Source organism: Capricornis sumatraensis, chromosome X (genome assembly GCF_032405125.1).
Source record: "Capricornis sumatraensis isolate serow.1 chromosome X, serow.2, whole genome shotgun sequence".
Taxonomy (NCBI): Eukaryota; Metazoa; Chordata; class Mammalia; order Artiodactyla; family Bovidae; genus Capricornis; species Capricornis sumatraensis.
In genome coordinates, this window is record NC_091092.1 from 54,055,961 (window position 1) to 54,344,318 (window position 288,358).

Below are 288,358 nucleotides of genomic sequence, written 5' to 3' on the forward strand. Positions count from 1 at the left end.
ATAAAACTGGAACAATTAATGATATATTTATGTAATATATAAAAATGTTTATAGATATGTGTGTATATACATGGGGGTTCCCTGAGGGCTCAGTGGGAAAAGAACCCACTTACAATGTAGGAGACACAGGAGGTGTTACAGTTTTGATCCCTGGGTCAGGAAGATCCCCTGGAAAAGAAAATGGCAACCCACTTTAATATTCTTGCCTGAAAAATCCCATGGACGGAGGACTCTGACATATGTTGGCTACAGCCCAACATATATATGTGTATATGTTTATATATATATATATATACACATATATATGTATATACATATATAAACATATACATATATACATATAAAATACACATATATAATATATATAATTAGTATGCACATATATAGTTCCTTCTGTCAACTAAGGGCACATAGAAACAATGACACTTCTGTATCAAAGAGCAAACTTAATAAGTACCTCTTGGTTTGTAATACCATTCTCCATTAAAAGAAACTAAGACTCCTTGGAAAAATGGCTGATTCTAGTAATGGATCAGGAAATATACAATATCACCCTGGAACATCTTGTAATACCATAAAGTAAGCAAGTGCCAACAAACATAAACTCTCAATCTAATATTGATAGAGGTATGTAAAAGAGATACAATTGTGGACTGAAAGAGCTCCCAATAGCAAAGGAGGAGCAATTTGAATAATAAAATAAATATTGTACATTGGATTATAACTGGAATTATGAAATAAATATTGAGACCATACATCTATAAATAAAATGTTGCATAAATAAATACATGATGGAGAGGAGACAAGTATCCTTACAGAAGAATTCTAAATAATTTATGTAGATGTTTCATTCATCAAGTTGGTGGAGCATAACTTCCAAATGCTTAAGTTTTGGCTACATATAGTGACTTCTTTCAATATTGTATAATATTTAAAGAAGGAAAAAGTATCATAACTTTCCACTGGAAAACATGGAAGACATTACCTCAGCCAGATGACCAATGAATATCAATAGTGATAAATCATGTTAATAGTATGTCCCCCTGCTCTATGTGATGAAAAAAGTACTTTACCTCTGTGGTCCTCCTCCCAAAAGAATATCATTTCATCCTAAATCTAAGAAAAGCATCACTCAAATTCCAACTGAAGGACATTCAACAAAATATCTAAGTTGAACACCTCAAAATTTTCAAGGTCATTCAAAAACAGGCAAAATCTGAGAAAACGTCACAGTCATGATGGCTAATTTATTTTTTTAATTTTTATTTTTACTTTATTTTACTTTACAATACTGTATTGGTTTTGCCATACATTGACATGAATCCACCACGGGTGTACATGCGTTCCCAAACATGAACCCCCCTCCCACCTCCCTGCCCATAACATCTCTCTGGGTCATCACAGTGCACCAGCCCCAAGCATGCTGTATCCTGTATCGGACATAGACTGGCGATTCGATTCTTACATGACAGTATACATGTTTCAATGCCATTCTCCCAAATCATCCCACCCTCTCCCTCTCCCTCTGAGTCCAAAAGTCCGCTCTATACATCTGTGTCTTTTATATCCTGGATGAAATCCTAGAATAGAGAAAGGACATTATGTAAAAACTATGAAAATCTGAATAAAGAATGGACTTCAGTTAATAATGATGTATTGGTTCACTTACAATAATAAAAGTACTATAAAATTATTAGTTGTTAAAAATAGTGGAAATTGAGCATGAGATTTCTCTGCACTATGTAAAGGAACTCTGTACTGTTACTGGTGGGTGATTTAGAAGCTAAGTTGAGTCTAACTCTTGCAATTACTATAGAGTGTAGTACTTTTCTATAAATCTAACTGTTCCAAATTTTTTAAAGATATTGGTTAAAACAATATTTTCTTCCTTTTACTTGAACTCTTTTCTATGTCTTTTCTTATATACTGATTTTTTAAAGTTTTTGATGAAAACCTATTTAATTTTCAGAATTTATAGACATTTTTCATATCTACCTCTTCCTGTTTCAGTTAGTGCCTCTTTTTACCCCAAAGTGTCTTTTCATGCATGAAATTTCTTTATCTCCTTAAATAGTCTATTCACATTTAAGTTAAAACTCATAGTTAATCATATTTATTTATAAGCTCCATTTCTTCTGAAGTGAATGCATCTTCCAATTTTTTTAACTTTACTGGTATTTCTAATGCTAATTTTTCCCATTTGTTTGTAACATGGCTTACCAATTTACTGAAAACTTTTTTTTTCCTTATTCATGTGCTCAAATCTCCTCGACAAATGGATTTGATATTGCCTCCACTTTATCCCTGAGAACAGAAGCACAAAAGAAAACACTATTATACATTGATTTCTTAGTGTGGATGCAGTCTGTAAGCGAGTGGGCAGCTTAGCCAAGATCCTAGCTGTAAGGCTGTGTTTCCTATTTCAGAATCCCCAGATAAATCCTAGCCCTGGTCTGAGTTTGCAGCTTTTTCTTGGTATCCTTTCATGAGTGGCTGACTCCTGCTTATATGTTTGGTTTAGAGCGTTACTCCTATCACACTTCCTCTTTACTATTAGTCTTTGCCTTCTCTTGGGATTTGAACTCCTGCCTGCTTTGGTTTCATCTTTCCCAGATCTCACAAGTTTCTTAGCCTCATTGCCTTACCACTTTGGACAGAGGAGCTTGGTGGGCTACAGTCCATGGGTCGCAAAGAGTCGGACATGACTGAGCGACCTCACTTTTCACTTTCACTTTGTACTTACGTTTTGTTTCTATCTTATAAAGATTGTAATTTGCTTTTTAAATATGACGGCTTCCCTGGTGGTGCAGAGGTTAAAGCATCTGCCTGCAATGTGGGAGACCTGGGTTCCATCCCTGGGCCAGGAAGATCCCCTGGAGAAGGAAATGGCAACCCACTCCAGTATTCTTGCCTGGAGAATCCCATGGATGGAGGAGCTTGGTGGGTTACAGTCCACGGATCACAAAGACTCAGACACTACTGAACGACTTCACTTTCACTTTTCACTTTCATATCTTTTATCACTTTAGCTTTCAGATTTGCTGGGTAGTGTTTTGATCAGTAGAAGCATTTCAAACTTAGACATATAGTGCCAAGCAGGCCTTTGTATTCAGTTGACCTTGAAAATTACTTATACTAATTTAATTTCATGGAATAATAAAAGTTATATTTAATAAAAAGGTATGGGAGGCTCATCACAATATTATTTTATAATAAATAATTTTGAGATGACAAAAGTGTCTCTAAATATGGGTTTGACTAATTACATTACCTCATGTTCCATTTGAAGAGGCAAAATTCATTCTTTCGCAAACTTTTGAGAATTATTTAATGAAACAGTAGCTAGATTAAAATGGTATAAACATATTACTCCAATATTTTTAAAGGAGTATCTGTGTGTAAAGAATTTATAGAAAACACTGTGTGTACAGAGTTAGATACATAGATAAATAGAATCAACAATTAGATTTCTGCTATTTATCTACCAATGATTCTAAATTAACAATCCAATCATTTTACTAAATGTTACCTGGAACCACCACCAATTGATTTTCTTATATTAATAGACACTGTACTTGGTCATGCAATTTTATGACTTGCTACATTAGATTTGGTATTCTTTTTTATTATATAATGAGTTTTTCTCTATGTTAGTAAAAATATTTATCATATGCTTCTTATATTTTTGGTTTGGGTATCAGGGTAATAATAGCCTCATAAAAAGAGTGGAGTTGTGATTTTTTTTCTATTTTTGAAAACTTTGCAAAACATTGATCCTATTTCTTTCTTAAATGTTACATTGAATTCAATAGTAAAATAATTTCTGAATGGCTATATGGCTTTTACAAATTTTTATTTCTTGTGTCAGTTTTGATAATTTGTATGTTTCAATACATATTTTTCCATTTAAAACTATCATGAAGTCTACACTTGGTAAAAAATATTTATTAATGCTTTCTTCCTACCCCTGTCAATGACAACCATCTATTCCTCTCTCCACTGCTATACCAATTATTAAAGCATTTAAAATGTCAACCCACTCCAGTATTCTTGCCTAGAAAATCCCACGGACAGAGAAGCCTGGCAAGCTGCAGTCCATGGGGTTGCAAAAGCGTCAGATACAACTTAGTGACTAAACGACAAAAGGTATTTTTACTCCTAGGAGGGGAAAGTCATTTTCTATTTTATATATCATACTTCTTTGAAACTTCTGCTTCCTAATTGGTTAGAAAAGCTTTATTTTGTAGTTCATCCTGCTTGTTCTTATTGTTATAGTGGTATTGCTGTTTCCTTACAAGTGTGAATAAAATTCTCCAGAAAGAGAAGTCCTAATTCCATGTATTTTCATTACTGCTAACTCTTACATGTCTGATGATACATTTCATTTATACTATTCCTTATCAACTTCATGAGTTTCTAGGATGGTGCAATCATTATGTACATCAATCTGGCTGCTCCTAAAATTCACTCTCTTATTTCTCTTTTAAAAATATAACATGCATTAAAATGAACATGCACATTTCAAAAGTATCTTGAATAGAATAATACTTCTGCAGAGAAGATCTTCATTAACTGAATATCACCTTTAAATTGCACATTCATGGAGCATTTCTGCTTGCCAAAGAGAGGACTTGATGACTTGGACTAACCCAATATACTAAAATGTCCTTTTTGTTTCTTTTTTGAAGCATAATAGATTGAAATGTTCAAATGCAGATAAAATTGAGTAGCTCCTGAGATTATTAGATGTGTTACTATCTTCCAAAATTAAAGTTCCTGACTTGATTAATATGGTCAAATCAACCACTGAGTCATACAAGAAACAAACAGCTCAGCTTTCTGAGGTCCTGCATATATATCCTGCCTTTATTCAGTAAAGAAGAGGCCTATATTTAGTCCACAAAGACAAAGTAAAATTGTGACCTATTGCAACCTTTATCTAAGTAATATTTTAAAAGGTATCTCAATGAACAAGTTAAAATAGATTAACATAAAATTTTGTACATAAACCAAAGAATGGTGTTCAAAGAAATGAACAAACTGAATTATTTTAGGATTACTGTTTTTCTTTCTCATTTTCTTGTACATTTAGAGTTTGGGTGAGCTACTAAGAAAGAGAAATGAGGAAAATATCCAGAAACCCTAAATGGGAACAGATTCTTCTGTCAATTGTACTATTTTCTACAATTAAAATTGATTAAAATTAAATCAATATTAACACATCAATTGGAATTTTGAGAAATTTTTATAGTGTGTGCAACTTTGATGCAGGATTGCATCCAATATATTTTTTCCATTAAATAAGATGATTTCTCACACATTTAAAGCTTATAGCTAACACTTGGCTTTGGGAGATCTTTCAGCAGATTTTACTTGAAATGAAGACAGCCAAATATGCACACACACACAAAAAAAAAACTTGTCAGCATTTTCTTGTGCTGCTTCTAATTCTTAGTAACAGTAGGATGAGGCAAATTTAGAGTGTCAACGAGGCACTTTTGATGGTCTATTTTGGGTTAGAGAGTTTCAGTGCATGTAAAATCAATGTCGGCAGCAAATAGTACTTTGACTCAGATTCATACATTTAGGATTTGGTTATATTTTGATGCACTCGTATTTTGGGGGAAATCAAATTTTCAGAGCCTTATGAGGTCCTCAATATTTTTTCTGCAGCTGCGGAGGTCCAGATGGTTATTGAGTGAAATAAGCTTGAAAAAATGCATTTGTACATTGATCAATAGTATCTTTTCTTAAATGAGTATATATTTAACATCTTTGAGACAAAAGTGGAAGAAAGTATGTTTTAGAAATATATTTTAATGCAGAAACTATTTTATGATTTTTTTTTGTTTGTTTCAAACCCTCAGGATAATTGACAAAATGTGGCCAGTACTTTTCTTCTAAAAATGATATATATGCATCAACAGATTTTTTTATGACTCCCACAAAAAATGTCAGCTTCATATGGATTAAGTTGACTTGCAAAGGACAAGACTGTTATATTTATTCTGTTCAAACAATGCACTGTAAATCCTTTCCGAGCAATCTAAAAGAAGGATTACCATAAATGAGAAAGCACTGCAGAAAAACTCAGTGGAAATCTAAAAAGACATTTTTTATCTCCAAAATATCCCAGAGTGCCAAAAGATACAATAAACACAATTTTAGTATACAGGAGAACAAAATAAAAATGAAGTGTTTAAATATCATAAAAAGACTCTGGTACCTGAATGGAACAGCAACATCAACTTAAATTGTGAAAAATGGGCTAAATATCAGAAACCAAGGTGCCTATTAAGCATTTCATAAAAAATAAAAATCATAAAGCAATGAGTTATTTGATATGAAATATCCAGTATTAAACACAAGGATAAAAACAGTACACTCCATAGTATACATTCAATGTACACAGATCTGGAAAAAAATATAACATTTGTTAATATTGCGTTGGCAAAAAGTTCATTCAAGTTTTTCTGTAACATTTTATGGAAAAAATCCAAATGAACTTTTTGGTCAAACTAAAATTTCTTTTATTTTATTTCATATGAGGACAGAGAAGAGACTATTATTACTGAGTACATTCTAGCAATTTAAATGACTGAGTGCTGAGTCATTTAAATATATTAGTTAATGTATCTCAAAATTATTACTTTCAAATTAATTTGCTGATAACATTAAAACTCAATATCTTATTTCTGCTTTGATTAGGAAAACTAGACATAAAACATAATCAATAAGTATTTTCATAGGGGTTTATTCATAGAGTATATTGTCTTATCTTTTATTTCTACCTATTCTTCTAAGATACTTCCCCAATTTTTTCCCATCAATATACCATACTGTAGGAAAAAGAACCTTCATAAACTGCCTATACCATTTATTATGTCTGGGCGTGAAAAAGCAAGCATGACTATGGCAGTCAGTGTTTCTTGAATTTTATTATTATTTAATGTCATGCTAGTGCTCAAATGGTTGTAAAAGACATATGAAGTAAAAGTTTTGATCTTTATAGTGAATGTAGTTGAGACTGACATTGGCTAACTGAAAATTGATCAATATTGGATAGAATTTAAATAAGTCCTAAGCTGATCATAGTGAAATATCAGAAGGATTTTAAAGAAAGTTTTTGGTATGATCAGGAAGGGGAAAAATTCATGGAAATATCTAGAATTCTAGATGATGATCTTTGCAAAGATGGAAAGAGTATTTCCAATTAAGGAGATAGTGGGTGTCAAGAGGCAAAAGGAAAAGGAAATTTGACAGGTGTCAGGGAATTAGCAGATGGTGTTTCTAAGATTAAGAAATACAAGTTGAGGAACAGCAAAGCTAAAGTTGAATGGGCCAGCAAACACCAGCCTAGGAAAGTAGAATCAATGTTACCTGCTAAAATAAGGAAATTTAATTTTATTTGAAGCTAGAATATATAGATCTTAAAGCAGAGCTGAAGAATAATGAGATTCCAGAAAAATAATCTTTAAACATCTGTGTTTTGGGGGATAGGCGGGGATAAATAGATAAGAAATTATTGACAGCCAAGGAATTTATTGCATTTCCTCAGATGTAAGAAAATAGGGAACCTAGGTTAAGGTAGTAATAATTGAGATGAAAAAACATTAAAAGTTATTCCATTAATAACCAATAAGGCTTTATAATAGTTTAGATCCATGAGGATAAATGGAAGGTTGAAGTCAAGGATGACTAGAAAAGCCCTAGACATAAGAACGGTAGAGTGAGGAAAACACCATTTGGTTTTTATCTGGTTCTCTCACTAATTATGTGTGAACCAAAACAAGTCACATTAATTCTGAGCTTTGCTTCTCACTCAGTAAAATGAAGGGATTATATCACTGTACTTAATTATTCTCTAAACAGTGAAATTGGAAGAAAGGCTAACTAAGAAGAAATGATAAGAGTTTTACAATTCAAATGAGTTTTCAGGCAAAGGTGGGATATCTAAATTTGATATATGAGAGAAGGGAAGACAATACTTAGAGGTAAGGTGAAAATCAAGAGTGTGCACTTATGAGTTATAAGAATTACAGTGCTCTAAAAAGATACAAGTCCAGAGTAAACCACAAATATCACATGTGAATAAAGAAGTAAATAAAATTATTATTCTTTATGTTTATATCACTGAGATGCAGTCTCCTCTTGGATTATTTTAAAACCCTATTAAATATCATGCCCAAAGAAATTTTGATAGTTAACAAATGTACTTAAATTTAAAGTCCTTAAAAATAAAGTTGCTGAAATATGAATTCAGGCCCCATTCTAATCAAACATCAACATAATGTTATGGAAGCACAGAGGAGGGAATGTAGCTGTATTTAAAAGCTTTAATGAAAATATATATTGAAAACTTTAATGAGAAACTGTTAAAAATAACTTTTCTAAGAATATTGTAAACATAGCTTTCAGAAAACTAAGAATGAAAAACTTTAACTAAAGGTCAAATTGAATCTCTACTTTATCTCAGTTAGCTCTCAAAAATATAATATTTCCATTCTTTGTCACCACAACCCAGAGAGTGATAAATTCCACCCCGCAGCACTTTTTTGGTTCTTCCTATATTCCTCCTATATAAGGAGGTATATGAGGCATTGCAAAGCGGTAGGAAAGCACTCATTTAAATTTTTTTTTTTTAGGTTTCTTTTTTGTGTGTGTGCTTTTTATTTTTAATTTTTTATTTTTTTACTTTGCAATACTGTATTGGTTTTGCCATACATTGACATGAATCCAACACGAGTGTACATGAGTCCCCAATCCTGAACCCCCCTCCCACCACCCTCCCCATATAGTCTCTCTGGGTCATCCCAGTGCACCAGCCCCAAGCATCCTGTATCCTGTATTGAACCTAGACTGGCGATTTGTTTCTTACATGATAGTATACATGTTTCAATGCCATTCTCCCAAATCATCCCACCCTCTCCCTCTCCCACAGAGTCCAAAAGTCTGTTCTATACATCTGTGTCTCTTTTGCTGTTTCGCATACAGGGTTATCATTACCATCTTTCTATATTCCATATATATGTGTTAGTATACTGTATTGGTGTTCAAAAAAAAATTTTTTTTAATTCTTTTAACTGAGTCAATGCTTCTTAAAAAAAAAGAAATATTTGAGTGCCACTGTGGCAAATATATCTTTCAAAACCTGTTTATTTTGAAGTTCCCTCTACAATTTGGGTAGATGGCAGCTGATGGCAACTGGATCTTATTAGTGACTTGGTCAATCTCTCTTCCTTAGAGATCAGATCTCTCCACTACTGACAACACACATTCCCCAATTCAGAAGCAGGTTGAAGATTCAATTGTTTGTTACTTGTTTGGAGATTAGGATATTTTCCAATGGAAACAATTTTCTAAGTGATAAGTATGTTAGACAATTACCTTTGAAAATGTATGTAAGCTACATGCTCACTGAATATCAGGTATTCATTTTAAATAAAATTTACAAAGAAACATTTGTAATTATGACAATTTTTAACAGAAATTGTTAAAATGAATAATAAACCAGTAATACATATAGCTTGATGTAGGAAGAAAATCAGGTTAAATTAAGAGGATGGTGAGGTAATACCTACAGATTTTTACAGACTGAAAAGAAGCTAATGAGGAACAAAATATCCCACTCCAAAATATGCCTCATTGGTATCTTGATTATTTTGAATTAAAGTTATTTAACAAGGAGCCAATACAAGGACATTCTGCAGAAGTAGGTGAAAAATAAAAGAGTAGAAGGCATCCTTATCACCAAAATCAGGGAATTTAGAGACATGAAGGCTATATAAATGTACCTTGTTAATGCCTCACTAATTTGCTACCCCAAGATTAAACTTCTTTGTCTTTTAAATTCTTAATAAATTGTTTATTGGTCTGCAAGGTATAAAAGCTGCCTACTTTGGTAACTTCCTTGAGTCTCATTTTTTATGAGATCCAGTACATACAAAATTATATCATTTCTTACTAGACCAGCCAAAGAACCAAGAAGATAAGAAGGGAAAGTTTTCCTGCCCTACTAGGCTTTCTGGAGAAATTAGCAATTTCAGGGATTTTAGAGATTAGGTTCTTTAGAATATCTACTGTTTAATTTAGTCATATAGGTTTTCTTTACATGTGAACTTAAAGACAAAGCAGTTATATTTTGTATTAAGAATCAAGAGGAAGAACAAGGAATGTACTGAAATGCATTGCTGTCATCAAACCCACAAAGGTGAGGTGAGGTGAAGTCGCTCAGTTGTGTCCGACTCTTTGCGACCCCGTGGACTGTAACCTACTAGGCTTCTCCGTCCATGGGATTCTCCAGGCAAGAATACTGGAGTGGATTGCCGTTTCCTTCTCCAGAGGATCTTCCCGACTCAGGGATCGAAAAGGAAATGAAGAAATTAGGAGTAATCGCATTAAACTGAGACACAGGAGCTCATTATTTATTCTTCTATTTCATAATGTAATGGAGGGCCTAGCTGATGCATTAAGCCAATAAAATAAATAGAAAAAGCATGAATAAGATAATAATAGAAAAAAGCATGAATAAGATAATAAAAGCATAGCCTTTATTTGTAGATGATATGATTGTGTGCATTACACACATACACATGCATACACACACACACACATACATACATATATAGCAAATGCATGGGAATATAATTATTAACACTAGCAAAGTGACCAAATTTAAAAAAGAAAGAACAATGTAAAAGTATGATCCTTTCTTTGTAAGCTAAACTTGTTCTATTTCAGACTGTTTGAATGTATAAAAGATGCAATCCAAACTGTTAACAGCAGTTACTACTGGGAAGCAGTTTAGGAGGATTAGAGGATAGGAGAGGGTGGTACAACAAAGGGCTTTAACTTTTTATTTGATAAACTTACACATAATTTGCAACATTTAAAGTGAGCCTAAAATTTAATTTTAACCATTTTAAACCTAAGAAATGATGAAAGTTTACAATGAACTCTTGCAATAATCTTCATCTAGACTCCCCAATATAGAGACAATTGTATAATAATTGTATAATATATAATCATACATATATATGTACATATATATACATATGTATATGTATATATATGTCTATATATATACATATATATAATTGTATAATGTATATAATTGTATAATAATTAGACCAACACTAAGTGTCTTGTGTGTGATGATGGTATTGTGATTATTTCAGAGAATGCCTTTGTTCTTAGTAGATATGTGTTGAAATCATATCTTGAGGACATATCTTCACTCCTGTGTTCTACACAGCATTATTTACAATAGTCAAGACATGAAAACAACCTAAGTGTCCATAGACAATATAAACTCTATGTTGTTTCCTTCCATGGAATTAAATACTTCCATCTTTCATAAAAGAAAGTTGTCTGGAAAAATAATCTAATATTGAAGAATAAAAGCTATACTGCTAAATAAACCATGGGTCAAAGAGGAAATCAAACTGAAAATAGAATATAATTGGAAATGAAGGAAACTGTACCCTGAAAACTATAAGACACTGATGAAAGAAACTGAAGATGATAAAAACAGATGGAAAGATATACCATGTTCATGGATTTTAAGAATTAATATTGTCAAAATGACCATACTACCCAAGGAAATCTACAGATTCAAAATACAATTCCTATCAAAATATCAATGATATTTTTCATACAATTAGAAGAAATAATCCTAAATTTAAATGGAAACACAAAAGACCCTAAATAGCCAAAAATATCTTGAGAAAGAAAAACAGAGCTGTAGTAATCAGGCTCTCTGAATTCAGACTATAATACAAAAAGCTATAGTAGTCAAAACAGTATGTTACTGGCACAAAAACAGACATACAGATCAATGGTACAGGATAGAAATCCCCAAAATAAGCCCGTGCACTTATGGTCAATAAATCTATGACAAAGGAGGCAAGAATATACAACAGATAAACGACAGTCTCTTTAACAAGTGTGCAGGAAAAACTGGATAGCTACATGTTAAAGAATGAAATTAGAACATTCTCTGCTGCTGCTGCTGCTGCTGCTGCTGCTGCTGCTGCTAAGTCGCTGCTGCTGCTGCTGCTAAGTCGTTTCAGTCGTGTCCAACTCTGTGCGACCCCATAGATGGCAGCCCATCAGGCTGCCCCGTCCCTGGGATTCTCCAGGCAAGAACACTGGAGTGGGTTGCCATTTCCTTCTCCAATGCAAGAAAGTGAAGAGTGAAAGTGAAGTCGCTCAGTGGTGTCTGACTCTTAGCGACCCCATGGACTGCAACCTACCAGGCTCCTCCATCCATGGGATTTTCCAGGCAAGAGTACTGGAGTGGGGTGCCATTGCCTTCTCCTGCTAAGTCTCTAACACCATATAAAAACATAAAATGAAAACAGATAAAACACCTAAATGGAAGATTGCATACTATAAAACTCTAGGAGGAAAGCATAGGCAGAACACAATTGACATAAATTACAGTAGTATTTATTTGAATCCATCTCCTAGAGTAATGGAAATAAAAGCAAAAAAAAAAAAACTGTTCAGTTCAGTTCAGTTTCTCAGTCATGTCCAACTCCTTGCGACCCCATGAACCACAGCACACCAGGCCTACCCATCTATCACCAACTTCCGGAGTTTACCCAAACTCATGTCCATTGAGTCAGTGATGCCATCCAACCATCTAATTCTCTGTCGTCCCCTTCTCCTTCTGCCCTTAATCTTTCCCAGCATCAAGGTCTTTTCAAATGAGTCAGCTCTTCACATCAAGTGGCCTAAGTATTGGAGTTTCACCTTCAACATCAGTCTTCCAATGAACACCCAGGACTGATCTCCTTTAGGATGGATTGGTGGGATCTCCTTGCAGTCCAAGGGACTCTCAAGAGTCTTCTCCAACACCACAGTTCAAAAGCATCAATTCTGCAGCACTCAGCTTTCTTTATAGTCCAACTCTCACATCCATACATGACCACAGGGAAAACCATAGCCTTGACTAGACGACCTTTGTTGACAAAGTAATGTCTCTGCCTTTTAATATGCTTTCTAGGTTGGTCATAACATTCATTCCAAGGAGTAAGCATCTTTTAATTTCATGCCTACAGTCACCATCTGCATTGATTTTGGAGCCCAGAAAAAAAAGTCAGACACTGTGTCCCCAGTTTCCCCATTTATTTACCATGAAGGGATGGGACCAGATGCCATGATCTTAGTTTTCTGAATGTTGAACTTTAAGCCAACTTTTTCACTCTCGTCTTTCACTTTCATCAAGAGACTTTTAAGTTCCTCTTCACTTTCTGCCATGAGGGTGGTATCATCTGCATATCTGAGGTTATTGATTGTTATCCTGGCAATCTTGATTCCAGCTGTGCTTTATCCAGCCCAGCGTTTCTCATGATGTACTCTGCATATAAGTTAAATAAGCAGGGTGACAATATACAGCCTTGATGTACTCCTTTTCCTATTTGGAACCAGTGTGTTGTTCCATGTCCAGTTTTAACAGTTGCTTCCTAACCTGCATATAGGTTTCTCAAGAGGCAGGTCAGATGATCTGGTATTCCCCTCTCTTTCAGAATTTTCCACAGTTTATTGTGATCCACACAGCCAAAGGCTTTGGCATATTCAATAAAGGAGAAATAGATGTGTTTTTTTTTTTTTTTTCTGGAACTCTCTTGCTTGTTCAATGATCCAGAAGATGTTGGCAATTTGATCTCTGGTTCCTCTGCCTTTTCTAAAACCAGCTTGAACATCTGGAAGTTCATGGTTCACGTATTGCTGAAGCCTGGCTTGGAGAATTTTGAGCATTGCTTTACTAGCGTGTGAGATGAGTGCAATTGGGACATAACTAAACTTAAAAGCTTTTTTAAGAGCAAAAGGAAACCATCAACAAAACAAAAATATAACCTATGTACTGGGATAAAATATTTGCAAACAATGCTACCAATAAGAGCTTAATTTCAAAAATACACAAACAGCTTATATAGCTTAATTTAAAAACAATAAACAACCCAATCAAAAAATGGGCAGAAGACCCAAATAGACATTTTTCTAAAGAAGACTTATATTTGTCTGACAGGCATAGCAAGATTGTCAACATCACTATTCATTAGAAAAATAAAAATCAAAACCTCAGTGAGGTATCACTTCATCCTGTCCAGAATAGCTATCAACAAAAGGCTGCAAACAACAAATTCTGGAGAGGATGTGGAGAAAAGGGAATCCTCTTACACTGTGGGTGACAATAAAAACTGGTGCAATCACTACAGAAAACAGTCTGGAAGTTACTTCAAAAACTAAAAATATGGCTACCATATGATCTGGCAGTCTTTCTCCTGGACATATATCCAGAAAAGATGAAAACTCTAATTCAGAAAGATACATGGACCCCCAATGTTCACAGCAGTATTATTTACAATAGCCAACGTATGGGAAAAACTCAAGTGCCCATCAACAGATGAATGGATAAACAAGATGGTGTGTGTATGTGTGTTTGTGTGTGTGTGTGTGTGTGTGTGTGTATACAATGAAAAATGAGTCGCCAGTCTACGTTCGATGCAGGATACAGGATGCTTGGGCCTGGTGCACTGGGATGACCCAGAGAGATGGTATGGGGAGGGAGGTGGGAGGGGGGTTCAGGATTGGGAACATGTGTACACCCGTGGCGGATTCATGTTGATGTATGGCAAAACCAATACAGTATTGTAAAGTAAAATAAAAAAAAAAATAAATAAATAACATAAAAAAGAAAAACTACTCAGTCATAAAAAAGAATGAAATAATGTCATTTGTAGCAACATGGATGGACCCAGAGATTATCATATTAAGCGAACTTAATCAGACAGAGGAAGACAAATATCATGTAATATCACTTATATGTGGAATCTAAAAAATGAAACAATATATAAAACAGAAATAGACTCATAGACATGGAAAACAAACTTATGGGTACCAGAGGGGATAATGAGGATTAGAAGGGAGGCAATAAACCAGGAGTTTGGAATTAACATACACATACTACTACATATAAAATAGATAAACAATGAGGACTTACTGAGAACCATATTCAATGCCTTGTAATAACTTATAAATGGAAAAGAATCTGAATATATATATATATTCTACATATATATAACTGAATATCATATATATATAATGGAATCACATTACTATACAACTGAAACTAACACAACATTGTAATTAAATTTTTTGTTTAAAAAATGAAATGAAGGAAATGAAAATACAATTTGTTTAATTTGGGGGAATGCCACTAAAGTAATAGTTAAGGAATAATTTCTAACACTAAATTCTGATATTAGAAAAGAAGAAAGCCCTTTAATCAAAGAATAGTACTCTCAGCTTAGAAAATAAAGAAGAGTAAATTGAACTCAAAATATGCAGATGAAAGGAAATAATAATTATCACAACTAAAATTAATAAAATAGAAAAGCAGTAGAGAAAAATCAGTGAAACTAAATGCTAAGTTTTAGAGGTCAACAAAACTGATAAACCTTTAGGCAGAGTGAGAATGACTGGAGGAGATACATAGAGTGACAGACAGATATCCTGATTTAACTTTAAACACATGCATGCACACAGGCATGCACACCACAAACTGGGGTCCATTTTCTATGACTAGCTTTGGGGAAAATGTATTACTCACCCACTGGTTTAGCAACCATCTAAACCATCAAACCATTGAAGGAATGTTTCTCAACATTAGATGCAATGCCATTTGTGAAAAAGGTAAAATCATAGGCAACATTTTATCAGCTGCCAGAAGTTAACTTGTCTAAATATGACTACAGGGAGAAATTGCAATAAAATGACAGACATCTGCTCGGGAGATGATGGGAAATCTATGTGAGAAAAGGTTACCTACAAGGTCTTCTCACAACATCATGAATCATGATTTTAGAATGGATATTGGGGAATCAACAGGCTTTAGGGAACAGTATTGAAAGTAATTCTCTTGACATTTTTATAAGATTTCACTGAAAGCTATGGAGCAAAGAAGGGAATCATGACCTGAGGCTGGATTGATTTAAGGCTGACAAAAGGCACATTATTTATTTTTCTTTCCTAACATAATAAATTCAAAAAGGAAACAGCTACATTAAAACCAGGTATGGGATGTATTATCAGTTCTCAAGGAGCCAGGATTTTTTTTTTTTTTTTTTTTGTCAACACTACTTAATGTATGAAGCAGGTAGTCACAAATAGAGTACAGTGCAAGGAACCAGACCATATTTGGACCTATACTCCTAATTATGGAGTTTTGTTAGGTAATATCAATGTCTAAAATTACATTCAATAGCCAAATTAGTGCCCAAAATGTATAGGTTATTGTTTATTTTATGAGTACAAACTACACTTTTTCTAACTTTAAGTATTTGAATTATAAGTTCCCTCAAAATATCTCTTTTGAGATGCCTTTATTTCTACATCAGTCTGTTCTACTTCCTTTCATGCTTTTTTGCCACAAAATTTCAAATATCTGTTTTTCCCTATCCCAATTGAAATATAAGTAACGCAATATCATGTAGGTTTAAGGTATATAATGTGATGATTTGAAACACTTATAGTTTTCAAAGTGATGAGACTAGGTAATACTTCCATGACCTCACTTAGTTGCCATTGTGTGTGTGTGGTAAGGATATTTAAGATCTTATCTCCTAGAAAATTTATTTTTTTATTTTAAAATATTTTTATGTTCATAAATGTTTTAAAGGCATTTAAAACTTAGAGTATGTTCCAACAGAGATGAATAATATGCTAGAAGGAATTAATAGCAGAATAACTGAGGCAGAAGAACACATAAGTGACTCAGAAGACAATGGCAGAAAACACTGCCGTAAAACAGAATATAAGGAAAAAAAGAGAGAGTATGTTCTTCTAGAAGTGTACTTGCACACATACATTTTTGTATAGATTAGATTATGAATTCTTTGGGTTGTTTTTTTTTTGCTTTTTGTTTTGTTTTTTAAATTAATTTTATTGGATTATAGCTGCTTTACAATGTTGTGTTGGTTTCTGCTATACAGCAAAATGAATCAGCTATATGTAAACATATATCCCTCTCTTTTTTGGATTCCCTTCCCATTTAGGTCACCATGGAGCACTAAGTACTATGCTATAGTACTGTGCTATACAGTAGCTTCCCATTAGTTATCTATTTTATATATAGTATCAATAGTGTGTGTCTGTGTATCTGTGTATATATATCATGTTGTTGTTCACTAAGTCATGCCCAACTCTTTGCAACCCGAAGGACTGCAGCACACCAGGCTTCCTTGTCCTTCACTATCTCATGGAGTTTGCTCAAACTCATGTCCATTGAGGCAGTGATACCATCCAACCATCTCATCCTCTGTCACCCCCTTTTCCTTCTGCCCTCAATCTTTCCGAGCATCAGGGTCTTATCCAATGAGTCAGCTCTTTGCATCAGGTGGCTAAAGTATTGGAACTTCAGCATCAGTCCTTCCAGTGAATATTCAGGGTTGATTTCCTTTAGGATTTACTGTCCTTGCTGTCCAAGGGACTCCCAAGAGTCTTCTCCAGCGCCACGGTTCAAAAGAATCAATTCTTTGGTGTTCAGTCTTCTTTATGGTCCAACTGTCACATTTGTACACGACTACTGGAAAAACCATAGCTTTGACTATATGGAGCTTTGTTGGCAAAGTGATGTCTCTGCTTCTTATTGGTCAATCTCAATCTCCCATAGCAACTTTAAAGTATACAATACAGTAATGTTAACTATAGTCACCATGCTATCTATATATGGGATCCCCAGAATTTATTCATTTCATAATTGGAAGTTTGTATCCCTTTACCTGTATCTCCACAATTCCCCCTTAACCCCAGCCACTAGCAACCACCATTCTACTTTGTTTCTGTGAGTTTGACTATTTTATATTCCAAATATAAGTGATATTATACCATATGTTTCTTTCCCTGGCTGACCTTAGTTCTCAAGTTTCATCTATGCTGTCTATCACAAATGGCATGATTTCCTTCTTTCTTATGGTTGGATAATATTCCATTATAGATGGACATTTTGATTGCTTCCGTATCTTGGCTGGAAATCCTCTGGAGGAGAGCATGGCAATCCACTCCAGTATTCTTTCCTAGAGAATCCCCACAGACAAAGGAGCCTGGCAGGATATAGTCTATGAGGTCACAAAGAGTCGGACATGACTGAGCAACTAAGCACACACATACATGTATTTTTGCATAATTCTCCTTTATAAAGAAAATCAAAACATATACAGGAAGACACACACACACACACACACACACACATACACACACACACACACACACACACACAAAGGGGAGCAAGGATCTAGAACCAGGAATTTGCTCCAGCATAATCTCTGGCACATGATACATGAATGAGATTAATTTCAGCATTCATTTATAATTCAAAAAACAGAAGACACAAATATTAACCAAAATGAGAATAGATGAACTAATTGTGGTATGACTTTACATCAAAATTGTACCCAGTGCTAAAAATCAATGAAGTACTTTATATTAAACTGAGTAAACTCCTAAAGCATAATGTTAGTAAAAACTAAGAGATCTGAATATGTATAATAAAATTTAAATAAAAATTTAAACCATGCAGAATGGTATTGAATTTTAATATACAAGTAACAATGTAGGAAAAACATATTGAAAAAGGACAGAATCAGTTCAGTTCAGTTCAGTTGCTCAGTCGTGTTCAACTCTTTGCTACCCCATGAATCTCAGCACACCAGGCCTCCCTGTTCATCACCATCTCCTGGAGTTCACTCAGACTCACGTCCATCGAGTCCGTGATGCCATCCAGCCATCTCATCCTCGGTCGTCTACTTCTCCTCCTGCCCCCAATCCCTCCCAGCATCAGAGTCTCTTCCAATGAGTCAACTCTAGTGATCACCAAAATAAAGATTATGATTTGCTATGGAGGGGAAGGGGGGATAAATGCGCCAGAGAGATTACACGAGAAGGCTTCGACTGAATTAGTAACACGATTTCCAAATAATAAAACAAAGAAACAAACAAAGAATTTAGGCAATTATAGCCAAATGAAAATATCACAGCTAGGCAGGAAGAACTATAAGTGTTCATTTTATTATCTATATCATTCCATAAGTTTCAGAGTTCATTAATATAGAAAAGAGATAGCTCAAATATAGAAATGAAAAATATTAAAATGTTCATATTATAATGTTGGTAGAAAAAACAATTAAATTTTAATGATTGTGCTGTGGACTGAATTGTGCTCTGCCCATTCATACATTGAAACTATAACCCCTCATGTGATTATATTGGAGATAAGACCTGTGATTGAGGTTAAAAATGTGGTAATAAGGGTAGAAACTTCATCCAATAGAACTGGTTCCTTTATAAAAGAAGAGGAAGAGACACCAGAGTTCATTCTCTCTGCCATGTGAAGACACTGAAAGGGTGGCCTTCTGCAAGTAATAAGAGATCCTTACAAGAAACTGAATCCTACCAAAACCTTGCTTTTAAACTTTCTAGCCTTAGGACTGTTTAAGCCACACAGTCTGTGGTGTATTGTTATGGTAGCCCAAGTAGAATAAGACAGACTGTATGGTCATTAATTTTGTTATATATGAATGCATGATGCATATATATATATATATATATATATACATATACATATATATATATACATATACATATATATATACATATACATATATATATATATACACACACATACACACACACACCTGGATTTGTTTGTGTAAACACATAAAGAAGCTCCAGTATGCTTTTCAGCACATTTATATCTGAAGGCATATATGTGTATGTGAAAAAACAGCAAAATATTCAGAGCTGTTACCTTAATATAAAAAGGATTACTATTCAGGTAAATGTCTATCAACACATGGCAGGTGTGTGTGTGTGTGTGTGTGTGTGTGTGTGTGTGTGTGTGTGTGTGTGTGCATCCATATACACCCTACTGAATGATATATCTCTTACTATAGCTCTACAGCTAGTCTCTGGTGGCTCAGTTGGTAAAAAATACACCTGCAATGCAGCAGACATGGGTTCAATCCCTGGCTCAGGAAGATATCCTGGAGAAGGGAATGGCAATCCACTCCAGTATTCTTGCCTGGGAAATCCCATGGACAGAGGAGCCTGGTGAGCTACAGTTAATGGGGTTGCAAAAGATCTGGACACAACTTAGTGACTCAACCACCACCACCATAGTTCTACACATAGAATATAAATGACAAATACATTGATTATATCTAATATGAGAAACTTTTTATAGTAAAATATATTTCATTATATGAGCTTCCCTGGTGGCTCAGTGGTAAATAATCTGCCTGCCAAGGAGGAAATGCAGATTTGATTCCTGGGTCAGGAAGATGCCCTGGAGAAGGAAATGGCAACCCACTCCAGTATATTTGTCTGGGAAATCCCATGGACAGAGAAGCCTGGCAGGCTACAGTCCATGGGATTGCAAAAGAGTAAGGAATGACTTAGCAACTAAAAAACAAACAACAACAATATTTCTTTATATTATACAGCAAGGAGATCAAATCAGTCAGTCCTAAAGGAAATCAATCCTAAATATTCACTGGAAGGACTTATACTGAAGCCTGACATGCTGTAGTCCATGGGGTCACAAAGTTAGACATGACTGAGAGACTGAACAACATTATTATTCCATATTCTCTCCAATGACATGTATATTTCGCTTATACTAATGAAATGTTGAAATAGCAATGGCAGACAAGAAATTGAACTCACCTAGTTGCTCAAGTCAAAAATATTACTAGATAGTGTGCAACTATGTATTCAGTTATGGATAATTATTCTGCTTTATGGACATTATTAAGGAGTGAGAATGAGATTTTTTCTCTCTAGGAAAGGGTAGAATAATATTTGTGTGGAAAAATCCTCTGAAAGTTTTTGAATTAAAAGATCAAAGCATTATTTTGAGGATTTAGCCAGCAAATTAGAATGTATATTACTTAAATGCTGCTCTCTGATAAGGCAAAAATATAATAATCTTTGCTTTATGAGACTGGCTCATTTTGAGTTTGCCTTTCAAAATCATATAAGGAAGAAATTCCCAGAGCTAGACCTTTTATTCCTTAAGTTGACTTTCCTACCTACTCATGGGTACTCTAGAATCTTTGCTAAACATCTCAATTAATAAACTTGAATTCCAAGCAATATATCAGACTTAGCTGGTACAGAAAATGACCCCTATCATAGCCCTGAAAAGGCATAGAAGTACAGAATTAATTATTATATAAATAATCATCAGTAGGATAGGAAAGAAAAAAATATCTGGGAAAAAGGAAAAAAAAAAATGAAGTCAGGTTGCTGATTCCAAAGTGCTGATACCTAACTAAGAGCGGGAAAGACTGCATCAGATTATAATGATTCTTTAGGTACAGGGTCAAGATTTTGACTTCCCTGCTATCACCAAAACACAGACTGCTGTAGAGGCTGTTGGCCCTGGGTGTTGGGTCCTGAAGTTGAGCTCTCTGTATAAAGCCTTGAGAAGGTCAGCGAGCTGGCCATTGTTTGAAGAAGGAAAGCTGCCAATTGTCCTGAGCCATGATTGGGAAACAGTAATTTATTAGAACTCAAAATCATAGACCTTTACCATACACAGACAATGGGATGCAAATACTTATTACCCAGGAGGTGTGAATATTCCAAGACTATAAATTCAACATTAAAACTGTCTATTACAAGTGATATCCATGAAGGCCTCAAGAGGAAAATATGAAACTGACTCATAACTTGCCTTCATAACTAGGGCAGGCAAGATTCCAACAGAAAACAACTCCCAATGAAGAACTCAAAATTTTTAAAATGTAATACATATAAGCGGGAGAAAATGCCATAAGATTCAAGGGAGACAAACCAGGACAATTCTCATGCCAGGAAACATGTTGGTTAGGATGTGAAAGAGACTGAAACAAGTATCTTTGTAATGCTTAAAGAGATAAAAGAAGAAATAAAATAATTTCAATTAACTTAAACTGATTTTTAAATTAATTTAATATTCATGTTTGTGTCTGTATCAGATATCAAGAAAGTTAAAAATTTTTTTAAACCAAACACATAGTCCCAGACAGTAAGATCATTAAAATTCAGATATATATGAAAGGCATTAAAGCCTTTTTCACATTACTATCTATTCACAATATACAGTTGGCCCTTGAACAACATGGGCTTGAACTGCACAGGTCCACTTGTATTCTAATTTCTTTCAATAAGCATACTGGAAAATGTTTTGGAGATCTGCAACAATTTGAAAAACTCGCAGCTAAACCACATGGGCTAGAAATATCAAAACTTTTTTAAAAGTTAGATAAGTCATGAATGCATAAAGTATATATAGATAAATCTATTATTTACTACAATAAAATATATATAAATCTATTCTTCAGTCAGTCAGTTCAGTCGCTCACTCATGTCCAACTCTTTGAGACACCATGGACTGCAGCATGCCAGGCTCCCCTGTCCATCAACAACTCCCGGAGCTTACTCAAACTCATGTCCATTGAGTCAGTGATGCCATCCAAACATCTCATCCTCTGTTGTCCCCTTCTTCTCCCATCTTCAATCTTTCCCAGCATCAGGGTCTTTTCCAATGAGTTGGTTCTTTGCATCAGGTGGCCAAAATATTGGAGTTTCAGTTTCAGCTTCAGCTTCAGCGCTTCCAATGAATATTCAGGACTGATTTCTTTTAGGATGGATTGGTTGGATCTCCTTGCAGTCCAAGGGGACTCTCAAAAGTCTTCTCCAACACCAGAGTTCAAAAGCATCAATTCTTCGGCGTTCAGCTTTCTTTATGGTACAACACTCACATCCATACATGACTACCGGAAAAACCATAGCTTTGACTAGATGGACCTTTGTTGGTAATGTAATGTCTCTGCTTTTTAATATGCTGTCTAGGTTGGTCATAGCTTTTCTTCCAAGGAGCAAATCTATTATTAAAAGTTCAAATATCAAAACTTAGACACACACACAAACACTTACAGATCATATATGGCACAATTCACAGTCAAGAGAAATATAAACAAATGTGAAGATGTAGCATTAAGTCATAACTGCGTAAAATTGGCTGTGGTACACACTGTACTACTGTAATAATTTCATAGATATCTACTGTTGCTTTTGCAATGAGCTCAAATGTTGCAAGTATCCACTTAAAAATGCTGTGTCATGCTCATCATCTCCACCTGAGCAGTTCCTCTCTACAGTAAATTGTGAATCGTAGTAAAAGTGATCACATATGCTTCTCCCATAATTTTCATTGTATTTAGTGCAACACTTTAAAACTTGAATAACACCATGGGACCACTAGTTATGCTGGAAGTCCTACCAGAAGCAGAGAAAAATCATAATGTTACAAGGAAGAGTAGAATTGCTTGATATATACCATAGAGTGAGGTCTGCATTGCAGTTGCCCACCATTTCAACATAAATGCATCTAGCATAAGGAACACTGTAAAAAAGGAAAGAAAAAGGAAAAAATAAAGAAAGAAGGAAATCTGAAAAGCAATCACCACAGCTATGCCAGGAGGCATGAAAACCTTGCACATTTTGTGAAATACATGTTTATCTTGTCTTGTAAAAGCAGCCTTTATGTGGGTGCAAGATTGCTAAAAGAAATGGATACCTATGATTTGAGAAAAAGCAAAGTCATTGTATGACATCTTAAAGCAAAAGAAAAATAAAGGACGTAAAGCCAAAGAATTTTATGCCAGCAAAGAATGATGTAATTTTGGAAAGAGGTTTGTTTTTTTAAAAAATGTCAGAATAACAGGAGAAGCAATTTCTGCCAATCAAGATGCAGAAGTCAAGCTCCAAGAGGCCATAAAGAATATCAAGGGGCTTACCTTGTGGCTCAGTGGAAAAGAATCCACCTGCCAGTGCAGGAGACACGGATTCAATCCCTGATCTGGGAAGATCCCACATGCCATAGGACAACTATGCCCATGCACCACAGCTATTGAGCCTGTGCTCTAGAGCCTGGGAACTGCAACTACTGAGCCCACGTGTGGCAACCACTGAAGCCCTAGAGCCTGTGCTCTGCAACAAGAGAAGTCACCACAATGGGAAGTCAAGTGCATCGCAAAGAGAGAAAAGACCCAGCATGACCAAAAACAAATAAATAAATAAATAAGATTATTAGAAAAAGAAAATCATTGAGGAGAAAGGACATTTGCCTGAATAGTTTTTTAATGAAGATTAAAGTGCCCTATTCTGGAGATAAAATGCTGCAAAGGACATTTAATAATAAGAAAGAGAGGTGAGAGCCAGGATTTAAGGCAGGAAGGGATAGTCTTTTCCACTGAGCCATAAGGGAAGCCCCTAGATGTTATTCTTTATGGAATCTTGGAGCTTGTCTGCCGCATCTTGATTGGCAGAAATTGCTTCTCCTGTTATTTTGACATTTTTAAAACAAACCTTTTTCCAAAATTATATCATTCTTTGCTGGCATAAAATTATCTGGCTTTACATCCTTTATCTTTTTTTTGCTTTAAGATGTCATACAATGACTTTGCTTTTTCTCAAATCATAGGTGTCCATTTCTTTTAGCAATCTTGCACCCACATAAAAGCTGCTTTTTCGAGACAAGATAAACATATATTTAACAAAATGTGCAATACACAAACAGTTCTATTATTTGTGCAATAATGCAGTCAAGTTTCTGATCAAGACTTCCCTGATACATAAACTTGCTAACCCCTGAGGCTTGAAGGATAAAGATAAAAACCAGGTGCCAATCTTTTGGTTATACAAGAAGGCCTGGACAAGAACCCTTTTTCTGAATTGATTTCATCATTGCTTCTCCTTGAAGTCAGGAAGTACCTTGCCAGTTAACGGACTGCATTTTAAAGTTCTTTGGATACTTGACAATGCCCTTGGTCACCCAGGACCCCATAAGTTCAACAACAAAGGTGTTCTAGTGGTCTACTTGCCCCAAACACAATGTCACTAATTCATCTGCTAAATCAAGGGGTCATAAGGGGTCATCAAGGGGTCATAAGGACCTTTAAGGCTCTGTGTACTTAGTGCTCTATGGAAAGCATTGCTAATACTGTGGAAGAGTACCCTAACAGAGAGAACATCATGAAAGTGTAGAAAGATTGCACCACTGAAGATGCCATTGTTGTTCTAGAAAAAGCCATGTGGAAGCCATCAAACTTTAAATAATAAATTCCTGCTGGAGAAAACTGTTCAGATGTTGTGCATGACTTCACAAGATTTACAAAAGAGCCAGTCAAGGAAACCACTGGAAGATCTTGTAGCTATGGCAAAAATGGTGTGGGTTAAAGGGTTTCAAGATATGAATCTTGGAGAAATTCAAGAGCTAATAGACAATGCACTATAGGAATTAACAGAAGACAACTTGATGGAGATGAATGCTTCCAAACCAAGGCCAGATAATAAGGAAAATGAAGAAAAAGCAGTGCCAGAAAAGAGATCAACATCAGACAATCTGGCAAAAGAGTTCTGATTATTCCAGTCTTTTTTTTTTTTTTTTTTTACTTTTTTTAATGACTTGGACCTTTCTATGATATGGTCCCTGAAATTAAACAGTGGAAGAAGGGTTGGTACTGTATAGAAACTTTTTTTTTTTTTTGAGAAATTAAAACATCAAAAAGTCAAGCAGAAACTGTGATGTATTTCCATAAAGTTACAGTGAGTGAACCTGTGTCTCCTGCCTTCCCTTCCACCTGTGCCACCCCTGAGACAGCAAGTCCAACTTTTCCTCTTTCTCCTCCTCAGCCTACTCAACATGAAAATGACAAGGTTGAAGACCTTTCTGATGATCCACTTCCATTGAATGAACCATAAATAATCATCATGCTGTACAGTTAATAAACATTTCTATTGTGTATGTATGCAAGTGTCTTCATGTGAATATCTAATAACTGTATGATAAGAATTGTATGAGACATTTTTGTGTTATTGTCATTGCTTAAGGATTCATCATGTAGAACATTATGTGCAAGAACTGTACTGAAATGAAAAGTCTATCCGTACATAGGTATAAAGTGAATGATTTTTTAAATATAAATTTATTTATTTTAATTGGAGGTTAATTACTTTACAATATTGTATTGGTTTTGCCATATATCAACATGAATCCGCCACAGGTATACACGTGTTCCCCATCCTGAATCCCCCTCCCTCCTCCCTCCCCGTACCATCCCTCTGGGTCGTCCCAGTGCACCAGCCTCAAGCATCCAGTGTCATGCATCGAACCTGCACTGGCGATTTGTTAAAGTGAATGATTTTTAATATTATTAATAGTTTGTTGCTTTCTTCCCATTTTATAACTTTGCTTTCAAAGGATTATATTACCATACAGTATGCCTCTCTCTCTTATAACTGGCAAAACTATGTATCAGCCTATCAACAGATATGTGGATTTTTTTTAAAAATGCAAAGCTGTTGACAAGATTGTATTACAAACATGACTGTAATGTGGTATGCCATAAAAACTTTATAAAGATTCATTCATTAAAGTAGGGTTACCATGTCAACCATACTCAGTTCAATTCAGTTCATTTCGGTCGCTCAGTCGTGTCCGACTCATTGCAACCCCAGGAATCCCAGCACGCCAGGCCTCCCTGTTCATCACCATCTCCCAGAGTTCACCCAGACTCACGTCCATCGAGTCAGTGATGCCATCCAGCCATCTCATCCTCTGTCGTCCCCTTCTCCTCCTGCCCCCAATCCCTCCCAGCATCAGAGTCTTTTCCAATGAGTCAACTCTTCTCATGAGGTGGCCAAAGTACTGGAGTTTCAGCTTTAGCATCATTCCTTCCAAAGAAATCCCAGGGCTGATCTCCTTTAGAATGGACTGGCTGGATCTCCTTGCAGTCCAAGGGACTCTCAAGAGTCTTCTCCAACACCACAGTTCAAAAGCATCAATTCCTCAGTGCTCAGCCTTCTTCACAGTCCAACTCTCACATCCATACATGACCACAGGAAAAACGATAGCCTTGACTAGATGGACCTTAGTCGGCAAAGTAATGTCTCTGCTTTTGACTATACTATCTAGGTTGGTCATAACTTTTCTTCCATGGAGTAAGCGTCTTTTAATTTCATGGCTGCAGTCACCATCTGCAGTGATTTTGGAGACCCAAAAAATAAAGTCTGACACTGTTTCCACTGTTTCCCCATCTATTTCCCATGAAGTGATGGGACCGGATGCCATGATCTTTGTTTTCTGACTGTTGAGCTTTAAGCCAACCTTTTTGCTCTCCTCTTTCACTTTCATCAAGAAGCTTTTTAGCTCCTCTTCACTTTCTGCCATAAGGGTGGTGTCATCTGCAAATCTGAGGTTATTGATATGTCTCCCAGCAATCTTGATTCCAGCTTGTGTTTCTTCCAGTCCAGCGTTTCTCATGATGTACTCTGCATAGAAGTTAAATAAGCAAGGTGACAATATACAGCCTTGACGTACTCCTTTTCCTATTTGGAACCAGTCTGTTGTTCCATGTCCAGTTCTAACTGTTGCTTCCTGTCCTGCATACAGATTTCTCAAGAGGCAGGTCAGGTGGTCTGGTATTCTCATCTCTTTCAGCATTTTCCACAGTTTATTGTGATCCACAGAATCAAAGGCTTTGGCATAGTCAATAAAGCAGAAATAGATGTTTTTCTGGAACTCTCTTGCTGTTTTCCATGATCCAGCAGATGTTGGCAATTTGATCTCTGGTTCCTCTGCCTTTTCTACCATACTAGGCTACCATAAATCTACCATATTGCTGCTTCTTCATTATCAATGCATGAATCATTATATCTGTGAATAAATACAAATTTATTTTTCATATTTTTTTTTTCATTTTGATGTCTATGGTTAGAAATATGTACAACATCTACAGTGTTTTGTATCATATAAGACAATATTGAGACACACATTAACAGATGATTCATCTTGAGAACAGACAAGGTAAACTTACAGTATTGATAAATGTAGTACAGAACTATAAATGCATTTTATGTTCCTTATGATTTTTTAAACATTTTCTTTTCTCTAGCTTACTTTATTGTAAGAATATAGTATATAATACAGATAACATGCAAACCAGGTGTTAACTATTTATCTTGTCAGTAAGGCTTCTAGTCAACAGTAGGCTATTATTGTTAAATTTTAGGGAAGTCAAAGTTGTACAAAGGGTTTTGACTGCACAGGAGACTGGTGCCCCAACCCCAAAGTTTTCCAAGTATCATATGTGTATGCATGAGTAAACGTCTGTATAGTGTGTAATTATATATATATATATATATATATATATATATAATGTCTATCTATCTGAGAGAGCTGTATTGGGGGGAGAGAGTGTGAGATATGAAGAAAGAAAAGACAGAAGGGAGATGTAGATGAGACAAGAAAGACAGGAGGAGAAATAGGAAGGAAGAAATAGGTGGGAAAGAAAGGAGGGAAAGAAAGTAAAATATTTAATTTTATCTAACTTTTAAAAGTGCAAAATAGATTATAACTGTTAATTATGAAAGCATGCAAGAATGTTCAGCTATTCTACTCATATGGAAAATAAAGACAAATTACTTTTAAATTGGATAATAGACTGCATTTGGTATAAATTAATAGAACTTTGCGAGCTTCTCTGGTGGCTCAGATGGTAAAGAATCTGCCTGTAATGCAGGAGACCCAGGTTTGATCACTGGGTTGGGAAGATCCTCTGGAGAAGGGAACGACCACTCATTCCAGTATTCTTGCCTAGAGAATTCCATGGACAAAGATTAAAAGAAGCTTGCATCTTGGAAGAAAAAGCTGTGACAAATCTAGACAGTGTATTAAAAAGAAGAGACATCATCTTGCCAACAAAAGTCCATATATTAAAAGCTATTGTTTTTCCAGTAGTCAAGTACGGATGTTATATTGGAACACAGAGATGTTATGGGGAGGGAAGTGGTAGGGGGGGTTCATGTTTGGGAACACATGTAAGAATTAAAGATTTTAAAATTTAAAAAAAAAAAAGTTGGAACATAAAGAGGGCTGAGCACCATAGAATTGATGCTTTTGAACTGTGGTGTTGGAGAAGACTCTTGAGAGTCCCTTGGACTGCAAGGAGATCCAACCAGCCCATCCTAAAGAAAATCAGTTCTGAATATTCACTGGAAGGACTGATGCTGTAGCTGAAGATTCAATACTGTGGCCATCTAATAAGAAGAGCCAACTCATTAGAAAAACCCCTGATGCTGGGAACGATTGAAGGCAGGAGAAGGGGACAACAGAGAATGAGATGGTTGGATGGCATCAGCAACTCAAGGGACATGATTTTGAGTAATCTGTGGAAATAGTGAAGGACAGGGAAGCCTGATGTGCTGCATTCCATGTGTTTGCAAACAGCTGGATATGACTGAGCGACTGAAAAACAACAAATAGAACTCTGTAAATGAGAGATGTGTGGATTCACCAGCAGTTTTCACTCAGTAGGTCATCTTTCTTCTTTCTTCCACCTGTGATTATGGACTTACTATAAACTTTTCATATTGACCTCTACCAATAATGTAACAACTCTTTCCTTGTCTCTTTTAGACTTCCTGCCAAGTTCTTGAACCTCACTAGACATAATCAGGTAGGTCTCCAAGCAATATAGAAAAATTACAATGGGGTGAAAGTCACAATATTTGCTGAAAAGGTATCCATGTTAGTTTTTTTAATTAATTTATTTTAATTGTAGGATGCTTACTTTACAATATTGTGGTGGTTTTTGCCATACATCAACATGAATCGAAAGCATCTTTGAAAAAGTCTTTGAGGTGATCACTTTTTTCCTAAACACAACAGTTAATATTGCTTAGTCAAAGAAGCAAAATTTTGAACTTGGACAGAAGGATATATTTTAGAAGAGGAAGGTGATCTTATCATAAAAGTTTGTAATTTAAAGCAGTTTCAAAATGAGAATGATAATATTTTGGTAGATTTCAAAATTAAAAGATAACTGTTATGATAGTATGCCACTAGTGTTGGCATGCAAAGATGACAATTTGTATAATGATTCACTTCTTAAATGTGTCATGTTTATGAAATAATAGATTGATAGAGATATCTAGTAATTATAAAATCTATGATTAGAAATAAAGTAAGCAATCTGAGTAATAAAATATTTTGCTACCTTTATTACAATTTTAAGTATCTCCTATCCTTTTGTTAGGAATAGGAGTTATAGAACTTCTAGGATAGTGCTACCTATAAAATTAAGTACCATAATTCTTCCTTTTCCATACATTTTTATTCCTAACTTAGAAAGAGAAATTTTAAAAGCAATATTTTCCATCTTCCCCTGTCAGTCATGTATCAAGGGTTTTCATGCTCATGAATTAAAGAACAATGACTGGTACAAAGGAATACAGTAATCAATGACAACTTTAATCAAAATCCAAATGCTATCTTTCATTTTAAAGTAGTATCTTATTGTTTAAAGTGAAAGAGTGTTTCATACAAGGGAACAACTAGATGTGAAATAAATAAAGGAGTATGTATGATGAAGAAGAAGGAAACATGAAGGTACCTTCTCTGTACCTCCAGTCCAGGACATGGGGAGAGAAGCAGCTATCTCAGCAGAGAAAACATAGCCTGCCAATGAGTAAGTATCAAATGACTCTTCCTGACCTGATCTTAATCAGAGGCAATGTAGTATTTAATATGATTTTTGTATACTGTCCCTATACTTTCTAAAAAAGCAAAGGAAGAATGGATAGAAGGTAGTAGCTCTGCCCAAAAAAATCATTACTTTGAACTACATTCTCAAAATGGAAGACTGAACAAAAAATATAGACACAAACACAAACAAACATAATATGCTTGTACAACTCCTACACTGAGTAAAGAGTGATATTCTTGATATTTCACCATCAACTTTGGCCCACTATATGTCAAACAGTATGATATATATCACAACTCCATATCCTAGGAGAAGAAGAAATGGGGAATGTTTATAAAAACAAGACAATAGAATTCAAGCTATAATCTTCTGTGGTGACAGTGCCATTTTACAAGTACAGAAACTGGGACCTAAAAGTGAATTGACCTGCCCAAGGAAAGTAGAAAAGTCTCCATCAGATTACAAGTTTTTGTCCAACCCAACTGTGTATTCAACCAGGTTATTATTTTACAGTTTAAATTTCAGGAAAGTGGCAGTCAATGGAAGTTGCTTTCCAAATCTTTAGAGCCCACAAACCTCATGTACTAACAGTTTAATCTCCTCTAAATTCCTGACAGTTTCTCATCAGTGGTTTCTGTTTGGAAACACTGAGGTAAATGTATTATCTTAATGTCATATATATTATATAACACCTTACTAAAAAGCCTGATATATTTTTAAAAGATATATGCCATTATTTTGGATAACTCCAATAAAGTAGTAGAATGCCAAGATAATATAGAAATATTAGCAGTAGGATAAACCACATAAAAATAAAAAGCAGTTGGGAGAGGGAAAGGGGGAAGGGAAAGTTAGAGGAAGGGGATTAAGAGGTACAAGCTATCATAAAAAAATGAATAAGCTATAAGAATACATTGTACAATACAAAGAATATAGCCAATATTTTATAATAACTATAAATGGAGTATAATATTTAAAAATTGTGAATCACTATGTTGTACACCTGTAACATATAATATTGCACATAAATTATATCTTAATGTTTAAAAAGTAAAAATAAAGGAGAAAGAAGGGCAACCCTTTGAGATAAAGAAAAGTAACTCTGATTACAGTATTTCAAAATTTCTCTGCTCTTTCCTCTGATACTTCTGTATCTATCACAGAGTACATGGTAGGCAGGTAAAGAAGAGGTGATATCTGATTTCTATCACCCAGTAATTAAGTAATTAAAAAACCATTCAACTAATACATTGAACATTTATTATATGTCAGCCCTGAAGATTCGTTGGTTAGTTCTGTTTTACTAAGGACATGCAGAAAGACCAGCAAACAAGAACTCAAGGTGACCAGTTAATCACTTTGTTCATCAACTCAGACACTGATGAAATTTTTTATTGCCATGTGCAAAACATGGTGCTAGGCATAGTAAAGGATCACTGTTGGTGGTTTTAAGTGGAAAGCACTGCCGGGAGCCAGTGTGAGGAATCCCGCCCGTGACAAGGTCATGAGGAAGGAAGCTGACATACGCAAGGCGTGCTCAGACTTCAGGGACCCCTCTGGAAATTCCTAAGCATGTACCCCAACAACAATCTGCCAGCTTTAGTGCTCTGCTTTTCCACTCTTCTGACATTTTCTGGAAAAAGTCAATTCAGGGCTTTAGTCTTCTACATTTGAGTGTTTCAATCCAAAAACCCCTCTGATGGCTTTCTAACCTGCTTGCAGGACTCGTACAGCTGCGCATGTGATTGTTTGAGGCCTCCTGACCGCAGGAGGCACAGGAAGCTTAAAACATCCTAGGAATGTAGGGGCTTCCGAAGAGTTAAAATCTTTAGAATAGGACTGATTAAAAGTTTCATTTGTTGAGTCAATGCTTGCTGCCAAATTTTCATATCCTTTATTTTTAGATATAGTTGGTATATAGAAAAACAAGTAGTAGACCTTGTATTAGCAACATTAGACCTTTGAGTTAAGTACCTTCTTTGTTATAACCCACTGCGCCTTTGTTCTATAGAGATGTAACTTTAGCGCTTTTAAGGAGATGCAGATTAAAGAAAAACACTTCAGGAGAAACAAAATTAACATTCATTAAGGAAGAGAGCCAAAAAGTGTTAACAAGCCTCTTGGCCAGAAGATAATGTAAATCACCTGAGACCTTTTGTATACAAAATGATGTATAGAAAGAGTCTGGGCTGCGAACGCTACATAATTTTGTGTTGCCCATTGATCTCCATGTTTTATCAAAAGTATAAAAGGCCTTCTGAACAATAAAGGACGGGACCAGGTTCTCAGACCAGCTTCTCGGACCAGGTTCTCAGACCAGCTTCTCGGACCAGTTTCTCGGACCAGCTTCTCGGACCAGTTTCTTGAACTAGTCTCTCGGCCTGGTTTCTGGGGAATCTGGCTCCCCCCGTGTCTCTCTCTCTCTCATTTTCTCTCCCTTTTCTTCCCTCTGCTCTTTACTTTAATTTCAGGCTGAATTTCCATCTGGGGCGCGGAGGCTCTCCAGGTCTACTTATTTGCCCTGGTTATTAAGATCCGCGCGAAAGGGAGCTTAAGGCGAGGCACCCTTAGATATTCAAGCGGGCACCGGTGGCCCAACGTAGATGGTGCAAATTCCTTGTCTGGAATTTTATTGGTCTTCCGCGTAAACCAAGCTATTCAGCCTTCTTCCTCCACTTAATCTTCCTACTACACTATAGTTTCTTAATCTAATCTTATATTAATAAATAAACGAGTTTTTCCACGCCAACGCCGTCCACCCTTCGAATTCCCTGGATCCACCGGGGCTTGACCCCGGCAAAGCACTGACAATTTAAGCAGGGGCATGACTTGTCAGAACTGTGTTTAGGATCATTCTGTCTGCTCTGTGGTGGGTGGACGCCCATGTGGGTGGTGAAGAGAGAAAGGATAGAGGAAAACCAGTTCAGAGGCAGTCACAGTAGTATGAATAAGAGATAATCCTGACTTGCGTTAGAAGAGAGTTTCTAAACTAAGCACTATTGATATTTTGGACAGATCATCTCCCTCCCCAGGCCCCATGGGAGGTTGTACTGTCTATTGCAGGATGTTTAGCAGCAACCCTGGCCTCTACCAGAGGCCACCAGATGACAATAAATCCTCGCCCAGTTGTGACAATGAAAAATGTCTCCTGTGACTGTCAATTGTCCCCCAGAGGGGACAAAGTTTCTCCAAGTAACAGCCACTAAATGAGAATGATGGCAGTGGGATGGGGGAAGTGAAAGCTTCCTGCATGTGTTTTGGGTGACAGAATTGATAGGAATTTGGTAATTTACTATATATAGGGAAAGTGGAAATAGGGGAATTCAATTTAGGATGACTTATGTTTTTATCCTTGTCAACTGGGTAGATGGATATTTCATTTAATAAGAGGAGAATAGAATGGGGGCCCTTTATAGAAAGAATGCTAGACTATGGATAGCACTTTCTGGATTATACTGAAATTACATATCTGTACTGGTAGCTAAGACTGTAAGGAATCTGACTGCCAATGCAGGGTACTTGGGTTTGATCCCTGGGTTGGGAAGATCCCCTGGAGAAGAGAATAGCTACCCACTCCAGTATTCTGGCCTGGAGTATTCCATGGGCAGCGGAGCCTGCTGGGCTACAGTCCACAGAGTCGCAAAGAGTTGGACACAACTGAGTGACTAACATACACACCCACCTCAATAGACTCTGAGGTTCCTGAGAGCAGGGCCCAATTTTTAATTCATCTTTCTATGTCTGAAATTGTACCAAAAAGTATCAGCATGTCTGACCAACAGATTAAAAATATTGGAGAATTAAAGGAAAATTCTTAGATTTCTGCCTTCCAACACTGGGTGGGTATTGGTTACATTTCCAGAGATGGAGAGAACTGGAAGTAAACCATGTTTGGGATTAGGGAGATAACGAGTTCAGCATTACATATATTGATGTGGAGGTTCCTGTTTTACATATATTGGCGATATTCAATAAGCAAATAGATACATGTATCTGGAGCTTAGAAGAAATATTTATGCTAGGAATACAGATAGGAGAATTATCAATAATTAAATAACAAAGTCATCTGAGTAAATCAGATAACCCTAAGAAAGAGTACAGAGTGAGAAGAGGGTAAAGAAAATAATCACAGGGAATACACAACTTTAATGTATGCACAGATCATGTCCTCAGAAGGAGACCAAGAAGAGACAGAGAATAAATGCATTGGTACATGTCCATATGCACACACAATATTAAAACATTGCAGGATGATAGATATTTTCATGGTAAGTATTTAAGCATACATTATTTTGCCAAGAAGGCTACTTATACAAATTAGCATATAAAATGTTTCTTGACAACCTTAAGAGGTAGATAGATACTATTATCGTCTCCATTTAACAGATAAATAAAATGAAGTGCAAAGAGGTTAATTAACTTGCCCGAGGTTAGATACTAATAAGTGGCAGACCCTGGATTCAAACTGCATGGCTAAAGAGCTTATTCTCCTAACCATTATGCTCTGGAGAATTTAAGGACATGAGTGTCTCAAGGAGGAAGAAATGACAGCTTTCAGAATACAGGTCTTCAGCATCTTTCATAAAATTTATTCTGAAATATTTTATTTTTCTTTATGCTATTATAAATGGAGCTATATTTTTTTATTTCATTTGATAGTTGTTCATTGCCAATATGTTGAAATAGAATGGATTTCTGGATATTGACCTGTTATGTTACACCATTGCAGAATTTTATTTACTTCTAGCATCTTGTAGTTATCTTAAGGTTTTCTGTATTGATAATTACGGTTTTTTTCCAAATAAAACAAGTGTCCTTTTGTTCAAATATTTATGCTTTCTATTTATTTTTATTACCTTAGCACAGAGGTGAGCAAACAACAGCCCATTGGCCAAACATGGGCCACTTCTTGTTTGTGTAAATTAAATTTTATTTATACATAGTCCTGCCTAGCCACAGAAATATTGTCTATGGCTGCCTTCATGCTACAACAGAAGAGTTCAGCAGTTTCACAGAGGCTATGTGGTGCACAAAGTGTAGGACATTTAATAGATTGCCCTTTACTTGAAATGTTTTTCACTCATTGCACTGGTTTGAATTCCTATATGATGATGAGTAGAGCTGGTTATGTAGGGCTGGCATCTTTGTCTATTCCTATTAGTAGGGGTTTGAGGTTGAAGAACTTCCCTTCTATTTCTCGTTTAATGAATAGCTGTTCAATTTTATTAAATCACTTTTCTTTTTCATCTTTTCTTCTATTAAAATACATTAAAATTTATTTTTGCATATTAAACCTATCTTGATTTCATGGGATAAACCTCAATGGGTCTTGAGCGATGATCATTTTTTAATGTGTTTCTGGCTTTAATTTGCTAATACTTTAGCCAGGATTTTTGCATTTATGGGCTTCCCTGGTGGCTCAGCTGTGAAAGAATCCATCTGCAATGTGGGAGACCTGGGTTCAATGTCTGGGTTGGGAAGATCCCCTGGAGGAGGAAAGGATTACCCACTCCAGTATTCTGGCCTGGAGAATTCCACAGATTTTATGGGGTCACAAAGAGTCGGACATGAGGAGCAACTTTCACTTCACTTCTCTTCACTTTGCATTTATGTTAATGATGGGGGTTTAAATTTTATTTTACTTGTCATTTCTTCTGCTTTTGGTGTAAGGATAATCTTTTCCTGATACATTTACTTGGGGAATGATTTTTCCTTCTCTAATTTCTGAAAGATTTGGTTTCTTAAATATTCAACAAAATTCATGAATGAAGCCCTGTGGACCTGGAATTTTCTTTGTGGACATTCTTGAAATAAGGTCTTCTTTGGAGAAATGTGTATTTAGGCCTTCTTCCTCTTTTTTGACTGGATTTTTTTTTTAATTTTCATCAAAACACCAGCAGATAATGTCATAAATTTTGTTTTGACAGTCATCTCTATTCTTGTATTGACTCTATAGAGTGGATTTCTATTTCAAGTATTATATTTTTCAGTTCTCATTGAAATCTTCTTCATTCTAAAATTTTGTTTTTCCCCTCTGTCTTTCCAGAGAATGTCTCTATTCATTTTAGGTATATTTTCCTTCACCTTATAGTGCATAATTATAATAACTAATGCATAGTCTTTTTTTTTCAAGGTTTTTTTTTTTCTTAATTTCCTTTTTCTAGCTTTAGAGAGAGGTAATTGACATATAACATTGTGTAAGCTTAATGTATACAATGTGTTCATTTGATACACATATGTATTACAAAGTGATTATTATCATAGGATTATTTAATGTCTCCATCATGTCACATAATTATATACACTTTTTGTCTTATAATTCCAACATCTATATTTCTTAGGTAAAGTCCCTATTGATCTCTTTTTCCTTTGAGAATTGGTCGCATTACTGTAGATATTTATTTGTAGAGTAGTTTTTCGTTACATCTTGAACATTGTGAGAATTCTATTGTATAAAATCAGTTTTCCATTATGATCTGGAATATGATGTTTTAATTTTAGCTGACAATAAACCCTGTTAACTTCAAACTACAAGTTCTGTCTCCTTTTAATTAAGTATTTGTTCATATCATACGGTGTTCCTCGAAAACTTTGCTGTGCTAGTTTAAGTCTGTCCCATACATTTGTCTCTGAGGGATTAGCCTGAGCATTATGTGGTATTTTATAGTTTATTTAGATTCTCTAAGCTTTTATTATACTGGTGTAAATCTCTCTTCTCATACATTTAAAGGGATTCTCTTGAGATTTGTGCAGATTCATACACAGAATGAAACAATACCTACTTTGTCTCCTTAAGGATGCTTCTGTCATTTCCAGCACCAAAGGATTCCCTTCTCTTTTCCCCTTGGCCAGAAAGTTCAAGTTTCTAATGCTGTTTTAGCAACCTGACCCATCACTGGTATTGTTTTGCTTCACAACTGGCCTCTGCCCTCAGGGCAAAGCCATGAGGGAATAAAACAAGCGAGAAACTAAGTCTTATAGTCAACTCCAACTTTTGACTCTTCTCCAAAATTTACTTCTCAAAGCTCTCAGTAAGATTTTCTGTTGCCTTTTGACCAGAGTATTCATGCATGAGAAAGCAGATATATTGGTCTGCTGAAATCTTGGATATATAACTGCCTTCTATGTTATCTTTAAAATAAACTTTAATTTTTTAAATGTTTTTTTTATATAAAGAAAAATCAAGAAGCTAATAAAGAGAGGTATCATAAACACCACATTGATTTCCACCTCTTAAGAGCTTATATTGGTATATTTGTTACATTTAATTAACTGATACTGATACTATATTATTAACTGAAGTTGATGCTTAGTACAGATTTTCTTAGCTGTTGTTTAATGTATTTTTTTCCTATGTAGAGTCTCATCTGGATACCACATTGAATTTAATCATTTTAGTTATTTTCTCCCTCTTTGTACTGTATTCTACGGAAGTCAGAATGTTCAACCTATACTTAAGGATATGGAGTTATATTCTTCTTCCTTAAGGGAAGAGTAGCTGTATAAATCATTTGGAACTCTTCCAAATAGGAGATTGTCTCTTCTCTTTTGTTAGTTTACTTAATCATTTATTTACCTCAGTATGGACTCATGGATATTTTTATTATGCCTTGGGTTAAAATCCACTATTATCTTATTTTGTTGCTCAAACCATTCCAGCTTTGGTCCATTGACAGCTCTTTTAATTGATTGCTCTTCCACTTTGACATATTCCCATCATGTGGAAATTTTATTTTTTGGCATCAGGGAAGGGTGTTATCATATTTTCTAATACTACATTATTCTCTAGATTCATCTTTTTATTTCCTCCCACTCTCCAAGGTGATGGACAGGGAAGCCTGGCATGCTGCAGTCCATGGGATTGCAAAGATTTGGACATGACTGAGCAACTGAACTGAAGTCCAAGAATCAGCCATTTCTACAAGGATATTTGGGTCATTTTATTGGAAAAATGGTATTAAAAATGAAGACCTGGGTTCTAAATGTGCTGCTCTGGGTGTGTATGTGTGTCATTTCTTCTAAGCTCTCTCAGATAACAAAGCAAAGAAATATATGTGTGTACCCTAAGCCACTATAGACACATTTCCATAAATATGTCTATAGGTACTTAACTATAGCTACATAAAGAACAATTTCTTACTGACATCTGCAACTCTAATCCATTATCCCACAGATCACTCAAGATTCTTGTCCTTGAATAATTGTAATGTCCTGCTAGAGCAGTGAGAAACCTGGCACCAACCATTCACAAAGAAAATTAAACCATGTCTAAACACTAAGAGAAAGTATAATATTTCATCACATAAAAGATACCCATAAATAGATGTAAATTACTAAGTGAACCAAATAGAAATTCTGAAGTTAAATAATGTAATAACTAGAATGATAAATTCACTAGCAGCATTCAACATCAGGTTTGGGGTGAAAAAGAATAAGTGAACATGAGGATGAACCAACTGAGATTTTCCTGCTTGAGAAATAGAAAAAAATATGAAGAAACATCATCAGAACCTCAGAAGTTGTGTAGCAACATCTAGTAGACCAACATATGCATAAAAACAAGTCTAACAGAAGAAGTGAATAAGAAAAGAATATAAAGGATATTTGGAGAAATAATACATATAACTTCCCAAATTTTATGAAAAACTATATAAATCTACATACCTACAAGTGCAGAAAAATCTATGTAGAATAAGTTGAAAGAGATCCATACCAAAGTATACATTGAAAGCCAAAGAAAAAGTACAAATTTCTTTTGTGTGTGGGTTTTTTGTTTAATTTTAGTTAATTTATTTTAATTGGAGGCTAATTACTTTACAATATTGTAGTGGTTTCTGCCCTATATTGATATGAATCAGCCATGGGTTTACATGTGTTCCCCATTCTGAAACCCCCTGCCACCTCCCTCCCCATACCATCCTTCTGGGTCATCCCAGTGCACCAGCCCTGAGCACATTTTCTCATGCATCGAACCTGGACTGGTGATCTGTTTCACATATGATAATATACATGTTTCAGTGCTACTCTCTCAGATCATCCCACCCTCGCCTTCTCCCACAGAGTCCAAAAGACTGTTCTATACATCTGTGTCTCCTTTGCTGTCTCACATATAGGGTTATCATTACCATTTTTCTAAATTCCATATATATGCAAAGTATGAATTTCTAAATTAACAATAAAGCATCAGCTCATTGCATGAAAGATAGTTTACATAAGATTTCTCATCAGAAATCATAAGAGGCAGAGGGAAGTAGGATGGTATATTTAATGTGTTGGAAGAAAAAAGTATAATCTAAGAATCTATATCCAGAAAAACTATCCTTCATAAAATGTAGGAGCAATTAAAACATCTCCACAGAAACAAATATTGAAAGAACATGTCACTAGAAGACATGCTATAGAAGAAATATTAGAGGTTTTCACCTTGAAATAAATGGACACTAGATAAAAATCTGAATACAAAGAAATAAACAGCACTAATAAAAGTAGCTACATAGGCAATTATAAGACAGTATAAATTATATTTATATAAATATAAATTAACTCTTTACTTTTCAACCCTGATTATAAGAACAATTTCATAAATCAGTAATTGTAATACAATATTGATATTTGGCATCACCAACTCGATGGACATGAGTTTGAGCAAGTTCCAGGAGTTGGTGATGGACAGGGAAGCCTGGCGTGCTGCAGTCCATGGGATTGCAAAGAGTTGGACACAACTGAGTGACTGAACTGAACTGGCTGAACTAATGTTTATAGAACATAAAGATGCAGCTTATGTAATAATAATAGCACAAAAGAGGAAAAGAGACTGGAGCTATAGCATATAAAAGTTTTTGTATGCTATTGAATTGAGTTGGATATCAAACTAAACTAGATCTTTGTAAGTTAAGATATTAACAGTAATACCATTAGCTGACACTAAGAAAATAACTAAAAAACAGTAGTCCCCTCTCATCTCCAGGGAATATAATCCAACACCTCCAGTGGATGACTGAAACCATTATGGATAGTATCAATCCCTATCTATATTGTATTTTCCCAATGCATACATAGCTATGATAAAATTTTAAAAATTAGGCCCAGTAAGATGAACAATAGTAATAGAATAATTATAACAACATATTATAACAAAAGTTATGTGAATATGGTTTCTTTCTCTTACTTAAAATATCTTACTGTACAAATTTAATGTCTTTTCCACTAAGCACTTATCACACACTGGCTGTATCATTTGCAGTTTGAGGTGAAACAGAGAAGCTAGCAAGAATTTCTTTTTCCTTTTTTACAATTTCATGGATGGATTTATTCTTACTGTAGAATATTGGCGGCTCAGAAGGTAAAGTGTCTGTCTACAACGTGGAAGACCCGGGTTTAATCCCTGGGTTGGGAAGATCCCTTGGAGAAGGAAATGGCAATCCACTCCAGTACTATTGCCTGGAAAATCCCATGGACAGAGGAGCCTGGTAAGCTACAGTCCATGGGTTCGCAACGAGTCAGATACGACTGAGCGACTTCACTGTCACTGTAGGTTATTGGCAAACAGCATACAATTTTTTTCTTTCCCAATGAAGTTGATAACTTTAACTTTTTCACTTAAAGGAAGCACTTGTATGGTGTCTTTCTTGGCATATCCAAATTGCCATCATCACTACTCTTGTACTTTGTGGCCATTACTAAGTAAAATAAGGGTTACTTGGATAAAAGCATCACAGTATTGTGACAGTTGATCTGATAAGTGAGACAACTACTAATTTACTAATGGGTGAGATGTAATGGACAAAGGGATGATTCACATCCCAGGTGGGTCAGAGTGAGATGGCATGAAATTTCACCACAATATTCAGAATAGCACATAATTTAAATTTTATGAATTGTTTATTTCTGGAATTTCGCATTTCATATATTTGGGGAGTAGTTGACTATGGGTAACTGAAACCATGGAAAGTGAAACTATGGATAAAATGAGACTAGTAGATATATACAGAAAAAAAACCAACACAGTAATTATAACTGTCTACTAGAAATTTATCAGGAGATAGGGAGGAAGTAGTGGAGGAATAATGGAAAGATAAAAATAAAACACAGAAAATATATTGCAAATTGGCTAACATAAATCATATGCCACCAGTAGTTACACTATATGTTAATGGATTAAACACTCTAATTTAAAGACAAATATTCCTCCAATTAAAATAAATAAATTAAACCTGTATGCGAGATGGCAAAAGAGACACAAATGTATAGAAGTCTTTTGCACTCTGTGGGAGAGGGAGAGGGTGGGATGATTTGGGAGAATGGCATTGAAACATGTATAATATCATATAAGAAAAGAATTGCCAGTCCAGGTTTGGTGCAGAATACAGGATGTTTGGGGCTGGTGCACTGGGATGACCCAGAGGGATGGTACGGAGAGGGAGGTGGGAGGGGGGTTCAGGATGGGGAACACATGTTCATGTTGATGTATAGCAAAACCATACAATATTGTAAAGTAATTAGCCTCCAATGAAAATAAATAAATTTAAATAAAAATTCTAAAAAATTAATTCATTAATTAAAAAATAAAATAAAATATCAGGTAGTTATCAAACAATTATATTAGGTGATAATTCTCCACTTTTCCTATAGTGAATAAACCACTAAGTTCTTTTATACAAAAAATAAAATAAAATAAAGACAAATGTTGCCAGATGGGTAACAAAAAATAACTTTATCCAACTATAAGTTTTCTATAAGAGGTGCACTCTAGACTCAAAGAAAAAAATTAACTGAAACATGAATATGTTATACCATGCAAACAATATCTAAAAGACACTTGGTATAGCCATAATAATATGAAACACTCGGGTACCACCTAACCTGAACTCCACCCCTAGCCTGCTAGCACAGGCAGGTGAGCTTGGACACAGAAGCAAGTTATCACAGCACTATCATGCTGTCTTGCTGAAGCAGGAACACTATGGTGGTTGCAATGCCTGCCCACTTCCTGGCTGGGGTAAACAGCCATTCTCCTGCTCTTTAGCTAAATTCTACAAGTGCAGGAGGCTGCAACACTCCCCCCAGCCCTGGCTAGGGCTAGTGGGTGTGAGCCATCACCACATTATCCCTGACCTAGTCTAAAGCTGACTTAATACTCCCCTACCCTTTGGCTAGGGTTGGCAAGCACAAGCAGTAGTGGCATCCTCCTACTCCTGGCCTAAAGCTGATGCACACATATAGCCAAGGCACCCTCCTGATGCATGGCTAAAGCTTGCAGGTGTGCACAGTCCAGCTGCCTTTCTGAATCAAGAATGCAAGCTCCACCCCCTATACTTACCAGCTGCCTAGCTAAAGCCAGGGAGCACAAGCAATCCACAAAAGATACCCCTTGATCTCCTGATCCTGGTAGCCAAAAGGGTAGAGTTCCTGAGCTCCAAAGAACTGTAAAAATTGGATAGATAGCTCTCATCAGATGACCACCCCCACGGTACTGCACAGACAGCAGACTGAAACACAACGGCAGTCGTTCTGTGAAAAAGTCCTCTTAGTTTGGAGCTCCACCCTGAGAAACAAACTTCAGGTTTCCCACACATCTAGAGGCTAAGGAGACACCCCCATGGAGCATAAATAGGAAGACACCATCCCTTTGTACCCCATTGGCCTTATTCCAGCTCAACAAGGCTCCCCATAAAGGAGCTTAAACACTCATCCAGGAGTTTCAAGTTTTGCAACTGTCACCCAGTGGACACCTTCAGATCTCATGGTCGAAGCCATCAAGAATTACATCCCCATGGAACTGTAGATACAAGCATCCTTAAATATCCACTGCCTAAGGGTCTGGCTTCCAAACACCCTGAAGCTAGGTGTTAAATGAGATCCTCCCCTTGAAACACTGACAGGTCTCTGCATACAAAACAGGAACATATCAAGAATAAATTAGGTAGCATCAGTTCAGTTCAGTTCAGTCACTCAGTCACGTCCAACTCTTTGCAACCCCATGAATCACAGCACGCCAGGCCTCCCTGTCCATCACCAACTCCTGGAGTTCACTCAGACTCACGTCCATTGAGTCAGTGATGCCATCCAGCCATCTCATCCTCTGCCATCCCCTTCTCCTCCGGCCCCCAATCCCTCCCAGCATCAGAGTCTTTTCCAATGAGTCAACTCATTTCATGAGGTGGCCAAAGTACTGGAGTTTCAGCTTTAGCATCATTCCTTCCAAAGAAATCCCAGGTCTGATCTCCTTCAGAATGGACTGGTTGGAACTCCTTGCAGTCCAAGGGACTCTCAAGAGTCTTCTCCAACACCACAGTTCAAAAGCATCAATTCTTCGATGCTCAGCTTTCTTCACAGTCCAACTCTCACATCCATACATGACCACAGGAAAAACCATAGCCTTGACTAGAAGGACCTTAGTCGGCAAAGTAACGTCTCTGCTTTTGAATATGCTATCTAGGTTGGTCATAACTTTTCTTCCAAGGAGTAAGCATCTTTTAATTTCATGGCTGCAGTCACCATCTGCAGTGATTAGGTAGCGTACATAACCTCAAATATTTAAAAGATAAACAAGAGCTCTGGAAGGGTTGAACAAGGAGGAATGTCACCTACACAGTCACTCCATCAATTAAGAGGTAGCAGTTTTGCCTAATACATAGAAATAAACACAGAGAGCCAAGAAAAAAACTGAGGAAACAGAGAAATATGTTCCAAATGAAAGAACAACACAAAACCTCAGAAAAAAATGACCTTAATGATATGATGATAAGTAATCAACCTGGAAAAAAAATAGATTGAATTGTCATAAAAATGTTAACCTAACTTAGGAGAATAATGGATGAATACAGTGCAAATTGCAACAAAGACTTAGAAACTATAAGAAAGAACCAGTCAGAGTTGAATAAAATAACAGAAATGAAAAATATACTATGTTGAATCAACAGCAGATTAGATGATACAAAGGAATGGATTAGCAACCAGGAAGACCAGGGTAATAGAAATCACCCAATCAGAATAGCGAAAAGAAGAAAACTATTTTTTAAAAGAGGATAGTTTAAGGTACCTCTAGGCAACCCTGAGCATACTAACATTCACATTATAAGGGTCCCAGAAGGAGAACAAGAAAGAAAGGGGCAGAAATGTTATTTAAAGAAACAATGGCTGAAAACGTCTCTAACCTGTGGAAGGATACAGACATCCAGGTCCAGGAAGCACAGAGTGGCCCAAACAAGATGAACCCAAAGAGAACCACATTGTAATTAAAATGTCAAATGTTGAAGAGAGAATTTTAGAAGCAGTGAGAAAAAAACAATTTGGTATATATAGTCCACAAGTCTATCAGCAGATATTTCAGCAGAAATTTTTCAGGTCAGAAGGGAGTGGTATAATACATGCAAAATGCTGAAAAGAGGAAAATTCACAGGCAAATTCCAACCTGGCAGGGATATACCACCCGGATAGAATATCAATAAGGAAACATTGGGCTTGAACAACAATAGAACAGATGAATGTAACAGATTTATGCATAACATGGCTCAAAAAACTTCAGAATAAACATTTTTACAGTGCCCATATAACATTCCCCAAGACAGAGCATATGTAAAGTCACAAAATGGTCTCAGCTATACTACAAAGCTACAGTCATCAAGACAGTGTGGTACTGGCACAAAGACAGAAACATAGATCAATGGAACAAAATAGATAGCCCAGAGATAAATCCATGCACCTATGGACACCTTATCTTCCACAGAGGAGGCAAGAATATACAATGGAGAAAAGACAATCTCTTTACCAAGTGGTGCTGGGAAAACTGGTCAACCACTTGTAAAAGAATGAAACTAGAACACCTTCTAGCACCATACACAAAAATAAACTCAAAATGGATTAAAGATCTAAAAGACCAGAAACTATAAAACTCCTAGAGGAGAACATAGACAAAACACTCTCTGACATAAATCACACCAGGATCCTCTATGACCCACCACCCAGAGTAATGGAAACAAAAGCAAAAGAAACAAATGGGACCTAAATAAACTTAAAAGCTTTTGCAAAACGAAGGAAACTATAAGCAAGGTGAAAAGACAGCATTCAGAATGGGACAAAATAATAGCAAATGAAGTAACTGACAAAGAATTAATCTCAAAAATATAGAAGCAGCTCCTGCAGCTCACTCCCACAAAAATAAATGACCCAATCAAAAACTGGAACAAAGAATTTAAACAGACATTTCTCTAAAGACATACAGATGGCTAACAAACACATGAAAAGATGCTCAACATTACTCATTATCAGAGAAATGCAAATCAAAACCACAATGAGGTACCATCTCACACCAATCAAAATGGCTGCTATCAAAAAGTCTACAAGCAATAAATGCTGGAGAGGGTGTGGAGAAAAGGGAATACTCTTACATTGTTGGTGGGAATACAAACTAGTACAGCCACTATGGAGAAGAGGGTGGAGATTCCTTAAAAAACTGGAAATAGAACTGCCATACGACCCAGCAATCCCACTGCTGGGCACACACACTGAGGAAACCAAAATTGAAAGAGATGTGTGTACTCAAATATTCATTGCAGCACTGTTTACAATATTCAGGACATGGAAGCAACCTAGATGTCCATTGGCAGATGAATGGATAAGAAAGCTGTGGTACATATACACAATGGAATATTACTTGGCTATTAAAAAGAATGCATTTGAATCAGTTCTAATGAGGTGGATGAAACTGGAGACTATCATACAGAGTCAAGTAAGTCAGAAAGAAAAACACCAATACAGTATATTAACACATATATATGGAATTTAGAAAGATGGTAATTATGACCCTACATGCGAGACAGTAAAAGAGATACAGATGTAAAGAACAGACTTTTGGACTCTGTGGGAGAAAGTGAGGGTGGGATGATCTGAGAGAATAGCATTGAATCATGTATATTATCATATGTGAAATAGATCACCAGTCCAAGTTCAATGCATGAGACAGGGTGCTCAGGGATGGTGCACTGGGATGACCATGAGGGATGGGATGGGGAGGGAGGTGGAAGGGGCGTTCAGAATGGGGAACAGATGTTCACCCATGGCTGATTCATGTCAATGTATGGCAAAAACCACTACAATATTGTAAAGTAATTAGCCTCCAATTAAAATAAATTTTTTAAATGGTCTCAGTAAATTTAAGAAGACTGAAATCATATCAAGCAGCTTTTCCAAACAGAACAGTATGAAACTAGAAATCAATTACAAGAAGAAAACAGGAAAACACAAACACATGGAAACTAAAGAACATGCTACTAAACAACCAATGAATTAACTAGTAAATCAAAGAGGAAATTTTAAAAAAAAATCTATCCTTTCTCTAGACACAGATGTATAGAACAGTCTTTTGGACTCTGTGGGAGAGGGAGAGGGTGGGATGATTTGGGAGAATGGCATCGAAACATGTATAATACCTTATAAGAAACAAATTGCCAGTCCAAGTTTGATGCATAATACAAGATGCTTGGGGCTGGTTCACTGGGATGACCCAGAGGGATGGTATGGGGAGGGAGGTGGGAGGGGAGTTCAGGATTGGGAACACGTGTATACCCGTGGTGGATTCATGTTGATATATGGCAAAAACAATACAATATTGTAAAGTAATTAGCCTCTAATTAAAATAAATAAATTTAAATAAAAAAATAAAAAAAATTTAAAAAGTCAAAACGAACTAGAAAGTCAAAAGGAACTAGAGTCAAAAAGGAACTAGAAAATGTAAAAGAAAACCACAAGTTGACTGAAGAAAGGAAACAATAAAGATCAGAGTGGAAACAAATGAAAAACAATAGAAAGATCAATGAAATGAAAAGCTGATTCTTTGAAAAGATAAACAAATGATTAATCTTTATGATTAAAAACTCTCAACAAACTGGATATAGAGGCAACACACCTTAACATAATTAAAGCTATATATAACAAACACAACTAACATCATACGCAATGATAGAAAGCTGAAAAATTTCCCTGTAAGATGAAGAACAAGACAAGGATGCCCACTCTTGACACTTTTATTGAAGATTGTATTGGCAGTCCTCGCCACAACTTAGGCAAGAGAAAAAAGACATCCAAATTGGAAAGGAAAATGTAAAATAATATTTTCAGATGACAAGATACTATATATAGAAAATCCTAAAGACTCTGGCAGAAAAGCTATTAGAACTAATAAATGAACCCAGTAAAGTTGCAGGATACAAAATTAATATACAGAAATCAGTTGTTTCTATATACAAACAAACTATCAGAAAGAAAAATTAAGAAAATAATCTCATTTAGAAATGCACCAAAAGGAATATGAAGCCTAGGTATAAACTTAACCAAGGAGTTAATAAACCTGTACTCTGAAAACTATAAGCGATTGATGAAAGAAATTGAATATGACAGAAATAAATGAAAATATATGCCATATTCATGGACTGGAAGAATCAGTATCATTAAAACAGCCATACTTCTCAATGCAATCTACAGATTAAATGCAATCCTTATCAAAATACCGTGGCATTTTTCACAGAACTAGAACAAAGAATCCTAAAATTTATATGGAACCACAAAAGACTCCATAGCCAAAACAATCTTGAGAAAGAAGAACAAGGAGGTATCACCTTCCCTGATTTCAAACTATATTGCTACGTTGTAATAATCATTACTATAATGTAATGAAAATGGAGACATAGATCTATAGGAAAAAAACGGAGAACTCCCAAATAAATCCACATACATACAGCGCATTAATCTATGATAAAGGAGGCAAGAATATACAATGGAGAGAAGATAGTGTCTTCAACAAATGGCATTAGGAAAACTGGAAAGATTCATGAAGAAGAATGAAACTGGACCACTATCTTACACAATATACAACAAATAAACTCAAGACGAATTAACTAAGAGTGAACCCTAATATAACGTATAAATTTGGGGTGGTAATGATGTGTCAATTTAGGTTCATGAATTGTAACAAATGTCAATTTAGGCTCATGAATTGTAACAAATGAAGCACTCTATTAGGGATGTTTATAATAGAGAGGCTTTGCATAAGTCTTGGCAGAACATATACAGGAAATATCTATACTTTTCCCTCAGTTTTTCTGTGGACCTGAAACTTCTCTAAAAATAAAGTCTCCTTTTAAAAATAAGCAATTATTGCAAGGGTGTAGGATACAAGGTCAATAAACAAAAGTCAGTTGCTTTTCTATATATAAGCAATGAGTAACTGGAATTCAAAATTAAAAACACAAGCCATGTACATGAAAACAAAAACATGAAATGATCAGCTATAAGCCAAAAAAAAAAAAAAAGTTCAAGATCTGTATGAGGAAAACTATGAACCTTTAATAAAAGTTATCAGAGATCTATTAAAAGCAGTGATATTCATTAAAATAAACTGAAGTCCACAGGTGGGTAGGCTTAGTCCTAATGTGTTGTAACCTACAAAGCAACATCATGATTTCACATTATGAAGTGGTACTATTCTTTGTGTTTTACAAATGACTTGAGATTTACTATGGAGTCTTTTCAACTTATGATTGGGTTGTGTCCCAATAAACCCATCATAAGTTGAAAATATTTTAAGCCAAAATGTTCTTTTTTAATATGAATTTATTTATTCTAATTGGAGGTTAATTACTTTACAATATTGTATTGGTTTTGCCATACATCAACATGAATCCCTACCAAACATCATAGTTGAGCTTAGCCCTCCTTGAACATGCTCAGAACACTTATATTAGGCTAGAGTTTGACAAAATCATCTAACAGAAAGTCTATTTTATAAGAAAGTGTTAAATATCTCATGTAACTGACTACTGTACTGAAAGTGGAAAAAAAAATCAGAATGGTTATCTGAGTACAGAATAGGAGTAAGTGTATGGGTTGTTAACCCCTGTGATCATGAGGCTGACCAGGAGCTGTGGCTCATTACTTCTGCCTAGCATCACAAAAAATACTGTCCCACATATTGCTACCACAGGAAAAGATAAAAATTCAAAGTATAGTTTTACTGAATGCACATTGCTTTCATTTCATCATAAAGCCAAAAAAAATCATTTTAAGTTGAACCATAAACCAGGAAACATCTCTAGTTTTCTAATTATTCACTTCTCAAAGTGACTTTAATGTTTGAGTATTCTTCATTAAATATTTGCTCATTTACTCATTTAAAACATAGTTATTAAGTGCCTAAGTTCTAGACACAAAATGAGACTCAGGTTCAATTTCTGTGTTGGGAAAATCCCCTGGAGAAATAATTGGCAAACTACTCCAGTATTGTTGCCTTGAGAATCCCATGGACAGAGGAACCTGGCAGACTATAGTCAATGGGGTTGCAAAAGAGTCAGACATGATTTAGTGACTGAACAAGATGAAAAACTGACTTCTAAGATGAAAACCTGATATGCAGAGGTGATATGTAACTCTTTCACAGTCACACAACTAACCTGTATTAGAACTAGGATTTGAACAGAGGCACTCTGGCTCCAGGAGCAATTATATTGCCTTCACTATAACTTTCAATAGCTCTAGTAGTAGCAATGATTATTAAATATAATATTATGATTCCTAATTTTAGCATTCCATTGTGTTCATGAGCTTGATAGCTTTTAGAAATATTATGGGCCCATTTTATCCTAAACCTTAATTCTGTTACATACTATTGATTGTAGTCAGCTGCATAAAGAACTAAGGTAGAAACACTGGCCATACGTGGTACTCAGCTTTGGTACCATAAACGGGCCAAGGATTTAATCATGTGCTATTAACACAGCAGCCTCCATAATGACTCAATGGATAGAGTATGATGCAGTTTTCATAAGAGTGCAGTTTCTATAACTTGAAGGGAGTCTGCACAGACCAAATCTAAAATCCAAATATGCAAAATAAAACAGGAAAACTTCTATCTTTACCAATATCCCTTTTCCTTGGTGGCTACTAAGATCTCTAAAGCTCCACAAAGCATAGCTTAAAACTTATGTAGGGGAAGACAATTGGATTGAGAATCAAGGGTGAATTTGACTTCAAAGCATTGACTTTGAACAAGTCATTTCAACATTCTGACCCTACACCTGTAAATTATAATACTATACATCAGCTGTATTTCAATTAAAAAAAAATCAGTGAGGTATTACCTTAAAAAAGAAAGACAAGTGCTAGTCAGGATGTGTAGAAAAGGGAACACGTGTATTGTTAATAGAAATGTAAATTGGCACAGCCATTATGGAAAACATATGGAAGTTCCTCAAAAAATTAAAACAAGGCTATCATATGATCTAGAAACATCACTTCTGGGTATATAAGAGTGTGTGTGTGAGTGTGTGTGTGTGTGTGTGTGTGTGTGTATCTGAAGAAAATGAAATTACTATATCAAAGACATATACATTGCTAAGCTTATTGCAGCATTCTTCACAGTAACCAAAACTGAAAACAAGTGTCTGTCAGTGGATGAATGGATAGAGAAGGTGCTGTATGTATATGTATGCATGTGTATATATGTATACACACAATTCACTATCATTCAGCCACAAAAACAAAGGAAATCTTGCCATTTTGTGACAATATGGATGAAGTTTAAGGGCACTATGATAAGTGAAATAAGCCAGACAGAGAAAGATAAACACTGTATGATATCAATTATATGTGGAATTAAAAAGACACTTATAGAAACAGAGAGTAGACTTGCTGTTTCTGGGGGTGGTAGAATTTAGATATTGGGTTAAAGTGGTCAAAGGGAACAAAATTTCAATTATATGATGAGTAAGTTCTGGGGATCTGATATACAGCATGGTGACTATAGTCAGTGCTGTACTGTACACTTGAAAGTTACTAGAAGAGTAAATCTTAAAAGTTCTTACCACATAGACATCTCACATATGTGAGATGTGAGATAATACATGCAATAATTAACATTATTGTGGTAATCCCTTCACAATACAGGCAGCCTCCAACTTATGACGATTTGATTTAATGATATTTTGACTTTATGGTAGTGGAAGAGCCATATGCATATAGTAGAAACTGTATTTCAATGTCTGATCTTCTTTCAGCTAGTGATATGCAGTCCTATTCTCTCTCCCATGGCTGGGCCATGCAATCAGGAGGATAAACAACCCACACACTTACCACCATTCTGTCTCCAGAAAAGTATTCTATTTTTCAGTTTAATTACAGTATTCAATAAATTACATGAGATATTCAATACTTTCTTATAAAATAGGATTTATGTTAGATGATTTTGCCACACTGGTGGCTAAGAGAAGTGTTCTGAGCATGCCAACTCATTAGAAAAGACCCTGATGCTGGGAAAGATTGAACGTAGGAGGAGAAAGGGATGACAGAGGATGAGATGGTTGGATGGCATCACTGGCTCAATGGACACAAGTTTGAACAAGCTCCAGGAGATGGTGAAGGACAGGGAAACCTGTGTGCTGCAGTCCATGGGGTTGCAAACGGTCGGAAATGACTGAGCGACTGAACAACAAAAGGCTAAGCTACGATGTTCCATAAGTTAGGTGTATTAAATGCATTTTTGATTTAACAATATTTTTCAACTTAAGATGGGTTTATTGGGATATAAATTGAGGACGATCTGTATACATGTATATCAAATCATCATGTTGCACATTAAACCTATATGATGTTGTGCATCAATTACATCTCTATGCAAAAGAGACACAGATGTATAGAATGGACTTTTGGACTCTGAGGGAGAGGGAGACGGTGGGATGATTTGGGAGAATGGCATTGAAACATGTATACTATCATGTAAGAAACGAATCACCAGTCTGTGTTCGATACAGGATACAGGATTCTTGGGGCTGGTGCACGAGGATAATCCAGAGAGATGATATGGGGTGGGAGGTGGGAGGGGGGTTCAGGATTGGGAACTCATGTACACCCGTGGCAGATTCATGTCAATGTATGGCAAAACCAATACAGTATTGTAAAGTAAAATAAAGTAAAAATAAAATTTAAAAAAAAAAAAAGATAAGGTACAGGTATTTAGCCAGATAACTCTCCAGAAACCTTAATGAAATCTTCTAATTGCTAAATCTATGGGCTGAAACGTCAACTGCTACAACTCTCATGATATAATAGATGACAAGGATAGTGGGATTGTAGATTGTTCAAATAGTTAAGGATTACAAAGGCAATAAATTTAAAGGAATGATTTTTCAAGTGCTCTAATGTTCTTTTTAGTGAGTCATCTTGGCTAAGCTACAGTCCCCAGGTATTCAATCAAACACTACCCTAGGTGTTGCTGGGAAGTGTTTTAAGGAAGATTATTCTGGAGGATGACTTTGGTGGGATTGACGACATAATTTGTAAGGCTTGAAAAGCAGGGCTGAGGCTTCCTTGAGAGAGAAAAAATTCTAACTGGGTCATTGCTCACAATTATATAAGCCAAGTCCATGTATGTGTGTGCATGTGTGTGTGTGCATGCGTGTGTCTATGTTCTATCTACCTACATATCCAATCCTACAAGTTCTGTTTCTGTGGTTGAATCCTGACTGATATGTGTGTGCCCATGCCCATGCACACACACACACCTCCCACTGGACATCAACTTCTCTAAGAGTTGTCTGCATTCCATCTCTCTTTACCCTTAAAGGACTTTGTTCCTTCAAGTATCTACTCTTTCACCTGCATTTTCAATCCTCTCTACTTGATTGGCTCCCTCAGCATTCAAACATTTCCTAGTATTTCCTGGGATCTCACAGTCTCCAAGCTCTGCAACCATAGTACTTTTTAGTACTATTGTCAATGACTAGGTAGACAACTCTGCCTATCTGTGGAATTCAGTATTAAGAAGTCTGATTGTTTTCAGAAATAAGCTGAATTATCTAATAATAGCTTTGTTAATAATAAGGTGATATTTTGGTGTCTATATGTAGATTCTTTGTCTTGCCTCTTAACTGGCTCAGAACTTGGTTAAGCAGAGGGTATTATTTATTTATCGCCTTGTAAAATCTCCAAAAGCTTAGGACTTGGAACAGTACATTTAAAATAATTTTTATCTTATTATAATGATCAGTCATATTTTGAAATCATGACTACAATGATTTCATTTGGTGTCCAGCTCATCTGTTCTTGGAATTGCCTACTTGAAAAATAGGGCAGAACTTTTAGAAACCATATATTTGATTTTGTCACCATGCTTCTGGCCATAATACATTGTTGTAGACGTGGGCAGCTGACATAAGTTGAAGTACTCATTGTCACTTTGGGCTTAACAAGATGGGTGGGGAAGAGAGACAGAGAAAGCATGGACAGTACATCATGGGAACTAAGATTAATATGTAAAAATTACAGGGCATAAAATTTATGACACTTATAAGGAATGGTAAACAATGTTCCACTGATGGAATTTGGAACACACACATGTGAATCATGGAAAAAGATGAGTGTAGAAACATAGTTTGAAGCTAGATCATAAAAAGCCTTAGTCTGTGAATAATTTGGAACTTTACTTGGATTGTATAGGTTTCTTCTGAGAAATTTTTGTCATGATAACGGTATTATTATATAATACATGCAAAAGTATTTGGAGGACCATGAGAGAAAAGTCTGAGACAGTATTTGAGCGGTCACTGCAATTGTTTAGGCCTGACGTCAAAAAGAACAGAAGAGAAAGAGAAGGGAGATTCATGAAATCTTTAAAACGTAAACAAACAGTGTAGTTGATGATAAACTTAAAGTCACATATTAAAACTCAACATTCAAACACCCAAGATCAAGGCATCTGGTCCCATCACTTGTGGCAAATAGAAGAGGAAAAAGTGGAAGCAGTGGCAGATTTTATTTTCTTGGGTGCCAAAATCACTCCGGATGGTGACTGCAGCCATGAAATTAAGACACTTGTCCCTTGGAAGGAAAGCTATGACAAACCTAGACAAAGTATTAAAAAGCAGAGACATTACTTTGCCGACAAAGATCAATATAGTGAAAGCTATGGTTTTTCTAGTAGTCATGCACAGATGTGAGAGTTGGACCATAAAGAGACTGAGCACCAAAGAATTGATGCTTTCAAATTGTGGTTCTGTACAAGACTCTTGAGAGTGCCTTGGACAGAAAGGAGATCAAACCACTCAATCCTAAAGGAAATAAACCCTGAATATTCATTGGAAGGACTGATGCTAAAGCTGAAGTTTCAATACTTTGGTCACCTGATGCGAAGAGCCAACTGATTGGAAAAGACCTTGATGCTGGGAAAGATTGAAAGCAGGAGGAGAAGGGGATGACAGAGGATGAGATGGATGAATAGCATTACTGACTCATGGACATGAGTTTGAGTACACTCCGGGCGATAGTGAAGGACAGGGAAGCCTGGCACGCTGCTGTCCAAGTGGTCACAAAGAGTCAGACGTGATTTAGTGACTGAACACCAACAAATTTATTTATTCAACAGATACGACTATTGTAGGTTACATATTCATAAAATATTAGAACTGAAACAATTGAAGTAATTATTAGATAATATAGTTCAACGCCTTCATTAACAATCTGAGAAAATTGAGGCCAGAAAAGAGAAGCAACTCCTAAGATAATAAATTGGTGAAGAAAAGAACAGAGACTAGGACATTCTTCTATTTATTAGTCAAAGGGTAGGTTTTTTTTTCCCCTTCCAAAGCACATTAGCATTCATAGCAAAAATATTTTCCACTTTAAAATGAGGGAAATTGCATCTTCTACCACTTAACTCTAAGAAAATTCTGATAAAATATATTGCCTGTCTAAAACATGCAAATATAAACATTTTTTCCTCTTTAACTTCTACTAATTAAAGAGAGAAAAATCTACCTACCACATTAAAGCTGTAAAGGACAGCAACTATAGAAGATTTATGAAAGCATTTGGAAGGACATATGCTTAGAGAGTTTATCCAAAGCATAATATGAATAGAAATGAGAAAAAACAAATGAAAGTCATATTAGTAAGTATAAAATGCATGCTGCTTAAATCTCATATTTAGATGTCCTTGGTTCCAAATCAAAAAGATAAAAATGCTGGCATTTCTTGTAATTGTTGTGAAATGAAATGAGAAAAGACATAAAGCTTATATTCCACACCTGGCCCATTTTAGCCACTCAATAAAAGGAGGCCATTGTTACTGTTGATGGTTTCATTATTATTTGCACATAATCAGACGTTATTCACAATGAAAAGTGATTTCCACAGTTTCTAGATTTGCTAGCATCTGTGTATCCTTCACATTGATTTAAATCAGTTCAGTTCAGTTTAGTAGTTACTGATAACAAACTATGTGCTCACCACCCTTCTAGCCACTAGAATTAAAAGAAAAATTAGTCCTTGTTCCAAAATCGTAGTCAATTGGGAAAGTTATTCATATGCAACAGTTTATTTTAAGACAAGATATACGTGAAAGGACAGGTATGGTAAGGGAGCAGAGATGATTATATTAAACCTGCCTAAATGTGTATAAGGATGCTTCTTAGATGTGGTGATGCTCATACTACACTGTCAGAGATAAAGACACATTATCCAGGCCTACGTGATTACAGGTAGATGAGGAATAGCAAGAGAAAAAGTATAGAGGCACAGCGTAGTATGGTATTAATACATTTGAGAAAGTATAAGAGAAAACACTCAAGTAAGTGTATATCTACATATACTCACATACATACATATATATCCATATATATTCACCCTGTGTGTGGGTGTATATATATATACATATATGTATATATGTATGTGTGTGTGTGCGTATGCATGTGTGTGTATATATATATATACCTATTCACATTTATTCCAATGTTTTCCTTTACAATTGCAAAAAATATATAAATATATAAAATATATTTTATATAAGTGAATATTAAGAATATTTTTGTACCAAAAAATGAGAACATAAATGAAATGGACAAATTCCTAAAAAGATGCAAACTACCACAATTGAGTAAGCAAATAGAAAATTGGAAAAGATTTCTAATAATATATATGTGTGGACAACCTGGTTCTATGAGTGTCCATACATTGGCACAGGAACCGTTGCCACAGCAGATGTGCCCATGCCATGTGTCTATGCCATGTGTCCAGAACACAGGTCACTCCTCAATGTGCCTGTTCACTAGATGCCATCTCTAAGGCTGCTCTAAAATCACTTGCGCTCAGGATGTCTGAGCCACAGGTGCCAGAGCCACCTGTATCCCAACCTTGAAGCCACTGTTGTTCCGTGAATGGCCACACTCTGGACCTTCACTCTGTTACCAGTCCACAATGGACTGTGCCTTGCATACCTGTAGTAATGCTGCAGTGAGAGGACCTGAGCCCCAAGCACCTGAATTGCCAGCACTCTGAACTCTGGAGTCATCATCTCTCCATGCATGCTCGTGTGTGGTGCATGCGCACACACATACACACACACATGCATGCACAAATCCATGCTGCTCCATAGCAAACTGAACAGTGAGACTGAGAAATGGGCAGAGGAACTGAATAGACATTTTTCCCCAAAAAAAGGATCTACAAATGGCCAAGAAGTACTTGAAAATGTGCTCATCACTAATCATTCAGTTCAGTTCAGTCACTCAGTAGTGTCCGACTCTTTGTGACCCCATCAATCACAGCACGCCAGGCCTCCCTGTCCATCATCGACTCCCAGAATTCACTCAAACTCATGTCCATCGAGTCGGTGATGCCATCCAGCCATTTCATCCTCTGTTATCCAGGGAACTGTAAATCAAAACTACAATGGAATATCACGTCACACCTGTTAGGATGTATTATCAAAGGAAAGAGATAAATATTGGTAAGGATGGAGAAAAAGGAACCCTCATATACCTTTGCTGGAAATATAAATTGTTCCAATTATGAACAACAGTATACTGCTAAGTCACTTGAGTTGTGTCCGACTCTGTGCAACCCCATAGACAGCAGCCCACCAAGCTCCCCCGTCCCTGGGATTCTCCAGGCAAGAACACTGGAGTGGGTTGCCATTTCTTTCTCCAATGCATGAAATTGAAAAGTGAAAGTGAAGTCACTGAGGCATGTCCAACCAGGCTCCTCCATCCATGGGATTTTCCAGGCAAGAGTACTGGAGTGGGGTGCCATTGCCTTCTCCAAGAACAAAAGCTAACCCCCCTAAATATGCTCAACAACACTAGGTTTTAATAGTTACACTGTTTCAGGGAGGAAGCCAATCCTGACTCCATGTTGGAAATGGTTTCTTTGACTTGCTTCTGTTATTATGATCATACTTAATGGCTTGGCTGGAGAACCCTGGCCCTGTGCTTGCCTATAAACTAAAGTGCCTTTGTTCAGAACCCTGTCTACCTGCAGATGGCAGAAAGGAGAAATTAACACATCCCCTGACTGAAGCTTGCCATTCTGAAAGATGTTTGCAAGACTAACAGTCTTTTTACTTTGCTTCCTCACCTTCCCCCATCTCTGATCTATAAAAGAACCTGGCATCCAGACCCTGTAAGATGGTTATTTTGAGGCACTGACCTTCCATCTTCTCGGTCGGCTGCTTTCCAGATAAAGTCTCTTCCTTGTCTCAACAGCTCGTCTCTGGGATTCAATGCCCTGTCGTGTGGCAAGCAGAGTGAGCTTGGACTCGGTAACAAAACTAGCTGATGGTCCAGATTCTCGTTGTGCTGATATTAAAATGTATTTAATAGTCAATCTATAGCTATAAGAGCAAGACTATCTCGCTGAAATCTGTCTTCTTCCTTGTCACGCCCTCATGAAGCACACCACTCATATATAGACTACTTAAACTCCCTGGGGACACACAAAGCAATTTAGTCAAAAAAGCATAGCTCTCACCTGTGGGTCAAGACTGACCTAGATATGCAACAAAGTCGCTACTGAACTTCCATGGGTAAGAGGCTAATGGATCCCCACACCCTGAAGCATCAACACACAACTGCAGTACCCTTATTCAACAGACAATAACATTTTCATGGATATTAAGAGGAAAATGGTACATCAGAAAAAAATTAAGGTGGATAAAGTATCACACTAAAGTTAAGCTTTAAATAAATATTTGCCAAAAGGAGTTCCATACTGTTTCTGACATACAGTTAATACTTGAATATTGATGTGCTTTAAAAAGCAAACAGACAGCTTTATAGATTCTGATCTTATGTTTAGATCTTTAATCCATTTTGAGTTTATTTTTGTGAATGGTGTTAGAAAGTGTTCTAGTTTCATTCTTTTACAATTGGTTGACCAGTTTTCCCAGCACCACTTGTTAAAGAGATTGTCTTTAATCCATTGTATATTCTTGCCTCCTTTGTCAAAGATCAGATGTCCATAGGTGCATGGATTTATCTCTGGGCTTTCTATTTTGTTCCATTGATCTATGTTTCTGTCTTTGTGCCAGTACCATACTGTCTTGATGACTGTTGCTTTGTAGTAGAGCCTGAAACCAGGCAAGTTGATTCCTCCAGTTCCATTCTTCTTTCTCAAAATTGCTTTGGTTATTCGAGGTTTTTTGTATTTTCATACAAATTGTGAGATTATTTGTTCTAGCTCTGTGAAAAATACCTTTGGTAGCTTGATAGGGATTACATTGACTCTATAGATTGCTTTGGGTAGTATACTCATTTTCACTCTATTGATTCTTCCAATCCATATAAAACAGTCTTTTGGACTCTGTGGGAGAGGGGTGATTTGGGAGAATGGCATCGAAACATGTATAATATCATATGAAATGAATCACCAGTCTAGGTTTGATGCAGGATACAGGATGCTTGGGGCTGGTGTACTGAGATGACTCAGAGGGATGGTATGGGGAAGGAGGTGGGAGTGGGGTTCAGGATGGGGAACACGTGTACACCCGTGGTGGATTCATGTTGATGTATGGCAAAACCAATACAATATTGTAAAGTAATAAAAAATAATAATAAATAAATGAAATTGTTTTTAAAAACGCCAACAGACAATAATAAAACAAACCAAGAAGAGATCAAACATAAAATTCTGAAATGAAACCTGAATCTAAAGAAAATAATACAGTGGAGCTGGATTCAACTTAGGTTAATTAAGAAATTATCATCATTACAATATGAAGTGACAGAAACCATCACAATGTTGATAAGTGAAAAATTTAAGACAACTGTACAAGAACAAACAGGTAATTTTAACAGATTTTTACATAAAGTGGCAGAGTCAGATAAAGAATACAGTATACGTAGTCTTAAAAAAATTACCATATGAACCAGCAATCCCACTTCTGGGTATATATTCAAAGGAAATGAAATCAGGATCTCAAAGAGATATCTGTACTCCCATGTTCATATTATGCACCATCACTAAAATATGGAAACAACCTAAGTGTCCATCAATAGATGAAGAAGTTGTGGTACACATACATATGCAATAGAATATTATTCAACCTTTAAAATGAAGGAAATCCTGCCATTTGTGGCAACATGGATGAACCTAGAAGATATTATGTTAAGTGGAAAAAGACAGACACAGAAAGACGAATACTATATCACTTCATTTCCATGTGGAATATTAAAAAGTTGAACTCATAGAAGCAGAGAAGAATGGTGACTGCTAGGAACTAGAAAGGAAGTTTTGGGCAAAAGAGGAGATGTAGGTCAAAAGGGTACAAAGTTTCAGTTCTAAAATGAGTAAGTTTTGGAGACCTAATGTATAGCATGATGACTCTAGTTAACAATGTATTTGAAAACTGCTAAGAGGGTAGATCTCAAGTATTCTCACTACAAATAAATAGGTAACTGTGAGATGATAGATTTGTCACTTTTCTTGGTTTTGGCAAATATTTCACAATGTATTTACTTAAGAAAATAGCACACTATATACTTTAAGTACATAAAATTTTCACTTGCCAATCATTTCTCAGTAAAGCTGGAGGAACAATGCTGATTATTGGTAAGGGAGCAGTGAAATCTTTGGCACTTTAACTTACTCCAGTTTAATCTTCTGTTCCCTCTATCAGCAATAGCCATGAAAATAACAGAGCGCTTTCTAGATAGTAGTGCCCAGTACTGGAAGGAGCAGAAGAGACTTCATTTATGATACTCATAATTACAGCTGCCCCTTTAATGACACGAATTTGGAAAATCTCAGCAGTGGCTGCAGAATGGAAAAGGTCAGTTTTTATTCCAAACCCAAAGAAAGGCAATGTCAAAGAATGTTCAAATTACTGTACAATTGCACTCATTTCACATGCTAGAAAGTTAATGCTCAAGCTAGGCTTCAACAGTATGTGAACCGAGAACTTCCAGATGTACAAGTTGGATTTAGAAAAGGCAGAGGAACCAGAGATCAAATTGCCAACATCCACTGGATCACAGAAAAAGCAAGAGAACTCCAAAAATGCATCTACTTCTGCATCACTGAATACGCTAAAGCTTTTGATTGTGTGGATCACAACTGTAGAAAATTATTAAAGAAACTGGAGCCTATTATACAGAGTGAAGTAAGCCAGAAGTAAAAACACCAATACAGTATACTAACACATATATATGGAATTTAGAAAGATGGTAACGATAACCCTGTATGCGAGACAGCAAAAGAGACACAGATGTATAGAACAGTCTTTTGGACTCTGTGGGAGAGGGAGAGGGTGGGATGATTTGGGAGAATGGCATTGAAACATGTATAATATCATATAAGAAATGAATCACCAGTCCAGGTTCGATGCATGATACTGGATGCTTGGCGCTGGTGCACTGGGATGACCCAGAAGGATGGTACAGGGAGGGAGGAGGGAGGGTGGTTCAGGATGGGGAACATGTGTATACCTGTGGTGGATTCATGTTGATGTATGGCAAAACCAATGCAATATTGTAAAGTAATTAACCTCCAATTAAAACAAATAAATTTATATTTAAAAACAAGAAATGGTAATACCAGACCACCTCACCTCTCTCTTGAGAAACCTGTATGCAGATCAAAAAGGAATAGTTAGAAAGGGACATGGACCAACAGACTGTTTCCAAACTGGGAAAGGAGTACGTCAAGGCTGTATACTGTCACTCTGATTATTTAACTTATATGCAGAGTGCATCTAGCAAAATGTGGGGCTGGAAAAATCCCAAGATGGAATCAAGATTGCTGGGAAAAATATCAATAACCTCAGATATGCAGATGACACCACCCTAATGACAGAAAGTGAAGAGGAATTAAAGAGCTTCTTGATGATGGTGAAAGAGAAGAGTGAAAAAGCTGGCTTAAAACTCAACATTCAAAAAATGAAGATCATAGCATCTGGTCATATCACTTCATGGCAAATAGATGGGGGAAAATGGAAACAGTGGCAGACTTTATTTTCTTGGGCTCCAAAATCACTGCAGATGATGAGTGCTACCATGAAATTAAAGATTCTTGCTCCTTGGAAGAAAAACTATGACAAACCTAGACAGTGTATTAAAAGGCATTGACATCATTTTGCCAGCAAAGGTCCATATAGTCAAAGCTATTGTTTTTCCAGTACTCATGTATGGATGTGAGAGCTGGACAGTTAAAAAGGCTGAGCACCAAATAATTGATCCCTTCCAACTGTAGTGCTGGGAAAGACTCTTGAGAGTCGCTTGGGCTGCAAGATCAAACCAGTCAATCCTAAAAGAAAATAACCCTGAATATTCATTGGAAGGACTGATACTGAAGTTGAAGATCTAATACTCTGGCCACCTGATGTGAAGAACCAACTCATTGGAAAAGACCCTGATGCTGGGAAAGATTGAAGATCAGATGAGTAGGGGACGACAGAGGATGAGATGATTGGATGGTATCACCAACTCAAGGGACATGAGTTTAAGCAAACTCCAGAAGATGGTGAAGAATGTGGAAGCTTGCGTGCTGCAGTCCATGGGGTCACAGAGAGTCATACATGACTGAGTGAATTAACGACAACTTCAACAATATGGGTTTGAAGTATGCTGGTTGACTTATATGTGGAATTTTTTCAATAGTAAGTACTACAGTACTCCATGATCCACACTTGCTAGAATCTGTGAATGCTGAACCATTGATATGGAAGGACCACAGATATGGAATGCCAGCTATAAGTTATACATGAATTTGCACTGCACTGAAAGTTGGCATCTCTAACCCCCACACTGTTCAAATGTCAACTGTAATTATTGGCTCTGACCTGTATGGTGATTCATTGGAAGGCCTGCTCCAAAGATTGTCTTTATTCCACTTAACTGGGAACTGGCCTAGTGCTAAAGCTGCACTAAGAAGGCTCATGCTAAGGCTGCAGTAGGTATACATTTACAGACTCATGCCTTAGGTTGCTTCTGCCTGAGATGATAAAGTTTCCACCAGTCAAAACAATAACAAAACACCTTGGTAGGAAAGGGTGGGGAAAGAGATGTTCACAGGGCTTTGGAAACATTAAATATATTTCTGGGAATCTAGAAGGCCACACACATGCTCAGTGTTGTGCAAATGTTCAGGAAAGACATGAGAAGGCTTTATGCTTTTACCTCCTGCTGACCTGAAGCACTACAGTGAAGCACTACGGGAGGAATAGAAACTAAACTATGTGTACAGTGCATAGCTATGTGTTAAAGCCATGCCTCAACACACAGAGACAGTCCCTGGAAAAAATACTGGAAGAGTATTTTAGTTATAGGTGTTTAAAGAAACTTCAGTACAATTATTAGTTGACAGTTGAACTAACAGAGCAGAGATTTAAGTGGCCACACTTGAAAAATAATACAGACATTACAGAATTTAGTATATGTAAGTCATTAAACAAACAATCACAATAAGATTAATAGTATATTTCTTATCAGAAACCATGGAGGCAAGAAGGAAATGGGATTCGAATTCAATGTACTGAAAGATATATTACAAATTCCAGAACTAGAAAAACTATCCTTCAAAACTGAAGGAGAAATTAAGACACTGCTAGGAAAGAGAGTTTCTCTTTATCAGATCTAAAGGCAGTCATTCAGCCTAAACTAAAAGGACTCTAGACAGTAACTCAATTCTATATTAAGAAATAACACCAAGGAAGATAACTACATAGGTAAACATATTTTTATATAAAGGTAAATATGTTTTTCTTTATAAATTATTTTTTACTATTTGATTTAAAAGATAATTTATTAAAGCAATAATTATAAGTCTAAGTTGATGGGTATACAATGTATAAGAAGATGCAATCTATGACAATAACCACATAAAGAAGTGGTGAATGTAGATATACAGTAGCAGATATTTGTGTACACAAGGGCTTCCCTTGTGGCTCAGCTGGTAAAGAATCCACCTGCAATGCTGGAGACCTAGGTTCAATCCCTGGGTTGGGAAGATCCCCTGAAGAAGGGAAAGGCTACCCACTCTAGTATTCTGGCCTGGAGAATTTCATGGACTGTATAGTCCATGGGGTCACAGAGAGTCAGACATAACTGAGAAACTTTCACTTTATTAAGTTGGTATTAGCACGGTCTAGGCTGTTTTACATTTAAGATGTTACTTGTAATCTCCTGGGCAAACACTAAGAAAATAACTCAAAAGTATAGTAAAGGAAGTAAAAAAAATTAAAAAAGTACACAAGAAAATATCAAATTGAAATGGAGGAATTGAGGGAGCAAAAGGACACAGACATGTAAAAAACAAATAGCAAAATGGCAGAAGTAACTCACTCCTTATCTGTAATTACCTGAAATAAACATGGATCAAGTTCTCCAACTAAAAGTGGAAGATATTACCCACACACCCATAGTCAATTAATCTTTAACAATGAGGAAAAAATATACAATGAAGAAAAGACAGTCTCTTTAACAAGTGGTGTTGGGAAAGCTGGAGAGCCACATGTAAATCAATGAAGTTAGAACACACCCTCACACCATACACGAAAATAAACTGAAAATGGCTTAAAGACTTACACCATGTAACTCCTAGAAGAGAGTATAGGCAAAACATTTTCTAACATAAATCACAGCAATATTTTCTCAGTTCAGTCTCCCAAGGCCATAAAAATAAAATAAAAAGTAAACAAACAGTTCTAATCAAACTTATAAGCTTTGCATAGCAAAGGAAACCATAAACAGAAAGACAACCTACAGACTTTGAGAAAATATTTTCAAATGATGCAATTGACAAATGATTAATTTCCAAAATATATAAACAGCTCATACAGCTCAATATCACAAAAAGATAATCCAATCAAAATGGGCAGAAGACAAAAATAGCCATTTCTCCAAAGAAGACACACAGAAGGTCAACAGGCACATGAAAAAAATGCTCAACATCACTAATTATTAGACAGATGCAAATCAAAGCTGCAATGAGGTATCACCTCACTCTTGTCAGAATGACCATGATCAAAGTCTACAAATAGTAAATTCTTGAGAGAGCATGGAGGAAAGGGAACACTCCTACAGTGCTGGTGGGAATGTAAATTGAGGAAGCCACTAGGAAGAACAGTATAGAGATTCCTTAAAAAGGTAAAAATAGAGCTCCCATATAATCCAGCAATCTCATTCCTGGGCATATAGCTGGAAAAACTCTAATTCAAAAAGATGTATGCACCCCAATGGACATGGAAACCACCTACATGTCCATCAACAGATGAATGTGTAAACATGTGGTATATATACGCAATGGACTATTACTCAGCCACAAGAAAAAAAAAATGAAATGATGCCATTTGCAGCAATGTGGATGGACCTAGAAATTATCATACTAAGTGAAGTCAGACAAAGACAAATTATCATATGATATCACTTATATGTGGAATCAAAAAAAATGATACAAATGAACTTATTTCCAAAGTAGAAATAGAGTCAAAGATACAGAAAACAAAGTTATGGTTACCAAATAGGAAAGGGGAATTGTTAAAGTGAAAGTCACTCAGTCGTGTCTGACTCTTTGCCATCCCATGGACTCCTGGCCAGAATACTGGAGTCAGTAGCTGTTCCCTCCTCCAGGGTATCCTCCCAACCCAGGAATCGAACCAGGGTCTCCTGTATTGCAGGCAGTTTTCCTGAATTGCAGGAAAGGGGGGAAGGGATACATTTGGAGTTTAGGATTAATAGATACATACTACTATATATAAAATTGATAAACAACAATGTCCTACTGTATAGCACAGGAAACTGTATTCAATATCTTGTTAATAACCTATACTAGAAAAGGATATGATATATATATATATATAATATATTTGTGTGTGTGTGTATATATATATACATATACATATATACATGTAACTGAATCATTTGCTGTACACCAGAAACTAACACAACACTGTACCTCAACTATACTTCAATTAAAAAATAATGAGAGAGACTGGCAGAACAAATTAGAAAGCATGACCCAACTATATAGGAAGCTCACTTTACATCCAATGACACAAATTTGTTGAAAATTATAGAATGGTAAAGACATTCCATGCAAATAATAACCTATGAAATCTGGAGTGGGTATACTAATATAAGACAAAATAAACTTTAGGTCAAAAGTTGTTATAAGAGTTAAAGAAGGACATTATATATTTATAAACATTTTAATCAACCAAGAAGATATGATTACAAACACATACACATTTAACAACAGAGCCCCAAAACATATGGAGCAAAAACTGATGGAATTAAATGGGGACATAGATATTCTATAATTAATAATAAGAATTTTTCCAATAATAAACAGAAAATCTATATATTATCAGTGAGGGCATACTAGATTGAACAATACCATATACCAAAGAGCCCTAACAGCCATCAATAGAAGACTTCAACAACAGCAGAATATACATTTTTTTCAAGTTCACATAGTACATTTCCAGTATAGACTATATGTTAGGCCACTGTTTAAGTCTATACAGATTTTAAAATTTGTAAATCAAACAAAATATCTTCTTCAGGCAAATGGACCATAGCCCATCAGGCTCCTCTGTCCATGGGATTCTCCAAGCAAGAATACTGGAGTAGGCTGCCATTTCCTCCTCCAGGGGATCTTCTGAACCCAAGGATCAAACCTGCATCTCTTATGTCTCCTGCATTGTCAGGCAGGTTCTTCACCACTACCACCACCTGAAAAGCCCTACTACTTGAGTCTGCTGCTGCTAAGCAGCTTCAGTTGTGTCCGACTCTTCGTGACCCCATGGACTGTAACCTACCAGGCTCCTCTGTCCATGGGATTTTTCAGGCAAGAATACTGGAGTGGGTTGCCATTTCCCTCTCCAAATTAAGTCTATGCAAATCTTAAAATTTAAAATCATACAAAGTATCTTCTCCAGGCAAATGGAATGAAAATAGGGAAACTGGAAAATTCACAATCATGTGGGGATTTAACAACAGTCTTAAACATTCAATGAGTCAAAGAGGTGATCACAAGAGAAAGTAGAAAATACTTCAAAGAGAACAAAAACTCTCCATCATAGCACTGCGCAGAGAGAACTATACAGCTGTGAAAGCCCCTCTTAAAATTAAGCAAAGTATCAAATCCATAAGCAAACATTAGGAACTAGGAAAAAAAAAAAACACGAAGTCTAAAACTAGCAGAAGAGAAGAAATAATAAAGATCAGAGATAAATGAGAGAATAGAAAAATAGAATTAATAAAAATAAAAGTTGGTTTTCAACAAAACCAAAATTGACAAATATTTAGACAGAATATCTCAGAATGAAAGAAAACTCAAATTACTAAAATTGAAAGTGAAAGTGGGGTTATTATTGTTTGCTAAAATAAAATGAATTATAAAACAATACTATAAACAATTATATACCAACAAATTATTTAACCTAGGTAAGATAGATTACCAAAAACACAAAGCCTACCAAAACTGACTTTGAAAAGAAGAAAATCTGAAGAGAAAAAAGAAGAAAATCTGAAGAGAATTATAATAAGTAGAGATTTTGAGTCAGTAATTGTAAACCTTCCAACATATCAAGCCCAGGGATTCACTGGGTAAATCCTACCAATATAAGATGAGGGAACACTTTCTAAATAATTCTATGAGGCCATCAATACTCTGACACCAAAACCAGGACAATACCACAAGAAAAAGAAAACTACAGACCAATAACCCTTATGAATATAGATGAAAAATACTAAACAAAACACGAGCAAACCAAATCTAGCAGCATGTTAAAATGAAATGTATACCAAGGATGCAATGGTGGTTCAACTTATAAATCAAGGTAATACAGCACATTAACAGAACCAAGAAAAATAACTATAAATGATCGTTTCTACTGATACAGAAAAAAAAAAACTGACAAAATCCCATAATCTTTATGATAAAAAGCAATACCCAACATACTAAGAATAGAAGTGAACTTCCTCAAACATGACAAAGGGAATACATAAAAAAAACCTCATAGATAATATCACACTCTATGGCTACTATCAGGTACTGAAATAGACAACAATATTCCTGATTATGGAGCCAAAGTTTTATGATAAAATAAAAATAGCAAACTGTTTCCATTTTACATTACTTGGTATTTCATCTTTGTGCTCAGCTGAGGTCTCCTGAGGCAGGTAACCAATGATTGAGCATGTTTGGTTGTAAATTCTGTCAAATTTCTGTGGAAGGTGAGACTCCTATAGTAAATAAATTTGACCTAAGGATTTCCCCCATCAGCCTGGCAAGACTTTTCCTAGAAATGCAGTAGAGTATGAAGCTTTCTACGCAGTTTTTGTTTCTCCCTCTTCCCATTCTCTTTTATATAAGTTACACCTGCTTTGTCATCCTGCATACACCTACTTGCCCCGGTAGATCTCCTGCATATCTCAACATGCCTTGGTGTCTGCTTCTCAGAGGATCTGAACTAATATACTCTGTATGCTCCAGTTACACATATCACTTTTATGTATAATTGTTTTATGGCACTTATACTATAATGATTTCTTTGGGGGCCTGTGACTGTTTATTTTTTTCCGTTTTTTAAAAAAACTATTTTTAATTAAAAGATAATTGCTTTACAAAATTGTGTTGGTTTCTGCCATAAGTATGTGTGTGGTAAGTCTCTTCAGTCGTGTCTGACTCTTTGTGACACTATGGACTATAGCCCGCCAGGCTCCTCTGTCCATGGGAATTCTCCAGGCAAGAATACTGGAGTGGATTGCCATGCCCTCCTCCAGGGGCTCTTCCCAACTCAGGGATCAAACCTGCATCTCATTATCTTTCCTGCATTGACAGACATGTTCTGGTTTCTGCCATACATCAACATAAATCAGTCATTGGTACACATATGTCCCCTCCCTCCTGAATTAGCCTCCCATCTCCTGCCCCTTCCCACTCCTCTAGGTTGTTACAGAGCCCGGGTTTGAGTTCCCTGTGTTAATGACGATTTATCTTCACTGACAGTGAGCTACAATCTCAGTAGTGGGTGCTGCACTCTATTCATCTTTGTAATCCTCAGAACCCAGCCTATTGCCAGAACTATAACCCAGTATTTATCTTTTCTTATCTTCATATAACTGAACGTTAAGATATTTAGATAACAGTGGTTTACTATCTGTGGTGCTGGACAAGACTCTTGAGAGTCCCTTGGACACCAAGGAGATCCAACCAGTCCATCCTAAAGGAAATCAGTCCTAAATATTCATTGGAAGGACTGATGCTGAAGCTGAAACCTCAATACTTTGGCCACCTGATAAGAACTGACTCCTTGGGAAAGACCCTGATGTTGGGAAAGATTGAAGGCAGGAGGAGAAGGGGACAACAGTGGATGAGATGGTTGGCTGGCATCACTGACTCAATGGACATGAGTTTGAGCAAGTTCCAGGAGCTGGTGATGAACAGGGAAGCCTGGCATGCTGCAGTCCATGGGGTCATGAAGAGTAGGACATGACTGAGTGACTGAACTGAACCAGCTGTGGATGATGATGGAGTACAAGGCAGAGTCGCACATTACAAATGGTCTACAGGTGTGTGAAGTTGTCATCAGTTTAACTAACTGGTTGGTGCACATAACATAATTACTAATTAGCACCTGAGGCAGTTGCATCTCCTGGACTGGTTAAGTATCCTGAGCTGCCTTGTCTATCTATCCTGTAGGCTGTACAAATATCATTTTTCCATTGGTGCCATGACATGAAATAGTTTAGAAAATGTTATTATAGAACATGCCAAAATCTTTGTGCTAGAGGTTGTTACAGTTGTTCACTCCCTAAGTCTACACTTAGGCAATTTGGAAAAATAATAAATTGTAGTGGATTTTGATGTGTCCATCCCCTCCCACAGTGGAAATCCCTGACTGAACATTTCAGTAGTTCATTAACTGCTTAATGAATGAAATATATGTTTCACCCTGCACAAAAACTTTTAGATTGCAATAGATACAGTTACTTAGTGAGTTTCATAAACATTTGTTAAAATGAAAACTGAAACTCAAAGTAGAAAATACTAAGATGAGAATGAGCTTCACACTTTTAGATGAACTATATCTGTTATCAAATGATCATCAAATTGGCTCTGCCTTTGGATGGATTTTGTGCTAACGGGGGTTATTTCGAAAAAGATCAAAGTTCTGAATAAAGACTTAATGCAAACTGAAAAAATATGCCTGAAGAAATTTATATGCATGAATAATCCATACTAATGAATTAGCAAATAGGATCCTGATGAAAACATGACTTTAGAAATCATGAGGCTCCTTATTAAACTTTCAATGTTAAACCTCATTTGTAGATAGAATCATGAAGCACTGAAGCTTGCAGGGGTCTCAGAGATCATATAGCCCTGCTCTCTCATTTTAAGAGAAAGAAATGGGGATTCTGAGAAAAATGACTGGGCAATGTCACAGCATGAAATGGTGATATAGTCAAAAATAGAGCTAATATTTTCTTAGTCCAGTGTTTTGGTCTGTCTTCACAGAATTATTGTTCTAGGAAACAGCAATATTTAAAGTCACTGATAAAATACCTGCCTCAGAAGGTATACAAGTGGCAAGAAACCAGATTGGTGGGAAAAGGCAAGGATTAGATAGAAGAGTTGCTGTGGAGGAACCAGATTTTAAAGAAAGAGGAAAAAGGGGTTTTTTACCGCATTGCTCACAATTGGACACAATCAAGACACATATGAGGGCTTCCCAGGTGGCTCAGTGGTAAAGAATCCACCTGCCAATGCAGAAAAGGTGGATTCAATCCCTGGTACAGGAAGATCCCACATGCCGCAGAGCAACCGAGTTCATGCACCACAATTGCTAAGCCTGTGATCTAGAGCCTGGGAGCTGCAGTTCCTGAGCCAAAATGCCTCAGCTTCTGAGGCCCGCTTGCCCTAGAGTCCATGCTCTGCAACAAGAGAAGCCACTGCAATGAGAAGCCCATGTGCCACAACTACAAAGTAGCCCCTGCTGGCCAAAAGTAGTGAAAACCCCGTGGAGCAGTGAAGACTCAACACAGCCAAAGTAAATAAATATTTAAAAAAAAAAAAAAAAGAGAGACAGAGGAAGGAAAAGCCAATAAAGTTCACAAATTTTTCAGAGTTATTTGGGGGTCGTCAGTTCAGTTCAGTTCAATAGCTCAGTTGTATCTGACTCTTTGCAACCCCATGGACTGCAGCATGCCAGGCCTCCCAGTCCATAACCAACTCCTGGAGTTTACTCAATCTCATGTCCATTGAGTCGGTGATGCCATCCAACCATCTCACCCTCTGTCGACCCCTTCTCCTCCTGCCCACAATCTTTCCCAGCATCAGGGTCTTTCAAATGAGTCAGTTCTTCACATAAGGTGCCAAAAGTATTGCACTTTCAGCTTCAAAATTAGTCCCTCCAATGAATATCCAGGACTTGATTTATTTAAGATGGACTCATTGGATCTCCTTGTAGTCCAAGGGACTCTCAAGAGTCCTTGCCAATACCACAGTTCAAAAGCATCAACTCTTTGGCACTCAGCTTTCTTTATAGTCCAACTCTCACATCCATACATGACCACTGGGAAAACCATAGCTATGACTAGACAGACCTTTGATGGCAAAGTAATGCCTCTGCTTTTGAATATACTGTCTATGTTGGTCATAACATTTCTTCCATGGAGTAAGCATCTTTTAATTTCATGGCTTCAGTCATGATCTGTAGTGGTTTGGGAGCCCCCAGAACTAAAGTCAGCCGCTGTTTCCACTGTTTCCCCATCTATTTGCCATGAAGTGATGGGACTGGATGCCATGATCTTAGTTTTCTGAATGTTGAGCTTTAAGCCAACTTTTTCGCTCTCCTCTCTCACTTTCAAGAGGCTCTTTAGTTCTTCTTCACTTTCTGCCATAAGGGTGGTGTCATCTGCATGTCTGAGGTTATTGAAATTTCTCCTGGCAATCTTAATTCCAGCTTGTGCTTCATCCAGCCCAGGGTTTCTCAAGATGTACTCCAAATGTAAGTTAAATAAGCAGGGTGACAATATACAGCTTTGATATACTCCTACCCTGATTTGGAAATAGTCTGTTGTTTCATGTTCAGTTCTAACTGTCATTTCCTGACCTGCATACAGATTTCTCAGGAGGCAGGTCAGGTGGTCTGGTATTTCCATTTCTTTCAGAATTTTCCACACTTTGTGGTGACCCACACAGCCAAAGGCTTTGGCATAGTCAATAAAGCAGAAGTAGATGTTTTTCTGGAACTCTCTTGCTTTTTTGATGATCCAACAGATGTTGGCAATTTGATCTCTGGTTCCTCTGCCTTTTCTGAAACCAGCTTGAACTTCCAGAAGTTCACTGTTCACATACTGTTGAATCCTGGCTTGTAATTTTTAGCAATGAGTGATATTGTGTGGTAGATTGAGCATTCTTTGGCATTGCCTTTCTTTGGGATTGGAATGAAAACTGACCTTTTCCAGCCCTGTTGCCACTGCTGAGTTTTCCAAATTTGCTGGTTTATTGAGTGCAGCACTTTCATAGCATCTTCTATTAGGATTGGAAATAGCTCAACTGGAATTCCATCACCTCCACTAGCTTTGTTTGTAGTGATGCTTCCTAAGGCCCACTTGACTTCACATTCCAGGATGGCTGGCTCTAGGTGAGTGATCACATCATCGTGATTATCTAGATCATGAAGATGATTTTGTATAGTTCTTCAGGCTTCCCTTGTAGCTCAGCTGGTAAAGAATCTGCCCACAATGCCAGAGACCTGGGTTTGATCCCTGGGTTGGGAAGATCCCCTGGAGAAGGGAAAGGCTACCCACTCCAATATTCTGGCCTGGAGAATTCCATGAACTGTATAGTCCATGGGGTCCCAAAGAGTCGGACACGACTGAGTGACTTTCACTTCACTTTACTTCTGTGTATTCTTGCCACGTCTTCTTAAGATCTTCTGCTTCTTTTAGGTCCATACCATTTCTGTCCTTTATTGAGCCCATCTTTGCATGAAATGCTCCCTTGATATCTCTAATTTTCTTGAAGTGATCTCTAGTCCTTCCCATTCTATTGTTTTTCTCTATTTCTCTGCAATGATTACTGAGGATGTCTTTCTATCTCTCCTTACTATTCTTTGGAACTCTGCATTCCAATGGGTATATCTTTCCTTTTCTCCTTTGTCACTTCTCTTCTTTCCTCAGACAGCCATTTTGCTTTTTGGCATTTCTTTTTCTTGGGGATGGTCTTGCTCCCTGTCTCCTGTACAGTGTCACGAACCTCCATCCATAGTTCATCAGGCAGTCTGTCTTTCTGATATAGTCCCTTAAATCTATTTCTCACTTCCACTGTATAATTGTAAGGGATTTGATTTAGGTCATACCTGAATGATCTAGTGGTTTTCCCCACTTTCTTCAATTTAAGTCTGAATTTGGCAATAAGGAGTTCATGATATAAGCCACAGTCAGCTCCCGGTCTTGTTTTTGCTGACTGTATAGAGCTTCTCCATCTTTGGCTGCAAAGAATATCATCAATCTGATTTCGGTGTTGACCATCTGGTGATGTCCATGTGTAGAGACTTCTCTTGTGTTGTTGGAAGAGGGTGTTTGCTATGACCATTGCATTCTCTTGGCAAAACTCTATTAGCCTTTGTCCTGCTTCATTCTGTACTCCAAGGCCAAATTTTCCGGTTACTTCAGGTATTTCTTGACTTCCTACTTTGGCAATCCAGCCCTCTGTAATGAAAAGAACATGTTTTTTGGGTGTTAGTTCTAGAAGGTCTTGTAGGTTCATAAAATTATTCAACTTCAGCTTCTTCTGCATTACTGATGAGGGCATAGACTTGGATTACCATGATATTGAATGGTTTGCCTTGGAAACAATCAGAGTTTCGTCTTTTTTGATATTACATCCAAGTACTGCATTTCAGATTATTTTGTTGACTATGAAGGTTACTCCAATTCTCCTAAGGGATTCTTGCCCACAGTAGTAGATGTAATGGTCATCTGAGTTAAATTCACCCATTCCAGTCCATTTTAGTTCTCTGATTCCTAAATGTTGACATTCACTCTTGCCATCTCCTGTTTGACCACTTCCAATTTGCCTTGAATCACAGACCTAACATTCCAGGTTCCTATGCAGTATTGCTCTTTACAGCATCACACCTTGCTTGCATCACAGTCACATCCACAACTCAGTGTTGTTTTTGGTTTGGCTCTATCTCTTCATTCTTTCTGGAGTTATTTCTCCACTGATCTCCACTAGCGTAATTGGCAAGTACCAACCTGGGGAGTTCATCTTTCTTCTTTTTTTTAATATAAATTTATTTAATTTATTTATTTTAATTGGAGGCTAATTACTTTACAATATTGTAGTGGGTTTTGCCATACACTGACATGAATTAGCCATGGGTGTACATGTGTTCCCCATCCTGAACCCCCCTCCCACCTACCTCCCCATCCCATCCATCAGGGTCATCCCAGTGCATCAGCCCTGAGCACCCTGTCTCATGTATTGAACCTGGACTGGCAATCTGTTTCACATATTATAATATACTTTTTTCAATGTCCTATCTTTTTGCCTTTTCATACTGTTCATGGGGTTCTCAAGGCAAGAATACTGAAGTGGTTTGTTATTCTCTTCTCCAGTAGACCACATTTTGTCAGAACTCTCCACCATGGCCCGTCTGCTTTGGGTGGCCCTACACAGCATGGCTCATAGTTTCATTGAGTTAGACAAGGCTGTGGTTCATGTGGTTAGATTGGTTAGTTTTTTGTGATAGTTGTTTTCAGTCTGTCTGCCCTCTGATGGAGAAGAATAAGAGGCTATGAAAGCTTCCTGATGGGAGAGACTGACTGAGTGGGAAGCTGGGTCTTGTTCTGATGGTTGGGGCCATGTTCAGCAAATCTTTAATTTAATTTTCTATTGATGGGTGGAGCTGTGTTCCATCCCTGCTATTTACCTGGGGCCAAACTATGATGGAGGTAATGAAGATAATGGCAACCTCCTTCAAAAGATCCCCTACATGTACTACTACAATCAGTGCCCTCAACCTTGCAGCAGGCTGACACTGACCCACTTCTCCACTGGAGATTCCTGGACCCTCACAGGCAAGTCTGGGTCAGTCTCTTTTGGGGGTCCCTGCTCCTTTCTCCTGGGCCCTAGTACACACAAGGTTCTGTTTGTGCCCTCCAAGAGTCTATTTCCCAGTCTTGTGTAAATTCTGGCAGCTATACGGTGATGTTAATGGTGACCTCCTCCAAGAGGGCTTATGCCATACCCAAGTCTGCTGCACCAAGAGCCCCTGTCCCTGCATCAGTCCACTGCTGACCTGTACCTCCACAGGAGATGCTCAAACACAGTTCTGTCTCAGTCTCTGTGGGGTCCCTGGGTCCTGACATGCACAAGGTTTGTTTGAGCCCTCTGAGCATCTCTGGTGGGAATAGAGTTGGATTCTAAATGCGAATTTGCCCCTCCTACCATCTTGCTTGGGCTTTTCCTTTGCCCTTGGGCATGGGGTATCTCCTCACAGCTGCTCCAACACCTACCATCTTACTGGGGTTTCTCTGACCTTGGATGTGGGATATCTCCTCATGGGTGCTCACTCCAGTGCTGTGCGGTGCCGCCCAGCCACCCGGAGTCATCAGCCCTCCCTAAAAATAAAAAAGAATATGCATGTTATTGTTGATAGGGATAAAGACATGCATATGTATAAAAACTTTGTAATATATCAATATGCATTAAATATGTAATATTCATTAGACTTTTATTAATGTAGCTGTATTTTCTATATATTTACTTAATTTTTACTTGTTTAATTTTGTCTTCTTGATCATTTTATAGATTATGTTGAACTCTACAAAATTAATGACTAACTTCTTCCCATAATTCCTCAATGTGCTTTCTATACTTTGAGGTGGCATTTTAGTTCCATGATTTTTATATCTTTTTGATCTATTTTTCTATTGTTTCTTTACCAGCATGTACTCTCCTTCTTTATCTTTTATTTTTTGCTTTCATATCTCATTCATCAGCTAATAAGTTCACCTTCCTTTTGACATGGTGTATTTTCTTATCCCTTCCTTATTTTTTCTTATTATTTGACCTCACTTCTGTATTTTATTTTATCCTTTCCAATTTTGATTTTCTTTTGCTATTTTAATCTTTCACCAAATGGCATCCTTTTTATTCTTAATCTCCATATCATTTTTACCTTAAATATAACTCTCATTGATACTTTATATCTAGACAATGTTCTTCCTTTTCTCAGTCTTATCTCCCATTATATAGAGGCTGATTTCTTCTGCTTATTTAATGATATATATTCTGCTTTCACTTGTGTATTGGTTGCCCTTATTCTATTAAGATCCAGACTTGTATTTATTGTTCATTATTAGTGTCCCACTATATAAAATACCCAAGTTCTGTTTCCAATTAGAAAAGAACCTCAGTACCTCAAATTATATTTTCCCCTTTCTCTCCTCCATGCCTGTTTAACTCACCATATCCCTTCATTGATACTAATACACTTTCTTCTGTTTTCATCTTTATCTATATTTTTCCTTCAACTCATTATTCTTCTGTTCCTCATCATTCTCCTCTTCACCCTTTTTCTTTATTATTTACTCTAGCCCGGCACAGCTGGTATCCAAGGAAATAAGCACAAAACTAACAACTATAAAGGGTAAACCAAACCTCACTCCTGCCTCCACACCTATTTCCCTGCTACCTTCTTACCTTGTGCTGCCATATTAAAAAACAAACAAACAAAAATCTATCAACTGGATAACCTTAACAACAAACACTTATTTCTCATAGTTCTGGCAGCTGGGAAGTCCAAGATCAAGGTACCAACAGATTTGGCTCTTGAGAAGAGACCTCTTTCTAGTTATCTTCTTGTGTCATCACATGGCAAAGAGGAGAGAATGAAGCAAGCTCTTTCTGTTTTATATAGGAGCACTAATCCCATCATGAGGGTTCTACTGCCACAATCAAATTACCTTCCAAAAGTCTTACCTCTGAATACTGTCATATTGAGGATCAGGATTTCAAAACACGAACATGCTATCCATAAGAACCCCACCAAACACACACACACACACACACACACACACACACATGTCCAACTATATTCTATCATGTTAGACACCTCATTCAAGATTGGGTTGGTTGTGAAATGCATCTCTGAATCTGATCAACCTCCCTACCTCACCTATACTAATTCAGGGTTGGGCTGTGGCAGTTAGATAGTAGCCTGGCTTCATTACCTGTCTTATCAAGAACAACTCTGTCAGCTTCTCATTTATTATTCACTTCAACGAAAGCCTCTATGTCAACTTTCTCTCCAGTCCCCTGAACACTGCTTCTTCCCTTCACATCAGGTTTGGTACCTGTATGTCATTTTTAAAATGTTAGCAAATACTGACATAGAATAACATAGTAAAAAGAATGTGGGCCCAGAAGTCTTATTTCCAAGTCACAGCTCATCATAGGCCTTATTTATTCCCACATAATTTATTTTTATGGGCTCCAAAATCACTGCAGAAGGTGATTGCAGCCATGAAATTAAAAGATGCTTACTCCTTGGAAAAAAAGTTATGACCAGCCTAGACAGCATATTAAAAAGCAGAGACATTACTTTGCCAACAAAGGTCCGTCTAGTCAAGGGTATGGTTTTTCCAGTGGTCATGTATGGATGTGAGAGTTGGACTATAAAGAAAGCTGAGCACCAAAGAATTGATGCTTTTGAACTGTGGTGTTGGAGAAGACTCTTGAGAGTCCCTTGGACTGCAAGGAGATCCAACCAGTCTATCCTAAAGAGATCAGTCATAGGTGTCCATTGGAAGGACTGATGTTGAAGCTGAAACTCCAATACTTTGGCCACTTGATGTGAAGAGTTGACTCATTTGAAAAGACCCTGATGCTGGGAAAAATTGAGGGCAGGAGGATAAGGAGATGACAGAGGATGAGATGTTAGGATGGCATCACCGACTCGATGGACATGGGTTTGGGTGGACTCCAGGTGTTGGTGATGGACAGGGAGGCCTGGCGTGCTGTGGCTTATGGGGTCACAAAGAGTTAGACATTACTGAGCTACTAAACCTAACTGAATATGGGGGAAAAGTAAAATTGCTGCTATCCTAAATGAGACTATTGGAAAGCACAAAGTAGATAATGGATGGGCTTCCCTGGTGGCTCAGATGGTAAAGCATCTGCTTGAAATGTGGGAGACCTGGGTTTGATCACTGAGTCAGGATCCTCTGCAGAAGGAAATGGCAACCCATTGCAGCACTCTTGCCTGGAAAATTCCATGGACAGAGGAGCCTGGTAGGCTACAGTCCATGAGGTCACAAAGAGTCAGACAAGACTGAGTGACTTCACTTTTCCATACATGTCGTTGGATACTGTTATGTAATACACAAATTCTATGTGATATATCAATTGTTGTTGCTGTGATCATGTGAGATAGGAAGCCAGAGCTTTCCCTGAGCTCAGCCACAGACCTTCCGTGAAATCCAACAACCCAAATGTCAGTCTCTGGGAAGCTTCCATATATCCCCAAGAAGGAATTGTTCTCTTTCTTGTTTGACAGATGACACTTATTTGTTTTTGAAAACTGAACTTACTGAAAAATCTGGCTTCTTATTTCATTCAGATTAACAGTACCTTTCAGCAAGGAGATCAAACCAGTCTCTCCTAAAGGAAATCAACCCTGAATATTCATTGGAAGGACTGGTGCTGAAGCTCCAATACTTGGCCACCTGATGTGAAGAGCCAACTCATTGGAAAAGACCCTGATTCTTGGAAAGATTGAAGGAATAAGGAGAAGGGGATGATAGAGGATGAGATTGTTGGATGGCATCACTGACTTAGTGCACATGAGTTTGCACAAACTCTGAGAGACAGTGAAGGACAGGGAAGCCTGGAATGCTGTAGTCCATTGGGTCACAGAGTCAGACATGACTTAGCGACTGAACAACAACATCTCACAAAAATCCTTGTTAATTTTATGATAGTTTGTATAACAATTGTCTAATATTTTTCTCTCTGACCAAACTCTCATAATCCCCATGACAAAGACCATGTGTCTATATCAATGGTGTCTAACTAATGTAGTTCCTGGTCCTGATAAGGTACTGAGTAATTATTTAGTGCCACTGACATAAAACAGTATTACAATCTGGAGATGCTATTTCCACTTTGTGTCAAAGCTACGGACACTAGAAGGGCCTAAATATTAACTGTGGTAGGAACACAGGGGCCTTTGTGAGCCACACACTCACTAGCCCATCTCTGAATCATGAGTATTTAATTAATGTGTGCTTTTGTTTACAACCAAATTCACTGAGCACATTTCCTAGTCTCTGTAACTCTTCCCCACAACATCTGTGAAATTGGGTTTGAGATTTGTATCATCAAAACTGAGGTTAATAAAAGAAACTATTTCTTTAGAACATGGAATATCATTTAGACCAATCATTCGTAATCCAAAGGAATACATTCATTTAATAATATTCCTTCTGATAGCACTGAAAGAACATTAATTTATTGCCAAATTATACTGTAAAATTCTTTCAAAATAAGAATAAATTAATGTATTTAATAATAAAATCAAATAATGCTTCAGAGGACAACCTATATTAAGCATCATACAAGTCATACAATAGAAGTATCAAGGACAATGAAATTAGTATTTTTTTATTTGAAAGCAATTGAGATAGATGTTTTTAAGTGCTCATAAATCTTTATGGTCACAATCTATTGTATGGTCACAATAGATGAAACAGATTAATTTTAACTGAAGACAATAGAATAATAGAGGGAAGAGGATTTATAAGTATGATTCATTCAGAGGAAAGATTATTTGTTATTTGGGGGTTATAATGAAGCTTATGTTAAAAACATTTGTGCAAGAGTGGGTGGTTGGGATACTTAATTGAAACAATGAACATTAGAGCAATCTCCATTTTCATCTTCAAGACATTATTAAAAGGACTTTTCTTTATACTAAATCTTGAAAAACTAAGAACTTATCTAAATGAAAATAGATTATCTCTTTATTATATTAGCAGTAGTTAACTTCTGTGAATGATTTTTACTGAATTTTGAATAAACTAATATGTTTGGTTTGCTGCAGTTAAATCTAGCAGTTGTAAATCTAGAATATTAAGCTTTGTTTTGCTTAATAGTAAAAATCTATGCTTCCTCAAGCCAATTCAACTTTTTCCAAGAATGATTCTTTTGCCATGAATGCTTTGACTGTTTATTGAACCATCTTTAGTGATTATATCTTTGTACAATTAGTTAAATAAGAGAAAAGTAATGATTATTGGTTCATTTGAATTTGTGCCTCTTATATGCCAGGAGCTTAACTAGGTGAACCATTTTCATGCATTCTTTCTAATGATAATATAATGATTTCATGCCTGTTTGAAATTGTGACTTTCTTGTTTGATTTTATAATGATACATGCCAAATATAGGGCTCACTGGACTATTCTCAGAGGACTAAATTTGGGATTCAAATTGTAAGATCTCCTATTTTTTTAAGACAAAATCTCCCAATAAGATATCCTCATATAAATCTCATACGGCAGATGGTGTGGCCATGAATGATATGCTGATTTCCAAGATCAGCTCTGGAATAGTCTTTGATTACAGAAAGCCATACCTCACACCATATACAAAATATAACTCAAAATGGATAAAATATCTAATGTAACAACTAGTACTATAAAACTTCTAGAGAAAACACAAATGTAAGTATTTGGGGCTCTGGATTGGTAATAGTTTTCCAGATCTGACACAAGAAATGCAAACAACCAAGGAAAAAACAAATACAAACAGATAAATTAGACATCAAATTTTAAAAACTTTTGAGCATCAAAGTGAAAATCCTCTTCAAATTTCTTTTGGTTAGTGAAAAAAGGTACCAATGTAGGTCTTTCATAAAAGCAAAGTGGCATAAAGCAAACTTTTAAAAAGCCAGGGATACCTATATTCCCAGATCAAGATCCTTGGTCGCTTCTCCAAAGTCCCTTTTGCCTCATAAGCTAATACATTCACAGGTTCCAGGGATTAGGGAGTACACAAATTGGAGGAGCCATCACTGATATCACATTCACAGTTATGAAAAACCACCTTAACAGCACTTTAGTGTCCCTCATATCTTCCTCCTCCCCACAGATAATCAATATCCTGATTTTTGAGATAATAATAATTCTCTTGTTTTCCCCTATATTTCTGCTACTTAAGTATGTATTCCAAGGTAATAACTTGCCTCATGTTGAAGAACTGAGTAGCAAGCATAAAATGAGCTATGTCAGAAAGGGGAAACACTATTAAAGAAAGACTCACAGGGTTAGATAAGCTGAAAAGTCAGTTCTCAGTTTCCCTGAAATTTTGTAAAATTCTCTGTTGGGAAAATCAGTGCACAAATTCACAGTGAGTCCCAGGAAATATAGAGCCAACCAAGTTCAAGACATTTGCCAGATGTGTAGTATGAACCAGGTACTGAATGTCAGGCATAGATACAGTCAGGTTGAAAGAGCATTTTCTTCATAATTTAGAATTCCCTGCTCCATTATCTTGATTCCAAGGTTGCTTTTTAAGATCTTTGTCTTGTAAACATGTATACATACTCAGGATTAAAATTCAATAAGTCTTTTGTACTTTACAGTACAAATTATTTTGTAACTGAAGACTGATTTTTATGGGCAATCTCCACTCAATTGCATCTTACACTTATGCATTTAGTTGATGTGAAAGTTCGAAAAAGAGTGTTCTAATCAGACACTGATTCTCTTCTAAAGCATGCCTTGCCTACAGTTGAAGAGCATTCAAGTTGACTAGTGTTCATTGCTGACTGGTATCATAAGATCACTTCTCCTCCACCTTGAAATACTACAGTTGACCTTTGAGCAACACGGGTTTAAATTGCATAGGTCCAGTTATACATGGATCTTTTGCAATAATAAATACCAGAGTACTACATGATCTGCATTGGTTCAATCTGTGGATATGAATTAACCAGTGAAACAGAGAGCCAACTGTCAGTTTTACATGAATTTTTGATTGTGCAGAGGGTCGACAGCCCTAACTCCCTCATCCTTGCTGTTCAAGGGTCAAATGTATCATTCTTCCACACAGAATTCATATGTATACCCATATGTACACTCAAATACAACTAGCCCAAGCAGAGCTCATATATACCCTGGACAATTGCTTGGACCACAGAGGGCTGATCTACTTTCCATTTAGGCTGGTGTTGCCTGTGGTGATCAAAATAGCAGAAAACAAGATGGGGATTAGAGTCTATTGACTGAGAAAGTCAGGCTAATTTCTTGTGGAACAATCTAAGGTAGATTTTGTTACGAGTCAAATCAGTTGCCTAGAATAGGTTTTTGACAAAAGAATCAAAAATAATGGTACAGTGAAGTCACAGAATATTTCCAAGGACGGAATTTTTAAATTTTATATGTCCATGAAGCATTATATTGAAAAAATAAAGCCTTTATGGGCATTTAGGGACTTTTCAACAAGAACATACATGCCAGAAAAAATGATATGACAGATCACTATGAAACATTCCAGTAGTGTTAAATGAAGAAGGCTGAAGTAGTGGGGAAATATGGCTGTTTACACATAACTACAAAACTTTATTAGCACTGATGTAGAAAAGAAAGCATATAAAAGGACATACTGTGCATAGAAACTACCTTATTTTTATGACTAGTACTGATGCATACACTTCTATTAGCTCTTCAAGTTACTTTAAATGGAATCAGAGAGGAAAGCTTGTTAGTGGAGTTCTGCCACTTAAGTATATAAAATTAAAAAAATAAAAATGTCTTTAGAAATGAGCCAGATCTTTGAAGCTTTACTCTTAAGTCTAGACCAGTAACACCAAGGCAAAGAATTGACCTTGACCTCAAAATGCCATCGTTTTGAAAAGGCATGCCTGATTTTTTAGCAAGAAATAATCCTTACCCACAGAGCAAAAGGCAAAGAGACTGAAAAATATTTTCGGATATTTTCTTTTCTCCACATCATAGCTAAAAAGTCAGAATAAATCTGGGTTTCTGGACAGTAGGAAAACTGAATTGGATATGATGGAGTACTACCCTTGAGGCCAAAGGCTTCCTTTTTGAAGTCTCTTAAAATATAATTATCTTAGCTGATCACTCACTATGTCACAAGCATTATGCATTTTATATATACTAACTTCCTTAATCAAACAATCTCCTCATGAGAGAGAAACTCTTCAATTGTATCCCCACTTAGTAGATGAACATAGCTGTGTCAAATATGGTGAATAACTCACACCACAAATCCAAACTAATAGCAAATTCTGTTGCCTCTACTTTCAAAATTAATCAAACTTCCATCATTTCTCAAAATCACTACCTCTGCCAACATCATACAATACTTGGTAATTATAATAGTCTTACAACAATCTTCCCATTTTCCTGTATGGTAACTGAAATCAGAAGGGCTGGATGGCTCACACAAGATAATATGACTGCTCACTTGAACCAGAACAACACATATACTGCTACTTATTTCCAACACTCAGAAAGTTTTCTTCAACAAGATGATGCTTGTTTCTAAACTCAATGTCAATGTATGAATGATAAAATAATGATCTCATGTGTGAAGCTGCTGCTGGAGAGATTTTTGCTTAAATGTTTCCTTTGTTGTTTTTTTTTGTTGTTGTTGTTTTTGTTTTTTGAGGGGGTGGGGGGAGACTTCCATGGAGTGGCAATCATACTTTTTAAAAAGCACTGTTATTAAATACAGATATCCTCTCAAAAAATTTCAGAAAGACTTGGTAGGAGTTACATGACTGAATGTTTTTATGATGAAAATAGAGATAATAGAAAATAGGCTATTTTAAGGTCAAAAAGATCTTGGAACCAATTATCTTCCGTATATTCCCCAAAGTGCCCCTTGTGGTAGGGCCAGGAGCCTCCCCAGGCCTACAGTAGTGCCCCTGGGCCCTGGTGCACCCCCCCCTTTACCCCCGTCACTCCTCAAGGGGTCCTAGAGCCACAGGTCACAACACAGATCACAGAACCTGAGTACCCTCCCCTTGGAGGCCTCCCAGGTCATGTGAGTCAGTCCCAGACAGGACTTCGGCTCAAAGCTTGGCATTCGTAGTTCACTGAGGAATACAGGATATAAGTCACATAAGCGAAATATATAAGTAAACATTCAACCACAGCAAACAGAAAATTTTAATCCAGAAACCATTTTTTCAAGATACTACTGGGGTATAAAGCTAACTTATGTTTTGTTTGTGCTCTTCATGATTCATTTGGGTTTCCTTCTCCCTGTCACAGTTTACAGTACTTTATTGTCAAAGGTTTCCAAATGGCTGACCCTGTTTTTGCTAAATTGAATGACTATTGTCCACCAGAAAATGTTTTGTCATTAAATCCTGTGTGGGCATCACATTATATTTTAATCACTTCCTAGGGTACTATCTGGAGAAGGCAATGGCACCTCACTCCAGTCCTCTTGCCTGGGAAACCCCATGGACGGAGGAGCCTGGTAGGCTGCAGTCCATGGGGTCGCTAAGAGTCGGACACCACTGAGTGACTTCACTTTCACTTTTCACTTTCATGCATTGGAGAAGGAAATGACAACCCACTCCAGTGTTCTTGCCTGGAGAATCCCAGGGACGGTGGAGCCTGGTGGGCTGCTGTCTATGGGGTCGCACAGATTTGGACATGACTGATGCGACTTAGCAGCAGCAGCAGCAGCAGCAGCAGCAGCAGCAGCAGCAGGGTACTATCTAAATAAAATTGGTAAACCACTAGTTTTCTAAAGCAAATGGGTAAAAACATAAATAGCAACCAACTTCCACAGCTGATATTCACTTAGGAAACATGATTTTTGAGGTTGAGAAGTTAGAGAATTATGATTTGTTTATATATGCTAGTTAAACTGTGGTTTCATTTAAATCTTTTGTTAGTACACAGAGGTTAATCATCATGTAAGAGTGTGAAATATCAGAATATAATGCCATACAATTTCCCAAAGGACAACTGGGATCTGCTGAGTCATTCTATTCTTCTCTTCAAACTGCTTAAGAAAATTTTTTGAGAAAAAAACTAGTGATATATAAAGGAAAAATCACTAAGCTAGAAGTGAGAACACCTGGACTCTAATCTCAGCTTTGCCTTTTAATATCCAGATCAACTTAAGTTGAATTATTTACTTTTTATAACTCATAACTCACATGTTTAAAATAGGTACACCAGTCTGCCTTATTATAAACAATATTAAGATAAAGAGATAGTATTTCCAAAAGTTTCTTTGTGAAATGGTAACCATGGAAAAGGAATTTAACATTCCACCATTTGTAGATAACAGACACAATAAAATAAGATGGAACCTACATGAGTAGGCAATTAGAGAAAACTGACGTATATGTTCCAAAATATTAGTTGGTTAATGGTATATGTGAGAGAGAGTGAATATCATACACTGTAAGAAATAGGGTTGGAGGAGAGAGTGGATAAGAAATATAGAGGGACCTAACTACTGAGAATTGTTTCAATGGCTACAAACAGACCTTAGAAAGCACCTCATTACATCAATTACAAAACAATAGGGCATAGTAGTCCTCTCAGTCACTGGTGACAGGACCGAGTTACCTGCTGTACCCAGTTACCTGCTGTATATAAAGTACAGTAGGGCAAAACACACAGCTGCACAGGAACATAATCGATCTTAGACTTGCACTCTATCATGAGAAAGGAGTAATAACAACATCCAGGAGAAAAGTCAAAGGTTCAAATCAAATTCTCTATTCATGTTTATTTGGGTCAATCACATACCAAGAAATCTCTTTCATTTTCCCAAGAGAAGTAAACATAACAAAATCAAAATGATGTCCTGTTATCATAGGTCCTGTATCATGTCATAGTTCCCATAGCATAAAACCAAGTTGACAGTAACATTCATAGTAGATAAAAAGTATATTAGCTATTGCAGAAAAAAGAGTATGTATTTTCATCTACATCCCCCTCTTCAAGGTCAGTATCATTCAAGAAAGCAAAAGCACTATTAAAATAAATGAAAATTAATGAATAAGCAACAAGATAAAATTAAAAATTAAAGAATAAATGAGAGGCAAGGAAAATTAAAGATGAGATATCCTAAATAATACATTAATTTCTAGAAATTAAAAACTGCATATAAGAAATCCTACATAGAGGAGCCAATGTGTCAGAAGACTAAAGCAATGTTTTGGAAGAGAAATGCAATGAGCTTCCTGAGCATACAAATGAAGAGAACAAATAGGGGCAGCAATTATGCCATTTGAAACAACATGGATGAACTTGGAAGGCACTATGCTAAGTGAAATAAGTTACATAGAGAAAGACAAATACTGTATGATATCACATATATGTGGAATCAAAAAATAAAACAAATTAGTGAATATAACAAAAAAGAATCAGATTCACAAATATTGAGAACAAAATTTGTTATCAATGGGGAGAGGGAAAGGAAGGGGATTAAGGGAATTAACAGGTACAAACTATTATGTATAATACAAATAAGTTACAAGGATATATTGTACAACACAGGGAATATAGCCAATATTTTATAATAACTATAAATGGAATATAACCTTTAAAAACTGTGAATTCCTATATTGTACATTTGTAACATATAATATTGTACAGAAACTATACTTCAATTAAAAAATTTCAAAGCATTTGATAATACTAAAGATAATAAGAGCATAGAGGTGAGCACAGAAAGGAAGAATGAAATAGAGTTCATGCCTTTAAAAGAAGTTAGTTATATAGAGGGATAAAAATAGAATTCATAAAGTTTAATTATGCAATTTTGATCAAAAATAGTAATACTGAATATAAATGGGTTATATTATGCTACTAAACACTAGTCTCTCAACTAGAAAATGGCTAAATATAACATGTATATAGTATCAGTTTAGTTTCAGGTCAGTTCAGTCGCTCAGTTGTGTCTGACTCTTTGCGACCCCATGAACCACAGCATGCCAGGCCTCCCTGTACATCACCAGCTCCCAGAGTTCACTCAGACTCACATCCATCAAGTCAGTGATGCCATCCAGCCATCTCATCCTCTGTCATCCCCTTCTCCTCCTGCCCCCAATCCCTCCCAGTATCAGAGTCTTTTCCAATGAGTCAACTGTTCACATGAGGTAGCCAAAGTACTGGAGTTTCAGCTTTAGCATCATTCCTTCCAAAGAAATCCCAGGGCTGATCTCCTTCAGAAATGACTGGTTGGATCTCCTTGCAGTCCAAGGGACTCTCAAGAGTCTTCTCCAACACCACATAGTGTAATCCAATTTAAAATCAAAGGTTCAGTGCCATGCATGCACCTAGAGCCAGAAGGTTATTCTCTGCACTAAAGCTTTTTATCAATAAAAATGAAAAATGTAAATGAATGAATCCCTGACTCATAAAATAAAGAACAAAAAACTAAGTCAATAGAAAGTGCAAAAAATGAAAAAGATATGAGGTGAATAAAAGACTATAAATAATACATCAAAATACTGTGCTTTTTTTTTGAAAAGAAAAAACATAAATCACTAGATAACATGATCAACAAAACATGAAGCACAAAATTGCAAAATGATATGACAGGAAAGAAGTATTGAAATAGAGAAAAAAATTAATAATCAAGACACTAATTTGCAAATATCTTTGCAAATAGTTTTAAAAACCCAGATGAAATGGGTAATTTCTTAGGGAAATACCAGATGTTATCTTCTTTGTTTAAAAGGCTCAAGCAAATTTCCATTGAATAAATAGAGGAATTTATTATGTAAGTGCCCTCTCAAAAAGCACCAGGGCAAGGAAGATTCACAGAAGAAATATAGTGAATCTTTAAATACCAGATAATCAAATGCTCTAGACATTATTCCAGAGCATTTAAAAGAGAAAATAAATCTGAAATTCTTTACTTAACTAAGTATAACATTGTCTAAAGCAGACAGAGTAAAACAAAAAACTACAGACATCACTCATGAATACTAAAGCAAAAATGCTAAATATTAGCAAATAGAATCCAATACCACATAAAGGAAATAACACATCATAATCAACTGGGATTTGTTCCAGTAATGCAAAGTTAGTTCAACTGTAGGCAAATCATTAAAAATTTGTATTACATTAATAATGAAGAGATATATTACTATTTCCATTGGTCCTGAAAAGGCATTTGACAAGCCCCCAAACACAAAAGATACTGGCTTTAAGATACATAGATAAATGTATTCTAAAGCCAGGATCTTATTTAATAGGGAAAATAAGCATTATTTCCATTAAGAAATAAGGCAAAGATTTCTACTATATTGCCTACTCTTTTAATTTATATTAGAATTATTAGTAAATTTAGGGGTTTTTTATTGCATATAACCTCTTTTATTTATTTTTATTTTATTTTATTATTATTATTTTTACTGTACAATATTGTATTGGTTTTGCCATACATCAACATGAATCCACCACGGGTGTATACATGTTCCCAATCCTGAACCCCCTTCACACCTCCCTCCCCATACCATCCCTGTGAGTCATCCCAGTGCACCAGCCCCAAGCATCCTGTATCCTGCATCGAACCTAGACTGGCGATTCATTTCATATATGATATTATACATGTTTCAACGCCATTCTTCCAAATCATCCCACCCTCTCCTTCTCCCACAGTGTCCAAAAGACTGATTTATACATCTGTGTCTCTTTTGCTGTCTCACATACAGGGTTATTGTTACCATCTTTCTAAATTCAATATATATCCGTTAGTATACTGTATTGGTGTTTTTCTTTCTGGTTTACTTCACTCTGTATAATCGGGTCCAGTTTCATCCACCTCATTAAAACTGATTCAATTGTACTGTTTTTAACGGTTGAGTAATACTCCATTGTGTATATGTACCACAGCTTTCTTATCCATTCATCTGCTGATGGACATCTAGGTTGCGTCCATGTCCTGGCTATTATAAACAGTGCTGCGATGAACATTGGGGTACATGTGTCTCTTTCAATTCTGTTTTCCTCAGTGTGTATGCCCAGCAGTGGGATTGCTGGGTCATAAGACAGTTCTATTTCCAGTTTTTTAAGGAATCTCCACACTGTTCTCCATAATGACTATACTAGTTTGCATTCCCACCAACAGGGTAAGAGGGTTCCCTTTTCTCCACACCCTCTCCAGCATTTATTGCTTGTAGACTTTTGGATCGCAGCCATTCTGACTGGCGTGAAATGGTACCACACTGTGGTTTTGATTTGCATTTCTCTGATAATGAGTGATGTTGAGCATCTTTTCATGTGCTTGTTAGTCATCTGTATGTCTTCTTTGGAGAAATGTCTATTTAGTTCTTTGGTCCATTTTTTGATTGGGTCATTTATTTTTCTGGAATTGAGCTGCAGGTATTGCTTGTATGTTTCTGAGATTAGTTGTTTATCAGTTGCTTCATTTGCTATTATTTTCTCCCATTCCAAAGGCTGTCTTTTCACTTTGCTTATAGTTTCCTTTGTTGTGCAGAAGCTTTTAAGTTTAATTAGGTCCCATTTGTTTATTTTTGCTTTTATTTCCAGCATTCTGGGAGGTGGGTCATAGAGGATCCTGCTGTGATTTATGTCAGAGAGTGTTTTGCCTATGTTCTCTAAGGGTTTTATAGTTTCTGGTCTTACATTTAGATCTTTAATCCATTTTGAATTTATTTTTGTGTATGGTGTTAGAAAGTGATCTAGTTTCACTCTTTTACAAGTGGTTGACCAGTTTTCCCAGCACCACTTGTTAAAGAGATTGTCTTTAATCCATCATATATTCTAATTTTAGACAGGCAAAAAACAATTATATACATAATAGGAAATGAGGAAGAATAAAACTACTTCTTCCATTTGATCCATTTTATCCTGATTTTTTTCATCTTCTTGGATCTAAGTTTATTATTATTTTTTAGAGCAGTATTTGGTTTCCTGGAAAAATTGAGCAGAGAATACAGAACATTACTCCCCATATACCCCTGTTCCTTACCCTACCCACACAGTTTCCTCTATTATTAACACCATGCCTTAGTATAGTATATTTGTTACAGTTGATGAGCTAATATTAATATATTACTATTAACTCTAGTCCATATATTAGGGTTTGTTCTTTGCCCCACACAGTTCTATGTGTTTGAAAAATCCACCATATAATGTGTCTCTCATTACAATGTCATATGGAAGAGCTTCACTGCCATAAATATTTTCTGTAGGTTTCTAATACCTTTTAAAGCACAGCATCCAGAAATATATAGAGTCTGTATGTATATATAGGAGATTCACACATATCTTCAAATTTCACAGGATGATAAGGCTGCAAACTGACTGACTGCCCTTTCAAAGGAACTCTCTTCTGGAAAAAGCTGTCACTCAAATAATTACTGGATCTATTTTTAACGTTTATTATTTTTCCCCTCATGATTTTGTTTTTGTGTGTTTATGTTGTTTTAGGTTTTCTTCAACTTCATTTTTTAGCCTACTAATTCACTTCCCTTTTCAGCATTGATCATATTCTTTTCCATTTTGTCTATTGCAATTTTAAACTCAAAATCATGTTCAAATGCAAATCAAAAGCATTTGATTTTATGAATACCCTTCCTGGGTCGGGAAGATCCCCTGGAGAAGGAAATGGCAATCCACTCCAGCACTCTTGCCTGGAAAATCCCATGGACGGAGGAGCCTGATAGGCTACAGTCTATGGGGTCGCAAAGAGTCGGACACGACTGAGCGACTTCACTTCACTTCACTTCACTCATATGAGATACCCTCATATCATCAGAATAGCCACATCATTATGTCTACAAAGAGTAAATGCTGGAGAGGGTGTGGAGAAAAGGGAACCCTCTTGCATTGCTTGTGGGAATGTAAATTGATACAGCCACTATGGAAGATGGCATGGAGATTCCATAAAAAACTAGAACTAAAATCACCATATGACCCAGCAATCTCACTGCTAGGCGTATACCCTAAGGAAACCAAAACTGAAAAAAGACACACATATCCCAATGTTTATTGCAGCACTATTTGCAATAGCTAGAACATGGAGGCAACCTAGATGTCTATCAACAGATGAATAGATAATGAAGCTATAGTACATATATACAATGGAATATTACTCAGCCATATAAAGGAGGCTTTTGAGTCAGTTCTAATGAGGTGGAGGAACCTAGAGCCTATTATACAGAGTGAAGTAAATCAGAAAGAGAAATATAAATATCATATGCTGACGCATATATATGGAATCTAGAAAGATGGTACTGATGAATTTATTTGCAGGGATGCAATGGAGACACAAACATAAAGAACAGACTTATGGACATTGAAGGAGGGGTGGAGAGAGAGGGTGAGATATATGGACAGTGTAACACGGAAGCTTACAATACCATATGTAAAACAGATAGCCAATGGAAAATTACTGTGTGACTTGGAACTCAAACAAGGGATCTGTGACAATCTAGAGGGGATGAGGAGGGAGATGGAACAGAGGTTCAGGAGCAAGGGGACATGGATGTACCTGTGGCTGATTCTTGTTTGACAGAAAACCACAAAATTTTGGAAAGCAATTATCCTTCAATTAAAAAATAAAGTGGCAAAAAAATCATGTTCACAAGAAATTTTTGATATATTCTAAATGAATATCTTTAAGAGCTAATTTCTGTCTTCTTTAATTAATTCTATTTAAATGTGAATTGGGCTTCCCTGGTGGCTCAGCTGGTAAAGAATCTGACTGCAATGCAGGAGACCTGGGTCCAATCTCTGGGTTGGGAAGATCGCCTGGAGAAGGGAATGGCTACTCACTCCAGTATTCTGGCCTGGAGAATTCCATGGACTGTATAATCCATGGGGTCACAAAGAGTTGGGCATGACTGAGCGATAATGTGGATCATCTATGTTGAAAGTTATATTGACTTCCTTCATGTTACTGAGACTCTATAAGAGAGCTATATTTCTCATTACTTAACCACAGTTTTTTATTCCTCTAGTACCCATAAAAGTCAGTTAGAGTCTCTTTTTGAGAAGTGGCAAATACTCCAGTGGTAGAAGGCAGTGGTTTTGTGGCTCACTATTGAATAAAGAGGAAATTAGACAATATGCTGAGACATAGGAATGAAAAATATATGCTCCCAAGTTTCTTAGAGAGATAAACCAAACTTGTAATTGAAAAGAAAGAGCAATTTCTCCAAATGAGCATATTATTTAAAAGAATTGCCTTTTCAATATGTATAATGGACAATAAATTGATACAATGTTTATCACAATTCTCAGAAAAGAATGTTAAACACTGTAAAGGTAAAAGAGTAGAATTCAAAGAGAAAATAAAGAGGCTTTTTATGTGCTTCCTTCGACACTAATCAACCACAGGTACAGGCAATGTCTTTGAACCATCCTTCCGTTAATGCTTCCTGGATTTCCTCTCTCTGATGTTGAAATTTGGCTGCTCTTTTGTCTAGCTGTAAGCCCCCTCATGTACCAGGACGAATTCTTCTAAAGCAGAAACATCCTACCCGAATCATTTTCTCTGGGTTCATCAGGGATTGGGAAGGACAATCAAGTACTATACAGTAAATTAGTAAATATACAAGTTCAGTTCTTCTTGAGGGGATTCATAGACTGAGGTCCCCTGAAACACTGGATTTTACCTCTAAGCTTTGAGGAGAGGTAAACCTTCTCTTTTGCTGTTTCTCCCTCTACTCTCATTTAGTCTCAAGGAGTTAAAGTCTCCAGAATGTCACAAAGATCTCAGAGAAACTTCTACCTCAGTTGGACCCTCCATGCTCTACAAACATGGTGATCCTAGTTGGTATTTCACTCCAGATACAAAGACAGGAGGAAAGAGCAATCAGAACCTGAAGATCCACCTTCCCATGCCATCTAAATGGGTAGGGGATAGAGAAAGGAAGGCAACAAAGACTTGTGAAATTCCCAAATTCAGATCCTTACTCAACTCAGTAAATATCTATCATATTTAGTGTTAAAATGTGAAAATGGTGTCAGGGGAAAATACCATTTTCACATTTTAACACTAAATATGATACCATTGTTTTAGCTTAAATGCAGGTATGTCAATATCACTGAATTGAAATTAACTATGAGATAAAAAATGCATTTTAAATATGTTTACAATAAAGTCTGTTGTGACTGAACCTATTCATTAATACTAAAATGAGGTATTGCTGCTCTAACCAATGACAACATAAGAGCATTTTTACTGAAACTTTACCTAAAGTTTTTTGTTTGTTTGTTTTGCAAATTATACTAGTAGAAGAGCCTTTGATGAAGAACAAAACATAAAAAGGGAAAAATCCAATTAGGTTTAGTAATAGAAATGTTTATTTCATTGGAATTATGCTTTAATAGTGTTAAGGAATTTCAGTTTTACACTAAATAGAAAAGTCAGGAAAAAAAAAAAAAACCTGGAAGAGGCTGGAAATAGGATGATATGTCCTTTTCATTTTTCCAGCTAAAATTTCATTCCATTTTCTAGGATATACAATGTGAAAAAATAGTTAACACTTGGGTCTTCCCTGGTAGTCCAGTGGTTAAGACTCTGCACTCTCTATGCAGGGGGCACAGGCTCCAAGAATCTGCATGCTGAATATCATAGCCAAAAAGTAAAAAGTTAACACTTGATTTTCCCAAACATTACTTCCTATGGCCAGAAAACCACTTGCTGAGCAACATTATTTAGAAAAGAAAGAAAGAAAGAAAAACAATCTACTCAACATTAATTTGTATTTCACTGGTCTCATTTTATTTCATTACAAAAGTTCCAGCAAAATATGGATCACAGCCATGAATTAGGTCTATACATTCCAATCAAGTTCCCTAGTTTTTATCTTCTTAGGGATAAAGTAGAATAGGATGATGCTAAGATCCCAGACAACTCATGCTAGGTCAGTGGCAAAACACTTTTTTTGAAATCATTAAATCCTATTTAATAAAGTATCAAAGATAACTCAGTGGGGAAATGATGGTCTTTTAAACAAATGGTTCTAGAACCATTGAATGTCCATATATACAAAAAAAGAGAACTTAAACACACACTTTATACTTTCACAAAGATTTACTAAAACTAGATCATAGGCCTAAATATGAAATGCAAAACTATAATATCTCTAATAGAAAACAAAGGAGTTTTAAAGATAAAATACCAACAGCATGACCAATGAAAGAAAAATTGATAGTTGGGCTTCATTAAAATTAAAAAGAAAAACAACTTTTGCTCTAATAAAAAATTAAGCCACAGACTAGAAGAAAATATTTATAACACACATGTTTAATAAAGGACTTGTATCCAAAATAGACATATTAAAAATTTAAAAAATAAGAAAACCCAATTAAGAAAAGGAAAATGATGTAAACAGATACTTTACCAAAGAAAATATATAGATTGGAAATAAGCACATGAAAAGATGCCAAAGATCATATATTATTATGAAACTTCAAAGTAACCAACAATGATATTTCATTAAACATTTATTGGTATGTTTGAATTTTTAAAAACCTGACAATAAGAATTTCTGATAAGGATGTGGAGTAAAAGAATCTCTCATCCATTACTGGTGGGAATCCAAAACAGAACAACTATTAGGAAAACAGTTTTGCAGGTTCCCACAAAGCTAATCATAGCTGACCACATAATCTAGCAATTTTGTTCATAGGCATTTACTAAACTGATTTGAAAACATACCTACACAATTATCTGCCTGTGACTATTTACAGCACTTTTATTCATAATTGCAAATATTGAAAGCAACCAAGAAGTACTTTAATAAGTGAATAGATATACAAGCTGTGGTACATCCATGCAATGAAATATTATTCAACAATACAAAGAAATGACCTATCAGGTAAGGAAAACAGGTGAAATGAAAATGCTAGTAGCATGATACTGGAGGCTTGGGGCTGGTACACTGAGACGACCCAGAGGGATGGTACGGGGAGGGAGGAGGGAGGGGGGTTCAGGATGGGGAACACGTGTATACCTGTGGCAGATTCATGTTGATGTATGGTAAAACCAATACAATATTGTAAAGTAATTAGCCTCCAATTAAAACAAATAAATTTATATTAAAAAAAATGTTAGTCGCTAAGTTGTGTCTGACTCTTTGCGACCCTATAGACTGTTGCCCACCAGTCTTCTCTGTCCATGGCATCCCTCAGGCAACAATAGTTTAGTGGGTTGCCATGCCCTTCTCCAGGGCATCTTCCTGTCCCAGGGATCAAACCAGCATCTTCTGTACTGGCAGGCAGATTCTTTACCACTGAGCATCCGGGGAAGACCAAGGAAGACAAGGATGAATTTCAAAGGCATTTGCTAACTCAGAGATGACTGTCTGAAAAGGCTACCTATTTTATTATTCCAGTTATATGACATTTCAGAAAAGTCAAAAATATTGAGACAGAAAAAGATCAGTGATTGACAGGGAGTTCAGAGAGGGTAGATATGTTCAGCCAGTGAAGGACAGGAGACATTATCATCATGGAAAATTAGGTAAAGAGGACATACGATTTGTCTGTATTATTTCTTAGTGCTGCATGTGAACCTACAATTATCTCAAAATAAAAAATTTAATTAAAAACCAACCAGATGCAACCAAGTCAATAATATATTTCATTTAAAAAACATTATTTCACATGTAATGAATATAAAATAGTAATACGATGTTTGGTATTTTTTGGTACAAGTCTTCAAAGTCTGGTGTATATTTATATAGATGTGTGTTAGTCACTCAATCATGTCCGACTTTGTGATCCCCATGGACTATAGCCTGCCAGGCTCTTCTATCCATGGGATTCTCCAGGCAAGAATACTGGAACAGGTTCTCATTTCCTTCTCCAGGTGATCTTCCTGACCTAGGGATTGAATCCATGTCTTCTGCCTTGCAGGGAGATTCTTTACTACTGTGCCACTTGGGAAGCCCTTTTATATGGATGGGGCTTCCCTCATAGCTCAATTGGTAAAGAATCCACTTGCAATGCAGGAGACCTCGGTTCAATTCCTGGGTCAGGAAGATCGGCTGGAGAAGGGATAGGCAACACACTCCAGTATTCTCTGGCTTCCCTTGTGACTCAGCTGGTAAAGAATCCTCCTGCAATGTGGGAGACTTGGGTTCAATCCCTGGGTTGGGAAGATCCCCTGGAGAAGGTAAACGCTACCTATTCCAGTATTCTAGCCTGGAGAATTCCACAGTCCATGGGGTGGCAAAGAGTTGGACATAACTGACTTTCACTCATTTCACACTTTATATAGATAGTATATCTCAAATCAGATACTCATTTTCCTCAGATACTTGATTTATGCTTGCTCTCTATTTATAGTTCATAAAATATAAGGTTGAAAAATTAGATTAATAGGTTCAAGTAATTCCAAACGTACTTAAATATTTGCAATAAATGAAACAATTACCAAAAAGGCATTTTTAAAAAATATTTCTACCCACATGGCCAAAACTGGCTTATCTTCTTTAGAAAAATTGATTTTACTTTGAAGTAAAAATGCATCGATTTCAAATTACATATGTCCAAGTAAATTAAATTCACTAATTCTTGTATCTCGGACAAGGGGTATCTCCTCACTGCCAACCCTCCTGACCTTGATGCTTACTCCTTGGAAGGAAAGTTATGACCAACTTAGACAGCATATTCAAAAGCAGAGACATTACTTTGCTAACAAAAGTTCATCTAGTCAAGGCTATGGTTTTTCCAGTGGTCGTGTATGGATGTGAGAGTTGGACTGTGAAGAAAGATGAGTGCCGAAGAATTGATGCTTTTGAACTGTGGTGTTGGAGGAACACTCTTGAAAGTCCCTTGGACTGCAAGGAGATCCAACTAGTCCTAAAGGAGATCAGTCCTGGGTGTTCATTGGAAGGACTGATGCTGAAGCTGAAACTCTAATACTTTGGCCACCTCATGTGAAGAGGTGACTCATTGGAAAAGATCCTGATGCTGGGAGGGATTGAGGGCAGGAGGAGAAGGGGACGACAGAGGATGAGATGGCTGGATGGCATCACTGACTCGATGGACGTGAGTTTGAGTGAACTCTGGGAGTTGGTGATGGACAGGGAGGCCTGGCGTGCTGCAATTCATGGGGTTGCAGAGAGTCAGACATGACTGAGCGACTGAACTGAACTGAATTGAATTCTTGTATCAACTCAATATCGTGAATATTGAATTCAAAATGAGCATGTCATAAATTGAAAGTACTTTCAACATATCAATAAATACAAAAGGTTTTTCATATTTAAGTTTTTGCAGTCAGTGTACAATACATAGTACTATCAATTATAATTAATACTATCATGTTGATTCAGGATAGGAAAATGTGTAATGTCATTATTATTTAATACATGTTTTGAAAGTTCCTATTTCTGTATAAAGTTGTGTATCTCTCTCGGTGTATCAGAAGCTTTTACTTCCCTTGGAGCTCCAATTCTATCTCATTGAGATGTAATGTAGTATTGGTGAGAAAATGCAAATCATAGCATCAAATTTGGCTTTGATTATTGAATATCTGGCAAATATCTCCCTTCCTTTTTAAAGGAAATCTTGACTTGAAATTAATGGTGGTGCAGATCTTTGCAAAACTCTTTTGCAGCTCAACCAATGGACATTGTCAAAGACTACAAATTGTTAAATTTGTTATCTTTCATTACTTTTAAGAGTTCCATAAACTTATGATGATTCATAATACTACAGGAATATAATAAACAACTTCACCACTGTACTCTATATAGAGTTTACTTCAGAAGACTGAGCAAAATATCTTTAATATGCACCATGCTGAGAATTCAGTAATAAGAGAAACTTCATTCAATAAATCCAGAGGTTCTACCTAACATAGCTGGAATGCTATCTTTTGTGATAAAAATTGTTTGTTTGTTTGTTTTGTATCGAGCTGAAATACTTTTTTGAAAGACGTAAAAGATTCAGATCTATCCCATGAGTTTGATGTTGTAGGCTGCAAACTGATACTTCATCATAAATTGGATTCACTCTGACACAAAATACATCTAAAGTGATAACTGGGCAATGTCTCTTGAGTTACACGGAGTTTACCTCTAGGTTGAGATTGGTCCCATTAGGTCTTTCAGAGTAGTTCATGGACTCCAAAACTAGAAGCACAGGGCGAAAAATAAGAGAGTCATGACACACTATACTTATTCTGACTGTAAATTTAATCCAAGAGCTCTCTAGTAATTATAGCTCTCTGAAAACAGAGTGCTCTGCATGGATAGATTATGATGTTTCCCATATCTGAAGTGTTTAGTTGCAGTCAGAGTTTTTATTTGGTAGAGATTCCACTTGGTCTTTTTGATTGTTACAGAATTTTCAGCAACCAGCATGAAAGCAGTAACATAACAAAAATGGGTGCCCTCACTCCCGTTCCCTTTATCTCAGCACTGGTTAGAAAATGTGGATATAGAGCATCAGGAAAGATTCCTCAAAGCATCTTTTCCCTTGAGGTTGCCAAAAAGTATTTAATCCTAAACATTAACCATGATGATCGGGTCTAGACAGAGTATTGTTTCTCATATTTTGGAAAATGCTTATCTCTAATTCTTTACCTGTATTCATAACAATTGGAAGTACATTTGAATCCACATTTGCTCAAGCTGCACGTCTTTAGTTTTCTACATGCTTATGAAGATATTTGAGGAGAAAAAGAAAAAATATGTTTCATACAACATTCTATCAACTCACATTACCTAAGATCAGTATACCAAATAGAGGCCACTCTAGGCAGTGAACACAGTTTTTCTCCAGACACAGAATGATCAATCAAATGATTTTGCTTCTTCTCCAATCCTTAAGCAGTCTGGGACCTAACTACTGGTCTCTAACAACAACAACAAAATCTGCTTTGCTGCGAAACCAGTGAAAACTTCGGAACCTACCTGTATGTGTTCTTACCATGCAGTAACCTCTGATGCTTAGCTATTCTACCAAACTCTTATCTGTGAGAGACAAGTATGTGTGTGTACATATATATACACAAGAATATAGTACACTGCCTGGAAACCAAAAGACACTCACATAGTGGAATATGTGATCAGTAAAACTATACTTGACTATAGGCAACTCACATTTCAGGACAGGAAATATCTGTCCAGGGCACTGAGATGGAATATTTGTTTCCATGTTACTAATATTTTATCGTCTGAAAAGTCAATCCCCTCCAGGCATATCCACAAGTTCATCAGTGTCAAAGATGAATGTAAGAGATGGGGATTCTCTGCATTGCCTTAATTAGTATGCATTAATGCTGTTTTGTGGATAGATTCATATTTTCAGTGACTCACCAAATATTTGATAGGGATACTGTTCAATACCTTCAAGTGAGAAAAAAGAATAAAAGACCACATATGGCCTTAGTGTCTTTAGGGCATAATAATGAAGAGTCTGGCAAATTCTGTGTCCCTTAAGTTCATTATAAAGCAACAATTATCCACAAGCTTTTATATCATGAGCAGTTTAGTAGAATTGATGTCCAAATCTGTACCAGCTCTCCTGGTCCAACAATTGCTGTGTGTCTATATGCCATGCTTTTCCTTTTTGAGTTTGTATATTTGCTGAGCATTGGATCTCCCAGGCATACAGAGTCTTCTTCCTGGAGTCCTCCTCTAAGCTCCCTCTGCTTACCTCAATGTTTCTCCTCAGTTTAATTTTCACCTCTCTGGAGAGGCTTCCTTGATGGCTTAGGCTTTAAAGCTCAGAAAGTCTACAGCAAATTTTGTGTGTGCCACTTGGGTGATATTTATCTTGTGCTGCTGCCCAAGCCGTCTATCTTTCAGAAGACCCAGGACCTAGCACAGAGTACCACAAGTTGAATTGCAGAGCACACCTCTGCTGTGTGCTCAGCCCCTCACCATTCCAGGGGGAAGCATTCCATTTATTAGATAAAATAATTTGGGAGTGGGATATTATAGCAAAAGAGAAAATGCTCAGATTTATAATTGTGAATATATGAAATGCTACCTATCCTCAGTCTACACCATATCTATATACATACTACCATCATCCATGTTGCTAAAACAAATATGAAAACACAAACAAGAACCTGCACAACATGATACTGGTATTGTATTTTAGAACCTGACAGCAGGCTATTTTTATCTTTAGCCCAAACCGAATATTGACTTTGCCTTGATTTCACTCCCATGGCAAGGGCAGAAACAACAGGTAAGAAGTCTCTCTAACCTCCCACAACCCAGTGCTTAACCTACAGATTTATACACAACAATCCTTAGTGGATGTCTGCTGTCAGTGGGATTTACTATGAGGTATGTGTCCTTGGGGTACACAGATAATCTCCAAGTGGTCTACAGGCATGACTACAACTAAGAACATCACTTTTCAGATCTTCTACCACCTTATGTACCCTTTCTAAAACTAACCTGCATAATCTAGTTTTATGCTGGTTCTCCTTTCACATGTACACTTCTAAATCTCCCTCCCACTTACAAAATAAAGGCATCCAACTCATAAATCTGGAATCTTGCTGTAGTGACTTCAGTTCTACTGATAGCCTCCCAGATGCCATACAAGAGATAAATTTGCAATATCATAACACTCTCTTTAAACAAAGAATGGAATTGAAATGTGGTATTTGGAGTTATCTTGGAAAGTTCCCAATCGAGATATATTGTACAATGGGGTGATGAGAAAAAGATTGCTTAATGAACTCTCTTCATCCACATCCCAAGTATTTTCAAAGAATTGATTATCAGTAAAGTTTTGTGAGAACAAAAGAAAGAGAGCACTGTTAAGAAATATTGAGAGCAATGGTACTTAATTTCAAATAGGTGACAAACTCAAGATAGTGCTTTGTGCCTTACCCATCTTAAAAAGTAAGTAAAGTGTTAGTTGTCCAGTCATGTTTGACTCTTTGTGACCCCATGGACTGTAGCCTGCCAGGGTCCTCTGTCCATGGAATTTTCCAGGCAAGAATACCGGAGTGCATTGCCATTTCTTTCTTCAGGGGATGTTCCCAACCTAGGATTGAACCCAGGTCTCCTGCACGGTGGGCGGATTCTTTACCTCTGAGCCACCAGGGAAGCCCTACCCATCTTAGATTTAGAATTCAAAAGTAAGATGCAGTTATGGAGTGAATACTAATACTGTTATTTAAACCAGAAAAAAAGTTAGACTTTTTCTGACAGAGACTGAATAGTTTGACAATGAAGACTGCCTTTGACAATTAGTTTGACAAGTTGGTAGCCAAATTTTTAATAGATTAAATCTGCAATCCCACTATTTTGAAAATAAATATATTCAAAGCTCATAACAAGATGAATCATTTTATATCAGACATCTTTTATTTTCAAAAGTAAGTTGGAATTAACAATATTTTCATTATTCAAAGCTTTCCAAATATATATATAAAGGCACCTATAAGTGAGGAATACATTTAACTAGGACCCACTTAAAAATTTTCAGAATAGCTATGAGGACATATTGGAGAAGGAAATGGCAACCCACTCCAGTACTGTTGCCTGAAGAATCCCATGGACAGAGGAGCCGGGTAGCCTACAGTCCATGGGGTAGCAAGAGTTAGAAATGACTTGGCAACTAAACAACGATGACAACGATGAGGACGTATGTTCCGTAATGGCAGCGACCTTTATTTTCTTTGGGTGACTGCTTCATTTTAGCCTACAACAATACCTGACACAGAGTAGACACTCAATAAATATTTGCTGATAAATTAATAAAGCTTTTTGTATTCCTCTGTGATTGGTTCTCAGCATGTTGAAGAAAGAGCAGCACATCAAAATTTGGAATCTTTTTAAACTCCCCAATTTTCCACTTACAAAGTTGACCCAGTTGAGCCTTTTACATAATTGAGTGCTGTTAGTTTTGTCTTTTTCTTCTGGAATTCACACATAATTTTTTCATTAATTTTTTGCATTTAAGGGAAGGAAAGTTTGGTGATATACCTAAGTTTTCTTAGAAATCCAAACTTTGGAAAGCTGTTCCATACTTAATGGGAAAATGAAGACAAAGGGATGCTCAATGACTTAAACTCACTACTATTTCTAGTCAGAGTATACTGCTCTTGACTGTTATCATAATATAGTGAACCAATTGGCCTAATAACAATAACATCAAAAAGAATTTTAAAACAGGAATAAATTTAACCAAGATGGTGAAAGAACTGTACACTGAAAACTATAAGATACTGATGAAAGAAATTGAAGGCAACACAGATGGAAAGATATAACTATGTTCATACATTGGAAGAATCAGTATTGTTAAAATAGCTACATTATCCAAGGCAATCTACAGATTCAATACAACCACCAGCAGAATTCCAATGGCATTTTTCACAGAAATAGAACAAACAATCATAAAATTTCTATGGAATGACAAAAGACCACACATAGCTAAAGTTATCTTGAGAAAGAACAAAACTGAAGTAATTATTTTTTCTGATTTCCAAATATACTACACAGCCACAGTAATCAAAACAGCATGGAATTTAGAAAGATGGTAATGATAACCCTGTATGCGAGACAACAAAAGAGACACAGATGCATAGAACAGTCTTTTGGACCTCTGTGGGAGAGGGCGAGGGTGAGATGATTTGGGAGAATGGCATTGAAACATGTATAATATCACATATGAAAAGAATAGCCAGTCCAGGTTCAATGCATGATACTGGATGCTTGGGGATGATGCACTGAGACGACCCAGAGGGATGGTACAGGGAGGGAGGAGGGAGGGGGGTTCAGGATGGGGAACATGTGTATACCTGTGGCAGATTCATGTTGATATATGGCAAAACCAATATAATATTGTAAAGTAACTAACCTCCAATTAAAATAAATAAATTTATATTTAAAAAAAACAGTATGGTATTGGCATGAAACCAGGTACATAGATCTATGGAACAGAATTGAGATCCAAGAAATAAACTCCTGCATATATGGTCAACTAATGTATGGATGTGAGAGTTGGGACTGTGAAGAAAACTGAGCGCCAAAGAATTGATGCTTTTGAACTGTGGTGTTAGAAAAGACTCTTGAGAGTCCCTTGGACTGCAAGGAGATCCAGCCAGCCCATTCTAAAGGAAATCAGTCCTGGGTGTTCATTGGAAGGATTGATGCTAATGCTGAAACTCCAATCCTTTGGCCACCTCATGCGAAGAGTTGACTCACTGGAAACGACTCTGATGTTGGGAGGGATTGGGGGCAGGAGGAGAAGGGGACAACAGAGGATGAGATGGCTGGATGGCATCACTGACTCTATGGACATGGGTTTGAGTGAATTACGGGAGTTGGTGATGGACAGGGAGGCCTGGTGTGCTGCGACTCATGGGGTTGCAAAGAATTGGACACAACTGAGTGACTGAACTGAACTGAACTGAATTTACAACAAAGAAACCAAGAATATACAATGAGGAAAGATACTCTTCAATAAATAGTGGTGGGAAAACTAGATAGCCAAATGCAAAACAAGAAAAAATAAAACTAGATCCCTATCTTACTCCACATGCAAAAATCAAATTAACATGGATAAAACATTTGAACATAGGGCCTGAATCACAAAACTCCTAAAAGAAAGCATAGGGGATAAGCTCCTAGCCATTAGTCTTGGTGATGTTATTTAGATTTGACACCAAAAACAAAAGCAACAAAAGTACAAATAAATTAATGGGACTACATCAAATTAAGAGCTTTTGTACAGCAAAGGAAACCATCAACAAAATGAAAAAGCAACCTACAGAATGGGAGAAAATATTTGCAAGTCATGTATCTGAGAAGGGGTTAATGTCTAAAAAAGTAATTTTTTAAAATCCTACCACTCAAAAGAAAAATAAACTATCTGCTTGAAAAATGGGCAGAGGGAATGCATAGACATTTTTTCCACAAAAGGTGTACAAATTGCCAACAGTATATGAAAAGGTACTCAACATCACTAATCATCAGGGAAATGCAAAAGAAAACAACAAGATAATCACCTCACACCTGTTAAAATGATTGTCATCAAAAAGACAGGAAATAACTAGCGTTGGCAAGGATGTAGAGAAAAGGGATCCCTGTGTACTGTGTATGGGAATGTAAATTGGTTCAGCCACTGAAAAACAATGTGGAAGTCCCTAAAAATTTTTAAATAGAGCTACTATATAATCCAACAATTGGACTGCTGGGTACATATCTAAAGGGATTTAAAACAGGAGCTCAAAGATACTTCACTCCCATGTTTCTGCAGCATTATTCACAATGGATAAATAAGATGTGTGTGGGGTGTGTGTGTGTGTATGCACATGCATGTGTGTTTGTATGTGTGTGTACATATATACAACAAAATATTATTCAACCTTGAGAAAAAAGGAAATCTTGCTATTTGTGACAGCATGGATGGAACTTGAGGGAATTATGCTAAGAGCAATAAGCCAGACGAGACAGACAAACACCACATATTATTACCTATACGTGGAACTAAAAAGAATTCAAACTCTTAGCAACAAAGAGAAGGAAAGTGGTTGCCAGGGGCCACAGCAAATAGAGGGAAAAAATGGGAGGCTGATAAAATGTTAAAAACTTTCAGCTAAAAGATTAACAGGATCTGAGGCTCTAATGTAAAACATGATGACTACAATTTGATATAATACTATATTGTATAACTGACATTTACTAAGAGAGTAAGAACTTACATATTCTCACTAAAAAAGCATAGATACATGAGGTGATGGATGTGTTAATAACTAGAAGGGGAATGTGGCCGAAAAGAAACAAATCCAGGCTCCCTATTCTGATTTAGGCTTACTTCATATACAGTATTCAAATGTCGTAAAGAATTATATTACATGTAAACTTTTGGTTTAAAATGAAGTCGCTCAGTCGTGTCCAACTCTTTGGAACCCCATGGACTGTAGCTTACAGGGTCCTCCATCCATGAGATGGTCCAGGCAATAATACTGGAGTGAGTTGCCATTTCCATCTCCAGGAGATCTTCCCGACCAAGGGATTGAACCTGGGTCTCCCACATTTTAGGCAGATGCTTTACTGTCTGAGCCACCGGGGAAGTCCTGCTGTTTAGTTTAAAAAACAACAGCAAATCTTAAATTACCATCTCTGATAACCAGAGTGAAATTTATAGAATTTTATAAGTAATAAAGGTTATATGCTTTGTTCATTTTGAAACTAAAGTTTTGTACTCAGATATGAACCTGTTGCTTTCTTTTCTTGTTTTGTGAAATCTGTTTTGATTGATTGCTTCTAGAATGAGAGCTACAATAGATGCACTCCATCAAGTTCAAGCCCATGTCTATTTCATGGTCTTTTCCCAAGTTTCAAGCATAGGTTCTGACACAGAGACGAATCTCAAAAACGTGTGTGTGTTTGCATGTTCTCTGCACAGTACAGATCAGGACAGTACAATCACGCAATATGAAGAAGAGTGGAAACTTAGTAATTATTATCCTGAAAAATAGAAATTTTATAGTTGATTGACAGCTATCATCTTGTTATATGAAAGATATTTGTATACTTCAACAGCATTCAAACAAATAAATAAAAATATAAGAATTGTAAACCAAAAGAAAGACATTCCTAAGAACTCAGGCATATAACTAGAAATACTCAATTTTCTATAACTAGAAAAATTCAAATATCCTTATAATGGATGCTGTAGGCTGTATTCATTTTTAAGAACAAAATTAGATACAGTTAATGCATGCTATTGAACTAAAAATCCCATAATCTTATAAATCCTATGTGCTACCACTAACTTGTGTTAAACTTTTATTACATGTTTTCATTACTGACAGATAGTTTTACTTAGTTTTTTCTTTGGACCTATGTGATAAAACTTTCTATCATCACTATCTTACATATTAAAAACTAAAGTATTTAAAGTAACTTACCTATATTACCACAGGTATCAGGTGGGTGAACTAGGTCTTGAAACATGTGGAGGCTGTCCCTAATTTTAGACTGAGTAAAATAACTCTCACCTCTATCATGCTCTTTTATTGTAACAACCAGCTACTTTCAGTGGTTGGGTCTAGTGCATTACAGTTACCACTTTAGAAGGGTGAATGATCAAATATGCAAAGTCTATGGGTAAGCTGTCTAAGAGTACAGCTAATTACTGGCATCAAAGCTGGATCTTCAACTCAAAGTCCCCAACAGCCAGTGGGGACTTTTATAGTTAAAAAAAAAAGTTTAAGAAGTATGTGGAATCTAAAATATGACACAAATGAACTTATCCAAGACAGAAACAGTGTCACAGACATAGAGAACAGACTTCTGGCTGCCAGGGACAAGGGAAGTGCAGGAGGGAAGGACTGAGAGTTTGGGGTTAGCAGATGCAAACGAGTATATAGAGAATGGATAAACAACAAGGTACTACTGTATAGCACAGAGAACCATATTCAGTATCCTGTTATAAACCATAATGAGAAAGAATATATACATATATATATATATATATATATATATATATATATATATATATATATATATATATAAGAAAGTGAAAGTCACTCAGTCGTGTTTGACTCTTTGCAACCCCATGGACTGTACAGTCCATGGAATTCTCCAGGCTAGAATACTGGAGTGTGGAGTGGGTACCCTTTCCCTTCTCCAGGGGATCTTCCCAACCCAGGTCTCCCATATATATATATATATGTGTGTGTGTGTGTGTGTGTGTGTGTGTGTGTGTGTGCACGCGCATGTGTGTGTGTCTGTGTGTGTGTGTGGTGTGTGTGTGTGTAACAGAATCACTTTGCAGGAGTGCTGAAATTAACACAACATGTAAATCAACTGCAATAAAATTTTGTTTAAAGTATAAGATGGGAAAAGACAAACTCTCTGAACATTTTTTTGTAAATAAAATATATTCAGTAACTCAATGGCAGCTGATGTAGGAGAATTCTTTGGTATTAGCAATTACAATATCCTTGCAGGGTTTAAGCCTTAAAAATCCTTGCCTTCAGCCATGATACATGAACTCAGACAGGAAGAAGGAACAACTAAAGGGCTTTGGGGAGATTTACACTCCCAGCACCTGGTAAACTGTCCCATGGATTCTCAGGCTCAGTGAATTTTACATAATGTGAAATTTTAAATCCCCATGCTGAAATTTATAGACATTGTTGTCTTATGTTTTTGATGGAATTGGGAATAAGTCATCTAAAACTTGTATAATAAACATTACCCTGCAAAACTTATGCAACTTTAGTAAAGCAAATGAGCAAAGCAAAGTGCGTTGGAAATTTCCTGTATTTACAGATAGAACAGTCTTTCATCATATTCCAAGGAAACAGTAAATGATCTGGTACCATTACTTGGGGGCTTCCCTGGTGGCTCAGTGGTAAAGAATCAGCCTGCAGGAGTTCAGTTCAGTTCAGTTGCTCAGTCGTGTCTAACTTTTTGCAACCCCATGAACTACAGCACGCCAGGCCTCCCTGTATATCACCAACTCCTGGAGTTTACCCAAACTCATGTCCATTGAGTCGGTGATGCTATCCAACCATCTCATCCTCTGTTGTCCCCTTTTCCTCCTGCCCTCAATCTTTCCCAGCATCAGGGTCTTTTCAAATGAGTCAGCTCTTCACATCAGGTGGCCAAAGTATTGGAGTTTCAGCTTCAACATCAGTCCTTCCAATGAACACCTAGGACTGATTGCCTTTAGGATGGACTGGCTGGATCTCCTTGCAGTCCAAGGGCCTCTCAAGAGTCTTCTCCAACACCACAGTTCAAAAGCATCAATTCTGTGCTCAGCTTTGTCTATAGTCTAACTCTCACATCTATACATGACCACTGGAAAAACCATAGCCTTGACTAGACGGACCTTTGTTGACAATGTAATGTCTCTGCTTTTGAATATGCTGTCTAGGTTGGTCATAACTTTCCTTCCAAGGAGTAAGCATCTTTTAATTTCATGGCCTCAATAACCATCTGCAGGAGACGTGGGTTCAATCCCTGGATTGGGAAGATCCCCTGGAGAAGGAAATGATAACCCACTCCAGTATTCTTGCCTGGGAAATCCCATGGACAGAAGAGCCTTTGCGGGTTACTATCCTTGGGGCTACAAAAGAGTCGGGCATGACTTAGTGACTAAACAACAACAACCATTTCTTAGGAAAGTCAGAAACTTATTCTATCAACTGTCTTTTTTAATGGTTATGTCTTGATTGAATAGTATCCTCATTTTGTTTGTTTGAAAATAAAGAGATGGATTACTTAGACAAAGCTGGATGGATTGCCTGGCAAGTTAGAAATCATCTCAGTATAAAGAAATGCTTACTGAGTCAATGCTTTGTCTTCCTATCTCTTGGCCATGCAGCTAAGAGAAGACATGTCTTGCTTTTCAGGTGCATCACATCAGCCATCTCTGAGCTCTCCAGTCACATTCTCAAGATTAAGTCCTAGAACTGACAGTCTTTTAAAGGTTTATACTCAGCAGCAAGATAATCCTCATGGAAAAGAATGCCCATGAATTAATCTTCCCCAAAAGCCTGAAGTCACATTTTTCAACACTTTTTGAAGCCATTTCCCTCAGATGTTGAATGAATTTTTGAATTGTGGTTTTGGTACCCAAATAAAAATTTATAAGTACCATAAATTAAATTGTTTTAGAATACTTGTCATATTGGGAAAAGAAAGTAAGGCTGTCAGTTGAGATTTTACTTTTTAACCCTTAATATAGCCAAGATTAGTTGATTGTGGACTCTGAAGTCATATAGATTAAATCTTCATCCTTGATTACATTAAAATCCATTGGACTATCTTGCATGTTGAGTAAGTCATTTGTGATTTCTAACATCCTACATGGGTCATTTGGAAAATGTTCATAGAGTTATATAGATCCTCCAAATATTGAAATATTTCACTATACAGTATCAAAAATCACAATTCTTAAGATTACTACCAGTCTGATCAGAGATACTTCATGTATTGGGAAGCTGTCAAACTTATAGCAATAGACAGAAATTTTCCAAAAGTCTATACTTTAACAGTTTGAAACTTGATTTTTACTGTTGGGAGCAAATGTTGTCAGTTAATTTCCTTGAAGTTATAAGCTCATTTATATCATTTTTATAAAATGCTTGCCAAAGAGGAGAGATGAATGACCATATTTGTCTGTCAGTTACTCTTTCTAGAAACAATAGGATTCTATCAAAGAAAGCAGCCTGTTTGGCTCTCAACTCTCATACAATTCTGTTAAAAGACAACCTTGATGCTTCATTATGTGGATGAAGCAGTTTATCCAAAAGGTATTACTTTCGATCCCCACCTTGAGAGACAAGCTAGTGGGGAGCAGTTGCTTCCAGTGAGAGCTCTTGAGGTCAGAAGGCCTCAAAATGGTGGCCAAGGTAGGGACAAAAGAAAACTGAATGAGCCATGTGATAGAGCTCTATTTAGCACCATCTAATCTCTAGTCTCTAAATGGTGCCAGAGACTTGATCTTTCAAAAGCATCAGAAACTGGAACCTGCAGAGAGGTAGACATGAGTAACTTTTTCAACTTCCTTTTTCCCACTATGAGATTTTACTTTCTTTGTCTATATTACTACTAGGAGAGCTTGACATCCTCTGGAAGCTTTGTAATTGGGGGCCAGGGGGCAAGGTGTTAACCGTAATATAAATCCTATATTTCAGCCCACAGTCAATCTGTTCAGTCTTTGTGACAATGCCATGTGTCTCCCTCATTAGGCCTTGAAAAAATTCAACTGCAGACACGTTATAGCATTTGAATCCTAGAATATTGTATTCTACTTAATAAAACATTTTTATTTCAGACTGTTGAAATGACTATATTGCCCACTTTTTCTTCTCTAATATCAGCCACTGTGAGGGCCTGCTGCAGAGTCCTATTGCCTGTCTGTTTCAAATGTGGCTCTGAACACATCCCTTCCTTGCTCAAAAAATTCTCTTAACTTGCTAGAAATTCCCTTGCTCATCTTCTCTATCCTGTGAAATGAAAGCTCATTCCACAAAGCCAAATATTTGCATTGACTGAAACACAGCAGTACTTAATCAGTGGTAACAATCTGAAAATACCTAAGGTAAAATAACATTTTCTTCCTGAAACCATCAATGATGATCTAGTCTATAAGTCATATAGTTAAAATATTGAAAAGATAATATGAAACACACTTTTCCGGCAACTCATAGAGCAATGACCAATATACATAATGATCATGCAATCAGAAGACTTACACTCTACTTCAGAGTATAAATACACAATATAAGCTTGAGTAATGATAAGACCTATGAAGAAAAACAAGTGCCTGAGGGTTAGAGTGATGAGTTTATTTCCATAGAGGTGATGAGAAGGGCTTCTCTGAGGAGATAGTATGTGGGCAGACAACCAAATAACCAAAAAGTGGCCAGCCTTGTAGAAATTCAGACATGTAATTATGGTGGCTTAGACTAACAGTAGAGATAGAGTACATAGATTTAAAATAATTTATCATTTTCATCAGAACTTCTACAGCACTTTGATTTTATACCTATTGTCATATAATACTGGATATGTACACAGCTGGATTGCAAGCTACTTGAAAGCATAGAACATATTTTTTCTCTCTTTGTATTCTCGTACCAACAATGTAGCCTTGCACAAAGTAGGCACTTGGTACATGTTTACTTGTTGTTGTTGTTCAGTCTCTAAGTCATGTCCGCCTCTTTGCAACCTTATGGACTGTAGCACACCACGCTTCCATGTCCTTCACTATTTCCCGGAGTTTGCTCAAACTCATGTCTCTTGAGTTGGTGATGCCATCCAACCACCTCATTCTCTGTCACCCTCTTATCTTGCCCTCAATCTTTCCCAGCATCAGGGTCTTTTCCAGGGAGTTGGCTCTTCACATCAGGTGACCAAAGTATTGGAGCTTCATGTTTACTGACTGAATCTAAATTTCTAAACCTTCTTGCCTGCCTGCACGAATCTGTGACAGCTTCATGATACCTCTTGTACACACTGAATCTATTCTGAGCCTCTTGCATTCTCCCCTCAGTGTTCTAGGCAGGCTTACAAGACACCTTTATAATGAAAGAGCTTACACAGCCATTCTATTAATCACAGACAATTGTCAGTTCCAGATTAACTGCTTGTGGAAAAATTAGATGATCAAATAATTGTTATGTGTAATCAGCTGCTTGAACTCACTAAATAAGGTTTAAGTGGTCAATTGTTCCAAAAACTAGCCCCAAAAGCCAACAGTTGGCTAATTTCATGTGTGATGAGCTGTGTCTATTATTTTACCACCTGCAGCTAATTGTCTATAGATAATTATACCTTAAGAATGGAAAACTGCCCTTAGAAGTTGTGCCTAAGTTGGTGTCCAATATACTATATCTAACAGATCTCTTATTATAAGCAAGATAAAAAGAATCGGGTCAGAAATAATTTAGAGAAATGAAAACTGTCTCCTCTAGCACTAGGATCTTTTTAATGACCTCAGTGTTTCTTCAAGTTCATTTGCATATAAGCATATTCGTGTTTATCTAAAGTCTCGGTCTGAAAAGCAGAAGCCACAGGTCATCCTTCAGCATTTCTACCACCACCCCTCACTCATATGATCTGAAGATGTATCCAGATGATTATGGAGAGGACTTCATATTCACAAAATATAGCCATCGAATGTACGGGGCTGCTGCTGCTGCTGCTAAGTCGCTTCAGTCATGTCCGACTCTATGCGACCCCATAGACGGCAGCCCACCAGGCTCCCCCATCCCTGGGATTCTCCAGGCAAGAACACTGGAGTGTGTTGCCATTTCTTTCTCCAATGCATGAAAGTGAAAATTGAAAGTGAAGTCTCTCAGTCGTGTCCGACTCTTAGCGACCTCATGGACTGCAGCCTACCAGGCTCCTCTATCCATGGGAAGAGGAGTACTCTTCCAGGCAAGAGTGCTGGAGTGGGGTGCCATTGCCTTCTCCAATGTACTGGGCTGCTAAGCTGCTAAGTAGCTTCAGTCGTGTCCAACTCTGTGCAATCCCAGAGACGGCAGCTCACCAGGCTACCCGTCCCTAGGATTCACCAGGCTCCCCGTCCCTAGGATTCACCAGGCTCCCCGTCCCTAGGATTCACCAGGCTCCCCGTCCCTAGGATTCTCCAGGCAAGAACACTGGAGGGGGTTGCCATTTCCTTCTCCAATGAATGTACTGGGCCAGTTCTCATTAAATCACTATTCAAAGTAACCAGCTGAGATTAAATATTTTAATGTTAAAATAGTCTGTTTTTATGAATAGCAGATGTTTGAGGAACAAAGTAAAAAAGGTATGTGGGACTCAAACCTTTGACTTTATATATTATCTGATAAAGTACTTCTAATAAATTAGCAGACACAAGCACACACACACAATGTATACATATAAATTCCAAAGTGAAAGTGAAGTCGCTCAGTCGTGTCCAACTCTTTGTGACCCCATGGACTGTAGCCTATCAGGTTCCTCCTTCAGTGGGATTTTCCAGGCAAGAATACTGGAGTGGGTTGCCATTTTCTTTTCCAGGAGATCTTCCTGACCCAGGGATTGAACCTGGGTCTCCTGCATTGTACACAGATGCTTTACTGTCTGAGCCACTAGGGAAGTCCTAAATTCTAAAGTGTTGGTCAAACAACAAACTAACTGATAAATACTTGTAAAAAAGTCTATGTTAATTACACACTCCATCATTGAGATGTTACTTTTAAATGATGTCTTACTGTCAACCTGAAGTTCAGTACCAAAAGAAGGTCATTTGACAATGGTTTTCAACATGTTCATCTTACAAAACAGATGCCTCAAATCACTGATTGTATAATGGAAGGGGGAAAAAATCCACAATCCTAAAGTCGTTCAAATTAACACCTTAGAAGATCTTTATAAATAAACACTGCCAATGCAGTTATTGATACTCATTTTTAAACCAATAAAAATCTAATCAATTAATTCACACTGTGGTTAAGTGGGGGAAAAAATCAACAGATGGTGTGAGAACTCTGATCAAGATGGAGCTCTATCAGTAACACTACTCATTACCTTTGTTATTTGGGGCAAAGAATTTAACCTCTTTGAGCCACATCTGTGAAGTGAGAACAATATTGACAATTTACCAGAGCATTTGTGATAATTAAGTGAGATAATATTGTATTTTAAATGCTTTACAAAATGTGATATCCTGTGAAAAAAGTGAAAAGGTGAAATAGAAAAAACACTAAATATAAATAGAATGAGAAGATGTGTTTGAGTCCTAACACTGCCACTAAACGGACTTGTTCTCTTGATAAATATGTAGACAAATGATTGGAAAAAAATGAATAAATGGACTGCATCAGCTTTATTCATTGAGTCATGTGGTACTAGGTATTTTAATAGTCACTGTTGGTACAGACGTGAATCTTTCCCACAGGGAGTTGACACTAAGAAGGAAGACTAACAAAAAAACAAACAAACAGATGGCTTGTTATGTAGTAATAGATAACTGGGACATTATGGAACCCATTCATGGGCATCAAACATGGAATCCAGCTTCACTTGGCATTGTGAAGTTAAGCATATCACTTTATATTAATCATTCATGCACCAGGCAATTTTAAAACTGCATAATTCTCACACACCAGATAAGTAAGGGATTCTAAAAGAAAAGGATCTAGAGGTTATTATCAGGCTTCTCTGGGTTAAATTAACGAATGTATATGGGATCTTGTGGAATTGTAAAAATCATTAACACTGCACAACAAAACGAAAAATAATTAACCAAATCATATCTTGCTACAGATTTATAAGCCAGTTCTTTTTAAAATAAATCTCAAACAAAGCTTGTTTTCATAATTATTGTATTTCTTTCCTTTTTGATTAATATTCTTTAATATTAGCTCATTTAGCTTATTAAGTAATATACTATTACTTGGCCTACCCACTGATAATCTCCTCTGTTTTAACACTTACTCCTGTTTCTTCAGAATAAGAAAGGAATAATTTTGTGTGAAGTTTAACATATAGTCTTTGAAAATTATAATTAATTTCAAAAAAAGAGAAGTCCACTGTGTTGTAAATCCGAGATGACTTTTTCCTGGTTAATTAAAAGTCAAGAGAATAGAATTTGAGTGCATACAAATTATTGGGGGAAAAAGTATGCCTGTTATACCTATGAATGGCAAGCTCAGATATTTCATTTCCTCTGATTCTTATAGTAGTATTATCAAAATGGAGAGATCAGAAATTCATCTGCTACTTTAATGGCAATGCCTATATGATAAGGGAATTGATAAAAAGCAGTGAGGATTACTCTGGAAAAAAAGATCAAAGACTCCCAAGAAGTATTCAGTATTAACTGGGATCCAACAAACATTAACTGAGAAGAATAGGGCTGGGGAGTTCCAAAACACTGGAGAAAAGTTTTCTAATTGCACTGGGCAAGTTTTGTAACCTCAGAAGTTAGTTTCTCTCAATTTTCTATCCAAACTTTAAGTTAGAAGTGAAGCAGTGCAATGCATGGGTTTGATAAGAAACATATCAGTCAACTATGAGATGTTTTTCCAAGTCCTATATGACCTGAAAACAAGAAAATTAGTCCATCTTTGAATATCATATGTCTCAGGTTTATCTTCTCTAGTCTGGAGTAAAGTTTCTCCCACTCATCCTAATCCCAACTGGTAAATAACTGCCCTGTGCTGAATGAGTCTAAGAAAATTATAGGAAATGTATCTACTTCCAAACTATGCTTGGAAGATAGTATGCAAGCTTGTCCTGATTCTTGATCTCTTTTGTTTAAAATTTATTTTATTGAAGTATAGTTGGAATGAAGCCAGTACAGAGGGAAGCAGAGACAAATGATGGAGAGATTGAGTCCTGATGACAATGCTTGTGCCCCTGGATCAAACCATGCCTGAAGCTAGTATATCCTCTGGACTTTTCAATTTTGTGAATCAATAAATACCCTTCTTTGCTTAAGTTTAAAAAAAGTATAGTTGATTCACAATGTCATGTTAACTTCTACTGTACAGCAAAGTGATTCAGCAATATATGTGCATATTTTATATATATATATATACATATATACATATATATATGTATATATGTATATATATATACACACACACACACACACACACACACACACACACAAATATTCCTTTTCATATTCTTTTCCATTATGGTGTATCAAAGGATACTGAATATAGTTCCCTGTGCTATACAGTAGGATGTTGTTATTTTTCTATTCTATATATTGATATAATAATCTGACCAATGCTTGCTTTCTTTAGGGAGTGCTGCCTGTATGGATGACAGAAGCACAGACCAAGTTGGGGTTACACATTCTTCTATTCCTCCCATCAAACCAGATGGCTTTTCTCCTTGGTTTGACTCCAAGGCCCAGGGGCACCCAGAGTCACTGCCTTGTCTCTGCTTCACTGTCTATGAACTGATTTGTGCCTCTATCTTTGAATTTTGTGTTTTCTTAATTTATTTTAATTGAAAGATAATTACTTTACAATATTGTGGTGGTTTTTGCCATACATCAACATGAATCAGCCATTGGTATACATGTGTCCCCTGTCCCAAACTCCCTTCCCAACTCACTCCCCATCCCATCCTTCTGGGTTGTCCCAGTGCACCAGCTTTGAGTGTCCTGCTTCAAGCATTAAACTTGCACTGTTTATCTGTTTTACACTTGGTAATATACATGTTTCAAAGCTATTCTCTCATATCATCCCACCCTTCTCTTCTCCCACAGAGTACAAAATTTGTTCTTTAAATGTATATCTCTTTTGCTGCCTTGTATATAGGATCATCATTACAATCTTTCTAAATTCTATATATATGCATTAATATATTGTATTGATGTTTCTCTTTCTGACTTACATCACTCTGTATAATAGGATCCAGTTTCATCCACCTCATTAAGAACAGACTCAAATGTGTTCTTCTTTATACCTGACTAATATTCCATTGTGTATATGTACCACAACTTCCTTATCCATTCATCTGCTGATGGACATCTAGGTTGCTTCCAAGTCCTAGGTTGCTTCCACTGTAAACAGTGCTGCAATGAATATTGTGGTACATGTGTCTCTTTCAAATATGAATTCCTTAGTGTGTATGCCCAGCAGGGGATTGCTGGGTCCTATGGTAGTTCTATTTCCAGTTTTTAAGGAATCTCCACACTGTTCTCCATAGTGGCTGTACAAGTTTGTATTCCCACCAGCAGTGTAACAGGGTTCCCTTTTCTCCACATCCTCTCCAGCATTTATTGCTTGTAGACCTCTTTATGGTGGCCATTCTGATCAGTGTGAGATAATACCTCATTGTGGTTTTGATTTGCATTTCTCTAAAATTCAGACTTAAATTGAAGAAATTAGGGAAAACTACTAGACCATTGAGGAATGACCTAAATTAAATCCCTTGTGATTATACAGTGGAAATGAGAAATAGATTCAAGGGATTAGATCTTACAGAGTGCCTGAAGAACTACAGACAGAGGTTCATGATAGTGTACAAGGGGCAGTAATCAAGACCATCCCAAGAAAAAGAAAGGTAAAATGGTTATCTGAGGAGGCCTTACAAATAGATGAGAAAAGTAGAGAAACTAAGGGCAAAGAAGAAAAGGAAAGATACACCCATCTGAATGCAGGGTTCCAAAGAATACCAAGAAGAGATAAGAAAGCCTTCCTCAGTAATCAAGCCAAAGAAATAGAGGAAAACAATAGAATGGGAAATCCCAGAGGTCTCTTCAAGAAAATTAAAGATACCAAGGGAATATTTCATGCAAAGATGGGCTCAATAAAGGACAGAAATGGTATGAACCTAACAGAAGCAAAATATATTAAGAAGAGGTGGCAAGAATACCCAGAACAATACAAAAAAAATTCATGACCCAGATAATCACAATATGATGTGATAACTCACCTAGAGCCAGACATCCTGGAATGTGTAGTCAAGTGGGCCTTAGAAAGCACACTACAAACAAAGCTAGTGGAGTTGATGGAATTTCAACTGAGCTATTTCAATTTCTAAATGATGGTACTGAGCAAGTGCTGCACTCAATACAAAATCAAATTTGGAAAACTCAGCAGTGGCCACAGGACTGGAAACGGTCAGTTTTCATTCCAATCCCAAAGAAAGGCAATGCCAAAGAATGCTCAAACTACCGCACAATTTCATTCATCTCACACGCTAGCAAAATAATGCTCAAAATTCTCCAAGCCAGGCTCCAAAAGTATGTGAACTGTGAACTTCAAGATGTTCAAGCTGGATTTAGAAAAGGCAGAGGAACCAGAGATCAAATTGCCAACACCCGTTGGATCATAAAAAAAGGAAGAGAACTCCAGAAAAACATCTACTTCCACTTTATTGACTACGCCAAAGTCTTTGACTGTGTGGATCACAACAAACTGTGGAAAATTCTTAAAGACGTGGGAATACCAGACCACCTGACCTACCTCCTGAGAAAATGTATGCAGGCTAAGAAGCAACAGTTATATCCAGACATAGAATAATGAATTGTTTCTAAATAGGGAAAGGAGTACATCAAGGCTGTATATTGTCACCCTGTTTATTTAACTTATATGCAGAATACATCATGCAAAATGCTGGCCTGGATGAAACACAAGCTGGAATCAAGATTGCCGGGAGAAATATCAATAATCTCAGATATGCAGATAACAAGGAGAAACTGTGCAGAAAGGAAACTTTCCTATGCAAAAAGCAAGGAAAAACTAAAGAGCCTCTTGATGAAAGTGAAAGAGGGGAGTTAAAAAGCTGGCTTAAAACTCAACATTAAAAAAATGAAGATCATGGAATCGGGTGCCATCATTTCATGGCAAATAGATGGGAAACGATGGAAATAGTGACAGACTTTCTTTTCTTGGGCTCCAAAATCACTGCAGATGGTGATTGTAGCCATGAAATTAAAAGACATTTGCTCCTTGGAAGAAAAGCTGTGATTTTGGAGCCCAAGAAAAGAATGACCAAACTAGACTGCATATTAAAAAGCAGAGATATTACTTTGTCGACAAAGGTCCATCTAGTTAAAGTTATGGTTTTTCCAGTAGTCATGTATGGATGTGAGAGTTGGACCATAAAGAAATCTGAACACCGAAGAATTGATGCTTTTGAACTATGGTGTTGTAGAAGACTCGTGGGAGTCCCTTGGACTGCAAGAAAATCCAACCAGTCAATCCTAAAGGAAATCAGTCCTGAATATTCATTGGAAGGACTGATGTTGAAGCTGAAGCTCCAATACTTTGGCCACCTGATGAGAACTGACTCATTGGAACAGACCCTGATGCTGGGAAAGATTGAAGGCTGGAGAAGGGGGCAACAGAGGATGAGATTGTTGGCTGGCATTACTGACTCGATGGACATGATTTTGAATAAGCTCTGGGAGTTGGTGATGGACAGCGAAGCCTAGCTGGTGCAGTCAGTGGGGTTGCAAATAGTGGGACAGGACTGAGAGACTAACCGAACTGATCTGAAAAATGGGTGATGTTGAGCGTCTTTTTATGTGTTTATTAGCCATGTGTATGTCTTTGGAGAAATGTCTCTATTTCTTAGGCCCATTTTTTGATTTGGTTGTTCATTTTTCTGGTATTAAGCTGCATGAGCCGCTTGTATATTTTGGAGATTAATTCTTTGTTAGTTCCTTCATTTGCTATTATTTTCTCTCATTCTGAAGGTTGCCTTTTCACCTTGCTTATAGCTTCCTTTGTTTTTTTTTTTCAAAATTTTTAAGTTTAATTTGGTTCCATTTGTTTATTTTTGTTTTTATTTCCATTACTCTGGAGGGTAGGTCATAGAGGATCTTGCTGTTATTTATATCTTTGAATTTTCAATGTGGTATGAAAACAGAATGCTGCTGCTGCTAAGTCACTTCAGTCGTGTCCGACTCTGTGCGACCCCATAGACGGCAGGCCACCAGGCTCCCCCGTCCCTGAGGTTCTCCAGGCAAGAACTCTGGAGTGGGTTGCCGTTTCCTTCTCCAATGCATGAAAGTGAAAAGTGAAAGTGAAGTCACTCAGTCATGTCCGACTCTTAGCGACCCCATGGACTGCAGCCTACCAGGCTCCTCCATGCATGGGATTTTCCAAGCAGGAGTACTGGAGTGGGGTGCCATTGCTTTCTCCGGAAAACAGAATGGTGTTCTCTAACTCTCCAGATGATTTAAACACTAGTCTTTTACTATTCATAAAGTGAACCATATGCTTCCCCAAACATACTTGACTCTTGTTCACCCCTTTGTTTTGAAAACTGTTTTTGTTTCATATATCAAACATTTATATACACCTGTCATGGGCCATGTACTATCATGTGTTTTATGAATATTAACTTGCTTAAATGGAATAACAATTCTGAAGAAGTTCTGTTACTACCCTATCCTTCAGCAAGGAAATCGAGGTACATAGAAGTTAAACATCCTGCCCAAGTTCAACAGCTGATAAACTGGTTTCAAGTTCAATCAGCCTAGATACAGAAACTGTATTTTAACCAACTTGTATCCTATCAAAGAGCCAAATATTCAGCTAGAAACACAGAAGAGGGATGCAAGGGGTGTTTATTGTGCTGGTCTCATGTGAAAGGGATTATGAAGTGATGTTAGATGAAGCATGACTTCCTGAGGTAAATAATAAGTATTTTCCACATCCCTGGTATTATAATTATTTTAAGAAAATGTAACATATGTGGGGAGTACAATCTGATTCAAAACTTCTAACCATCTTTCCCCACGTATCAATCACTCGTTGGAATTAGTTAGAGTTTATTTCTACAATTCTTTAAATCTGTAGTAATAACTTCTTGATTTTGACAACAATTCCATTCAGAAAGATATTGCACATTACATAAGAAAAGGAATTAAAATTGTAAAAATCCAATTAAAATGGAATATCTTGATTTTTACATAGTCCTCTGTAAGGCAAACAATCTCAATTTTAGAAAAGGCCCCCAATATTGTCCTCCAACCTCCTCTTAATACTCTTTACAAAAATGAGCTGTCCCTCTATATCCATTTGGCTGATTTTCACCAGGCTGAAATATCATTTCATATTAATTTTATCATGTGGTTATTTCATTAGAATATATAGCACCTTTTCCAGAATGTGAATGAAGACAAGTAGCTATGATTTGGAACAACATTTAATACATAAGTATGATTGACTTTTCCCCCTCTATTTATTTTTTGCTCCTGTCTTCATAACGAATGAAAATCCTAAAATCTTGTTTTGGAACAGATTAGTAGAATTGAAAAGATGGAGTTCATTTCTAGACAACTGCTGGAGAGAAACAATAAGGAGGCATGCTGGCTGAAGTATGCTTTGTAAGATGCTAATAAATTTTCTGCAAAAGCAAAACACAGCTTTTTATGCCCCCAAATTTTGGTAAAAGAACATATTCTCTTTCTTTTTCTGAATATTTACTCTGTATATTGGGCTTCCCAGTTAGCTCAGTTGGTAAAGAGTCTGCCTGCAATACAGGAGATGCCGGTTCAATTTCTGGGTTGGGAAGATTCTTTGGAGAAGGGATAGGCTACCCACCCCAGTGTTCTTGGGCTTGCTTTGTGACTCAGCTGGTAAAGAATCTTCCTGCAATGTGGGAGACCTGGGTTCGATCCCTGGGTTGGGAAGATTCACTGGAGGAGGGAAAGGCTACCCATTCTGTTATTCTGGCCTGGAGAATTCCATGGACTGGATAGTCCATGGGTTGCAAAGAGTCGAACATGACTGAGCAACTTTCACTTTCACTCTACATATTGGCATAGGAAAAATTCTGGGAAACCATATAATGAAGGCAAATCTAATTGTATTCATCCATTACGGGCTTCCTTGCTGGCTCAGATGGTAAAGAAACTTCCTGCAATGCAGGAAACTGGGGTTCAATCCCTGGGCCAGGAAGATCCAATGGAGAAGGGAATGGCTACCCACTCCAGTGTTCTTGCCTGGAGAATCCCACGGACAGAGGAGCCCAGCGAGCTAGAGTCCATAGGGTTGCAAAGAGTTGGAACACAAGTGAGCCACTAAAACTTTCACTTTCATTATTCCCTAAGAAGCAATCTATTGATATTTCTAAACATATAGTATGTCCTAGAAATATAGTTGCATAAAGAGAGACAAGTTTCCTGGAGATGAGAATGAGTATACAAGGTAATGAATATGAAGTCTCATAGAAGCAATACATGGACTCTGCTAGCCAGAAGTGCTGTTCTGCACAACCACTGCTCCCTGGGGATGTCTGATACATCCGTGCATTAGAAAGCTAGAGCAGTAGTCCTGTTAATATGTAATCTGGACTTTAGCAAGAATACTGATAGTAAGATTACAAAGGCAGGGCAAATGCAAGTGGCATTGAGTAGATTCTGTAGAAATAGCAGATAATCAGTGTGAGACAGGACAGATTTCATTTAGGTTTGAATCTTAATGGAAATGTGCTTCTCAGGAAATATTTCTCTGGTCAAATCATTTTGGGAAGTTTCAAAGTTTGTTTGTTTCTCAGAGATTCATAGTATACATTAGCACTTGCATGAAAACTTTCCTGTAAAAAAGGCTGCTTATATTTATATATTATATTTATTTAAACTTCATTTTCCAACTCTATGTGTTCACATCCCTTTCTACTATTTCAGCAAACAATTGAATGGGGGATAAACCTCAATTGATTTTGCTGTTCAAATAGCATAGAATTATAGCATCTTAAAACTAGAAGAGACATAATTATCAGCAAGAAAATGATACCTCTTAACTTAAGGCATTATTGTTTTGGTGGTAGGGGATCAACACAGCAGCACTTTTCTGCCGTAAAGATAGGGCTTGATGAAATTCCTCAAATAGCCTGATTCTAAAATGGAATGAGGAAAATAATAAATGAAAAACATGAATTTGATGCAACAGTTTATTCTTTTTAATTAATTTTTTGTCTCACAGGGCTGGGGATGTATTTTTCATCTTTGCATCCCTATTCATGATGTTTGATAAATATTTATTAAGTGAATCAGTGGTGGAGACCACTTAATACTTGTTTATGTTTCTACATATGAAAGCGAAATCCAAAAGAGCTCAGAAATCTACCCCAGGTCAAGCAGGTAGACTACAATAGACTATAGGTAAAGCAAGATGGCTTCAACAATTAGAAACAGGTATATCTACAGTGTAGCATTTCAATGACTCCAGAATGAGTTGTTCTACCATCAAAAATTACATGTCCAAACACTACAGTTCAGTTCAGTTTGGTCGCTCAGTCATGTCTGACTCTTTAGGACCCCAAGGACTGCAGCACACCAGGGTTCCCTGTCCTTCATCAACTCCCAGAGCTTGCTCAAATTCATGACCATCGAGTCGGTGATGCCATTCAACCATCTCATCCGCTGTCATCCCTTTCTCCTCCTGCATTCAATCTTTCCCAGCATCAGGGTCTTTTCCAAGGAGTCAGTCCTTCGCATCAGGTGGCCAAAGTATTTGAGTTTCAGCTTCAGCATCAATCCATCCAATGAATATTCAGGACTGCTTTCCTTTAGGATGGACTGGTTTGACCTCCTTGCAATCCAAGGGACTCTCAAGAGTCTTCTCCAACACCACAGTTCAAAAGCATCAATTCTTCAGCACTCAGCTTTCTTTATGGTCCAACACTCACATCCATACATGACTCCTGGAAAAACCATAGCTATGATTAGATGGAACTTTGTTGGCAAGGTAATGTCTCTGCTTTTTAATGTGCTGTCTAGTGTGGTCATAGCTTTTCTTCCAAGGAGCAAGTGTCTTTTAATTTCAAGGCTGCACTCACCATCTGCAGTTTTGGAGCCCCCAAAAATCAAATCTGTCATTGTTTCCATTGTTTCCCCATCTATTTGTCATGAAGTGATGGGACTGGATGCCATGATCTTAGTTTTCTGAATGTTGAGTTTTAAGCCAACTTTTTCACTCTCCTCTTTTACTTTCATCAAGAGGTTCTTTAATACCTCTTCGCTTTCTGCCATAAGGATGGTGTCATTTGCATATCTGAGGTTATTGATACTTCTCCCTGCAATCTTGATTCCAGCTTGTGCTTCATCCAGCCTGGCATTTTGCATGATTTATTCTGTATATAAATTAAATAAGCAAGGTGACAATATACAGATATTACAAGATACTACTAAAATAAACCAAATACTTATAGTCTATTCCTGATACAATGAATTATGGAGTATATCTAACACAGCACTACCAGATTTTGAAGCCAAACTCTCTCAGAAAGAGTGTTGTCCAACATATTATAATGGGCAACAGAGCAGAGGAATTAGAATGCAAAGTGTGAGTAACCAACAGAACTACAAAATAAATGGATGTAATTTTCCCCAGATAATCACATTATCGCTGGTGTCTGCATAGTAATCTCTATTCTGTTTTATTCCCTCTCTGTATAAACTTTAAATATGCCTAAATGTATATCAACGCTGAAGTGAAAAGTGAAAAAATAAACAAAACTTGCATTATATTTCTGATAGAATGTATGAGATATTAGGTATTGAACAGGTACAACTCAGAAAAAATATATTTTGTATAGTAAATGACATACCTGATATAAAATTTCTAGGAAGTTATACCACTTCTAATGAGCTTTAGGACTTACAGTTTTCACTGTATGATAAACACTATTGTGTGGAATAATATATCAGGGTTTTCATCCTGTGCATGTATTCCAGCTATCTCAAAATTGTTTTGTGTATGCCATCATGGCCTTGCCAATAAATACTTTCTTCAATTACTTCCATACAAATTTGCATCCATTAGAATTGTCCTAGAAACTCATTTTATGAAAATGTAGAGCCTAACTTACTCCCAGATTTTCTTTATATAGGAAGGTTTTGTTTTTCCCTTTTAATATAAATATCATAAGCAACTCAAAATATTTTCAAAACTGAACAAACTTATGCAATTAGCCCCTAGATCAAGAAACAGAGGAGGGCATGGCAACCCAATCCAGTATTCTTCCCTGGAAAATCCGAGGGAGAGAGTAGCCTGGCAGGCTACAGTCCATAGGGTCACAAAGTCAGACACAATGGAAGCAATTTAGCACACACACACAAGAAATAGAACATTACCAACATCTCACAATAATCTATTGTGCTAATTCCAACATACTATTTTCCCCAAGAGTAACCACTCTTCTGATAGAAGAAGTTTTACCAGTTTTCATCTTGATATAAGTGGAATCATAGAGCATATATTATTTTGTGTCTGGCATTTCACTCAACTCTATGTCTGTAAGGCATTCATGATTTTGCATGTAGTTCTAGATTGCTAATTCTCATTGTTATATAATATTACAGTACAGTATAATATAATATTACAGTATAGTACAGTACAGAGTGGCTTCCCAGGTGGTGCAACAACCTTCCCAGGTGCTGTAACAACCACCCAGGTGGTGCAACAACATGCCTGCCAGTGCAGGAAACGTAACAGACACAGATTCGATCCCTGGGTCAGGAAGAAACCCTGAAGGAGGGCACAGCAATCCACTCCAGTATTCTTGCCTGGAGAATTCCATGGACAGAGGAGCCTGGTGGGCTATAGTCCATAGGGTCACAAAGAGTCAGAACAGCTGAAGCAACTTAGCACACCAAGTACATAGTATTCCATTATGTGACTACACCACATTTGAACTATTCATTCAGCATATGAACTTTCCTGAACTTTTATGAATAGAGATTTTGTGAAAATATTACACATATGAAAATATTTCATATGAGTATATACCTAGGAATGGGATTCAAGGACAAGAGGTAGGCATATGTTCAAATTTATCATTATAATTCAGTGTTCCTTTAGTTACAAATCAGGCTTCCTTAGTAGCTCAGCTGGTAAAGAATTTGTCTGCAATGCAGGAGACCCTGGTTCAATTCCTGGGTTGGGAAGATTCCCTGGAGAAGGGATAGGCTACCCACTACAGTATTCTTAGGCTTCCCTGGTGGCTCAACTAGTAAAGAATCCACCTACAATGCAGAAGATCTGGTTTGGATCCCTGGGTTGGGAAGATCTCCTGCAGAAAGGAACAGCTACTGACTCCAGAATTCTGGCCTGGAGAATTCCAGGGACTGTATAGTCTTTTGGGTTGCAAAGAGTTGGACATAACTGAGCGACTTTCACTTATTCACAAATCAAGTAAGCATATATAGGTAGGTCTGCTTCTGAATTCTCTATTCTCTTCCATTTTTCAGTCTGTATAACTTCCGGATATTCCAGCTGGATTAGAAAAGGCAGAGGAACCAGAGAACAAATTGGCAACATCCGTTGGATCAACAAAAAAGCAAGAGAGTTGCAGAAAAACATCTCCTTCTGCTTTATTGACTATGCCAAAGCCTTTGACTATGTGGATCACAATAAACTGTGAAAAATTCTGAAAGAGATGGGAAAACCAGACCACCTGATCTGCCTCCTGAGAAATCTATATGCAAGTCAGGAAGCAACCGTTAGAACTGGACATGGAACAACAGACTGGTTTCAAATTGGAAAAGGAGTACCTCAAGGCTGTATATTGTCATGCTGTTTATTTGTCTTATATGCAGAATATATCATGAGACGCACTCTCTCCATCTTGTCATCCTAGGCTTTTAGCATAGTCTATGGTTTTCTCCAACTATAATCTTTTGCCCATGGTGGAAGCTAGTAATCTGAGATCAAGTGTTGGCAAGGTTGGTTCATTCTGAAGATAGAATAGACAGCCTGAAATTAAATAACAAAACTGAGAGGATTCACACTTTCCAATTTCAAAACTTGCTACAAATCTTCAGTAACCACAATAGTGTATTAAAGGCATAAAGATAGAAATGTAAACAACTATATTAGAATTCATGTTTCAGAAACACTCCCATGTATCTATATTCAAATGATTTTTGACTAGGGTATCAAGATCATTCAATGGGGGAAAATAGTCTTTTTAAGAAATGGTCCTAAGCATATATTCAAATGGAAAAGAATTAAATTGGACTTTACTTCACACTATCTACAGAATTTAACTTAAGATAAACCAAAGATGTAGATATAAGTATTAAAACCACAAAATTAAAAAGTAAACATATCACAAGTAATAGGCTAGGCAGAACACTACAAACCTGGAGCAGGACCACAAATACTTAGGAAGATCTTGGTTTTGGTAACACTTTCTTAAATATAACAACAAATGCATAAGCAACATAAAAAAATTCAGATAAATTGAACATCAACGTTAAAAAACTTTTACATCAAAGGACACTAGAAAAAGAATTAAAAAGACAACTTCATATATCTGATAGGCTTCCCTGGTGGCTGAGATCATAAAGAATCTGCCTACAATGCAGGAGACCCAGGTTCAATCCCCTGGAGAAGGAAATAGCAGAACACTCTAGTATTTTAGCCTGGGAAATCCCATGTACAGAGGAACCTGGTGGGCTATAGTCCATGGGGTCACAAAAACACATATCTGATATGGATCTAGTATCCAGAATTTCTGAAAATCTCTTAAAACTCAACAAGAATAAACAACCCAATTAAAAACAAAAATGGGCAAAGGTCATGAATAAATATTTCTCCAAAGAAGACATACAAATGGCCAACAAGTACATGAAAAGATGTTCAATATAATTAATTAGAAAAATGCAAATCAAAACCACACTGAAATATCACTTCAAACCAAGTAAAGTGTTAGGCACTTAGTTGTTTCTGAATCTTTGTGACTCCATGGGTGGTAGCCCGTTAGGTTCCTCTCTCCATGGAATTCTCAAGGTGAGAATACTGTAGTGGATAGCCATTCCCTTCTCCAGGGGATTTTTCTGACCAAGGTTTCCAACTTGGCTCTCCTGCACTGCAGGCAGATTCTTTACTGTCGAACCATCAAGGAAGACGTCACACCAAGAAAGAGGGATACGTTTTTTTTTTTTTTTTTTTAATGAACATGACAAGTAATGGGGACAATTCAGAGAAATAGCACCCTCATAAATTGGTGAACAGGAATATATGGTGTACTTGCTATGCAGAGTTCCAAAGAAAAGCAACGACAGATAAGAAAGCCTTCCTAAGGGATCAATGCAAAGAAATAGAGGAAAATAATAGAATGGGAAAGACTAGAGATCTCTTCAAGAAAACTAGAGATACCAAGGGAAAATTTCACACAAAGATGGGCACAATAAAGGACAAAAATGGTATGGACCTAACAGAAGCAGACGATATTAAGAAGAGGTGGCAAGGATACACAGAAGAACTGTACAAAAAAGATCTTCATGACCCAGATGACCATGACGGTGTAATCACTCATCAAGAGCCAGACATCCTGGAAAGCAAAGTCAAGTGGGCCTTAGAAAGCATCAAGAAAAACAAAGCTAGTGAGGTGATGGAATTCCAGTTGAGCTATTTCAAATCCTAAAAGATGATGCTGTGAAAGTGCTGCACTCAACATGCCAGCAAATTTGGAAAACTCTGCAGTGGCCACAGGACTGGAAAAGGTCAGTTTTCATTCCAATCCCCAAAAAAGGCAATGCCAAAGAATGCTCAAACTACCACACCTTTGTACTTACCTCACACACTAGCAAAGTAATGCTCAAACTTCTCCAAGCCAGCCTTCAACAGTACATGAACCGTGAAATTCCAAATGTTCAACCCAGTTTTAGAAAAGCCAGAGGAACCAGAGATCAAACTGCCAACATCCATTGGATCATTGAAAAAGCAAGAGAGGGAATCAGTCCTAAGATGGGAGAGGAATAGGATGGGAAGTTCACTTTCTCCCCCACAAATTCATCAAAAGAACATTTGAATGCTGAGTAAATTCCACAAAACAACTTCTGAATGCTGGCACAGGACATCAGGCACCCAGAAAAGAAGCCCATCGTCTTAGAAAGGAGGTAGGAAAAAATATAAAAGACAAAAAGAGAGGCAAAAGAGGTTGGGACAGAGCTCCGTCCCAGGAAGGGAGTCTTAAAAAAGAGAGAAGATTCCAAACACCAGGAAACACTCTCACTGCTGAGTCTGTGGCAAGACTTGGAACCACAGAGGGCAACATAATGGGGAGGAGAAATAAATAAATAAAACCCACAGATTACGTGCCCAATGGTGACTCCCCCAGCAGAGAAGCAGCACAGACGCCTGCATACACCACTAGCAAGAGGTCTGGGCAGGGAGGCGCAGGCAGCATTGCTTAGAATAAGGACCAGGCCTGAATACCCTGAGGGCAGCCTGAAGGAACTAACTTGGGCTAGCAAACCAGATTGTGGGATAGCTACCATGTGAAAAGCCCTAACCTAAGACACCACCAGGCCTGCTCACAGAACAAGGGACTGAGCAGATCTAGCTGGCTGCAGACCATCCCCCTCTGGTGATAGGCAGCCAGAGCCAGAAGAGGGCAATCACAGTCCCAGAGAGGTATTATTTAACAAACTGCAAGCAGTCTTCCTTGCTAACTAAGACTTCTTGGGATTCTGGATGGTCAACATCGGCCTGAGAACGTGCACTGGTTGTATACCCAGAAAACCGAGAGGCAGGGACAGGGGAGGCGATAAGTCGCAGTGACCGCACTCACCAAACACGTGGTCACCTAAGCTGCTCAGACCTGGGAAGGGCACAAAATGCAGGCCCAACCTAGACAGTTCCCGGCAGAGCAACCTAGAGCCGAAGCAGTGGAGACAGGGAAAGCACACACGCCGTGAGCAGGGGCAAACCCAGTGTGGCCGAGACACTGCGAACACATGCCAGTGTTATTTGTTTGCAGCGTCCCTCCCTCCCCACAGCACGACTGAACAAGTGAGACTAAAAAAGTGTCCACCACCGCCCCCTTGTGTCAGGGCGGACATTAGACACAGAAGAGACCAGCAAACAGAAGAAGCTAAAACAGTGGGAACCATCTTGGAAGTGAGAGGTGCAATAGATTAAAACCCTGTAGTTAGTACCAACTACATAAGAAGGGGCCTATAGATCTTGAGAAGTATAAGCCAGATCAAGGAACTATCCGAAAATGAACTGACCCCAGACTGCCCACAACAACACCAGAGAAAGTCCTAGATATATTTTTACTATTTTTACTATCATTCATTATTATTATTTTTTTAGACATAAAAAACAAATTTATGGTTATGAATAGGAAAGCAGTGGAGAGGGAAAAAATAGGAATTTAGGATTAACAAAAACATACTGTTGAATATGAAACAGATATACAAAGACCTACTGTATAGCACTGATCATTATTTATTTAATTATTTTTTAAAAAAAATTTAAGTCCTCTATTACTCCTTTAATTTTCATGTTTATAACCTACTATTACTTTGCTATTTTTTAAAGCAAACTTCATATATATATTTTATAATTTTTGTGACTTTGTTTTTTTTCCTCTAATATTGTATTTTTGAAAATCCAACCTCTACTCTAGATTTTTAATCTTCGCTTTTTTGTATTTGTTATCAATTTTGTACCTTAAAGAAGCCAATCTTCATTACCTACATTTACTTGGGAGCGAGATTATTGGCTTGACTGCTCTCTCCCCCTTTGGACTCTCCTTTTTCTCCACCAGATCGCCTCTATCTCTTCCCTCCCCCTTGTCTTCTTTACCCAACTCTGTGAATCTCTTTGTGTGTTCCAGATGGTGGAGAACACTTAGGGAACTGATTACTAGCTGGATCTGTCTCTCTCCTTTTGATTCCCCCCTTTACCCTTCTGGCCACCTCTGTCTCCTTCCTTCCTCTTCTCTTCTCTGTATAACTCCGTGAACATCTCTGAGCAGTCCAGACTATGGAGCACACATAAGGAACTGATTACTGGGTAGCTTGCTCTCTCCCCTTTTGATTCCACCTCATCTCATTTGAGTCACCTCTATCTCCCTCCTCCCTCTTCTCTTCTCCATGTAACTCTGTGAACGCCTCTGGGTGTCCCTCACTGTGGAGAAACTTTTCATCTTTAACCTAGATGTTTTATCAATGGTGCTGTATAGATGGAGAAGTCTTGAGGCTACTGTAAAAATAAGACTGAAGCCCAGAAGCAGGAGGCTTAAGTCCAAATCCTGAGAACACCAGAGAACTCCTGACTCCTGGTAATATTAATCAACAGGAGCTCATCAAATGCCTCCATACCTACACTGAAACCAAGCACCACCCAAGGACCAACAAGTTCCAGAGCAAGACATACCATGCAAATTCTCCAGCAACACAGGAACACAGCTGTGAGAGTCAATATACAGGCTGCATTGACATCTCATAACTCATTACTGGACACTCTCATTGCACTCCAGAGAGAAGAAATCCAGCTCCAACCACCAGAACACTGACAAGCTTCCCTAACCAGGAAATCTTGACAAGCCACCCGTACAACACCACTCCCAGTGAGGGAACTCCACAATAAAGAGAACGCCACAAACTGCCAGAATACAGAAAGGCCACCTTAAACACTGCAATATAAACAAGATGAAGAGACAGAAGAATACTCAGAAGGTAAAGGAACAGGATAAATGCCCACCAAAAAAAAAAAAAAGGAAGTGATAGGGAATCTACCTGATAAAGAATTCCAAATAATGATAGTGAAAATCATCCAAAATCTTGAAAACAAAATGGAATCACAGATAAATAGCCTAGAGACAAGGATTGAGAATATGCAAGAAAGGCTGGACCTAGAAGAAATAAAAAAGAGTCAATATATAATGAATAATGCAATAAATGAGATCAAATACACTCTGGAGGGAACATATAGTAGAATAATGGAGGCAGAAGATAGGATTAGTGAGGTAGAAGATAGAATGGTAGAAATAAATGAAACAGAGAGGAAAAAAGAAAAACAAATTAAAAGAAATGAGGACAATCTCAGAGACCTCTGGGACAATGTTAAATGCCCCAACATTAGAATGATAGGAGTCCCAGAGGAAGAAGACAAAAGAAAGACCATGAGAAAATCCTTGAGGAGATAATAGTTGAAAACTTCCCTAAAATGGGGAAGGAAATAGCCACCCAACTCCAAGAAACTGAGAGAGTCCCAAACAGGATAAATCCAAGGCGAAACAATGCAAGACACATATTAATCAAATTAACAAAGATCAAACACAAAGAACAAATATTAAAAGTAGCAAGAGGAAAACAACAAATAACACACAAGGGGATTCCCATAAGGATAACAGCTGATCTTTCAATAGAAACTCTTCAGGCTAGGAGGGAATGGCAGGACATACTGAAAGTGATGAAAAAAAAAATAACCTACAGCCCAGATTACTGTACCCAGCAAGGATCTCATTCACATATGAAGGAGAAATCAAAAGCTTTACAGACAAGCAAAAGCTGAGAGAATTCAGCACCACCAAACCAGCTCTCCAACAAATGCTAAAGGATCTTCTCTAGACAGGAAACATGAAAAGGGTGTATAAACTCAAACCCAAAACAATAAAGTAAATGGCAATGGGATCATACTTATCAATAATTACCTTAAATGTAAATGGGTTGAATAACCCAACCAAAAGACAAAGACTGGCTGAATGGATACAAAAACAAGACCCCTATATATGTTGTCTACAAGAGACCCACCTCAAAACAAGGGGTACATACAGACTGAAAGTGAAGGGCTGGAAAAAGATATTCCATGCAAATAGAGACCAAAAGAAAGCAGGAGTAGCAATACTCATATTAGATAAAATAGACTTTAAAATAAGGGCTGTGAAAAGAGACAAAGAAGGACACTACACAATGACCAAAGGATCAATCCAAGAAGAAGACATAACAATTATAAATATATATGCACCCAACATGGGAGCACCTCAATATGTAAGACAAATGCTAGCAAGTATGAAAGAGGAAATTAACAATAACACAATAATAGTGGAAGACTTAAATACCCCACTCACACCTATAGATAGATCAACGAAACAGAAAATTAATAAGGAAACAGAGACTTTAAATGCTACAATAGACCAGTTAGGGCTAATTGATATCTATAAGACATTTCACCCCAAAACAATGAATATCACCTTTTTCCCAAGTGCACACGGAACCTTCTCCAGGATAGATCACATCCTGGGCCATAAATCTAGCCTTGGTAAATTCAAAAAAATTGAAATCATTCCAAGCATCTTTTCAGACCACAATGCAGTAAGATTAGACCTCAATTACAGGAGAAAAACTATTAAAAATTCCACCATATAGAAGCTGAACAACACGCTTCTGAATAACCAACAAATCACAGAAGAAATCAAAAAAGAAATAAAAATATGCATAGAAATGAATGAAAACACAACAACCCAAAACCTATAGGACACTGTAAAAGCAGTACTAAGGGGAAGGTTCATAGCAATACAGGCTTACCTCAAGAAACAAGAAAAAAGTCAAATAACCTAAGTCTACACCTAAAGCAACTTGAAAAGAAAGAAATTATGAACCCCAGGGTTAGTAGAAGGAAAGAAATCTTAAAAATTAGGGCAGAAGTTAATGCAAAAGAAACAAAAGACACCATAGCAAAAATCAACAAAACCAAAAGCTGGTTCTTTGAGAGGATAAATAAAATTGACAAACCATTAGCCAGACTCATCAAGAAACAAAGGGATCCAAACTGGAAAAGAAGAAGGAAAACTCTCACTGTTTGAAGGTGACATGATCCTCTACATAGAAAACCCTAAAGACTCCACCAGAAAATTACTACAGCTAATCAATGAACATAGTAAAGCTATAGGATATGAAATCAACATGCAGAAATCCCTTGCATTCCTATACACTAATAATGAGAAAATAGAAAGAGAAATTAAGGAAGTAATTCCATTCACCATTGCAACAAAAAGAATAAAATACTTAGGAATATATCTATCTAAAAAAACTAAAGACCTATATATAGAAAACTATAAAACACTGGTGAAAGAAATCAAAGAGGACACTAATAGATGAAGAACTATACCATGCTCATGGATCGGAATAATCAAAATAGTGAAAGTGAATATACTACCCAAAGCAATCTACAGATTCAATACAATCCTTATGAAGCTACCAACGGTCTTTTTCACAGAGCTAGAACGAATAATTTCACAATTTGTATGGAAATACAAAAACCTCGAATAGCCAATGCAATCTTGAGATAGAAGAATGGAACTGGAGGAATCTACCTGCCTGACTTCAGGCTCTACTGCAAAGCCACAGTCTTCAAGACAGTATGGTACTGGCACAAAGACAGAAATATAGATCAATGTAACAAAATAGAAAGCTCAGAGATAAATCCATGCACCCATGGATACCTTATCTTTGACAAGGGAAGCAAGAATATACAATGGAGAAAAGACAATCTCTTTAACAAGTGGTGCTGGGAAAACTGGTCAACCACTTGTAAAAGAATGAAACTAGAAACTTTCTAACACCATACACAAAAATAAACTCAAAATAGATTAAAGATCTAAACGTAAGACCAGAAACTATAAAACTCTTGGAGGAGAACATAGGCAAAACACTCTGACATAAATCACAGCAGGATCCTCTATGACCCACCTCCCAGAGTATTGGAAATAAAAGCAAAATAAACAAATGGTACCTAATTAAATTTAAAAGCTTCTGCACAACAAAAGAAACTATAAGCAAGGTGAAAAGACAGCCTTGGGAGAATGGGAGAAAATAATAGCAAATGAAGCAACAGAAAAAAAAAATTAATCTCAAAAATATATAAGCAACTCCTGCAGCTAAATTCCAGAAAAATAAATGACCCAATCAAAAAATGGGCCAAAGAACTAAATAGACATATCTCCAAGGAAGACATACAGATGGCTAACAAACACATGAAAAGATGCTCAACATCACTCATTATCAGAGAAATGCAAATCAAAACCACAATGAGGTACCATTTCACGCCAGTCAGAATGGCTGCTATCCAAAAGTCTACAAGCAATAAATGCTGGAGAGGGTGTGGAGAAAGGGGAACCCTCTTACACTGTTGGTGGGAATGCAAACTAGTACAGCCACTATGGAGAACAGTGTGGAGACTCCTTTAAAAACTGGAAATAGAACTGTCTTATGACCCAGAAATCCCACTGCTGGGCATACTCACTGAGGAAACCAGAATTGAAAGAGACACGTGTACCCCAATGCTCATCGCAGCACTGTTTATAATAGCCAGGACACGGAAGCAACCTAGATGTCCATCAGCAGATGAATGGATAAGAAAGCTGTGGTACATATACACAATGGAGTATTACTCAGCCATTAAAAAGAGTACAATTGAATCAGTTCTAATGAGGTGGATGAAACTGGAGCCTATTATACAGAGTGAAGTAAGCCAGAAAGAAAAACACCAATACAGTATACTAACACATATATATGGAATTTAGAAAGGTGGTAACAATAACCCTATATGTGAGACAGCAAAAGAGACACAGATATATAGAACAGTCTTTTGGTCTCTGTGGGAGAGGGCGAGGGTGGGATGATTTGGGAGAATGGCATTGAAACATGTATAATATTGTATGTGAAATGAATCACCAGTCCAGGTTCAATGCATGATACAGGATGCTTGGGAGTGGTGCATGGGGATGACCCAGAGGGATGGGATGGGGAGGGAAGTGGGAGGGGGGTTCAGGATGGAGAACACATGTATACCCATGGCAGATTCATGTTGATGTATGGCAAAACCAATACAATATTTTAAAGTAAAATAAATAAATAAATAAATCAACTAAAAAAGAAAGAAAGAAAGAAAAGAAAAGGCAAGAGAGTTCCAGAAAAATATCTACTTCTGTTTTAGTGACTATGCCAAACCTTTGACTTTTTGGATCACAATAAACTGTGGGAAATTATTTAAGAGATTGGGAATACCCGACCACCTGCCCTGCCTCCTGAGAAATCTGTATGCAGGTCAGGAAGCAAAATTTAGAACTGGACATGGAACAACAGTCTGATTCCAAATTGATAAAGGAGTACGTCAAGGCTGTATAATCTCACCCTGCTTATTAAACTTATATGCAGAGTACATCATGAAAAACGCTGGACTGGATTAAGTGCAAGCTGGAATCAAGTTTGCCGGGAGAAACATCACCATCAGATATGCAGATGACACCACCCTAATGGCAGAAAGTGAAGAAGAACTAAAGAGCCTCTTGATGAAAGTAAAAGAGGAGAGTGAAAAAGTTGGCTTAAAACTCAACATTCAGAAAACTAAGGTTATGGCATCCAATCCCATCACTTCATGGCAAATAGATGGGGAAACAGTGGAAACAGTGAAAGACTTGATTTGGGGGGGTTCCAAAATCCCTGTAGATAGTGACTGCAGCCTTGAAATTAAAAGACACTTGCTCTTTGGAAGAAAAGCTATGACCACACTAGACAGCACATTAAAAAGCAGAGACATTACTTTGCCAACAAAGTTCCATCTAATCATAACTATGGTTTTTCCAGTAGTCATGTATGGATGTGAGAGTTGAACTATAAAGAAAGCTGAGTGCTGAAGAATTGATGCTTTTGAACTGTGGTGTTGGAGAAGACTCTTGTGAGTGAGTCGCTTGGATTGCAAGGAGATCTAACCAGTCCATCCTAAAGGAAATCAGTCCTGAATATTCATTGGAAGGACTGATGCTGTAGCTGAAACTCCAATACTTTAGCCACCTGATGCAAAGAACTGACTCTTTGGAAAAGACCCTGATGCCAGGGAAGATTGTAGGCAGGAGGAGAAGAGGAAGGCAGAGGATGAGATGGTTGGATGGCATCACAGACTCAGTGGACATGAGTTTGAAGAAGCTCCAGGAGTTGGTGATGGACAGGAAAGCCTGGCATTCACGTCCATGGGGTCCAAAAAGTCGGACCCCATGGGGTCTCAAAAAGTCCATGGGGTCGCAAAAAGTCGGACATGGCAGAATGACTGAAAGTACTGTAGCTGCTATGGGATAACTTTGGTGGTTTCTCAAAAGTTAAATAGAATATGACTCAGCAACTCTACTCCTCCCTGTATATCTCAAATTATTGAAACCGGTTTTCCAAATAATATTCATACTAGTGCTATTCACAACTGCTTCAAAGTAGAAACAACCCAAATTTTTTTTTTCTCTTTCATATCCACAGTTCCACAATCACAGATTCCACCTGCTGTGGATAATATAGTACTAGATTATGTATTTATTGAAAAAAATGCATGTATAAATGGACCTGCACTGCTCAAACCTGTTTGTTCAAGGGTCAAATGATATATGTGCTGAAAGATGCTTTAACATAAATCAAACTTTGACAATAATATGCTAAGTGAAATGTCACTCACAAAACGTCACATGTTGCATGATTCCATTTACATGACATATCCATATAAGTAATATCCATAATAGGTGAATCCCTAGGGACAGCAGATTAGTGGTTGTCTGGGGCTGAGACAGACCTAGGTAAATGTGTGTATATGAGGGAAGAATAGTGGCTTGATTGCCCACCTAGAAGCTCACAGTTTAAACGCAGATTTGCAAGAAGAGCCTAAACCAGTGGAGAGTGGTAGTACTTTCAAAAGTATCCAAGAGGAATTTGATTCACTCTGTAGAAGTAGATGGTGGTAGGCTTGAATTAATAATAGAGAATCTTGATAGAATAATTAAAATGGATATATTTCCATACAGGTGTAATAAAGACTGACTAACTTGAATATTTGGTAGGGAAAAGTACATTAACATGAGTATTTACTCTCTCTCCAAATAAATTTTGCCTTGGCTAGGTCAGCTCTTTCCCTTCCCAACACCATAAGTATGGGTCAGTATTTGCCAAACTGACACATGAGATTTTAGTGATGCAATATCAAAGAGGGAAAAAAGAAAACCAGAAAAGAACCCAGATGATCTATTTAATCAACTTCATTGAAACCAAAAAAAGAGAAGCAAGCATGAACAGTAGTAACTAGCTGGTTATCAGAGAAAACCTGTGGTTTGGTGAATGAGAAACTATGAAGTAGTTTCCAAGAATGAGAGAGTTTGGATAGAAAGGAAAGATAAAGTGTTGTTATGGTGCATGGAGTGAATACTTTATAATATTTTTCAAGGTGATGAAAATCAATGTGGAGTTATTTAAAAATTTATTTTAGCAACTATACTAATTCTATAATGAAACTCTCTGCAGAGACTTGGCCACATAGACCATAGATTACGCTAAGAATTCTACATTGATTTTCTCTAGCTGATGGGATTTATTTTAGGTGATTCTCTTTCCACATTTCTCACTTATTTTTTAAAAAATACTCTAAAGGTATAATGCATTTTTTATATTTAGAGCTTCAATTTTTTTAAAGACCAACATTAGTTTTCACTAGTTGAAATAGTAAACAAAATATATAAAAATGTGAGGTGGGGGTAGAAAAACTGAAAGTTTGTAAAGGGCAAGAAACTTTTCAAGTCTAATATTTATTTAATACATTGCAAAAATTTCCACACTCACTAAGCTTCTAAGAGTATCTGTTTCATTGCATAGTAACCCACTGTACACATTATATTTTAAAGTAAATATTTAACACATATTTATTCTATTTTAAATTACTTATATGAATGTATTTGTGTATATATTCAGTTATTTGTGTTACATGAAGAAAACATTAATTTAAAAAACATAGGGGATTTTTAAAACATCATAATTTCCTTTCCACCCAGTTCAGTCCGATTTATAATTCTACACTTAAAATGTTATTGTCAACATTACCAATGACATCCATATTACTAACCCTATAAAAATGTCTTTTTTCCTTATATAATCATCCTCAATAGCATTCTACAAAGTTAAACATCTTTCGTGGAGTGATTTTCCTCTTCTGGAATTCCCTTAAAAAATTAATCTACAAGTAGAATCTTTTTAACCAAATTGCAAATGACTTACATGTGTCCTCATATAGGTCAACAATACATGTATAGATCTTATTTTCATTTCTGTGAATCAGGTCAATATTTTTTCTGATTGGCTTTTCTTATTGCTCCTTTTCTATTGTGGTAAAATACACATAAAATAAAATGTACTCTTTTTACATCTAAAGTGTTACAATTCAGTGGCCTCTATAATGGTCTGCAGTCCATCACTGGGTTTATTCTACACATCTGGCTTCAGACAAATACGGAGGAAATATGTAGGCAAATAACTGCCCTGTTGCTCTGGTTCTACATGTGATGCTATCACACTGGAAAGACAGTAATAGTCACAGGTTCAAACTTGAGCATCAGATTGGCTCTTCAGAGAGTCTACCTCATACTGCTTCATAAGAAATATATAAAATATCTTTATACATGGCTAATAAGCTTCTTTTTGTGGGGAACTGTAACCTCAAGATGCCAAACTATCCCTGAAACTCACCAGGAAAACCTATGAAAGACTCTGAACTGGACCAAAAGAAGCTTATTCAGGAAAACTAGTCATTACCTAACTCTGATTTTGGAAAGTTTGTCTCTCTCGTTGTCTTTTGAGGTACTTACAACTCTGAATGTTGTAGGTAACTGATAGAAATGCAAATATGGTCCAAATGAAGTTCAGTTTGCATTACATGAACACGTGGATAAGGAGGGCCAACTGTACTCCCCCCTTTTATATAAGGGACTTGAGCACATTTTGGTATCCAGTGGGGTCCTAAAACCAAGCCCCAGTGAATATGGAGGGACAACTTTAACCCCTATCTGAAGACTTCTTTTCTTCTGGTGGAAAAACAAATCACTTCTCTATCCAGTGGATAAAATCAATTTCGCCTCTGCTGTACTTGTAAATTCTGTAAGTGTGGTATTCAGATTTATCCTTTGAATTAGCTGTAACATCTTACTAGGTCCTTTGCTAATTAAAGAATTAAATGAAATCTTTGAAAAATTTTATGTGTGTGTGAGTCATGGTTTCATCTTTTACTTTTGCAGTATCTTCAACAGTTTTGAAGTTCATTTTTCAGTACTCCCAGTGGATTGTCACTGGAGAAGTATACCTGACAGAATAGCTTAAACCCTATCATCTCTTTTCTTGGCTCCCAAATGTGAATCCGAAGTGTCCTTGCTGACTCTTTTTAGTCTCTTTTCCCACCTCTCTGATGATTTAACACTTTTTTTTCCCTTTTATGAATGATTCTGTTGATGGCAGGAATGACTGGGAATTTGGTTTTATGGTCTATTTGGCGATCTCTGTAAATGAACTGGGCTTCCCTGGTAGCTCAGCTGGTAAAGAATCCATCTGCAGTCCAGAAGACCCCAGTTTAATTCCTGGGTTGGGAAGATTCCCTGGAGAAGGGATAGGGTACCCACTCCAGTATTCAGGGGTTTCCCTGGTGGCTTAGACAGTAAAGAATCTGCCTGCAATGTGGGAGACCTGGGTTTGATCCCTGAGTTGGGAAGATTCCCTGGAGGAGGGCATGGCAACCAACTCCAGTATTCTTACCTGGGGAATCCCCATGGACAGAGGAGCCTGGTGGGCTACAGGACACAGGACATGGGGTCACAGAGTCAGACACAACTGAGCGACTAAGCACAGCAAAGTAAATGAATTAATGAACTACAAAGTTCTTATCTCTGGTGGGTGAAAGAAACCAAATAATCTAGCTTGCTAACTTTTGTCTGTATCTATTGTGATAAAATAAATTAAGAAGTACCCACTAGGAAGGAATTGGATTTTTTTTTTTGTATCTGGACTGTGTTTATTGTGTTTCTAAATCTCTTGCGCTTCTTGATTTCAAGATAAAATTAGACAATTTAGTAGCAAGTTCCTTCTGTCTCTGTATGATAATTCAGAAAGGCTATTATGTCTCCTTGTGTTGAGTGTGCAAAGTTTTCTTATCTTCCAGAGAGAACTAAAAAAATTAGATTATAAGGACACTTAAATTAAGAGATATCTGTCCTTGTTGGTTTATACAGATAAATAAGCACATTCAAAATCAAATATACAGTAAATTCCCAGAAAATAGAGAAATTGAACTTCTAATTCATTAAATATGCTAGACTTAAAAATAATTGTTCTTATAGAAACTAATCAGAAACATTTTAGGAAATTCAACTTTACATAATGAAAGTAAATCTTTGGTAAACAAGAGTAGTTTAATAACTTTAAATAAAATATCTATGTCTTTTCTAATTTATCAGCATTAAGTATACTGCAGGGATATATTTTATCTTACTCTACTCAGATTTGTCTTTGATCAAGTAAAGTAATATCACTTCTCAATAATTAAGATTATGAAAACTGCAACATGTGCTCAAAAATATTGAATCATTATTCTGTAAGACTTTATTTTAACAGTAATTATATTTTGTAGAATGTCACTGTATCAGCTTAAGGATAATTGCCTGGGTGGTTAGGTAACTTAAAAACCTTGGACTGTCATTAAATTTAGTAAAGCTATGAATAATTATTGAATAGATATATTATTTCTAAGCAACAAGAATATTGAAACATTATTAAGAATAATTTTAGCTTATATGCTTTTGCTTCATTTTTTATGTTATAGGGTTTTAAAATATGGACCATGTTAATGTGTTGATTTCTGCAACTTAAAAGTCTGTGTAAAAGATACGTGTGGCTATTCAAAATAGTGCTGTGTGTGCTCATGAACTTTGGTAACTGGCTAAAATATTTCTGTAATATAGTTCTCAAGTATTACCCCCAATTTTTCCTATGAAATAGTATTTTGGTACATGAGTGTTTTTATTTGTGGGTGTCCTCCATCATGTCCAACTCTTTGTGACCCCATGGACTATAGCACCAGGCTCCCCAGTCCATGGGATTTCCCAGGTAAAAATACTGGAAGGGGTTGCCATCTCCTGCTCTAGGGAGTATCCCAACCCAGGGATCAAACACCCGTCTCTTGAGTCTCCTGCATTGGCAGGCGGATTCTTTACCATCTGAGCCATCTGGAGTTCATGAGTAAAAGAGTACAATTAATATGAATAATTAACACTATATTTTGGAGTAAAGGTTATAGAAGAATACAAATATGTACTTGTGTGTATGGGAAAGAATTTGAACTTGCCCGAAAAGAAGTCTGGCCTTTATTCTTGGTATCTGTGAAGTCACCTCTAGGGTCTTGGAAAACATCTGCTTTTGTTTGCCTGGGAGATTTGTGTCATATTGGATGGTATAACAATGTAATTTGACTGGGAGCTAGCCACATCCATATAGTCTTAAGGTCAATGCTGATCACATCAAAAAGATCAACAATGTGACTTAAATTCTGAGTCATACGGTATCAGTCTACCTGGATGCTGAGATTAACCACATGGGCAATCAGTTAATCAGTCACGCCTACATGATGATGCCTCAATAAAATCTCTGGACACCAAAGCTCATGTGAATTCCCCTGGTTGGAAATATTCCATGCATATTATCACAAATCAATTCCAAGAGAGTAATGTGTCCTGACTTCATAGGGAAAGGAAAATGGAAGCTCTGACCTTGGTAGTTCTCCTGGACTCTGCTCTATGCATTTTCTCCCATGCCTAATTTTATTCTGTTTTTTCTCCTTGCAATAAACCATAATGGTAAGTATAACAGTTGTGGTGAGTCCTGTCATTTCCATCCAGTGAAATATAAAACTTCAGACTGATTTGGGGAAGCCTCAAATTTGCAGATGATATCAGAAGTGAGGATAGTTTTCTCTAATTTTGTAGTTGGTCCGAGACTTCATTATGCTTTTCAAAAAAAGGACATTCTGTCCTATAGCAGATAGTCTCAGCCTTTTTTTGGGTCTCTGGATCCATCATACTCCTGAAAATTACTGTATATTCCAAAAAGCTTCTTTTCCCATAGATTATAAAAGTAAATATTTACTAAATTAGATATCCAAAACTGAGAATTTTTAAACATATATTTATTGATTTATGTGAAAATAGGAATGATAAATGTTTCAAATGTTAACATAAACAACATTTTGGAATTACTGCAAAATTAATTTTGACATCATGGACCCCAGAGATATGTCTTAAATTATCACTTTGTTCCAGGTTATGGAAGAGCATAATGAAAGTCAAATCCTGGAAAGAATATTTACCATGGTTTGTATTAACTGTTACTGAAAAGAAGCTATTAAAATCTCAGCAAAGTTTACTCAATTTTGATGTCTCTGCTTCTTTGGCTTACTAATTAATGTCCTCCTTCTGCTTCTATATTTATTTTTAAATGTTTTGTCACTTTGATTAAATAGGCAACTGGGAATTATAATAGGCCCAAAATTGAATCACTTGTGCTAAGGCCCCATGACAGCAAATCAAGACTTAATCTAATTGCAGTTACAACCACCCCAAGGACTGTAACCTTTAACCAATCAACCTGAAATTATCTGGTCTGCACTAATGAAATATCCTGTCCTATAGGTCCCTTAGCAGGGTGACCTTGCCTGAAACAATGCATCCTTGCTAATAATATACTTTTTCTACTTCTTTTACACCTAGGCTTTACTTTTTGATAAATCCATGGAGCAACTTTCTGTTTCATAATGGGATGTTGCCTGATTCATGAACCATTTAGTAAAGCCAAATTTACTCAGTTGAATTTTTGCTTAAACACAGGTAATTTCTGAGACCCTCATGGTCCTAATCTAGTGTTCAAATCTCCTTTCAACAACTTATTTTTTTTTCTTTCCATTCCTTCAATCCTAAATAGAAAACAAACAATGTAACCTTTCAGGGTATCGTTAAACAAAAAACTGTATTTGAAATTTTACAGAGGGAAAGATTTCTTTTGCCTTATAATCAGAGAGGCTTAGAAATAAGTAGTTTGCTTCATATTGTCACTCTTTCCAGTGTTACATGAGAAGAGCTGTCAAATCACAAGATAAATTCAACCTTCCCTATGTTAAATTTGTATAGGTAAAATAAGATTTATATAAATATTTCAGAAAGTATATGCTTTATAGGAAGTCCCTAGAGATTTGTTAATGCCTTTGCCTTCTACAGTATGTTGCAGTTTCATGAGAAACAAAAAATCTTAGAAAATAGTTCTGTCAAGTTTTCCTATACTATACATCAGAGTGCTGGTATTTTCTCTGATATTATGTAAGAAATCAGTATTAGGTTACCCCTCAAAATTTCAGTGATTATATACAATGTTGATTAGTCACCATTTTGCCCCTTTAATTTGAATCTAACATTTTCAAGGGCAGTAGTTTCCAACTGTAGATACACATCAGACTTAACCATGGAGTTTCATAAAAATGCATACACATAGGCCTTACTCTAGTATTACTGAATTGATTCATATTGATGATATTGGTATAAAACTTATTTGATGTTAAAACTTAAGATTTTTTCCCCTCTAAATATTAGGCCTGTCCTTTTTATAAACTATTACTGTTGTAACATTCATCTCTGCTTTGAAATTAGGCTTAATCATTTTATTTGGATACAACTTATATCTAATTTTCTTAATGATTTTATTCCATTTGTCTTATCTGCCACAAGACAACCAAATTTCCTTGTCAGTTGCATTATTCTTATTGTGAATGTCATAAGAAATATCACACTTGAAAAACTGTAAATAATACATTAACCACAGCAATTTTAAGTGTGTGCTTTCCACAGATAATTTTTGCTTTGTTTTGATGCTTGTATGAAGGCTCTTCAATAAGCTAGAGGACAGAGTTTTTATATTCAACAAAGGACAGTCTCAGTCTTATGAAGAAGGACTGTACCAAATACTTCAAACTATTGACACTTGAAAAAGAAAAAAATATCTAAACTTTCAAACTGACATCAGTTAGAAAACTGTCATGTTGTACCAGTAGACTGAGATAGGACACCTTGGACTTTTTTAACAGAATCAGATAGCTTCACAGCAACCCAAGATTCAGAAGAATGAGAATTAATTATGTAGGCTGAAGGAAATTTTATTGCAGCTATTTGCTTGAAATATCATTGATACTTTTTTAATGCTTTATATTCTAAATATATAATGTAGACCTTTCTTCTTAAAGCTATCTCTAAGTAAACAATAATTTCATAAATTTTGCTTTCATAATCTGAAATTAAATATTTTAAAATGACATCGATTTTCACTTACTTGTGTCTCAGATGGTAAAGAATTTGCTTGCAATGCAGGAGACCCGGGTTTGATCCCTAGGTAGGGAAGATCCCCTGGAGAAGGAAACAGTTGCCCACTCCAGCACTCTTGCCTGGAGAAGCCCCATGGACAGAGGAGCCTGGCAAGCTAAAGTCCATGGGGTCACAAAGAGTCGGACACAACTGAGTGACATTCACTTTCTTTTTCCAGAAAGTTTACCAAATCACCTAACTTTTCATTGCAATATTGATACTTACATTGGCTCAGTAAGAATCTGTCTTTCTTCTTATAGGGACATTATTAACAAGTTGATTATACAACCAAGGCACTACCTGAAGGGCCATATAGGAGATCAATGCTCTTTAACTCACGTATAACAAATCACTTTTATTGAAATAGTTTGGCTTTAACTTTCATGTCAAAGCTTATAAAACATTCCTAGGAAAACTGGCTTGCTACCTGAATTTCAGGGTGCCAGACTTAGAGATTTTAAGAAAAGTATTTCTGGTAGGCCAAGAAGCTTGAGACATGTTGGGGACCCTGAAAAAACAGAAATTCACTCAAATCCATAGGGAGTATACATACAATCTCGTGAAGAGGGTTTTTGATACTTATCCTCTAGACTTAGAATAGCGAAAGAGAGACTCGGGAACCCTAGAGCCTTTCAAAATTCAATTTGAGATTAATTATGTAAATATGAAGATAGAAATTAATTTTGTGGCCTTTGTAATTTTTTTCAACAAGGTATGGTTCTAGATTTGCAAAGCAAACTCATGGAAGACTGTATGAAATTAACACCATTGCTGCACCTATGTAAACAGGACAAAACTACAGAAATCAGTCTTATTTTGAGACCAAGAATGATTTGTGACTTACCCCACGTCCGAGGCCAGGGGCAGCAGCCAGGAGGAGCAACCCCATGCCTGAGGCCAGGGGCGGTGGCCAGGAGGAGCAACCCCACCTCTAAGGAGCAGTGGCTGCGCAGGCACAGGAGGGCCTAGAGGAATTATCCCACGTTGAAGGTCAGGAAGGGCAGCAGTGAGGAGATGCCCTTCGTCCAAGGTAAGGAGCAGCGGCTGCACTATGCTGGAACAGCCGTGAAGAGATTCCCAACACCCAAGGTAAGAGAAACCCAAGTAAGATGGTAGGTGTTGCAAAAGGGCATCAGAGGGCAGACACACTGAAACCATACTCACAGAAAACTAGTCAATCTAATCACACTAGGACCACAGCCTTGTCTAACTCAATGAAACTAAGCCATGCCTGTGGGGCAATCCAAGATGGGCGGGTCATGGTGGAGAGGTCTGACAGAATGTGGTCTACTGGAGAAGGGAATGGCAAACCACTTCAGTATTCCTGCCTTGAAAACCCCATGAACAGTATGAAAAGGCAAAATGATAAGATACTGAAAGAGGAACTCCCCAGGTCAGTAGGTGCCCAACACACTACTGGAGATAAGTGGAGAAATAACTCCATAAAGAATGAAGGGATGGAGCCAAAGCAAAAACAATACCCAGCTGTGGATGTGACTGGTGATAGAAGCAAGGTCCAATGCTGTAAAGAGCAATATTGCATAGGGACCTGGAATGTCAGGTCCATGAATCAAGGCAAATTGGAAGTGGTCAAACAAGAGATGGCAAGAGTGAACGTTGACATTCTAGGAATCAGCGAACTAAAATGGACTGGAATGGGTGAATTTAAATCAGATGACCATTATATCTACTACTGTGGGCAGGAATCCCTCAGAAGAAATGGAGTAGCCATCAGGGTCAACAAAAGAGTCCAAAATGCAGCAATTGGATGCAATCTCAAAAACGACAGAATGATCTCTTTTCGTTTCCAAGGCAAACCATTCAATATCACAGTAATCCAAGTCTATGCCCAACCAGTAATGCTGAAGAAGCTGAAGTTGAATGGTTCTATGAAGACCTACAAGATCTTTTAGAACTAACACCCAAAAAAGATGTTCTTTTCATTATAGGTGACTGGAATGCAAAAGTAGGAAGTCAAGAAATACCTGGAGTAACAGGCAAATTTGGCCTTGGAATGCGCAATGAAGCAGAGCAAAGACTAATAGAGTTTTGCCAAGAAAATGCACTGGTCATACCAAACACCCTCTTCCAACAACACAAGAGAAGACTCTACACGTGGACACCACCAGATGGCCAACACCGAAATCAGATTGATTATATTCCTTGTAGCCAAAGATGGAGAAGCTCATTACAGTCAGTAAAAACAAGACCAGGAGCTGACTGTGGCTCAGATCATGAGCTCCTTATTGCCAAATTCAGACTTAAACTGAAGAAAGTGGGGAAAACCAGTAGGCCATTCAGGTATGACCTAAATCAAATCCCTTATGATTATACAGTGGAAGTTAGAAATAGATTTAAGGGCCTAGATCTGATAGATAGAGTGCCTGATGAACTATGGAACGAGGTTCGTGACATTGTACAGGAGACAGGGATCAAGGCCATCCCCATGGAAAAGAAATGCAAAAAAGCAAAATGGATGTCTGGGGAGGCCTCACAAATAGCTGTGAAAAGAGAGGTGAAAAACAAGGAGAAAAGGAAAGATATAAGCATCTGAATGCAGAGTTCCAAAGAATAGCAAGGAGAGATAAGAAAGCCTTCTTCAGCGATCAATGCAAAGAAATAAAGGAAAAGAACAGAATGAGAAAGACTAGAGATCCCTTCAAGAAAATTAGAGATGCCAAGGGAACATTTCATGCAAAGATGTACTCGATAAAGGACAGAAATGATATGGACCTAACAGAAGCAGAAGATATAAAGAGGTGGCAAGAATACACAGAAGAACTGTACAAAAAAGATCTTCACAACCCAGATACTCATGATGGTGTGATCACTAATCTAGAGCCAGACATCCTGGAATGTGAAGTCAAGTGGGCCTTAGAAAGCATCACTACAAACAAAGCTAGTGGAGATGATGGAATTCCAGTGGAGCTATTTCCAATCCTAAAAGATGATGCTGTGAAAGTGCTGCACTCAATATGCCAGCAAATTTGGAAAACTCAGCAGTGGCCACAGGACTGGAAAAGGTCAGTTTTCATTCCAATTCCAAAGTAAGGCAATGCCAAAGAATGCTCAAACTACCGCACAATTGCACTCATTTCACATGCTAATAAAGTAATGCTCAAAATTCGCCAAGCCAGGCTTCAGCAATACGGGAAAAATGAGCTTCCAGAGGTTGAAGCTGATCTTAGAAAAGGCAGAACCAGAGATCAAATTGTCAACATCCGCTGGATCATGGAAAACATCTATTTCTGCTTTATTGACTATGCCAAAGCCTTTGATTCTGTGGATCACAATAAACTGTGGAAAATTCTGAAAGAGATGGGAATACCAGACCACCTGACCTGCCTCTTGAGAAATCTGTATGCAGGCCAGGAAGCAACAGAACTGGACATGGAACAACAGAGTGGTTTCAATAGCAAAAGGAGTACGTCAAGGCTGTATATTGTCACCCTGCTTATTTAACTTCTATGCAGAGTACATCATGAGAAACGCTGGACTGGAAGAAACACAAGCTGGAATCAAGATTGCCGGGAGAAATATCAATAACCTCAGATATGAAGATGACACCACCCTTATGGCAGAAAGTGAAGAGGAACTAAAAAGCCTCTTGATGAAATTGAAAGTGGAGAGTGAAAAAGTTGGCTTAAAGCTCAACATTCAGAAAATGAAGATCATGGCATTCAGTCCCATCACTCCATGGGAAATAGATGGGGAAACTGTGGAAACAGTGTCAGACTTTATTTTTGGGGCTCCAAAATCACTGCAGATGGTGATTGCAGCCATGAAACTAAAAGACGCTTACTCCTTGGAAGAAAAGTTATGACCAACCTAGGTAGCATATTCAGAAGCAGAGACATTACTTTGCTGACTAAGGTCCGTCTAGTCAAAGCTATGGTTTTTCCTGTGGTCATGTATGGATGTGAGAGTTGGACTGTGAAGAAGGCTGAGCTCCGAAGAGTTGATGCTTTTGAACTGTGGTGTTGGAGAAGACTCTTGAGAGTCCCTTGGACTGCGAGGAGATCCAACCAGTCCATTCTAAGGAGATCAGCCCTGGGATTTCTTGGGAAGGAATGATGCTAAAGCTGAAACTCCAGTACTTTGGCCACCTCATGCAAAGAGTTGACTCATTGGAAAAGACTCTGATGCTGGGAGGGATTGTGGGCAGGAGGAGAAGGGGACGACAGAGGATGAGATGGGGATGGCATCACTGACTCGATGGACGTGAGTCTGAGTGAACTCCGGGAGTTGGTGATGGACAGGGAGGCCTGGCGTGCTGCGATTCATGGGGTCACAAATAGTTGGACATGACCGAGCGATTGAACTGAACTGAAGAATGATTTTTCTATGAGATTATTAGGATTATAGGTGGCACCATTATGAAAAATTGTGAAAAACTTTGAAATGGATACAAAAAATCTGTATATACAATGGAAATCTAAATATTCCCTAAATTGTTTTTTGGATTCTATGAGTTTTGCATTTAAGTTTTTTTACAGTTCTGTACTTTGGAGATAACTGATAGCCATGTAAATGGCTCTTGTCCATAGACATGCAAATAAATTCTGTCCAGTAGAAGAAAAATTGATTTGTTTTGTGGAGACAAAAATAGACTTAGGTCTATTTCCCAAAAGTATACAGCCACTGGACCCTTTTCTCTGTGGACAATGGAAAACATTTTGTAACTGTTAGGTTTAGTCAAAAGTGCAGGCCTCTGCCAGAATCTTACTATTCCAATAGCCTTTTCAATGGGCCCTCTGTGTGCTAATTACAAGGTAAGTTCTGAGGTATGTGAAGCAAGAAATCAAAAAAGCTCCCAGATTTTGAGTGTAGTTTAGGCTGTTGTGATTTTTATTGGACTGACTCTTGGAGAGCCATGAATTTTGTCACTGTGTTCCCATACCACCTACATGTGGATACCCAGGGAGCTTGATAAAAAATACAAATTTTCTGAATCTGCATTTACCAAACTATTTAAGGCATTCATACATACACGAAGTAGGGATAGAATCACTAATTACTATGGTTTCTGTTACAGTTCAGACAACTTCAGAGAACTTAGATAATTTGGGTCAAACATTTCTGTTATCCATGACACTGACCATATTACATCATCAGAGGAGTCATCTAACTGTAGCTATTTTTCATCTATAAAAAGATACAGCACAATTAACCATCTAAGTCTTAATTGCAGCACTATCATCATTACTTTTCATACTGTAATTTTTTTTCATACTTGAAGCAATTTTCTTCAAGAAAATTTGAGATACCAAGGGAATACTTCATGCAAACATGGGCTCAATAAAGGTCAGAAATGGTATGGACCTAAGAGACCTAAGAAGAGGTGGCAAGAATACACAGAAGAACTGTACAAAAAAGACCTTCATGACCCAGATAATCATGATGGTGTGATCACTTACCTAGAGCCAGACATCCTGGAATGTGAAGTCAAGTGGGCCTTAGAAAGCATCACTATGAACAAAGCTAGTGGAGGTGATGGAATTCCAGTTGAGCCATTTCAAATCCTGAAAGATGATGCTGTGAAAGTGCTGCACTCAATATGCCAGCAAATTTGGAAAACTCAGCAGTGGCCACAGGACTGGAAAAGGTCAGTTTTCATTCCAATCCTAAAGAAAGGCCATGCCAAAGGAAGTTCAAACTACCACACCTTTGTACTCATCTCACACACTAGCAAAGTAATGCCCTACATTCTCCAAGCCAGGCTTCAACAGTACATGAACCGTGAGCTTCCAGATATTCAAGATGGAGTTAGAAAAGGCAGAGGAACCAGAGATCAAATTGCCAACATCTGCTGGATCATCAAAAAAGCAAGAGAGTTCCAGAAAAACATCTATTTCTGCTTTACTGACTATGCCAAAGCCTTTGACTATGTGGATCACAACAAACTGTGGAAAATTCTTCAAGAGATGGGAATACCAGACCACCTGACCTGCCTCTTGAGAAATCTGCATGCAGGTCAGGAAGCAACAGTTAGAACTGTACACGGAACAACAGACTAATCCCAAATAGGGAAAGGAGTATGTTAAGGCTGTATATTGTTACCCTGCTTATTTAACTTATATGCAGAGTACATCATGAGAAATGCTGGACTGGATGAAGCACAAGAAGCTGGAATCGAGATTGCCGGAAGAAATATCAATAAACTCAAATATGGAGGTGACACCACCCTAATGGCAGAAAGCAAAGAGGAACTAAAGAACTTCTTGATGAAGTTGAAAGAGGAGAGTCAAAAAGCCAGCTTAAAACTTAATATTCAGAAAATTAAGTTCATGGCATCTGGTCCCATCACTTCATGGCAAATAGATGGAGAAATAGTGAAAACAGTGACAGACTTTATTTTTCTGGGCTCCAAAATCACTGCAGATGGTGACTGCAACCATGAAATTAAAAAAAAAAAAAAATGCTTGCTCCTTGGAAGAAAAGTTATAACCAACCTAGACAGCATATTAAAAGGCAGAGGCATTACTTTGCCAATCACAGTCAAAGCTATGGTTTTTCCAGTAGTCATATATCAATGTGAGAGTTGGACTGTAAAGAAAGCTGAGCGCCAAAGAATTGGTACTTTTGAACTATGGTGTTGGATAAGACTCTTGAGAGTCCCTTGGACTGCAAGGAGATCCAAACAGTCCATCCTAAAAGAAATCAGTCCTGAATATTCATTGGAAGATCTGATGCTGAAGCTGAAACTCCAATACTTTGGCCACCAGATGCGAAGAACTGACTCATTTGAAAATACCCTGATGCTGGTAAAGATTGAAGGTGGGAGGGGAAGGGGACAACAGAGGATGAGATGGTTGGATAGCACCACTGACTCAATGAACATGAGTTTGAGTATGCTCCAGGAGTTGATGATGGACAGGGAGGCCTGGCATACTGCCTTCCATGGGGTCACATAGAGTTGGACACTACTGAGCAACTGAACTGAACTTCATTACTTTCTTACTGACCACTCTACTCACTTTGTAGATACAGGCATAATTTCTTTAGGGGCAAGAGAGCATTGGACTAGAATGTCCAAAAGTACCTGTGTCACCACCTGGCAATCTTTCCAGTGAAGATATTATTTTGGTAAGGTTTCTCAATGCAATAACACATTCAAATACCTGGACGATGGGAACTGTAACTGAGAACGGTTTTCAGAATGTTAGTATCTTTTTTTGCAGTAGAGTTATTTACTAAAGACAGTTTATGTTTTTTGTGGTCAACTTTTGGTCGGGTCAAATTTAAGTAGGCATGAAAAACAGGTGGGGAGTGGGGGACTGTTTCATGTAGGTCCTCTAGAATATATCAATCGTAATGGAAGAAATTATGATATTCATATTAATACCAGTCTGTTTTAAAGATTAACAATCTAGTTATGGGGACTGTTACATTGTTATGTTATGGTATTCATATTTTAATGAATAGATTATTATCCTATGGGCCAAGTGATGTGTACTTTGCTTAGTCTTTCATTCATGTCTGACTCTTTGCAACTCCCTATACTGTAGCCCACCAGACTCCTCTGTCCATGGGATTCCCCAGGCAGGAATACTGTATTGTGTTGCCATTTCCTATTCCAGGGTATCATCCCGAACTAGGGATTGAACCTGCGTCTCTTGTGTCTCCTGCATTGGCTAGCTGATTCTTTATCACTGAGCCACCTAGGAATTCAGGCCAAGTGATAGAGCATAATTTATCTGTTAATGTTCACTCATGATTGGGATAATTTTTACAAGTATTGAATCACTTCTTTAACTCTTTAACAAGTAAAAATTTAGTAATTCTTTGAATCTCTGGTTAAGGCAGGACATGGTCCATTTTTCCCCATTAGTAGCTTGTAGAGAAGCCTATTTCTCTATGTCTGTGTTTATATAAGCCATACTCAGCCTAGAACTAGAAATTCTGAATCACTACAGAAAACTGATACAAATATCCCTTGAAAAGAAACAACTTAATTCTGCAGAAAACTGTGTTTTGAAAGGTAGGCACATGGAAGATACCTATTTTACCATTACACACAAATGGAAAGATACTGACCTTCAACCACACATTTGCACAGTGGGAAACACATTTCAGTGACTCTGAAATAAAAGGTCACTTGTCTCTTATAATCTTGTAATAAAAATGCTGTAATCCCACAAAAAAAGGCAATTCAAACAATTCCAATGGTTAAGCTATGAGCTGCTCTTGCTTGTCACATATGATGTGACAAGATTTTATAAAGCTTAATGGGATGTAAACACTACTATGTAGCCATTTGCAGAAGAGAGACAACTCCATTTATGTTATGTTTATTTTCTAATGAGGTATAATTGAAATAGAGCAAACACAATTATCTCCTTCCAGCTAGCCAATCAAATGTTTCTCCCACATACAGAACATGAAGAAGAGCAAAGAAGAGATAAGAAGTAGACTTCTCTTTCTGATCCTGATAGCATATACAGATTTTTCAACAAATATCTATTAAGTACCTACCATGTGTCAAGCCAGTGGGAGAGTGAAATAGTAAAGGAATAAATTAAAAAAATACAAATTGGGCAAACATCCTACTTTCAATGAGCTCATTATCTGGTATTGGAGACAGAAAAAGAGAGAAAAGGATTAAGACTAGGGGAGCAGAGGATAATAATTAGGCCAGGTAAGGCAACCCAAGGAAGTGAAGTGAAAGTCGCTCAGTCGTGTCCAACTCTCTGCAACCACATGGACTATACAGTCCGTGGAATTCTCCAGGCCAGAATACTGGAGTGGGTAGCCTTTCCCTTCTCCGGGGGATCTTCCCAACAAAGCTAGGGATCAAACCCATGTCTCCCACATTGCAGGCAGATTCTTTACCGCTGAGAAACAAGGGAAGTCCAAACCAAGAAAGGCTCTGTGGAAAAAGGTTCTCTGAATTGTGTATCTAAATGAATAAGAATCCATTACAAAAAGTGAATTTAATCAACTTTCCTACATTTTACATTCAAACTGTGCTTTTATATATAAGGTGTTTCTTGTCACATGGTTTGCCTTATCTAGTCTCAAAATCTCTGCCTGTTACATAGCATAGCTGTTTTTACATTTACTGTAACTATTGACACATTACTTCCTTAGGTGGTTCAGACAGTAAAGTGTCTGCCTGCAATGTAGGATACCTGGGTTTTATCCCTGGGTTGGGAAGATCCCCTGGAGAAGGAAATGGTAACCCATTCCAGTACTCTCACCTGGAAAATTCTATGGACGGAGGAGCCTGGTAGGATACAGTCCACAGGGTCACAAAAAGTTGGACACAACTGAGCAACTTCACTCCACTTCATTGACACATTTGCTCTTGTCAGACATGTTTTATCCTATTTGTTGCATAGTGTTTTTTTCTTGTTTTCATCCCTTATTCATTTGGAATTTATGCTTGTGCCTGATGAGAGAAATAGAAGGAATTATATTCTTTTGTCCAAATGACTATCCATTTTCCCAATATTGTTTATTTAAAATGCATTTCTGATTAAATAATTTAAGATACTATCTTCACTATATACTAAATTTCTGTGTGTACTTGGGTCTATTTCTGGACTTGCCATTCTGTTCCTTTGATCTATTTGTCCACTCAATTGCTAGTAACACAGTTTTAACTATACAGGCTTCATATTACATTTTAGTATCTGGTAGTGCTATAACCCCTCATATCCTTTCATTCAGTGTTTTATAGTTGAGTGTGCACATTTATTTTTCACATTAACTTCAGTATCAACTTGTCTAGCTCCCTAAAGAAATTTATTAATATTTTGGTTAGGATTGTGTTATATTAAGTAATTTAGATAGAACTGGCATTATGATGATATTGAGACAGCCTGGTGGCTCAGATAGTAAAGAATCTGCCTGCAGTGCGAGAGACCCAGGTTTGGTCCCTGGGTTGGGAAGAACCCCTGGAGAAGGAAACAGCTACCCACTTCAGTATTCTGACCTGGAGAATTCCATGGACTGTATAGTCCATGGGGTCACAAAGAGTGAGACATGACTGAGCAACTGTCACTTCACTTCACCTCAACTAAGTGATATGTTTATATTTGTTCAACCTTATTTTTTGTTTCCTTCAAGAATGGCTAATATTATAGCTTTCATTATATATAGTTATAAAATTTCTTATTTATTTTTAGATATTTTATCTTATTGTTGCTCTCATAAATGGGATTTTCTCTTCCATTATATCTTCTGAAAAGGAGAATGTTAGTCACTCAGTCGTGTCTGACTCTTTGCGACCCCATAGACGGTAGCCCACCAGACTCCTCTGTCCATGGGGTTTCCCAGGCAAGAATACTGGAGTGGGTATCTATTTCTTCTCCAGGGGATCTTCTCCAGCCAGGGATCAAACCCAGGTCTCCTTCATTGCAGGCAGCTTCTTAACCAATTCTAGTTGGTTATAATTTATGAACATAATGTTTATTGTTTTTACATGTTAATTTTGTATACTACTACCATGCAAAACGTTTTTATAATCTTAATATAGATTTTCCAGGATTTTCCAGAAGTACTATTTGCCATCTCATAATAAATATGGTTACATTTCTTTTTTTTTTTTTCCCCCAAGTCTTAGGCTTCTAATTTCTCTTGACTAATTGCACTAGTTAACACTTCCAGAACACGTTAATTGGGCATCATTGCCTTATGGGAATCTCTCTAATAGTTCCTTATTAAATTATGTGTGTGTGTATACAGTTGACACTTGAATAACACAGGTTTGAATTCCTCAGGTCCACTTATTTATGTACTGTTTTTCAAGAGTAAATACTATAGTACTGCACAATGCATGGTTTGTTGAATGCACAGATGCTGAACCATGGATACGGAGGAAACATGGATACAGTGGGCCAACTATAAATTATACCCAGATTTTTTTGACTGTGCAGAAGGTCAGCACCCTTAGCTCATGTATTGTTCAAGGGACAACTGAGTATATATACTTAGAATTTAAGGAAATAGGAACTATACATCCATTTCTAATTTCTCAAAATCTTCTGAAGAATGGAGACTAAGTTTTGTCAAAGACATTTCAGTTCATTATTAGCATGAATACTGACAAATAGATCAATGGAACAGAATAGGGGCTCCACATATAGACCCCAACTAATGTAGGTATTTGATTTTTGAGATAAATTCCAATGAAATTAAATGCAAAATGAAAAGCCTTTCAACAGATGGTACTGGAACAATTGGTATCTGAATGGTAAAATGAACCATAACCCTTAATTCATAGAAAGGCCTGATTCTTTTTATATGAATCATGGACATACACAAAAAATCTAGAATCTATACAGATTTTGAAGAAAAGAAAAAACAATATTTTTTTAACCTTAGGGAAGCACATTTTGCCTTAAAAAAGCTATAAAAATTGACTAGCTGTAAAAGAAAATTGATCAATTAGGTTTCATCAAAATTTAAGAATTCTTCTCATCAAAAGATATGGTTAAAGTAATAAAGAGTTGAGCCATAGACTAAGAGAAATATTTATCATAGAGTCAATATTTGTTATGTGTAGCAGTTATGTTCTATAAAGTAACTGTGAGCACTGAATTAGCAAATATTGAGCTATTGCTCCTAGGGGGAATACAAGGTTAGTTTCCTGTGAGCCTCAGCTCAAAACATTTTTGTCAACAGATCAATACATAACAATGTTTTATGTGTGTTTCTCTATAAAGACATCTTATTTAATATATAGTGTTGATTAATTAACATTGAACTCACAGCCAACAGTACTATAACTCATCCCTGAATGAAGTTTATTTAACACACGCATTTTCTCCTTAAGATACAACTCAGAATTATTTCACTGAAGAACACAAGACAGCACCTCAGCACTACACTTGGGGGCTATTATAAAACAGTGAAATCACCAAGAAAAAGCATGAGAAGGTGAAAAATGTGCCACTAAATAGACTGCAAAAAAGATGCTTGTTTACAGTATTAGAGCTGAAACAAAAGCAGAGAATTCCCTTCTTTGCCCTCAACTAGGAACATGGGTGTCAAGCAACTCAAATTTTCTGCCACTTCATGCATCACTGTGAACGACTAGGAAAGTGCAACAAGTGTTGATTTTGGATTTAACAAATAAATTTTAGTGAGGAGGCGAACTCACAAATATGAATCTGTCAGTAGTATGGATTGACTGTATGTAACCCTGAATATGTAATGGATGGTTAGACTTTTTAGTAAAATCAAGAGGCACAAGTAATCCATGACTCTAGAAATCAGAGTACTGTTTTCCTTTTTGAGGGATACAGACAAAGTAAGTTTCTGGGATGATGGAAATGTTTCATATCTTCATTTGGGTGATCTGAGCTTGTGCAGTTTTCAAAACTTGTCAAACCACCTGTTACATATTTGTAAATAATGTCTCAGCAAAAATAAAGCATTGAAGACATTTCTTTTCTATCATATCTCTTTCAATGTACATGCATCACTGTACATAAAGTGTCTTGTATTCAATATACAGCTGACTTATTTTTATTAGCCTAAAATTTTCTTTCAATTGGAATATTCTTATTTCCTTTAATATGATTCTAGGATAATTATTTTTAAGCCTATCAAGTTATTTTTTTGTTTGTTTCATGTGATATTTGTCAATTGCTTCCTTCTATCTTGTCTGCTTTTGGACTACTGTTCTTTTTTTCCATTATTCCATTTTTTTCTCTATTTGCTTTATATTTCCATGATCTGTGTTATTCTTTTATGATTTCCTTAGTGACTAAAATATGTAACAGTTATTTATTACAGTCTGAAAGTGAAAGTCGCTCAGTTACTCTGACATTTTGAGACCCATGGACTCTTCCATGGAATTCTCCAGGACAGAATAGTGGAGTGGGTAGTCTTTCCCTTCTCCAGGCAGTCTTCCCTACCCAGGGATTGAACCCAGGTCTCCAAAATTGCAGGCAGATTCTTTACCAGCTGAGCTACAAGGGAAGCTACAGTCTAACTTAAGCTAATATTCTTACCACAACAGGAAAGTGCCTACAGTCAATCTCCATTTATTACTTCTTGTTTTTCCTTCCATTATTGTCCTGTACTTTACTTCTAGATATAACAGGAATCTTTTAAGACACTATTGCCTTAGTGTTTTGAATGAACAATTTTATTTATTTTTTCAATTTATTTAATTGGAGTCTAATTACTTTACAATACAGTAGTTGTTTTTCCCATACATTTACATGAATCAGCCATAGGTTTACATGTGTTCCCTATCCTGAAACCCCCTCTTACATCCTTCCCAATCCCATCCTGCAGGGTTATCTCAGTGCACCAGTCCTGAGTACCCAGCCTCATGCATCAAACCTGGACTGGCGATCTGTTTTAAATATGATAATATACATGTTTCAATGCTATTCTCTCAGATCATCCCACCCTCGCCTTCTCCCAAAAGACTGTTTTATACACCTGTGTCTCTTTTGCTGTCTCGCATACAGGGTTATCATTACCATCTTTCTAAATTCCATGTATATGCATTAGTATACTGTATTGGTGTTTTTCTTTCTGACTTACTTCACTGTATAATAGGCTCCAGTTTCATCCACCTCATTAGAACTGATTCAAATGCATTCTTTTTCATGGCTGAGCAATATTCCATTGTGTATATGTACCACTGCTTTCTTATCCATTTGTCTGCTGATGGACATCTAGGTTGCTTCCATGTCCTGGCTATTACAAACAGTGCTGTGATGAACACTGGGGTACACGCATCACTTTCACTTCTGGTTTCCTCGGTGTGTATGCCCAGCAGTGGGATTGCTGGGTCATATGGCAGTTCTATTTCCAGTTTTTTAAGGAATTGCCACACTATTCTCCATAATGGCTGTACTAGTTTGCATTCCCACCAACAGTATAAGAGGGTTCCCTTTTCTCCATACCCTCTCCAGCATTTATTGCTTGTAGATTTTTGGATATCAGCCATTCTGACCAGCATGAAATGGTATCCCATTGTGGTTTTGATTTGCATTTGAGTGATGTTGAGCATCTTTTCATGTGTTTGTTAGCCATCTGTATGTCTTCTTTGGAGAAATGTCTGTTTAGTTCATTGGCCCATTTTTTGATTGGGTCGTTTATTTTTCTGGAATTGAGCTGCAGGCGTTGCTTGTATATTTTTGAGATTAATTTATTTTCAGTTGCTTCATTTGCTATTATTTTCTCCCGTTCTGAAGGCTGTCTTTTCACTTTGCTTATAGTTTCTTTCCTGTGCAAAAGCTTTTAAGTTTAATTAGGTCCCATTTGTTTATTTCTGCTTTTATTTCCATTACTTTAGGATGTAGGTCATGGCGGATTCTGCTGTGATTTATGTTGGAGAGTGTTTTGCCTATGTTGTCCTCTAGGAGTTTTATAGTTTCTGGTCTTACATTTAGATCTTTAATCCATTTTGAGTTTATTTTTGTGTATGGTGTTAGAAAGTGTTCTAGTTTCATTCTCTCACAAGTGGTTGACCAGTTTCCCCAGCACTACTCGTTAAAGAGATTGTCTTTTCTCCATTGTATATTCTTGACCCCTTTGTCAAAGATAAGCTGTCCATAGGTGTGTGGATTTATCTGTGGGCTTTCTATTTTGTTCCATTGATCTATATTTCTGTCTTTGTGCCAGTACCATACTGTCTTGATGACTGTGGCTTTGTAGTAGAGCCTGAAGTCAGGAAGGTTGATTCCTCCAGTTCCATTCTCCTTTTTCAAGATTGGTTTGGCTATGCAAGGTTTTTTGTATTTCCATACAAATTGTGAAATTATTTGTTCTATTTCTCTGAAAAATACTCTTGGTAGCTTGATAGGGATTGCATTGAATCTATAGATTACTTTGGGTAGTATACTCATTTTCATTATATTGATTATTCCAATCCATGAACATGGTATATTTCTCCATCTATTTGTGTCATCTTTGATGTTTTTCATCAGTGTTTTATAGTTTTCTACATATAAGTCTTTTGTTTCTTTAGGTAGATATATTCCTAAGTATTTTATTCTTTCTTTGCAGTGGTGAATGGTATTGTTTCCTTAATTTCTCTTTCTGTTTTCTCATTATTAGTGTATAGGAATGCAAGGGATTTCTGTGTGTTAACTCATAGAATGAGTTTGGAAATTTACCTTCTTCTGCAAATTTATGGAAGAGTTTGAGTAGGATATATGTTAGCTCTTCTCTAAATTTTTGGTAAAATTCAGCTTTGGAGACATCTGGTTCTGGGCTTTTGTTTGCTGGAAGATTTCTGATTACAGTTTCAATTTCCATGCTTGTGATGGGCCTGATAAGATTTTCTATTTCTTCCTGGCTCAATTTTGGAAAGTTATACTTTTCTAAGAATTTTTTTCTTCCAAGTTCTCCAATTTATTGGCATATACTTGCTGATAGCAGTCTTTTATGATCATTTGTATTCCTGTGTTGTCTGGTGTGATTTCTCCATTTTCATTACTAATTTTGTTGATTTGATTCTTCTCCCTTGTTTCTTGATGAGTCTGGCTAATGGTTTGTCAATTTTATTAATCTTCTCAAAGATCCAGCTTTTAGCTTTGTTAATTTTTGTTATGGTCTCTTTTGTTTCTTTTGCATTTATTTCTACCATAATTTTTAAGATTTCTTTCCTTCTACTAACCCTGGGGTTCCTCATTTCTTCCCTTTCTAGTTGCTTTACGTGTAGAGTTAGGTTATTTGACTTTTTTCTTGTTACTTGAGGTAAGTGTGTATTGTTATCAATCTTCCCCTTATAACTGCTTTTACAGTGTCCCATAGGTTTTGGGTTGTTGTGTTTTCATTTTCACTCGTTTCTATGCATAGTTTGATTTCTTTTTTTATTTCTTCTGTGATTTGTTGGTTTTTCAGAAGCGTGTTGTTTAGCCTCCATAATTTGGAATTTTTAATAGTTGTAGTTGTTGTTGTTGTTTCCTGTAATTGAGGTCTAATCTTACCGCATTGTGGTCAGAAAAGATGCTTGGAATGATTTCAAGTTTTTTGAATTTACCAAGGCTAGATTTATGGCACAGGATGTGATCTATCCTGGAGAAGGTTCAATGTGCACTTGAGAAAAAAGTGATATTCATTGTTTTGGAGTAAAATGTCCTATAGATATCAATTAGGTCTAACTGGTCCATTGTGTCATTTAAAGTTTGTGTTTCCTTGTTAATTTTCTGTTTAGTTGATCTATCCATAGGTGTGAGTGGAGTATTAACATCTCCCACTATTATTATGTTATTGTTAATTTCCCCTTTCATACTTATTAGCATTTGTCATACATATTGTGGTGCTCCTATGTTGGGTGCATATATATTTATAATTGTCATATCTTCTCCTCGGATTGATCCTTTGATCATTATGTAGGGTCTTTCTTTGTCTCTTTTCACAGCCTTTAAAGTCTATTTTACCTGATATGAGTATTGCTACTCCTACTTTTCTTTGGTCTCCATTTGCATAAAATACCTTTTTCCAGCCCTTCACTTTCAGTCTGTGTGTCCCTTGTTTTGAGGTGGGTCTCTTGTAGACAGCATATATAGGGGTCTTGTTTTTGTATCCATTCAGCCAGTCTTTGTCTTTTGGTTGGGGCATTCAATCCATTTACGTTTAAGGTAATTATTGATAAGTATGATCCCGTTGCCATTTACTTTGTTGTTTTGGGTTCGAGTCTATACACCATTTCTGTGTTTCCTGGCTAGAGAAGATCCTTTAGCATTTGTTAGGGAACTGGTTTGGTGGCGCTGAATTCTCTTAGCTTTTGCTTGTCTGTAAAACTTTTGATTTCTCCTTCATATTTTAATGAGATCCTTGCTGAGTATAGTAATCTGGGTTGTAAGTTATTTCCTTTCATCACTTTAAGTATGTCCTGCCATTCCCTTCTGGCCTGAAAAGTTTCTGTTGAAAAATCAGCTGTTCTCCTTATGGGAATCCCCTTGTGTGTTATTTGTTGTTTTTCTTTTGCTGCTTTTAATAATTGTTCTTTGTGTTTGATCTTTGTTAATTTGATTAGTATGTGTCTTGGGGTGTTTCGCCTTGGATTTATCCTATTTGGGACTCTGGGTTTCTTGGACTTGGGTGGATATTTCCTTCCCCATTTTAGGGAAGTTTTCAAGTATTATCTCAAGTATTTTCTCATGGTCTTTCTTTTTGTCTTCTTCTGGGACTCCAATGATTCAAATGTTGGGATGTTTCACATTGTCCCAGAGGTCTCTGAGGTTGTCCTCATTTCTTTTTTTTTTTCTTTTTTCCCCTCTGCTTCATTTATTTCTACCATTCTATCTTCTACCTCACTTATCCTATCTTCTGCCTCCATTATTGTACTGTTGGTTTCCTCCAGAGTGTTTTTTATCTCATTTATTGCATTATTCATTATTGACTGACCCTTTTTTATTCCTTCTAGGTCCTTGTTAAACATTTCTTGCATCTTAACCCTTTTCTCCAGGCTATTTATCTGTAACTCCATTTTTTCTTCAATATTTTGGATCATTTTCACTATCATTATTCTGAATTCTTTTTCAGGTAGACTCCCTATCTCCTCCTTTTTTGTTTAGTTTGGTGGGCATTTATCATGTTCCTTTACCTGCTGAGTATTTCTCTGCCTTTTCATCTTGTTGAGATTTCTGTGTTTGGGGTGGCCTTTCTGTATTCTGGCAGCTTGTGGTTCCTCTTTATTGTGGAGTTTCCTCCCTGTGGGTGGGGTTGGACAAGCAGCTTGTCAATGTTTCCTGGTTAGGGAAGTCTGCGTCAGTGTTCTGGTGGGTGGAGCCGGATCTCTTCTCTCTGGAGTGCAATGAAGTGTCCAGTGGTGAGTTTTGAGATGTCTATGGGTTTGGTGTGACTTTGGGCAGCCTCTATATTGAAGCTCAGGGCTATGTTCCTGTGTTGCTGGAAAATTTGCATGATATGTCTGGAACTTGTTGACCCTTGGGTGGTGCTTGGTTTCAGTGTAGGTATGGAGGCTTTTGGATGATCTCATAGATTAATGTTCCCTGGAGTCAGAGTTCTCTGGTGTTCTCAGGTTTTGGGTCTTATTTCTGGTTTTCAGTCTTATTCTTACAGTAGCCTCAAGACTTCTCCATCCATAGAGCACTGATGATAAAACTTCTAGGTTAATGGTGAAGACTCCCCAGAGTGAGGAACACCATGAGAGGTTCAGAGTTACATGGAGAAGAGAAGAGGGAGGAGGGAGATAGAGGTGACCAGGAGGAGAAGACGGGAAATTAAAAGGGGAGAGAGCAATCTAGCCAGTAAATAATTCCCTATGTGCTTGCCATGGTTTGGAACTCTCAGAGAGGTTAATAGAGTTACATAGAGAAGAGAAGAGGGAGGAAGGAGATAGAGGTGAGCAGGAGGAGAAAAGGGGGAATCAAAAGGAGATAGATCTAGGCAATACTCTGTTCCCTAAGTGTTCTCCACATCCTGGAACACACAGAGAGATGCACAGATTTGGGCAGAGAAGAGAAGGGGGAGGGAGGAGACAGAGGTGACCTGGGGGATATAAAGGAGAGTCAAAAGAGGGAGAGAGTAATCAAGACAGTAATCACACTCCTGAGTAAAAATGGGTACTGAAGATTGGAATCTTAAATGTACAAAACTGATAACAAATACCAAAAAGCAGAGATTAAAAATCTAGAGTAGAGGTTAGACTCTCAAAAATATAGTATTTTTTAAAAATCACAAAAAATATAAGAAATATATATGAAGTTTGCTTAAAAATAGGGTCTTTTTTTTGTAAGGCAATAATAGTTTGTAAAAAGGAAAATTAAAGGAATAATAGAGGACTTTAAAAAAAGGAAAAAAAATTAAGTGATAATAGTAAAAATACATCTAGGAATTTCTCTGGAGCTGTTGTGGGCAGTGTGGGGTCAGTTCATTTTCAGATAGTTCCTTGTTCCATCTTATACTTCTAAAGATCTATAGGCCCTTTCCATTGTAGTCAGTGTTAACTACAGGGATTTTAATCTGTTGCACCTGTCACTTCCAAAATGATTTCCTCTATTTATTTGGCTTCTTCTGTTTGCAGGTCTCTTCAGTGTCTAATTTCTGCCCTGACACAAGGAGGCAAAGGTGGTCTCTTGTTTAGGCTCCCTCTTTCAGTCGTGCTGTGGGGAGGGAGGAGCACTGCAAACAAATATCACTGGCATGTGTGGGGAATGCTCACATTGTTTTGGCCACACTGGGTTTGCCCCTGCTCATGTGTGTGCTTTCCCAGTCTATACTGCTCAGGCTTCAGGTTGCTCTGCAGGGAATGGGCCCTGGGCTGCATGCACCACCCAGGTCTAAGCCACTCATGTTCAGGTTCTCAGGTACTCCACAAAGGCACAGACTTGGTTGGGCCTGCATTTTGTGCCCTTCCCAGGTCCTAGCAGCTCAGGCGACTGAGTTCTAGGCGAGCACACTCTCCTTGGGCGGCGAGTGTGTCTTATTGACTCCCTGGTCCCAGCCTCTCAGTTTCCTGGGTGGCAGCGGGCACGCCCATCTCCAGTGTGCTGTGTGTCTCTTCTGGGGAGCTGATCTCTGGCTGCAACCCTCCCAGTGGATGTCAACCGTCCAGAATCCCAGGAAGTCTTGGTTAGAAACTGAAGTCCTGTTCACAATTTGGTAGGGGATGCCATCCCTAGGGCCGAGTTTGCCCCTTTCCAGCTCTGGCTGGCGCCTGCCTGCCCCCTGCCTGCAGTGGGGGATGGGCTGGTCTGCAGCCTGCTAGCTCTGCTCTGGTATTTGCTCAGTCCTTTGTTCTGTGAGTGGCCTGGCAGTGCCTTAGGGCTTTTCACAGGATAGTTCTCTTTTTTTCTCTCTCTCTCTGGCTATCCTGCAGTTTAGGTTGCTCCTTCAGATTGCCCTCAGGGCATTCAGGCCTGGTCCTTACCCTAAGAAATGTAGCCAGCTCCTCTTTGTTCAGCCCCCGCTTGCTGGTGGTGGATGTGAGTGTCTGGGGTACTTCTCTGCTAGGAGTTGCCATTAGGCACGTAATCTGTGACTTTTAATTATTTATTTATTTTTCCTCCCAGTTATGTTGCCCTCTGAGATTCGAAAACTCCTCACAGACCCCCCCAGTGAGAGGGTTTCCTGGTGTTTGGAAACTTCTCTTTTAAGACTCCCTTCCTGGGATGGATCTCCATCCCTAACTCTTTTGTCTTTCTTTTTATCTTTTATATTTTGTCCTACCTCCTTTCGAAGACAATGCACTGCTTTTCTGGGTGCCTGATGTCCTCTGCCAGCGTTCACAAGTTGTTTTGTGGAATTTGCTCAGCGTTCAAATGTTCTTTCAATGAATTTGTGGGGGATAAAGTGGTCTCCCCATCCTATTCCTCTGCCATCTTAGGACCGCCCCCCCCCCAATTTTAATTTATAATTACCTACATGTCTCTCTTCTGCCTTCCTCTTAAAAGAAAAAAAAAAAATTTTAAGAGGCATTTCTGGTTCCACCCATTTTCAGCCAGTCCCTCATTTCATCTTCACTAGTTCTAATTTTGCACAATATTAATGATCCTAACAAATATTCCTGTTCTTCTTTTCTTGGGACATTTTCTCACTATCCCAAGAGCAGTAAAGCATCACTGAGAGTGAATTTGTGTGTACACCCAACACTTAGCAAAGCCCCTGCCCTGGAGAAATAGGTGCTCGACCCACATTCATTAAATGATCCTGGCACCCCAGCTTTTCCTTGTTAAGCCTTTCAATTTCTGATCCCCCCACCCAAAGGGCTCTGGCTTTGTGATGCCCTCTTCACTGCAGATGGTGATTGCAGCCATGAAACTAAAAGACGCTTACTCCTTGGGAGAAAAGTTATGACCAACCTAGAGAGCATATTCAAAAGCAGAGACATTACTTTGCTGACTAAGGTCTGTCTAGTCAAGGCTATGGTTTTTCCTGTGGTCATGTATGGATGTGAGAGTTGGACTGTGAAGAAGGCTGAACGCCGAAGAACTGATGCTTTTGAACTGTGGTGTTGGAGAAGACTCTTGAGAGTCCCTTGGACTGCAAGGAGATCCAACCAGTCCATTCTGAAGGAGATCAGTCCTGGGATTTCCTTGGAAGGAATGATGCTAAAGCTGAAACTCCAGTCCTTTGGCCACCTCATGCGAAGAGTTGACTCATTGGAAAAGACTCTGATGCTGGGAGGGATTGGAGGCAGGAGGAGAAGGGGACAACAGAGGATGAGATGGCTGGATGGCATCACTGACTCGATGGACGTGAGTCTGAGTGAACTCCGAGAGTTGGTGATGAACAGGGAGGCCTGGCATGCTGCGATTCATGGGGTCGCAAAGAGTCGGACACGACTGAGCGACTGAAATGAACTGAACTGAACTGAACTGATCTCCAAGGAAGGCTAAGGAGCATAAGGTTGGAGACAATGGGCTGAGAGGGAGGATGTGTCATAAGATGGTACAGAAAAACCTGAACATGTTTTCTGGCCAACTCAATAGTGTATACTAGGGGTAATTAAGATTAACTACTTCAGAAAACCCTCAAAGTACAGAAAGAAGGAATGTAGACACTGTGAGGAAGAGTGACAGGTTGTCCTCCAGAAAACATGTCTGGAAAGAATAAATTATTTCTATCCTCGTCAAAAACCTAAATTCCTCCAAGTATTGGGGTATGTTGTGGCATGAGGCTGTTTTGAGATTAGTAGCAAAACTGTACAAACGTATTACTCATGAAAAGCCCTGACATGATCAAAGGGAGATCATATCACACATGAGTGGTCATAAAGATCTTCCCCTATTTTTCAACACAGAGATGCAACATTGACAATCTACTTCCCAAATTCACATATTGCTCAGATGTGGTAGATGGTGTACAATAGTCTGATGCTTCCTGTCTCCGCCCATCTGTCTGACTGTCTCTCTCCTTTTCCTCTTTCTCTTTCCTATCAGATTTAGGTTAAGAGTTAAGAAGTGTCACCATACATGAGGATAACAGCCTAGGCAATACCTCCTGAATATTGGTTCTATTGTGTCCTCATATTCTTCAAATATAACTTTAAAATATTTTTAAAGAATATTAAAAAAGCAAAAGCTTCCTGGGAGACTAAGCTTAACCCCTAATAAACTGGTAACAAATGTTTAAAGTGTATTTTCAAAATCAATTAATAAGAATATAAGAAAGGAAACTCATAAACTTGGAAGCAACTGAGAGAACTATCCAAAGAGTGGAATAAGTGAGACAGAAAGAAAAATACTCAATCATTTCATTATATGTAGAATTGTCAAATTCATAGAACCAGAGAATAGAATGATGATTGCCAGATGCTGGAGGGTGGGGAAATGAGATGTTAGTCAAAGAGTACAAAGTTTCAGTCATAAGATGAGTAAGTCCTGGGGATCTTCTATATTAAGACAATCATGGTGGCTGTAGTCAATAACACTGTATCATATACTTGAAATTTGTCAAGAGAGTAGATCTTAAGTGTTATCAACACACACACACACACAGAGTCACAAGGTAACTACATGAGGCAATGGATACATTAATTAACTTGATTTTGGTAGTAATTTCACAATTTATATATATTTCAAACCATCATATGGTATAGCTTAAAAAAATCATATTGTCCAACCTAAATATATACAAATTTCATTTGCCAATCATACTTCAATAAAATTGGGAAAAAATAAGAACAGGTCTCAGTCTTTGAGAGGAAAATCGATGTTGGGCTTCAGCAGTAGAGAAATCTGAGACAGGAGAGTATTTGAGGAGCTCTAAATGAGAAGCATGGCCAATGAGAAGTTGATAGGTGGAAAGAGGTTAGGGAATTTTGCAATATAGGGGTAAATGCCCAGCTGACAAAGGAGGACTGTGTTCTCAAAACAATTTTTTTCCAGTTTTAGTAAAGCCTCAACTTGCAAAAGTATAAATTCTTGAAGGACTTAAGTGGAAGTGCCTTCCTAGGAGCCCATAGTTTCCATGTATATTCTCTTAGAATAAAAAGTTCCTCGAGGTAGCCCAACCCTGAAGAGTGGGTGCCTGCACTCCAAAAAAGGCACGTGTGCTCACAGTTAGAGCCCCACCCCCGGGCTACCACCATGCCCTGCATGTTGTACATTACCCTTCACAAAAAAGCAGCATTCAAATTGTAGACCACATGAATGACACCTTCCTGTGAAAGGCACTGCACATTGAATGGCTCAGTGTGGTAGCCCAATCCAAATATGATCAATCTATTTAATATCCGTGGGAAAAGTAGGCATCTAGTATGAAAACATGGGGAATTTTAGCACAGTGATAGAACCTGTAAAAAAGTTAAATGGAAAGGGTTTCTGCCTTTACATGGCATTGAGATAAAAATTATGAGCACATCAAAATTACCCTTTAGATCTGAAAGAAGTCTGTTGTTTTTTCTGTATTTGTAGTATTTCCTTTTACCTCTTTCTTATGGTCTTTGTTTCTATGCTAAAATTATCCATCTGCTCACACGTCTACTTGTTCTATTAAATACTTAAATACATCATAGTTATGGTAAAGTCCTGGTCTGATAGGTAGAATGGGGCTTCCCTAGTGGCTCAGGCAATAAAGAATCCACCTGCAATGTGGGAGACCTGGGTTCGATCCCTGGTTTGGGAAAATCCCCTGGAGAAGGGAATGGCTCCAGTATTCTTGCCTGGAGAATTCCATGGACAGAGGAGCTTGGTGGGTTAGTGTTCATGGGAATCACAAAGAATCTGGATGATCTTGGAATCTGGTTTTATTCATTTCTTTGTCTCTTGATAGGAGCTTTCTTTTTTCTTTTTTTATCTTTCTTTAGAGTGTGCATTTTAAAACTTTCATGGGATGCTGAATATCATGTGTACAACAGTGGAAAATGAGATAAATCTTTGCACCTGGAAATTAACATACCACTTCTGCTGTCAGGCTTTGCTTCTGTGATGGGGCAGGTGAATCAGTCTTGTCAGTTATTTACTTGGGACTGGTGTCAATATCTAAGAGATATTAACTTAATCGCTGTGGTAGTTAGCTTACATGAAGCACCAGGTTTGAATTCTTCAAGCACTGTTTTGTGCTTAAGATAATGTCAGGGTTCCAGAGGGTTTTTCTCAGTGCTTTATGCTTTAGTCCTTGATCTCAGACACCCATCACACATAAACCACATAGTGATCTCTCTCCAGGCCCCTACCCCTTTCCCAGGGGTGCTCTTGTTTGCATCATGGATGCTTTCTAGGCCAGTACAATTCATTCACTTTTGCTTGCACTGGTAAGCCAGTCCCTGTATCCCATTTCTCACGGGAGGGGATATCTGTCCTTAAAATCAAGCTACCTAGCAGATCTAAGACCTTAGATTCCCAAGGGGTTCAAGAAAAATTATGAGTTGGTTGGTTATCTGACTCTCTCATGTCACATCATTCACTGTTCTATATACCATGCAGAAGCAGAATTGGATGTATGCTTTCTAGTTGTTATTTCTTAGTTTCTGCTCCATTTATTTTGGAATAATTTTAGACTTATAAAAAAGTTGTATATAACTAGAGCATGGTGAGTTCTCATGCACCCATCACCAAGCTTCCCATAAGCTTCGAAACTTATATAACCATGGGACACTAGTAAAAACTCAGAGATTAACCGTAGCACAATAATATCAACAAAACTATAGACATTGCTTGGCATTTTCTCCACTAACTTCCCCTAAAAAGTTATTTATTTATTTTAATTGGAGGTTAATTACTTTACAATATTGTAGTGGTTTTGCCATACATTGACATGTATCAGCCTTGGGTGTACATATGTCCCCCATCCTGAACCCCTCTCCCACCTCCCTCCCCATCCCATCCCTCAGGGTCGTCCAAGTGCACTGGCCCCAAGCACCCTGTCTCATGCATTGAACCTGGACTGGTGATCTATTTCACATATGTTAATGCACGTTTCAGTGCTATTCTCTCAGATCATCCCACCCTTGCCTTCTCCCAGAGAGTCCAAAAGTCTGTTCTTTACATCTGTGTCTCTTTTGCTGTTTCACATATAAGGTCATCATTACCATCTTTCTAAATTCCATATATATGCGTTAACATACTGTATTGGTGGTTTTATTTATGACTTACTTCACCCTGTATAATAGGCTCCAGTTTCATCCACCTCATTAGAACTGATTCAGATGCATTCTTTTTTAATAGCTGAGTAACATTCCATTGTGTATATGTACCATGACTTTCTTATCCATTCATCTGCAGATGGACATAAAGGTTGCCTCCATGCCCTAGCTATTGTAAACAGTACTGCAATGAACATTGGGGTACACATATCTCTTTCATTTCTGGTTTCCTCGGTGTGTATACCCAGTAGTGGGATTGCTGGGTCGTATGGCAGTTCTATTTCCAGTTTTTTAATGAATCTCCACACTGTTCCCCATAGTGGCTGTACTAGTTTGCATTCCCACCAACAGTGTAAGAGGGTTCCTTTTTCTTCACACCCTCTCCAGCATTTATTGTTTGTAGACTTATTGATAGCAGCCATTCTGACCAGCATGAGATGGTACCTCATCGTGGTTTTGATTTGTATTTCTTTGATAATGAATAACTTCCTTTTCTATTCCTCTGACAAGTAAAATTTCCCAGTCATTTTTTTTTTTGTTTTTCATGCCATGTATAGTGTTTAGTAGTATTGGTCAAGCATTTTCTACAGAGTCCCTCAAGCTGAGTTCTTCTGATGTTTTCTTTTGAATAGACTGGGGTTCTGAGTTTGAGGGAATACCACAGAGATGAAGTACTCTTCACATTACATCTTATCAGGAGGTGTATCCACATAATTTAATTAGTGGTAGTATTAACTTTAAATTCTTGTTTAAGATAGTATCTGTGTGCCAGATTGCCATAATGTAAAGTCACTATTTTCACCTTGCCTATACTATTCATTCTGAAAGTGAGTCACTAAGCATAGCCAACATAGTGCAGAGGCATTAAAGTACACCTCTTGGAGAGGGAAGTATCTACATATATTATTTAGAATTCTTCTGTTCCTTCTCCCACATGTATTCACTTATTAAATAATTTCATTATATCACTATGGATTCATGAGTATTACTTTTATTATTTGGGTTTTAATCAAGTGCTATTGTTATCAGGCTCCTTGGAAAAGACCGTGATGCTGAGAAAGATTGAAGGCAGGAGGAGAAGGGGACGACAGAGGATGAGATGGTTGGATAGCATCACCGATTAGATGGACATGAGTTTGAGCAAGCTCTGGGAGCTGGAGATGGACAGGGAAGCCTGGTGTGCTGCAGTCCATGGGGTCACAAAGAGTCGGACCTGACTGAGTGACTGAACTGATTGCTATTTGCCAATCAAATTATTCAGCTTTGGGAATTATAAGTTCTTTCAGGTTGAATCATTTATCATGTCCCATGCTTTTTGGGGAACACTTCTTTAATTACTGATACTCCAAACTGCTCAAGATTTATCTTATATTTCATTTCAGTTCAATCACTCAGTCATGTCCGACTGTTTGTGACCCCACGGACTGTAGCACAGCAGGCCTCCCTGTCTATCACCAACTCCCAGAGTTTACTAATATCATGTCCATTGAGTGCCATCGAACCATCTCATCCTCTGTTATCCCCTTCTCCCCTTGCCTTCAATCTTACCCCAAATCAGGGTCTTTTCAAATGACTCAGCTCTGTGCATCAGGTGGCCAAAGTACTGGAGTTTCAGCTTCAACATCAGTCCTTCCAATGAATATTCAAGATTTATTTCCTTTAGGATTGACGGGTTGGGTCTCCTTGCAATCCAAGGGACTCTCAAGAGTCTTCTCCAACACCATAGTTCAGAAGCATCAGTTCTTCAGCACTCAGCTTTTCTTTGGAGAAGGCAATGGCACCTCACTGCAGTACTCGTGCCTGGAAAATCCTATGGACGGAGGAGCCTGGTAAGCTGCAGTCCATGGGGTTGCTAAGAGTTGGATAAGACTGAGCGACTTCACTTTCACTTTCCACTTTCATGCATTGGAGAAGGAAATGGCAACCCACTCCAGTGTTCTTGCCTGGAGAATCCCAGGGATGGGGGAGCCTGGCGGGCTGCCGTCTATGGGGTCACACAGAGTCGGACACAACTGAAGTAACTTAGAAGCAGCAGCAGCTTTTCTTATACTCCAACTCTCACATCCATACATGCCTACTGGAAAAACCATAGCCTTGACTAGACGGACCTTGGTTGGCAAAGTAACATCTCTGCATTTTAATATGCTGTCTAGATTGGTTATAACTTTTCTCCCAAGGAGTAAATGTCTTTTAATTTCACAGCTGCAGTCACCATCTGCAGTGATTTTGGAGCCCCCAAAACATAGTCTGCATGTCTCCTCTGTTTCTCCATCTATTTGCCATGAAGTGATGGGACCGGAGGCCATGATCTTCGTTTTCTGAATGTTGAGCTTTAAGCCAACTTTTTCACTCTCCTCTTTCACTTTCATCAAGAGGCTTTTTAGTTCCTCTTCATTTTCTGCCATAAGTGTGGTGCCATCTGCATATCGGAGGTTATTGATATTTCTTTCTCCCAGCAATCTTGATTCCAGTTTGTGCTTCATCCAGTCCAGGCTTTCCCATGATGTACTCTGCATATAAGTTAAATAAGCAGGGTGACAATATACAACCTTGACGTACTCCTTTCCCTATTTAGAATGAGTCTGATTCCTAGAATGTTGATGTTCACTCTTGCCATCTCCTTTTCAATCATTTCCAATTTGCCTTGATTCATGGACCTAACATTCCAGGTCCCTACACAATATTGCTCTTTACAGCATCGGACCTTGCTTCCATCACCAGTCACATCCACAACTGGGTGTTGTTTTTGCTTTGGCTCTGTCTCTTTATTCTTTCTGGAGTTGTTTCTCCACTGATCTCCAGGAGCATACTGGGCACCTACCAACCTGGGGAGTTCATCTTTTAGTGTCCTATCTTTTTGCCTTTTCATACTCTTCATGGGGTTCTCAAGGCAAGAATACTGAAGTGTTTGGCCACTCCCTTCTCCAGTGGACTACATTTTGTCAGAACTCTCCACCATGACCCGTTTGTCTTGGGTGGCATGGCTCATAGTTTCACTGAGTTGGACAAAGTTGTGGTCCATGTGATCAGAATGGTTAGTTTTCTGTGATTGTGGTTTTCAGTCTGTCTGCCCTCTGATGGAGAATGATAAGAAGCTTATGGAAGCTTCCTGAGGGAAGACTGAGGGGGAAACTGGGTCTTGTTCTGACTGGTGGGGCCATGCTTATCTTATATTTAACTTGCCACAACAATAGAATCAACCACTGCTCTGAGGATTCCAGATTCCTTTTATTAGAGAAGCAGATTTATAAACCAAAATCTAGTGTACAACTTTTGAGGTAGTATTTTCTCTAATACTAGGGTTTCTCTAATAATAGGGTTAGGGTTAGGTTTAGGTAGTATTTTCTCTTATTTGCTTAGTGAGAAATATGTTCTACGGTCTATTTACCTTGACCAACTAAGACAGAGACAAGGTGTAAAAATTCAAAGACATTAAAGATGCTTATGTACAGTATAGTATATAGTAAATAATATTGTAATAACTTCGTATGTTGACAGAAGATCACTAGGCAGATAGTGCTGATCATTTCATAATGTATATCAACATCAAATCACTATGTTGCATATCTGAATCTAATATGTCAATTATGCTTCAATTAAAAATGTATTAAGACCCTGCCTCACACCATCAATGGCTTTTTGTCCAAGAAAGGTTCAAGAACACTGAGTATTACATTTAATATAAAAAACCTAAAATTGCTTTTTAAAAGTCTTTAAAATTAAAAAGTAATTTAAAAACTAAAATTGAATACAGTAAGAGCATATAGATAGAAAACAATCTGCAGTAAGGCTGAATTTTTCTGAAGGTACACAGACCTGTTATTTTAAAATCTGAATCGACCTGAGTAAACACTGTGAAAGTAGTACTTTCACAGCATCATCTTTTAGGATTTGAAATAGCTCAACTGGAATTCCATCACCTCCACTAGCTTTGTTCATAGCAATGCTTCCTAAGGCCCACTTGACTTTGCACTCCAGGATGCCTGGCTCTAGGTGAGTGAGCATGCTATCGTGTTTATTTGGGTTGTGAAGATCTCTTTTGTATAGTTGTTCTGTGTATTCTTGCTGTTTTCTTAATATCTTCTGCTTTTGTTAGGTCCATACCTTTTCTGTCCTTTATTGTGGCCAATTTTGCATGAAATATTCCCTTGGTATCTATAATTTTCTTGAAGAGATCTCTAGTTTTTCCATTCTATTGTTTTCCTCCATTTTTTGTGCTGATCACTGAGGAAGGCTTTCTTATATCTCCTTGCTATTCTTTGGAACTTTGCATTCAAACGGGATTATCTTTCGTTTGCTCCTTTACCTTTAGCTTCTCTTCTTTTCACAGCTATTTGTAAGGCCTCCTCAGAAAACCATTTCGCCTTTTTGCATTTCTTATGCTTGGGGATGGTCTTGATCCTTACCTCCTGTGAAATGTCATGAACTTTCATCCATAGTTCCTCAGGCACTCTATCAGATTTAATATGGTATTCAGTTCAGTTCAGTTCCTCAGTTGTGTCTGACTTCTTGCGACCCTGTGAATCAGCATGCCAGGCCTCCCTGTCCATCACCAACTCCCAGAGATTACTCAAACTCATGTCCATCAAGTCTGTGATGCCATCTAGCCTGTGTCATCCCCTTCTCCTCCTGCCCTCAATCCCTCTCAGCATCAGGGTCTTTTCCAATGAGTCAACTCTTCACATGAGGTGGCCAAAGTATTGGAGTTTCAGCTTCAGCATCAGTCCTTCCAATGAACACGCAGGACTGATTTCCTTTAGGATGGACTGGTTGGATCTCTCAAGAGTCTTCTCCAACACCACAGTTCAAAAGCATCAATTCTTCAGTGCTCAGCCTTCTTCACAGTCCAACTCTCACATCTATACATGAACACTGGAAAAACCATAGCCTTGGCAAAGTAATGTCTCTGCTTTTGAATGTGCTATCTAGGTTGGTCATAACTTTCCTTCCAAGGAGTAAGCGTCTTTTAATTTCATGGCTGCAATATGGTAATAGATCTGGGCAAAAAGTTCACAAATGTAATTGCTAATTCAACCCTTAAAATGGTTTGAACAAGCTTATATCAGAGGTGACACCAGTTTTTAATCCCATTTCCCAACAGAAGAATATAAAATGTACAACATACCTTTCAGGCACTATTCCAGTCCTGTGATCATGTCCAAAAGTGTGTGGCTCTCACATCACTCATTCTCTTTCTCTCTTATGTAGCATTTTTATTCAGAAATAACAACTGTAGAAAAAATTAGGGAAAAAGTCAATGCATTATTTATTCACATTTAAGAACGCTGCAATATATATTCAGATTTAAGTGATCCTTTTGCCACTTCATCCCTTCACAATGCAGTATTTTTATAATTAACATTAAAATTGTAAGGGGATAAACTGAAAAGTTCTGGGCACCATCTTTTCCTTTCTCTCAACCATTCAAAGTCACTTCAGTCTCTCAGTCGTGTCCAACTCGTTGCGACCCCATGAACCGCAGCATGCCAGGACTCCCTGTCCATCACCAACTCCCGGAGCCCCCCTAAACCAAAATCCATCCAGTCAATGATGCCACCCAACCATCTCATCCTCTCTTGTCCCCTTCTCCTCCTGCCCTCAATCTTTCCCAGGATCAGGGTCTTTTTAAATGAGTCAGCTCTTCGCATCAGGTGGCCAAATGATTGGAGTTTCAGCTTCAGCATCAGTCCTTCCAATGAACACCCAGGACTGATTTCCTTTAGGATGGACTGGCTGGATCTCCTTGCAGTCCAAGGGACTCTCAAGAGTCTTCTCCAACACCACAGTTCAAAAGCATCAATTCTTTGGCGCTCAGCTTTCTTCATCGTCCAACTCTCACATCCATACATGACCAATAGAAAAAACATAGCCTTGACTACATGGACCTTTGTTGGCAAAGTAATTTCTCTGCTTTTGAATATGCTGTCTAGGTTGGTCATAACTTTCCTTCCAAGGAGTAAGCATCTTTTAGTTTCACGGCTGCAATCACCATCTGCAGTGATTTGGGAGCCCATAAAAATAAGTCAGCCATTGTTTCCACTGTTTTCCCCTCTATTTCCCATGAAGTGATGGGACCAGATGCCATGATCTTAGTTTTCTGAATGTTGAGCTTTAAGCCAACTTTTTCACTCTCCTCTTTCACTTTCATCAGGAGGCTTTTTAGTTCCTCTTCACTTTCTGCCATAAGGGTGGTGTCATCTGCATATCTGAGGTTATTGATATTTCTCCCGGAAATCTTGATTCCAGCTTGTGCTTCTTCCAGCCCAGCGTTTCTCATGATGTACTCTGCATATAAGTTAAATAAGCAGGGTGACAATATACAGCCTTGACGTACTCCTTTTCCTATCTTGAACCAGTCTGTTGTTCCATGTTTGGTTCTAACTGCTACTTCCTGACCTGCATACAAGTTTCTCAAGAAGTAGATCAGGTGGTCTGGTATTCCCATCTCTTTCAAAATTTTCCAGTTTATTGTGATCCACACAGTCAAAGGCTTTGGCATAGTCAATAAAGCAGAAATAGATCTATTTTTGGAATTCTCTTGCTTTTTCTGTGATCCAGTGGATGTTGGCAATTTGATCTCTGGTTCCTCTGCCTTTTCTAAAACCAGGTTGAACGTCTGGAAGTTCACGGTTCACGTAATGCTGAAGCTGGGCTTGGAGAATTTTAAGCGTTACTTTACTAGCATGTGAGATGAGTGCAATTGTGTGGTAGTTTGAGCATTCTTTGGCATTGCCTTTCTTTGGGATTGGAATGAAAACGGACCTTTTCCAGTCCTGTGGCCACTGCTGAGTTTTCCAAATTTGCTGGCATATTGAGAGCAGCACTTTCACAGCATCATCTTTCAGGTTTCGAAATAGCTCAACTGAATTCCATCAACTCCACTAGCTTTATTCATAGTGATACTTCCTAAGGCCCACTTAACTTCACATTCCAGGATCTCTGGCTCTACATGAGTGATCTCACCATCATGATTATCTGGGTCATGAAGACCTTTTTTGCACAGTTCTCCTATGTATTCTTGTCACCTCTTCTTAATATCTTCTGCTTCTTTTAGGTCCCTGTTGCCAAATTCAAGTCACTTATTAAATTCTAATAATCAATGCTTAAAATTGATTATATTCAAATAAAATTTTGTAGTAGTCTAAACTTTTTTCTTAATTTTATTATATATTATGTCCAATGATTTTATTTCTTTTTTATAGTTGAAGTATAGTAGATTTGCAGGTGTATAACAGTGATTCAGAATTTTTGCAATTACACTTGATTAAAAGTTATTATAGGATAATGGCTATAATCCCCTGTGCTATACCATATATTTTTGATGCTTATCTATTTTATACATAGTTTTCATTTAGATTTCTCTAATAATTGGTGATGTTGAGCATCTTTTCATGTGTCTATTAGCCATCTGTATGTCTTATTTGGAAAAAAATGTCTATTCAGGTCTTCTGCTCATTTCCTGACTGGGTTGATTTTTTGATACTGAGTTGTATGTGCTGTTCATATATCTTGAGTATTAAGCTATTGTCAGTTGCATCATTTGCAAACATTTTCTCCCATACTATAGGTTTTTTGTTTTGTTTTGTTTTGTTTAGTTTTTGCTGTGTAGACAGTACCATCTTAATCTCTAGATATATGGTGAAATCAGAGGGGAGTTTCTAACCACTGGGAAGGTTCTAGGCTCTGAGAAGAAAGGCTGAATAAATGAGTTAGAGAGTAAAGAGATTTGGTGTTTAAAGTTTTTTTTTTTTTTTTTGGTGTGTGTGTAAGGACAGAATTTTAGCAATTCTACAAGAGACCTGAATACTATGAATAAATAGATCTTCTGAGGGTCTTCCCTGGCAGTCCAGTTGTTAAGACTCTGTGCTTCCCCTGCAGGGTGCATGGGTTCCAAGATCCCATAAACCACCTGGAGTGGCTAGAAGGAAAAAAAAAAAGAGATCTTCAAGAATATGGCAGGTTCCTTATGTAGTACTATTGTTTATACATTGAGGATAGACACCATCTATCCTCTACCATATAATGTGTAACTTCCAGAACCATAACTACAAGGTGAGTTTGGGGAAAGCACTAACCATTTATTTGTATTCTCAGCCCAGCTGTGATTAACCTGCTTTCTGGAGAAAGTGCTGCCCCGAGACTGTGCATAATTAGAACCTAAGAGAGAGAATATGAAGTCTTCAACTCAGAATTTACCATAGTTTTACAGCACTGAGCACAAGTCTTTTTCACCCAGATACACCAAGGAGAGAGGATCTTCCCTAAATTCTGTGACAGAGAGCCTAATTCTGGACTATCTGAGAGACTAAATTCTAGTAAAGTAGAGAGCTTTGCATGAGATAAGTGACTGGAGCCTCTCAGGTCCTGAGATCTGGTCAACATGAACAGTACTGGACTACTTACTGCCATCTCCACCAAGGGAGAAGCAACTGTGCTGTATATATTTGGCTTTTCAATTTGTATGCCTCCTCTTCTCTGACATGACTGCAAGTTCCATGAAGGAAGGGCCAGTTCTTCTGCAGCCATGCATCACCTCATATCAAAAATTTGCATATTACAGACATTCTACAAATCCCTTAAATTTTTTAAGGGATAAAATTGCTACAATGGTGGTCCCGTCTTCCTAATAACAGGTGGACACTTATCAGGAAACCTACTTGTAACACTTAAAATGCACTTATTTTGGATATGTGAAAAAGTCTAGTATCTGATCTCTGTCTCCTCCTAAGTGCTATTGTGTCCCTACCATGAAACTACATCCCCAAAATATATGTAAACAAAACTTTGGTGTGTATTTAGTGCCTCATACAAAGAGGAATAGACATCCAGAAAGCCCCCTAAAAAGTTAAATGAAAAATGTTTCTCCAAGAAAAATAAAGACATTGTAAATAAGCCAACAACAACAACAAAAACACTATACTCCAAAATTAAGGCACTTTAATTGGGTTTTAATTAGGGATAAATAGATTCAATGGATTAGATCTGACAGAGTACCTGAAGACTATAGAGGAAAGTTCATGACATTGTTCAGAGGTTTGGACTTCCCGGTGGCTCAGACAGTAAAGCTTCTGCCTACAGTGTGGGAGACCTGGGTTCAATCTCTGGGTCAGGAAGATCTCCTGGAGAAGGAAATGGCAACACACTCCAGTACTCTTGCCTGGAAAATCCTATGGACAGAGGAGCCTGGTAGGTCACAAAGAGTCAGACACGACTGAGTGACTTCACTTTCACTTTCACTTTTCACTTTTCTGACACTGTACAGGAGGCAGTAATCAAGACCATCCCCAAGAAAAAGAAATGCAAAAAAGCAAAGTGGTTGTCTGAGGAAGCATTACAGGTAGCTGTGAAAAGAAGAGAGGCAAAAGGCAAAGGAGAAAAGGAAAGATTTGAATGCAGAGTTCCAAAGAATAGCAAAGAGAGATAAGAAAGCATTCCTCAGTAATCAGTACAAAGAAATAGAGGAAAACAATAGAATGGGAATTAGTGATGACTTCAAGAAAATTAGAGATACCAAGGGAACATTTCATGCAAAGATGTGCACAGTAAAGGACAGAAATCACAGGGACCAACTCCCAGAGCTTGCTCAACTCATGTCTATTGATCATTGATGCCCTCCAACCATCTCATCCTCTGTCTTTCCCTTATTATCCCACCTTCAATCTTTCCCGGCATCAGGGTCTTTTCTAATGAGTCGGTTCTTTGTATCAGGTGGCCAAAGTGTTGGAGCTACAGCTTCAGCATCAGCCTTTCTAATGAATGTTTAGGATTCATTTCCTTTAGGATGGACTGGTTGAATCTCTTTGCTGTCCAAGGGGCTCTCAAGAGTCTTCTCCATCACCACAGTTCAAAAGCATCAATTCTGCAGCACTCAGGATAAACCATAGCTTTGACTAGATGGACCTTTGTTGGTAAACTAATGCCTCTGCTTTTTAATATGCTGTCTAGGTTGGTAATAGCTTTTCTTCCAAGGAGCAAGTGTCTTTTAATTTCATGGCTGCAGTTACCATCTGCAGTGATCTTGGAGCCCATGAAAGTAAACTCTATCACTGTTTCCATTGTTTCCACATCTATTTGTCATGAAGTGATGGTACCGGATGCCATGATCTTCGTTTCTGAATGTTGAGAGTTAAGCGAGCTTTTTCACTCTCCTCTTTCACTTTCATCAAGAGGCTCTTTAGTTCCTCTTCACTTTCTGCCATAAGGGTGGTGTCATCTGCATATCTGAGGTTATTTATATTTCTCCCAGCAATCTTGATTTCAGCTTGTGCTTTATCCAGTGTGGCATTTCTCATGGTGTGCTCTTCATATAAACTAAATAAACAGGGTGACAATATACAGCCTTGACATACTCCTTTTCCAATTCGGAACCAGTCTGTTTTTCCATATGCAGTTCTTACTGTTGCTTCTTGACCTGCATACATATTCCTCAGGAGGCAGGTCAGGTGGTCTGGTATTCCCATCTCTTGAAGAAGCTCTTTAGTTCCTCTTCACTTTCTGCCATAAGGGTGGTGTCATCTGCATATCTTCACTTTCTGTAGCCTGCTGGGCTCTTCTATCCATGGGGTTCTCCAGGCAAGAATACTGGAGTGGGTTGCATTCCCTTCTCCAGGGGATCTTCCCAACCCAGGAATTGAACCCAGGTCTCCTGCATTGCAGGCAGATGATTTACCAACTGAGCTATGAGGGAAGCCCAAGGTATATACTATAGATATGATGAAACTGTTTTTGGAGAGCTAGATAGAATTATCTCCTTCCATGCATATACTATTGGGCTGGATCATTCTGCATTCTGTTTAATAAGGCTAAATTATTTTGAAGTAGCCATGAAACAGTAGCCATGTACTCATTTTAAGTTGATATGGGGAAATAATGAACATTCTTTGTCTCAGATGTTCGTGTGTACCATTCCCATCACCCTACTAAACATCTATGACTCCCAAAAGACAGGAAAGCACAAAGCTCAGTCTCAGAGCTTAGTCATGGTGAAGGAAATGATAGCTTACAGTGAACGATGTCAGATTCATAATTTCTGAAAAAGAAGATTTAGCTTCAGGATAAGGGACAAGGCTTGATCACTCAGAGCTTTTGTGTGGCAGAAGTTTTATTACAGTGAAAAGGGACAGAGAAAGCTTCTGACGTAGACATCAGAAGGGGATGGAGAGTGCCCCCTCACTAGTCTCAGCAAGGGAGCTTTAAACTTTTTCAGTTGGTTATTCAGTTCAATTCAGTCACTCAGTTGCATCTGACTCTTCGTGACCCCATGGACTGCAGCATGCCAGTCTTCCCTGTCCATCACCAACTCCTGGAGTTAACTCAAACTCATGTCCATTGAGTCCATGATGCCATCCAACCATCTCATCCTCTGTCATCCTCTTCTCCTGCCTTCAATCTTTCCCAGATCAGGGTCTTTTCCAGTGAGTCAGTTATTCACATCAGGTGACCAAAGTATTGGAGTTTAAGCTTCAGCATCAGTCTTTCCAATGAATATTCAGGACTGATTTCCTTTAGGATGGACTGGTTGGATCTCAAGAGTTTTCTCCAACACCACAGTTCAAGAGCATCGATTGATTATTAGCATCACAGTTTAAAAGCATCAGTTGGCTATTAAAATAAAAGAATGTTTCAAGGTTGTAAAGGTCTTACTAGACCCACTCTCACAATTTACATTTTAAGATAATAGGATTAGAACTAACAATAGAAAGATCTTACCAGATACACTCCCATAATATACATTTTAAGATGGCAGAATTAGTCAGAAGGTTCTTAAGGAAAAACCTATCCTCGGGATACATTGCTGTTATATAATCATCATACAGAGTTTAAGGAAAAACATGCCCTTGAGCAATATGAGTTGTTTTGTTCTGTAATTATTAGCCCTGGGCTTAAAGAAAAATTGTTTTATGTGACTAAATCAAAGGAATGTAGAAAAAAAAAAACAGTTTGTCCTTTCTCCTCCTTGAGAGCCTCAGACCCCTTTCTCTTCCTCAGGGACCCCAGACTTCTAATCAACCTACCTAAGAATTAACTCTCAGAAACATGTTTCAGAAAATAAACAATTCTAAATATCTTGATCCTTTCTTTGAATTTCTTGAAATTCAAAAAATTTGAAAAGTAACCAAAGTTAGATTCTACAGAAATATTCATATATACCAATTTCTCCTTTGTCCACTTCTCTCCTCCTTAAAGTATTTGGGCCCTTGATATGTCTCTCCAAACTTCTCAAGGGAAAAGAATAAAAACTCAGAACTTCAACTGCCAGCCATAAGTACAATTTCTCCTCCTCTACATACCTTATGCCTCAGGAGCTTCAAAGAAGTCTTCTTTGTAGAAACCTATCAAACAGCAAGAGATTTTAAGACACCCTACCCCACAAAACCACACATAGACACATCCAATCACACAACAGTCTAAAACAAATGATGAAATCTCACAAGCAAAACACAAAAAATTAACCACAAGCCAAACTTAAAAGTCATCAAAAAAAAAAAAAAAAACCCTCCAGCAACACACAATTCAAAGTCCAGACAAATATTGCTGCTATTGCTGTTTACTCTCTAAGCTGTGACCGACTCTTGGAATCCCATGAACTGGAACCTGCCAGGCTTTTCTGTCCATGGGTTTTCCTAGGCAAGAATATGGGAATGGGCTGCCATGTCCCTTTCCAGGGGATCTTCCTGACCCAGGGAACAAGCCTGTGTCTCCTGTATTGGCAGGCAGATTATCACTGAGTCACCTGGGAAGTCTTCCAAACAAATGGCATAGACACATGCAAATAAAAGTTCAACAGAAACAACAGTGAAATACAAAAAAAAAAAAAAAAAAAAACATTTAAGGCAGATGAACAAATACCAATCAGAATAACAATAAGAAACAGCATACAAAATCTAAAAATACATTAAAATTCACAAAATCTAAAAGGAGCAAAAGTCAAAGAAAGCAAAATCCTACACATGAAACAAATCCAGCTTTCTAGTTCACCCCAAAGATATTGGAAAGTAACATACTGAGACTTAACAGCCTCTCTAATAATGTGAGCCAATTCTTTTTAATAAGTCAATCTCTCTCTTTCATGGGTGGCAGATATCAGTGCGCATATCTGTGCATATGTATGTGTGTGTTACTGATATAGTGACATCATCAAAGAGAAATAAAAATATTCAAAGGAATTTTGAAGTATCTAAGCCTTGAAGAGAGAGGCAGCATCACTCCATGAGAGGGTTAAAGGAGTTTGGAGGTCAGCAGGGAAGGGCACGAAGGTGTTCAAGCTACCAAAAACAAAAAAACCAAAAACCTTAAATATTGTGGGAAAAACACATAGGTGTAAACTTTTCAGGAGTATTGAAGGTAGGAAGTATATTTGGATCGTACATTGAGGGAAAAAACTAAGAAATACAGGAGAAGAAGGATCATGTTTGTACCCCAAATACTGTTCCATGTGTGGTCAGTTCTTTTGTGGACAAAGAACTAAAATACAGGAAGAACCCACATGGGAGACTTTTCCCAGACCTTTTCAAAATACCAGTCAGGTCTTTGAAGAGGTGACCCATCCCAGTGGAGCTCTGTAATTAAGTATCTACCCACCATTACTAAGGCCATCTCAAATGTTGTTCATACTACACATTGCTACACACAGAGAGGTGCCATTCAAAACTCAATATAAGTGAATAATGCCTTCCTGAGTAGGGCATTGAGCAAAACACAGGTGAAGGTGGCAGCCCTGACCTTTATAGCAAAGTGATACAAAACCCTGAAGAACATTTAGGTGAAGTTTTTCCTAGGGATCTTCCTTCGCTAGGTTATAGAAGGCTCTGTAAAGGGTCCCAGGAGTTGAACCTGCACTAGGTCAGTGGTTCCAAAGTTCCAGAAATGACCAACTTCCCCCTCTCAGGGTCAGAACTGATGTATTTGCTGTGCATTACTTCACTCTAAGAAATGCCAATCATATTTCTATTCACATGGATGGTACTTCCTGAAGTGCAACACTGCACGCGGCATAGTGAATTGTGGTGACCCTGCCCAAGCTACAAAACCTTCCCTCACTATGGTACTTTGTCAACATTACAACATTCTCAGCCAGTGAGGAATTGACAGAATATACCCAAAAGACCTGGGGAACAATCACTGCACTCCTCCCTTTTCCCCATCCTTGAGTGTTTCTCTCCTCACCTGCTGTGCATTTAATGTGACAGAATCTACACCTGAGAGAGAATAAGCCATCTTCCTTTCCTTTTCCCTCTTTTTCTTAGATATAGAATACTTGCCTACATTATGTTTTTAAAACTTATTCATGCTTTTTGGTTTTGAAGGAGTTATTGTTTGTTTTGGTCAGGCCGCAGGCCATGTGGGATCTTAGTTACGCACCCAGAGACTGAACACACACCTTCTGCATTGGAAGCATGGAGTATTAACCACTGTACTATCAGGGAAGTCCTGAGTCCTGCTTATTTTTAATGTAATGTGGTTGGATCATGCAAAAGTACTTTGTATTTCCCGTGTATTAGTTGTTCAGTTAAAAGAATCACATGACTTACTCATCTTATTTGAATACTGCAGACTATATAAATCTCAGTTGGAACAGTGTTGGATAGAATTATCTTCTTCACACCTTGAATCTTCCTTATATCACTATGTGGGCTTCTGCTTGGCACCCTCTGGTCATGGATGGAGGACTGCAATAGCAACACTGCTGCTGCTGCTGCTGCTGCTGGTGCTAAGGCACTTCAGTCATGTCCGATTCTGTGCGACCCCATAGACGGCAGCCCACCAGGCTCCCTGGTCCCTCGGATTCTCCAGGCAAGAACACTGGAGTGGGTTGCCATTTCCTTCTCCAAGACATGAAAGTGAAAAGTGAAAGTGAAGTCGCTCAGTCGTGTCCGACTCTGTGCAACCCCATGGACTGCAGCCTACCAGGCTCCTCTGTCCATGGGATTTTCCATGCAAGAGTACTGGAGTGGGGTGCCATTACCTACTCCGAGTAGCAACACTACAAACATGAAAGTCAGAAAATCAATGTGCAGACAGGGATCAAACCTGTGTCTTCTGCATTGACAGGCAGATTCTTTATCACAGAGCCACCTGGGAAGCCTTCCAAACTAGTGACATAGGCACAAATAAATATGCAAATTAAAGTACAACAGAAAACACAGTGAAATACAAACAAAAAAAAAAAAGAAAATACAAAATTCCAATCAACTCACACACAAATTACCCATCAAAAGAACAATAAGAAAGAGTATACAAAGTCAAAAAATAAATTAAAATTCATAAAATCTAAAAGGAGCAAAAGTCAAACAAAGCAAAACCCTACACATGAAACAAATTGATAGGAAAAGTATAGCAAAAAACAAACAGGAAGCAAACCTACAACTCCAAACTCTCAAAACCTCATAACAAAAGTCTCATACACCATATCCCATGCACACAAATATATATGAACACATACACCAAAACATATGCAAACACATATGTGACTCTTCCCACCACCATATAAATGCAAAATAATCTTAGAACAAATGTCAAAATCACTGTCACCAATAAGTAAAGTTGGGTAATGAGACCCAGTGCTCAGAAAACCCCTCTAAGTGAAGAAAAGATGGGAATAGACACTATGATTAGTAGACAGATGTGGTATATCATAATACTATAGAGAAAGAAAGTAATTTCCTTCCATTTCTTTACAACCTACACATCCCCCAACTCCTTGGGATAAGGAGGGACATGAGGATGTTTGGAGATGTGTTCCAAATCTCCTAAGCACCATTTACCAACACTTGATTGTGATTTAATTCAATTTTCCTGGAGGAAGGCATCAGGCTAAACCACATTTCCCAATACATCAATGTACAGTAAGTTTCATTTCTCTGTTGTGTGTCTGTGTGTGTGATGACAGCTGTGGTTTATGGATACCCTCAAAACATGGAGAAATAAAAGTCAATGTAAATTTTTCTAATTTTTAAAATGTCTTAGAGGGGAGTTAGGGTGACTGACCCAGATTGCCAAGGGTAAACTGAACTTCTCTCACTCTCTCTAGTCACTAAGTCATGTCCAACTCTTGCAATCCCATGGAACTTCTACTCTAAATCAAAGATAAGGAAAAATATCTCTGGAATACAGGAGATCCCATAGGACATCTCTTAGTATTTCTGGACCTGTGATTAATGTGAATGAAAAAAAAAATACAACCACCAAATCCAGGACTACTAATGGCCAAGGCCCTTCAGGAAAGGTTTGGGTAAGCTCATCAAATAAAGAACCATGACCAGGTGAGGTATTTACTGAAGGCAGAGTGAAAACAGAATGGGTAGTGGAAGAAGGTCATTATAAATGATACCAAAACCATACAACCAGTTATAGAAATATATAGTTGTCATATTTCCTCACTTTGTTGTATACATATTTGCATTTTATAGTGAATTTATTGTTTTATTCTGTTGTCCCCTTATCCTGCAACATGAAATCATAAACTAATTAAAACATATTAATTAAATATTATAAAATTCACATCATGGTATTTCATTTATAAGATATTAAAGAGAAGAGTAAACATCACTGAAGAATTAAGCTCCTCTTCTGAGAAAGAGGTTAATGCATTTTCAATTCTATGTAGGATCATGTTGTATCATGTTAGGGAGAATTATGACCTTGTTATTTTGTTCATTTTGAGATTAACTGTGCTTTAAGGAGATACATAGGGATCCCATATTGATAAGGGGTGAAACTTTGATGATTAATTTTAGGTGTCAACTTGACTGGGCAACAATGTGTCCAGATATTTGGAAAGACATACTCTGGGTGTTTCTGTAAGGGTGTTACTGGATGAGATTTAAATTGGTAGATGGAGTAAAGCATACTGCTCCCCCTAATGGTGGGCCTCATCAAATCAGTTGAAGGCTTGAAAAAGGCTCACCATCACTGAGTAAGAGAGAACTTCTCCTGCCCAACTGCCACTGAGCCAAAACAATTTTTCCCTGACTTTAGACTTTAAATGAAAGATTAACTCTTCCTGGGTCTCAACCTTGCCAACTTTCAGACAGGAACTACATCATTAGTTCCCCTAGGTCTCCAGCTTTCTAGTTCACCCTGAAGATATTGGAAAGTAGCATAGGGGGGCTTAACAGCCTCTCTAATAATGTGAGCCAATTTTTACAAGAAGTCAATTTCTCTTTCTCATGGGTGGCAGATATCAGTGTGCATATGTGAGTTACTGATATAATGACACCATCAAGGAGACATAAAAATATAAAAATTGAATTTTTTTAATTTTTCCAATTCCTTTGGAAAAAACCTTGAATATTGTGGGGAAAACAAAAATACGTGTAAACTTTTCAGGAGTATAACAAGTAGGAAGTATATTTGGGTTGTACATTGAGGGAAAAAACTAAGAAATATAGGAGAAGAAGGATTATGTTTGTACCCCAAATACTGTTCCATGTGTGGTCAGTTCTTTTGTGGACAAAGAACTAAAATACAGGAAGAACCCACATGGGAGACTTTTCCCAGAGCATTTCAAATTACCAGTCAGGTCTTTGAAGAGATGACCCAACCCAGTGGAGCTCTGTAATTTAATATCCACCCACCATTACTAAGGCCATCTCAAATGTTGTCCATATACACATTGCTACACTCAGAGAGGCACTACTCAAAAATGAATATAAGTGAATAATGTCTTCCTGAGTAGGGCATTGAGCAAAACACAGGTGAAGGTGGCAGCCCTGACCTTTATAGCAAAGTGATACAAAACCCTGAAGAACATTTAGGTGAAGTTTTTCCTAGGGCCTTCCTTCCCTAGGTTATAGAAGGCTCTGTAAAGGGTCCCAGGAGTTGAACCTGCACTAGGTCAGTGGTTCCAAGGTTCCAGAAATGACCAACTTCCCCCCACTCAGGGTCAGAACTGATGTATTTGCTGTGCATTACTTCACTCTAAGAAGTACCAATCATATTTCTATTCACATGGATGGTACTTCCTGAAGTGCAACACTGCACGCGGCATAGTGAATTGTGGTGACCCTGCCCAAGCTACAAAACCTTCCCTCACTATGGTACTTTGTCAACATTACAACATTCTCAGCCAGTGAGGAATTGACAGAATATACCCAAAAGACCTGGGGAACAATCACTGCACTCCTCCCTTTTCCCCATCCTTGAGTGTTTCTCTCCTCACCTGCTGTGCATTTAATGTGACAGAATCTACACCTGAGAGAGAATAAGCCATCTTCCTTTCCTTTTCCCTTTCCCTCTTTCTTTTGGATATAGAATATTTGCCTACATTATTTTTCTTACGTTTTTAAACTTTTTTAATTTTTTTTGGTTTTGAAGAAGTTTTTGTTTGTTTTGGTCAGGCCGCAGGCCATGTGGGATCTTAGTTACGCACCCAGAGACTGAACACACACCTTCTGCATTGGAAGCATGGAGTATTAACCACTGTACTATCAGGGAAGTCCTGAGTCCTGCTTATTTTTAATGTAATGTGGTTGGATCATGCAAAAGTACTTTGTATTTCCCGTGTATTAGTTGTTCAGTTAAAAGAATCACATGACTTACTCATCTTATTTGAATACTGCAGACTATATAAATCTCAGTTGGAACAGTGTTGGATAGAATTATCTTCTTCATACCTTGAGTCTTCCCTTCCTTATGTCACCATGTGGGCTTTAGCTCGGCACCCTCTGGTCATGGATGGAGGACTGTAGTAGCAACATTACAAATATGAAAGTCTGAAAATCAATGTGCAGATAGACCAATATGTGCAAATAAAGATGCAGATAATGAAACAAACCAAAAGATAATCCACACCAAACTGCAGTGCAAACAACAAGAAATTAAAATTACTATGGAATATTCTAAATAACACATCTAAATAACAGAATGGTAAAAAAAAAAAAAGAATGCACAAAATACAACAAATTCAAATACACAAAACACAAGAAACAAACCAAAGTAAGCAAACATACAAATAAAATAGCAACAAAAAATAATGCACAAACTAAATTTTAATGAAAATGCCATAAACAAAAACAATTAATTCATAAAAAAGAAAGAAGAAAAAACCCAACCATAGCATATATTCTGACACACACAAGCACAAAACTCCCAAAACATGCACTCAAAATGACTTTGCTGCTGCTAAGTCACTTCAGTCGTGTCCAACTCTGTGCAATCCCATAGACGGCAGCCCACCAGGCTCCACAGTCCCTGAGATTCTCCAAGCAAGAACACTGGAGTGGGTTGCCATTTCCTTCTCCAATGCATAAAAGTGAAAAGGGAAAGTGAAGTCACTCAGTCATGTCCGACTCAGCGACCCCATGGACTGCAGCCTACCAGTCTCCTCTGTCCATGGGATTTTCCAGTCAATAGTACTCCTCAGTAAACACAAAGCCTGAAAGCAAACTTCTCAACAGAGTCCCTATGCAACCTAGTGCATAATAAGAATGGAGGCCATTCACCTCTAGGAAAATGCTGAGGAAACAGGAAAAGGAGGAGTGGACACTGTGATAAGGCGAAACCAATACAATATTGTAAAGTAGTTAACCTTCAATTAAAATAAATAAATTTATATTAAAAAAAAGTAAACAGGTGGTTATGGGACACTATTAACAGAGAGCAGAACAATTTCTCTCCTTTTCACTATAGCTCAAATGTCCTCATGCCTCTGGGTGAAGCTTTTGGATCTGTGGGGATTTACAGACAGGAAATAAAATCCACAAATATTAGTTGTCAAGTCACACCCTGATCTGACTTAAAAGAGCTTACCTAGGAAGTGATGCGACATCAGGTTATCAGGATACATCCCACTCCTGGAGAGATGTGTATAACACTTCCGCCTTGGTTCTCAGGTTGTGCTTCAGTCCTATAAGAGCCTCAAAGGGGTGATGCTCACTCACTGTCTTCTGCCCTTTCCTGTGACAGCCTTAGGTTAAGAATGACACCTCAAAATGAGCAAAATAACTGGCATAAAAACAAGTACATACACCTAAGGAACAGAACAGAGAGACATGAAATAAAACCACATATGTATGGTCAACTAATCTTTGATGACGGCACCAAGAACACACAATGTGGAAAGAACAGTCACTTAAATAAGTGGTATTGGAAAACTGATAGTCACATGCAAAAGAGTGAAGTCAGACCCATATCATACACCATTCACAAAAATTAACTTGAAATGGATTAAAAATGTAAATACAAGACCTGCAATGGTAAAACTCCTAGGGAAAAAAATAGGGAAAATCTTGATATTGGTCTCAGTCATGATTGTTTTGTTTGAAACACCAAAAGCACAGGCAACACAAGTTAAAGTAAACAAGTGGGTCTATATCAAACTAAAAGGTTTCTATACAGTACAGAAATGGAAACATAAAATTGAAAAGGCAACTTACGAAATGGAAGAAAACATTTGCCAACCTCATATCTGATTAGGGGTTAATATTCTATAAGGAACTCATACAATTCCATAGCAAATCTTCCAAATAATCCAATTTAATAACAAGCAAAGGACCTGAATAGATATTTTTCCAAAGAAGACATACAGGTGGCCAATAGGCACATGAAAAGATGCTTGATATTGCTAGTCCTCATGGAAATGCAAATCTAAATCACAATGAGATATCACCTCAACTATTAAAATGGCTATTATCAAAAGATAAGAAATATATTAGCAAGTATGTGGAGAAAAGGAAACCCTTGTACACTTTTGGTGAGAATGTAAATTGGCAGAGCCATTATGGAAAACAATATGGAGTTTCTTTTTAAAAATTAAAAATAGAACTACCATATAATCCAGGAATTCCACTCCTGGGTATATATCCAAAGAAAATGAAAACACTAATTCAAAAAGATATCTGCACCCTCACATTCATTATAGCACTATTCTCAATAGCCAAGATAGGGAAACAACCTATCCCTCTCTCGCTCTTGCTCCTATACACATACACACACACACACACACACACACACACACACACACACACACCAGACAACCTGCCTACCAATGCAGGAGATGTAAGAGATCTGGATTCAATCCCTGGGTCGGGAAGATCCCCTGAAGGAGGGAATGGCAACCCTCTCCAGTATTCTTGCCTGGAGAATTCCATGGACAAAGGAGCCTGACAGGCTAAGGCCCATGGGGTCGCAAAGAGTCAAACACAACTGAGTGACTTATCTTGCCATTTTTGAGAGCATGGATGAAACTGGAGGGCATTATGTCAAGTGAAATAAGGCAGACCAAAAAAGACAAATATTGTATGGTATAAATGGTAATAATTAAAATGTAAACAGATCTAGTACATGAAAATTTCTGTGTGCCACCCTAAACCCCTACTGATATGGTGACCAGACAACATACAAAGCAATATTTACAGGAAGAGAGAGCATGTAGACTGAAAAAACAGGTAGATTCTGTCACTGAAAGTGTAAAGGGCTTCTGAGTTCAGCAAAGGTAAATTCAAAGGTAAGATAGCATTTGGGTAAAGGAGAGGAACAAGGCTTCTGTGAGGAAATATGAAAGCTGATCATAGAGTAGTGTATTTAGGTTCACTGGAGGTGTATTTAGGTTCTTTAAAAAGAAGGAACTCGTGAGATTATAGAGAGGGCCACATCTCCGCAGAATTCTTTCCAATTTGGTCAGGCCTTTTTAGAACAATGGGCTACAAATCTCTGAAGAATATGTATGAGAAACTTTTCCTGGGGACCTTCATATTCTGGGTCTGGCTTTTTTTTTTTTTTTTTTGTGGCCACAGTGCACATCTTACAGGATCTTAGTTCCCTTTCTAGGGATTGAACTGGGCCCACAGCAGTGAAAACACTGAGTCCTAACCACTGGACTGCCAGGGAACTCCCAGGGTCTGGGGTATTTGGGATGTGCTTCTGAGGGTCCTGAGTAACAACAGCTCAGTATGAAGGGTGGTACCTTACTCAAGGGAAGGCAGCTCTATGGCTGAAGCTTCAGCCCCCCTTCCAGGACTACCACATGTTCATGTGGTACACTGTATACCGTCTCATTGCATATAATGTGGCAGTCCTGCTCAAGGACATCTCACGTAGCTTTCATTCCATCTCTCAGACCTTCATGCCTTTTAACAGACATCAGCATTTGTCCAAAGTGCCTCTGTAACCTTCATATCACTATTCTTCCTCTTCCATCCTTCTCTGAAAGTCCCCTCCCATACGGTATCCTTAATGAGCCTGGTTTCAAGAACAAGGTAGAATAAATCTGTTTCTCTCTTCTTACTTAGGAATAATAATCTATATCTGCATTATTGTCTTGATTTTTAAATTATTAATTATATTAGTGGTTAGTTCATTAAAAACCACTTTGCCACCCCTCCCAAAGTAACCATTTAAGAAGAAAGTCAAACACCTCATTCTCCAGACTCCTGTACTGCAAAATTCCTGATGTTTTTAAGGTATTCTTTACTTAAACTCCAACCCACACATAAGCCAGAGAATAGCAGTAAGAACCTCCTTGGAGAGAAGAGTGGGGATTCAGGTGCCAAGATGGTGAGATCAGAAAGCCCACTTCTTCCTCAGGAGGATATTGGAGGGAAAAAAAAAAAACAGCCCATATAAACAAACAAAAGTGGTTAACAAAACAGAATTTCTTAGGCTTTCATGTGAGACCTGATTGCTGAGAGCATTTTTTTCCACCTTTCCACCTGTCTCTCAGGTGTTTTTAACTCTTATGACAACATCAACTGTATAAACTCAGAATGAAGTTCAGGGTAAATAATTTCGAAAAATAAACAAGACTTTGACAGATTAACAACTAGAATCTGAAGTTCTTACTGACAGAGAAGTGGGAGGATTTAGGGAAATCCATACCTAGTTGTGGACTTCCCTGGTAGCTCAGGAACAAAGGATCTGCCTGCAATACAGGAGACCTGGGTTCAATCCCTGGGACAGGAAGATCCCCTGGAAAAAGGAATGGCACCCCACCCCAGTATTTCTGTCTGGAGAATTCCATGGACAGAGGAGCCTGGTGGGCTACAGGGTTTGCAAGAGTCGGAGAAAACAATGACCAAACTACCAGCACCATACCTAGTTGTTATACTTTTCATTGAAAGAAAAAGGAAAACTGGGGTAAAGTAAATAGATACAAATGACTCCAACTCCTTGGATTCTTCTACTCAATATCCATCATTGATAATAGAAATCTTAGAATAACTGAGATGAATCACATGAGGATATTGCAGTTCCTATGCTTTCATTTTAATGATCAAAGGAGAGGCATAAAGAGCCTACCCGGCTCACTTTCTGTTGCTAAATGGGAATTGAAAAACACTATGCCTACACTGACTTTTTGTGTTGGGTGAGAGATTGTAAGATTATCTCCAGTCTTGAAGATTCTAACCAGTTCACCTCTTTCTTTCCAACTTTGAGTTTTCCTTTACTTCCTTTTGTGTTATTTCCAGCACTGCGGGTGTGCAACAGAGGATGAGATGGTTGGATGGCATCACTGACTCAATGGACATGAGTTTGAGAAAACTCTGGGAAATAGTGAAGGACAGGGAAGGCTGGCATGCTTCAGTTCATAGGGTCACAAAGAGTCGAACACAACTTAGAGATTGAACAACAATAATAGTTGTACTTAGCTGAGCTGTGCAGAATTTGGGCTACGCCACACTGTCTGAATGTGAAGTCTCTCATTCTACTGGCGAGATTTGTATTTGCAATGATTTTCAGTGCAATATGTTTTTTTTTTTTTAGATATTTTATTTTTTTTATTTTTTGCCATACATCAACATGGATCTGCCATGGATGTACACATGTTCCCAATCCTGAACCCCCCTCCCACCTCCCTCTCCATACCATCTCTCTGGGTCATCCCAGTGCAAAGGCCCCAAGCATCCTGTATCCTGCATTGAACCTAGACTGGCGATTCATTTCTTATATGATATTATACATGTTTCAATGCCATTCTCCCAAATCATCCCACCCTTGCCCTCTCCCACAGAGTCCAAAAGACTGTTCTATACATCTGTGTCTCTCTCGGTGTCTTGCATACAGGGTTATCGTTATCATCTTTCTAAATTCCATATATATGCGCTAGTATACTGTATTGGTGTTTTTCTTTCTGGCTTACTTCACTCTGTATAATTGGCTCCAGTTTCATCCACCTCATTAGAACTGATTCAATTGTACTCTTTTTAATGGCTGAGTAATACTCCATTGTGTATATGTACCACAGCTTTCTTATCCATTCATCTGCTGATAGACATCTAGGTTGCTTCCATGTCCTGGCTATTATAAACTGTGCTGCGATGAACATTGGGGTACACGTGTCTCTTTCAATTCTGGTTTCCTCAGTGAGTATGCCCAGCAGTGGGATTGCTGGGTCATAAGGCAGTTCTATTTCCAGTTTTTAAAGGAATCTCCACACTGTTCTCCATAGTCGCTGTACTGGTTTGCATTCCCACCAACAATGTAAGAGGGTTCCCCTTTCTCCACACCCTCTCCAGCATTTATTGCTTGTAGACTTTTGGATAGCAGCCATTCTGACTGGTGTGAAATGGTACCACATTGTGGTTTTGATTTGCATTTCTCTGATGATGAGTGATGTTGAGCATCTTTTCATGTGTTTGTTAGCCATCTGTATGTCTTTTGATTTTGGTTTGTTTGTTTGTTTTGCTTTGTGAATTCTGGTTTTAAGCCCATGGCAACTACTGACTGATAGTTCTGATGATAAGGGAGCTAATATCATCTCCAGGCCACAAGCGTTCCTAGGCAATGTTTTAGAAGAGAGAAAAGGAAGTAGTAATAATAGGAAATTTATGACTATTCAGTCAAAAGCAGCTATTGTAAACACTGAAATGGGAAACGGGAGAATATAGGAAATCAGATATACCCATATCTGGCTTTTTCCACCATCACCACCTTACAAAACTCTTACCCTCATCCCAGCCCTAACACTCTCACTGGACACCTGAAGGTAGAGGTGGCAGAGTTCTCAGTCATCCCTTTCGTCTTAGTCTAGTCACACTGTTATAAAAGTAACATAGACTGGATAGCTTGTAAACAAGAGAAATGTATTGCAACAGAAATGTATTGCTCTATAGGGTGGAGGTCTGAGATCAGGGTGAAAACATATTTTAGTTTTGATGAAGGTCCTGTTCAAATCTCCCAATTTGGGTTAGGGAAATACTTCTTAGATAACAAACATGATCCATAAAAGAAGAAATTGAAAAACTGGACCTCATCCAAATTAAATTCTTCTGGTCTTTGAAGGATATTGTTGAAGAGAATAAAAAGACCACATAGTAGAGAATGGGAGGAAATATTTTCAAATTACATATTTGATAAGGAACTTGTACTCATAATTTATAAAGAACTCTCAGTGCTCTTAACAAGTCAAATGCAATTCAAAACGGACAAAAGATTTAATTAGGCACTTGACCAAAAGAGATAGATGGATGAGGATTAATCATATGAAGAGATGCTCTACATCATTATCAAATAGGAAAATACAGATTAATACCACATGGAAACACCAGAATACATCTATATGGATTACTAAAATTAAAATGACAGGCAAGAAAAAGTATTGACAAAGATGCAGAGTAACTGGAACTCTTATAAACTGGTATTAGGACTATAAATCAGTACACACAACCACGTTGGAAAACACTTTATTAAGTTTCTTAAAAAGGTAAATATATGACTACTGTATGATCCAACCTCTCAAAGAGAATTAAAGCACATTTCCATATAGATATTTGTACACCAAAGCTCATATCTATTCTATTTCCAATAGCCAAAGCTCAAGTCACTTCAAACTGGAGGCAAATGTTAACCAACAGGTGTATGCATTTAAAAAAAAAAAAAAACTATAGTATATCCATACAGAGAAATAGTATTCAGCTATAAAAATAAATAAATTTTGATTCATATAAAAATATGAAAGCATTTCAAGATAATTATGCAGTAGAAAATTAAGCAGACAAAAAGGCTACATAATTTATGGTTTCATTTTGATACAAATCTGTAAAATAAAACATAATCTGTAATGACTAAATACAGATCAGTGGTTCCCTCAGCATATAGTGCTAACAGGAGGGGAAGGAAAAAGGGATCACCAAGAAGCAGGAGGAAGCTTTAGGAGACAATGGACAAAGTTCCTCCATTATATCCATTACTGTGGACAGGAATCCCTTAGGAGAAATAGAGTAGCCATCATGGTCAACAAAAGAGTCTGAAATGCAGTACTTGGATGCAATCTCAAAAACAACAGAATGATCTCTCTTCGTTTCCAAGGCAAACCATTCAACATCATGGTAATCCAAGCCAATGACCCAACCAGTAACGCTGAAGAAGCTGAACTTGAACAGTTCTATGAAGACCTTAAAGACCTTTTAGAACTAACACCCAAAAAAGATGTCCTTTTCATTATAGGGGACAGGAATGCAAAAGTAGGAAGTCAAGACACACCTGGAATAACAGGCAAATTGGCCTTGGAGTACAGAATGAAGCTGGGCAAAGGCTAATGGAGTTTTGCCAAGAGAATGCACTGGTCATAGCAAACACCCTTTTCCAACAACACAAGAGAAGAGTCTACACATGGACATCACCAGATGGTCAACGCTGAAATCAGATTGATTATATTCTTTGCAGCGAAAAATGGAGAAGCTCTATACAGTCAGCAAAAACAAGACTGGGAGCTGATTGTGGCTCAGATCATGAAATCTTTATTGCCAAATTCAGACGTAGATTGAAGAAACTGGGGGAAACCAGTAGGCCATTCAGGTATGACCTAAATCAAATCCCTTATGATTATACAGTGGAAGTGAGAAATACATTTAAGGGACTAGATCTGATAGACAGAGTGCCTGATGATATGGACGGAGGTTCATGACATTGTACAGGAGACAGGGATCAAGACCGTCCCCAAGAAAAAGAAATGCAAAAAGGCAAAGTGGCTGTCGGAGAAGGCCTTACAAATAGCTGTGAAAAGAAGAGAAGGGAAAAGCAAAGGAGAAAAGGAAAGATACAAGCATCTGAATGCAGAGTTCCAAAGAAAAGCAAGAAGAGATAAGAAAGCCTTCCTCAGTGATCAATGCAAAGAAATAGAAGAAAACAACAAAATGGGAAAGACTAGAGATCTCTTCAAGAAAATGAGAGATACCAAGGGAACATTTTATGCAAAGATGGGCTCAATAAAGGACAGAAATGGTATGGACCTAACAGAAGCAGAAGATATTAAGAAGTGGCAAGAATACACAGAACTGTACAAAAAAAAAGCTTCACAACCCAGATAATCACTATGGTGCGATCACTCACCTAGAGCCAGACATCCCGGAATGTGAAGTCAAGTGGGCCTTAGAAAGCTTCACTATGAACAAAGCTAGTGGAGGTGATGGAATTCCAGTTGAGCTCTTTCAAATCCTGGAAGATGATGCTGTGAAAGTGCTGCTCTCAATATGCCAGCAAATTTGGAAAACTTAGCAGTGGCCACAGGACTGGAAAAGGTCCGTTTTCATTCCAATCCCAAAGAAAGGCAATGCCAAAGAATGCTCAAACTACCACACAATTGCACTCATCTCACACGCTAAAAGTAATGCTCAAAATTCTCCAAGCCAGGCTTCAGCAATACGTGAACCGTGAAATTCCAGATGTTCAAGCTGGTTTTAGAAAAGGCAGAGGAACCAGAGATCAAATTGCCAACATCTGCTGGATCATGGAAAAAGCAAGAGAGTTCCAGAAAAACATCTATTTCTGCGTTATTGACTATGCCAAAGCCTTTGACTGTGTGGATCACAATAAACTGTGGAAAATTCTGACAGAGATGTGAATACCAGACCACCTGACCTGCCTCTGGAGAAACCTATATGCAGGTCAGGAAGCAACAGTTAGAACTGGCCATGGAACAACAGACTCTTTCCAAATACAAAAAGGAGTACATCAAGGCTGTATATTGTCACCCTGCTTTTTTAACTTATATGCAGAGTACATCATGAGAAATGCTGGGCTGGAAGAAGCACAAGCTGGAATCAAGATTGCTGGGAGAAATATCAATCACCTCAGATATGCAGATGACACCATCCTTATGGCAGAAAGTAAAGAGGAACTGAAAAGCCTCTTGATGAAAGTGAAAGAGGAGAGTGAAAAAGTTGGCTTAAAGTTCAACATTCAGAAAACGAAGATCATGGCATCTGGTCCCATGACTTCATGGGAAATAGATGGGGAAACAGTCGAAACAGTGTCAGACTTTATTTTTGGGGGCCTCCCAAATCACTGTAGATGGTGATTGCAGCCATGAAACTAAAAGACGCTTACTCCTTGGAAGGAAAGTTATGACCAACCTAGACAGCATATTCAAAAGCAGAGACATTACTTTGCCAACAAAGGTCCGTGTAGTCAAGGCTATGGTTTTTCCTGTGGTCATTTTTGGATGTGAGAGTTGGACTGTGAAGAAAGCTGAGCGCTGAAGAATTGATTCTTTTGAACTGTGGTGTTGGAGAAGACTCTTGAGAGTCCCTTGGACTGCCTGAAGGTCCAACCAGTCCATTCTAAAGGAAATCAGTCCTGGGTGTTCACTGGAAGGACAGATGCTGAAGCTGAACCTCCAGTACTTTGGCCACCTCATGCAAAGTCTTGCCTCATTGGAAAAGACCTTGATGCTGGGAGGCATTGGAGGCAGGAGTAGAAGCAGACGACAGAGGATATGATGGCTGGATGGCATCACTGACTCGATGGACATAAGTTTGAGTGAACTCAGGGAGTTGGTGATGGACAGGGAGGCCTGTCCATGCTGCAATTCATGCTGTCGCAAGTAGTCGGACGTGACTGACTGACTGAACTGAACTGCATTGAATGGTTTCATGGTTATAAACATGCTACAATGTATCAAACTGTTGCCTTTAAATTGTGCCAAATATCCCTTAATAATGCTTTTTAAATGAAAATGAAAAGGAGCCATCTCCCCCAATAGAGTCATTTCCCCAAATAAAGTTATTTCTTAATATGAAAAGCCCTTAATACCAAATATATACTCATACACAGAACTCAAAATACAAATACCCAAAATAAGCTTTAAAAAAATCAACAAATAAGAATACAAATAATCTATCCCTAAGAAAACTATTTATATCCCTGTACAACAAAGCCTTTATAAACAATGAAAAAATCAGTCAAGAAAACAAGGCACAAATAAGTCAATAATAAAATAAAACCAATAAGATTATTTTTTAGAAAAAATTCCCTACCAGCAATCCTCCATATAAGCCAAGCTCAATAGATAGGATTAAAAAATAATAATTAAGCAACTACATGAAGTCCAAACAAAAAGAATACTGCAAATACCAAGCCATTCAAGCATACATAGAAACTAAGGCAAAACATACAAAACCCAAATGAAGTCCTACAGGTTGCATAAATGAAACACAAATACAATGCACATACACAAACATCCACAAAACAAAACTTAGAATCCCACACAAATATTAAAGGGAAAAACAGCAAAATAAATAACAGCAAACAAAATTCATACCAAATTTTAAATCACAAAACACAAGGAAATTGCCCACAGAAACACACATATACACACACAAAACCACACCTAAAACCACAAAGTACATCTAAACAAATTAGAACACATGAACAAATCAAAACCAGAACAACTTAGACTTAAACTGAAAACAAATAGTTCAAAAATAACACCCCACAAGCCCCCAAATCAAAAATTCACTGAAGAAGCCAAAATTCTAGGGGAAAAAAAAAAAACCCTCAAGCATACAAGCAAACAATACCAACAAAAATGCCATGAATACTAAAATAGAAAGAAAAAACACTAATTAAAGAGCAAAAGCCAATTTAGAAAGACGGTAATGACGATCCTATATGCAAGGCACCAAAAGAGACACAGATGTAAAAAACAGACTTTTGGACTCTGTAGGAGAAGGCAAGGGTGGGATGATTTGAGAGAATAGCACTGAAACATGTATATACCGTATGTGAAATAGATGACCACTGCAAGTTTGATGCATAAAGCAGGGCACTCAAAGCTGGTGCACTGAGACAACCCAGGGGGATGGGGTGGGGAGGGATGTGGCGGGGGGGTGGGCAGGTTCAGGATGGGGAGGACACATGCACCTGTGGCTGATTCATGTCAATGTATGACAGAAACCACCACAATATTGTAAAGTAATTATCCTCCAATTAAAATAAATTAATTTTAAAAAGACAAAATGCCAAATTTTAAATACACAGACTCTTCAATGAAAACAAAATCAAAAAGAAAATAATCAAAAAGCAAACTGACAATAAAATCAGGTACCAAAGTCCAGGTAAACAATATTACTAAACAAAAGCAACCTGCAGCTCAAACCAAATTCGGACAATAAGTACACGAACCAATCATCTAACAAGAACACCAACATACACACAAACTCTCATACCTTCTTTAAAAAAAGCACACAATCAAATCTAAGAACAATCTGAAGTAGCATCACTGTCACTGACTGAGACTAATCTGGGCATATGAGACTTTCTGCCCAGGGTAACCTGTAGAGTTCATGAAAGGAGAACACACCTCTGAAGCAGTAGACACTGGCTATACATGAGTAGTAATGTAGTAATATTAGGAGACAAGATAGAGGAGTCCCCTTCATTTTGTTCATAATTTCAGTTTCCCCCAAGATTTGGAGTAGGGTAATACATGCAACACATTTGAGATGACAACAAAATTCCACAAACTTCCACTTGTCCATTCAATCCACTGATGTAATGTGGTTGAGAGGGGCTCATCTGGGAGTGGGCATCAGAATGATGGCTCCCCACCCTCATTTCCCAGCACCATAGTGTACACAACCTGTCTCCAAGTCACTGCCCCAGTCCTATAGATGGTCTTCAGGGCTTTGAGACCATCTACCATGTCTCTGTGACTCTTGTTTTTCCTTTGCAAAGACTTTGGGCTAAGAAGGAACAACTTAAAGAATATGGGAGGGATAAAACAAACAAACAAAATATATGGAAGGAAAAAGATAACTCGAGAAATATGGAAGGGAAAATACTTCATTCATAAGAGATCTGAGATGAGTACTTTCCCTTCCCTTCATCCTTTCACAGAATTTAAAAATCAAAACATTAAACACAGTGAAAGGAACTAACCAAATTAAATGTTCTAGGCAGTTTCCTAACCTCTACAGTTATGGCAAATTCAAAAAGAATTTATATATCCATATAGATTATATATATTAATAAGCAACAAGGACCTACTGTAAAGCAAAGGTAACTATATTCAATAACATAATGAAAGAAAATCTTAAAAGGAATACACACACACACACACACACACACACAGATATATATAGCATAACTGATGATGGGAATACCAGATCATCTGACCTGTCTTCTGAGAAATCTGTATGCAGGTCAAGCAGCAACAGTTAAAACCAGACATGGAACAATGGACTGGTTCTAAACTGGGAAAGGAGTACATCAAGGCTGTATATTGTCACCCTGCTTATTTAATTTATATGCAGAGTACATCATGTGAAATACCAGGCTGGATGAAGAACAAGCTGGAATCAAGATTGCAGGGGGAAATATCAATAACCTCACAGATGATACACCCTTACAGCAGAAAGTGAAGAAGAACTAGAGCCTCTTGATGAAAGTGAAAGAGCAGAGTGAAAAAGCTGGCTTAAAACTCAGCATTAAAAAAACGAAGATCATGGCATCTAGTCCTATCACTTCATGGTAAATAGATAGGGAAACAATGGAAACAGTGACAGACTTTATTTTCTTGGGCTCCAAAATCACTGCAGATGGTGACTGCAGCCATGAAATTAAAAGACACTTGCTCCTTGGAAGAAAAGCTATGACCAGTCTAGACAGCATATTAAAAAGCAGAGACTTTACTTTGCTAACAAAGTTCCATCTAGTCAAAGCTATGGTTTTTCCAGTAGTCATGTATGGATGTGAGAATTGGACTATAAAGAAAGCTGAGCACTGAAGAATTGATGCTTTTGAACTGTTTTGTTGGAGAAAACTCTTGAGAGTCCCTTGGACTTCAAGGAGATCCAACCAGTCAATCCTAAAGGAATCAGTCCTGAATATTCATTGGAAGGACTCATGCTGAAGCTGAAACTCCAATACTTTGGCCACCTGATGCAAACAACTGACTCACTGGAAAAGATGTTGATGCTCGACAAGACTGAAGGCAGGAGGAGAATGGGATGACAAAGGATGAGATGATTGGATGGCATTACCAACTCGATGGACATGATTTAGAGCAAGCTCCAGGAGTTGGTGATAGACCAGGAAGCCTGGTGTGCTACAGTCCATGGGGTTGCACATAGTCAGACACAAATGAGTGAGTGAACTGAACTGAACTGATAACTGAATCAGTTTGCCATAACCTGAAACACTGTAAATCAACCATACTTCAATTAAAAAAAAGAATTGCTATAGATATACAAAAACTTATTTTAAATAAAGATTTACGTGTATACATATACACGTAAATCTTTATTTAAAATATGTACTTTGGAAGGAAACATGCATATCTTTCTAAGGAAAGAAGAATATTTAAACTCACGAGGAACAACTCAATTTCAATCTTAAGAGCATAAAAAGCTTCTGGGTACAGAGTGAACACAGGAGGAAATTTGAAAATCCCAAAGGAAAAAGGAAAGGCTTGGGAACTATAAGGAATACTGCTAGGTGACTTCCCTGGTGGTCCAGTGGCTAAGACTCCAGGAACCCAATGCAGAGGCAAGGATTCAATCCCTGGTCAGGGAACTATTAAGTTGGTGCAAAAGTATTTGCACTTTTGCATTGGTCAACTTAGCCCTTTGATATTGGAATATATTCTTAAATGTGGTTATGTTATACATCATTTTAATGTGCCTTTCTCACTTTGTTTTTTTGCTAATGACGTATTACTTGCTGTGTATTTTATATTTATTTTAGACTAGGTAAATGATGTTAGACCAAAAGCAAAGTCAAGTGATTTTCTTATTTGAGTTCAAAATGGGTCGTAATGCAGCAGAGACAAGTCACAACATCAACAATGCATTTGGCCCAGGAATTGCTAACAAACATACAGAGCAGTGGTGATTCAAGAAGTTTTGCAACAGTGACTAGAGCCTTGAGATGAGGAATGCAGTGGTCATCCATTGGAACTTGACAATGACCAGTTAACAGGATCACTGAAGCTGATTCTCTTTACAACTACACGAGAATTTGCCAAAGAACTCACCATCAACCACTCTATGGTCGTTTGGCATTTGAAGCAAACTGGAGAAGTGAAAAAGCTTGATAAGTGGGTGCCTTGTGAACTGTCTGCAAATTAAAAAAAAATCACTCTGAAATGTTACCTTCTCTTATTCTATGCAACAACAACAAGCCATTTCTCAACCAGATTGTGATGTGCAACGAAAAGTGGATTTTTACATGACAACTGGCAACAACCAGCTCAGTGGAAGGACTGAGAAGAAGCTCCAAATCACTTCCCAAAGCCAAACTTGCACCAGACAAGGGTCATGATTTCTGTTTGTTGGTCGGCTGCCTGTCTGATGCACTTCAGCTTTCTGAATCCTGGTGAAACCACTACATCTGAGAAGCATGCTCAGAAAACTGATGAGATACACTGAAAACTGCAATACCTGCAGCCAATATCGGTCAACAGAACGGGCCCAATTTTTCTCCACACAAATGTCCAACCACATATCACACAACCAACTCTTCAAAAGTTGAATGAATTGGGCTATGAAGTTTTGCCTCATCTGCCATATTTACCTGACCTCTCACCAACTATCACTTCTTCAAGCACCTCAACAACTTTTTTGCAGAGAAAATGCTTCCACAACCAGCAGGAGGCAGAAAATGCTTTCTAAGAGTTATTTCAATCTTGAAGCACAGATTTCTATGCTGCAGCAATAAACAAACATTTCTTTTGGCAAAAATCTGTTCACTGTAATGGTTCTTATTTTGATTAATAAAGATGCGTTTGAGCCTAGTTATAATGATTTAAAATTCACGGTCCAAAATCACAATTATGCTTGCATCAACCTAGTAAGTCCCACATGCCACAACTAAGAGTTCGCATGCCACAACTAAAGATCCCATGTGCTTTAACTAAGACCCAGCACAGCCAAATAAATAAATATTTATTTATTTATTTATTTTTAAGAAAAGAATACTGCTAGGAAAGAATAGGTTAGAGGTTTGGAGGGGTATACAAAGTACTAGGTTCTACAAACAGTAGAAGCTCTGAATGCAGAGGGAAGCCACATCTTCAGTACAAATCTTAAGCCTGTGTGGGCACACCTCCTTGGACAAGGGGAGATAAATCTGTGGAAAGCCTCCATGGATGCCTTTTCCCAGAATCCTTCAAGACCTGCTTAGAAGAGTCAATCAAGATATCCCAAAAAGGGGAGGATGGTATTTGGACCCAAGGAAGGGCAGTTCTGTGTACGTAGCTATGTACATGCACCCACAGGGCCACCACATACTTCATGTATGACGTGCATTACTCCACTCAAGAAGGTGACAATCATGCTTTAGTTTATCTGAATGACACCCTCTGGAGTAAGGCACTACACTCAGCTGAAGTTGGTGGCCCTGCCCAAATACATAAATGCAATTTTCATTCAGTGTTGAGTTTCCAGCATGTGCATGACCATCCCACTGTCTTTCTCTTACCCTTTCTGAGCAAGTACTGCCTTACTTGCTACATGTTTAATATGTTGGCTTTGAGGTCTGAGAGATAAAAAGCCTCCTCCTTTTTTCTTTTCCTCAGGTAAGAGATAACATCATCAACATCTTCCTACTGATTTCCAAGTTGGGAGAAATGGCATATTAAAAAATGGTTTGCTTTCCACCAAAGCTAAAACTTCACCCAACACAGCCACCACATCCACACGCTGCCATGCCCCAACCTCCTGAGTCTTCCTGGAAGTTCTATAACTTAACTGCAAAACCCTGGAAGAAGCAAGGCTAACATGAAGGAACCTCAAGAGAACAGGCAAGATTGTTTAGATGGTGCCATGATTCACAGGGCAGAAATTCCATTTTCTCTACCAGTCCTGGGAGTATCCAAGTCTTCCTTCACAGCTCTGGATTTTTTCAACTTTTCCCCATTGTTGAGAGAATATCCTCCTGTCTTTTCATTTGGAGACACAGGCCTCCAGGAGTCTGTCTTTCTCTTTTAAAACTGAAGCTAAGAGAAAGTGGAAGCAAGTAGTTAAAAGAAATCCACACACTCAAAACATTTTTAAGAGCCAGGGAGATGAGTTAAACATGAGTCTGTAGAGATGCAGATAGGTATATTTAGTAAAATACACAATTAGCTTAATCATTTGTCATGGAGAGAGAGAGGGAGAATGAAATGAGGGGCATTTTAGCCGGATGTTCCTGAGTCCTGCAGCAGCACTCAGGAACCTCCATTGCTGTCAATAGACTAAAATGACTCAAGTCTAAATATCAAATCCCCATCCAAGCAACAACTCAAAACTGAAATAAACAAACTATATATGTGTGTGTGTGTGTGTGTGTATTTAAAAATCCCAGAAAATAAGGACATCAAACAATTCTCAACATCACTCATCATTAGGAAAACAAAATCAAAACCACAATGAAATGCCATTTAATACCAATTAAGATAGCTATTATGAAAAACCAAAACAAACTGGGAAATAACAGGTATTTGTGAGGACATGGAGAAATAGGAACCTTTGTACATTGCTGGGTGGGGGGGTGGTAGTTGGGGGCAGTGTAAAATGGTACAGCCACAACAGAAAACAGTATGGCCACTTTCCAAGAAAATAAAAGTAAAATTACCATATGATCCAGCAATTCCACTTCTGGGTATGTACCCAAAATAAATGAAAACAGAGATTAGAACAGATATCTGTACATCAATATTTATAACAGAATTATTATTCACAATAGTAAAAAGGTAGAAACAACCCAAAGGTTCACTGGTGGATGAATGGATATACAAATGTGGTATGCAATAAAGTAGAATATCATTAAGCCTTAAACAGGAAGCATATTCTTCATGCTATAGCATGGATAAAACTTGAAGACATGCCAAGTGAAATAAGTCAATAACAAAGACATACTATATTATTCCAGTTACATGAGGTATCCAGAATAGGCAAATTCAGAATCAGAAAGTAGACTAGAGGTTACCAAGTGTAGTGGTGAGAGGTTAATGGAGAGTTACTGTTTAATAGGAACACAGTTCCAGTTTGGGGCAATGAAAAAGTTCTGGATGTGGATAGTGGTGATGATTACAAAGCAATGTGAATGTGAATGGTCGAGAGTGCCAGGCTGAGATGGCACAGGAGCGGCCGAGAGGAGCTACCCCCGGCCTGAGGCCAGGGGCGGCAGCCGGGAGGAGCTACCCCATATCCAAGGAGCCGTGGCTGTGCAGGTGGAGGAGGGCTGAAAGGAACTACTCCACGTTCAAGGTCAGGAGGGGCAGCGGTGAGGAGATACCCCTCGTTCAAGGTAAGGAGCAGTGGCTGCACTTTGCTGGAGCAGACATGAAGAGATACCCCATGTCCAAGGTAAGAGAAACCCAAGTAACATGGTAAGTGTTGCAAGAGGGCATCAGAGGGCAGACACATAGAAACCATAATCACAGAAAACTAGTCAATCTAATCACACTGATCACAACCTGGTCTAACTCAGTGAAACTATGCCATGCTGTGTGGGGCCACCCAAGATGGGTGGGTCATGGTGGAGAGGTCTGAGAGAATGTGGTCCACTGGAGAAGGGAATGGCAAACCACTTCAGTATTCTTGTCTTGAGAACCCCAAGAACAGTATGAAAAGGCAAAATAATAGGATACTGAAAGAGGAACTTCCCAGGTCAGTAGGTACCCAATATGCTACTGGAGATCAGTGGAGAAATAACTCCAGAAAGAATGAAGGGATGGAGCCAAAGCAAAAAGAATACCAAGTTGTAGATGGGACTGGTGATAGAAGCAAGGTCTGATGCTGTAAAGAGCAATATTGCAGAGGAACCTGGAATGTTAGGTCCATGAATCAAGGCAAATTGGAAGTGGTCAAACAGGAGACGGCAAGAGGGAACGTTGACATTCCAGGAATCAGCGAACTAAAATAGACTGGAATGGGTGAATTTAACTCAGATGACCATTAATATCTACTAGAGCGGGTAGGAATCCCTTAGAAGAAATGAAGTAGCCATGATGGTCAACAAAAGATTCTGAAATGCAGTACTTGGATGCAATCTCAAAAAGGACAGAATGATCTCTGTTCATTTCCAAGGCAAGCCATTCAATATCACAGTAATCCAAGTCTATGCCCCAAACAATAACGCTGAAGAAGCTGAAGTTGAACGGTTCTATGAAGACCTATAAGACCTTTCAGAACTAACACCCAAAAAAGATGTCCTTTCATTATAGGGGACTGGCATGCAAAAGTAGGAAGTCAACAAGCACCAGGAGTAACAGAAAAATTTGGTCTTGGAATACGGAATGAAGCAGGGCAAAGGCTAATAGAGTTTTCCCAAGAGAATATACTGGTCATAGCAAACACCCTCTTCCAACAACACAAGAGAAGACTCTACACATGGACATCACCAGATGGTCAACACCAAAATCAGATTGATTATATTCTTTGCAGCCAAACATGGAAAAGGTCTACACAGTCAGCAAAAACAAGACAAATTCAGACATAAATTGAAGAAACTGGGGAAAACCAGTAGGCCATTCAGGTATGACCTAAATCAAATCCCTTATGATTATACAGTAGAAGTGAGAAATAGATTTAAGGGACAAGATCTGATACATAGAGTGCCTGATGAACTATGAACTGAGGTTCATGACATTGTACAGGAGACAGGGATCAAGACCATCCCCGAGAAAAAGAAATGTAAAAAAGCAAAATTGCTGTCTGGGGAGGCCTTACAAATAGCTGTGAAAAGAAGAGAAGGGAAGAGCAAAGGAGAAAAGGAAAGATATAAGCATCTGAATGCAGAGTTCCAAAGAATAGCAAGAAGAGATAAGAGAGCCTTCCTCAGTGATCAATGCAAAGAAATAGAGGAAAAGAACAGAATGAGAAAGACTAGAGATCTCTTCAAGAAAATTAGAGATACCAAGGGAACATTTCATGCAAAGATGGGCTCGATAAAGGACTGAAATGGTATGAACCTAACAGAAGCAGAAGATATTAATGAGAGGTGTCAAGAAAACACAGAACTGTACAAAAAACGATCTTCACAACCAGATAATCATGATGGTGTGATCACTCACCTAGAGCCAGACATCCTGGAATGTGAAGTCAAGTGGGGCTTAGGAAGCATCACTATGAACAAAGTGAGTGAAGGTGATGGAATTCCAGTTGAGCTATTTCAGATCCTGAAAGATGATACTGTGAAAGGGCTGCACTCAATAAGCTAGCAAATTTGGAAAACTCAGCAGTGGTTACAGGACTGGAAAAGGTCAGTTTTCATTCCAATCCCAGAGAAAAGCAATGGCAAAGAATGCTCAAACTACCACACAATTGCACTCCTCTCACACGCTAGTAAAGTAATGTTCAAAATTTTACAAGCCAGGCTTCAGCAATACGTGAACCTTGAACTTCCAGATGTTCAAGCTGGATTTAGAAAAGGCAGAAGAGCCAGAGATCAAATTGCCAACATCAGCTGGATCATGGAAAAAGCAAGAGAGTTCCAGAAAAACATCTATTTCTGCTTTCTTGACTATGCCAAAGCCTTTGACTGTGTGGGTCACAATAAACTGTGGAAAATTCTGAAAGAGATGGGAATACCAGACCACCTGACCTGCCTCTTGAGAAACCTATATGCAGGTCAGGAAGCAACAGTTAGAACTGGCCATGGAACAACAGACTCTTTCCAAATAGGAAAAGAAGTACATCAAGGCTGTATATTGTCACCCTGCTTATTTAACTTATATGCAGAGTACATCATGAGAAACGCTGGGCTGGAAGAAGCACAAGCTGGAATCAAGATTGCCAGGAGAAATATCAATCACCTCAGATATGCAGATGACACCACCCTTATGGCAGAAAGTGAAGAGGAACTGAAAAGCCTCTTGATGAAAGTGAAAGAGGAGAGCGAAAAAGTTGGCTTAAAGTTCAACATTCAGAAAACGAAGATCATGGCATCTGGTCCCATCACTTCATGGGAAATAGAGGGGAAAACAGTGGAAACAATGGCTGACTTATTTTTCTGGGCTCCCAAATCACTGTAGATGGTGATTGCAGCCATGAAACTAAAAGATGCTTACTCCTTGGAAGGAAAGTTATGACCAACCTAGATAGCATATTCAAAAGCAGAGACATTACTTTGCTGACTAAGGTCCGTCTAGTCAAGGCTATGGTTTTTCCTGTGGTCATGTATGGATGTGAGAGTTGGACTGTGAAGAAAGCTGAGCGCTGAAGAATTGATGCTTTTGAACTGTGGTGTTGGAGAAGACTCTTGAGAGTCCCTTGGACTGCCAGGAGTTCCAACCAGTCCATTCTGAAGGAGATCAGCCCCGGGATTTCTTTGGTAGGAATGATGCTAAAGCTGAAACTCCAGTGCTTTGGCCACCTCATGCGAAGAGTTGACTCATTGGAAAAGACTGATGCTGGGAGGGATTGTGGGCAGGAGGAGAAGGGGATGACAGAGGATGAGATGGCTGGATAGCATCATTGATTGAATGCACGTGAGTCTGAGTGAACTCCGGGGGTTGGTGATGGACAGGGAGGCCTGGTGTGCTGTGATTCATGGGGTCGCAAAGAGTCAGACACGACTGAGTGACTGAACTGAACTGAACTGAGAGCAGGAAAGGAATGATAAGGCAAAAAGAATGTCTTTCTTTCTCTATTAAGTATTGTTTCATTTGGTCAGGCCACTTTCAGACAAATTTAAATCTGAATAAACACATAGACATTTCTCCCATTGAATCTTAGCCTGTAGGTTTTATACCTTAGGAGGCACTTAAAGTTTTCTGATGTAGCTGAGTACTGAAATGGGAAAAGAGTGGATGTGTGCGTGCTCAATCACATCTGAGTCTTTGCAACCCAATGGACTGTAGCCCGCCATGCTCCTCTGTCCATGGGATTCTCCAGGCAGGAATACTGGAGTGGGTTGCCATGCCCTCCTCCAGGGGATCTTTTGGACCCAGGGATGGAATTCATGTCTCTAGCTTCTCCTTCACTGGCAGTTGGGTTCTTTACCACTAGCACAACCTGGGAAGTCCTGGAGAGGAGCTCTTTGAATGTTGCAAAAGCAGCTGGAGTTTTAGGGCCACCACTTATTAGTGTATGTTTTACCAACAAGGTGTTACAGTAAACTAAGTTATTCTTCCACTTGAAACAATAAAAATAAAAAGAAGGCAAGGGTGGGATGATTTGAGAGAATAGCATTGAAACATGTATATTATCATATGTGAAACAGATTGCCAGTCCAGGTTCTATACATGAGCCAGGGTGCTCAGGGCTGGTACACTGTGATGACCCTGAGGAATGGGATGGGGAGCGAGGTAGGAGGGGGGTTTCAGGATGGGGAACACATGTAAACCCATGGCTCATTCATGTCAATGTATGGCAAAAACCACTACAATATTGTAAAGCAATTAGCCTCCAATTAAAATAAATAAATTTAAATTTAAAATAATAAAATAAATATTCAAAAATGAATAAAATTTTAAAAGAGAAAAAATAAATTAAAAAGGAACTATCAAAATATAGGAAACAATATATTATAAGACACCAGAAATCAGGCAGTAAAGGATAAGGATTCATCCCTGAGACATGGGTGGTTGTTGTTCAGTCACTCAGTCATGTCTGACTCTTTGCATGGACTGCAGCAAGTCAGTCCTCTCTGCTCCTCACTATCTCCTGGAGTTCACCCAAGTTTATGTCCATTGAATCAGTGATGCTATCCAACCATGGGTAGCAAACTATAAATAATATTTCTGTATACTGGGAATGAACAAGTACAATGTACACATTTTATATGGTACCATTTGAGCCAATAGAATTGATATTACATATGTGAAGTGAACATCGCCCAGTCATGTCTGACTCTTAGCAATCCCATGAACTATATAGTCCATCAATTCTCCAGGCCAGAATACTGGAGTGGGTAGACTTACCCTTCTCCAGAAGATCTTCCCAACCCAGAGCTCAAACCCAGGTCTCCCACATTGCAGGTTCTTTACCAGCTGAGCTACAGGGAAATCCCAAGAATACTAGAGTGGGTAGCCTATCCCTTCTACAGGGGTCTTCTCGACCCAGGAATCAAATGGGGTTCTCCTGCATCGCAAGCAGATTCTTTACCAACTGAGCTATCAGGGAAGCCAAAAAAAAAAAAAAATGGAGACATATATTGTGCTCATGATTGGAGGAGTCAGTATGGTAAGATATCAAATCTTTCCACATGCATCCATAAATTTAATTTCATCCTAATCAAAAACCTCATCAGGAACTTGTAAAAATATAAACAATTTGATTCTAAAATTTAAAAGGAAATACAAAAGAACCACAATTGCCAAAGTAATTTTCAAAATAGGTACAAAGTTGTAAGACTAACAATGTCTGATTTCAACACTTACAGTAATCAAGAGACTGTGGTATTGATGAAGAAATAAATTGATCAATGGAATAGAATAGAGCCCAGAAATGATTGTTACAAATAGTTTAAAAGTAGGATGTGAATTAACAGGAGATATCACATATTTCTAGCAGAAGTGATAAGCTGTATTAGTTCATCCACTTTGAATGTTTGTGCATGCTCAGCTGCTCAGTTATATCGGACTCTTTTGCGATCCCATGGACTGTAGCCCACCAGGTCCTCTGCCCATAGAATTCTTCAGGCAAGAATACTGGAGTGGGTTGCCATTTCCTTCTCCAGGGGATCTTGCTCACTCATGGATCCAACCCATGTCTCCTGCAATGCAGGCAGATTCTATACTACTGAGCCACCAGGGAAGCCCCTTTGAATGTTTGGCAGCTTTTTATAAGTTGCTGCTGCTGCTGCTGCTATTATAAGTTAAATATTCACAAATGGCTCAGTAATTCCACTCCTAGATATTTAGAGAAATGAAAGTTTGTGTTCACACAAAAAATTGTACTTAAATGTTTATAGTAGTTATATTCTTAATTGTCCCAAATTGGAAACAACCCAAATATCCTTCATTAGCTGAATGGATAAAAACACTGTGCTATGTCCATATCATGGAATATTTCTTAGCAGTTAAAAAGGAGCACACACAACTCCACGGATATCAAATGCATTATGCTAAGTGAAAGTAGCCTACATAAAGACTATATTTAGATGAATACACTTCCCTAAAATTATGGAAAAAACAAATCTACAATGATAAAATGCCAATTTGTTGTTTCCAGAGTCCAAGGGGGAGGAAAAGAGATTGACTGTAAATGGACATGAAGGAATCTAGGGACTGACAGAAATATTTGGGTATTAGCTACACTACCGAACATATTTGTAAAAGGTTATTAATACATATGATATGGGGTGAAGTGAGACAAGTGGATGTTTGGAAATACACAGCAGTATTGAAAAACATCACTTGCCAACTCAGTGCTCTGTTGGGAGTCAAAAGCTGAGGAAATCGGGATATACTAATTTTTCAGCATAGGCATATACAATATGTAAAGTGCTTCCCATGAATTGCGGCAGTGCTGAAATGGTCTCCAGGACTGTGATGCTTGCTATCTTTTACCTTTCTCTGTCTCTCTCTTCTGGTCTCTCATTGAAGGAGCTGAATTAAGATAGGGTTCTTTAAGAACAGAGAGAAAAGTCTGTGTAATATGTCTTTAGTTCTAAAGGTCTGAGAAGTAAAATCTCTCATCACTTCAACAAATGATATATTTCACATAAGACACAAAAAATACTTCAAATGTGCAGAAAGACTAACTGAATAAAAAGTTATGGACCATCTGAACCGTTGCTGATATAGTGATCTGATAGAGGATATTAAAAAAAATAAGGAGGTTCTGTGTTCCTTAGAAGAAAAGTGGCAATTAGTGCACAAGAGGGAAATGGGGGAAAGAGAGAGAGAACAATGGACCCATCCCATACCTTGTTCTGAGGTCTCGGGTTCTTTTGGGACAAAGATATGTGAATCTTTGAAGAACCTGGATGGGAAGTTTTCCCAAAAGCCCTCAGATCCCAGATCTAGTCTTTCCAGAAGCATTCAAAGTGAGTGCAGCTGTGAAGAAACAACCATACCACCTCCACAAAGGGCCACCGCATGTGACTGTCCATGTTATGATTTACCACACTCAAAAAAGTGCCAATCATATTTTAGTATATCCAAATGACACTCTTTGGGGTGGGCTACTGCACAAAGTATGGTTAAATGTGGCGACTCTGCCCAAGTGATTCTACAGCTGTGTTACTTTCATAGTCACTGGAGGCTTCCATGTTTGGCCAAAAGGACTTATACAAAATGTATATGAAAAACACCTACTGCATGCCCTGTCTCCTCTACCTTCCCCTGCATGAGTATCCCCTCATGTGCTGCATGCTTGGTTTGCAGGTTTTCAGCTGAGACAGAATAATCCTTTCTTTTTCTTCTTCCTCTTCCTCATTGCCCCTCCCCAAGTTCCAGAGCAGTGAATTAGAGATTTTTGCCAAATATGAGAGTCTGGTGAAAAAACACAAGCTATTAAAGCTCTCATTAAAAATATGAATTCATTTGTAACAGAGTGTAGAAAAAGTCAAGCCTAACGGCACTTAAGAAAACAATGCAGATTGAGAGATAAGTAAATAAGATGTAAGATGATGCTGGTAGCTGTATGAGAGCCACAAGCTACACCAAATGACAGCTTGTCTAACCAGAGCACCAGGTAAAGAGAAAGCAATTAAGAACCCTCCTAATATCAGAACAAATCTGAAAAACTTAATTCAAAACCTACTGCTCAAAGTGATCCAAATTATTTAACTCTGAGGGATTTTCTTCCCCATGGCATTTCTGAAAACCATAAAAAGCAAGCCTTCAATTAGGAAAGCAGGTACCTGGGTATGATAGACACAGAGACAGACAGCTTGACAGAGAGGTCAGGAAAAGAAACAAAGAAAACTCACAAAAATCACTGTCATACCAGAGTGACTGTGTACCTGCACAATGCTGTGCCCTCTGAGGAACAACATAAGAAAGCGTATGGCACACAAAAGAGACTCTACTAACATACCCCAGCCCATTCAAAAATAACAAAAAAGCAGACAAGAACAACAATACAATCCCTGGCAGTAGGGTATAAATATCCAGAGTACCAAATGTGCTGATCTAGAGGAAATTATGAAACATGCAAAGAAAAGATAACATAACCCTTACACAGGACAAGAACAGGTGACAGAAACTGTCCAAGAGAGTGCCCAGAAGTTATACTAATATACAAAGTCTTTAAAGCAATCATTACAAAATTTTCCAATCAGAGACATGTTTGAAAAGTAAAGAACGTTATGATGACACTAAAGTATATATTGTTGATGAGAATGTAAATTGGTGCAGACACTATGAAGAACAGTGTGGAGGTTTCTTTAAAAACTAAAAATAGTATACCATGAGTGTGGGCTAAGTCGCTTTAACCATGTCCACCTCTGTACAACCATATGGACTGTAGCTTGCCAGGCTACTCTGTTCATGGGATTCTCCAGGCAAGAATACTGGAGTGGGTTTCCATGCCCTCTTCCAGGGGATATTCCTGACCCAGGGATCAAACTCATTGTCCCTTAAGTCTCACGCATTGGCAGGCACATTCTTTACCACTAGAGCCACCTGGGAAGCAGTGTTACCATATGATCCAGCAATTCCACTGCTGCTGCTGCTGCTGCTGCTGCTGCTGCTGCTGCTGCTAGGTCATTTCAGTTGTGTCCAACTCTGTGCGACCCCATAGACGGTAGCCCACCAGGCTCCCCTGTCCCTGGGATTCTCCAGGCAAGAAGACTGGAGTGGGTTACCATTTCCTTCTCCAATGCATGAAAGTGAAAAGTGAAAATGAAGTCGCTCAGTCATGTCCGACTCTTAGCCACCCCATGGACTGCAGCCTACCAGACTCCTCCGTCCATGGGATTTTCCAGGCAAGAGTACTGGAGTGGGTGTCATCACCTTCTCCAAGCAAGTCCACTACTGGGCATCTATTCTATCTGAGAAAACTAATTCAAAAAGATACATGCACCCTCAGTGTTCATTGCAGCACTATTTACAATAGCTAGGGCATGGAAGCAACCTAAATGTCCATCAACAGATAAATGGATAAAGAAGATGTGGTAGACATATACAATGGAATACTACTCAGCCATAAAAAAGAATGAAATAATATCATTGAAGTAATGAGGATTGACCTAGAGATTAGCATACTAAGTGAAGTAAGTCAGACTGAGATAGACAAATACCATATGATATCACCTATATGTGGAATCTAAAATATGATACAAATCAGCTTACTTACAAAACAGAAATAGACTCACAGACATAGAAAACAAACTTATGGTTACCAATGAGGGAAGTGTGGGGAGGGATAAATTAGGAGTTTGGGATTAACAGATCCCAAATTTTTACAGATTTACAGTAGATACACTACCATATATAAAGTAGATAAATAATAGAGGGGACAATATTCAATATCTTGAATACCTGGAAAAGAATCTGAAAAACAATATATCTGATTAACTTTGCTGTATACTTGAAACTAACACAATATAATAAATCAACTATATTCCAACATAAAATTAAAAAAAAAAAAGAGCAGAGTGCTCTGGTGTATTTCAAAATGGATCCTTTCCCCTTCCCTGTGTCAGGAGACCAAGGAAATATTTCTCTGACAATTCTTGTGGGAATCTTATCAATCTTCTGGAGGTAAATCTTACAAAATTGTAGGGTCCCCTATGACTGAGTCCCCTGGGAGTTTTTACCTTTCAGGAGTTGTCTTCACTGAGCTTGTAGCAACCAATCAATTACAGTTGTTTTCCTACCTTGGCACAGAAATCCACTCTTGAGTCTCTGACTCTGTAAGCTGACACCCTCTGTATTGCTTCTTTGAAAGGTCTCTCCAATTTTGGGAGTAGTTGTTTGTTCTGTGTCTTTCTTGCAAAATCAAGAAGAGTTTATTTTTTGGTCTCTTTAGATTCCTTGCTGTAAGCATGAAGTGGCAACTTCTGTGCTTCTTACCTGAAGAATCAGAAACTGATAAAAAATGAATCTTGTATTCAAATGCACATTTGTATGCAAATAAATAGCCTTATTCAAAATTTCTAAACACTAGAAAAAACCTAGATATCCTTCACCTGTGACAAGTACCCTGCACAATAAGAAAATGAAATGGAGTACTGATCTAATTATTCTTATCTCCTCTCTCTCTTTCCTCCCTTCTCTTTTTACTCTTTCCTAATTGCATTAGGAAGGGAAACCAAAGGAAAGAAAGAGAAAAACTAAGGATATGTGAATTTTAAGTGACAACAACAAAAAATACTATCAAAGAGTACAATTTTCCCAGTATGATGTACAAACCATAATAAATTGGTGACTTACATAGGATTCAAACATTCTCTCAAAAGAATGATGTTTTAGACACATGTAGAAAGAAAAAGAAAGAGGTAGAGAGGGAGGAGGGAGGGATGGAGGGAGAAAAAGAAAGGAAGAAAGGTATCTCTATGGTTGGGCTTCCCAGATGGCACTAGTGGTAAAGAACCTGCCTGTCAACCCAAGAGACATGGGTTCGATCCCTGAGTCAGGAAGATCCCCTGGAAAAGGGAATGGCAACCCACTCCAGTATTCTCACCTGGGAAATCCCATGAACAGAGGTGCCTGGTGGGCTACAATCCATGGGGTCTCAAAGAATTGGACATGACTGAGCAACTGAGCATGCATGCATGCATACCTAAGATAGAAAACATTTTGAGCTTCAGAAGGTTAAGGAAAAACCTTAAAAGAGGAAGGAAGCTAATAGATGAGAGTAGGTCAACATATCTGTTGGTTGGAGTAGAAAATAGGTTCTGCAAAAGGAACAATACTTTCCAGGCATAATGGAACAACATAATAGCACAGAAAGCCTTGTCCCTATTTCAATCAAGTAACTTTAGAGAAATGGATGGGAGTCTCAGAACTCAATGGGATACTTTTAAGGCACCTTAAATTCTTTGTCCCTGTCTCTGAGAAGGCACCTCAAAGAGTTCTCTGAAGTAGGCCAGTACAGGTATGGAAGGTGTGTGAAAATGATATTCTTGCAGTCTAGGGAAATCATCCCCCACAAGTAACTAACCACTCTCAGTGCACCCACAGTGTCATCACATATGTCACACATGTCATTTGTTACTTCACCAGCAGAGATGCCAATCATTTTTAATTATACGTGATTGCCAGTCTCTTCAGTAGGGTACCACACACAGCATGTCTAGAGATGACAGCCCTGCCTAAATACCCACTAATGCACCTTTGAAGCAAACCCTTACTGTTTTTAGGCTGTGAGTGATCAGTGGAATTTGTCACTTAGGATCACTATAGCACCAACTCCACTGTCCTTCCCATATTTTCCTCCTGGGTGGAATCTACCCACATGCTAGAGCTTTCATAGTTTTTCAGAACTGCTAAATATTAATTCTTACAGTTAGATTCTATTTCTTAAAGAAGAAGTAGCCTTGCATGCCTTATCCTATTTCTTTTCCCACTGTCTTGTTCCCATTACAAAGACGTTTGCATTCCCCAGCAAATTAAGCAGCAAATATACTTCAAGTCACCAACCCATATTTGACTCACTGGATATGAGTCCCCCTACCTGAGTTTTCTACCTCAAATCCAATGAAAGATAATAATCAGGAAAAGTATACCTGATCCTAGATGTAAATAAAGAGAGAAGAAAACAGTAGGTGGTGAGATGGAGAAAGTAGAAATCCCTTTTCATCCTCAGACCCCAGGGGACAGAAAGCCCATTTTGCTAAATTGGAGTGATCTACAAGATGTAAAATACACCTGACACATGAAAATGCCCTTATATTCCTTCAGCTCTTCTATTTTCTGGGTGATTATCTGAAACAAGATTGTTTAGAATATGTTATTGCATGATTTCAATTCTGACATAAATTATATGGTGCTTACATTCCCCTGTCTTGTTTCTAAGACACAATACAGGTACACAGATAAGGTAAATGGATGCCAAAGGCTGGGGTTTTAGTATTTAAAGTGACTGTAGCCTACAAAATGGGTTCTCTCTATGTCTAGTTCCCACTCAAGAGCTACAGTGTACTTGTGGGAGTTGCAACCCTCCAGCATTTCTCATCCATTCCACAAAACCAGCTTAATGTTTCAGAGGCTAAATACAAGGTACATGCGGTGAGAGTTCAGGGACACTTCCACCACTCAGCCTCCTATGATAGAGCCTATTATGATATTCACTGCAGGTGCAGCACTTAAAAATACTTGATCTCTAGTATACTTTGCCCTGGATTGATCATTGGGTTTAGGTTCCACAGCACATGAGGCAACCAGAGAAAAACAAAATCTACTGACACTGATAAGCATCCTACTTGTCAAGCAGAAATGTCACTCTGAGAGAAGTAAATCTGCCTTTAGTGCCAACTCCAGATTAGTGATTCTATTATTTTTGCCCAGTGTGAGAGGCTGCCCTGAATAACAGAATATTAACACTCTCCCTAAAGGACAAGACTATTTGTAACAGAGTGAAGGGAATGTCAAACCTAACCACATTCTCAAAACAATATAGATTTTAGTGGTCAGTAAATAAAATGAGCTTGTAGTAATCTGAGAGTAATAAGTTGAAAATAGTCCAGCTTGTTTACCACAGAGAAACAAGGGTACAAATAGCTAATAAGAGCCCTCACAGTATGTAAACAAACCTCAAAGACTTGCCTCAGAACTACCTGTGCCAAAGGGTCTAAACTATTTAAACTCTGGACCAATTTTTGCCTATAGCATTTTGAAAACTACACAATAATCTGTCTGCAATTAGGAAGTCTAAGGGCTGGGTGTGATATACATGAAGGCAGACAGATTGACAAAGAGATTAGGAAGAGTCAAAGAAAGTTCCACTAAAACCACTGTCTTCTCAGAATTATTGTGGATAACAAAACTTGGGCCCTAATAGGATAAATACAAACTGTTTCATGTTGTAGACAAAACTTCACTGATATGGTACTGTCAAGTCAATAAATATAGAAGCAGAAAACAACAACAACAAAACAATCCCAGGGAGGGGGCAATTATCCAGAGTTGCTACAATTAATCATCCTTTAACTGAAATTATGAAAAGAAAGGAAAAAAAATATTCCATACACAGGAGAAAAGCTGGCAAAAGAAAATTCCTGTGACAGATTCCAAATATCATACTAACAAAGACTTTAAAGTAAACATTATATTTTCAAAGAAATAAACCATAATTTGAGAAGCAGGGGAAGTTATGATGACATGTATACCAAGATGTACATCTCATCAAACATGCATATCAAAAATGGCAAAAAGTATTTTTAAAGTAAAGTATACCCTGGAGTTTCAAGGCACAGGATCAGACACACACACATACACAAAATCAACAGATGGGCTCAACTAGAGACTTGAATTGGCAGCAGAAAAGATCAGAAACTTGAAATCAGGTTGAGAGTGATAATACTTTTAAAGTACAAAGAGTAAACGAAAAGCAGAAAAATGTGTAGAGCCTCGGAGAAAGATGGAATATCTGAATGAAACAAAAAAATATGCATATTAGGAACACCAAAATGAGAGGGAGAAAGGGAATAAATCAGAAAAAAACTTCAAAGAAATATGGCTAAAACTTACCCAAAATTATGAAAATATTAATCTATTCATATCAAAAATGTATGACAAATCCTAAGCAGTATAAACATAAAGAAACCCAAATTGGCAGACATTACATTCAATCTCCTGGTGTTGGGATAAAATAAAGAAGTTGGGGAGAAAGAGAGTGAGAAAAAGGGAGCTTTGAATTTCTTTATTTTTTCTTAATTTAGGAAATTTTCAAAGCTGCAAATGAAAAGCAACTCATTGCATACAAGGGAACCTCAATAAAATTAACAGCTGACTTTTCATCAGAAACCATGCAGATCAGAAGACAAAGGGATAATGTATTCAAAATGCCAAAAGAAAGTCTCTATCTCCAAATTCATATGTCTAAGACCAAAGGCTCTTATGGAAGAAGAAGAAGACATGGAGTTTATCCTCTCTCCCATGATCATATCAAAAATATATCTACATGTGGAATAATTCTCACTGAAAACTAACTAGAGGCTGGAAGAAAGATACCATACACTAAAGGCTGTAAGTCAGTTCAGTTGCTCATTTGTGTCCAAAGAAAGATCCACAAATAATCAGGTAAGAAAGAAAAGTGATCAGTTTGGCATCCAAGACCCTGAGAAGGGACTCAGGGGAAAAAGGGAGAATACATAGGCAAACACTTGCCCTGGGGAATGAGTGGTTCAGTTCAGTTCAGTCGCTCAGTCATGTCCGACTCTTTGTGACCCCATGAACTGCAGCACTCCAGGCCTTCCTGTTCATCACCAGCTCCCGGAGTTCACCCAAACCCATGTCCATTGAGTCGGTGATGCCATCCAACCATCTCATCCTCGGTCGTCCCCTTCTCCTCCTGCCCTCAATCTTTCCCAGCATCAGGGTCTTTTCCAATGAGTCAACTCTGCATCAGGTGGCTAAAGTACTGGAGTTTCAGCTTCAACATCAGTCCTACCAGTGAACACCCAGGACTGATCTCCTTTAGGATGGACTGGTTGGATCTCCTTGCAGTCCAAGGGACTCTCAAGAGTCTTCTCCAACACCACAGTTCAAAAGCATCAATTCCTCAGCGTTCAGCTTTCTTTATAGTCCAACTCTTACATCCATATGTGACCACTGGAAAAAACGATACCCTTGACTAGACAGAACTTTTTTGATAAAGTAATGTTTCTGCTTGGCACAAATTAGGTGCCACAATCTTGGGGTCATATTTTGGGGAGATTGGCCCCCTTGGCTATTTGGAAGATTGCTGGGACCAACAAGAGGACTGTGGGAAGCCTGGATTCCACCCATGAGGACTGCGTGCATGCTGGCTTCTCTAAAGTAGAGCTGGGGGCAGAGAGATGACTGCTCTAGCAGATGCTGGGTTTCCCACAACCAGTTCACCACACACCCCAGGGCTAGGTGCGTGCATGCACCGGCCTCACTCACTCCATGTCACAACTGAGCACTGGATCTGGGTAGAACAAGACCATGACCAGGAAGAAGATTCAGAGCTCCCAGGGTAAGCCTGAGTGGGGCGACAGCAGCCATTTTTAGTGCTGACTCAAGCAGTGTATTAGAAGCAACCCTAAACTCTGACAGCAATCACAACCTTATAGGCCATGCTCCAGTAACATTAAGCATAACAACACTTGCAGTCCCAGAAGGAGAAAAGAGAGAGAAGGGGATCAAAAATATATTGGATGAAATTACAGCTAAAAACTTCCCGACTTTGAAGAAGGAAACGGTATTCAAGTACAGGAAGCAAGGAGGGTACCAAACAAATGGACCCAAACAAATCCACACCAAGACATAACATGATAAAAATGGCAAAAGTCAGAGAGAATTCTAAAAGCAACAAGAGAAATTTAATAGTCATATATAAGTGATGTTCATTAGGCACTCGGCTTATTTTTCTGCAGAAACACTGAAGGCCAGAGGGAGTGGCATGACACATTCAAAGTGCTGAAAGGAAAAAACCTGCAACCTGGGATACATGACCCAGCAGGATTCTCATTTAGAATCAAAGGATATATAAAGAACTTCTAGGAAGAACAAAAGCTAAAAGAGTTCATCAATACTAAACCTAATCTAAAAGAAATGTTAAAGAGTATTCTTTACGTAGAAACGAATTCATAGGAAAGGGCAAAATCCAACTAGGAATGGCAATAATACAATAATAATAGGGACTTTAAAGCCCCACTTACATCAATGGATAGATCATCCAGGCAGAAAATCATGACCACATTGGTAGATACAGTACTATATGTCTATATGTATTTTTCAAAACTCATAGACTTATTCACCATAAAGGGAGAGCCTTATTTTATGTTGATTTTTAAATGCTTATTTTTCAGGATCAATGCCCTAAGAACAAAATTCTGCCTACGGTATTCTCTGAAAACCAGGGAGGGCCTTGGGACATGGGGTTGTTTATTATCCCAGTTATTTGTAGATCAGACAAATCAACAACAACAAAATAACCAAAAGACTCAAAATGAAAATAAGTAAATGTATTTTTAAAAATTTATATCCAAACCCCATATATAAAATATCTAAAAATTTGTCTCAAAAAACACTTGTGAAAAAATAAAACCAAAGACAAAAAAAATGAAACAAAAACACAAAGTTAAGCCATAAAGTGCTATAATCAGTATTACTAGCTATTTGTAGAATGGTCACACAAAGAATGTCTAGATATTCTAAATGTCTAAACCTTTCCTAAAAATCCACTCATGCTTTTCTGAAACAAATGCTCAATGTTTTCAGGCAGTGAGTGGCCACATATTTTTGACCAAGGGACCTGTAGAGCATTGTAGAGAGGGACCCACCTCCCTGTCTTTTTCATCCAACCCTCCTGAGTGCGATGATCTCCCTCCCATGTTGCAGGTTTCATGTGACAATTTTCAGAACTGAAAATTCAGAACTTTAAACCTTTCTACTAGGTTTTCTTGCTCATGGAAGAAATATCCTTGCATGCATTATCTTAGCCTCTTTTACTACTTATTAATATAATGAGGTACTAACAAGCATTTTACATTCCTCACATCCACTTAGCCAGAAAATACACATTATCACATCAACCCCAACTTTATCTCTCAAATATCTGAGCCCTCTACCTGAGCTTCTTACTTCAACTCTAGAATTACAAAATAAGCAGTTAAAACACACAAAATCCTAAAAACAAAGTGGGGGGGATTGTTTATTAAAGATTGTTTATTATTTTGGGATGGAAAGAATAGAAATCCCCTTTTTTTTTCAGACTCTAGAGTAAAATTTTTACTTATTGAGAATGATGTACAAAACAGATAGGAACTTGGGACCTAAGGATGCCCTTATATCCCTCTCAGGATCTGGGTTTTCTGAGCGTTTTCCTTGAGCATGTTTTTCCATTTCTTTAAATCTTAGACACATGCTACTAGGTGCCTGTGTTTCTCTGCAAAGAACAAGCCTAGGACACCAAAATACAGGGAAACAAATATGGCGAATGGATTCTAGACTCTGGGAATTATGGGAAGTTCTTACTCTATGAGCTGGTAAGATTTTGTTTTTTTTTAACATGGTGGTAACTATTCTATATCTTGAATTTTGTCACTGTTATACAAGTTTCACATTCATCTAAACTTGCGTAAGTGTTCACTAAAAAGAAGCTATAGTACTGTGCATACACTGAAATGTTAAGTTGTATACACACACACATCTGAAAATGCTGGCAATACAGGTGAGAAGGTGCCAGTCTAAAACTTGAGTTTTGTTCTCTTTTTTTTAGAACTTGAAAACTAGTGGCTGAAGATCTTTCAGATAGGTAGGTGGACAAGTATGGGAAAATTATATCAAATTTATAAATTTTTATTGAAACAATAGTCAAGACAGATAAAGGAAACTATCTTGATGTCTGACAGTCTTGAAATCTTCCTTATTTAATAGGGAAAATACCTGGTCTATATTATTATAGTAGCCACAAGTCCCACATTTTTCCAAAAAGTACAGTCATCCCTTGGTATCCAGTATCCCCAATGGATACCAGCATCTAGGGTGCTCAAGCCCCTTATGTAAAATGGCAGAGTTTTTGCATATAACCTATGCATACTCTCTCATATACTTTACATGTTTTTGGTTTTGTTTTTGTTTTTTTTTTTAATTTTTATTTTTTTTAAATTTTAAAATCTTTAATTCTTACATGTGTTCCCAAACATGAACCCCCCACCCACCTCCCTCCCCATAACATCTCTGTGGGTCATCCCCATGCACCCACCCCAAGCATGCTGTATCCTGCGTCAGACATAGACTGGCGATTCAATTCTTACATGATAGTATACATGATAGAATGCCATTCTCCCAAATCATCCCACCCTCTCCCTCTCCCTCTGAGCCCAAAAGTCCGTTATACACAGCTGTGTCTTTTTTCCTGTCTTGCATACAGGGTCGTCATTGCCATCTTTCTAAATTCCATATATATGTGTTAGTATACTGTATTGGTGTTTTTCTTTCTGGCTTACTTCACTCTGTATAATCGGCTCCAGTTTCATCCATCTCATCAGAACTGATTCAAATGAATTCTTTTTAATGGCTGAGTAATACTCCATTGTGTATATGTACCACAGCTTTCTTATCCATTCATCTGCTGATGGACATCTAGGTTGTTTCCATGTCCTGGCTATTATAAACAGTGCTGCAATGAACATTGGGGTACATGTTTCTCTTTCAATTCTGGTTTTCTCGGTGTGTATGCCCAGCAGTGGGATTGCTGGGTCATAAGGCAGTTCTATTTCCAATTTTTTAAGGAATCTCCACACTGTTCTCCTTGATTCACAATGTTGTCTTAGTTTGTTGTGTATAACAAAGTGATTCAGTTATAAGTATATATGTTCTTTTTCATATCCTTTTCCATTATGGTTTACTATAGGATATTGAATATAGTTCCCTTTGCTATACAGTAGGACCTTGTTATCTGCATGGTGGTGGGGGCATGCTGCGTCATGTCTGACTCTTTTCAACCCCATGGACTGTAGCCCACCAGGCTACTTCTGACCATGGAATTTTCCAGGCAAGAATACTGGAGTGGGTTGCCATTTCCTCCTGCAGGGGATCTTCCTGACCCAGGGATTGAACCTGTGTCTCCTATGGCTCCTGCCTTGGCAGGCGGATTCTTTACTACTGAGTCACCTGATGTTATCTATTCTATATATAATAGTTTGCATCTGCTAACCCCAAACTCCCAATCCATCCTTCCTTCAACCCCCTCCCTCTTGGCAACCACAAGTTTGTACTCTGAATCTGTTTCTGTTTCATAGATATGTCCAGTTCAGTTCAATCACTCAGTTGTGTCTGACTCTTTGCGACCCCATGAATCACAACACGTCAGGCCTCCCTGTCCATCACCAACTGCAGGAGTTCACTCAGACTCACGTCCATCCAGCCATCTCATCCTCTGTCGTCCCCTTCTCCTCCTGCCCCCAATCCCTCCCAGCATCAGAGTCTTTTCCAATGAGTCAACTCTTCGCATGAGGTGGCCAAAGTACTGGAGTTTCAGCTTCAGCATGAATTTGTATCATATTTTAAATTCCACATATAAGTGATAGAATATGGTATTTGTCTTTCTCTTTCTAACTTCTCTTAGTATGATCTTGTATACTTTAAATTATCTTTATATTAAGTATAATACCTCATACAATGTAAGTGCTACATACACAGTAGTAAATACAATATAAATGCTATATAAATAGTTACTGGTACTCAGCAAATTCAAGTTTTGCCTTCTGGAACTTTGTGGTTTTTTTCCAAATATTTTTGATTGTGCTTGATTGGATCTGTGCATGTGCAATCCATGGATATGGAGGCCAACTGTACCAATATTTTCAAGAAAACTTTAACTTCTCTCAACATTATTCATCCCAATGCTCTTCACAGCTGTATGTCTTAAGGACCACTGTCCACTTTGCATCTCTGTTCTCTCTGTGCAGATTACCCAAAATGAGGAAACACCATTTTCCCCTCTATTTCCCATAAGAAAGAAAGGAAATCATAATAGAGAGGGCCCAATTTCCTACTGACACTGCAGATGTGTTGAGCTCTGTCATCAGAGAGCTTGACTGCAGTCTGTTGTTCAACTCAGCCTTTTCTCTTACTACCAGGTGGTCTTGCACTAGATCATTCTCAATTTAATCTATCAGGAATGCAGAAGCACAAGCAACAGCCACAGTAGCCATGCACTGGTTTTAAGTTGGCAGAGGGTAGAGAGTAAGATTAAGTCTCGCAGACAATACTTGTGCACATGTACTATTAGTTTAACAGGCAACTGCAACACCTTTGAGACAAAAAATTAATGGCTCAGTCTCTGATCTGGGTTTCTCACATTTAAGGATAATCAGTACCAGCAAAAGCATCATTTTCAAATGTCTTCAATGTCTTTTCTTCCCTTTTAAAAAATACACTCAATTTCTTGCTGGTGATTTTTTGAAACCCCCGAGAAGAGATATCCCCTCTACATAAAGCATCATGGCAGCAGTTAATTTTTTTTTATTTCCATCAACTCCTATTCTCCCGTCATGGAGATATATCATCCAACTTGACAGGTTTTTGTTTGATCCCTTTTCCTTTCCACTTCTTTAACCAAAGTATCTCAATATTTCCATGAATTTGCACCACAAAATCTCTTGGGCCAGGGTAGAACTATGTGTGTTGGAGGTGAAACTGGACAGTAAGAAAAGATCAACAGGAAAAACTGGGATTAGCTCCATCACTAAGGCAGAAAGGAAGTCTTGGAGCATTAAGAAATTAGGGATTGATTCTCTCCCTTCATAACACAGGACTTTACTCAGTGTCTTCTCAGAGAAACCTTCCCTGATCACTGTCTTTGATATGACCATGACTTCTTTCTGGAGCACTGTTCAATCCTCAATACACTTTACTGTCGGCCAGAGTACTTTGGGCTGTTGTGCACAGTTCACATTCTTTTTTTTTTTTTACTAGCTATTGTATATTTGTACTAAGGGCTTCTTGAAGTTTCCCCTCTCCTGTTCTCCTACTATATTTGCAATACCTCACATGAGGACTGGCACACTGTATGTGCTTGGCAATTTTTGAACTGAAAAATCAGGGAATATTCCTTCCATCTAGCCTCAGCTGCCACATCCATGTCCAATCTTGGGCTTTCAGATGTCCTCTGGTATATAGGACCTAAAACCATAGTGAAATTTTCATAGACAGCCCACCAGGGAACCCTGTTCCTTCTATGAAGATGGAGTGGCATTACACTGCCAAGTATGGAGAGCATCATATTAAGAGAGTCTTGATACTGTCTAAATCAGGGAATTTTTCATAGCAGAATTTAGGTAGGGTTATATCCCTGTGCATGCCTCCTTCTCTGTGGTCATATCTCTTTATAATAAAGGATTATAGACTCATGAATGACTTATTTGGGACAAATTTTTTTCAGGGACTTAAGCCACCAACCAAGGTGTACTTGTTGAGCACTAATCTATACAGAAAGGCACACTTGATAATAGAGTATATGTCAATAGTGTCTTCCTAAATAGGGCAGTGCACATAGCATGGCTCAAGGTGGCCCCTCTGCCCAATCCACCTTACATCAATATAGCTCTCCTAATATCTACCCGATAGTGACTGCCACAGCATGATAGTCATCATTTTCCATAAAAACATACTGCTTGATATGTTCCATCTCTATGTGAATAAGTTTCCCCTCACTTCTTCTGTGTACCTTGGAGGTTTCTCATGCCCCAAATAGAATGAGTCCCTTCCTGGCTTTCCTTCCTTGTTTAAGAAATATCTTTACTCTAACATGTTATCTTCCAAGTTATCAGGAACTAAATATTGAAAATATCTGTTTCCCCCAAAGTAAACTCAAACAAAACTAGAACAAAATATTTAAAACACCGCCACACTCCATCAGTTCAGTTCAGTCACTCAGTCGTGTCCGACTCTTTGTGACCCCCATGAATCGCAGTATGCCAGACCTCCTTGTCCATCACCAACTCCTATCACCAACTCAGACTCGCATCCATCAAGTCAGTGATGCCACCCAGCCATCTCATCCTCTGTCATCCCCTTCTTCTCCTTCCCCCAATCCCTCCCAGCATCACAGTATTTTCCAATGAGTCAACTCTTTGCATGAGGTGGCAAAAGTACTGGAGTTTCAGCTTTAGCATCATTCCTTCCAAAGATATCCCAGTGTTGATCTCCTTCAGAATGGACTGGTTGGATCACCTTGCAGTCCAAGGGACTCTCAAGAGTCTTCTCCACACCACAGTTCAAATGCATCAATTCTTTGAGCTCAGCCTTCTTCACAGTCCAACTCTCACATCCATACATGACCACAGGAAAAACCATAGCCTTTACTAGACGGACCTTAGTCGGCAAAGTAATGTCTCTGGTTTTGAATATGCTATCTAGGTTGGTCATAACTTTTCTTCCAAGGAGTAAGTGTCTCTTTTAATTTCATGGCTGCAGTCACCATCTGCAGTGATTTTGGAGCCCCTCAAAATAAAGTCTGGCACTGTTTCCACTGTTTCCCCATCTATTTCCCATGAAGTGATGGGACTGGATGCCATGATCTTCGTTTTCTGAATGTTGAGCTTTAAGCCAACTTTTTCACTCTCCACTTTCACTTTCATCAAGAGGCTTTTTTGTTCCTCTTCACTTTCTGCCATAAGGGTGGTGTTATCTGCATATTTGAAGTTATTGATATTTCTCCTGGCAATCTTGATTCCAGCTTGTGTTTCTTCCAGTCCAGCGTTTCACATGATGTACTTTGCATAGAAGTTAAATAAGCAGGGTGACAATATACAGCCTTGACGTACTTCTCTTTTCCTATTTGGAACCAGTCTATTGTTCCATGTCCAGTTCTAACTGTTGCTTCCTGGCCTGCATACAGATTTCTCAAGAGGCATGTCAGGTGGTCTGGTATGCCCATCTCTTTCAGAATTTTCCACAGTTTATTGTGATCCACACAGTCAAAGGCTTTGGCATAGTCAACGAAGCAGAAATAGATGTTTTTCTGGAACTCTCTTGCTTTTTACATGATCCAGCAGATGTTGGCAATTTGATCTCTGGTTCCTCTGCCTTTTCTAAATCCAGCTTGAACATCGGGAAGTTCACGGTTCACGTATTGCTGAAGCCTGGCTTGGAGAATTTTGAGCATTACTTCACTAGCATGTGAGATGAGTGCAATTGTGTTGTAGTTTGAGCATTGTTTGGCATTGTCTTTCTTTGCACCCCCCTCAAATTCCTTCATTTCAAATCCACATCAGTGAAAGCACAGTAAAACCCTTAAAAAGGAAAGGGGGATATCAGTCGGGGATGCAAATACTGAGAGGGCAGAAATTCCATCTCTTGTGTCTCTTTATTTTTTTTTTTTTTAGAGTTTATTTATTTTTATTTTTATTTTTTTTAATTTTAAAATCTTTAATTCTTACATGTGTTCCCAAACATGAACCCCCCTCCCACCTCCCTCCCCATAACATCTCAGTGGGTCATCTCCATGCACCAACCCCAAGCATGCTGTATCCTGCATCAGACATAGACTGGGAATTCAATTCTTACATGATAGTATACATGGTCTCTTTAAAAGAAACTAACCATTTAATATATGGCTCTTCAATGCTAAGAGAGACATGAGGTGAAATCCTAGAGATATCTTTTCCTCCTCTGAGCTTTAGATTATCTCAGCCCTTGATCAAAAAGTTTGGTTGTTGATAATATATTTTTCCAATTTTCCATTCTGTGACACACTGGTGCCAAGGACTCTGATTTTTGATGACCAACTGAACCTGATAGAAGATGAGAGAGAGCATGTTAAGGTGAAAGGAGACCACAGACCAGCCATAGTCTAAGAGAATGAGTCATTTTATGCCAATCCTTCAGACAGAGAGGAAAGAGGATCTGGAAACACACTTCCACCTGTCACTTGCTATGGAGAGGGGGGGAAAAGACTTAGGGAAGGGGGCATATAAACTGGAGTTTCCCAGGTCTTTTTTTTTTTTTTTTTTGGACTTTCAAGAGACTTTCAATAGTTCCCATTTCACAAAAATGTTAGAACTTTCACATCTTCAGTAAATATATCTGAACCATCTATAACCCAAGTTTCTGGTGTGTGATAAGGGGTTTGTTATGGGCACAATCCTTGTCACATCTTTCAGCTCTGACAGTCTTTAGACTGGTACTTATTACTACCTCAGCCATGCCCTCCAGTCGAGTTTCTTAGTTTCTTCACATAAGTATAATGGAACACAGAGGATGTTCTTGCCTGGTGAACAAAGGAAAAAAGACAAAAACAGCTGCATCCCTTTGTGTTTATCTTCAGCAGCAGAGTACGAATTCAGAGAGTTCCTGAAGTGGGCTGTTGAGTACTGACCCAACTGTACTTGAGTATTTCGGTTCTAGTGAAGACCAGAAGACAAAAATAATACATTCCCAGGTTGCCCAAGTCCCTAGGCTGACTGGTCCTCTTCTCTTTGTGAGACAAGGAGCACCTACTCTGCCTCCCAACCCAACTGCTGAACCTAGCTTTCATCTTTGACCTTGGTGTGCATAAGAACCAAACTAGGGGAAGAGATAAATAAGATGATTTGGGGATTATACAAACTACCAAATATAAAAGATATATACAAGGACCTACGGTATGGCACAGGGAACTGTATTCAATACCATGTAAGAAGCTATAACAGAAAAGAAATATATATATATATATATATATATATATATATATATATATACACACATATATATATGTATATACACATATGTATGTATATATACATATACATATGTATATACACATATGTATGTATATATATATACATATATATATACACACACACACACGTGTGTGTGTGTGTGTATGTGTCCGAATCCTTTTGCTGTACACAGAACCATTCTTAACACACATTCACATTGGTTCCCTTACTCTTGAGAAATCCATTTCCTACCATTACTTTGCCAACAAAGGTCCATGGAGTCAAAGCTACAGTTTTTCCAGTGGTCATGTATGGATGTGAGAGTCGGACCATAAAGAAAACTGAGCGGTGAAGAATCGATGCTTTTGAACTGTGGTATTGGAGAAGACTCTTGAGAGTCCCTTGGACTGCAAGAAGATCAAAGTAGTCCATCCGAAAAGAAATCAGTCCTGAATATACATTGTAAGGACTTAGACTGAAGCTGAAACTCCAATACTTCGGCTACCTGATGAGAACTCACTCATTGGAAAAGACCCTGATGCTGGGAAAGATTGGAGGCAGGAGGAGAAGGGATGACAGAGGATGAGATGGTTGAATGGCATCACTGACTCAATGAACATGAGTTTGAGCAAGCTCTAGGAATTGGTGATGGACAGGGAAGACTGGCATGCTGCAGTCCCTGGGGTTGCAAAGAGTCGGACACAACTGAGCAACTGATCCCTTCCCTCTATGCTCACTCTTCTCATATGCTCCCTCTGCTGCCCTTACATGCTATTGTTATGCAAATATTGAATCATGATGTTATTTACATACCTAAGTCTCTAAAATATTCCTTTGAATATTTGAAATGGGTTTCTTTGTGTGATGGGTCCTTTGAAACAGTTTATTTCCTTTAGGATTTACTTTCAATCAAACTGAGACCATTTCTAAGGCATATTGATCCATGACAAAATACGAAGGCCATGCCCAGCTGTAATATTTTCATATTCCATGGAACATATAACTTCTATTCAGAAGCTGTTCTGTAGCCAACTTTGAAGTAGTTGTACCATTTGTATCAGCTTTCTCCACATACATTACTCCTGAAAACCATACAGGGCCACTTCAGTGTCAAATAAGAATCCTTACACATTTCAGGACAATTATACACAAACACACTCACACATAAACTCCCACACCTTTCCATAATAAATCCACAATTAAATCTGAGAACAACCTGCAATGGTGTCATAGTCACTGCCTACACACATCTGGAGTAGTGAGACTGTGCAGAGAAAGCCTTAGCTCATGTGATGCAGGAAAGAAAATACTATAAATAGTAGACAAGTTGTGCATGTATGTGTGCTCAGACATGTAAGTGTCTGTGATCCCATGGACTGTAGCCTGCTAAGCTCCTTTGTCCATGGGATTTTCCAGGCAAGAATACTGGTGAAAGTGAAAGTCGCTCAGTCGTAATACTGGAGTGGGTAGCCTATCCATTCTGCAGGGGATCTTCCCAACCCAGGAACTGAACCAGGGCCTCCTGCATTGCAGGCGGACTCTTTACCAACTGAGCTATTAGGGAAGCCCTAGGTAGAGCTATGAATCCTTTACATTCTGTAGCAGGAAAGACATATCCTTGGGTGGTCTTAAACCACCAACTTTTCAGTTAATGGCCAAACACGCTAACCAACTGCATCACAGAGAATACCGGAGTGGGTTGCAATTGACTTCTCCAAGGGATCTTCCTGACCCAAGGAGCAAAACAGCATCTCTTGTGTCTCCTCCATTGACAGGCAGGTTCTTTACTGCTGAGGCACCTGGGAAGCCTTTGTACATAAGTGATAATCACAGTAAACTGTGGAAAATTCTCAAAGAGATGGGAATACCAGACCACCTGACATGCCTCTCGAAAAACCTATATGCAGGTCAGGAAGCAACAGTTAGAACTGGACATGGAACAACAGACTGGCTCCAAATAGGAAAAGGAGTATGTCAAGGCTCTATATTGTCACTCTGCTTTTTTAACTTATATGCAGAGTACATCATGAGAAACACTGGGCTGGAAGAAGCACAAGCTGGAATCAAGATTGCTGGGAGAAATATCGATCACCTCAGATATGCAGATGACACCACCCTTATGGCAGAAAGTGAAGAGGAACTAAAAAGCCTCTTGATGAAAGTGAAAGAGGAAAGTGAAAAGTTGGCTTCAAGTTCAACATTCAGAAAACTAAGATCATGGCATCTGGTCCCATCACTTCATGGCAAATAGATGGGGAAGCAGTGGAAACAGTGTCAGACTTTATTTTTTTGGGCTCCAAAATCACTGCAGATGATGATTGCAGCCATGAAATTAAAAGATGCTTACTCGTTGGGAGGAAAGTTATGACCAAAACCAACCTAGGTAGCATATTCAAAAGCAGAGACATTACTTTGCCAACAAAGGTCCATGTAGTCAAGGCTATGGTTTTTCCTGTGGTCATGTATGGATGTGAGAGTTGGACTGTGAAGAAAGCTGAGCGTCAAAGAATTGATGCTTTTGAACTGTGGTGTTGGAGAAGACTCTTGAGAGTCCCTTGGACTGCAAGGTGATCCAACCAGGCCATTCTAAAGGAAATCAGTCCTGGGTGTTCCTTGGAAGGACTGATGCTGAAGCTGAAACTCCAATACTTCGGCCACCTCATGCAAAGACTTGACTCATTGGAAAGGACTCTGATGCTGGGAGGGATTGGGGGCGGAAGGAGAAGGGGACGACAGAGGATGAGATGGCTGGATGGCATCATCAACTCAATGGACATGACTTTGAGTGAACTCTGGGAGTTGGAGATGGACAGAGTGGCCCGGCGTGCTGCAAATCATGGGGTCACAAAGAGTCAGACACGACTGAGCAACTGAACTGAACTGAATAATGTTAGGAGACAGATAAAGAAATTTCCATCCTTTGATCACAACCTAAATTTTTGCCAAGAATTGAAGTGAGAGTGAAAGCTGTGGCCCCCTGAGATGCAGGGATACCAAAACCCCTAGTTTTCCATAACCACTAATTTGGTTGAAGAAGGCTTACCTTTACAGAGCTTCAAGACTATGTTTCTATAGAAGAATGTAAAATGTGTAAGTTGCTTCCTATGCACTGCTCCAGTTCTGCAGATGGTCTCCAACTACCCAACTACTATCTTCTTTGTCTCCCTCTGTGTGCAGGGTCAAGAATAGAAATCGAAAGGTGAACAAAAGGGGAAAATAGAAGCATTTTATCATTATCAAGAGTTCTACCATGGCTGATTCATGTTAATGTAGGGCAAAAACCACTACAATATTGTAAAGCAATTAGCCTCCAATTAAAATAAATAAATTATTCATGTTTGGGAACTCATGTACACCCGTGGTGGATTCATGTCAATGTATGGCAAAACCAATACAGTATTGTAAAGTAAAATAAAGTAAAAATTAAAATTAAAACAAAACAAAAAAATTAATTAATTTTTTAAAAAGAGGTCTAAAGTATAGTTCCCCATTGCCCATATGTTTTTCACATAACTAAAAAATAAGTGAACAAGCATACACATAATAAATCAATAAATAAATGTTGAATACTATATATCATACTGACAGAGCTTCATCTAACTTAACAATGGTTACTCCTACTTCTTTGGTGACTTCAATTACAATTGAAGGTGAATCCAAGAAAGGAAAAATCTGGTTCTGCAGAAAGAAATATCAATGGTAAGACAGAGGAGCAACTTCCCCCATGTTGTGCTCCATATGCCCAGGTCCCTTTTTTATCAAACTTTTAAACCCTCAAGAACATACATATGAAGGTTTTCCTAGGGTGCCCTAATTCCCTGAGTCTTATTCCTTAGAAGGCATGCACAATGGTCCCCTGATGCAGCCCAGCACTGAAAACATGTTGCTATGGTTCAAGGAAAGACTCGGGCAGCCATACCTCCTCCAGGACCACCATCATTGTTGTACGTTACTTCATTCCAAGACGTGCCAATCACAAATTTAGCCAGATGAATGGCAAGCCTTGGAATGGGGTACAGCACACAGACACGCTGAAGGTGGCAATTGCATCCCTATGCAAACAGCCCTCCCCAAGCCATTTCAGTCAATACCTTGACACTCTCAGTCCTCACTGGGCCCTGCTGTTCTAAGGAGAGAAGGAAAGCAGAGTGCCAATTAGTGCTGTCTCCCTCCACTTCATTCTGCCCCTTTGATGTGAAGAAGAAGGTCAATGATCACCTCCCCCATTGGACTTGAAATTCTCCAAGAAAAGGGACCAGGGCTCCTTGGATAAATGACCAAATTTAGGGATGGGGCAGGGAAATTAGGAGACAATACTAGAGCATCTTATAGTACAGAAAGTTATGAAGAGCTCAAGAAAACAAAAGGATGAAACTGGAGCTGATTATACAGAGTGAAGTAAGCCAGAAAGAAAAACACCAATACAGTATACTGACACATATATACGGAATTTAGAAAGATGGTAATGATGACCCTGTATGCAAGACAGCAAAAGAGACACAGATGTATAGAACAGTCTTTTGGATTCTGTGGGAGAGGGAGAGGGTGGGATGATTTGGGAGAATGGCATTGAAACATGTATAATATCATATATGAAATGAATCGCCAGTCCAGGTTCGATGCATGACACAGGATGCTTGGGGCTGGTGGACTGAGACGATCCAGAGGGATGGTATGGGGAGGGAGGAGGGAGGGGGGTTCAGGATGCGGAACACATGTATACCTGTGGTGGAATCATGTTGATGTATGGCAAAACCAATACAGTATTGTAAAGTAATTAACCTCCAATTTAAAAAATTAATTTATATTTTTTAAAAAAGAATTTCTTACTTAAGAAATGTAAGTCAAATTCGCCACTGTATTTTTTTTGTAATAATTCAGCAGTTGAGTCTTAAATTTCTATGAAAATCAATCCAATTCACATGAGAAAAATATAATCAAAACAATTTTGAAAAAATATAACATATTTGTTCACATCATAACTACTCAGTTCCAAGATTTACAATCAAGCTAAAGTATTTGAGAAGAAAATAGTAATTCATCAATGGAACATCATAGAAGAGTTTATTTCTCTATATGTTTAACTGTATGGCCAATTGGTCTTGACAAATTTAGCAAGGCAACCTAAAGGTAAAAGTAAAGTCTTTTTCAATAAATATTAATATAAATCTGGATATTCTCAAGTTAAATATAAACCTCATCTTCCAGGAAGATCAATCATAGAAACATCTAACTATTAAAGTAAAATAACAAAGCCTCAAAATGAAAACAAAGCAAACATCATTATGACCTTGGAGTAAGTAAATGTTTCTTATAGAGTACACAAAAGCACTAAATTTGAGCTAAAATATTGATTAAAAACGTTCACCAATTTGAATTCTGTGCTAATTGAAAAATACCATTAGAAAAAAGTGGTTAGATCACAGATTAGGAAGAAACATTTATAGTATATCCAGAATACACAGATCATTCTTACAACTCAAAAAAGAGAGGATAAACACTTCAATAAAAATTAGGAATGTATTTTCACTGTTGTTTCACAAACACAAATAAATTGCCAACAACCACAAGAAAAGATGGTCAAAACCATCAATTATCACAGAAATGGAGAATTCCCAGGTTGCTCAGTGGTAAAGAATCTGCCTGCCAAGCAGGAAACTCGGGTTCAGTCCCTAGGTTGGGAAGATCCCCTGGAGAAGAAATGGCAACTAACTCCAGTATTCTTGCCTGGAGAATCCCATGGACAGAGGAGCCTAGCGGGCTACAATCTGTGGGTTGCAAATAATCGAACACGACTGAGCACATACATGTTCTTACAGTCAAGCTTTTTGAGGAAAAAAAAAAAGTACTGTTTAATTGTAAAGTTGTATCACAAATGTTTGAACAGGATGATTACTGTACAATAATATTCTCTAAGGTTATACATTTTTCCCACAAGCAAAATCTCTTAAGAGTTCCACAGCTAGGTCTCTTGGAAGTTGCAGGGCTCAACCCACCAAGTTTAAAAAAAAAAATGTTTATCATTGAATTCACTATAATCTCTTTAGTTGCAAAGGCTTTGAAAGGCATACGTAAAGTAAATGAAAGGGGAAGACAATAGAAATGAACACGAATGCTGACATGTTTTGACCAGAAAACCCAATTTCATGTAAGAATTTCAATCATCACCTGCATTTTTCTATTTTAATGTTTAATGTTGTAAACAGATGTCTCAACTACTTAAGCCTAATAAAGTGAATGTTACTTTGTCCTTTATGCTTTTTGTGTGATTATGACTTTGGAGAACTGTTGTATCACCTAATTGTGCACATTTCACTCTATCATGGGCCAAATAAATACCTTTTCCTCTAATTCTTTCATTCAACAGCCATCTAGTGAGCCACTCAGTAGCCACAGAACATTACAACCACAGTAAAAGCTAAGGGGAATTCTCAAGCCCTGACAAACCTATGACCAATTGATTCGTAAGATTCTCATTCCCTAGCCTCTACAGCCCTATCTGGTTCTTATTTTGAATCTAACAGCTTTGAACTTCTTTTCATTTATCCTCCAATTAACACTATTTTCATTTAGTGTGAAATTATATGATGATACACAAAAATTTATCTTTTTAAGTCTATAGTATGTCACTGGTAATTTCAGAAGTATAATACTAGACCATCACCACCACTGAGCATTTTTTCATATTTAGAAATCAAGCCATGGTTTGTCTCTGAAGGTTAATGTGTCTCACAGAGATATCATTATAATCACTCCATAGAAAAGTAAAAAATTACAAACTCCAGTTCAGAAATGACAAAAACAGGAATTTATTCTCCAAATCTGACAATAACTTTAATGAAAACTCATTCCATGGGAAGATTTCTGGACTAGAAAGACCCTGACTCTAGGTAATTCAAGGATCTCATGAATTTTCATTTTATTTACAAATTAACACCTGCTAGTAAAAAGTACTAATTCTTTAGCATATTGCAAAGTAGTGATTGCAATTGCAACAAGAATGCTAATTCTCATTTGCTAAATGCTGTTTTTTAGAAAAGCTTACTGTAAATCAAGTCATTTACATTAAAACCATCATGGTTTCACTGTTTTTAAATTGAAGCTTGTTATGTTAATTCTGAATTTCTACATAAAACCCAAATACAAAAAGGAAAACAAAATTATCAAGGAAAGGCCTGTTTCATTAATATGTATATGTAGTTGTATAACTTTGTGTGTATATATGAGTGTGTGCATACATGTATGGGCATATGGCCTGAGGTATGTGTGCGTGAAAAGAATATATTTAGATTTGACAATGGTTTTATAACCTGTTTTTTCAAAGTGGTAATTAATTGATCATTGGGTATGTGTGAGATGATTTTGATTGGCATGTTGACAAGCAGTGTAGGCTAATAACTATGCTGTATTTGAATGGATATTAGAAAAAACTAATCAATACATAAAACCTTTGTCTTCAGGGATATTATTCCTCAGGAAGAACCCAAGTACAAAAATAATTTTATAAAAGATTTCTATAATAGTAGAGGTTAAATATGAATATGGCAAAATTGCAAATATATCACATTGGCCCTGAAACTTAGGATATAATGATTTAAACCATGTTGTAAAAAATATAAATGGAACACAAAAATAAGCAGCTTTATATTTGTATTTGGCCAGAGAACTAAGTTGAGGTAGTAGTGAATGGATTATGACAATAATCTTTTACAATGTAATTGGCATTATGTTTATACCTAGTGTTAATACTACCTATTAACTAGTGTTTACAGTGCTATATTGTGAACATGAGAAGAAAGAATCACATGAACAAGCTTCGTTGCTTACACAGTAAAATATGAAAAACAGTCACTTCACATAAGTGAGAAAAAGAAACAGCTAGGATGTCATAGCTTCTTAAATCACTGAAATGTGTCATTTGGTATCTCATTGGGAATGAAGATGCACGTAACAAATTTTATTACATTAAATCACACGTCACTTTCCCTGATCATGTATTACTACAGCAAATCTGAAGTTAGGAAGTTCCATAGAATCTGGATCACTAAGCTGGATTTTTGTTTTTTTACATTGAGGTATGGTTAATTTACAATGTGCTAGTTTCAAGTGTACAGCAAAGTGATTCATTTATATACACACAGATATATATGTATATATATTTCAGATTTTTTCCATCATAGGTTATCATAAGATATTGAGTTCCCTGTGGTATACTTATTGTGGAAGGTCCTTATTGTTCACCTATTTTATATATAGTAGTGTGTATATGTTAATCCCAAACTTCTAATTTCTCTCTCTTCCCCTCCCTTTTAGCCCCTTTGGTAACCATAAGTTTGTTTTCTATGTCTGTGAGTCTATTTATGGTTTGTAAATAAGTTTCTGTCATTTTTTTTTTAGATTCCATATATAAGTGATATCATATTTGTCTTTCTCTGTCTTACTGGATATCATAATCTCTAGGTACATTCCTGTTGCTGCAAATGGCACTGTTTCATTCATTTTATGGCTGAGTAATATTCCATTGTATACATGTACCACATCGTCTTTATCCATTCCTCTGTCATTGGATATTTAGGTTCCTTCCACGTCTTGGCTATTGTAAATAGCTGCTATAAACATAGGGGTGTATGTATCTTTCTGAATTAGATTATTCTATAGATATATGCCAGTAGTGGGACTGTTGGTTCATATGGTAGTTTTATTCCTAGTTTTTTTGAGGAATCTCCATACTGTTCTCCATAGTGGCTCTACCAATTTACATTCCCACTAACACTGTAGGAAGGTTCCCTTTTCTCCACCCCCTGCCCAGCATTTATTACAGACTTTTTGATGATGGTCACTCTTACTAGTGTGAGGTGATACCTCATCATAATTTTGATTTGCATTTCTAATAATTAGTGATATTGAGCATTTTATCATGTGCCTCTTGGCCATGGAATTTTAATTATTGTATAGTGAGCCAGAAATTGTGTTGGAAATTGGTAAGGATGAAATTTATATATAAAGAAGGACAAAACCTGGCTAGCATTTTTGGAAATATCCAATTATATTACCCAAAGATAATACACAATGTAGACAAAGGATTTTGATAATTTAATTTGAAGATGGTCACCATATTAGTTAAATTGTATTTCATGAGTTACCAAACTATTTATGTTAATCTGTTCCATAGTCATTCATACATTGGCCATAAACACTTAGATCCATACAAAACTAATACCATCAGGATTTTCTGGCTCCTAAGACCTGGGATTTGTTTGGTAACAGAATTAAAATATCCTTCAGTCATTGTTGACCTTAATGAGAGCTTTTTTAGGGTAAGGGGTATAAGTTTATTGCAGTGATAATGAAGAGAAAAGAGGAAGGGAAGATATAGGCCGCTGAGTGCACAAACTTACCAGAAGGGAAGAACAAGAGGTCTTTTCGTAGTAGGTGAAGGTAATACAGAGAAGAACATGTTTGATCCACTTGTAGTTACCACCTGTCACTGAAGAAAACTCAGGACATATTCCAAAATATCAAACAGCAAGAGTTAAGGAATTATTAGGGAGAAGAAAAAATTTCAAGAACTGAATCAATAAGAAATGATAAATTACAAGCCCACCATTATTCCATTATCACACAAAAACATAGGTCAGGGTCTGATCCTGTTGGACACACAGCATAAGTGAAGTTGCTATCCCTTCTTTGAGGCACAGAAACAACGTGACCTTGTCAAATGGGTTACAAACAACCTCCTAGGAACAAGGCAGCCTGTTTTCAGGTGCCAGCTTTATATAGGAGCTATACGGGAACTCCAGCTTCCCAGACTTTAAACAACTTGGGTTTCTTGGGGTGATACAGCTTATTTTCCTCATTAAGCACTGAACTTCGATGCAACCAGTCTGGCTCAGAGAAGGAGAAACCCAGAGTCACATATAGTTTGTTGTTCAGGCAACTCAGAATCAGCCACGAGGTTTATTTTAAATTTATTAAATATTCCTTCCTTCCTTTCCTTCTTCATTTCTTCCTTCTTTTCACATGTGTGTGTATGTATTCCTGTTTGATTTCACTTTCAATTGCTTCATTGTTTGATCTTATGTTGATATATACATAAAACATCATTTATATATTTTCCATTTATTATATAATTATATGTACTCATATTCATTAATACATAATTATAACCTCCCACTAATACTCTTTGCTACAAATCTCTTAATATATATCTCCTAATTAAACAGAATCCACATGAGTCCATTGGCACATTCTACGTTTTTTAGGCCACCATATCTTGGTTCTAAAACCAGACATGTGCCTCAGAAGGAAAAACAAACTACAAACAATATTTCTCATAAACATCAACACAACTATTTTTAGAAACAATTTTTTTGGCAAACCAACCTAGCAGTATAAAAGCATAATACATTATAGCTCAGTGGAATGTGTTCCATGAATGCACAGCTTAAGTAACATTCAAATATTGATATAATTTACTTTATAAAAAAATTAATAAGAAAAGCTGAATAATCATTTCAATTAATGGAGAAAAGTATTTGAAAAAATCAGCCCCTATTCATGATTAATTCCTTAGCAAACTATGAATAGAAGGGAATATCTTCCTGATAAATGATGACTACAAAGAGCAAAAAATAAATAAATAGGCTTTTCAAAATAATTACATTTAAAATAATCATTTCAAATTCTTTGCCACTAACATTTGAGTGGAAGGGATCCGTTGAATGGAAATATTTAATAGTTGTAGAATGCAAACCTCATGAGGACAGAGACTTGATTTAGTTCACTGTTATATTCCTAGAGCCTACCACCAAAACGCCTGCCAGAGAGTAACAGTCAATAAATATTCATTAATGAAACTGGAGCCTATTATACAGAGTGAAGTAAGTCAGAAAGAAAAACACCAATACAGTATATTAATGCATATATATGGAATTTAGAGAGATGGTAACGATGACCCTATATGCGAGATAGCAAAAGAGACACAGATGTAAAGAACAGATTTTTGGACTCTGTGGGAGAAGGTAAGGGGGAAATGATTTCAGAGAATATCATTGGAACGTGTATATTATCATATGTGAAATAGATCACCAGTCCGGTTTGATGCATGAGACAGGGTGCTCAGGGCCGGCACACTGGGATGACCCTGAGGGATGGAATGGGATGGAGACAGAGGCGGGTTCAGGATGGGGAATACATGCACACCCAATGTCAATGTATGGCAAAAACCACTACAATATTGTAAAGTAATTAGCCTCCAATTAAAATAAATTTTTAAAAATTTTAAAAAGAAATATTTTGCAATTAACTGTTGAATAAATTCATAAAGCTAGACAATTCTGATTAAAAATGAGAAACTTGATGTATTTGTCTGTTTTTGTGCCAGTAACTGAATATTGTTACAGCGACTTGGGGTCTTTTGTCTTTCATCTAAAATTTTTAAATTTCTTATTCCAGTTCAGTGAAAAATGTCACAGGTATTTTGATAGGGATTACATTGAATCTGTTGATTTCCTTGGGTAGAATGATCATTTTATTCTTTTTAAAGCGATGATAAATGGAATGGTTTCTTTAATCTCTTTTTCTGATATTTAATGGTTGGTATATAGAAATGCAACAAATTTCTGTATATTATTTTTGCATCATGCAAATTAATAAAATTCTTTGAAGAGCTCTAGTAGCTTTCTGGTAGCATCTTTATGATTTTCTATGTAGAATGTCATGTCATCTGCAAATAGTAACAGTTTTCCTGAACCTATTTTCAAAAAGGAAAGGATAATGACAGTCTTTTAAACTATGACTACATACATCAATAATAAATAAAAAACTAGGGTAAAATTGATGGAATTAATTGCATTTTAATTGCAACAAGAACAGCTGCTATTGTTCAGTCACTAAGTCATGTTTGATTCTTTGTGATCACATGGACTGCAGCATGCCAGGTTTCCCTGTCCTTCACTATCTCCCAAAGTGAAAGTCGCTCAGTCGTGTGTGACTCTTTCCAACCCCATGGACTATACAGTCCATGGAATTCTCCAGGCCAGAATACTGGAGTGGGTAGCCTATTCCCTTCTCCAGGGGATCTTCCTAACCCAGGGATCGAACTGGGGTCTCTTGCATTGCAGGCAGATTCTTTACCAGCTGAGCTACCAAGGTTGGGTCTTGTTTGACTCTTTGCGACCCCATGGACTTCAGCACGCCAGGCTTCCCTGTCCTTCACTATCTCCTAAAGTTTGGTCAAACTCATCTCCATTGAGTCGGTGATGTCATTTAACCAGCTCATCCTCTGTCAACCCCTTCTCCTCCTGCCCTAAATCTTCCTCAGCTTCAGGGTATTTTCCAATGATTCTGCTATGGAACATCAACATCAATTCTTCCAATGAATACTCAGGGTTGATTTCCTTTAGGGTTGACTGGTTTGACCTCCTTGCTGTCCAAAGGAATCTCAAGAGTTTTCTCCAGCATTACAGTTCATAAGCATCAGTTCTTCAGTGCTCAGTCTTTTTTGGTCCAACTCTCACATCCATAGATGACTACTGGAAAAACCATAGCTTTAACTATACTGAGCTTTGTTGGCAAAGTGATGTCTCTGCTTTTTAATATGCTGTCTAGGTCTGCTATAGCTTTTCTTCCACGGAGCAAGCATCTTTTAATTTCACGGCTGCAGTGACCACCCACAATGATTTTGGAGCCCAATAAAATAATATCTGTCATTGTTTCCACTTTTATCTATTTGGATGAGGTGATGGGACCAAAGGCCATGATCTTAGTTTTTTGAATGTTGAGTTTTAAGCCAGCTTTTTCACTCTCCTCTTTTGCCTTCATCAAGAGGCTCTTTAGTTCCTCTTTGCTTTATGCTGTTAGAGTGGTATCATCTGCATAACTTAGATTGTTGACATTTCTCCCAGCAATATTGATTCAAGTTTGTGATTCATCCAGCCTAACATTTTGCATGATGTACTCTGCATAGAATTTAATTAAGCAGGGTGACAACATACAGCCTTGATGTAAAACTTTCCCAGTTTTGAACCAGTATGTTGTTCCATGTCCAGTTCTAACTGTTGCTTCTTGACGTGCATACAGATTTCTCAGGAGGCAGGTATGGTTGTCTGGTATTCCCATCTCTTTAAGAATTTTCCACAGTTTGTTGTGATCCACACAAAGCCTTTAGCATAGTCAGTGAAGCAGAAGTAGATGTTTTCCTGAAATTCTCATGCTTTTTCTATGATAGAACAGAGGCTGGCAATTTGATCTCTACTTCCTCTGACTTTTCTAAATCCAGTTTGTACATCTGGAAGTAAGCAGTTCATGTACTATTGAAGCCTATCTTGAAGGATTTTGAGCATTACCTGGCTAGCATGTGAAATAAGCACAACTTTACGGTAGTTTGAGCATTCTTTGGCATTGCCTTTCTTTAGGATTAGAATGAAAACTGTCCTTTTCCTGTCCTGTGTCTACTGCTGAGTTTTCCAAATTTCCCAGCATATCGAGCACAGCATTTTCACAGCATCATCTTTGAGGATTTGAAATAGCTCAACTGGAATTCCATCAACTCCACTAGCTTTGTTTGTTGTAATGCTTTCTAAGGACCACTTGATTTCACACTCTAGGATGTCTGGCTCTAGGTGAGGGAATCACACCATTGTGGTTATCTGGGACATTATGCCTTTTTTGTATAGTTCTTCAGTATATTCTTGCCTCTTCTTTTTCTCTTCTGCTTCTTTTAGGTCCTTGACATTTCTGTCATTTATTGTGCCCACCTTTGCATGAAATTCTCCCTTGGTATCTCCTATTTTCTTGAAGAGACCCCTAGTCTTTCCCATTCTATTTTTTCCCTCTATTTCTTTGCATTTTTCACTTAAGAAGGCTTTCTTATCTCCACTTGCTATTCTCTGTAACTCTGAATTCAGTTGGGTATATCTCCCTATCTCCTTTGCCTTTGCTTTTCTTCTTTTCTCAGCTATTTGTAAGGCCTCCTCAGACAACCATTTTGCTTTCTGGCATTTTGTTTTCTTTGGATGGTTTTGGTCACCACCTCATGTACAATGTTGTGAACTTCTGTTCATAGTTCTTCAGGCACTCTAAGATCTAATCTCTTGAATCTATTTGTCACTTCTACTGTATAATCATAAGGGATTTGATTTAGGTTATACCTGAATGGTCTTGTAGTTTTCCATACTTTCTTCCATTTAAGCCTGAATTTTCCATAGGAGCACATGATCTGAGCCAGTCAGCACCCAGCCTTTTTTTCCTGACTTGTTTTTACTTCTCCATCTCTGGCTGCAAAGAATATAATCAATCTGATTTCAGTATTTACCATCTAGTGATGTCCATGTGTAAGGCTGTCTCTTGTATTGTTGGAAGAGGGTGATTGCTATGACCAGTGCATTCTCTTGGCAAAATTCTGTTGCTCTGCTTCATTTTGTACTCCAAGGCCAAACTTGCCTCTTACTCCAGGGATCCCTGACTACTTCCTACTTTTGCATTCTAATCCCCTATAATGAAAAGGACATCTTTTATGGGTTTTAATTCTAGAAGGTCTTGAAGGTCTTCATAGAACTATTCAACTTCAGCTTCTTCAGCATGTTTGGTTGGGGCATAGACTTGGATTACTGTGATGCTGAATGATTACTGAGTGATTACTGTTGATGTTTGCCTTGGAAATGAACCAGATCATTCTGTTGTTTCTGATATTGCACCCAAGTACCACTTTTTGGATTCTCTTGTTGACTATGAGGGCTACTCCATTTCTTCTAAGGGATTCTTACCCATAGTAGTAGATATAATGGTCATCTGAATTAAATTTTCCTGTTCCTATCCATTTTAGTTCTCTGATTCCGAAAATGTTGATGTTTACTCTTGCCATCTCCCTGCTTGACCAATTTACCTTGATTCATGGACTTAACATTCCAGGTTCCTATGCAATATTTTTCTTTACAGCATCAAACTTGACTTTCACTACCAGACATGTCCACAACTGAGCATCATTTCCACTTTGGCCCACCTTCTTCATTCTTTCCAGAGCTATTTCTCCACTCTTCCCCAGTTGCATATTGGACACCATTGAACTTAGGGAGTTAATCTTTCAGTGTCATAGCATTTTGTATTTTCATACTGTTCATGGGATTCTCAAGATAAGAATACTACAGTGGTTTGCCATTCCCTTCTCTGGTGGCCCACAGTTTGTTAGAATTCTCCACCATGATCCATCCATCTTAAGTAGCCCTGAATGACATGGCTCTATAGCCTCACTGAATTACACAAGGCTGTGATCCACATGATCATTTTGGTTAGCTTGTGTTTTTCATTATGGAGGCTGTGGCACTGTGTTCTTACTTCTTCTGTCTTCCCTCTGAGGAGAAGAGACTTGTGCAAGCTTCCTGATAGGCGGGACTGGCTGTGGGGAAAACTGGGTCTTGCTCTGGTAGGCAAGGCCGTGTTCAATATATCTTTAATCCAATTTTCTGCTGACTGGGGGTGCTGTGCTCCCTCCCTTTTAGTTGTTTGTCCTGGAGTCTACGGGATCTATGGTAGGGTTAAAAGGCAACCTCCAAAAGGGCTTAGGCCAACAGTCTAAGGAAGTCCTGCTTCCCAGGACTGCTGCTGCCAGTGTCCAAGGGAGAGATATCATCTTTCCCTTTTCTGTGATAGGCTTAAGTACTATATAACTTGTGAAGTGCCTATAGCAGTGCTTGATACATAGTATAAACAGTATAAATTATAGTCACTAAGGACACAAAGATAGCTTTAAAAAAGCAGAGATGCAAAGTCAAAAGAAATAAAGGAAGAGAAAATTCTTCAATAGCTAGCCTCCATGAGGCTATCAGCATTCTTCACACTATCCTGAACCCTTCTGCTCTGTCCCATGTGCCAGTCTTACAGCTGGCATCTCAATTCAAGATCATCTCCCCAACAACCTACCACTGACTACCTTGAAACTCTACTGGTGCAGCTAACTGATCATTTCTCAAAGTCACATGTTCCAACACCCTAGGGCCAGTACATCCCATTGATTTTCTTTCCTCCTATATCAGGATCATCTAGAAAGATGATGATCTTTGTAACAACTATCTCCTAAATAACTGGAGACTCTGATTAGGCAAGGATTTATTGTGAAATGCATCACCATATTCCTGAATGTCTACCTATGAGTCAACAGTCAAATATTCAATATCATATTACATGCTATTATTGATGTGATTTTCAAGTGAGGTAACTGAAGCTCATTAAGTAACTTATTCACCAATACATATCAGGTAATGAAAAAAATTAATACCTGGTCTGTCTGTTCAAAATCCACTGATTTGTACCATACTGCCTATTTTCCCAAATGTGATTATTTGGAATTCAGAAATCTCAAAAAATGTTCTTTATAAACAGAAAATAACAGTTGAGATTGAATAAAGAAACAATAGAAACATGCTTATGTTGTAAATCTACTCATGAACATTTTCATGAATTTTCCTGCATAATTTGCATTAGGAAGTCACATATACATTTTCCTGAACTTTTAGCACAATGCAAATCAGAGTCCTCTTATTACAATGCTATATTTAGAACCTTAATTGATAACATATATTATATGATACCCTTTCAGCATTAAGCACTTGCACTGTAAATAGATAAGAAGAATTCCTAATAAATCTCTGTGAACAGACAATTTCCATATCATCCACTAACCAAACTTGGGACTAGATGCTCCTTTGCAATTCAGACCTCCTAATTCTCTCCTCACCTCACTGGTACCTCACACAATATGCTGATTATGATCCTCACCATGAAACAGTCTCTTTTGTTTCCAAGATATCCACTTCTTATGCCCTTTAGTCCTTCAATATACTTTCTGTGAATTCACTTCTATATTCAGTTGTATAGACAAAGATTTTTGGTCATCCTTGAAATCTAATATTCCTCTTATTGTTATCCCTGACCTTCACAAGATCATCCACTTCTCTCAAACTCCTCTGATTTATTATTTTTTTTTAGCCAATATTTCTTGAATGCCAACATGCAAAGGATAGGTGATAATACCAAGCTATACACACAACTGGGTGTGTGCTCAGTCATGTCTGAATCTTTGCACCCCTATGGACTGTAGCCTGTCAGGCTCTTCTGTCCGTGGGATTCTCCAGGCAAGAATACTGGAGTGAGTTGCCATGCCCTCCTCCAGGGGATCTTGCCAATCCATGGATCGTATCTGTGTCTCTTGCATCTCCTGCATTGCAGGTGAATTCTTTACCACTAGCAGCACTAGGGGGTTCTTGAAAATGTTATGTATTTGGATTCCTTGATTATATGTCTCCCCTGCCAGACTGTAATCCTGTCTCTCCTACTCCACCACCCTCTATCTAAACTAGATCTAGATCATACCATCATGGTCTGGACCTTCTCACCCACCTGCCTTGGCACTAGGATTTTATACAAAAGATTGTATACAGTCTTTTTCTTTCTTTCGCTTCTCTCTATCTGCTTGTGAGTAAGGGCCAATTTTGTTAGCAGCTTTGTCAATTTCCAGATTTTACAAGTCTGTGCCTAGTAAAATTATTTTAAGATGATGCTTATACTCAGTACCTGCCTGAAGTGGGTTCTCAAAATTGATAATGAAACTCTATTCATTGCAATTTATTCATTCACTCATCAAATATTACTTAGTGCCTATCGTACGTCAAGCACTGTCCTACAAACTGACATAATTCAGATTTCAAGTTCACCATATCCCTTCCTTCAACATGGAACAGTAGATGGCCATAAAGGAGATTGTAAACAATGGTGCAAATGAGACTCTTTCTTTCTTAGTAGCACAATACCATAAATTACCTCATGATATCCTCCTTCCTTTTATTATTGGAAAGGAAATCAAAATCATTTCATATTCAAAACTCAGCAGATTATGTGCTGCAAAGCCCGGATGATTATGATTTTATTATCTGAAATTCATTTCTATTATAATTCATTGACAAAAACAGACACATAGCCAGTGTCAGTGCATATATGCAGAAAAAAATATACCGACAATATAAATGGAGGCATTGTTCTCTGTAACAGTGAAAGTGAAAGTCACTCGGTCATGTCTGACTCTTTGCAACCCCATGGACATATACAGTCAATGGAATTCTCCAGGCCAGAATACTGGAGTGGGTAGCCTTTCCCTTCTCCAGGGCATCTTCCCAACCCAGGGATCAAACCCAGTTCTCTCACATTGCAGGGAGATTCTTTACCAGCTGAGCTGCCAGGGAGGCCAAAACTGCTCCAAATAGTATTATTTGAATTTAGGTTATTTTCATCTGCAGCTTTCTTATTTGGTTATATATGTTATGTAGATATTTAGGAGCAATATAAATTGTCTCTATGAGCGCTAAAGAATTGATGCTTTTGAACTGTGGTGTTGGATAAGACTCTTGAGAGTCCCTTGGACTGCAAGGAGGTCCAACCAGTCCATCCTAAAGGAGAGCAGTCCTGGGTGCTCATTGGAAGGACTGATGTTGAAGCTGAAACTCCAATACTTTGGCCACCTCATGTGAAGAGTTGTCTCATTTGAAAAGACCCTTATGCTGGGAAGGATTGAGGGCAGGAGGGAAGGGGATGACAGAGGATGAGATAGTTGGATGGCATCACCGACTCAATGGACATGGGTTTGGGTGAACTCCGGGAGTTGGTGATGGACAGGAGCCCTGGCGTGCTGTGGTTCATGGGGTCACAAAGAGTTGGACATGACAAAGCGTCTTCACTTTCAATTTTCACCTTCATGCATTGGAGAAGGAAATGGCAACCCAATCCACTGTTCTTGACTGGAGAATCCCAGGGACAGGTGAGCCTGCTAGGCTGCTGTCTATGGGATTGCACAGAGTTGGACATGACTGAAGCACCTTAGCAGCAGTAGCAGCAGCAGCAAACTTTATTTCCTCTTATTTTTTATTTAAATTTATTTATTTTAATTGGAGGCTAATTATTTTACAATATTGCATTGGTTCTGCCACACATCAACATGAATCCACCATGGGCATACACATGTTCCCCATCCTGAACTCCCCTCCCAACTCCCTCCCTGTACCATCCCTCTGGGTCATCCCAGTGCACCAGCCCCAAGCATCTTGTATTGAACCATGACTGGCCTCTTATTTTTAAAAAGAGTGTGTAAATTCTTTTTGAGGCATACCATGGGATGCACACCAGTTCAAAGCTTTATATAAAGGCTTATTTATCCTGCTAAGTTTCCCCAAATCAAACTTAAACACCCTTCAGAAGAGGGGAGACTATTAAAAAATTGAGGAAAATTTACTCAAAGCTGTTATAGTGAATTGCACATGATAGAGTCTCATTAAATATTTGTTGATTTGATAAAATGAAAGGCAACTCAACAAATGATAATGGATTATGTGTCGTTATGTGGTAATATGTAAGTTAGTAAGAGAAGGCACAAGAATCTTAATTATAGTTGATTTCCTCCTTCAAATGAAGAGACAAAGTTAGAAACTTAGGGGTTTTTTTGTTTGGTTGCTTTGACAAAAAGTTTAAATAGAGTAATAAATTTACTTAACAAAGGACTTCAGATTAATACCAACCAACTCTCAGTACATTCAAAGAAACTGGATTCTAGCTGAGAATATATCTGTACTTGGAAATAGGAAATGCTCATCTTATTCTTTGGAATTATGTAGGAAATTACAATGCATTACCTCTAATGGATGAGAGATTCTTAACAGTCCCATGCATTAATAATTTTTACGTTCAGATAGTTTTTCCAAGAGAACACACTGGCCATAGCAAACACCCTCTTCAAACAACACAAGAGAAGATTCTACACATGGACATCACCACATGGTCAACACCAAAATCAGATTGATTATATACTTTACAGCCAAAGATGGAGAAGCTCTATACAGGCAACAACAACAATGAAAAAACCTGGGAGCTGACTGTGGCTCAGGTCATGAAACCTTATTGCCAAATTCAAACTTAAATTAAAGAAAGTAGGGAAAACCACTAGACCATTCAGGAATGACCTAAATCAAATCCCTTATGATTATACAGTGGAAGTGAGAAATAGATTTAAGGGACTAGATCTGATAGATAGAGTGCCTGATGAACTATGGACTGAGGTTCATGACATTGTACAGGAGACAGGGATCAAGATCATCCCCAAGAAAAAGAAATGCAAAAAAGGAAAATGGCTGTCTGGGGAGGCCTTACAAATAGCTGTGAAAAGAAGAGCAGTGAAAAGCAAAGGAGAAAAGGAAATGTATAAGCATCTGAATGCAGAGTTCCAAAGAATAGCAAGAAGAGATAAGAAAGCCTTCCTTGGTGATCAATGCAAAGAAATAGAGGAAAAGAACAGAATGGGAAAGACTAGAGATCTCTTCAAGAAAATTAGAGATACCAAGGGAAAATGTCATGCAAAGATGGGCTCGATAAAGCAAAGAAATGATATGGATCTAACAGAAGCAGAAGATATTAAGAAGAGGTGGCAAGAATACACAGAAGAACGGTACAAAAAAGACTTCATGACCAAGATAATCATGATGGTGTGATCACTCACCCAGAGCCAGACATCCTGGAATGTGAAGTCAAGCAGGCCTTAGAAAGCATCACTTCGAAAGCTAGTGCAGGTGATGGAACTCCAGTTGAGCTATTTCACCTGAAAGACGATGCTGTGAAAGTGCTGCATTCAATATGCCAGCAAATTTGGAAAACTCAGCAGTGGCCACAGGACTTGAAAAGGTCAGTTTTCATTCCAATCCCAAAGAAAGGCAATGGCAAAGAATGCTGAAACTACCATGCAATTGTACTCATCTCACATGCTAGTAAAGTAACGCTCAAAATTCTCCAAGCCAGGCTTCAGCAATATGTGAACCGTGAACTTTCTGATGTTCAAGCTGGATTTAGAAAAGGCAGAGGAAACAGAGATCAAATTGTCAACATCCGCTGGATCATGGAAAAAGCAAGAGAGTTCCAGAAAAAGATCTATTCCTGCTTTATTGACTATGCCAAAGCCTTTGACTGTGTGGGTCACAATAAACTGTGGAAAATTCTGAAAGAGATGGGAATACCAGACCACCTGACCTGCCTCTTGAGAAACCTGTATGCAGGTCAGGAAGCAACAGTTAGAACTGGACATGGAACAATAGACTGGTTCCAAATAGGAAAAGAGGTACGTCAAGGCTGTATATTGTCACCCTGCTTATTCAACTTATATGCAGAGTACATCATGAGAAACGCTGGGCTGGAAGAAGTACAAGCTGGAATCAAGATTGCTGGGAGAAATATCAATAACCTCAGATATGCAGACGACACCACTCTTATGACAGAAAGTATAGAGAAACTAAAAAGTCTCTTGATTAAAGTAAAATTAGCCCAACTAATTTTAGGCAAAGTTGCAAAAGCAATGCAGTTCATTTCAACAAATGGTGCTAGAGAAATTGGACATGCATTAACCATCACACCCAAAATGGCCTATGCCTCACACAGTTAACTCACAAAGGTTCAATGTATAATCAGTTCAGTCAGTCAGTTCAGTCGCTCAGTCATGTCCAACTCTTTGTGACCCCATGAATTGCAGCATGCCAGGCCTCCCTGTCCATCATCAACTCACAGAGATCACTCACTCACGTCCATCGAGTTGGTGATGCCATCCAGCCATCTCATCTTCTGTCGTCCCCTTCTCCTCCTGCCCCCAGTCCCTACCAGCATCAGAGTCTTTTCCAATGAGTCAACACATGGCATCAGGTGGCAAAAGTATTGGAGTTTCAGTTTTAGCATCTTTCCTTCCAAACAATACTCGGGACTGATCTCCTTTAGAATGGACTGATTGAATCTCCTTGCAGTCGAAGGGAGTCGCAAGAGTATTCTCCAACACCACAGTGCAAAAGCATCAATTCTTTGGTGCTCGGCTTTCTTCACAGTCCAACTCTCACATCCATACATGACCACTGGAAAAACCATAGCCTTGACTAGACGGACCTTTGTTGGCAAAGTAATATCTCTGCTTTTCAATATGCTATCTCGGTTGGTCATAACTTTCCTTCCAAGGAGTAAGCATCTTTTAATTTCATGGCTGCAATCACCATCTGCAGTGATTTTGGAGCCCCTCAAAATAAAGTCTGACACCGTTTCCACTGCTTCCCCATCTATTTCCCATGAAGTCATGGGACCGGATGCCATGATCTTCATTTTCTGAATGTTGAGCTTTAAGCCAACTTTTTCACTCTCCTCTTTCACTTTTATCAAGAGGCTTTTTAGTTCCTCTTCACTTTCTGCCATAAGGGTGGTGTCATCTGCATATCTGAGGTTATTGATATTTCTCCCGGCATTCTTGATTCCAGCTTGTGCTTCTTCCAGCCCAGCGTTCCTCATGATGTACTCTGCATGTAAGTTAAATAAGCAGGGTGACAATATACAGCCTTGACGTACCTCTTTTCCTATTTGGAACCAGTCTATTGTTCCATGTCCAGTTCTAACTGTTTCTTCCTGACCTGCATACAGGTTTCTCAAGAGGCAGATCAGGTGGTCTGTTATTCCCATCTCTTTCAGAATTTTCCACAGTTTATTGTGACCCACACAGTCAAAGACTTTGGCATAGTCAATAAAGCAGAAACAGATGTTTTTTCTGGAACTCTCTTGCTTTTTCGATGATCCAGTGGATGTTTGCAATTTGATTTCTGGTTCCTCTGCCTTTTCTAAAACCAGCTTGAACATCTAGAAGTTCAAAGAAGCCTGGCTTGGACAAAACTTTAAGACTCTGGGGTAAAATAGTGTAGGAGAAATCTTTGGGATTTAGGGCACAGCAAAGAGTTCATAGGCTCAACATCAAGATCAATCAATAAAAGGGAAAAAAAAAAACAAAATTTTGCCTCATAAAATGATTTTCATCAAGTTTCTTAAAAAATTAAATTTTTCTCTGAAAGTTCATTTGAAGAAGATTAAAATATAAGCTATAAAGTAGGAGAATATATTTGCAAACTATATATTCAAAATACTCATATACAGAATACATATAGAACTCAGAATTAAAGAAAAAAAAAAGTTTTGAAAAATACATAAACAGCCATTTTACCAAAAAGGATCCATAGCCATCAAATAAGCACATGAAAAGATAATAAAAATTACTAGCTGTAAATGAATTGCAAATTAAAATCATAATACAATATCAAGACATGCCACATGGCTTGAAAAAAATAGTGACATCAAATGCTAGCAAGGATATGGAGAAACCATATCATACATTGCCTTTCTGAATAGAAAATGGTATAGCCACTCTGGAAAGCAGTTTGGCAGGTTTTTTTTGTTTTTGTTTTTTTACTTTAAGTAAACATCAATTGCATTTCTAGGCATTGATACCAGAGAAATGAAAATATTTTCACAGAAAAACATGATTCCACAAAACCTGGAATCATCCTAGATGTCCTTCAACAAATGATTGGTCAAACAAACTATAATACATCCATGCCATGGATTACTACTCAGCAGTAGAAAGGACTAAGCTACTGATAACACATGGAAACCTGGATGAATGTTCAGGGGAATTAATGCTGAGTGAATAAAAACCAATTCCCAAAGGTGACACACTAGATGACAGAAGACAGGTTAGTGGATGAGATTGTGAATTAGGGGTTTGGTATTAGGTTTTGGCATGGCATGAGAGAGGGTGGTATTAAGATTATGAAAGGGTGAAATAAGAAATCCTTGTGATGCTGGAATTATTCAGTGTTTTGATTATAGTAGTGGATATACATGAACCTACCAGATAATGATAAAGTTGTAGAGAACTTCACACACACACATACACACAAAGTACAACCAAAACAGAAAGTCTAAATAAGGTCTGTATCAACATAGATTTCCTGGTTGTTTTATCATACTATAGCTTTGCAAACTATTACCACTCGGGTAAACCCAGCAAAGTATACAGGAATCTCTCTGTTGTATTTTTAATAACGAGCATGGGTCTATAATTATCTCAATAAAAAGTTCATTTTAAAAGAGCACTTCACTAGTATTCTGACTGCAGACATATGCACATGAGTGATACAAAATTTCACAAGATATCCTGTATTGAAGATTCATTACATCATGGACACAGTAAGTTCTATGGCATTGCTGCTGCTGCTAAGTCACTTCAGTCGTGTCCAATTCTGCGTGACCACATAGACGGGGGCCCACTGTCTCTGGGATTCTCCAGGCAAGAACACTGGAGTGGGTTGCCATTTCCTTCTCCAATACATGAAAGTGAAAAGTGAAAGTGAAGTCGCTCAGTCGTGCCCAACTCTTAGTGACCCCATGAACTGCAGCCTACCAGGCTCCTCCGTCCATGGGATTTTCCAGGTAAGAGTACTGGAGTGGGGTGCCATTGCCTTCTCCCTATGGCACTGCAGAGACAGATAAATCATACCAAACAGAAGAGGGAAAGACACAGTATACCAAACTCTACTTATCTGCAGAGTACATCATGACAAATGCTGGGCTGGAAGAAGCACAAGCTGGAGTAAAGATTTCTGGGAGAAATATCAATAATCTCAGATATGCAGATGACACCACCCTTACAGCAGAAAGTGAAGAGGAACTAAAAAGCCTCTTGATGAAAGTGAAAGAGGAGAGTGAAAAAGTTGGCTTAAAGCTCAACATTCAGAAAATGAAGATCATGGCATCTGGTCCCATCACTTCATGAGAAATAGATCGGGAAACAGTGGAAACAGTGTCAGACTTTATTTTGAGGGGCTCCAAAATCACTGCAGATGGTGATTGCAGCCATGAAATTAAAAGATGCTTACTCCTTGGAAGGAAAGTTATGACCAACCTAGACAGCATATTGAAAAGCAGAGACATTACTTTGCCAACAAAGGTCTGTTTAGTCAAGGCTATAATTTTTCCTGTGGTCATGTATGGATGTGAGAGTTGGACTGTGAAGAAAGCTGAGCACCGAAGAATTGACGCTTTTAACTGTGGTGTTGGAGAAGACTCTTGAGAGTCCCCTGGACTGCAAGGAGGTCCAACCAGTCCATTCTAAAGGAGATCAGTCCTGAGTGTTCTTTGGAAGGAATGATGCTAAAGCTAAAACTCCAGTACTTTAGCCACCTCATGTGAAGAGTTGACACACTGGTAAAGACCCTGATGCTGGGAGGGATTGGGGGCAGGAGGAGAAGGGGATGACAGAGGATGAGATGGCTGGATGGCATCACCGCCTCGATGGATGTGAGTCTGAGTGAACTCTGGGAGATGGTGATAGACAGGAAGGCCTGGTGTGCTGTGATTCATGGGGTCGCAAAGAGTCGGACATGACTGAGCGACCAAACTGAACTGAATCTATTCTGAGAGGTCAAAGAAGGCTTTCTGTTAGAAGTAATATTTAATTGAGAACTAAAGGGTGAGTAGTTGAGCAAACATGGGTGGAATAAGAGTGAACACAACATTCCAAGCAGAACAGAAATCATCTGTAAAGGTGAAGAAGTCAGAAAGAAGCATAGAACATTAATGAAGTAAATGAGTTTAGTGACAAAGGAAGAACCTGAAGACAAGAGAAGACCCTAAAGACACAGGGATGGTCCAAGTGATGCAGAGAACTTGTGAATTTGTTACAAAGTGCAATGAAATAAATTGCATGTGTGTTATGAGACTAGATTGCAAAAAAGGGGGTAAGTATGGGTAAGCAAATACCAGGTAGAAGGCTACTTAAAACAACAGAAATGGTGACTTGAATCAGGTTGGTAGCAGATTTTACAGATTGGTAAGATTCTAGCTCTTATGAAGGTAGAATAGACAAGACATTATGATGGATAATATGTGGGGATGGGGGGAGATGTATGCATCAAGGATTATTTTTAGTTTAGTTTTTTGACTTGTTATTTAGTTTAGACTAGCTATTCAGTTTAGGTTTTTGACTGTGTAACTAGATTTTCCAGTAGTCATGTATGGACGTGAGAGCCAGACAATAAAAGAGGATAAGCACCAAAGAATTGATGCCTTTCAACTGTGATGCTAGAGAAGACTCTTGAGTCTCTTGGGCTGCAAGGAGGTCAATCCAGTCCATCCTAAAGGAAATCAACCTTGACTATTCATTGAAGGACTGATGCTGAAGTTCCAACACTTTGGCCACCAGATGTGAAGAGCCGATTCATTGAAAAACACCCTGATGCTGGGAAAAATTGAAGGCAGGAGAAGGGGACGACAGAGGATGAGATGGTTGGATGGCATCACCGACTCAATGGACATGAGTTTGAGCAAACTCTGGGAGATGGTGAAGGACAGGGAAGCCTGGCATGCTGCAGTCCATGGGGTAGCAAACAGTTGGATATGACTGAGTGACAGAACAACAACTAGATGGATCATGGTTACATTTGCATAAATTGACGTGTTTGGTGGAAAGATGGGTTCAATTTTGGACATGTTTAGGTTGAGGTGTCTGGGAGATATCCAAGTGAGAATGAGTAATAAGCACTGTAGTTTGTGAAAGTCACTCAGTCGTGTCCTACTCTTTGCAAACCCGTGGACTGGCCATGGAATTTTCCAGGCCAGAATACTGGAGTGGGTAGCCTTTCCCTTCTCTAGAGGATCATTCCTAACCCAGGGATCAAACCCAGGTCTCCCATATTGCAGGTGGATTCTTTACCAGCTGAGCCACAAGGGAAGCATTGTAAAATATTAATAAATGGAAACTTTAATTAAGTAGAGTTGGGAGACCAGAAAGGGGAGCTCTCACATCCTGCAATGATAGCAGAGCCCAACAACAAAAAGATTCCTCTTTTTCCCCATCAAGGACTCAGCCCATTGACAAGTCACAGACTCTTTGCTTACTACAGCTCTCCCAACTTCCTCTCCTGTCCTTGTCTTTTTCCCCATTTTTTAAAGTATTCCCCTCCTTCTCTTGCCCTGTGGGGATTTGTGTGTGGCTTTTAATTTTTATTCATTTAATTTTTTGTCAATAATATTTTTTGTGGTTTGATATTACTACAGACATTCAATTGCAATTATCTGCTGATCCTGAATAAACTAATTTCTGCTGGAGAAATAACTGGCAGGCTATGTGTTTCAGGTCAATAGCATCTAAATATTGATCTTGAACAGAAAAGGGGTCTGGTCTAGAACTATTTATTTGAAGGCTGGATCATAGAAAAAGCAAAAGAGTTCCAGAAAAACATCAACTTCTGTTTTATTGACTATGCCAAAGCCTTTGGCTGTGTGGATCACAACAAACTGTGGAAAATTCTGAATGAGATGGGAATACCAGACCACCTGACCTGCTTCTTGAGAAATTTGTATGCAACTCATGAAGCAACAGTTAGAACTGGACATGGAACAACACATTGGTTCCAAACAGGGAAAGGAGTACGTCAAGGCTGTATATTGTCACCCTGCTTATTTAACTTCTATGCAGAGTACATCATGAGAAACGCTGGAATGGATGAATCACAAGCTGGAATCAAGATTGCTGGGAAAAATATCAACAACCTCAGATACTGAGATGACACCACCCTTATGGCACAAAGTGAAGAACTAAAAAGCCTCTTGATGAAAGTGAAAGAGGAGAGTGAAAAAGTTGACTTAAAATTCAACATTCAGAAAACTAAGATTATGGCATCTGATCCCATCACTCCATGGCAAATAGATGGGAAAACAATGGAAACAGTGACAGACTTTATTTTCTTGGGCTCCAACATCACTGAAGATTGTGACTGCAGCCATGAAATTAAAAGATGCTTGCTCCTAGGAAGAAAAGTTGTGACCAACCTAGACAGCATATTAAAAATCAGAGATTTTACTCTACCTACAAAGGTCCATCTAGTCAAAGCTATGGCTTTTTCAGTAGTCATGTATGGATGTGAGAGTTGGACTATAAAGAAAGGTGAGTGCCAAAGCATTGATGCTTTTGAACTGTGGTGTTGGAAAAGACTCTTGAGAGTCCCTTGGACAGCAAGTAGATCCAACCAGTCATTCCTAAAGGAAATCAGTCCCGAATACTCATTGGAAGGACTGATGCTGAAGCTGAAACTCCAATAGTTTGGCCACCTGATGCGAAGAAGTGACTCATTATAGAAGACCCTGATCTGGGAAAGATTGAAGGCGGGAGGAGAAATGGTCAACAGAGGATGAGATGGTTGGATGGCATCACTGGCTCAATGGGCATGAGTCTGAGTAAACTCTGGGAGCTGGTGTTGGACAGGGAGGCCTGGCATGATGCATTCCATGGGGTCACAAAGAGTTGGACATGACTGAGCAACTGAACTGAACTGAACTGAAGGCATTTTTTCCAAAATGAGATTCCTAGTGATCTCACCTAGAAAGAGGGTGGAGTAAGAAGAGGGCCTGGAATAGAGCTCCAGGAATGCTAACATTTAAACACCAGGGAGTGAAGAATGACCCTATAAAGGAGAACAGGTAGAAGGGGGAAAAAGCACCCAGAAAAACAAAAAGAAAAGAAAATATGTGTGTGAGTCATAGATGCCAAGAGTTATGTGAAAGTTTACCATAATTTACTGAAGATCAATTAAGATCTGAAAGATGTTAACTGGATTTACACATAGAAACACACCCATAAAGTTAACATTACCACTACTACTTCTGCTGATACGAAAAGCTAATATATATTGAGTACTTTGCATATCTTCTCTCATTTATGCCTCACAATAACTATCATCCTCATTTTACAGAAAAATAAACTGGGTGACAGAGAGCTTAGGTAATTTGTTTGGCAAATGGTAAAGTCATAAGAGGAACCCACAGACATCTTAATTCAGTAGGTATAGACTTAAACTTCACACTATAAAACTTCTTCCCAAGGAAAGAAAACAGAGCATAATAAGGGCCCCAGTAAAAAGAGATGGAGCTGAAAGGAATGGATTAGAGATTGGGGGGAAAAAAAAGATGTAGGATAGAATGGAAAGAAGGGGAACTTTCTATCTATAACAATCTATAATCCAGGTTTCTTTCAGTGTTGGGGAGTATCAGCCAGGCTAAAGATGAGAATGGCTCCTTGAGACATGAATCTTTAAGGTAGAAAATTCAGTACTAGGATCCTGTTATGTTTTCTAGGAATGGGGCCTAGCAACACATAGGAAATCTCTTCTCATAGAGACCCATGTGATGCTTGACCCGGTATCTCAGATTCCTCTTCTGGCCTTTGGGCATCAACTCAGATCCAAGGAACAGTTGCTGTGGAAATTTCTTGAGGACTTTGACTCACTTCATCTTGACACTTTATGAAGCACACAAAAATCTTTTGTTTTCTGCCCTGGGCCTTCTCTGAGGCCATGAGTTGATACAGTGGTTAGAGCCTACTGGTCATGCATGAATGCACATCCCAGAAATTCAGAATAATTATTTTCACCACAAAGGCAACTCTCAAAAAATGCACGATGTGAACCCATGTCTAAGTGTTTATCTTCATCAATTCCAGGGCAGACAATTCTGATGAGCAGCTTCATATTTTTCTCTGGATGATCTGATAATCTCCTGACTCTTGTTTGCTCTTGATTTCTGACGTTTTTCCTTGGCCCTCAACTTTTTTCAAGGTAAGTTTGGCTTGAAAAGTCCGAATGAGAATCTAATTTTCCTTTCTCTTAAGGGACTAGATATTTTTGCCTAGATGCCCAAGAGGTTATTTCTATTTTTCTCCTTTAAAATTCCACAGTTTTACTGCATATACTTCTTTGTTTGTTGTGCCAGTTTACTTTTCCCAGGTCTGTTTTATACCCTTCCTAATACAGTATTAAGATATTTTTATTTCATAAAAGTTTTATTGCATTATATTTTCTAGAATTTATTTTAAAATTGCTTTAATTTTTCCTTGGGGAATCCTATTTTATGAATATTGTCAACAGCAGTACTTTAAACCACAAGGCAATGGCAAACTAATTTTAAAAACTCAAGAAAAGAAATATGAGGCAATAATTTTACATTAAGCTAAGAAGAAACAGAAGAAAGTGAAGGGCTCCCTTGCTAAGAATAGCTAAGATTATGTAAGAACAGGCAAATCCTAAAATTTCTTGGAAAATATGCAGGGTCTATTTGAGAACAGCAGCTGAAACTGGAAGGGATTTTTTTTCACACAATCCATTTTGTGGGTGGATGTGAAGAGCCTGTTGTAAGGTCTAAAAAAATAGAACAGTCTGGGTCCTATCGACTCTCAAAACAAACCAGCTAAACCTTCTCTTGAATTCTTTTCATCTTTCTCTTCATTTATTTTTTAAATTTATACTTCTCACATTTTATTTCTCTTAAAAGCATCATTTTATGCTTACTTGTGCTTGTAATCCTTCTAATTTAATCTTTATTTCTGAAATGACTTTTATTTATAATTATTTCTTGGCATAATCACATCATCCTGAGTTTAATTCAAATTTATATTGTTCTTTCATATTTTATATTATTTTGCCAATCCCTTTTAACCTGTTTTGAAATATTAGATAACACATTTTGCTTTGTGGATCTTTCTACAAATGCTTTCCTTGCCTGTAGTATATTATTCCGCTTTAAAAATAGAATAAGTCTATTTTAAAAATTATTCCTTGGTATAGTAGCCTTTCCTGATTACTTTTGATTATATTTATGTGAGATTCATTTTCCTAAACTTTTAGGGGTCTGGGGCGGGTTAGAATATTAGATTTTCCTGCTTCATGGTTATAAAGTTCCCTTTCTTTGATTTCTGCAAAGTGTTCAAACTAAATGACCATATTTTTTCACTAATCTCTTGGCTCTCTTTCCCCACTGTTTATATCAACTATCTCTTTCCTTTGACCCTGATGTCCCTGGTTTTTGCAGTTGGGATTCTGCTCCCTCAATGCCTCTTCAGTGTAAGGCTTCTTACTGCTTGATACATTATGGACATATTTTTAAGTTAGGGCCAACAAGATTTGCATTAGGCAAGGGGTATTAGACAAAAAGAGGATCAATGATGATGCCAAGGTATTTATTTAGCATGAGCAGTAGAAGAATGGAGTTTTCTTTAATGAGTATGGAGGAGGCAGATTGAAGAGTAGATTAAAATACAGGACGAATGGGAAATGAGAGTTCAGATTTAGTCGTGTTGATTTTAAGCAATATATTAGACATAAAAGCAGACATATCAAGTAGGCAATTGGATCTGGAATTCAAGGAGGCTGTCAAGGCTGAAGATATATATTTGGGCATTGTCAATAAATATATGGCTTTAAAACCATCACATTGGACAACACTCACAAGGGGGTGAGTAGAATTTATGCTATGTAAACAGATAAGAGATCCAAGGACTAGTCTTAGGTGATTCCCAACAAAGGAGACTAAGAAGGAAGTGCTAGTGAAACCTAGGAAATTGGAGTGTGGTACCTTAGAAGTTAAAGGGAATAAAAGTATTTGCAGGATAAGGAAGCAATCAGCTGTGACAGAAGCTGCTCCTGTCTACATCAAATAAATCATACCTATGAGCTAAACTGTGCTCTTAGTGCCAACTTGTGATCCCTTATTAGTCCATCTTTGTCAATATACAGATAGAGAAACTGACTGATTCCCCAGGTTGGGTAAGTACCTGATTTCAATTCTCAGAGATAGTTAGAGGCAGGCCTACTGTTAACACTCAAGTCACCTTACACCCAATCTAGAGTGTCTGTTGCTTTTCACTAACACTCAGCATTCAGTCATTTAGGTTTCCTCTCTGAGAAGTCTTGAATTGTATATTAACGAGTTGAGAATTCCAACACTGCAAAAATCCTTAGTAGATATTAAGCATTATGTTTCACGTAGTTCATTTAAATCTAGGGAAAATGAAAGTGTTAGTCGCTCAGTCATGTCTGACCATTTGAGACCCCATGGACCCCTGCCAGGCTCCTCTGTCCATGGAATTCTCCAGGTGAGAATACTGGAGTGGGTTGCCATTCCCTTCTCTCGGGGATCTTCCCAATCCAGGGATCAAACCAGTGTCTCCTGTGTTGCAGGTGGTTTCTTTACCACCTGAGCCATCAGGGAAGCCCTTAAATTTCCAGAGGGCTCTCATAAAAAGCCATCTTTAAGAACTCAAGCAGTATTACCCTAGATCTTCTGAAATCTCACTCTACCAGATACCCAGAAAACCAGTGTGCCACGAATTACCATAACCATCAATTCTAAAAATACGATGGAAAAAACACTAATTAACCACATCTTCCTTTGAGCAGGGGTTATCATCTGGTAACACTGTGAAGACAGAGAAATCATGTCTTAGTGTCTGCCATAAGTTAGTTATCAACCTACAGATGCAAAGAGAATAGTACTCCAGCATATTTTGAAATTCAGAGATGGAAGTAAGAGTTAGTGAAAACAATTGCTTCTAATGAAACACTTCCGAACACTGCAAAGGATTAATCAATAATGTTTCACAAAGAAAAATACTTGAAAATCTCCTTAGGCCCATTTAGAATACTTTGCTCTTCTGTCAATGTAATTAACCTTTTCAATTGCATGTTAATTTACGTTTGCAGAGTCATATATTTCCTTAACTTGCTTGTCTTACACAATTCACAAACACCTCTGAGCTTCAAGATGCTTTTTTTTTTTTTTCAATTTGAAAAAAAAGAAAAGGGTAACAATGCAAAAAGTACAGAGACTACTATGTTCCTTGCTGTTCAGTCACTAAGTCTTGTCTTACTCTTTGTGACCCCATGGACCACAGCATGCCAGGCTCCTCTATCCTCTATTATCTCCCAGAGTTTGCTGAAATTCATGTTCATTAAGTCAGTGATGCTATCTAACCATTTCATGCTATGCTGCCCCCTTCTCCTTTTGCCATTTCAATCTTTCCCAGCATCAAGGTCTTTTCCAATGAGTCGGCTCTTCGCATTAGGTGGCCAAAGTGTTGGAGCTTCAGCATCAGACCCTCCAATGAATACTCAGGGTTGATTTCCTTTAGGATTGACTGGTTTGATCTCCTTTCTGTCCAAGGGACTCTCAAGAGTCTTCTCCAGCACAACAATTCTCAACCATTAATTCTTCAACACTCAGCTGAAGAATTATGTTTCAACTCTCACATCCATACATGACTACTGGAAAAACCATAGCTTTGACTAGACACACCTTTGTCAAACATCTATGTATCTATGACCTGGAATGTGACAGGTATTATTTTGCTATACTGAGTCCTGATCCTTTCTCTATTGTTTATGTTGGAAATATCCTCTCCTAATATGTCCTTCGTCTTTTAAATTTTTCATGATACCCTTTTTTGTCCCATGAATGTTTTAAATCTTGATGTCATTTCATTTTAAATAAATCTTTTAAAAGAAATCTTCTTTCCCACAAGATCATGCAAATGTTTTATGACACAGTTTAAACATGTTTAAAGTTTTTGATTCACAATTAGTTCTTTAATTCATTTGGAATTTATTATTGTGTATGGTGTGGAGGATTGGATTTTAGGTTTTTTTCAAGTACCTTGAAACTAATTGTTCAAACACCACATGTTAAATAGTCCATCCTTTGACTACTGATCTCTAATACCATCTCTGATACTTACAAAGTTTCCTTTCATGACTCATTGATGCATTTATGTTAGTAAACTATAAAATAGCAATATTAATATATTTATTTGCTTTACGATAGGGAATTCCTAGAAAGTCTATCTCTCTGGGCATGAGTGATAAAATGCTTCAGTACAATCCTTTGGATTTTTTTTCTATATTCACCCTCTGGTTTCAAGACAACTTCCAAGTTCATTTTAAAAAATGCATTGTAAAATGATGAGAAATAATTCAGGGTATGTGGCAATAGAAAATGGTCATTATGCTGTGGGGAGGCCAGGGCCACTCATACAGGGGATAAGCTATAGCTAGATTATAAACCAAACATAGGTCACTGACCAGCAATGTGACTTTGAGTAAGATACTTAGTATTTCAGAGCACAGTTTTGTCATTTATTAAATGATAATTATAATACTTCCAAGGCACAATGTTTATAAAAAATAAATGAGACATATATGAAAAATGATGAGCACATAAAATGAGTTTACTAATTGTAAGTTTCTCCATTCACAAAAGATGAACACATACAGTTGCATTTAACAATTAAATCTGTTCACTCAATTTTATAATTTTCTTTCCATTATTTTGGCAGTGTCCATTACCTGACTTGCTAAGCAAGTTGTAATACTCTACTACCCAAGGAAATCTGAAGATTCAATGCAATCCATATCAAATTACCAATAGCATTTTTCACAGAATTAGAAAAAAAAAATTACAATTTGTATTGAAACACAAAAGATCCCAAGTAGCCTAAACAATCTTGAAAATGAAAAACAAAACTGGAGGAATCATGCTCCCTGACTTTAGACTCTAATACAAAGCCACAGTATTCAAAGGGCTTCCCTTGTCTCTCAGTTGGTAAAGAATCAGCCTGCAATACAGGAGCCCTGGGTTCAATCCCTGGGTTGGGAGGATCCCCTGAAGTGGGGCATGGCAACCCACTCCAGTATTCTTGCCTGGAGAATCCCCACGGACAGAGGAGACTGGTGGGCTACAGTCCATGGGGTCACAAAGTGTCAGACACGATTGCATGACTAAGCACACACATAGTAATCAAAACAGTATGGTACAGGGACAAAAACAGACACACAAATCAATGGAGCAGAATAGAGAGCCCAGAAAAAAACTCTCACACTTATGGTTAATTAATTTATAACAAAGGGGGCAAGAACATGCAATGGAGAAAAGACAGTCTCTTCAGTAAATGGTTCTGGGAAAACAGAACAGCTACATGTAAAAGAATGAGATTATAACATTTCCTCACACCATATACAAATTCAAAATGGACTAAACACCTAAATGCAAGATCAGAAATCATAAAATTCCTAGAAGAAAACAGAGATGGGACACTTGTCATAAAGCATAACAATATTTTGGCAGATTTTTCTCCCTGAGGCAAATGTAACAAAGGCAAAAATAAATAAATGGAACCTAATTAAATGTAAAAGCTTTTGCACAGCAAAGTAAAACACTGACAAAAATGAAAAGACAAGCCACTGAATGGGAGAAAATATTGACAAATAATATGATGATAAAGAGCTTAATATTAAAAAAAAAAAACCAGTTCACACAACTCATTTAAAAAAAAAAAAAAAAGCAACCCAATTAAAAAATGGGCAGGACTTAATAGACATTTTTCCAAAGAAGACATACAGCCTTCTTTGGAAAAGATGGCTAACAGTCACACAGAAAGATGCTTACATTGTTAATCATCAGAGAAATACAAATCAAAACCACAATGAGATATCACCTCACAGATGTTAGGATGGCTATCATCAAAATGACCATAAATATTATAACATATGTTGGCAAGGATGTGCAGAAAAGGGAAGTCTTGTATGCTCTTAATGATAATGCAAATTGATGCAGCCAAACAGTATGCAAATTCATTAATAAATTAAAAATAGGACAATAATATGACCCAGCAATTCCACTCCTCAGTACATATCCAAAATGAAAATATTAATTCAAAAAGATATATGCATCCCAATGTTCTTAACAGCATTATTTATAATTCTTACGGTAGCCAAGATATGGAAGCAACTTAAGTGTTCCCTTCAACAGATGGATGCATAAAAAAGATGTGATACATATATACAACAGACTACTACATAATCATAAAAAATAGTGAAATGTTGCCATTTGCAACAACATAGATAGTCTTTAAGATTATTATGCTGAGTGAGAAAAGAGAAAGACAAATACTATAAAAGTATCACTTATATGTGGAATGTAAAAATAAAACAAAGTGAATATAACAAAATAGAAACAGACCCACAGATATAGAGAACAAACACCTGGTTACCAGTAGAGAAAGGGAAAGAATAAGGAGCAAGATAGGGGTAGGGGATTAAGAGGTACAAAATACTATGTATAAAATAAATAAGCTATAAGGATATATTGTATCACAAAGAGAATATAACCAATATTTTATAGTAACTATAGATTCAGTATAGCCCTTAAAAATTATGAATCACTATGTTGTATATCTGCAACTTATATAAATCAACTAGACCTTAGTAAAACCATCAATTTTAAAAAATAAACCTAGGAGGAGGAGCATAAAGATGGCGGAGGAATAGGACGGGAAGACCACTTTCTCCCTCACAAATTCCTCAAAAGAACATTTCAACGCCGAGCAAACTCCACAAAACAACTTCTGTAGGCTGGCAGAGGACATCAGGCAACCAGAAAAGCAGACCATTGCCTTCAAAAACAGGTAGGAAAAAATATAAAAGACGAAAAAGGAGACAAAGGAGGTGGGGAGGGAGCTCCGTCCCAGGAAGGGAAGCCCGTCCCGGGAAGGGAATTTTAAGAAGAGAGGTTTCCAAACACCAGGAAACACTCTCCCTGCCGAGTCTGTGGAGAGCCTTGGAAACACAGAGGGCAAGATAACAGGAAGGAAAAATAAAGAAATAATTAAAACCAAGAGATTACAAGCCCAACAGTAACTCCCCCAGCGGCATAGCAGCACAGACGCTTGCATCCGCCATTGGGAAGTGGGGGCAGGGCAGGGACGCGCGGGAGGTGCGGGCTGCAGTGCTTTGTAAGAATCAGGCAGGAACGCCCCACGCGCAACCAGAACGATCTAACTTGGGCTAGCAAACCAGACTGTGGGATAGCTACTGCCCGAAAAGCTCGAACATAAGACACCGCTAGGACCGAGCACAGAACAAAGGACGGAACAGAAAAAGCCGGCTGCAGACCATCCCCCGCCGGGGACAGGCAGCCAGAGCAGTAAGGGCTGGAAAGGGGCAATTGCAGACCCGGAGAGACTTTACTTACCTAACTGCAAGCAGGCTTCTTTGCTAAGACTTCTGGGGGTGCTGGACAGTCACAATCTGCCCCACGGGGGACGCCAGCGGTCCACCCAGAAAGCTGAGCAGCAGCGGCAGAAAAGGTGACAAGCCGCGGCGATCGTGCTCGCCAAACCCCTGAGCTACTCGGACCTGGGAAGGGCACAAAGCACAGTCCCAGCCGAATCTGTGCCTCTGAGGGCTGCCTGAGCGCCGAACCTGAGCAGCTTGGACCGGGGAAGTGCACGCAGCCTAGGGCCGGCCCCAGACGGTTCCCGGCTGAGCATCGTAGAGCCGGAGTGGTTTGTGTGCCGCGAGAAGGGACAGGTCAAGCGGGGCGGAGACACTGTGTGCACACGACAGTGCTATTTGTTTGCAGCATCCCCCCTCCCCCCTCCCCACAGCGCGACTGAACTAGTGAGCCTAAAAAACCAGCAAACGGAAGAAGATAAACAGAGGGAACCACCTTGGAAGTGATCCCACACGGCCCAAAACATCAGAGAAGGGCCAGATATATTTTTACTATTTTTGAAATCATTCCTTTTTTTTTTCTTTTTTCTTTTTTTTTCTAACTTTTTTTTAATTGTTAAGTCATTTCCCTCTAATTTTTATTACTATAACCTACTATTACTATTTAAAAAAAAAAAGATTTTTTTTTTTTTTAAGGCAAACACAATATATAGCCTTTGGATGGTTGTTGGTGGTTTTTTGTTTTTGGGGTTTTTTTGTTTTGTTTTTTTTTTGTTTGTTTGTTTTTAAATAATTCTTGTTTTTTTTTTTCTTTCCTCCTTTTTCCTTCTGCTTCTTTTCTTTAATATTGTATTTATGAAAATCGAACCTCTACTCTAGATTTTTAATGTTTGCTCTTAGGGTTTTTGTTGTCAATTTTGTACATTTAAAAACCCAAACTTCACTACCCAAGTTTACCTGAGAGCGAGATTACTGGCTTGACCACTCTCTTCTCCTTTGGACTCTCCTTTTTCTCCACCAGGTGGCCTCTGTCTCTTTTCTCCCCCATCTCTTCTCTATCCAACTCTGTGAATCTCTGTGTGTTCCAGACGGTGGAGAACACCTAAGGAACTGGTTACTGGCAGGATTTGTCTCTCTCCTTCTCATTCCTCTCTCTTATCCTCCTGGTCACCTCTGTCTACTTCCTCCCTCTCCTCTTCCCCGCATAACTCCGTAAATACCTCTGAGCGGTCCAGACTATAGAGCGCACATTAGGAACTGACAACTGGCTAGCTTGCTCTCTCCTCTTTTGATCTCACCGCATCTCATTCCAGTTACCTCTAACTACCCCGTCCATCTTCTCTTCTCCTTGTAACTCAGTGAACCTCTCTGAGTGTCCCTCAATGCGGAGAAACTTTTCATCTTTAACCTAGATGTTTTATCATCAGTGCTGTATAGATGGAGAAGTCTAGAGGCTACTGTAAAAATAAAACTGAAAACCAGAAGCAGGAGGCTTAAATCCAAAGCCTGAAAACATTAGAGAACTCTTGAATTCAGGGAACATAAAGCAATAGGAGCTCATCAAATGCCTTCATACCTACACTGAAACCAAGCTCCACCCAAGGGCCAACAAGTTCCAAAACAAGACATACCACTCAAATTCTCTAGCAACACAGGAACACTCCCCTGAGCTTCAATATACAGGCAGCTCAAAATTATTCCAAAACCTTTGATGTCTCATAACCCATTACTGGTCACTCCACTGCACTCCAGAGAGAAGAAACCCAGCTCCACCCACCAGAACTCCAACACAAGCCTCCCTGACCAGGAAACCTTGACAAGCCACTGATAGAACCCTACCCACAGTGAGGAAGCTCCATAATAAAGGGAACTCCACAAATTACCAGAATATAAAAAGGCCACCCCAAACGCAGCAATATAACCAAGATGAAGAGACAGAGGAATACTCAGCAGGTAAAGGAACAGGAGAGTTGCTCACCAAACCAAACAAAAGAGGAAGAAGTATGGAATCTACCTGAGAAGGAATTCCGAATATTGATAGTCAAAATGATCCAAAATCTTGAAATCAAAATGGAATCACAGATAAATAGCCTAGAGACAAGGATTGAGAAGATGCAAGAAAGGTTTAACAAGGACCTAGAAGAAATAAAAAAGAGTCAAAATATAATGAATAACGCAATAAATGAGATCAGAAACACTCTGGAGGCAACAAATAGTAGAATAACGGAGGCAGAAGATAGGATTAGTGAAATAGAAGATAGAATGGTAGAAATAAATGAATCAGAGAGGAAACAAGAAAAATGAATTAAAAGAAATGAGGACAATCTCAGAGACCTCCAGGACAATATGAAACGCTCCAACATTCGAATTATAGGAGTCCCAGAAGAAGAAGACAGAAAGAAAGATCATGAGAAAATCCTTGAGGAGATAATAGTTGAAAACTTCCCTAAAATGGGGAAGGAAATAATCACCCAAGTCCAAGAAACACAGAGAGTCCCAAATAGGATAAACCCAAGGTGAAACACCCCAAGACACATATTAATCAAATTAACAAAGATCAAACACAAAGAACAAATATTAAAAGCAGCAAGGGAAAAACAACAAATAACACACAAGGGGATTCCCATAAGAATAACAGCTGATCTTTCAATAGAAACACTTCAGGCCAGGAGGGAATGGCAAGACATACTTAAAGTGATGAAAGACAATAACCTACAGCCCAGATTACTGTACCCAGCAAGGATCTCATTCACATATGAAGGAGAAATCAAAAGCTTTACAGACAAGCAAAAGCTGAGAGAATTCAGCACCACCAAACCAGCTCTCCAACAAATTCTAAAGGATATTCTCTAGACAGGAAACACAAAAAGGGTGTATAAACCCGAACCCAAAACAATAAAGTAAATGGTAACTGGATCATACTTATCAATAATTACCTTAAACGTAAATGGGTTGAACGCCCCAACCAAAAGGCAAAGACTGGCCGAATGGATACAAAAACAAGACCCCTCTATATGCTGCTTACAAGAGACCCACCTCAAAACAAGGGACACATACAGACTGAAAGTGAAGGGCTGGAAAAAGATATACCATGCAAATAGAGACCAAAAGAAAGCAGGAGTGGCAATACTCATATCCGATAAAATAGACTTTAAAACAAAGGCTGTGAAAAGAGACAAAGAAGGACACTACATAATGATCAAAGGATCAATCCAAGAAGAAGATATAACAATTATAAATATATATGCACCCAATATAGGAGCACCACAATATGTAAGACAAATGCTAACAAGTATGAAAGGGGAAATCAACAATAACACAATAATAGTGGGAGACTTTAATACCCCACTCACACCTATGGACAGATCAACTAAACAGAAAATTAACAAAGAAACGCAAACTTTAAATGATACATTAGATCAGTTAGACCTAATTGATATCTATAGGACATTTCACCCCAAAACAATGAATTTCACTTTTTCAAGTGCTCATGGAACCTTCTCCAGGATAGATCACATCCTGGGCCATAAATCTAAACTTGATAAATTCAAAAAAATCGAAATCATTCCAAGCATCTTTTCTGACCATAATGCATTAAGATTAGATCTCAATTACAGGAGAAAAACTACTAAAAATTCCAACATATGCAGGTTGAACAACACACTTCTGAATAACCAACAAATCACAGAAGAAATCAAAAAAGAAATCAAAATATGCATAGAAACTAATGAAAATGAAAACACAACAACCCAAAACCTGTGGGACACTATAAAAGCAGTGCTAAGAGGAAAGTTCATAGCAATACAGGCATACCTCAAGAAACAAGAAAAAAGTCAAATAAATAACCTAACTCTACACCTAAAGCAACTAGAAAAGGAAGAATTGGAGAACCCCAGAGTTAGTAGAAGGAAAGAAATCTTAAAAATTAGGGCAGAAATAAATGCTAAAGAAACAAAAGAGACCATAGCAAAAATCAACAAAGCAAAAAGCTGGTTCTTTGAAAGGATAAATAAAATTGACAAACCACTAGCCAGACTCATCAAGAAGCAAAGAGAGAAAAATCAAATCAATAAAATTAGAAATGAAAATGGAGAGATCACAACAGACAACACAGAAATATAAAGGATCATAAGAGACTACTATCAGCAGTTGTATGCCAATAAAATGGACAACGTGGAAGAAATGGACAAATTCTTAGAAAAGTACAATTTTCCAAAACTGAACCAGGAAGAAATAGAAAATCTTAACAGACCCATCACAAGCACGGAAATTGAAACTGTAATCAGAAATCTTCCAGCAAACAAAAGCCCAGGTCCAGACGGCTTCACAACTGAATTCTACCAAAACTTTAGAGAAGAGCTAACACCTATCCTACTCAAACTCTTCCAGAAAATCGCAGAGGAAGGTAAACTTCCAAACTCATTCTATGAGGCCACCATCACCCTAATACCAAAACCTGACAAAGATGTCACAGAAAAAGAAAACGACAGGCCAATATCACTGATGAACATAGATGCAAAAATCCTCAACAAAATTCCAGCAATCAGAATCCAACAACACATTAAAAAGATCATACACCATGACCAAGTGGGCTTTATCCCAGGGATGCAAGGATTCTTCAATATCTGCAAATCAATCAATGTAATTCACCACATTAACAAATTGAAAAATAAAAACCATATGATTATCTCAATAGATGCAGAGAAGGCCTTTGACAAAATTCAACATCCATTTATGATAAAAACTCTCCAGAAAGCAGGAATAGAAGGAACATACCTCAACATAAAAAAAGCTATATATGACAAACCCACAGCAAACATTATCCTCAATGGTGAAAAATTGAAAGCATTTCCCTAAAGTCAGGAACAAGACAAGGGTGTCCACTTTCACTGCTACTATTTAACATAGTTCTGGAAGTTTTGGCCACAGCAATCAGAGCAGAAAAAGAAATAAAAGGAATCCAGATTGGAAAAGAAGAAGTAAAACTCTCACTGTTTGCAGACGACATGATCCTCTACATGGAAAACCCTAAAGACTCCACCAGAAAATTACTAGAGCTCATCAATGAATATAGTAAAGTTGCAGGATATAAAATCAACACACAGAAATCCCTTGCATTCCTATACACTAATAATGAGAAAGTAGAAAAAGAAATTAAGGAAACAATTCCATTCACCATTGCAACGAAAAGAATAAAATACTTAGGAATGTATCTACCCAAAGAAACTAAAGACCTATATATAGAAAACTATAAAACACTGATGAAAGAAATCAAAGAGGACACTAATAGATGGAGAAATATACCATGTTCATGGGTCAGAAGAATCAATATAGTGAAAATGAGTATACTACCCAAAGCAATTTACAAATTCAATGCAATCCCTATCAAGCTACCAGCCATATTTTTCACAGAACTAGAACAAATAATTTCAAGATTTGTATGGAAATACAAAAAACCTTGAATTGCCAAAGCAATCTTGAGAAAGAAGAATGGAACTGGAGGAATCAACTTGCCTGACTTCAGGCTCTACTACAAAGCCACAGTCATCAAAACAGTATGGTACTGGCACAAAGACAGACATATAGATCAATGGCACAAAACAGAAAGCCCAGAGATAAATCCACACACATATGGACACCTTATCTTTGACAAAGGAGGCAAGAATATACAATGGAGTAAAGACAATCTCTTTAACAAGTGGTGCTGGGAAAACTGGTCAACCACGTGTAAAAGAATGAAACTAGATTACTTTCTAACACCGCACACAAAAATAAACTCAAAATGGATTAAAGATCTAAATGTAAGACCAGAAACTATAAAACTCCTAGAGGAGAACATAGGCAAAACACTCTCCGACATAAATCACAGCAGGATTCTCTATGATCCACCTCCCAGAATTGTGGAAATAAAAGCAAAAATAAACAAATGGGATCTAATTAAAATTAAAAGCTTCTGCACAACAAAGGAAAATATAAGCAAGGTGAAAAGACAGCCTTCTGAATGGGAGAAAATAATAGCAAATGAAGCAACTGACAAACAACTAATCTCAAAAATATACAAGCAACTTATGCAGCTCAATTCCAGAAAAATAAATGACCCAATCAAAAAATGGGCCAAAGAACTAAATAGACATTTCTCCAAAGAAGACATACAGATGGCTAACAAACACATGAAAAGATGCTCAACATCACTCATTATCAGAGAAATGCAAATCAAAACCACAATGAGGTACCACTTCACACCAGTCAGAATGGCTGCGATCCAAAAATCTGCAAGTAATAAATGCTGGAGAGGGTGTGGAGAAAAGGGAACCCTCCTACACTGTTGGTGGGAATGCAAACTAGTACAGCCACTATGGAGAACAGTGTGGAGATTCCTTAAAAAATTGCAAATAGAACTACCTTATGACCCAGCAATCCCACTGCTGGGCATACACACTGAGGAAACCAGAATTGAAAGAGACACGTGTACCCCAATGTTCATCGCAGCACTGTTTATAATAGCCAGGACATGGAAACAACCTAGATGTCCATCAGCAGATGAATGGATAAGAAAGCTTTGGCACATGTACACAATGGAGTATTACTCAGCCGTTAAAAAGAATTCATTTGAATCAGTTCTGATGAGATGGATGAAACTGGAGCCGATTATACAGAGTGAAGTAAGCCAGAAAGAAAAACACCAATACAGTATACTAACACATATATATGGAATCTAGAAAGATGGCAATGACAACCCTGTATGCAAGACAGGAAAAAAGACACAGCTGTGTATAATGGACTTTTGGACTCAGAGGGAGAGGGAGAGGGTGGGATGATTTTGAAGAATGGCATTCTATCATGTATACTATCATGTAAGAATTGAATCGCCAGTCCATGTCTGACGCAGGATACAGCATGCTTGGGGCTGGTGCATGGGGATGACCCACAGAGATGTTGTGGGGAGGGAGGTGGGAGGGGGGTTCATGTTTGGGAACACATGTAAGAATTAAAGATTTTAAAATTTAAAAAAATAAAAATAAAAAAATAAAAAATATAAAAACCTTAAAAATAAAATAAAAAATAAACCTAAAGTGCTGAGACCTAATCAGTGCAAGAGACAGCTGGGGCCATGTTGAAATAACACTTCATGTGGAATGTGATGGTGACTAATTACCTAATATTCCACTAATTAAACATAAAAACTTGGACAAACATTCTAATCATTCTGATTTTCAGTTTCCTAATGTGTAAAGTGGAGATAAAAATGCCTAACTATGAAACTCCTTGTACAGACCATGCAAGATATATAAATCCTATCATATTAATCAGTCAACACTACCATGAGGCAGGTAGCAAGGAACCAATATCTGAAACAATCTCCTCCACAATGACTGAGAGAAGAAGCAAAGCTGACAACCGCAAGACCTTCAAGATTAGGGTTGCTAGATTTAGCAAATAAAACTACAGGATACACAAAATTGAATGTCAGATAAAGAAGTGATTTTTAGCAGACTTAGTATATTTCCCTAACAATGTTTGGACTTAAATATGCTAAAACTTTTATTTTTTAAATCAAATTTAAATTAACTATGTATCTGTTAGAGGTCATTGAGATGATCCTAGAGCTGGATAAAGGCAATTGCGGGCTGTTTACCCCTTTCCCTGTCCTTGGAATATACATTCTACCCACTGTTCCCACACTAGGAGTTACTTCAAGGACACAGCCTTCAGAGAGTAAAGAGTATTGAGGCAACCTGCACTGTACACATGAGTGAACCCTATGAAGGCCTCTATATAATCTTTTAAGATTCTGGTTGACAGGTGTACAGATGTACTTGTCTTTCAGGCACCGTATAAGTTCTCTAGCTTATTAACACTGCAGGTACAAACATGGAGTGGTCTGCCTCTCTCTTCAGTCTCTCTTTGCCCTGTCTGTATGGGGTCCAGTTTTGAACTTCACCCAGGGAACTTACGAGGCTGTGAACCAACAATATCCTATATACTTCCAGGTAACCTCACTCAAAAAGCTTACATTCCTAGAGATCAGGGAAAGATGATCCAATGTTTCTATTCGTCTCAAACTTCTAGTCCCTTCTGCAACCTCTGGCCCCTAACTTCTGCCAGTGAATGACTTCTTTCACTTGCCTGAAAAAATGCACCTTATCCTAGGTCAGTTCCCACAGAACTTAAACCATCCCAACTGGCATGTCTAAGTCCAAAAATTCTCCATTGGCTCTTCCTGCTGCTGTTAGATTTTTATTGTCAGCTGTCTCACAAAAAACAACATACCAAACTAACTTGATTCACACAGCAACTCTATGAGGCTGAAGCCAAGTATTGTACTCATTGGAACAATAAAGAAGCTGAGGCTCAGAAAATGAAGTGATATATGTAATACTAATGACTTTGTTTGAATCCTGATCTAGGCTCTTTCCATTGCACCCACATTCCCACCCCAATCCCTTATGGTAGTTATTATCTGGTCATATAGGTAGAAATTAATTAAGAAATTAATAGGCATTAATATGTATAAATGAGAGCTATTTGAATTACAAAATTGATGGTACTTGATATAATGGCTCAAGGTAAAACAAATCTATCCATTTAAACTGATGCAACCATAAAGATTCAGAAGTCCTACCTGTGGGCTTCCACAATTTTCTATTGTTCATGAAGCACACCTGACTAGCTCACAGAGCTGGTTCAGCCACGTGTGCATGACAGAAAACAGCTAACAGCAGGGTTTTCAGTACTCGGTGAAGCAGTACGTTTTTATATGTATGTTCCAAAACTTGTGTTGTTGATCATTCAGTTTGGAAATTTTAGTCATCATGGTGCAGGAAAATTCATACATCAAAATGCAACCCAGAAGTCAAATGAATTTTCAGCTATGACAGAGAGTTCCATAGGCAAGTCTCAAGTATATGCTTGATGTTTTGTCATTGTCTTTCCTATATTTTTTTTTTTTCCACTTGGGATGCTCACATAGCAAACAGCTCTTTGAAAGAACCTATATCACCATTACCTCTTATAGCTCTGTCTTTAATTTCTCTTAAGTTTTAATAAGGAAAATACTCAAAGTCCTGTTCTTAGAGAGATGTGTAGTGAGTGAGTGATAGTTGCTCAGTCATATCCAACTCTTTACAAACACATGGACTATAGCCCTGTAGCCTGCCAGCCTCCTTTGTCCAGTGGAATTCTCCAGGCAAGAATGCTGGAGGGGGTTGCCATTTCCTTCTCCAAGAGACATGTGTAATGTGAACACATATCCTGTAAAGCAATAGTTTTTATAATTTGGCTCTATACTGGAATAAATGTGAGGAGCTTTAAAATACTGAAGCCTGATTCTTAACCTTCCTCCCTTTTTTATTTAATTGGTCTATAGTGTGGTCTGATCATTCAAGTATTTACCTAAAGATTTCCCTAGGTCATTAAACGTGCAAACAAGTTAGAGAACCACTAATTTAGGAAAGCGTGAGTACATATTTAGAAGCATTTGGATGAGCTTTCAAAAATTCCCAATGCTCAGGATAGACCTCCAATCAATTAAATAAGAATATCTGAGGGTGGGACCCACACATGTAATTTAAAGTTCTCCTGGTAATTCCAAAGTGAAGCCAGGGTTGCCGATCATTGCTTTAGCATCAGTGCCTTTTCCTGCCCTTTTCTTGGCATATAATTCACTGGAAGCAGACAAAAGACAATTATTTGTTATTCTACTTAAACTCACATTTGACTGAACACAGTGAACTTTGACTCATCGTGACTGCTTGAAAAGTACTTGTTTAATGCATGATCATGTTTGAAGATCTTAACACACTGAAGACACAGCGACTTCAATACATAGTTAAACATGCATCCTGACAACATGACTGATAAAAAAAATGTATAATATGTGATATATATATTAAGATATGAGTATGTGAAATGCACTTATTTCTGGATTTTCTTTTTTATATAACTGCTAAGATAAAATGGAGGTGCTTATGCATGTTCCCTATGGTTTCACTCCAGTTGTCAAAACAAAAGGACATGTAGGCGATGCTTTACCTTTCTGATCAGTCTAGAGTTGCCAGATTTACCACAAAAAAATAAGAAAAGAAAAGCACCTCCAATCAAATTTGAATTTCAAATGAAAAACAAATAATTATTTTTAATATAAACATGTTCCATACAATATTTGGGTACTTATACCAAAAGAATACATATTCCTTGTTTCTCATTTAACTAAGTGCCCTATATTTTATCTGGCAATCTGAGACTAGTCCAGACTGTTGAGCATGCAAATGTCTTTAAAGTAAAAAGAAAATACTGATGAAACATTTCTAAAGGTTATAAAACTTCTTAGATGCTATCTTTTACATACCTCTTGCAGTTGCTAATAAAAATAAGGCTTTTACTTATCATTCCTATTTTAAATTCAATGGCTAATGATTTTATAAACTTATGAAGCACAAGGCTTCTGATTTAGGACATAGTTAAAGTTTCCAGGTGGTAATTAATCACCCAATGAAGCACTGTAGTTTTCAGAAGCAACTTACTTTGAATCTTCATCCTATTTAGTGTGGAGTGTATTTGGGAGTAGATTCAGGAGGTAACAGTTATCAATCTTACTTAAGGGGCTTCCCTCGTAGCTCAGTTGGTAATGAATCTGCCTGCAATGCAGGAGACCTGGGTTTGATCCCTGGGTTGGGAAGATCACCTGGAGAACCCATTCCGCTACTCCTACCTGGAGAATCCCATGGACAGAGGAGCCTGGCAGGCTGCAGTCCATGGGGTGGCAAAGAGTTGGGCATTACTGAGCAACTGAGCATGCATGCACACCATATGGGAACCAGTTTTACTAGGTTCAAAGACTGGTTCTGCTGTTGACTCACTGTGCGACTTTAGGCAAGAGTCTGCCCCTCTACACATATTGATCACTTTGACAAGATCATCTCTGTGAGCTCTTTAAGCTCTAAATACTATGCAGCTATATTTTATCACTTTGTGTAACAGTCGCTCATCATGTCTGACTCTTTGTGACCCCATGGAATAGTCCATGGAATTCCCCAGGCCAGAATACTGGGGTGGGTAGCCATGCCCTTCTGCAGCGGATTTCCCAACGCAGGGATTGAACCCAAGTTTCCTGCATTGCAGGTGGATTCTTTACCAGCTGAGCCACCAGGGAAGCCCTGGCTATATATGCTGGCTAAATTTTATCATCTTAATGCACCTAGACAGCATATTAAAAAGCAGAGACATTACTTTGCTAACAAAGGTCCATCCAGTCAAACCTATGGTTTTTCCAGTAGTCATGTATGGATGTGAGAGTTGGACCACAAAGAAAGCTGAGTGATAAAGAACTGATGCTTTTGAACTGTGGTGTTGGAGAAGGCCCTTGAGAGTCCCTTGGATTGCAAGGAGATCCAACCAGTCAATCCTAAAGGAAATCAGTCCTGAACATTCACTGGAAGGACTGATGCTGAAGCTGAAACTCCGATACTTTGGCCACCTAATGCAAAGAACTGACTCATTGGGAAAGACCCTGATACTGGGAAAGATTGAAGGTGGGAGGAGAAGGGGATGACAGAGGATGAGATGGTTGGTTGGCATCACCAACTCAATGGACATGAGTTTGAGTAAGCTCTGGGAGTTGGTGATGGATAGGGAAGCCTGGCATGTTGCAGTTCATGGGGTCACAAAGAGTCGGACGCTACTGATCGACTGAACTGAACTGAATGCACCTTATATTCTTCCATTGCCAACTTGCACTTGAGAAAGAATTATTCTGATCCTATTCATATTATTTTAAACTTTCAAGGATTCTAAGATGATATGTCTTTCTTAAAGACTCCAGGTAATTGTTAAAGAGAAATGAATATCTAAATGCATTTATACATCTTATAAATTTTCAGTATACTCAGACCAAACATTTTTTCTCACCCAATTCATAAGACAAAGACTTAACAAAAGCTCTGAGCTCAATCCACTGCAGCTGTGTCATTGCTTCCTAAAACGAAATCACTATGCCATAGAGGCAGAAGAATCCAGAGTGAGTGTATTAAATTGCCACTTACGGTAAAAACTTTAGATAAAATATGCTTTAGTTCTTAGAGCTCTGAATGACTGTTTTAACCAAGAAAATCTCAAGGTCAGGAGGAAAATTTTATAAGATACACATAATCAAAAATCAGTATTTTAAGCAAAATATATTGGTTTCGAACATGCAAAGCAAAAATAATTCAAAAATATTTACTAGTGGATATGCATCGCTCCAGAATATTCATGACTAGTAGAGGAGTATCCATTTACTGCTCTAATAACTTCAGCGAGTTCTCAGCTTTTAGAAAGTGTAGAAGGATGTTGAGATCTGTATTTCAATCCCTGTAAAGTACCATTTTAAGGAGGTGTACATAATAAATCTTCTCATTAGAGAACCACTGTTTTGACTATGCACTATACAGTTCATTTTAAACAGAAATATGAACTATCATTAGCCTATACTACAGAATACCATTCACCTACATCAGAAAAAAATACATAAGCATTATCCATGTAGATTTTTGTTATGAAGTTATTCACTTTTATTATTCATGTCCACATCTTCTAAAAGGAATCCTAAGCAGATAGGCAGAAAACACATGATTTTAGTGTCAACTCTGTCCTTGGTCCTAGGCCAACTGTTATAAATGCAATAGCTAATAAAACATATATGCTCCTAGAACTTTTGCAACAGTGCGAGAACTTATTTGATATGATTGCTCTCCAGTTTGTGGGTCTTCTGCTTGGTGGCTCTACAGTGGGGCTAGTTTCTGGGTCCTGCTGCACACAAGGTTTTGTTTGAGCCCTCTAAGCGTCTCTGGAGGGTATGGGGTTTGATTCTAAACGCGATTTCGCCCCTCCTACCTTCTTGTTGGGGCTTCTTTGCCCTTGGATGCAGGATATCTTTTTCTGGCGGGATCCAACATTCTCCTGTCGATGGTTTTTCAGCAGCAGTGATCTCTCTTGTCACCGAGCTTACCAAGAGAGTCAATAAAACATACACAAATTAATATTCTCACTATAATTTAATATAATTCTCTTTAATTATAAAGGTCCATTCAAATATAGAAACTATTACTAGCATTAGCTGTGTTTATTAAAAATCAGAACATTCTCTTAGAATCTGAAAAAGTAATTTAGAGCATTTCCAAAGATGATTCTTCTCCATAAATACAGGTACCACCATGACCATGTCAATTTTTGTGTTTTTGAGACATTGTGTCTGTTTTTTTTAATGTAGTAAAGTATACATAATATAAAATTTACCATGTAAACTACTTGAAGTGTGTAATTTAGAGGCATTAAGTACATCCACAATGTTATGAAACCATCACTACTATTTATTTTCAAAACTTTTTCATCACCCCTAGATAGAAACTTCATAATTATTAAATAGCAACTTCCCTTTTTCCCCTCCACCCAGCCCCTGGAAACCTCTAATCTACTTTCTGTTTCTATAAATTTACCTATTCTATAAGTAAAATGTTTTTGTAATTGTGGGTAGCTGAGAATATTTTACAAATAACAAGACTGGAACAGTCTTTATTGATACATTTTTGAACCGTAACTGCACATTGTTGCTATTTGATCAACTTCCTCAAAAGTATGAGTAGTTAAAAAATTCATACTCATTATAATATAAGAAACAAAGGACATTAAACATATAAAGTGCAAAGTAATAAAGAAAAACATGGGTTTAGCATTCCAGTGGAACCAGATTTTAACATGGCTCTACAATGTACTAAATAACTATATTTACTTGAGTAATTTATTTAACCTTTCTCTTTCATCATATGTATAATGAACGAAGTTGCTGCTGTCTATAAAAGAGAAAAATACCAAACTGATTTTCTTGGATCAATCTTAGGCTTAATAAGGGAAGCAAAGACAACAGTGGTAAGTTTGGTTATTTAACCTTTCTCAGTTAGGTTCAATAACGCATAATGTTACTTGCCAATGAATCGGTTTCAAAATGCCCAGGAATTTTAGATCCATAACAGGGTCAACTATAGTTTCCGAGAAATTCCATTTATCATTCTCTACATTAAAATGTCTTTGTCATAAATTATTCTCATCACTGGAGTGCAGGAAAACTGGAGTTATGGATTCTCATTTGTTTTGTCTCCATTTGCTTTATGACCTTGTCCAAGTCAGCCATTTTGGAGGGTAAAATACTCACACTGTCCTCTAAGAGTATGCAAATGATTATACCAAGTAGTAAAGTTTAAAATGCATTAGAAAAAAAGAAAAACATTCTCTATTTGGAAGACAAAATATTATATATTATTTTTTTATTTTATTTTATTTTTTTTTTTTTACTTTACAATATTGTATTGGTTTTGCCATACATCAACATGAATCTGCCACGGGTGTACACGTGTTCCCAATCCTGAACCCCCCTCCTATCTCCCTAGACATATGACAACTTTCAATTTTTGTGACCCTGTGGACTGTAGCCCACCAAGCTCCTCTGTCCGTAGGATTCTCCAGGCAAGAATACTGGAGTGGGTTGCCATTTCCTTCTCCAGGGGATCTTCCCAACCCAGGGATCGAACCCAGGTCTCCCGCATTGCAGGCAGACACTTTAACCTCTGAGCCACCAGGGAAGAACCACCCATAAAATAAAATGTTAAGATATAATTAGTATAGGTCAAATGGATAAGGAGAGATAAAGAGTTTTCCAAGGTTCAATTCTGTCTTAATACTCCATCTTATTTCATTTAACCAAGATACAGACTAGCAAAAGAAGCACGTCCAAAAAGCCCCCAAATATGAAACTCAGTAAGAGAGCTTATGTTTACACAATAGCAAGAGCAATAAATACATTCTCAGCAGTGGTGTGCTGCAGGCAGCTTGTAAAGGCATGAGGGAATAGACTATTCACCTCTTCGCAATTCCACATTCAGTGACACCACACTTTCAGCTTGAAATTAGCCATGGTGGGAGTACTCACACCAAGGAAGCTGGTTCGACTATAGGAATCAGGAGTTTCCTTTTTTCAGGAAGTCACCCCCACACCACCAGTTCTTAACCACAGTTCTTTACATATGGCAATAAAAGGAAGAAATATGGAGAGACACACATCTACTGGGCCTGAAATCATGTACAAAACTTTTTCTAAGATCTGGGAACACTTTTATTAATATCAGTGCTTCTAACACCTTAACATGCATAAGAATCACCTCAGGATTTTGTTAAAATACAAATCCTGATTCAGAAGGTCTGACATTATCTATTTTGTACACTGTCTCCAGGGAAGTCTACGCTTCTGGTCCAAGATCACATGAGTAGTAAGGGATTATGGGATATCTAATTAATTACCTTCAGCTAAACAAGAGAGGGAAGGGAAGGAATTTTTGGCAGCAAAAGTCTTTAATTATTGGTTTTGAAACTAAGCTCTTAAGAAACTGCTACACAGATTTGAGGTTATTGTTTTAGTGGTAGACTAGTACAAAAATATACTGTATTTTTTTCTATAAAATAGACTATAATGAATTCTCCTTAAATAATAAGCTGTTTATTCTACTAGAAATCTATTAAAATTAATTCAATTCCTCCATTTAAAATGTGAAGAGCAATGTTGCCTTACTGTTCTACTTGTGTGCATGTGTGCTCACTCACTAAGTTACGCCCAACTCTTTGCAACCCCATGGACTGTAGCCCTCCAGGCTCCTCTGTCCATGGGATTTCCCAGGCAAGAATACTGAAGTGGGTTGCCATGCCGTCCACAAGGGGAGCTTCCAGTCCCAGGGATCAAATCCACATCTCATGCATCGGCAGGCAAATTCTTTACCGCTGAGCCACCTGAGAAACCCACTGTTCTACTGTGTCTTAAAACCCTTCAATAGCATTAGAACAAAGTAGAGTGTGAGTGTGTGAGTTGGGGATGGATCTATCTTCAAAGCCATAAGGAAATGACCACAACCAAAACATACAAATTTGAAATATGTCTACAAAACACTATGAAATATGAAGCAAAACAAGAGAAGATTCAGATAGAAAGTACAAACCTTTTTACACCTTGAAAAGGAGTCACAGTTTGTCCAAAGTAATTAACACTACTTAATATTATATTTAATAATGCTTTTGAGTAACTGGACTGAGAAAGATGAACAAACAACTGAAGAAACAGAATATTTCTGCAAATATGCAGAATGGTATGAAATATGGACTTGAAGAAGAAACCATATTGATATTATATGTTTATCTATGATCTAACCTTATAACCAGCTGGGACTGCCAGATGGGAAATGGAATAGATACAGAAGGAAAGCAATAATCATTTAAGCCTACAACGTGCTGCAATTCATGGTGTCGCAAAGAGTCAGACACGACTGAGAGACTGAACTGAACTGAAGCCTACAACAGAGAGCCCATGGCTTAAGGGATTTTCTATGAAGGAGCATTCACTTGAATGCCAGTAACTGAGAGAAGTCATGCCACTAGGGAAAAAGACAGATATCCATGGTAAGAAGTTGGCCTAGGAAATAAACCCTTATCAAAGATATTGGTATTCCTACATCACTATCTCTGCCATTACCATTAAAATATGGTTGACCTCATAAAATACAAATAATAATATTGAACAAAGAAATAAATATTAAACTATGCAAAGAAACTTTAAAACTTTAAGAGAAGGATTTAAACATGAACAAAAGGTCAGTGAACAACACATCACAGGAAAAATTATCCAAGGACTCAGAATCCAGATTCAGACAATTATTTCTTCACTTTCTCAAGAAAAAAAATTTAAATAGCATGAATTATATAAAACAAAGAGAACATCAATAAGAATTAAAGTTCAAAACTTAGATTATATGATGATGAAGATGAAAAACTAGTAGAACCTAAAAAATAAATAGAAAAGATCTAAACAGTATAGGTATAAGATCATATTAGAAACAACATAATTATACATAAACTTTATAGAAAATACAGTTAGGCCTAAAGATAAAGCATGAATAAATTATGCTAAATAAAAGCAAAAGACAAAATAGATTTTATAATATTAAAAGCAATACCTGAAAACCAGACAAAAGATTTCCATCTCACACAGAACTCACACTCCTGAGGAATGAAGCAAGATGAATAAAGCAAGACACATCAAGGAGAACAAAGGCCTGAATATGCAGGGGAAAATGATACACTGGATCTCAGGGTGGGGGTGGGATGTGAATGGTACAGAACATTCAGTATGAGAACCTATCAGGAAGAAATTACTGAACCTCAAGGCTAAAGAAAGATACATGTGAGCTTTCCAGAAGAAATATGTCAATTACAAAGAGGGTTCTATTCTCTACTTGCAATGAAAGATTAACTGATGCTAGACTTCTTCTGCTGTGAAGCTAGAAAACTGGACAAAATATATGACACAATTGTTTTCAGATCGTGGACAACGATCAGTTTAAGACTGCAACCTCCAAAATAAGGAAAACAGGTGAACTGAGCACAAAGACCACCACAGCTGTTCACCTGGAGGCAGGTCTGGACCACAGAACATGGGATAGAGAAATAAAGTTTAAAGTAGTGGTCTTGCTGATTTAAGGAAGCAAAGATCAGATTTTGGGAGGATCAAACATCCAGCAATAACAGAGCAGACAACTACAGAGGCAAGACATATGCAGAAAGAACTGCAGATTTCTGCAAAGTGGTGCTATTAAGTTTATGACTGAATATGAATCTGTGCATGTATAGCATGAAACTCCAAGAGATCAAATAACATATCCCGGGTATTGGTAAGCTTAATAATTCCTAGAGTTTATGTAGGACAGGGAGACTTCTGAGTTCCAACCAGGCAGAATGAAGAGACTGTGTTGAATACTCATAGCACTAAGTAGAGACCACTTCCAGGGTCTTATGATATAAGAAAGCCCAAACACCAGCTTCTGAAGGGTCAAGAAATTCTGCAAGTAAGTTAAAAAGCTGCCAAAAAGTAAATATTAACACTCTTTTACAAAGATGTGAAAATCGAGACACTCAACAATGTAAAATGGCAACGTCTAACATGCAACAAAAAGTTCCTAGACATATTAAGAGGCAGAAAAACATACTCATTACAAGGAGAAAAGTAAGTCATTAGAAACAAACTCAGATATGAAAGCGATGATAAAAACAACAGGAAGACTAAAACAGTTATTATAACAATGCACAAGAAGTTAAAGTATAAGCATTAATATTAATAGTAACTGATATTAATATATTGATATTAAAATAAAGAAAGAAAATTTAATTCCAAGAGTCTCAAAATACAATATTGAAAGGAAAATTTATTGTCTGGACTTAATGATAGATAAGAAAGAAAAGAAGCAATTGAACCTAAAGATATGACAAAAGAAACTATTAAGCCTAAACCAGAGACAGAGAGAATACTTGAAAAATATGAACAGTGCCTCAGAGATGTATAGGGGAATATGTAACAGTCTAAAATTATTATAATTGTAAATGGAGATAGATATGGGGCAGAAAAAAAATAAGTAAAGGCTAGGTTACTAGCAAAAATAGTAGAATAAAAACCTTCAAAGATTCCATTCTCCATAAAATCAATGAAAAAAATTGGCAAAAAGTGCAGAATCAACAGTTTTCAAACTCTAGAAACGAATGGAAGGCTTGTAGACATCCAAGTTGCACTTATTAAACAAAAATGGCTGAAACTCTGTAAAGCCACCCATCCATAACAGAAGTATGAATATTGACAAAAAAGAAATTGATAGATATATGTATACATATGAGTATGAATCACTTTGCTTTACATGTGAAACTATCACAACATTGTTAATCAACTATACTGCAATATAAAGTAAAAAGTTTAAAAATATAGTACATACAAAAAATTAAAGAGAAAAAGAAATTGAAAGCCAATTTTAAGTAACTCTAGAAATTAACCAATGGCTTGTAATGACATGAGGAATATTAAAAAGAGAGAGAGAGAGAGAGAAGAAACAGATAAGAGCAAGTTTTACATTTTTATTTCCTCTATTCCCATACAAATTCATGTATGTAAATATTTACAACAGTTATCAATAGTCACGAGAAACTGGAAGAAAAAGGCAAATATTTATCAAGTGATGAGCAGATAAACACATTGGGGTAGAATTTCATCTTCCCAAATACATGAAAAGATATTCCAGTCTCTAATGTGTTAATAATAAAAAATTTAAAAATCCTCCCCTCATTCATTTAACTTCTTTAGATAAAATACCTTATCTCTCTCCTCATTCACTGACAACTATTCAAAATCTGTTTACAATCGCTGCCTCCTCTTCTTCTTCACTTTCCATTTATTCCTCAACCCATTCAGTCCAATCGCTGCCCACTCTACTACAATGGCTCTGGCTAAGTTAACTGATGGTCTTCATAGTGCTAAATTTAACAGCAACTTTTCAAATATAGTGGAGTTTCAAACTCTCAGTCACATTTTTATTTCTTTTCTTACAAGTGAAATCATTAGGATTTTTTCAGTATTTCATATAAAATATAGAATTTTATAAATATCATCAGTTCAGTTCACTCAGTCATGTCTGACTCTTAGCGAACCCCATGAATTGCAGCACACCAGACCGCCCTGTCCATCACCAACTCCTGGAGTTCACCCAAACTCATGTGCATCGAGTCGGTGATGCCATCCAACCATCTCATCCTCTCGTCCCCTTCTCCTCCTGCCCCCAATCCCTCCCAGCATCAGGGTCTTTTCCAATGAGTCAACTCTTTGCATGAGGTGGTCAAAGTATTGGAGTTTCAGCTTCAAAATCAGTCCTTCCAATGAACACCCAGGACTGGTCTCCTTTAGGATGAAATGGTTAGATCTCCTTGCAGTCCAAGGGACCCTCAAGAGTCTTCTCCAACACCACAGTTCAGAAGCATCAATTTTTCACACTCAGCTTTCTTCACAGTCTAACTCTCACATCCATACATGATCACTGGAAAAACCATAGCCTTGACTGGACGGACCTTTGTTAGCAAAGTAATGTCTCTGCTTTTTAATGTGCTATCTAGGTCAGTCATAACTTTCCTTCCAAGGAGTAAGCGTCTTTTAATTTCATGGCTGCAATCACCATCTGCAGTGATTTGGGAGCCCCAAAAAATAAAGTCAGCCACTGTTTTCACTGTTTCCCCATCCATTTCTCATGAAGTGATGGGGCCGGATGCCATGATCTTAGTTTCCTGAATGTTGAGCTTTAAGCCAACTTCTTCAGTCTCCTCTTTCACTTTCATCAAGAGGCTTTTTAGTTCCTCTTCACTTTCTGCCATAAGGGTGGTGTCATCTCAGTATCTGAGCTTATTGATATTTCTCCCAGAAATCTTGATTCCAGCCTCTGCTTCTTCCAGCCCAGCATTTCTCATGATGTACTCTGCATAGAAGTTAAATAAGCAGGGTGACAATATACAGCCTTGACATACTCCTTTTCGTATTTGAAACCAGTCTGTTGTTCCATGTCCAGTTCTAACTGTTGCTTCCTGACCTGCATATAGGTTTCTCAAGAGGCAGGTCAGGTGGTCTGGTATTTCCATCTCTTTCAGAATTTTCCACCGTTTATTGTGATCCACACAGTCAAAGGCTTTGGCATAGTCAAGAAAGCAGAAATAGATGTTTTTCTGGAACTCTCTTGCATTTTTGATATATACTCATAAAAACTGAATTTGCTCATAATATGTTTTGCCATATACTACTGCTAACATTCATTTCAGGTAATGTGGATTATGCTTTTGAAAACTGAAAGCTAAGAGAGTTGATATGTTAAATCCTGCACCATAGAAACTTTCCAGATTTAATCCCATTATGGTGTAATTGGATGCATTTTGTATTTATTATATTCAGTGATTGAAATAGCAGAGGAAAAAAAACAATTAAATGTGTTTACATTCCTCTAAAAAAAGGTACCTATGTCTCTTCCTGATCTACTTTTGGTATTTTTACAACCTGAAGTTTTATTAAAGTCAAAAATTGCCATATTCAGATTGAAACTGTTCTGTATAAATTGTTATCATTGTTCATGTCATATACTAGATTAAAACCTTTAAGAATAAGCCATCTTTATAAAATGACATATGAATGTGAAAATACTTTAAAAATGCTTTATGTTAATTCCATAAGTTATAATTATGATGATGATTATATTTTGTAAAGCCAAAGACCTTACAAGACATTTTGCACTAAGCTGCTATAAAGAATTCTTATTATGTTACCAGTCTGGAATGGTTCAGCTTTTTTGATCTATCTATGAGTCTACCAAAATAGTATTTCTAATTGCTTGCTATACCTGCCCCGTTCAAATTCTCTCTTAGACAAGTATTTGAAGTTTACCATTGTTGTTTGTTTGTTTTCCTTTTCAGAGATTATAAAGACAACAACAAAGATTAGCTGAAAAGAACTGAATCCACTCCTGATCAAGAAATTAAGTGTGATCAGGATCAAGGCAAGGTATAATTTATGCTCTTCAAGACCAAGCTCTCCACTCCTAACTATGGGCAAAATCTTTACTGAAAATGGGCATAAACTTCTTTCCATGTTTGTCCTGAATTTATTCCTCTGTACTTTATATTTTTAAATCAGTATCTTTCAATGTGTCACTATCATTGATTAAATCCAAAAGGACATTTTTCATCTTGCTATTAATGAAACTTACCTAGTTTAACTCAAGGAAAATTTATTTCAAAGTTTTGAGAAATTCCTGACTACCATCCCAATGAACAAATTAATTTTCCTTCAATTCTGTAAATATTTCATGGAGCTACTTCTAGCTGTCTAGATATGCCTTACTATAAATCACCTTCTGGTGGTACAGTGGGAGAAGTTTCATAGACCTTCATTTCCTTTATCATGGAAAATAACTTGAAAAACAATTTGAAAGCTAAATGGAAGAGTCCCTATTCTGAAATAATTTACACAATGATTACCCTCTCTGTCATGATATCAATAATCCATCCACCCTATATCCCCCACCGAATAACATTAACTCTAACTCAAAACTTTCTATGTATGGTCATTTTTGTTTTATTTCTTAAAAAAAAAAAAAAACTTTTAGTCTTTTATGTTCAATTATATATATATATTACACAGAGAAATCAACCATGTGCCCATAGCCTACCTATTCAGATCATATGCACAAACAAGTCTCTAATTGTTTCCATTGTTTCCCCATCTATTTGCCATGAAGTGATAGGACCACATGCCATGCTCTACATTTTTTGAATGTTGAGTTTTAAGCAAGCTTTTTCACTCTCCTCTTTCACTTTCATCAGGAGGCTCTTTAGTTCCTCTTCACTTTCTGCCAAAAGGGTGGTGTCATCTGCATACCTGAGGTTATTGATATTTCCTTTTATTTTCTTGGGCTCCAAAGTCACTGCAGATGGTGACTGCAGCCAGGAAATTAAAAGACCCTTGCTCCTTGGACTCATTTGAAAAGACCCTAATGCTGGGAAAGATTGAAGGCAGGAGGAAGAGGGGACAACAGCAAATGAGATGGTTGGATGGCATCACCGACTCAATGGACAAGAGATTGAGTAAACTCCAGGAGTTGGTGATGGACAGGGAGGCCTGG

At 37.7% G+C, this 288,358-nt stretch overlaps 1 long non-coding RNA gene across 1 annotated transcript; it reads right to left on the minus strand.

Moving 5' to 3' along the window:
• Positions 1-1,528: 1,528 nt before the first annotated feature.
• LOC138070765 (uncharacterized) lies at positions 1,529-173,902 on the minus strand. Its single transcript, XR_011144176.1, has 4 exons — positions 173,852-173,902; positions 58,068-58,145; positions 2,221-2,304; positions 1,529-1,580 (listed from the first exon to the last, which is right to left on the minus strand). It is a non-coding gene; the product is annotated as an uncharacterized lncRNA (long non-coding RNA).
• Between the last annotated feature and the right edge of the window lie 114,456 nt (positions 173,903-288,358).